General features: G+C 45.4%; 1 protein-coding gene and 1 long non-coding RNA gene across 2 annotated transcripts; both read right to left on the minus strand.

The window, feature by feature from the left end:
• Positions 1 to 5,304: 5,304 nt before the first annotated feature.
• Positions 5,305 to 127,793, minus strand: hk1 (hexokinase 1). Its single transcript, XM_068052394.1, has 18 exons — positions 127,401 to 127,793; positions 118,722 to 118,884; positions 94,409 to 94,557; positions 85,565 to 85,684; positions 83,776 to 83,871; positions 81,054 to 81,153; positions 76,569 to 76,752; positions 71,562 to 71,717; positions 70,656 to 70,889; positions 46,089 to 46,393; positions 35,524 to 35,672; positions 34,324 to 34,443; positions 34,071 to 34,166; positions 13,010 to 13,109; positions 9,349 to 9,532; positions 8,740 to 8,895; positions 8,413 to 8,646; positions 5,305 to 6,160 (listed from the first exon to the last, which is right to left on the minus strand). The coding sequence occupies exons 1-18, from the start codon at positions 127,461 to 127,463 to the stop codon at positions 6,019 to 6,021; spliced, it is 2,751 nt and encodes a 916-aa protein (XP_067908495.1). The 5' UTR covers positions 127,464 to 127,793; the 3' UTR covers positions 5,305 to 6,018.
• Positions 127,794 to 170,738: 42,945 nt separating this feature from the next.
• Positions 170,739 to 174,805, minus strand: LOC137380496 (uncharacterized). Its single transcript, XR_010977041.1, has 3 exons — positions 174,689 to 174,805; positions 172,912 to 172,997; positions 170,739 to 170,816 (listed from the first exon to the last, which is right to left on the minus strand). It is a non-coding gene; the product is annotated as an uncharacterized lncRNA (long non-coding RNA).
• Positions 174,806 to 263,942: the final 89,137 nt, after the last annotated feature.

A 263,942-nucleotide genomic window follows, 5' to 3' on the forward strand; every position in this document is an offset into this window, starting at 1 on the left:
CCCCGCTTCCCACTGCTCACTCCCCACTGCCCACTCATCCCCACTGCCCGCTCCCTGCTCTCCACTGCCCACTCGTCTCCACTGCCTACTCCTCGTCTACAGTGCCCACTTCCTGCTCGCCACTGCCGATTCCTTGTCTCCACTGCCTACACCTCGTCTACAGTGCCCACTCCCTGCTCGCCACTGCCAACTCCTTTTCTCCACTGCCCAGTCCTCTTCTCCACTGTCCACTCCTCATCTCCACTGCCCACTCCTCATCTCCACTGCCCACTCCTCATCTCCACTGCCCACTCCCCGCTCTCCACTGCCCACTCCCGGCTCTCCACTGCCCTCTCCCCGCTCTCTGCTGCCTACACCTCATCTCCACTGCCTACACCTCGACTCCACTGTCCACTCCTCCCCACTGACCACTCCTGATCTCAACTGACCACTCTTTGTCTTCACTGCCCGCTCATCACTGCCCAGTCCTCATCACCACTGCCTGCACCTTGTCTCCACTGCCCACTTCTTGTCTCCAATGCCCACTCCACGCTCCCCACTGCCCGTTCCTCATCTCCACTTTTTATCTCCACTGCCCACTCATACTCTCTACTGCCCACTCCTCATCTCCACTGTCCATTTCCCACTCTCCACTGCCCACCTGTCCTCTCCACTGCCTACTCCTCGTCTCAACTGCCCACTCCCCTCTCTCCACTGCCCACTCCCCATCTCCACTGCCCACTCCTCGTCTCCATTGCCCACTCCTCGAGTCCACTGCCCACTCCTCGAGTCCACTGCCCACTCCTCATTTCCACTCCCCAGTTGTCCTCTTCACTGCCCACTCCTCGTCTCAACTGCACAGTCCCCGCTCTCCACTGTCCAGTCCTCATCTCCACTGCCACTCCTTGTTTCTACTGCCCACTTCCCGCTCTCCACTACCCATTACTCATCTCCACTGCCCACTCGACTCCAGTGCCCACTTCCCACCTTCAACTGTCCACTTCTCGTCTCCACTGCAACTCCTCAACTCCACTGACTACACCTCTCCACTGCCCACTCCTGATCTCAATTGCCCACTTCTCCTCTCCACTGCCCTCTCCCCATTCTCCGCTGCCCACATCTCATCGCCACTGCCCACTCAACTCCAGTGCCCACTTGTCCTTTCCACTGCCCACTCCTCAATCCACTGCACACTCCTGATCTCAACTGCCCACTCATCTCCACTGCCCAATCCTTGTCTCCAGTGCCCACTCCTTTTCTCTACTGCCCACTTGTCATCTCCACTGCCCACTCCTTGCCTCCACTGTCCACTCCTCATCTCCACTGTCCACTCCCCACTGCCTACTCGTCTCAACTGTCCACTCCTAATCTCCACGGCCCACTCCCCGTCTCCACTGCCCATTTGCCGCTCTACACTGCCCACTCCTCCGGCTGAATTTTACACCACCCCAGCAGGTTGAATGGTGGCCTGGGGTGGCGGGGCAGCGTAAAATTGAGCGGGAGGCCTACCCGCCCCACTCCCGTGTCCTGTCAACTTTACGTTGGCTGGAGGCAGGGGGAAACGGCCCACCCAAGGCCCGTAAGTGGCCACTTAACAGCCACTTAAGGGCCCTCGGCCGCCTCCATGGGTATTTTACCCGTGGCATGCAGGCATGCTGGGGACATGAAAGGCCAGAAACTATCGCTGGGTGGCGAGGTGGGGGGCAGGGGAACATGGCAGTCGGTCACAGGGTGCCTGACTGAGTGTTGCCCCGCCTCCCAACCCACCCCGGGGATCCAAGATGACCCCTGCCCTCAACCACTCCAGCCTCGCCAGGGAAGGACCAATCTCCCTGGTGAGGCATGCCCAACTTACCTTCACTCATGGCTCCATCTGGGCTGCAGTCCGAGCAGTGGCCACCGCTCCCGGTGGCGCTTCTGGGACTGCCGGCCCACTGATTGGCTGGCAGCTCACTGAGGTGGGACCTCCTCCCTCAATCTGGTGTAAGTCCCGCCTCAGGATAATTAAAGCCCGGGGACCCGTGAAATGTGGGACGGATCCCTGGGCTAGGCGGAAGCGGGCTTGTCACCGACTTTTATGTGGTGGTGAATTCCCATCTGCCGAAGGTAAAATCCAGCCCCTCGCTTCCAATGCCCACTCGTGTTCTCCACTGCCCACTCCTTGTCTCCACTGCCCACTCCTTGTCCCCACTGCCTACTCATTTCCACTGCCCACTCCCCGCTCCCAGCTGCCCCCTCCTCATCTCCACTGCCCAGACACCCACCGCCACTGCCCACTCTCCGCTGCCCTCTTCTCGTCACCACTGCCCGCTACTTGTCTCGACTGCCAGATCCTCGACTACACGTCTCCACTGCCCACTCCTCATGTCCACTGCCCATTCTCGCTGTCCATTGCCCACTGTCCTATACCCACTCTTCCTCAGTGGAGAGAGATGCAGTCTCAGCATTCCACGAGCCCCCATTTCCCAGTCTCCAAATCCCACGAGCGCCAATTCCACAGTCGCCATCTCCACCGAGCACCCATTCCCTAGTCTCCATCTGTTCTGAGCCCCCATTCCCCATCTCCCTCAAGCCCCCCCATTCCCCAGTCTCGATCATTCCTCGACTCCCATTCCCCAGTCTCCATCTCTCCCCGAGCCCCATTCCCCAGTCTCCATCTCTGCCCGAGCCCCATTCCCAGTCTCCATCGCTCCCCGAGCCCCATTCCCCAGTCTCCAACGCTCCCCGAGCCCCATTCCCCAGTCTCCATCTCTCCCCGAGCCCCATTCCCCAGTCTCCATCTCTCCCCGAGCCCCATTCCCCAGTCTCCATCTCTCCCCGAGCCCCATTCCCCAGTCTCCATCTCTGCCCGAGCCCCCATTCCCCAGTCTCCATCTCTCCCCGAGCCGATTCTCCAGATCCCATCTCTCTCCCCGAGCCCCCATTCACCATTATTCCCTGAGCCCCCATTCCCCTTCTCTCCCCGAGCCCCCATTCCCCAGTCACCATGTCTCCCCAGATCCCATCACTTTCCCTGAGCCCCCATTCACCATTATTCTGAGCCCCATCCCCCAGTCTCCATCTCTCCATGAGCCCCCATTTCCCATTATTACCCGAGCCCCCATTCTCCAGTCTCCATCTCTCCCCGAGCCCCCATTCTCCAATCTCCATCATTCTCTGCGCCCCCAATTCCCAGTCTCCATCTCTCCGTGAGCTCCCCATTTCCTCCAAGGCCCAAGTCTCCATATCTCCTCGAGCTCTATTCCCCTGTCTCTATCTCTCCCTGAGCTTCCTATCTCTCCTTAAGTCTCCATCTTGCTCCCCGAGCCCCCATTTCCCAGTCTCCATCTCTCCCCCGAGCCCCCATTCCCCAGTCTCCATCTCTCCCCCGAGCCCCCATTCCCCAGTCTCCATCTCTCCCCGAGCCCCCATTCTCCAGTCTCCATCTCTCCCCGAGCCCCCATTCTCCAGTCTCCATCTCTCCCCGAGCCCCCATTCTCCAGTCTTCATCTCTCCGCGAGCCCCCATTCCCCATCTCTTCCCAAGCCCCCATTCCCCAGTCTCCATCTCTCTCCGAGCCCCCATTCCCCAGTCTCCATCATTCCCCAAGCCCCCATTCCCCAGCTATTACAGAGTCCCCATTCTCCAGTCTCCATTTCTTCCCGAGCCCCATTCTCCAGTCTCCATCATTCCCTGCGCCATTTCCCAGTCTCCATCTCTCCCTGAGCTCCCCATCTCCCCCAAGCCCCCAGTCTTCATATCTCCTCGAGCTCCATTCCCCTGTCTCCATCTCTCCCCAAGCGCCCAATTCCCCAGTCTCCATCGCACCTCGAGCCCCCATTCCCCAGACTCCATCTCTCTCCGAGCCCCAATTCCCCTGTCTCCATCTTCCCCCCCCGAGCCTCATTCCCCAGCTCCCATCTCTCTCCCTGAGCCCCCATTCCCCATTATTCTCCAAGCCCCCATTCCAAAGTCATCTCTCCCCAGCCCCCATCTCACCGCGAGCCCCCATTCCCCAGACTTCATCTCTCTCCCCGAGTCCCAACTCCCCAGACTCCATCTCTCCCCCAGCCTCGCACCCCAGATCGCATCACTCTCCCTGAGCCCCCATTCCCCATTACTCCCCGAGCCCCCATTCCAAAGTCATATTCTCTCCCCGAGCCCCCATTCCCCAGTCTCTATCTCTCCGCGAGCCCCCATTCCCCAGTCGCCATTTCTCCGCGAGCCCAATTCCTCAGTCTCCTTTGTTCTCTGAGCCCCCATTTCCCAGTCTCCATCTCCCCCGAGCCCCCATTCCCGTCTCCATCTCTCCCCGAGCCCCCATTCCCAGTCTCCATCTCCCCCGAGCCCCCATTCCCAGTCTCCATCTCCCCCGAGCCCCCATTCCCTATCTCTCCCCGAGCTCCCATTCCCCAGTCTTCATCTCTCCCCGAGCCCCCATTCCCCAGTTTCCATCACTCCCTGAACCCCCAATCCCCATTCCCCAGTCTCCATTCTGCTTCCAGAGCCCCACTTCCCTTCCTCCCGATTTCCCATAATCATCATCACCGTTATGCTCTCTCCCCTGAACTTCATCTCCCTCTCTTCCCAAAACTCCCATTTTCCAAACTGTCTCCACAAACTCCCCCATTCTTCAGTCTCTCTCTCTCCCCCATCACCCCCCCCCCACCCCCAAGACCTCATTCCCCAGAACTGCACTGACATGGGCCTTGATCCTACAACCATCTGACTCAGAGGCGAAAGCCAAACTGACAATTCTATTTCCATTATAATTAAAAGCTTAATGAGTGGAGTTACAAGAAGTGCGATTGCATTCCTTGCTCAGAGCTCCGTTAGAGGCGATCTCTCATTGGATGCTGAAGATCAATAAGCGGTATTGGCAGCTCCTTGGAAATTCTCGACTCCCTTGTGCACTGCTGTTTACTGAAACTCCATCCTGTCGTGCATGCTTTCACTATGATCTTACCTGCTTCAGTTAGCATCCCCGAAAGTTCAGCATCTAAGTGAACAGGCTTAAGCTTCGACATCACTTTCATCGCAGTCTGTCCAGTCCTTCATTAACACTTTGTTAAAATTGAGAAGATCCTTTGTATTGAGGCTATCAAATAAAATCGGCTCTTCCAGATTGTCAAGTACATCAATTGTTGAGAAATCCACAGTTGTGTAAACCCTATTACATCTCTGAGAGCTTCATTATAGTGCTGTGTAAGTCCCAATATAACTGTGTCCAATCCCCAATATGTTGCCATCTCTCCCCTGAGCCCCCATTCGCATCTCCACTGTCAGTTAGCTCCCTCAGTGTTAAGCAGCTTTGTAAATCTACTCAATAAGGTTCTCCTAAAGAAGTCACATTAGATCAACTTTAATGTATTCACAATGTCACTTTAAAACATGTGCGCTTCTACCAGAGTGTATAAAATTAAAGATTCTGCTACATGAGTAAGGCATGCATTTTACACAGATCTCAACATACTTGTCTACAAGAGGTGACAGCAATGTGTAATACAACGTTCAACTTATTTTTCCTGGAAATGCTTTTCAGATTGCAACAACTGCTTTCATCTCTCAGGGGAACTTTAAGTTACCAAATATATATTGTTAAGACACGGCACAATACTTCACAAAATTATATAACAGGGAAGTAAATCAGAATATCTTTGTTGCTTAGAATGTTGCACAGCTACAACAAAGCAGGCTAGGTGGAGCTCAATTCCAGTTCTATCCACTTCAATAGCCTTAGGAAAAATCAGTGAACAGACAATTTAAAAGCGAGTATATTTGGGTGACAATAAGCACAAAACCGGAACTGATACAGAGCACAGTAATTTGAAATTGGGACTTTTGCAAATCCAGCAGCCTCAAATTAACGTGTGTGTAGCTGCTGCTCTTTTTGGCATTTCATACGGAAGTTCTTTTGCATGTTTATCTATGCAGTGCTCAGCAGAACACACTCTGAAAACCTCAACTATGACGATGGAGCCACAGCTGTTTAAAAAGAAAAGTGCAGGGAATATGCAATACTACCCCTGTCTCAGGAGATGGTGCTGTCCATGAGGCATCTTACTGCCCAGATTCACGAAGTCTACATGCCACAGCAGTAATAAGAGCAGCTCCTTTTCCACTACCATCTTCTGATAACAGGAACGTCACATCACATTTTGGGGCCAGTTCCTTTACTGTTTTATGCATGATCTTTGAAAAACTGTTAAGGAAAAAGAAACAACATCTGTGTCATTGTTTGGTCATGTATTCTGGCTAGAGCCATACAACACAGAAACAGGCCCTTCGGCCCATCGTGTCTGTGCCGGCCATCAAGCACCTACCTATTCTAATCCCATTTTCCAATCCCAGTCCCATACCACACATCATCAATAACCAAGGCACATAGCTCTACAATTAATTAGTGACTGAAAATATTGTCAGTATGCTAAGGATTACAGCCCAGGAGTTAAACAAACCCACTCCAGATTGAAAGGAGAACATGGGCACAGCACAGAATTGGAACAAAGGTTCAGGGCATTGGCTGGGAATGGTTCATGAGTTATTGCTCTACTTCTTCCATCCCAGGGTGCTGCAGGCCTGACTGACATCACTCAGCATAGCATGAACCCAGTCAGATCTGAGATTATTTGGCCTGTATAGTGCTGCATTGGACTTCTAAGCAACAGAGAGTGGCCTCACTTCCACTGTGCAATGCAAATTTGGTGCACTCGTCTGCAGCTTTGTTGTTAACCTGAAATAGTCTTTGTATTTGTGCTTTGTTCACTCAGATTCTTCTTCCTCTGGCCCCATCCATTCATTTTAATCATGAGCAGCACCTGTCATTTTCTGATATGTGCTCCAGCCAGCACGATTCCCTAAAATCTGCATGGAATTACCTTCAACTTGCCCATGGGAACAGCTGCTTACAGAACACTATTGGTGTACACCTATTTATACAGCACTCCCAGTGTACACCATGTGGCAGGCAAAGTGTAGCTGTGGCCAAGAAACCAACAGCAACGTGATTGGTTAATGTTCTTGAATAAAAAATTAAACTTTTCTTAAATTCACTTCAAGCCCTCCTCTGCATGGAGGCCTTCCTAAATTCTATACAAGAAATGAGCCAGTGCAAGGAATGCCCCATTGCGATGAGCTCCAAGCTGCCTGCTAGAACAATGCACACAGCCAAGGTCAACTGCGGGGAAACATTTTGGTAATGGTTATTCACTTCTTGGTGACTTCAAAACTGTAACTGTTCCTTGGAATTACTACTTCTTTTAGACAATCAGGCAACTCTTAAAGCCATGCTTATGGTCTTGTTTCTTAGATAGGACCCTCGGCTGACATGAGCCGAGGAAAATGACACATAGGCAATTTGATGCCACTTTCACGTGATTGAATATTAACTTCCTACCATCCCCTGACTCAGGAACAATGCTCCCATCCTGCTCTGACATCACTAGAACCAGTGGCCCACTCACAGCTCCTTTCTCCTCTTACCAATGCCCCACAAACTGGCTCACTCAGGGTGTTAAGATCAGCGATGTCAGGGTCTCTCTCTTTCAGTTCTTTTCATTTGGAACTTAGTTATAATGAAAAGTAAAACTTTTAAATTCCTAAATGGCAAATAACAATTTATCCAATAATTTTTGATTGTAAATGTGATTTTTAGGCTAATATTGCACTCTTATTTTAAACAAGGTTAAACCCTATGTGGAATCAGTTTGGACAATCTTAGTCCGGTTCCGAGAGAATATATGTCCACTGTACAGAACACCATCTAGGACAAAGCAGCCCGCTTGATTGGCACCCATCCACCATCGTAAAAAACATTCACTCTTCACCATCGATGCACAGTAGCAACAGTGTGCACCATATACAAGATACATTGCCGCAATTCACCACACCTCCTTCGACAGGACCTTCCAAACCTGCACTCTTCCACCTAGAAGGACAAGGGCAGCAAACACCTGGGATAACCACCACCTGCAAGTTCCCCTCCAAGCCATAAACAATCCTGACTTGGAACTATATCGCCATTCCTTCACTGTCGCTGGGTCAAAATCCTGGAACTCCCTTCTTCACTGCAGATGGGTGTAGCCACACCAGATGGACTGCAGCAGTTCACCACCTTCTCAAGGGTAATTAGTGATGGGCAACACATGATGGCCTTGCCAGCTATGCCCACATCCCACTAAACAAATAAAGACGCCAAGTTTGTCACTAAGTGTCAATGTTACTCAGACAGACCTCAAGGTGGTTGTGATGTGAAATGGAACAAATGGCACATTGGTTCACTAATGGGCACTTTACTCAGGCAAATTGATGGGGAAACATAGAGGGAGCCTTACTCCATAACTGGTTGTACTCTTCGACCTTAGAATGCTTGATTGGGTGCCTGAAATGAAAAGTGTTCCATTTCCACAGCACAGGCACCAGCACAAAATTGTTTTACAAAGTTAAAACACTTACTGTGGGTGGAGCTTGTAGAGGGTTCCATCAACACCGACAGTGATCTCCAGGTGATCCAACCCCCGGTTCTCCCTTATTTTGTCGACAACAGCAGCCATTCCTGCACCACAGAGCTGGGCCGCTCTCTTGGAAACAACACCGCACACCTCCTTAACAATGATACTGTCATCACAAGTGCTGTCCAGGCCAAGCTGCTGAAGGATTGCACGGACCTGCAGCAGAGCCAGGCGGTCACTGTTCACAAACAGAGAACAAAATGGGAAGTCAGCCATGAATATTAGCATAGCCAAACTGGATGAGTCATCTTAAAAAAAAACCACCGCATACCTTTCTATCTGGGACAGAAACTTTGTTTCAAAGATGCTTCTCGTCTTTAGTCTCTCTGAGATCTGCCCTCTGAACAGGAATCCTCGTCTGGTGAAATCGATGACTACATTTCGAACAATCTCACCCAGATACATCCCACTGATCATTTTTTCATATCTGTGGTGACAGATACAAAAAGAATCTTTAACTGTTTGTGCAACACTTTCCATTTAAGGCCTCCCCATATTCCAATTATTGTACAAACGTTGTATTTCTGTTTACATCCCAATAAATATTAAAATCTACTCCACAAAAGCAAGTTGGCATTATAAAGCCTTGCACTTAGTGCTGACTGCACAAAACACAGAATTACATATTGAGCTTGTTAATTCAGCATCAGAACCTCACCAGTATTCATGGCTGACTGAAAACATTGGCCTACTTTTGGTTCCCAACGCTGACCTTATGCCTCCACGGCTGACCTTAGTGCAAGATTTCCCAAATGTTAAATGAGCGCAGCCAAAGGTGAAGCATCCAGGTTTCCAAGCTGTCACTGCCCAACTATACCATAACCCCAATCCAGTTAAAATGATTCAGATTGTGCATCAACTCTGCATTGTATCAACCCACTTTTGTTTCCCTTGGTTTAACGACAGATCATCCACATTGTTGTCGTACTCCGTCCTGATATCATCAAGGCATCCATTGTCACCAAAAGCTCCCCACTCCATGTTCACACACATGAGCCCCTCATCTCCCTCCACAGTCTCTGTGTTTCGCGCCTCTTCCATGTAACAGGTATTGCTGCCAGTCCCTGTGCAGAAACAGTGACATCAACATTAAAGACTGCATCTAAATATTATGAGCCTTGTGTTTTCAAATTAAAATAAAATATAAAATAAATCTAAAAAAATGCTGCAATTCACTCGCGGAGTTCCACCTTGAATTAACAGAACATAAAACCATTTAGCAGGCAAATATTTAGAAATAAGAACAACTTGTGTTCATGTAATGTCTTTAATGTAGTAAACATCATGAGGTACTTCAGGGAGCCAAATGGACTCCCAGCATAACTGAAAAGAAAGAATTTATACAGCACCTTTCGCAACTTCAGGGTGTCTCAAAACGTTTTACAGCTAATGAAATACCTCTGAAGTATAGTCACTGTTCACATGGCAGCCAATTGGCAGTTGGGAGTTACTGACACTAAGGTTGAAGAGCTGAGTTATAGGAGGATTTTGAATTGTAGGTAGTAAGGCAGAGGGTTCTAGAAAGTCTGTTGGAGAGATGATTAGGGGCAGCTTTTTCCTGAGGAAAAGGGTGAAGGTGGTGGAGTTTAGAAGCAAGCAAAGCAATGTGTAAACCCTTAGTGATTTAAACTTCTGAGGTGACAAGGCTGTACTTGATGATGAAGTTGAGGAAATGGTTGTAGGTGTTTGGTTGGGAAGATGTGAGGCATTATTATAGCACAGCAGACAAATGAGTGAGGATAAGGAGCTGCTTAGTGCAGCGATCTTGGGGGGCTTGGGAAGGGGGTGGCAGTTAGGGTCCCAAGCTCTTGTGACTGACAATTTGTTTGCAGGCCTGGCTGGCTGATGGTCAGAGTAGGCCTGGCTGCTAGCAGAGGGGCCAGGGCAGCAGTACTGGCTGAGTTTCAGGAGACTGAGTTCACTCCAGTCACATATTCTGGATGTTGAGCAGGTGGGGTGGATCACACCCTGAAAGAAAGAGATAAGACTGGTTACAGTGCTGGGTCAGCGCCCTGGACTGGGTAGAACTCCACTTAGTCCCATTCTCCTACCCTTTCCTCAGATCCTTTTTCTTTTTTCAAATACATATTAATTTTACTTTTAAAAGGTATTCTGGATTCTGCTTCACCACTGTTAGTCCTGCATTCCATGCCCTAATAACCCCCTGTGTAAAAGTATTTCTCCTAACCTCTCCTGTTGTTCTTTTGGCAATGATCTGAAATTCATTCTGTCAAGTCATCAAGTAGTGTTGGAGGTACCAGGGATGCTGTTGGTCCCCATGGGACTGACCCCACAGTGACTCAGTACCTTCAGGAGAGGAAGGGACAAGAACTGGAATTTTGTTTTAAAATAACTCCCAATTAGCAAAATGTGCCTGTGCCAGCAAGCTGATTGATCATGATCATCTTTAAATCAGATCAGTAAATGGTGAAACTACGCTGAATTCATTTGTTAAACAATAATCTGGATCCGCAGGGCAGATAAATTTACAAATTATGTCGAGAGAGAGAATCTGGGAGTGTTTTCCTTGGCTCTAAGAAGGTTAAGGGAGATTTAATAGAGGTGTCCAAAATTATGAGGAGGTTTGATACAGTTGATAGAAGGAAACTGCTTCCAATGGCAGTAGGCCAGTAGGCAGAAAGCACAGATTTAATTAATTGGCAAAAAAGCTGAGGGGTGAAATGAGGGTTTTTTTATGCAGTGAGGTGTGATCTGGAATGCACTCCCTGGAAAGTTGGTGGAAGCAGATTCAATAATAACTTACAAAAGGCAATTGGATAAATAGTTGAAAAGAGAAAAAAAAAGTAAGGCAATGGGGAAAGCGTGCGGGAGTGGAATTAATTAGATAGCTCTACCAGTGAGCCAGCACAGACATGATGGATGAATGGCCTCCTTCTGTACTGTATGATTCTGTCATCTGGTGTCAAATCCCATGTCAAGTTATTTGGCTGGAAGAAATCAACAAGTCCCAAGATACTTGCAGGCATATCTTCCCTTATGGGTAACAGGGTTTGGAGATTATGACCAGGTCCACTGGCAATACTTTGCTGGAAGTGTGGTGGACACACCGTTTATGCTCATGTGGTTTCCTTCACAGTTCTGGTGAAGTAACAGCAGCAGAGCGGGTGCAGCTCTGAAGAATATCCCAGCCTATATGGCTAGCTGCAGTAGAGAGGTACACCGCAGGGATCCTAGATCAGAAAATCAGGGCTAGTGTTATCACTCCATCTGCAACGTTGCATTTATATAGTGTCTAACATGACCTCAAGATGTACCAAAGTGCTTTACAGCCAATGAAGTACCTTTGAAACGTAGTCACTATTGTAATATAGGAAATGCAGCAGCAAGTTCCCACATGCAGTAGTGAGATCTTCTAAAAAGAAAAACTTGCATTTATATAGCACCTTTCACAACCACCGGACGCCCAAAGCGCTTTACAGCCAATGAAGTATTGATGAGCGCAGTCACTCTTTCACTCTTGTAATGTGGGAAATGTTGCAGCCAATTTGTGCACAGCAAGATCTCCCAACAGCAATGTGATAATGACCAGATAATCTGTTTTTGTGATGTTGATTGAGGGATAAATATTGGCCAGGACACCAAGAATAACTCCCCTGCTCTTCTTCAAAATAGTGTCATGTGATCTTTTACAGCCACCTGAGATGGCAGACAGGGCTCGGTTTAATGTCTCATCCGAATGACAGCACCTCTGACATTGCATCACTTCTTCACTACTGAACTGGACTGCCAGCTTGGATTTCAAGGAAGAATTTTTGAAATGGAATTTGAACCTGCAGCTTTCTGACCCTGAGGCGTGATTGCTACTCTTGAGTCAAGTCCGATCTGAGTGAACAAATGCACTTAAAGGTACAGGAGTGATACAAGTTTATAGGCAATCTGTGAATAATGCTAAATCTGAATTATTCAATGCTTGTGTGATATAGGACACTCAGATCTGGTGTTAATAGGCATGTCCTGTGTTACTTCTACATTTACTCCCTCTTGACAAAACTGGACCTCCATCTCATTTAGCATCACAAATTTGAATGTTTGTGGACTACATAGGGTCATTTTTGATTTTGCTCTGCTGATGATGGGGATAACAGAAGTTTGGGTGTGGGCTGGCAATGATTTTCCAACTATTAATTGGTTGAAAACTCGTGTACAGTGTGTGCTCCCGGCAGATGAGGCTCACCATTAGAAACACAATTAAAAAATGAGCCCCATAACTGCAACACTAATATGCTTTAGAGCTGAGTGTGCCTGATGTAGAATCATTCACAATGGGCCCAAATTGGCAGTCCTCCTAATTTTCTAGTATTAATATTAATGACCAAAAGTCAGCCAGACAAATAACTGGTTACAAATGTCCATGCTCAATAAACCTATTTGCTCTGTCATTGAGCATAGCTCCATACTGTGGGTGCTAAATCTTAACATTTAATCCATGGTTTTAGAACTACTTCTAAGTTTTCATCATGCATAGATTGTAAACCAGCTAAATGTTGCAGGGGTCAGAAGGTTCACAGCAGGTTACTCACCCACAATCATACCAACTTCACAATGTGGATCTTCATATGCACATGTCATCATGGTCCCAACTGTGTCATTCACAATCGATACAACATCAAGTTCAAACTCCTAGTAGGAATATTTAAAAAAACAAAAAGACATTTTGTTAGGGGCGGCACAGTGGCGCAGTGGTTAGCACCGCAGCCTCACAGCTCCAGGGACCCGGGTTCGATTCCGGGTACTGCCTCCTGTGTGGAGTTTGCAAGTTCTCCCTGTGTCTGCGTGGGTTTTCTCCGGGTGCTCCGGTTTCCTCCCACAAGCCAAAAGACTTGCTGGTTGATAGGTAAATTGGCCATTATAAATTGTCACTAGTATAGGTAGGTGGTAGGGAAATATAGGGACAGGTGGGGATGTTTGGTAGGAATATGGGATTAGTGTAGGATTAGTATAAATGGGTGGTTGATGGTCGGCACAGACTCGGTGGGCCGAAGGGCCTGTTTCAGTGCTGTATCTCTAATCTAATCTAATCTAATCAACAGGGTGTAACAGACTTGACCCACTCCAGTGCCTATGTAACAGACTTGACCCACTCCAGTGCCTATGTAACAGCCTCAAGCACTTGTTATTCTTTCTGCATCAATTAGATGGAAGTTATTGACTCTGAGCTGTCCTGGCTGGAATATCTGCAGATTATAACTTCAACAAATGTTCTGAAAGGGATGGTTTGTTCCAGATAAAATCAGCCTTTCACACATTGCAAATATGCCAGGCTCCAATCTGATTTGTGAAATACTGCTTTGACCTCATGTGTTGGTGGGAGCCTGGCTGAGGGCAGGGTGAGAGAACAGACCTGGCGTATCTCTGAGGGGTGATATGGTCTCCAGGCAAGTGTGAGTGGCCGCACTGGGAATCCAGGTCAGAGCCTGGACCCCTGAAGATGGCTCTACATTTCTTTTTAAATCTTAGTAGTGCCTGACCCTCACCCCATTAACAAGGATGAAAGCTGCAGACCATGGGGTCTCACAAGGGAGCCCCTGGAACACTGTGCACCTTAGGGCTAAGAGAATTGAAAACTGCATTACAGTAACTAAAGGTAAGAAAATATGACAAAGGGAAATGTGTTAGGATGATTAAAATGTCCCTTCGAACTTCCTCGACCTTTTGGGGGGATATTTGGAGCATGGACTACAAGGACGGAAGAAAGAACTTGTATTTATAAAGCACTTTCCATGACCACATGCTTCACAGCCAATAAAGTGTGGTCACTGCTGTAATGTAGAAAACTAAATGCTGAATCATAAAGACCCTGAAGGGCCAGGCTTGATTCTGGTTTGTGTCAATTTCAAGCAGTGCAGTTTGCAATATAACTGTCCTCAGTGTCCAAGGGAGTGATGGAGGATCCAACTTCTGATTGCTAACAAGCAACCCTTGTTGAAAAGTGCACGTTTGTGTGTGGCTCTGATTTCTCTGTGCTCAAATAACAGCCAGTGTCCTGCCTCTCACACTAAAAAGACCATGAGTGGGTTATCAGAGGGTAACCAGCACCAGTGGTACTGGCACCCACAGGTCCGTTCCTGTGCTAGCAGCACCCACGGGCCAATGTCTTTAGAGAGGGTTAGAGAAAAAATGTGGCTGGAGGGGTGATCGCATTCATGCTCCGCAGGCTTCCCACTCTAACTAGCTGCTTGATTTCACACCCTCACCTGAATCTTCAAGAATTGCATTGCGGAGAAAGGCTACTTAACAATTTAACTGGAAAATATATCAAGGCAAAAAAACCATCCAGAAATTTTCAGAATGAAACCTGATTCAACAGAGGATTTCCAATTAATTTTACAACAACCCACAGATAGAAGAAATGAATATTCCCATTTGTTCCTAACTTTACAATGAGAAGCATCTGTTTTGTCCATTTTCCCAAATTTTCCCACCTGCTTTCTTGATGACACTGCCTCAGACTGGAGCATGGTTCATTAGTGCTGACGGCCCTCTGGTATCTGGATAACTATCCAGTCATTCACCCCGTGTCAGCCTGATGAGTGTTCACAGGCTTTTTGAGCATAGAGGATGTGGTAGCCAGGCCCCATCCTGTCCTCACCTAATATCTACATGTCGGTGGTTTCTAGTTACAAAGGTTACTTTCACAGGTGTGTGATGGAGTACGAGCAGTCATGACAGCTGTACTCTGGAATATGACTGGTGAGAAAGGTTTTACATAAGCATGGCAGTAATGACCAATTACATAGCACCAAAGCAAAACTTTAAGCTAGAAATGACTTTTACTGATATTCCAGGATGACAAAACATTTTAAAGTCTGTGAGGATTAAATTGACTAACCTTGGAAACAGAAGTGGGGATCGCAGTTCATTGCGCTGTACTGCAGGCAACACGTTAAATTTGTGCTGCCTGCTGTTCCATATGATAGCTGTAAGCAGCCAATGCTATGCGCACTGTTCAATATCGCAAGTACCTAGCTCTATTTAAAGGCAATCTGCATCTCTTAAAGGGGAGGTGCATTGTGTCTGCAAGGTGTGGTTTTTTGAAAAGTGAATCTGGGCTGTGATACTTTGAACAATGGCTGAACATGCGAGATAGTGAGCACCAAGGTTTTCAGACATTGCACTGGAAGTCTTGGTGCTAGACGTTGTTACAACTGAGGCGGGAGGCGCGCACTAGCTTTTCTAGTTCCACTTCTCCACAGGTCACAACATATATTTAAATGTTTACTCAGTTACCAGTACAGCCAATCATATACTCTACTCTTTATCCCAGAATAAAATACACCAACCAGGTTTCTTCAATAAACAACAAAATTATCAGTTTATTATAAAACAAGGCTCAACCAGTAATGAAGCAAAGCATTAACACACTGATTAAAATATGAAAGTTCCCTTTTTAAAAATTCCCCAACTACACTCACACACATACTGGAAAAAAATCTAGAAATTCACTCTGCAGAGGTCTGTTACAAAAAAAAACTACTTCGGCCAAATACTTGCTAATTCTTGACGAAGAAAGAAAGATATGGAAGGAAGTCAGTTGTCCCTTTTTTTGGTCTGGCATCCGGGTATATGGAGATGGGTCACTGGGATTATTTCAGAAGCAGTCCGTTCTGGAGATGTTGAGAATTATTCTAGTAGGTTATCTAGGAGAAATGTGGCATCAAGGTGTTTCCGCCAGCACACTTGAATTACAGGATTTTTTTCAGCTCCTCGGGAGCTATATGGCACCAGGGATTTTTTTTCCCACACTGGATCCTGACAGGATTTCTCCAGAAAGGTAGAGAAGGACGTGACTTGGGTGGTTTCTTTTTCCTCGTCAGGAAAACACCAACTGTCTTCAAACAGTTCACATCACAACTAAAACTGAAAACAATGTTCAAACCCCAAACAGCGAGTCGACCTCCTGACATGTGACTTCTCTGTAACCATTTTCCCCCAGGTCACCAAGGGTTCTGCTGATTTCTGAGCCCAAATCACAGGTGGCCTCCAGCACAGGTGGCTTTCTAACAACATCTTGTCCTGTCATTGAGCTTGGCAAAAAAAAACACCCATGGAATCTTTTCAGTTTTAACACAAGCTCTCAAAAAAATTAAAATATTAAAAATAATGGAAGCACTTTCGTAATACCGTGGAGAAGAATGATATACTTTATTCAGTCGGTGGCAGGATGCCTTCCAAACAGATGCTCAGGAGGACTGGGAAGTAGCAGTAGAGGTCAATGCCAGGAGGATTGTTCCAAGACCATTGATGCAGTGCAGGAAGAACTTTAACGATCTCGCACGTGTTACCAATGTCAGTGAGTTCGTCTTCAAAGGCCACAGCTTACCAACTACAACACTAGCTTCATCCACTACAACTCCATCACCCACCTACAAACAATTTTTATCAGTATTCAACCCTTCAATTCATATGCTTTACTTCACCTTCACACACTTAGTACTGTTGCAAGCCTGGCATCCACACCTTGCGTACACTAACAGCTATTCAGCCATGGCCATCCAATGCTGCCCTTGTCCTGTTTTGAGGCTGTAATTATGGCTGCAGCAGTTGGCACATTTCAGTCATGACCTCTTTTGTAAAGCAAAGATGTATCAAGCATTGGTCCTTGCTGAAGCTGAGGTACAAAAATTGCTCCCTAAAAACTTGGTAGACATGGCCTCCTCCTGAGAGCCCTTCTCCCCCTCCCCCCCTCTGGTGCTTGTCCTGCCCTGTGTGACCTCTCTTCATTTTCCCAGTCATGCTCAATTCCCAGAGGAAGGCCGACCAGGCCACCCGCATCTGGAAACAACTTGTTTCAGCACAAGCTTTTAAATGAACAGGAAAGTACTTCAGCACGAGCCAGACCACTCCCTGTAGACAATTCAAATTTTAACCAAACATAGGAAAGCTCGAACAACTCACACAATTGTACCAGTAGCCTGAAGAAATAATCCAGCAATTAACCTGTGAGCAGTTCATGGTCCCTTTAAATAACACTGGTGGGAGTTCCTGAATGCTGTTTAATGTCATGTTCAGCTCTGCGAGGTTAAGATAGGCCATAGGCTGGAATGTGAAGTTCAAAAATGGCAGCACCAATGTCAAATCAGTATCATACACTGAGTGATGACATGACCTGCCTGTCTCCATGTTGCCAGTGATCAGTAGGTGTGTGCGTGCAAACCGCATTGTCAAGATGGAGTCCAGCGCACTATCCATTGGAACAGTGTGTGGTGAAAGAGTCAGGACATTGGGCACGGCATGAGGTGGGTGAAAGTAGGGAGATAATGAATCCTCCTTCTCCCTACATTGGAAGGTTTAAAAAAGCAAATGGTTTCTCCTGCAGTTTGCCAGAAAAGTCAGCATTATTTATATTGCTAACAGCCTTAAAAAGCAACTAAAAATTCAAAGTGATTCCTGACAAGGCCCGCTGACATCATCAGAGTGCGCCAAGTTGTGCACATGCTGAGCTACATCTTGCCAGGACTAAGTGGTGCGTGCGTGGGATGACGTCATCGCCACATGCTTCTACTTCACCCCTTGCGGCCTGCCTTGCTTCTTCGAGCGACGCGTGGAGACTGATGAACCGTGGGAGTGAGTAGCTGAGAGGAGGGAAGTAGTGCGGCTCAGAGCTAGCGGCTGTGGGGGGGGTGGGTGGGGGTCCGGGAAGCGGAGAGTAAGCGGCTGGAGAGCAGGGAAACAAGTGGGAAACTTGGTGGGAGTGGGAGGGGAGCAGCGAGGTCTGGAGAGAGCGGGGGCGAGCGAGTTGCTGAGGTGGGAGAGCGGCCAGTTGGGTGGGAGCTAGTAGCTGCGTTTGGGTGAAATCAGTCCTGGTCAGTCATATAAACGAATCACAATAACGAATTGGCAGCTCATTTTATACTCTGCCTGATTTTTTTTTACCATCAATTGGGGTGACAATTCACTATCTTGCAATGGGAATTCAATCATAAAATTCCTTTTGTATTTAATAGGATTACTGGAATATTAAATGGATCTGAGAATTACAGTTAGTATCCTATAACTACATAGTACCATATTATTGGGCTTCCATCCAACTTAATGTACGGTTAGTTTGCTAGAATGAACCATCCATAAGCATTTCCTGTGATAAATTGAGCAGCGCCATCTTTAATCCTGGCAGCTGCCTGAACGTCGCAGACACTGATGTTCCAGTTGAAGAGCCTAATGTGCAAGTACTGCGCCACCTAGTGGTTGTGTTGTCAGCAAATGCAGCCTTGAAAATTAGTAGTAGTGTGGGAGTGACACTTTTGGAAAATGCTAGTGGTGATTCAGAATTAGTTTTTCCTGTATTAAACATCTTTAATAACTTCTACCTTTTAAAGACCTGAATGTTCTTAACAATCTTAAACAGGAATAAAAGCAGAAAGTTCTGGAAATACACACCAGGTCGATCAACATCTGGAATGAGAAAATCCAGGTTGTGTATCACTTTATTTCTAGCATTTTCTGTTTTTATTTCAGATTTCCAACATTTTGATTTTAACATAAAAGGATGTAAATGTTTCATATGAAAGTGGTTGCAGTGTGTTCATCAATTGGATATACAATGAGCACAATCTGTGTGCAAGTGGGAATTCAGTGAAAAGTATCTCAAAAATCTGCAACAGCTGATGACGGAACCCATGGGGTAGGTGGCTACATTGGATTTACATCTACCTGATGAGGGGAGAGCAATGAGCCAGGTTTAATTAAGGAGCATTTACAGTCTAGCTATCTTAAAGCTGCTAATTTTGAGGTTGAATGAGGAGTGCAGCCATGAAGTGGATGTGAAGTTCAACTGCATTGTTTACACTGGGATTCTGTCCGAGTGGGAAATCACAGCACTGATGTTGGGAACACTTTACTGACAGACCATGCATCTCAAACTAAGTTACCAACTGATGGTTATAGCAGATTAAATGGAACCACAGCAATACTTACATTTATCCCATCCCTTCCAAAACAAGTACATTTTCATTGGTTCTGCTCAGTAACTTCTGAACTTGTCAAAAGGCTTTACATTTGTCCCCATCATGTATTGCAACTGCTCAAAGTGGGAAACTGGAAAATGGAGGGCCTGGTTTTTACTTTACTTTCTTTAATGTCCAACCTGGCACTATAAGATACAAAGACAGCCTTCACAATTAATTGAAAACTGCCCTACTTCAAATTACTTCTGGCAGTGGCAGACCAATAAACAACAATTTGCCTTCATATAGCGCCTTTAACATAGAAAAGCTCCCCAAAGTGCTCTAGAATTGTAAGTACCATTTTGGTCCATACATACAAGGAACTTGGTTAGCCTAAAATATGGCAGAGCAGGTTTTGTGTCTGGACTGCAGAATGTGGGAGTTTGTGGGCGGCAAGACTGTTCCAAGCAAGCACATATGCAGTAGATGTCTCCATCTCGAACTCTCTAGCTCAGAGTCATTGAGCTGGAGTGTGAGTTGGAGAGCTCCGACACATAAAGGAGGAGGAGGAATTTCTGGACAGTGAGGGTGTGACTATTAGGGAGCCGGGTAGCAGGGATTTAGGAGAGGTTGAGAAGGAGGTCCCGCAGACACTGGTCCTGTCCAACAGGTAGGATGTACTAGCTACCTGTGATGACAAGGAGAAAGACTGCATGGAGGCCAGCCACAATGCAGACCAAGGCACCATGGCTCAGGAGACTCTCTAAGTTGGGGAAGAGCAGAATAAAAACGTGGTAGTTATAGCAGACTCTATAATTATGGGGATAGTTAGTGTCCTCTGCAGCCATGAATGAGAATCCCAAAAGGTGTACTGTCTACAGGGGGCCAAGGTAAGGGATATCTCATGGCAGCTGGACAGGAACTTGGAAAGGGAGGTGATAAATCCAGTTGTCATGGTCCATGTTGGAACAAACAACATAGGTAGGAACAGGGAGAAGATCCTGCTGAAATAGTATCAGGAGTTAGGCTCTAAATTAAAAAGCAGGATCTCGAGGGTAATAATGCCTGGATTATTGGGTGAACCACGTGCAAATTGGCATCGCAGCAGACACACCAGGAGAATTAACACGTGGCTACAGGACAGTGTGGGAAAGAGGGATTCCTTTTCATAGGACACTGACACCAGTTCAAGGACATGAAGGAGCTGTATCGATGTGTCAGGCTCCAGCTGAATTGGAATGGGACTGTGCTGTGGTGAAAAGGGTAAATACAGAGATGGCATAGGCTTTAAACTGGTAAGATGGCGGGAGGAGCTACAAGAAATGTAAGCAGCCTAAATGTAAATAAAACAGGGAAGGAGAGCACAGGAAAAATTAAAGTAAGCGAGGACATTGATGGCAAGGGAATACGTCGAGTTATAGAACAGGAGTCTGAAAAGATGGTTAAACATAAAAAGTGAGAGGAAATCCTATTAAAAATGAGTTTAAAAAGTCTGTATAGCAATGCACACAGAGTCCGTAATAAAATGGGAGCTGGAGGCAATCATGCGTTGGAAGGAACCAGACATAGTAGGGATAACTGAGACATGGTTACAGAAAAATCAGAACTGGGAATTAAACATTGCAGGGTATAACATATTTAGAAAAGATAGAGAGGGAAAAAGGGGAAGTGGAGGAGCCATACTCATTAGGGATAACATAGCAGTAGAAAAAAGTGACAGCTATCAGTAAGACAACAATAGAATCCATATGGATAGAGATAAAAGATAATAAAGGTTTAACCACACTAATAGGTGTAGTCTACAGACCATCTAACAGTGAAAGGGAGGTGGAGGAAGAAATATGCAGACAGATTACAGAGTTGAGTAAAACACATAGAATAATAATCATGGAGGAATTCAACTACCCTGATATGATATGACAGAAGAAGTAGATAAAGGGGATCAGCTAACTCAATATGTATAAAGCCCAATAAGGGAAGATTCGCCATTGAATCTATAATGGGGAATGAACCAGAGCAGATAAGAGAAGTAAAAGTAGGGGAACATCTAGGCAGAGGTGACTATAATATAATACACTATAAGATGATGATAGAGAAGGACATAAAACATAAGGATGAAAACCAGGTTAATAGAATCATAGAAAGTTTAAGGCACAGAAAGAGGCCACTTGGCCCATCGTGTTTGTGCTGGCTGAAAAACTATCCACCTATTTTAATCCCACCTTCCAGCATTTGGTCCGTAGCCCTGAAGTTTATGGCACTTGAGGTGCATATCCAGACTCCTTTTGAATGAGTTGATGGTCTCTGCCTCAACTACCCTTTCCGGCAGTGAGTTCCAGACCATGGGTGAAAAAGTTTTTCCTCATCTCCCTTCTAATTTTTCTACCAATCACTTTAAATCTATGCCCCCTAGTCACTGGCCTCTCTGCTAAGGTGAATAGACCCTGCACCTCCACACTATCCAGGCCCCTCAAAATTTTGTACATTTCAATCAGATCTCCCCTCAGCCTTCTCTTTTCCAAGGAGAACAACCCCAGCCTATCCAATCTTTCCTCAAAGCTGCATTTTTCCAGTCCCGGCAACATCCTCGTAAATCTCCTCTGTACCCTCTCTAGTCCAATTACATCCTTTCTGTAATGAGGCGACCAGAACTGCACACAGTACTCAAGTTGTGGCCTCACCAATGAGTTATATAGTTCCAGCATAACCTCCCTGCTCTTGTATTGTATACCTCGTCTAATAAAGGAAAGGATTCCATATGCCTTCTTAACTACCTTATTGACCTGTCCTGCTACCTTCAGGGATCTATGGACATTCACTCCAAGGTCCCTTACTTCTTCTACGCTTCTCAGTATTTTCCCATTAATTGTGTATTTCTTTGCCTTGTTTGATCACCTCACACTTCTCCAGGTTGAATTCCATTTACCACTTTTTCGCCCATCTAACCAGACCATCAATATCTTCCTGCAGCCTACAGCTATCCTCCTCGCTATCTACCACACGGCTAATCTTTGTGTCGTCCGCAAACTTCTTGATCATACCCCTACATTTACATCCAAATCGTTAAAATACACCATAAAAAGCAGGGGACCCAGCACTGAGCCCTGCGGAACACCACTGGGAACAGCCCTCCAGTCGCTAAAACACCCGTCAACAATTACCCTTTGTTTCCTGCCACTGAGCCAATTTTGTATCCACCTTGCTGCATTTCCCTGGATCCCAGGGGATTTTATTTTTTTAACCAGTCTGCATGTGGGACCTTGTTAAAAGCCTTACTAAAATCCACGTAGATGACATCAACTGCACTACCCTCATCTATCTTCCTTGTTACTTGTTCAAAAAATTCAATCAAGTTGGTCAAACAAGATCTTCCCTTAACAAATCCATGCTGACTATCCTTGATTAACCTGTGCCTTTCTAAGTGACAGTTTATCCTGTCTCTCAGAATAGATTCCAATACTTTGCCCACTACTGTGGTTAGACTGACTGGCCTGCAATTATTCAGTCTATCCTTCGCTCCCTTTTTAAACAGAGGTTCAACGTTAGCAATTCTCCAATCCTCCGGCACACCTGTATCCACTGAGGACTGGAAAATGATGGTTAGACCCTCTGCTATTTCCTCTCTTGCTTCTTTTAACAGCCTAGGATACATTTCATCTCGCCCTGGTGATTTATCAACTTTCAAGGATGCTAATCCCATTCATACTTTCTCTATCCCTATGTTTATCACATCCAATACTTCACACTCTTCCTCCTTAACTACAACTGCATCGTCCCCCTCTTTTGTGAAGATAGACGCAAAGTATTCATCAAGAACCATACCAATATCTTCAGCTCCTACACATAGGTTACCTTTTTGGTCTTTTATGGGCCCTGCTCTCTCCTTAGTTATCCTCTTACTCTTAATGTATTGATAAAACATCTTTGGGTTCACCTTGATTTTGCTTGCCAATAGTTTTTCATGCCCTCTCTTTGCTTTCCTAATTTCCTTTTTGATTTCACCCCTCCACTTTCTATATTCCTCTTGGCTTGCTGTAGTATTGAGTTCTCAGTGTCAGACATAAGCTTTCCTATTCTGCCTTATCTTACTTTGTAGGCTCCTTGACATCAATGGGCTCCAGATTTGGCTGCCTCATCTTTTTTCTCTGTGGGAATGTTTACCCTCTGAATCTCCCTTTGAATGCCTCTCACTGTGCTGACACTGATTTACCTTCAAGTACTTGTTTCCAGTTCACTTTCGCTAAATCACTTTTCAGTTTAGTAAAATCGGCCTTGCCCCAATTGAGAACTCTAACTCCTGTTCCATCGCTGTCCTTTTCCATAATTATGTTAAAACTGACTGAATTATGATCACTACCACCAAAATGCTCTCCCACTGCCACTCCGTTCAGCTGCCCATCTTGATTTCCTAAAACTAAGTCTAAAACTGTGCCCTCTCTTGTTGGATTTGCTACATATTGGGCAAAAAAGTTCTTTTGAATACACCTCAAGAATTCTGCTCCCTCAGTTTCTTTCACACTAAAACTATCCCAGTTAATATTGGGGTAATTAAAATCCCCTACTATTACTGCCCTATTGTTCTTGCACTTCTCAGAGATTTGCCTACATATCTGCTCTTCTACCTCCCTCTGACTGTTTGGGAGTCTATAGTACACTCCCAGCAGTGATTGCCCCTTTTTTGTTCCTTAGCTCAATCCATATGGCCTCATTTGATGAACCTTCCAACATATCATCCCTCCTCACAAACGTAATAATTTCCTCGACCACAACTGTCGCTCCCCCTCCCTTCTTATCCCCCTCCCTATCGCGTCTGAAAACTCTATAACCAGGAACGTTGATCTGCCAAACCTGTCCCTCCTTAAGCCATGTTTCTGTAATAGCTATGATATCATACTGCCACGTGTCTATCTGTGCCCTCAGCTCATCTGCTTTATTTGCTATATTCCTTGCATTGAAATAGATACCCTTGAACATTGCCAAACTTTTTTTAATTTTCTAATCCTCGTTTCCTCTGTCTTCCAGACTCATCCATTAATTTTCCGCCTTCCATTTTAATTTCTGATTTTGTCCCAGCTGAGTCTACCCTCAGGTCCCCATCCCCCTGTCAAACTAGTTTAAACCCTCCCCAAGAGTACTAGCAAAATGTCCCATAAGGAACTCAGTCCCGGCTCTGTTCAGGTGCAACCCATCCAGCCTGTACAGGTCCCATTTCCCCCAGATTAGAAAAAAGCTGAATTTGAGGGGCTGAGAAGGGAGCTTGAGAAAATAAATGGGCAATAATATTGACAAACAACAATGGGAAACATTTAAAACAGTGTTCAACAGAGTTCAGGAAAAATACATATCCACTAAAAGGAAACAACAAACTAAACACTAGTGAGACTCTATGGAAGAATAAAGACATAAGGGAACAACTGAGGGTAAGGAAAGAGGCATACATTAAACAAGAGGAGTGCATGATAAGAGAGAATACGAAGAGATTAGGGGAAAAGTCAAAGAAACAATTAGGAAGGCAAAGTGGGACTATGAAATTTAATTATCAAAGAACGTAAAACAAAAGAGTAAAATATTTCACAGGCACATCAAAAAAGAAACTTGGTGAAATAAAGAAGAACTTGGTGAAATTACAATCACCAGGGAAACTGATGGAGTTGCGGACTGACAAAGAGGTGGCTAATGAGGTAGCAGATGCGTTGGTGTTAATTTTTCAAAATTCGCTGGAGTCTGGAAAGGTTCCATCAGACTGGAAAGTAGCTAATATAACCCCTCTATTCAAGAAGTTGGGGGAGGGGGCAGGGCGTGGGGAAACAGAAAAAAATAGGCCAGTTAGCTTGCCGTCTGTTGTGGGGAAGGTGGTAGAATCGATCATTGAGGAGGCTCTAGCTGGGCACTTAGAAAAACTCAAGGTAATGGGGAATAGTCAGCATGGCTTTGAATGAGTAACATGTGCTGTGGACAAAGGGGAACCTGTTGATGTCCTGTACTTGGATTTCCAGACGGCAGTTGACAAAGTGCCACATAAAAGGTTATTGTGCAAAGTAGGAGCTCATGGTGTACGGGGTAACAGGGTGGTGGTGATAGGAGATTTTAATTTTCCCAACATTGACTGGGATTCACTTAATGTTAGAGGTCTAGATGGAGCAGAATTTGTAAGGAGCATCCAGGAGGGTTTTCTAGAGCAGTATGTAAATAGTCCAACTCGGGAAGGGGCCATACTGGACCTGGTGTTGGGAAATGAGCCGGGCCAGGTGGTTGACGTTTCAGTAGGGGACTACTTTGGGATCACAATTCCGTAAGTTTTAGAATACTCATGGACAAAGACGAGAGTGGTCCTAAAGGAAGAGTGCTAAATTGGGGGAAGGCCAACTATACCAAAATTCGGCAGGAGCTGGGGAATGTAGATTGGGAGCAGCTGTTTGAAGGTAAATCCACTTTTGATATGTGGGAGGCTTTTAAAGTGAGGTTGATTAGCGTGCAGGAGAGACATGTTCCTGTGAAAATGAGGGGTAGAAATGGCAAGATTAGGGAACCATGGATGACAGGTGAAATTGTGAGACTAGCTAAGAGGAAAAAGGAAGCACACATAAGGTCTAGGCGGCTGAAGAAAGACGAAGCTTTGAAAGAATATCGGGATTGTAGGCGCAATCTGAAACGAGGAATTAAGAGGGCTAAAAGGGGTCATGAAATATGTTTAGCAAACAGGGTTAAGGAAAATCCCAAAGCCTTTTATTCATATATAAGGAGCAAGAGGGTAACTAGAGAAAGGATTGGCCCACTCAAGGACAAAGGAGGAAAGTTATGCGTGGAGTCAGGGAAAATGGGTGAGATTCTAAACGAGTACTTTGCATCGGTATTCACCAAGGATTACTCTAGGTCAAGTCGGCATAAGGAGGGAGGAAGTGTTGGGTATTCTAAAAGGCATTAAGGTGGACAGGTCCCCAGGTCCGGATAGGATCTATCCCAGGTTACTGTGGGAAGCGAGAGAGGAAATAGTTGGGGCCTTAACAGATATCTTTGTAACATCCTTAAACACAGGTGAGGTCCCGGAGGACTGGAGAATTGCTAATGTTGTCCCCTTGCTTAAGAAGGGTAGCAGGGATAATCCAGGTAATTATAGACCGGTGAGCCTGACGTCAGTGGTAGGGAAGCTGCTGGAGAAGATACTGAGGGATAGGATCTATTTCCATCTGGAAGAAAATGGGCTTATCAGTGATAGGCAACATGGTTTTGTGCAGGGAAGGTCATGTCTTACCAACTTAATAGAATTCTTTGAGGAAGTGACAAAGTTGATTGATGAGGGAAGGGCTGTAGATGTCATATACATGGACTTCAGTAAGGCGTTTGATAAGGTTCCCCATGGTAGGCTGATGGAGAAAGTGAAGGCGCATGGGGTCCAAGGTGTACTAGCTAGATGGATAAAGAACTGGCTGGGCAACAGGAGACAGAGAGTAGCAGTGGAAGGGAGTTTCTCAAAATGGAGACGTGTGACCAGTGGTGTTCCACAGGGATCCGTGCTGGGACCACTGTTGTTTGTGATATACATAAATGATTTGGAGGAAAGTATAGGTGGTCTGATTAGCAAGTTTGCAAACGACACTAAGATTGCTGGAGTAGCAGATACTGAAGGGGACTGTCAGAGAATACAGCAGAATATAGATAGACTGGAGAGTTGGGCAGAGAAATGGCAGATGGAGTTCAATTAGGGCAAATGCGAGGTGATGCATTTTGGAAGATCTAATTCAAGAGTGAACTATACAGTAAATGGAAAAGTCCTGGGGAAAATTGATGTACAGAGAGATTTGGGTGTTCAGGTCCATTGTTCCCTGAAGGTGGCAACGCAGGTCAATAGAGTGGTCAAGAAGGCATACGGCATGCTTTCCTTCATCGGACGGGGTATTGAGTACAAGTGTTGGCAGGTCATGTTACAGTTGTACAGGACTTTGGTTCGGCCACATTTGGAATACTGCGTGCAGTTCTGGTCGTCACATTACCAAAAGGATGTGGATGCTTTGGAGAGGGTGCAGAGGAGGTTCACCAGGATGTTGCCTGGTATGGAGGGCGCTAGCTATGAAGAGAGGTTGAGTAGATTAGGATTATTTTCATTAGAAAGACGGAGGTTGAGGGGGGACCTGATTGAGGTGTACAAAATCATGAGAGGTATAGACAGGGTGGATAGTAAGAAGCTTTTTCCCAGAGTGGGGGATTCAATTACAAGGGGACACGAGTTCAAATTGAAAGGGGAAAGGTTTAGGGGGGATATGCGTGGAAAGTTCTTTACGCAGAGGGTGGTGGGTGCATGGAACGCATTACCAGCGGAGGTGGTAGACGCGGGCACGATAGCGTCTTTTAAGATGTATCTAGACAGATACATGAATGGGCAGGAAGAAAAGAGATACAGACCCTTAGAAAATAGGCGACAGGTTTAGATAGAGGATTTGGATCGGCGTAGGCTTGGAGGGCCGAAGGGCCTGTTACTGTGCTGTAATTTTCTTTGTTCTTTGTAACATATTAGCATGGATAGAAGCTTGGCTGGCTGGCAGAAAACAGAGAGTATGCATAAATGAGTCCTTTACTGACTAGCAGGATGTGATGAGTGGAGTCCCGCAGGGGGCTGTGTTGGGGCCTCAACTTTTTACAATTTATATCAATGATTTAGATGAGGAGAGCGATGGCTTGGTAGCTAAATTTGCAGATGACACAAAGATAGGCAGGAAACTATGGCATGATGAGGACATAAGGAGGTTGCAGACCGATATAGATAAGCAGAGTGAATGGGCAAAAATCTGGCAGATGGAGCATAATGTGGGAAAATGTAAAGTTGTTCACTTTGGCAGGAAGAATAAAAAAGCAGAGTATTACTTAAACGGAGAACGACTACAGAATTCCGAGGTGCAGAGGGATCTAGGTTAGAGGCCTGCTACCTGACCCGAACCAGACGTGACCTGACGACATGTCGGGTTCGGGTCGGGTCGGGCTCGGCTTTCGGGCTCAGGTTGGGTTGGGCCGAGTCCAGATCGAGTTCAAGTGGGTCGGGTTGGGCCGGACACACACAGTAAGTGTTCTGCTGGTAAGTATTAAAAATTAAAAAAAACTTACCCGAGCTGGGAGTCCGGGACAAAACTGAGTCTGCGCAGTGAGCGAGTGACGTCACTATGATGTCTCGTGCATGCGCTGCAGCTTCTTGCAGGTTCGATGTCAGGAACTTAAGTAAAGGGATGGTCGGGTCGGGTCGGGCCGACTAGTGGCGGGTTCAGGCTCAGGGCAAAATCAGAGGGACTCGGGCCGGGTCAGGCTCGGGCCCACTGTGGTTCGGTCGGGTTCTTTTTCCTGACCTAAAGCAGGCCTCTAATCTAGGTGTTCTAGTGCATGAGTTACAACAAGTTAGTATGCAGGTACAGCAACTCAAAGAAAGCTAATGGAATGCTATCCTTTATTACGAGAGGAATTGAAAATAAAAGTAAGGATGTGATGCTTCAGTTATACAGGGCATTGGTGAGACCACATCTTGAATACTATGTGCAGTTTGGTCTCCTTATTTAAGGAAGGATATAAATGCGTTGGAGGCAGTTCAGAGGAGGTTTACTGGATTGATATCTGGAATGAGCGGGTTGTCTTATGAGGAAAGGTTGGACGGACTGGGCTTATTTTCACTGGAGTTTAGAAGGGTGAGGGGAGACTTGATTGAAGTATATAAGATCCTGAACAGTCTTGACAAGGTAGATGTGGAAATGATGTTTCTTCGTGTGGGTGAGTCCAGAACTAGGGGGCACTGTTTTAAAATTAGGGGTCGCCTTTTTAGGACAGAGATGAGGAGAAGTTTTTTTCTCTCTGAGGGTTGTGCGACTTTGGAACTCTCTGCCTCAGAAGGTGGTGGAGGGCAGGTCATTGAATATTTTTAAGATGGAGGTAGATAGGAAGGGGGTCAAAGGTTATCAAAGAACATGCCCAGGGAATTATAGACCAGTCAGCTTAACATCGGTGGTAGGAAAAGTAATGGAATCCCTACTAAAGGAAAGAGAAGAACATCCAGAAACAAAAAATACATTAAATAGCATGGATTTCAAAAGGGAAAATCTTGCTTGAGCAACCTTATTGAATTTTTTTGAGGAGGTAACAGTTACGAGTAGACACTAGCAATGCAGTAGATGTAATTTAGTTGGATTTCCAAAAGGCCTTCGATAAGGTGCCCCATAATAGACTAATGAATAAGGTCAGAGAATGTGGAGTTGGGGAACAGGTGGCAGAATGGATTGATAACTGGCCTGAAGACAGAAAGCAGAGTGTGGGAATAAAGGGTAGTTATTCAGAGTGGTAGAAGGTAGGAAGTGGTGTTCCACAAGGATCAGTGCTGGACTCACTGCTGTTCACTACTTATTTGGTCTTTGGAATCAAAAACACAATTTCTAAATTTGCGGATGACACCAAACTGGGGGTGGGGGGGGGGGGGTGGAATAGTTAATACTGAGGCCTGCAACAAATTACAGGAGGACATTAATAAACTTGCAGAATGGGAAAATAATTGGCAAATGAAGTTCAATACAGATAAATGTGAGGTAGTATATTTTGGTACGAAGAGTAGGGAGGTCACTTATTACTTGGAAGATGTGAGTCTAGGTGGGGTAGATAAACAAAGGGATCTCAGAGTACAAATATATCAATCACTAAAAGTTGCGTCACAGGTTGGCAAGGCATAAAACAAGCAAACCATACACTAGGCTTTATTTTAGAGGGATAGAATTGAAAAGTAGGGAAGTTATGCTAAACCTGTATCAAACCTTGGTTGGATCACACTTACAGTACTGCATGATGAGGATAGATGGGAGGAGGCTTGAATGGAGCATAAACGGCAGCATGGACTGGTTGGGCCGAATGGCCTGTTTCTGTGCTGTGTATCCTATGTAATCGTATGTTAAGATATTTCATTCCACATTACACTACACTCTGTTGCATCACTACAACAAACAAAGCCTAGCCAAGGATGAATTAATTCAATCAGACTTGAATCCTAAACTTGTGTATATGTATTCTCTCATATTTGTATTTTCATCCCTTATAACTCAGAAGAGTTACTACATTAAAGAAAGCAGCTAATGGATCCGCTTTAAATTTGTCATCAATGCAGAAATTCTAGCCCACTATGTTTCCAGGTAGATGTCTATATTTAAATTTTCCACAAGCTAAGATAGCTTTATTAGCACTGCAGTTAGAGCTTCCCATTTAAATGTCCCAGTGCGTAGGCAAAGCTACAATTCCATACAAAAAGATGAAATATGGAAAATATCAACAGAAACTGGGTATGTCTGTGGATCCATCACACTCTCTCCCTCAGCACTCATCAGTGTGGAGACTACATTTGGATCAATAATTGGATTAGCAAGGTTTTCTGTTCTGCTTATGTTTACCTAAGGTCTTTAGAAGGGACAACAGCACAGAACGAGGGCAGATGTGATGTCCCTTTGAGCATGTGTCATCTCTTTTGTGAATGGTGAGAAGAGGTAGAATGAGATGAATTTAATAAGTTGTCCACCGGTGATAGGTCAGACACAGACACTTCAGGGTGTCTCACACAATCGTTTCAGACAAAGGTTATTTTTTGACCATAGTTTGACCTAGTAAGAGCTACAAAAACAGAATATGAAAGGAAACTTGCAAGGGATATCAAATCAACAGAATTTCTTTTTACCATTGTTAGGAAAAACAGGGTGGTCAGGAGCAATATGGGCCCTTTGAAAACTGTTAACAGTGATATTGTCAATGAAAATAAGGAAATGGCAGACATGTTGAATAATTACTTTGATTCAACATTTATAGTAGAGGAAGAGGAAACTAATATTGAATCAGGGACTGGGTCTCAGCAAAATTAACATAAACAAAGTAACATAAATGAAGAAAATAATGGCGTTAAAGAGTGACAAATCCCTAGGACCAGTGGTTTTCATCACAGGGATGAAAGGAAGTAGATGAGAAAACTGCAAATGCCCAAACTAAAATCTTCCAAAGTTCTCTTGATTTGGGAACTGTTCTTTTAGATTGCAAAATTGTGCCGGTCACTCTGCTATATGAGAAAAGATGAGAGGGGGAAATCAGGGAATTATAGACCAGCTAGACTAACCTGTGTTTTCACACCCACAGTTTTTGGGATTTTCTTCTCCCTGCTGCTTTCACATGCGTTCAAGTCTTCTGAAGAAGGGATTTTCCTCCACACAAGATCAGGGGGCAGGTTGTTCAACCTTGCCCGTCTAAGAGCGAAGTCCAAAGTACGGAAAGTCCTCATCAGGGAACTCCTCTTTGCTGACGATGCTGCTTTAACATCTCACACTGAAGAGTGCCTGCAGAGTCTCATCAGCAGGTTTGCGGCTGCCTGCAATGAATTTGGCCTAACCATCAGCCTCAAGAAAACGAACATCATGGGGCAGGACGTCAGAAATGCTCCATCCATCAATATTGGCGACTACACTCTGGAAGTGGTTCAAGGGTTCACCTACCTAGGCTCAACTATCACCAGTAACCTGTCTCTAGATGCAGAAATCAACAAGCACATGGGAAAGGCTTCCACTGCTATGTCCAGACTGGCCAAGAGAGTGTGGGAAAATGGCGCACTGACACGGAACACAAAAGTCCGAGTGTATCAGGCCTGTGTCCTCAGTACCTTGCTCTATGGCAGCGAGGCCTGGACAACGTATGTCAGCCAAGAGCGACGTCTCAATTCATTCCATCTTCGCTGCCTCCGGAGAATACTTGGCATCAGGTGGCAGGACCGTATCTCCAACACAGAAGTCCTCCAGGCGGCCAACATCCCCAGCTTATACACACTACTGAGTCAGTGACGCTTGAGATGGCTTGGCCATGTGAGCCGCATGGAAGATGGCAGGATCCCCAAAGACACATTGTACAGCGAGCTCACCACTGGTATCAGACCCACCGGCCGTCCATGTCTCCGCTTTAAAGACGTCTGCAAACGCGACATGAAGTCTTGTGACATTGATCACAAGTCATGGGAGTCAGTTGCCAGCGATCGCCAGAGCTGGCGGGCAGCCATAAAGGCGGGGCTAAAGTGTGGCGAGTCGAAGAGACTTTGCAGTTGGCAGGAAAAAAGACAGAGGCGCAAGGGGAGAGCCAACTGTGTAACAGCCCCGACAAACAAATTTTTCTGCAGCACCTGTGGAAGAGCCTGTCACTCTAGAATTGGCCTTTATAGCCACTCCAGGCGCTGCTCCACACACCACTGACCACCTCCAGGCGCTTACCCATTGTCTCTCGAGATAAGGAGGCCAAAGAAGACTAACCTCTGTTGCTAGAGTTTATATAGAGTATATATATATATATATAGAGTTTATAAGGATAGAGTGACTGAACACCTTGAACATTTTCATTTGATCAGAAAGAGGCAGCCTGGATTTGTCAAGGGGGGATCATGCCTGATAAAGCTGATTGAATATTTTGAAGAGGTGACTATAAAGTAGTGGACAGGAGAATGTTTATGTCTGTTATTTATATGGACTCCCAGAAGGCATTTGATAAATCTTTTATAAGATTTATAATTTTATGGAATTGGAGGTAAGTTATTGACCTGGTTAACAGATTAGTTGAGCAAAAAGAGACAGAGCTTAATGATAATGGGCAGACAGTCTAATTGGCAGGATGTGACCAGTGGCAAGGACCTGTGTTGAGGCCTCAACTATCTTATTTCTTACCGACTTAGATGATGCAATAAAAGCCACATATGCAAATTTGCCAATGACACTATGATAGGTAGTATTGTAAACATTGTGGATGGAAGTATAAAATTACAAAGATTGATATATTGATGGGCAAAACTGCAGCAAATGAATTTCAATATAGGCAAATGTGAGGTCATCTGCTTTGGATCTAAAAACTATACTAACAGGGTACTTTCTAAATGGTGAAAAGCTAGATCAGTGGAGGTCCTGAGGATCAGGTTTATAGATCTTTAAAATGTCAAGAACAGGTGCAGAAAATAATCAAAAACGCTAATGGAATGTTGGCTATATCTGGAGGGCTAGAATACAAGACAGTAGATGGAAATCAGGCTTCAGCCATACAAAGCCCTGGTTAAACCAAACCTGGAGTACTATGAGCAGTTCTGGGAATCACACCTTAGAAAGGATATATCAGCCTTCGCAGGAGTGCAATACAGATTTACCAGAATGATATTTGGACTCCAAGGGTGGTTTCAAAGGGAGACAGATTCTTGGGAAGTTAATGAGGGTGCGGAGAAAAAGCATGGAACTGGAAATAAAAGACACAACTGTCATCGCGAACAAAACTAGTAACCAGGAAATCATATAGGGAATTCAGAAAAAACTTTATCAAACAGTGGTTAGAACGGGAAACTCAGCATCCACAGGGAGCAGTTGAGGTGAATAGTATAGATGCATTTAAGGGGAAGCTAGATAAACACATAAGGGAGAAATGAATAGCGGGTTATACTGATAGGGTCAGATGAGGAAGGATGGGAAGAAGCTCGAGTGGAGCATAAATGCTGGTTTGGACTGTTGGGCTGAATGGCCTGTTTGTGCTGTTTATCCAATGTAACGCTATATATAATGGAGAATATTCAATGTAACAAATGATTAACTCCTGTTTCAGTGCTCCTATAATGATCTATATAATGATCACTTATAAATATATAGAAAGATACAATCAAAAGTAGAATGACTGGAATTTGTTAACTTACATCTCTCCTTTTAATGGCATCCCTTAGCATAGTAACTACATCCTCTCCCTCACAATCTGTTGCCTTAAAGCCTTTAGTCCATTTGAGAAGAATACCCTGAGAAAGACAGAAAATCTTCAATAATTACACAGATTGTCTGGAAAAACACTTCAAAATGGCAACGTCCTATTACAAGCAACATGTATTAATACCACATTACAACAAGCAACACTGATTTTTTTTTTTAAGGTTTTATATATATGAATAGGCTTGCCTCATCTAAACTCTTCTGTTCGCAAGGGAAGGAAAATGTGAAACCAAGAGGAAGCCGAGCACCTTTCATACCCATGTAATCGAGGAAATCGGAGATGCATTGAACAATGTGGTCAAATAGCTGAAAACAGAAGAAATATCGTAATCATCTGATTATTATTAGTAGATTATCAGCACACAATAAGCACAATTCTTTTCAGGATCCCCCTTCCCTTTTTAGTCTTTGGTCAGACCCTGTCTTGTGCAGTTTGTTTCTCCAGCCAGTGGGATGTTAATCTAAAATTGAGATAAAGACTCACTAAATGAAAGCAGATCAAGTTGAATAGTACATGTATATTGATATGGTGTTGTCAATAACAGGAGCATGGTGATTGATTGCATGTTATCAATCTAAGAGAGGTGAAGAGCACTTCTCTTAAAGTATATAGGACCTGATGTTTTATGGATGCCAAAAGCAGCAGAAAATGCTGGCTCCCTTCCTATTTGTTTTTCAACAGACCAAATAGAGGCTTGGTGGCTAACCCCTTTTTCAGCCTTCCTTAAATATGCACGTGTGCCATATGACTTGAGCGAGGCCAATGTGACAACTTTGCTCAAGATGGCAGAGAAGGATAAACTGGATAACTACAATCTAAAATAAAAGCAAAATACTGCGGATGCTGGAAATCTGAAACAAAAACAAGAAATGCTGGATTCACTCAGCAGGTCTGGCAGCATCTGTGGAAAGAGAAGCAGAGTTAACGTTTCGGGTCAGTGACCCTTCTTCGGAACTCGAAGAAGGGTCACTGACCTGAAACGTTAACTCTGCTTCTCTTTCCACAGATGCTGCCAGACCTGCTGAGTGAATCCAGCATTTCTTGTTTTTGTTAACTATAATCTAATGTCAGTTGTGGACTAACTCTTAGAACCAATTTTAACTATGAACAGTTTTTAGTGGGTGAGTACTGGTAGAAATGCATTTGCCACTCCAGAAATAAGGCCTGGGTTATTTTAAACAAGAGGATACGGAATTATGGGGAGTGAGCAGAGCAGGAGGATTAGTTTGGGATTGTTCTACCAAGAGCTGGCACTGACAGAATGGACCGAATGACCACCTTCTCTGCTATAAATCTCTATACTACTATGGTTAAGGAGTGCCACAGCGATAGCAATACTGAGATCCGTTGGAGAAACACAGTGAATTACCAACAGAATTGCTTACCTCTTCACCTGTTCCTTGCATTATCTCCAAGGGAATAGCATAGATCTTGTTGTGCATTTCAACTGTTCGTCTCTTGCCACTACGAATCTTCACAAGTAGAACACGGAAGTTGGTTCCACCAAGGTCAAGGGCCACAAAATCCCCATTTTCTGTTAATATTGAAGAAATTAAGTATATACTTTTGATCCTTGCTTTTGTAAAAATTGAATTTACTCTATTAAAGTTAAAATATAACCATCATTTTCCTTTGGTTACCATTTTGGACTAGTACTCAAATTTTCACACTATATTTCAATGTAGCACCTAATCATTGATTCTTGGTACCCACATAAATAGGAAGAAATAAAGGCACAGGTACATTTATAGAATGCCTTGTCACGTCTCAAAAGTTTTCAAGGTTTATCCAATTAATTAGCTTTGGAAAGACTACATTAATTTATTAGTTGTGAAGCTGCTTTGAGAATCATAAGGATGTGATAAACCACTGCATAAAAGTAACCTCTTTGTATATTGCGCTTGACTGTTGGTTCTCAAGCTAAGAGAAGGAATTTCGCACAGGAGACCATTTGTCCCACTAGCTCTACAACTGGAGCTGTCCACTGCTAACCTTTTAGTCTCCTTTTCAATTACTTATCCAATTCCACCTTAAACAGTCATACAGTCTCTGCCTCAAAAGTCTCTTGTGGTAAAACCTTCCATGTTCTATTGCTGGCCATTTTTTAATCGCTCAACTAACACCTAAAACAGATCATCTGGTCACTAATTTCATTGCTGTTTGTGGGTCCTTGCTTTGCATGAATTGGGCTGCTGCACTTCCTACATTACAACAGTGACTACATTTCAAAAGTATGAGGCTGTAAAGCGCTTTAGGATGAGCTGAAGTTGTGAACAACACTATGCAACCACAAGCAATCACAATTATCCTTGCTGTTGTCAAAGGTTGGCTATCCATTTAATAGTGAAATGTAGCCTTGACTCTTAACTGCCCTCTGAAATGGCCTTGCAAGCCACGCCATTGTATCAAACCTAGGCATTGGATATGAGAAAAGCACACCCGGCCCATCGACCCTGCAAATTCCTCCTCACTAGCATCTGGGGACTTGTGCCAAAATTGGGAGAGCTTCCCACTGACTAGTCAAGCAACAGCCTGACACAGTCATATTGACAGACTCATACCTTCTGTCCACCAAGAGCACACAGTGCCAGCAGCGTGTACCATCTACAAGATGCACTGCAGCAACTTACCAAGGCTCTTTCAACATCATCTTCCAAACCCGTGACCTGTACCATCTAGAAGGACAAAGGCAGCAGTTACATGGGAACACCACCACCTGACAGCTGCACAGAAACTGAGCTATCTTTTATAATATAACTTGCTTCACACCACAATGTAGGGAGTGTGATTCTCTTCTAAAGTCTATATTGAGAGAAAAAAATAGGTGTTGGATTTATTATTTTATGTATTGAAGGTGAAGTATAAGATTCACTGTTCTACAATGTATTCTGTTCATTTACCTACTTTCCCAAGCAATCTGTTTGATGCTGAGTCTAATAGCTATAATATTTAGATAGCCGATTTCCAAGTTAAGTGCTGAAATAACATAGTGACAACAGGAAATAGTTTAATTGGACAAGAGGTGTGAGCGTACACAAGATTTTTCTTAAGATATATCAATGCATTAGGTGGACAGATTGATAAATTAACATTATTGGTAGGATAGATTTTACTTGCAATTATCATTATTGAAGTGCATTGCTGGCATTAATTATTAGTGCTGAATGGAATAATTAGGAATTAGGTGGGTCAATGCAGGTTGGGGTACTGAAGAGGATGAAGCCTGAGGAAAGGAGGCAGAGTATTTCAGTCTAAGGACAGGGAACAGCCAGATAGAGGCTGAGACTCTGGGGTAGTAAGAGTGGGTCCGAGACACTGGACAAGCAAGGTTAGAGCAGAGGTTCGGAGACAGTAAGGTTGGGGTTGAGGTTCGGAGATAGTAAGGTTGAGGCTGAGCCTCGGAGACAGTAAGGTTGAGGCTGAGTCTCGGAGACAGTAAGGTTAGAGTTGAGTCTCAGAGACAGTAAGGTTGGAGCTGAGACTCGGAGACAGTAAGGTTGGAGCTGAGTCTCGGAGACAGTAAGGTTGGAGCTGAGTCTCGGAGACAGTAAGGTTGGAGCTGAGACTCGGAGACAGTAAGGTTAAAGCTGAGTCTCGGAGACAGTAAGGTTGGAGTTGAGACTCGGAGACAGTAAGGTTAAAGCTGAGTCTCGGAGACAGTAAGGTTAGAGCTGAGTCTCGGAGACAGTAAGGTTGGAGCTGAGACTCGGAGACAGTAAGGTTAAAGCTGAGTCTCGGAGACAGTAAGGTTGGAGTTGAGACTCGGAGACAGTAAGGTTAAAGCTGAGTCTCGGAGACAGTAAGGTTAGAGCTGAGTCTCGGAGACAGTAAGGTTGGAGCTGAGACTCGGAGACAGTAAGGTTAAAGCTGAGTCTCGGAGACAGTAAGGTTGGAGTTGAGACTCGGAGACAGTAAGGTTAAAGCTGAGTCTCGGAGACAGTAAGGTTAGAGCTGAGTCTCGGAGACAGTAAGGTTGGAGTTGAGACTCGGAGACAATAAGGTTAGAGCTGAGTCTCGGAGACAGTAAGGTTAGAGTTGAGTCTCGGAGACAGTAAGGTTGGAGTTGAGACTCGGAGACAGTAAGGTTAGAGCTGAGTCTCGGAGACAGTAAGGTTAGAGCTGAGTCTCGGAGACAGTAAGGTTGGAGTTGAGTCTCGGAGACAGTAAGGTTGGAGCTGAGTCTCGGAGACAGTAAGGTTGGAGCTGAGTCTCGGAGACAGTAAGGTTGGAGCTGAGTCTCGGAGACAGTAAGGTTAGAGCTGAGACTTGGAGACAGTAAGGTTAGAGCTGAGTCTCGGAGACAGTAAGGTTGGAGTTGAGTCTTGGAGACAGTAAGGTTAGAGCTGAGTCTTGGAGACAGTAAGGTTAGAGCTGAGTCTCAGAGACAGTAAGGTTGGAGTTGAGACTCGGAGACAGTAAGGTTAGAGCTGAGTCTCGGAGACAGTAAGGTTAGAGCTGAATCTCGGAGACAGTAAGGTTGGAGTTGAGTCTCGGAGACAGTAAGGTTGGAGTTGAGTCTCGGAGACAGTAAGGTTGGAGCTGAGTCTCGGAGACAGTAAGGTTGGAGCTGAGTCTCGGAGACAGTAAGGTTAGAGCTGAGACTCGGAGACAGTAAGGTTAGAGCTGAGTCTCGGAGACAGTAAGGTTAGAGCTGAGTCTCGGAGACAGTAAGGTTGGAGTTGAGTCTCGGAGACAGTAAGGTTAGAGCTGAGTCTTGGAGACAGTAAGGTTAGAGCTGAGTCTCGGAGACAGTAAGGTTGGAGTTGAGACTCGGAGACAGTAAGGTTGGAGCTGAGACTCGGAGACAGTAAGGTTGAGGCTAAGGCTCGGAGACAGTAAGGTTAGAGCTGAGACTCGGAGACAGTAAGGTTGAGGCTGAGGCTCAGAGACAGTAAGGTTGAGGCTGAGTTTCGGAGACAGTAATGCTGGAGCTGAGGCTCGGAGCCAGTAAGGTTGAGGCTGAGCCTCAGAGACAGTAATGCTGGAGCTGAGGCTCGGAGCCAGTTAGGTTGAGGCTGAGCATCGGAGACAGTAAGGTTGGAGCTGAGAGATGGAGATTGTAAGGTTGGAACTGAGACTCCGGAGGAGCAGTATCACAGCTGAAATGACAAAAGTCAGGAGCTTGAGCATGTTACAGGTTTCCTTCTTGTCATTTTAGAAGTGACATTTATGTGTTCAACTAAATATGTTCATGACTCTATTAAAAAGCAGAGGAAGGCTGATCATGTACTAGGAAGACAGAGCATCATTTCAGGACACTCCAGTGTTTACTCAATGCACTTGCGTACACCCATTTCCAAAACTTCCACTGGCTTCGAGAGTTGCTCCCAAAGAAGGACCCATGCTGTAGACCAACTTTTCCCAAATTTAAGCATTTATTTCTTTCAGCAGTGGACATTTCAGATATACATTACATCAATCTGCACAAACTCCCAGCTATACCTATTTATTACAGCATACAGCAGGTTGTGTCAGAAATAACTACAGCAGCATTCTCACTGTTACAGCTAGCATACTGATGTGGATCCTGCTCAGAGCCCAGGAGTATGAGCAGGAAATCCCAGCTAAACTCTGTACGCATAGGAACTCCAACTCCTGAATTACATTGTTAAGAGAATTTCTAACATAGATTAGGTAGGTTCCTCGCTTAGTTGAGTCATGTTTCTTTTGAAAATTTCTGAGTTCATGTTATCTTTTTATATATCTCTCACACACACAAGCATAGTCCCGCAAATCATTTGCAGTGAATTAGTATCTTTATTGCAGCAACACTGCTTTAAATCCCCATCCTATGTCATTTCATCCTTCTCAGATCATCCCCATCCCATATTCCACTTCTTCCTATGCCATCCTCATCCCCCATTCCATACCTCCCACGCCCTCCCTGTCCCCTCCCCAATGCCGTTCCCTTGGATCCCTTCCTTCCATGTGTTCCCATCCCCCCACTCTTCCCATGCCATTTACCCCACCCCCTGCCATTCCAAATCCCTTCAGCCAGCGTAACCTTATTGATGGGCTCTCCTTACCTTCTGCTGTTCTTATTCTCCACCAACCGCACCCCCCCGCACCCTGCTGCTGCCACCAACTGTTTGCACCTGCACATGCGTTATGGGCTCCAGTCCTCCGTGCACCCCATGTGCCTCTGCGTGCGCCAGGCTCCACGCACTAAATCAACCCACTGACCAATCAGAAAAGTGCAGACAGACAAAAACTGCGTATTATAGATACACACCTTATATATTGCATATAAAAAATGTATTTAATTTTTAATGATATAGAGATGAATTTCCTTGTTATCCCGCCCAACCTTGGGCAGAATACACTCATATCAATTGGGACTGGGACAGACAAGACGAGCGCACTCCTTATCAGGAGTTTAATGCAATGTCCCAGACCTCAAATGAGTATTTTAATATGTACACTGTCTACAACTTGAACTTAAAAAGCACCTTTACCATAAAAGAGCCTTGCATTTATATAGCATCTTTCATTCACAGAATTGTACTCAACCACAATCAGTAACCTCATGGCCCTGCATATTGCGCACGCTACCATTACCATCAAGTCGGGGCATCGACCCCGTTTCAATGACGAGTGCAGGAGGGCATGCCAGGAGCAGCTCCAGGCATACCTCAAAATGAGGTGTCAGCCTGGTGAAGCTACAACCCAGGACTACTTGCATGCCAAACAGCGTAAGCAGCATGCAATAGACAGAGCTAAGCGATTGCACAACCAACAGATCATATCTAAGCTCTGCAGTCCTGTCACATCCATTTGTGAACGGTGTTGGACAATTAAATAATTAACTGGAGGAGTTGGCTCCACAAATATCCCCATCCTCAATGATGGGGGAGCCCAGCACATCAGTGCAAAAGATAAGGTTGAAGCATTTGCAACAATCTTCAGCCAGAAGTGTCGAGTGGATTATCCATCTCGGCCTTCTCCTGAAATCCCCAGCATCACAGATGCCAGTGCTCAGCTAATTCGATTCACTCCGCGTGATATCAAGAAACGACCGAAGGCACTGGATACTGCAAAGGCTATGGGCCCTCACAACATTCAGGCAATAATACTGAAGACCTATGCTCCAGAACTTGCTACGCCCCTAACAAACTGTTCCAGTGCAGCTACAAAACTGGCATCTACCCGGCAATGTGGAAAATTGCCCAGTTATGTCCTGTACACAAAAAGTGGGACAAGTCCAACCCAGCAAATTACCGCCCCAATAGTCTACTCTCGATCATCAGTAAAGTGATGGAAGTTGTCGTTGACAGTGTTATCAAGTGGCACTTGCATAGCAATAACCTGCTCAGTGACGCTCAGTTTTGGTTCCGCCAGGGCTACCCAGCTCCTGACCTCAATACAGCGTTGCTTCAAACATGGACAAAAGAGCTGAACTCAAGAGGTGAGGTGAGAGTAACTACCCTTGACATCAAGGCAGTGTTTGACTGAGTATGGCATTAAGGAGCCCTAACAAAACTGGAGTCAATGGGAACCAGGGGGAAAACTCTCCACTGGTTGGAGTCGTATCGAGCGCAAAGGAAGATTGTTGTGGTTGCTGGAGATCAATCATCTCACTTCCAGGACATCACACCAGGAGTTCCTCAGGGTAGTGTCCTAGGCCCAACCATCTTCAGCCGCTTCATCAATGACCTTCCTTCAATCATAAGATCAGAAGTGGGGATGTTCGCTGATGATTGCATAATATTCAGCACCATTCGCGACTCCTCAGATACTGAAATAGTCCGTGTAGAAATGCAGCAAGACCGGAACAATATCCAGGCTTGGGCTAATAAGTGGCAAGTAACATTTTCTCTACACAAGTGCCAGGCAATGACCATCTCCAAAAAGAGAGAATCTAACCATCTCCCCTTGACATTCAATGGCATTATAATCACTCAATCCCCCACTATCAACATCCTGGGGGTTACCGGTGAAGCCAGAAACTGAACTGGCGTAGCCATATAAAAACCGTGGCTACAGGAGCAGGTCTGAAGTTAGAAATCCTGCAGCGAGTAACTCACCTCCTGACTCCCCAAAGCCTGTCCACCATCTACAAGGCACAAGTCGGGAGTGTGATGGAATACTCGCCACTTGCCTGGATGGGTGCAGCTCCAACAACACTCAAGAAGATCGACACCATTCAGAACAAAGAAGTCTGCTTGTTTGTCACCCCATTCACAAACATTCACTCCCTCCACCATCGGCGCACAGTGGCAGTAGTGTGTACCATCTACAAGATGCACTGCAGCAACGCAACAAGGCTCCTTAGTCAGCACCTTCCAAACCCGCGACCTCTACCACCTAGAAGGACAAGGGCAGCAGATGCATGGGAACATCACCACCTGCAAGTTCCCTTCCAAGCCACACACCATCCTGACTTGTGATTATATCACCATTCCCTCATTGCCGCTGGGTCAAAATCCTGGAACTCCCTTCTTAACAGCAATGTGGGTGTACCTACCCCACATGGACTGCAGTGGTTCAAGAAGGCAGCTCACCACCACCTTCTCATAGGCAATTAGGGATGGACAATAAATGGCAGTCTGGCCAGCGTTGCTCACATCTCCATAAACGAAAGAAGAAAAGACTACCTCAGGAGATCCCAAAGCACTCTACAACATGGTCACTGTTGCATGCAGGAAATACAGCTGCCAGGTTGTACACAGCAAGCTCCCAAAAACATCAATGTGATAATGGCCAAATAATCTGTTTTTGTATTGTTGATTCCACTGTCCCTTTGATTCCATGGACTTTATCTTTGCTGACAAGCCGATTGTGTGGCACTTTATCAAATACTTTTTGGAAGTCCATGTACACCACATCAACTGCATTACCCTCATCAAAAAGTTTAAGCAAATTAGTTAAACACAATTTGCCCTTAACAAATCCATGCTGGCTTTCCTCAATTTATCCACATTTGTCCAAGTGACTGTTAATTTTTTTTTATTTAGAGATACAGCACTGAAACAGGCCCTTCGGCCCACCAAGTCTGTGCCGACCATCAACCACCCATTTATACTAATCCTACATTAATCCCATATTCCTACCACATCCCCACAATTCCCCTACCACCTACCTATACTAGGGGCAATTTATAATGGCCAATTTACCTACCAACCTGCAAGCCTTTGGCTGTGGGAGGAAACCGGAGCACCCGGCGAAAACCCACGCGGTCACAGGGAGAACTTGCAAACTCCACACAGGCAGTACCCAGAATCGAACCCGGGTCGCTGGAGCTGTGAGGCTGCGGTGCTAACCACTGCGCCACTGTGCCGCCCATGTCTTATGTCTTGAATTATCATTTCTAAAAGTTATCCCACCACCAAATGAAACTAACTGGCCTGTAGTTGGTTGGTGTCAGGACAACTGTTTTTCTTGATGTATATTAATAACCTGGACTTTAGTGTACAGGGCACAATTTCAAAATTGTGATAGACACATAACTTGGAAGTATTGTGAACTGTGAGGTGGATAGTGATAAATTTCAAGAGTACTTAAACAGGCTGGTGGAATGGACGGACAAATGGCAGATGAAATTTAATGCGGTGATGTGTGAAGCGATTCATTTTGGTAGGAGGAACGAGCGAGTCAATATAAAATAAAAGGTACAATTCTAAAGATGGTGCAGCAGCAGAGGGACCAGGGATATACGTGCACAATGACTGAAGGTGGCAGAGCAGGTTGAGAAGGTGGTCAATAAAGCATATGGGATCTTGGGCTTTATAAATAGGGGCAAAGAGTACAAAAGCAAGGATGTTTTGCTGAACCTGCATGAGACCCTGGTTCGGCTTCAGCTGGAGTACTGCGTCCAATTCTGGGCACCACACTTCAGGAAGGATATGAAGGCATTAAAGAGGGCGCAGAAAAGATTCAAGAGAATGGTTCCAGGGACGAGGAATCTCAGTTACAAGGACAGACTGGAGAAGCTTGATCAGTTCTTCTTGCAGAAGAGAAGATTAAGTGGAGATTTGATAGAAGTGTTCAAAATCATGAGGGGCCTGGACAGAGTAGCTAGGGAAAACCTTTCCTGTTGGCGGAAGGGTCGAGAACCAGCAGACACCAATTTAAGTTGATTGGCAAAAGAAGCATTGGCGACATGAGGAAAAACTTTTTTTATGCAGCGAGTGGTTAGGATCTGAAATGCACTGCCTGAGTGTGTGTTGGAGGCAGATTCAACTGTGGCTTTCAAAAGAGAACTGGATAATTATTTGAAGTGGAAAAACTTTGCAGGGCTATGGGGAAAAGGCAGGGGAGTGGGACTAGCGAGTTGCTCCTGGAGAGCCAGCACGGGTTCGATGGGCCAAATTACCTCCTTCTGTGTTGTAATCATGCTATGATTGAGCGATAAACATTGACTAGGACACTGGGGATAATTCCCGTGTTCTACTTTGAAGCATGCCATGGGATCTTTTACATCTACCTGAGAGGACAGATGTATCTCAATTTAACGTCTCACTTGAAAGAAATGTGGCTAGGTGCTTAGTACTTGCACACTACTGCCCCCTCTCCAACCTCCCTTTTCTCTCCAAAATCCTTGAACATGTTGTTGCCTCCCAAAGCAGTGCCTATCTTTCCTAGAACTCCATGTTTGAATTCCACCCTGCCATAGTACCATAATGGCTCTTGTCAAAGTCACAAATGACGTACTATATGACTGTGACCGTGGTAAACTTTCCTTCCTCGTCTTTCTCGACCTGTCTGCAGCCTTTGACATGGTTGACTACACCATCCTCCTCCAATGCCTCTCCACTGTCATCCAGCTGGGTGGGACTGCACTTGCCAGCTTCCATTCCTATCTATCTAATCATTGCCAGAGTATCACTTGCAATAACTTCTCTTCCCATACCGTTACCTCTGGTGTCCTCTAAGGATCTATCCTTGGCCCCCTTTCTCATTCACATGTTACCCCTCGGTGATATCGTCTAAAGACTCAGTGTCAGCTTCCATATGTATGCTGCCTACATCAGGTCTACCTCACCATCACTCTCGACTCTTCCACTCTCTCCAAATTATCAGACTACCTTTCTGACAACCAGGACTGAATGAGCAGAAATTTCCTCCAATTTAATATTGGGAAAACTGATGCTACTGTTTTTTGTCCGCACCACAAACTCCATTCCATAGCCACTGACTGCATTCCTCTCCCTGGTAACTGTCGGAGACTGAACTAGATTGTTTGCAACCTTGGTGTCATATCTGATGGCGACATGAGCTTCTGACCACATATCCACGCCATCACTAAAACCGCCTACTTCCACCTCCGTAACGCCACCTGACCCCGTCATTGCCGCAGCTCATCTGCTGCTGAAACCCTCATCTGTGCCTGTTTTACCTTTAGACTTGACTATTCCAATAGGCTCCCGGGTGGCTCCCACATTCTACCCTCGGTAACCTTGAGATCATCCAAAACTCTGTTGCCCGTGTCCGAACTCACAACAAGACCAGTTCTCCTATCACTCCTCTGCTTCTGACCTACACTGGCTCCCAGTTAAACAACACGGCCATTTTAAAATGCTGATCCTTGTTTTCAAATTCCTTTATGACTTCCCAGCTCTCTATCTCAGTAATCTCCTCCTGCCTCAGAACACTCCGACATATCCGTGCTCATCTAATTCTGGCCTCCAGTATCCCGATTTAAATTGCTCCACCATTGGTGGCTGTGCCTTCAGCTGCCAAGGCCTAAGCTCTAGAATTCCCTCCATAAACCTCTACACCTCTCTTTCCACCTTTAAGATGCTCCTTAAAATCTACCTCTTTGTCTAAGCTTTTCAGTGTCTGCCCTTATCTCCTTACATGACTTGGTATTAAACTATGCTTGATAACACTGCTGTGAAATGCCTTGGTATGTTTTATTATGTTAAAGGGCTATGTAAATACAAGTTAGCGTTGTTGCAGTCTAGTCTACAGTAAGCACATAAACTAAAAGGTTAAGATATAACTTGGGTACCTGACCCATCTGGGGTGCTACGAACAAAGGTTGGCAACATTTTCACTGTTGCAGCATCATGAGATTTCTTCTGTAAACCAAGCTCCATCTCCGTTCTCATCCTTTTCTTCACCTCAAACAGTTGCTCTTGTGTGAGTGTAAATGAAGCCAGTGTTTCATCTATTTCTTTGCGTTGTGAAACGAGCCTCGCAGCCACTGCAGTCACCATGGCAGCACCTTTTCCACTGCCACTTTCCGAAAGGAGGAATCGGACCTCACAGTCAGGAACCAGGCGTCTCACTGTTTTCTGGAGGCGCCTGGCAAACCTGGAAAAAGAGATCAAACAATAGGAATTCTTCTCCACACAACTGGAATATTATTCAAATAAAAATATAAAAAACACTAACATAAGAAACATACTTAGAACTGCCCTAATGCCTCAATGGGTAAAGCCAACGAGCCAAACAATACAAGTCCCTGCTTCAATTCCTGCTCTGTGCTGAGTTAGCCGAGTTTGGTCAGGCTGGCTATGATCAGCCAGGGTTCTTGCTATAATTTTTCAAAACTGTGATCATGTGAGATTATGATGAGGCTTGTGTGAGCAGTGAAATTTTGCCCTGCTTGCCAACATTTTATGTTCATTTGTATCAATGTTTCCAAAAGAAACACAAATACCAGAGATAGGGTTAATTATCGCAAAGAATTGTATCATCATTAACTGAGTCTACATCTTGCAGAATAGTCAGAATCTTAGCAAGCTTAACTTGATACAAATGTAATTTTTGATAGTTCTCTGCAGTGTGAGGGAGGGACCCAGTTACTTTTGAACAAACAGACTGTGAACATTGCTGAAAAGAGAGAAATATTGCTGTAGCTTTTCGCCTTGTACTCATCAGGACAAAAGCATGAACAAGACAAAACGTTTCAGCAACATGTATCTGTTTTCAGCAAACAGACTGTTTTTTTCAGATGTGTGTGTGACAGGCAGTTATTTCCTAATGTGGCCAACAATTATTCAGATCTGAGACGTCCTGGTAAACTATTTTCGGGGACATTTAAGAAGCTGTAGCTGCTTGAATCTGAGATCGCTGGGAATTTCAAGGAGATACAGCTCAGACAGACAACAACCCCCCCACCCCCCGCCCCCACTGTGAGAAGAAATATAAGAAAAATATATGAGGTATTCACAGCTTAGCTTTCAGATTATAGCCTTTTAGTGAGGCTTTGAGTGAGATAAAAAGAGCTACTATAAATATATTATTCTTTCACTCGTTCAACTTTTGTTAAATAAATTTATTTAATAGTTTAAACCTAAATGAGAACCTAAATTTTGATGTTCTACCACTAATCAAAGATATGAGAGCCAAAAACTCTTGAGTAAGAAGGATGGAAAACATCCAGACTTGGCACTTCAACAAAATCTCATTGGTATCAATAAGTCCTGTTGAAGAAGTTTTAATATACTAATTTTTAGTATAAAACCCACCCTCTAGCCCAATGGATCAGTCTGTTTATTATATTTCTTTTTCTCAGGCCTAAATTTGTTCATTCTCTCTATGAGATAGAATTTTCTTCAGGATATTTTGTTTTGTATCTGTAAACATGTGAGAAGCATAAAATTATTTTTAAGTCTGAGTATTTAATCTTTGTGACTTCTGAATTGCTGAGGAATAGCAACTTTCTGTAAGTGTCTTATGTTCAATTTTTAGTGTGATCAATTAGATGAAATTGCTTTGGTGGCAAATACAAGTTAATTTAAATACCCTTGTTCAAAAAAGGGTGTAAAGATAAGCCCAGCAACTGCAGGCCAGTCAGTTTAACTTTGGTGGTGGAGAAACTTCCAGAAAGAATAATGCGGGACAAAATTAATAGTCACATGGACAAATGCAGGTTAATTAAAGAAATCCAGTGTGGATTTCTTAAGGGAAAATCATGTTTTCATGTTGAAAAAAATCACTCAAATCATGTTGCTGGAGTTTTTTGAAGAGGTAACAGAGGGTTGATGAGGGCACTGCAGTTGATGTGGTGTACATGGACTTTCAAAAGGCATCTGATACAGTGCCACACAACAAAGATAGCTCATGGAATAAATGGGACAGTAGCAACATGGATACGGAATTGGCTGAGTGACAGGAAACAAACAGCAGCAGCTAAGGAATGTTTTTCTGGCTGGCGGAAGGTTTGTAGTGGAGTTCCCCAGAGGTCAGTGTTGGGACCCTTGCTTTTCCTGATATATATTAATGACCTAGACTTTGGTGTGCAGGGCACAATTTCAAAGTTTGCGGATGATATGAAACTTGGAAGCATTGTGAACTGTGAGGAGGACAGTGTAGAACTCCAAAAGGACATAGACAAGTAGGTGGAATGGGCAGACAGATGGCAGCTGAAGGTCAATTGTGGAGAAATGTGAAGTGATTCATTTTGGTAGGAAGACCATGCAGAGACAATATAAAATAAAGGGCACAATTCTAAAGGGGGTGCAGGAGCAGAGGGACCTAGGTGTATATGTGCACAAGTCATTGAAGGTGGCAGGACAGGTTGAGAGAGCGTTTAATAAAGCATACAGTATCCTGGGCTTTATTAATAGGGGCATAGAGTACAAGAGCAAGGAAGTTATGCTGAATTTGTATAAGGCACTAGTTCGGCCTCAGCTGGAGTACTGTCCAGTTCTGGGCACCGTACTTTAGGAAAGATGCGAAGGCATTGGAAAGAGTGCAGAAAAGATTCACGAGAATGGTTCCAGGAATGAGGAATTTCAGTTATAAAAATAGATTGGAGAAGTTAGGACTGTTTTCCTTGGAGAAAAGAAGGCTGAGAGGAGATTTGATAGAGGTATTCAAAATCATGAGGGGTCTGGACAGAGTAGATAGAGGGAAACCATTCCCACACGTGAAAGGATCGAGAACGAGAGGGCACAGATTAAAAATAATTGGTACAAGAAGCAAAAGCGACATGAGGAAAAACTTTTTCACACAGCGAGTGGTTAAGGTCTGGAATGCACTGTCTGACAGTGTGGTGGAGGCAGGTTCAAATGAAGCATTCAAAAGCAAATTAGACTGTTATATGAAAAGGAAGAACGTACAGGGTTATGGGGAGCAGGTGGTGGAATGGCACTAGGTGAATTGCTCTTTCGGAGAGCCTGTGCAGACACAATGGGTCGAATAGCCTCTTTCTGCGCCAAGGAGAAAACGTATGCCCGCACCTTGTACCTAATTAAAGTGGATGCGGAGAGGGAGAGAGTGAAGAAAGAGAATGAATGCCAAAACGGTGCAAAATATCCATTGGAATTGGCTAGATTCACACTAGAAAGTCCTCGGGCTAGGAGTTGGTCTGCACCATTCTTTGGGCGTAAGGGTTGCGATTAGTGACCTACCTGCGCCCATTGCCGTGGAGGTAGGCAGCACGTGCTGCCTCCTCATTTACCTGGGTGTAGTGTAGGTCTGAGTGGGGCATGTGTTGCTGGCTGCCTGACAGCTCAACAGGAGGCTGAGCAGCATTCTCAGAGTGCAGGTGGAGCCAGTCTGCTCCTCTTAAAGGCAGTCTATCCCTCTTAAAGGGAGGCTGCCCTGAATTATAGGAGGCTGATGCTGAATTTATTGCTGCAGTGCTAAAGAAGTAAAATGGAACATCAGGGTAGAGAGGAGACTCCCAGGACCACGGATGAGGTGCTGGAGGCTTTAGTGGCAGAGGTGGACACAGTGGCGCAGTGGCTAGCACCGCAGCCTCACAGCTCCAGCGACCCGGGTTCAATTCTGGGTACTGCCTGTGTGGAGTTTGCAAGTTCTCCCCGTGTCTGCGTGGGTTTCCTCCGGGTGCTCCGGTTTCCTCCCACATGCCAAAGACTTGCTGGTTGATAGGTTAATTGGCCATTATAAATTGTTCCTAGTATAGGTAGGTGGTAGGGAAATATAGAGACAGGTGGGGATGTGGTAGGAATATGGAATTAGTGTAGGATTAGTATAAATGGGTGGTTGATGTTCGGCACAGACTCGGTGGGCCGAAGGGCCTGTTTCAGTGCTGTATCTCTAAAAAAAAAAAGAGAAGGGCCATATTTTGTGGGGGGCAGAAGGCCCTCAAAAACACCCTCAAAAGGGAATGGGAGCAGGTGGAGAGAGACATCAATTTTAGAATCTGATTCCGAGGACTTGGCAACAGTGCCACAAGAAGTCTAATGACCACACACTGGTGTAAAGGTCAGTGACTGCACCTTCAGATGACATCTCCTAGCCACCAATCTCTCATGCTGCTCAATACACCACACCCCATCACTCACCCAGCTGCTGTCCCTGGCAATCAGGACTCGCACCCAACATTCAGATACTCCACCTCGCTCTCCTAGCATGATGCCAGCCTCACACTCAGCTCCCGCATACCTCCAGCTATTCAGCTGTGGCACTCAAATTACTCAAACACAATGCAACGCAATCATTGGCATTCTTCCCTCCCTCTTGCAGGTCAAGGTGACACACATAGAAGGGTGCGGAGCAGAGGCAGCAGGGGACACGAGCACCTGTATTTCTTGAGCCCTATGGAGGAAATGGGTACTCTGCATCATGGGCTGGCTGCAACAGAGCCTGTGGCATTTGGCATCGCTGAGAACACTGAGGATGGTGGTATGTCAGTGTGCCACATGTCACTGAAATGAATCAGCATAGATTAACCTTTCGAGCACTGAATGTCTTTTGGTACTTGCATGTTTGTTAACTGCTAAAAATAATGTTTCTTATGCCCCATCTCAACTCCCAACACACCCTCGTGCTGCTAAATGGCAAAGAAGTGCAAGCTGCAGATGGTGTGACCATGGACCTCTTGCTTTCCACTCCTCACCCAACCTTCCCCTTTCTGATTTCCTACTTTCAGATACCCCAAGAACTGCTGCCTTCCCAGCCATAGCACACCCAGGGAAGGAGAGAGAACAACAGCACAGTACCTACGACGAGGCCAAGTCACTTGATCTGACACTTCCAACCACTACCTCGGATTCTAGCACTGTACGTCCCTTTTAGGTATGTATCGAGGAGGGATCGGCATGTGGTGAGTCACCGAGCACAAGTGGGCTCAGCCAAGCCAGGAAGAACAGACAGTTCATGTGCCAGCTAAATGGAGGAAGAGGTAGCAGAAAAATTCTGCTACAGTGCAAACTGATGATTACCTCAATAGGGCAGCATACGAGAGAACGCTGATGGGCATGCACACCGAGATGCTGGGCGCATTGCCTGACAGCCTCCTGTCACTTTCGAGGAGAATGAAGGAGTCCAGCTCCAACTTGACAGAGGGCATGGCATGGAGCTTGCCCTCTCTGCAGCTCCTGCTCCATCTCCCTGTCATCCTGCAGACCCAGATACACTGCAACTGCATTCCCCAAACCTATTGTAGCCTTTGTATGGAAATGTCATCAAATTCTCTACCCTTCCAGTGAGAATGCAGCAACATTCCCACTCCCGTTAAAGGATGCAGCAATACTCCCTGTGAGGATGCAACAACGCTCCCTGCCAAGTCCAGGTACTCACCACAACACCTTCTAAAACACTCCACAGCAGTTCCAGAAACTTGGCAAGAGTGGAAGTTATTCCAAAGGCTGAGTTTGCCGACAACGCAACCACTAGGTGGCGCAGTACTTGCACACGTGCAAATGCATGCTCTTCAACTGGAATGTCAGTGTCTGCGACCTTCAGGCAGCTGCCAGGATTAAAGATGGCGCCGCTCAATTTATCACAGGAAATGCTTATGGCTAGATCATTCTAGCAAACTAGATGCCTGCACAGGTGCCCTTCCCAGCATTGGGCACTGCACAGGCTGCTCCAAAAATGGTTCGAGACAAAGTGCACCCAGGCGAAGGACCTCTGGCTTCCGTAGCACCACCTCCAGTGGCACTACAGATCTGAATTTTGCACCCCTCAAGCCTAATCTGTCCTGTGATGCCCTTCCATGATAGAACAACTTCCTGACACTCATTGTGCAAGCTCATATAACAATGGTTACTTGCTGGTGCTAATGGAGGTTGCCTGAGAAGAAGATCGGAGGCACTGTTACTGTGTTTAGAAGTTCTTCAGCATCATTGTGTTGGAGGTTAATCTCTTTTTTTTTTAAAAAGTCAAGCACAGAGAGCAGTGTGGAGCTGTCAAGAGTCGGGTTAATATTCTAACTGCTATTCCTGAATATGTTCAACTGCCATTCAAAGTAGTAATAACCCATAAGTATAAGCAGTTCAACAAATACTAGCTACAGGGGTCAGCAGCATTAGCGGATGTAAAACTTGAATTCAGTGAGGAAGGACAAGGCACATCAAGCGTCTAAATGGGATTAAAAAAGCATTACATAATTTTAACAGTGAACAAAAAATCATTTACAAAAAATCCTTTTGAAATGCAACTATTGTTTGGTTACATTTTGATACAAATGACATTCACAGCAAACTAGGACACTCCCTTAAACTAGGAACCAGGAAATTAAAAAAATTTCAATCGAAGTATAAGTATAACAATCGATAACGAGTCTAAGCACAGCAAGTCGAGAGGCATTAATTTAATTTAACAGTTTAAACAAAGAACTCACTAGATTTTAAAAGAGGGAATAAAGATTCTTAAGATGACGGATAGACAGCTGAGTGGGACCAAGTGGGAACTTCAGGACACTTCATGTGTCTTGGGGGACCACATGTACGGGAAGTATCTCCAGCCTCTCTGGTGCCAGGGTAAAGGACATCACGGAGAGGGTGCAGAATATGCTGCAGGGGGAAGGAACTGAGCCGGCAGTTGTGATACACATCAGTACCAATGACAGAGAGCAGATATTGAGGTCCGAAGGGCAGATTTTTAGGAGCTAGGAAAGAAGTTAAAACGTCGGACGTCAAAGGTAGTAATCACTGGATTATTCCCAGTGCTAAATGCCAGAGAGAGTAGAAATAGGAAGGTAGGGAGGATCAATGCATGGTTTGCAGCATAGTGCAGGAGCAAGGGCTTCAGGTTCTTGGGCATTGGGATGAGTTCTGGGGCCAGAGTCACCTATTCAAAAGGGACCAGCTGCACCTTAGCAGGACTGGGACCAATATCTTCATGGGGAGATTCACTCGTGCAGATTGTGGAGGGTTTAAGCTAAATTGACAGAGGGGTGGGCACCAGCATTTAGAAGCAGAGAAATGGAATCAGGTGCACAATGTGAGTGTGTTGGACAGTACTAGAGAAGGAAGTAGTTCCATATTAGATGGGAGCAGACTAAGAACATAAGAATTTGCACTACAAAGAATACAAAGACAGGTTTAGAATGCATGTATGTAAACACACAAAGTGAGGTGAATAACGTTGGTGAGCTACAAGCACAAATAGCTGTGTGGGAATATGATGTAGTGGCTTAAAAATGGTGAAGACTGGGCGCTTAATATTCACAGATACAAGTGTTCAGAAAAGATAGGGAAGGAAAAAGGGAAGTAGGGTGGCAGGACTGATGGGGGAAGACTTTGCAGTGTTGGAAAAAGAGGATGTCCTCCATTTGGTTAAAGCTGCGAAGCAAGAAAGGTTTGATTACGTTACTGTGGGTATCATATAGGCCTCCAAACAGTGAGAGAGAGAGAGAGAGGAGCATGTCTGCAGGGAAATCACTGAGATAGGTAAAAAATATTGAGTGGTGATATTGGGGAACTTTAATTACCCAAATATCAATTGGGATAATGTGAAAGTAAAGGAAAAGGAGGGGGAGAAATTTCTGGAATGTATTCAGGAGATCTTCCTTGATCTATATGTTCTCGATCCAACTAGGAAGGAGGCATTGGTGCCACACAAGTGCCAGGCAATGACGATCTCCAATAATAGAGAATTGAACCATCTCCCCTTGTCATTCAATGATTCAATAGCATTACTATTGAATTCCCCACTATTAATATCCTGGAGGTTACCACTGACCAGAAACTGAACTGGACCAGCCATATAAATACTGTGGCTACGAGATCAGGGAGTTCTGTAGCGAGTAACTCGCCTCCTGACTCCCCAAAACCTGTCCAGCATCTACAAGGCACAAGTCAAGCGAGAACCAGGCCAAATACAAAAGTTGAGAGAGGTGAAGAGGAAATAAAACTGGCAAAGATAGAATAATAGAATAGTATGGCAATTAACATAAAAGAAAATTCAAACATCTACTGGCATGTAAATGGTAAGCAAGTAGTAAGAAGCAGGGTTAAGTTCTATTTGGGACAAAGAGGGTGATATATGCTAAGAGGTGCAGGGTAAAGATGGAATACTTAATGAATATTTTGTATCAGTGTTTACTAAGGAAGAGGATGCTGATAAAATATTGGTAGACGTGGAGATGGTAGAGGTACTGAATCAGGTGAAAATTGATAGGTAGGATGTACTGGAAAGGCTGGCCAAGCTCAGAGTGGATAAGCTGCCAGGTCCGAATGCTTGCATCCAAAGTTGCTAAACAAAAAAGTTGGGGTGGAGACAGCGGAAGGGCTTGCTCTAATCTTCCAATCTTCCTGGATATACGGGAGGTGCCAGAGGATAGGAGAGTAGCAAATGTGACACCCTTATTCCAGAGAGGGTGTAAAGACATTCCTAGTAACTATAGACCGGTCAGTTTAGATTAGATTAGATTAGAGATACAGCACTGAAACAGGCCCTTCGGCCCACCGAGTCTGTGCCGACCATCAACCACCCATCTTTATACGAATCCTACACTAATCCAATATTCCTACCAAACATCCCCACCTGTCCCTATATTTGCCTACCACCTACCTATACTAGTGACAATTTATAATGGCCAATTTACCTACCAACCTGCAAGTCTTTTGGCTTGTGGGAGGAAACCGGAGCACCCGGAGAAAACCCACGCAGACACAGGGAGAACTTGCAAACTCCACACAGGCAGTACCCAGAATCGAACCCGGGTCCCTGGAGCTGTGAGGCTGCAGTGCTAACCACTGCGCCCGCCCCAACATCAGTGGTGGGTAAGGTTTTAGAAACAATAATCAGGGGGAAAAAAATCAACAGGCACTTGGTGAGGTTTGAGTTAAATTAGGAGAGCCAGCATGGATTTGTAAAAGACAGATCATGTTTGACTCATCTAATTGAATTTTTTGATGCAATAACAGAGAAGATTGGTAAAAGGAATGCAGTGGATGTTGTCTATATGGACTTTAAGAAAGTGTTTGACGACGTACCACATAAAAGGCTGGTTAACAAAATCGAGGCTCATGGAAAAGGAGGGTCAGTGTCCAATTGGATAAAGAATTGGCTTAAGGACAGAAAACAGCGAGTCATGGTAAATGGCTATTTTTCAAACTGGAAAATGGTAGATAGCAGTGTTCTCAAGGTTCAGTGCCAAGAGCACTGCTTTTTTGATTATATATATTTATATAATAACTTGGATATTGGAATACAGAGTAAAATTTCAAAATTTGCTGATGATGCGAAACTTGAAGGTGTGGCAAACAGTGAGGATGATATCAATCACCTGCAACAAGACATAGATAGGCTAGCAGAATGGGCAGACAAGTGGCAGATGGAATTTAATCCAGAGAAGTGTGAGGTGATGCATTTTGGCAGAAGGGATAAGAAGAAGCAATATAGACTAAATGGCATAGTTCTAAAGAGTGTGAGGGACAGAGGGACCTGAGGGTATAAGTGCACAGATCTTTGAAGCTGGCAGGACAGATTGAGAGAGTAATTAGCAAAAAATTCAGGATCTTGGGCTTCATAAATTGAAGTATTGAGTACAAAATCAGCTGAACCTTTATAAAGCTCTGGTTAGGCTACAACTAGAGTATTGTGTCCCGTTTTGGTCACCACATTTTAGAAAGGACGTGAAGGTCATTGAGAGGGTGCAGTGATTTACCAGAATGGTTCCAGGGATGAGTTTATTTAACTACAAGGTTAAGTTGGAGAAGCTAGGTTTGTTCTCCCTGGAGCAGTAAATTGAAGGGAGATGTGATAGAGCTGTAAAAGATTATGACAGGTTTAGTTAAGGTAGACAAAGACAAACTGCCCTCATTAGCTGATGGCATAATGGTTGGGGACACAGATTTACAGTTTTGGGCAAGAGATGCAGGGGGATGTGAGGAAGAACTTTTTTTACGCAGCGGGTGGTGATGACCTGGAACTTGCTGCCTATAAGGATGGTGGAGGCGGAGACAATCAATGATTTCAAAATGAAATTGGGATGGGCACTTGAGGGAAATAAACTTGCAGGGCTATGGGGATAGAGCAGGGGAATGAGACAGACTGGATTCATCTACAGAGAGCTGGCATGGGATCAATGGGCTGAATGGCCTCCTTCTGTGCCATAATGACTCTATGATAGTCTACATGCCATGTTGTGATAGTGCCTGAGATTCACTGAGTATCCAGAGTTGAGGACATTCCTAAGGAGTTGGCAATAGGACTAGTGACCTTTGCTCACCTGCTATGTCAATGTCTGGTGTGTTTTAATTTCAGGGCTGTGTCACCAGGTCTTTGACAGTTAGCCTCCTTGGGTGGGATGCAGCACCCCCGGGTATTTGGCATGGCAGTTATGTGGGGATTGCTGTTGACAAGCCAGCCAACTTGTGATAGTGGATCAAGAGTAATGAATAGATTTATCATAACAACCTTTTGTTCAGACTCAGGGAGTACATGGTGTTCTTAGATTTGGCTACCTTCCATAGATTCATATATTTCCATTGACCCGATTGGTGGGGTGGGGGTGGGGGGGGTGTGGTCGAGGTGAGCAGGGGGTTCCGCTTGCTGCCACCTCAGCAGGATACACTGACAAATTTCCTCCAAGCTGCAGCCTAACAGCTTACATGTGCTACTCTCGAGGGGCACAATGGGGAAGCATAGGACCTAGGATTGGGTTCAGTGGCCTGCCTTGTGATTTAACTGCTAACACCTAGTATCATCTGCCAGCTGGACTGGATCTCTGCAGGACCAGGAATTGTACCCCTTTCACCCATCCCTCACTCACTTTGCTGTTCCTGCTCCAGGTTTCTATCCATGTAGCCAGGCACGGGTGTAATGTGTTTGATTTGGCTTTCTTTGAATTCAATACTGGTTGAGTCTGCACGAGCTGCTGCACAAATGGAATTCCAATCATTGTCAGACAGGGTTTCATAGAATCACAGTAAGGTTACAGCACAAAAGGAGGACATCCAGCCAATTCTCTGGAAAAGCAACACATCTAGGCTCACTCCACCGCCCTTTCCCTGTAGCCCTGTAAATTTTTTCTCTTCAGATAATTATCCAATTCTCTTTGGAAAGCCACGATTGAATCTGCCTCTACATTCTCAGGCAGTGCATTCCAGATCCTAACCACTCGCTGCGTAAAAACGTTTTTCCTCATGTCGCCTCTGGTTCTTTTGCTATCCACCTTAAAACAGTGGCCTCTGATTCTTGGTCCTTCTGCCAATGGGAACAGTTTTTCCTTATCTACTCTGTCCAGATCCTTCATGGTTTTGAACTCCTCTATCAAACCTCCTAGCAACCTTCTCTTTTCTAAGTAGAACAGCCCCAGCTTCTCCAATCTATCCACTTAACTGAAGTCCCTCATCCATGAAACCATTTTTTGGAAATCTTTTCCTCTCTAATGCCTTCACATCCTTCCGAAAGTCTGTTGCCCAGAACTGGACACATTACTCCAGTTGAGTGTTTTACTCCAATGTTTTACAAAGGTTCATCATAACTTCCTTGCTTTTGTACTCTCTGCCTCTATTTAAAAAGCACAGGATCCTGTGTACCTTTTTAACCTCTTTCTCAAACTGCCCTGCCACAGTCAACAAGTTGTGCACAGGTCCTTCCTGCACCACCTTCAGAATTGTACCCTTTAGTTTATGTTGCCTCTCCTTATATTTCCAACCAAAATGTATCGCTTCACACTTTTCTGCACTAAATTCATCTGCCACGTGTCCACCCATTCCATAAGCCTATGTCCTCTTGAAGTCTTTCACTATCCCCCTCACACAGTTCACAATACTTCCAAGTTTTGTGTCATCTGCAAATTTTGACATGATGCCCTGCATACCCAGGTCTAGTTCATTAATATAGATCAAGAAAAGCAGTGGTCCTTTTACCGACCTCTGGAGAACCCCACTGGATACCCTCTTCCAGCTTCAAAAACAACCATTCACCATGACACTCTATTTCCTGTCATTCATCCTTTGTATTGATGCTGCTACAGTCCCTTTTATTCCATGGGATTTAACTATGCTGATAAGCCTTTTATGTGACACTCTATCACATGCCTTTTGGAAGCTCATGTTCAACACATCAACTGCATTAGCTTCATCAACCCTCTGTTATTTCATCAAAAAATTCAATCAAGTTAGTTGACCATGATTTACCTTTAATAAGTACATATGAACATACGAATTAGGAGCAGGAGTAGGCTACTTGGCCCATCAAGCTTGCTCTGCCTTTCAATAAGATCATGGCTGATCTGATTGTACCCTCAACTCCACATTCTCACCTACACCCGATAACCCTTCACCCTCTTGCTTATCAAGAATCTATCTACCCCTGCCTTTAAAATATTCAAAGACTCTGCTTCCATTGCCTTTTGAGGAAGAGAGTTGCAAAGACTCACGACTCTGAGAAAAAATTTCTCCTCATCTCCATCTTAAATGGGAGACCCTTTATTTTTAAAGTGATCCCTAGTTCTAGATTCTCCCATAAGAGGAAACATCCTTTCCACATCCACCCTGTCAAGATCCCTCAAAATCTTATATGTTTCAATCAAGTCAACTCTTACTCTTCAAAACTCCAGTGGATACAAGCCGAGGGTCTCCAACCTTTCCTCATAAGACAACCCGCCCATTCCAGGTATTAGTCCAGTAAATCTTCTCTGAACTGCTTCCAAAACATTTCCATCCTTCCTTAAATAAGGAGGCCAATACTGTACACAGTACTCCAGATGTGGTCTCACCAATGCCCTGCATAACTGAATCATAACCTCCCTACTTTTGTATTCAATTCCCCTCGCAATAAACGATAACCATCTATGAGCTTTCCTAATTACGTGCTGTACCTGCATACTGACCTTTTGCGATTCATGCACTAGGACACCTAGATCCCTCTGCATCTCAGAGCTCTGCAATCTCTCACCATTTAGATAATATGCTTCTTTTTTATTCTTCCTGCCAAATGGACAATTTCACATCTTCCCACATTATACTCTATTTGCCAGATCTTTGCCCACTCACTTAACCTATCTATATCCCTTTGTAGCCTCCTTATGTCCTCTTCACAAGTTACTTTCCTACCTATCTTTGTGTCAACAGCAAATTTAGCAACCATACCTTCTGTCCCTTCCTCCAATTCATTTATTTATACAAACTGTAAAATGTTGAGGCCTCAGCACTGATCCCTGTGGCACACCCCTTGCTAAATCTCGCCAACCAGAAAATGACCCATTTATGCCTGCTCTCTGTTTCCTGTTACCTGACCAATTTTCTATCCATGCCAAAATGTTACCCCCTACAACATGAGCTTTTATTTTCCGCAATAACCTCTGATGTGGCACCTTATCAAATGCCTTTTGGAAATCAAAGTACAGTACATCCACCGGTTCCCCTTCATCCACAGCACGTTACTTCTTCAAAGAACTCCAATAAATTGGTTAGACATGATTTCCCTTTCACAAAACCATGTTGACTCTGCCTGATTACCTTGAATTTCTCCAAGTGCCCTGCTATAATGTCTTTAATAATAGCTTCTAACATTTTCCCTATGACATATGCACTCCTTTGGACCCCATCAGAAAGGCCGAGAGGGGGGTTTTGACGATTGGGCAACTCTCAACTTCCATACATTCGCCCAGGCATGCGCCATGGAGAGGTCACTCCATAGTTGCCTCACAGCGACTGAAACAAAACGGAAGGCAGCAGTTACGGGTTATAAGTCCAGCTAAATTGGCGTAGAGATTGGGCGCCATGGGTTGCCTTTGTCGGTGGGAGAGGTCATCGCACCTCACTGGACAGCTACCGCCCGCCTCAAACTGGGCAGCCCCCGGTCAATAAGGTTCTGTCCCGCCACAGTCCACCTGCTTCAATGGGTGCTTGGAGCTCAGGGTCATTGCCCGAATGGTGGACTGCAACACCGCACCAAACAACATGAAAAAAGGAAAGAAGGTACCAACCCTTCGTTTTGCAAGCTGGAACGTCAGAACTATGTGTCCTGGCCTGTCGGAAGACCTTACACAAATCAACGATTCTCGGAAGACCGCCATCATTAACAACGAGCTCAATAGACTCAATGTAGACATTGCAGCACTTCAGGAGACACGCCTCCCCGCGCGTGGATCGCTAGCAGAGCAAGACTACACCTTCTTCTGGCAGGGCAGGGTTCCTGAAGAACGAAGACAGCATTGAGTGGGCTTCGCCATCAGAAACTCCTTGCTCAGCATGATAGAGCCTCCCTCAAATGGCTCGGAACGCATACTGTCCATCCGACTGCTCACCACCTCTGGTCCAGTACACCTACTCAGCATCTATGCTCCAACACTCTGCTCCCCACATGAAGCTAAGGACCAGTTCTACGAGGAATTCCATATCATTAGCAGCATCCCCGACACTGAACACCTGTTCCTGCTGGGGGACTTTAATGCCAGGGTTGGGGCCGACCATGACTCATGGCCCTCCTGCCTTGGGCGCTATGGCGTTGGAAGGATGAATGAGAATGGGCAGAGACTGCTTGAGTTGTGTACCTATCATAACCTCTGCATCACCAACTCGTTCTTTCACACTAAACCCTGTCACCAGGTTTCATGGAGGCACCCAAGATCGCGTCGTTGGCACCAGCTGGACCTCATCGTCAAAAGGCGAGCCTCCTTAAACAGTGTTCAAATCACACGCAGCTTCCACAGTGCGGACTGCGACACCGACCACTCCCTGGTGTGCAGCAAGGTTAGACTCAGACCAAAGAAGTTGCATCATTCCAAGCAGAAGGGCCACCCGCGCATCAACACGAGCAGAATTTCTCACCCACAGCTGTTACAAAAATTTCTAAGTTCACTTGTAACAGCCCTTCAAAACACTCCCACAGGGGATGCTGAGACCAAGTGGGCCCACATCAGAGACACCATCTATGAGTCAGCTTTGGCTGAAGAGAAGTGCAGACTGGTTTCAATTTCATAATGAAGAGCTGGAACCTGTCATAGTCACTAAGCGCACTGCACTGTTGAACTACAAGAAAGCCCCCAGCGAGTTAACATCCGTAGCACTTAAAGCAGCCAGAAGCACTGCACAAAGAACAGCCAGGCGCAGCGCAAATGACTACTGGCAACACCTATGCAGTCATATTCAGCTGGCCTCAGACACCGGATACATCAGAGGAATGTATGATGGCATTAAGAGAGCTTTTGGGCCAACCATCAAGAAGATCGTCCCCCTCAAATCTAAATCAGGGGACATAATCACTGACCAACGCAAACAAATGGACCGCTGGGTTGAGCACTACCTAGAACTGTACTCCAGGGAGAATGTTGTCACTGAGACTACCCTCAATGCAGCCCAGCCTCTACCAGTCATGGATGAGCTGGACATACAGCCAACAAAATCAGAACTCAGTGATGCCATTGATTCTCTAGCCAGCGGAAAAGCCCCTGGGAAGGACAGCATTACCCCTGAAATAATCAAGAGTGCCAAGCCTGCTATACTCTCTACACTACATGAACTGCTATGCCTGTGCTGGGACAAGGGAGCAGTACGTCAGGACATGCGTGATGCCAATATCATCACCCTCTATAAAAACAAAGGTGACTGCGGTGACTGCAACAACTACCGTGGAATCTCCCTGCTCAGCATAGTGGGGAAAGTCTTTGCTCGAGTCGCTCTAAACAGGCTCCAGAAGCTGGCCGAGCGCGTCTACCCTGAGGCACAGTGTGGCTTTCGTGCAGAGAGATCGACCGTTGACATGCTGTTCTCCCTTCATCAGATACAGGAGAAATGCCGCGAACAACAGATGCCCCTCTACATTGCTTTCATTAATCTCACCAAAGCCTTTGACCTCGTCAGCAGACGTGGTCTCTTCAGACTACTAGAAAACATTGATGCCCACCAAAGCTACTAAGTATCATCACCTCATTCCATGACAATATGAAAGGCACAATTCAACATGGCGGCACCTCATCAGACCCCTTTCCTATCTTGAGTGGCGTGAAACAGGGCTGTGTTCTTGCACCCACACTTTTTGGGATTTTCTTCTCCTTGCTGCTTTCACATGCGTTCAAGTCTTCTGAAGAAGGAATTTTCCTCCACACAAGATCAGGGGGCAGGTTGTTCAACCTTGCCCATCTAAGAGCGAAGTCCAAAGTACGGAAAGTCCTCATCAGGGAACTCCTCTTTGTTGACGATGCTGCTTTAACATCTCACACTGAAGAGTGCCTGCAGAGTCTCATCGACAGGTTTGCGGCTGCCTGCAATGAATTTGGCCTAACCATCAGCCTCAAGAAAACAAACATCATGGAGCAGGACGTCAGAAATGCTCCATCCATCAATATTGGCGACTACACTCTGGAAGTGGTTCAAGAGTTCACCTACCTAGGCTCAACTATCACCAGTAACCTGTCTCTAGATGCAGAAATCAACAAGTCCAGACTGGCCAAGAAAGTGTGGGAAAATGGCGCACTGACACGGAACACAAAAGTCCAAGTGTATCAAGCCTGTGTCCTCAGTACCTTGCTCTATGGCAGCGAGGCCTGGACAACGTATGTCAGCCAAGAGCGACGTCTCAATTCATTCCATCTTCGCTGCCTCCTGAGAATACTTGGCATCAGGTGGCAGGACCGTATCTCCAACACAGAAGTCCTCGAGGCGGCCAACATGCCCAGCTTATACACACTACTGAGCCAGCGGCGCTTGAGATGGCTTGGCCATGTGAGCCGCATGGAAGATGGCAGGATCCCCAAAGACACATTGTACAGCGAGCTCGCCACTGGTATCAGACCCACCGGCCGTCCATGTCTCCGCTTCAAAGACGTTTGCAAACATGACATGAAGTGTTGTGACATTGATCACAAGTCGTGGGAGTCAGTTGCCTGCGTTCGCCAGAGCTGGCGGGCAGTCATAAAGGCAGGGCTAAAGTGTGGCGAGTTGAAGAGACTTAGCAGTTGGCAGGAAAAAAGACAAAAGCGCATGGGGAGAGCCAACTGTGTAACAGCCCCGACAAACAGATTTTTCTGCAGCACCTGTGGAAGAGCCTGTCATTCTAGAATTGGCCTTTATAGCCACTCCAGGTGCTGCTCCACACACCACTGACCAGCTCCAGGCGCTTACCCATTGTCTCTCGAGATAAGGAGGCCAAAGAAGATGTTAAGCTAACTGGCCTGTGGTTTCCTGCTTTCTGTCCCCCTCCCTTTTTGAATAAAGAAGTTACATTGGCTATTTTCCAATCTCATGGAACCTTCCCCTAATCTAGGGAATTTTGGAAAATGAAAACCAATGCATCAATTATCTCACTAGCCACTTCTTTTAAGACCCTAGGATGAAGTCCATCAGGACCTGGGGACTTGTCAGCCCACAGCTCCAACAATTTGCTCAGCACCACTCCTCTGGTGATTGTAATTTTCTTGAGTTCCTCCCTCCCTTCCATTTACAGCTATTTCTGGGATGTTACTTGTATCCTCTGTGGTGAAGACCGATGCAAAATACCTGTTCAATTCATCTGCGATCTCCTTATTTAACCTTATTAATTCCCCAGAATCACTTTCTATAGGACCATCGCTCTCTTTGTGAACTCTTTTCTTTTTAAAATATCTATAGAAACGCTTACAATCTGTTTTAATATTTCTAGCCAGCTTTCCCTCGTACTCTGATTTTTCCCTCCTGATTAATCTTTTAGTCGCTCTTTGCTGCTTTTTATATTCTGTCCAATCTTCTGACCTGCCACCCATCCTTGCACAATCATATGATTTTTCTTTAAGTTTGATACCATCTTTAACTTTTTTAGTTAACCATGGATGGTGGGTCTTCCCCTTGGAATTTTTCTTTCTCATTGGAATGTATCTATTCTGTGTATTCTGAAATATCCCCTTAAATGTCTGTCACTGCATCTCTATTGACCTATCCCATAACCTACTTTGCCAGTTCACTTTTGCTAGTTCTGCTTTCATGCCCTCAGAATTGCCTTATTTAAGTTTAAAATATTAGTCTTCGACCCTTCTCTCCCTCAAACTGAATGCACAACTCAGTCATATTATGATCACTGCTGCCTAGAGGCACCTTCACCATGAGGTCATGAATTAGTCCTATATCGTTGCACAATACCAGGTCTAGTATAGCCTGCTCTCTGGTTGACTCCAGAACGTGCTGTTCGAAGAAACTATCCCGAAAATATTCTACGAACTCCTCATCTAGGCTACCTTTCCCATCTGATTTTTCCAGTCTATATGTAGATTAAAATCCCCCATGATTATCATCGTACCTTTCTGACAAGCTCCCATTATTTCTTCCTTTATACCCCGTCCTACTGTGTAGTTACTGTACACCACTCCCACAAGAAACTTCTTGCCTTTAGCATTTCTCATCTCTACCCAAACCGCTTCTACATCCTGGTCTCCTGAACTTAGGTTATCCCTCTTGATTGTGCTACTACCATCACTAATAAACAGAACCACCCCTCCACCTTTTCCCAGCTTCCTGTCCTTCCTAAATGTCATGCATCCTTCAATATTCAGGTCCCAATTAATGTCATCCTGCAGCCATGTCTCTGTAATGGCTATCAGATCATACTGAGCTTCCGGTTGCTTGCCATTTCAACACTTCCCCTTGCTCTCATGCTCACATCTCTGTCCTGGGATTGCTGCAGTGTTCCAGTGAACATCAACGCAAGCTCGAGGAACAGCATCTCATCTACCGATTAGGCACACTACAGCCTGCCGGACTGAACATTGAGTTCAATAATTTCAGAGCATGACAGCCCCCCATTTCACTTTCATTTTTAGTTATTTTTTCTTCCTTTTTTTTACATTCTTTTTTACATTTTTTACAATCTTTTTTTTTGCATCTATTTCATTTCATCTTAATTTGTTCAGTTTGCTTACCCACTGTGTTTTTTTCAGGTTTGCACTTGCTGCTGTTCAATATTCAGTGTATTAACACCTAATCTGTACTAATGCTTTGTCTTTCAACACACCATTAACATATTGTTTGCCTTTGCTCCGTGACCTTTTGGTCAGCTATGTGGCCTGGTCCAATCTGCACCTTCTCCTTTGTTATCTCTTGCCCCACCCCCACCTCACTTGCTTATAACCTGTGACTTTTCTAATATTTGTCAGTTCCGAAGAAGGGTCACTGACCCGAAACGTTAACTCTGCTTCTCTTTTCACAGATGCTGCCAGACCTGCTGAGTGGTTCCAGCATTTCTTGTTTTTATATCAGATCATACTTATTTATTTCTATTTGTGCTATCAGTTCATCTATTTTGTTTTGAATGCTACATGCATTCATATACAGAGCCTTTAGTTTTGTTCTTTTATTATTTTTGTAACCTCTAGCCTTGTCTGCTGATTTACTCTTAGATTTGTACTCGCTGTCACGGTCTGATTATCATTTCCCATATTAATACCTTTCTCTCTTGCCTCTCCTCTTTGATTTACCACATCTTCCCAAATTTGATACCTTGCCCTCACTATTTAGTTTAAAACCCTCTCTACTTACCTTGTTATGTGGCTCGCTAGAACACTGGTCCCAGCACAGCTCAGGTGTAGACTGTCCCAACGGTACAGCCCCACGTTCCCCAGTACTGGTGCCAATGCCTCACAAACCGGAACCCACTTCTACCACACCAGTCTGAGCCACGCATTAATTTCTGTGATCTTTTTTGCCCTACTCCAATTTGCACGTGGCTCAGGTAATAATCCAAAGATTACCATCTTTGGGGTTCTTCTTCTTAATTCGGTACCTAGTTCCTCATACTGACTATGCAGAACCTCCTTCCTTGTCCTGCCTATGTCGTTGGTACCTACATGGACCACAACGACTGGATCCTCCTCCTCCCAATGTGAGTTCCTCTCCAGCCCTAAGCATATGTCCCAAACCCTGGCACTGGGCAGCCTTCTGGACTCTCGATTTTTGCTGCAGAGAACAATGTCAATTCCCCTCACTATACTGTCCCCTACTACTACTACTTTCCTCTTTGCTCCCACCACTTGAACGGTTTCCTGTATCATGGTGCCATGGTCAGTCTGCTCATCCACACTACAGCCCTTGCTCTTGTCCATACAAGCTGCAAGAACCTCAAACTTGTCGCTCAATTGCAAGGGCTGAGGCTCCTCCACTCCCACCGTCTCGATCCCCTTACCTGCTTGACCTGCAGTCCCTGACCACTGACCAAAACATATGATTCTATCCCAAGGGGTGAAGAAAGTGTCCAGGTAACTTTCACCCTCCCTGATGCAACGCAGTGTCTGCAGCTCGGCCTTCCAGCTCATTGACTCTTGAATCAAAGTTTCTCAGGCCGCAGACACTTACTACAGATGTGGATGCCATGGCATCCAGGAGCTCCCACATTCTGCAACTGTGACACATCACCTGTCCTGCCATCTTTATTGTGTTAATTTAATTAAATTTATTTCTTAATTCATTTATACTTCACCTCCTTACCAAACTCTCACTTACCAAACGCCCTGCTTCACACTCTGTGCCCTCCAGCAGCACTCATTGCAGACAATCAGCAGAGAGTCCCCTGAATTTATACTGTCTGAAAACAATGATGTGTCATGTCTGCTAGAGCTCAGAAACCAGTTTAAGGGAGCTACCTAATTAACTAGCTACAGCTTCTCTCAGAGGGCTTGTATACCCCTAAATCTGTGCTGGCTTTCCTTAAATTAATCCACATTTGTCCAAGTAACTCTTAATTTTGTCTTGGATTATCCTTTCTAAAAGCTTTCTCAGCAGCAAGGTTAAACTGACTGGTTTGTAATTGCCAGGTTTATCCTTACACCCTTTCTTGAACAAGGGTGTACCATCTGTATCTAAGGAGGATTGGAAAATTATGGTTAGTTCCTGCACAATTTCCACCCTTACTTTCCTCAGACCTTGGCTGCATGTCATCCGGTCCTGGTGACTTATCAAATTTAAGTACAGCCAGCCTTTCTAACACCTCCTCTATCAATTTTTAGCCCAGTCAGTGTCTCAATTAGCTCCTCTTCCACTATGACTTTGGCAGCACCTTCTTCCTTGGTAAAGACAGATGCAAAGTACTCATTTAGTGCCTCAGCCATGCCCTTTGCCTCCATGTGTAATCCCCTTTGAGGTCCCTAATCGCCCTAATATACCTCGACTGTACCCGAATTGTATCTTCTTTAAAGGCAGCCCATTGTTCCGTTAGAGTTTTGGCTGCCAATCTCTCATTCCAATTTACTTGGGCCAGATCTGTTCTCACCCCATAGAAATTGGTCCTCCCCCAATCATTATTTTTACTCTGGATTGCTCCTTGTCCTTTTCCATAGTTCACCTAAACCTTATACTATGATTACTGCACCCTAAATGTTCACCTACTGATGCTTGATTCTCTCAGGTCCCAGAACTAGATCCACCAATGCCTCCTTCCTCATTGGGCCAGAAACATAGCGATCTGGAAAATTCTCCTGAACACATTTCAGACACTCTTCTCCATCTCTGCCCTTTACACTGTAACTATCTCAGTTATATTAGGATAAAGTCTGCGATTACAACTGCTCTACAGTTTTGGACCTCTCTGTAATTTCCTTGCAAATTTGTCCCTCGATATCTTTCCCACTAGTTGGTGGCCTATAATTAACACCTCCCAATACTACCACCCTTCCTCATTTCTTTCCTTTACTATTTTTCCTGAACACTTTCTATCTGGGAATATGTAGTACTCAGTCCTGCCCCTTTTTGAACAGGTCTCCATTATCATATTCCGAAGTGGTTATCTGCGCCTGCAACACACCAGCCTTTATTACCACATTCCGAGCATTCACACTCATGCACTGTAAACCTAATTTAGACTTTAGTGCATTCCCTCTTACTCTGACTCCACCAATACCTCAGTATTTCTTAATCTAGTGCTATCTGTCTCTCCCAATCCTTTATGCACCTTGTTTCTCCTTTCTCATGTTACATTTTGATTCCCATCCCCTTGCTAAGTTTGTTTAAACCCTCCCAATCACACTAACAAATTTCCCCGCAAGGACATTAGTTCCAGCCCTTTTGAGATGCAGCCTGTCTGGCCTGTGCAGTAGAGCATGGCTACCCGAACAGTCCAGACGACATGTGTCGGGTTTGGGTCGGGTCGGGTCTCTCTTCCGGGTCCAGCATTCGGGCTCGGGTCGGGTCGGACACAGTGCTGCCTTTTGGTCAGGGAGGGAAAAGCTTCCAGATTTGAACAGCCAGGACGTCAAGGCAGGAAACGTGCATCTGGACTCCGCACTAGTCTGCAGTGGTCTGCAGTTGTGCACTAGTCTACCGTCCAAGGTAGAGCACAACCTCTTTAAAATAATCGACTTCATTCCGGTGGTCTGGTCAGGTCGGGTCGGGCACAGGAAAAAAGCAAAGGACTCGGGCGGGGTTGAGCTCGGGTCGGATGTGGTTCTGTCGGGCTCGGGTTGGGTTTCAATTGCAGACCCGAGCAGGCCTTTGCTGTGCAGGTCCCACCTCTTCCAGAACCAGTTCCAATGTTCCAGGAATTGGAAGTCCTCCTTCCTGCACCATCTCTCCAGCTATGCATTCATCTGCTCTATCCTCCTATTTCTATATTCACTACTGCACAGGGAGTTATCCAGAGATTACTCCTATCATGCAGGCCCCCACCTGCCAAGAATGAGGCACATTAATTTCACCACACGGACATTAAATTTTAAATTGTTGCTGGGAAGAAGAGAAGGCCTGTGACAATGGGTTGCCAGGCCCCTGGCTGGAAAGACATTTTTGCATATTAACAGACAGTGCTTGAAAGGACAAAGGGGCTATTCCCTGCACCAATTTAACCCACAATAGACCTTTGATCACTAGGTATTGTGTGTAGAGGAGACATTCCAGGGTCTGCTAGACAAGACAATCCATAAAGCCAGAGGTGGTTATACCAGCTGGTCATGACTAACTGGCTGTTGCAGGGCTATTTTTGAACTTGTCACAGAGTTTTGAACTCAGAAAGCAGAATGCTCCTGGGCTGAAGACGACCTCCTGGTCTGTCTCCCTGCTCCTATCACTTTATTACCTGCTTCTGAATCCACTAAAGACACATGAACCCCAAGAGAGAATAGTCTCCTACAGTGAACAAGTTTTAAGAATAATACTGGGCCCCAACGAAAAGCAAGATCTATCTACAATCAAGGACTCCACAGTGAGCTCGAAGACCTGTAACAAAAACTCTTCAGATATTGCCTCAAACTTTTCCACTTTATTTCTTCTGCTCTTTTCTGTCCCTATCTGCACGTGTGTATCGCGTATGCATGCTAGCTTGGGTGCGTCATGTATCTATAGGCGTTAACCGAATTAAAGTTCAAGTTTAATAAAATTTCACTTTTCTTCTTTAAACCAAGAAAGCCTGCTGGTGCTGGTTTCTTTGCCTTATAATTGGAAAGCAGTGAATAAGGATTCACCAAGGGGGAGCTAAAAACACGATTTTATTGCTAAAGGAGTAGAGTATAAAAGTAGGGAAGTGTTACTGCAACTGTACAAGGCATTAGTGAGACCGCCGCTGGAGTATTGCGTACAGTTTTGGTCCCCTTACTTGAGGAGGGTTGTAGTTGCATTGGAGGCAGTTCAGAGGAGGTTCACTAGATTGATTCCAGAGATGAGCGGTTTGTCTTATGAAGACAGTTTGAGCAGTTTAGGCATTTACTCTCTAGAGTTTAGAAGAATGAGAGGAGTTCTAATTGAGGTATTTAAGATGATTAAGGTGAATGACAAAGTAGACGTAGAGAGGATGTTTCTTCTTGTGGGGCAATCTAGAACGAGAGGTCATAGTTTTAGGATAAAGGGCAGCAGATTTAAAACAGAGATGAGGAGAAATTACTTCTCTCAAAGGGTCGTGAGTCTGTGGAATTCACTACCCCAGAGTGCGGTGGATTGAGTAAATTTGAGGAGATAGACAGATTTTTAATTAGTAATGGGTTGAAGGGTTATGGAGAATGGGCAGGAAAGTGGAGTTGAGGTCGAGATGAGATCAGCCATGATCATATTGAATGGCGGAGCAGGCTCGAGGGGCTGAACTGCCTACTCCTGCTCCTAGTTCTTATGAGCATCCATATAATTTTGACCTGATCAGCATTAGAAGCTGCTGATCTGAAGAAAGTTGAGCCTGAAGGATTTGATGGCTGCATCATGAATGAGTTGTAAGAGCCCACTGATGCCCTTTTATTGTGCCACAATCTGAAGCCTGCTCTGAGGACTGCAGGCAGGATGTCAGGATGATGTAGAAGATAAACCCGAGTTTGAATTAGGTATTCTTACAATGGTTTGGTGGATGTGCAAAACTGATTTTCTCACACTTATGAAAGTAAAAACTGTCCCACTCACACATGCACAGAACTTGAAAAACAGACTTCTGCTAACTGGGTTTTCATTCGTTAAAGTTGGCAGCTGGTCACTCCAGACTGTCCAGATTCAAACCAGATGGCCTTTTTTAGAATTATGGAAGACATGTGATGCTAATGACTTACTGTGGATGCATCTTGTAGAGCGAACCATCCATTCCCACTGTGGTCCGGAGCCGTGGCACTCCTTTATTATCTCTAAGTCGGGTCAGGATGGCTCCAAGGGCAGCAGCGCACAGATTGGCTGAGCGGAAAGAAACAATTGTACAAACATGCTGTACAGCAATGCAATCCTCCTCAGACGGCTCCAGGCCCAGGCGCATTAGAATGTCCCTGGCTTTCACCAAACCTCCTTTGCTTCTGTAAAACAAAGACAGGTCATTAAATCACCTATGATGCAGTCAGGAGTTGTGACAACTGGAAAAAACTTTAGAAGTATGGCCATCACAATCTTGGAATTTTGGATTAAATGAGCTAAGCTGCATCTTCCCAGATTTTATGAAATAAATTACATTTAAATTATTTCTGAAAAGTCCATGAACATCCAGCTGTACAGTTATATTCAGGTAGTTATTTCCAGGGTTTATGCTGCGAGTGTGAGCCTCATCCATCTGGTACACACCAGGATATCACACACATTACTCCAGCTGTGATTTTCCAACCTACAAGAGCAGCTAGCAAGGCTCCCACTGGCTGCCTTATCTCAGAATACCAGCCTAACAGTGAACGTATCAGCCTTATGCTGAGGGAAATTTCCCTCTGAATATCCAGAGAGGATGGGCTCAGGCCCTATTCCCACAGTCCATCTGCCTGCCCATGTATTCTGCCTTAGCTTATTAATGAAAAATGCCACTTTGGTGAAGTGGAGGAGAGCATCCGATCCCTGTGGCACTGTAATCCAGCAAGGGTCAAAAAGAATTGGAAGGGAAAAATATCTCAAGGTATGTATTCCACACTGTTTAAACCTGAAACTAAGAATGTGCAAGGAAAGCTCCCTGTTATGGAATTAATATGGTTTAAATTGTTACTTACTTCTCAATGGCAGAAATATCCTTTGTTTCCAATTTGCCTTTGGTAAGAAGTTCCGGTGTGATGTTTCCTTCAAAAAGCAGCCCCTCCTTAGCCATCTTTACGAGAATGAGCCTCACGAGTTCTCCCATATACATTCCGCTGATCATTTTCTCAAACCTGTGTCATTAAGTTATACAGATATGAGCTCATATGTCTCGCTTCCTAATAATTCAATACCAAATTCTCCTCTGATTGGCACTAGTAAAATGCCTAAATTCTTTGGTCATAACAGTCATAAGCTGACAAATCATTTGATTTTGTGCTGGTAGTATTCAGACTGTTCCGCTGCCTGAAATTTGTAGTACTGGCAAATTGCAATCCAAAATCAACCCAGCACTGAAATGGTGACTGATTTTAAAAGAAACTGTCTTGTGGCCAGAGTCCTGAATCTTTCAGGCAAAACTCAGTTGTGTCCAACTGGAAATCTAAAAATATTTCCTCTCTGGTGATAAAAGAATGACTGTCATTTTATATAGCACTGTTCATGACTGCAGGAAGTCTCAAAATAAGGACTGATCTGCATTGCCTTGAAAGAGACAAAATCAAAAGTGGGGCCAACTTTCCCTCATTTTCACCCATTTGGTCGTCCAATGGAAAAATGGTACGAGCAAAAGGTCAAGCAAGTAACATCCTGTTTAACAAAGAGTGGCATCACAGGAAAACCGTAAGTTCATTGGTTGGTAAGTAACTGCTAATTTGAATTACCTGTTTTAACTTGATTTCAGATTAAAGGTGAATAGGAGAAATATTTTACAGATCAAAAACTAAAGACCAGTCAGAATTTTAAAAACAAATTAAAATCTAATTAAATTAAATAGAGATGCAGGGCCAGGCGATGTGTTGTACCTGCATGATGTGAAGCTGGTGGACCCCATTGTGGTTCCAAGTGACCACATCTGTAGCAAGTGTTGGCTGCTCGAGAAACTCCGGCTCAGAGTTGATGAGCAGGAGTCTGAGCTTCGGAAACTACAACACATCAGGGAGGGGGAGAGTTACCTGGACACTGTTTCAGGAGACAGTCACACCCCTTAGATTAACTACCTTGAAATCGGCCAGTGGTCAGCGACAGGAGGGTATGACTGTGAGTGAGGCAGGTAGAGGGATCCAGGAGGTACTGTTGCAGGAGCCTCAGCCCTTGTCCTTGTCCAGGTTCGAGATTCTTTCATTCTGTGTGGACGACTGCAGGGAGTGTAGGGAGGATAAGCAAACTGACCATAGCACCGTGGTACAGGAAACCATTCAAGTGGGGGGAGAAATGAGAAATGTAGATGCAATCGGGGATAGTATAGCTAGGGACATAGACATTGTTCCCTATGGCCAGGATCGAGAGTCCCGAAGGCTGTTTTGCCTACCTGGTGCCAGGGTTCAGGATATCTCATCTGGACGGCAGAGGAATTTTGAGTGGGAGCGGAAAGATCCAGTTGTCGTGGTCCACGTAGGTACCAACGATATAGATAGAACGCGGAAAGAGGTTCTGCTGATGGGAATATGAACAGCTAGAGGCTAAATCAAAAAGCAGCACCAAAAAGGTAATAATCTCCGGGTTACTACCTGAGCCACGGGCTAATTAGCACAGGGTCAATAAAGATTAAAGAGGTAAATTCGTGGCTCAAAGATTGGTGTGGCAGAAATGGGTTCGAATTCATGGGACATTGGCACCAGTACTGGGGAAGGAGGGAGCTGTTCCGATGGGACGGGTGCCATCTGAATCATGCTGGGACCAGCGTCCTGGCGAATCGCTTAACCAGGGCTGTAGATAACGCTTTACACTAAATAGTGGGGGGGGGGGAGGGTCCAGCTGCATGGAAAATTAGGAAGTCAAAGTTAAAGGAGAAGGTAGCTGAGTTAACAGCGCAAATAGAGACGAATGGGTAATCAAATTGGCATGGGTAGCCTCGAGGGAGAGTTCATTGAATGTATTAGAGATTGTTTTTTGGAGCAATATGTTGTGGAACCAATCAGGGAGCAGGCTATTCTAGATTTGGTATTGTGTAATGAGGTGGGATTAATTAATGATCTCATAGTTAAGGATCCTCTCGGGAAGAGTGATCATAGCATGCTAGAATTTCAAATACAGTTTGAGGGAGAGAAACTGGAGTCCCACACTAGCGTTCTGGAGTTAAACAAAGGTAATTACATAGGCACGAGGACAGATTTGGCCCTAGTGGACTGGGCAGGAAGATTAAAAGGTAGGACAGTTGATGAGCAGTGGCAGATTAAGAAAATATTCAATTCCTCCCAACTAAAATATATTCCAGAGAGGAAGGAAGATTCTGTGAGGAGGAAAAAACATCCATGGCTAAGCAAGGAAGTTAAAGATAACATAAAGACAAAAACTAAGGCATACCATATTGCATAGACAAGTGGCAGGCTGGAAGTCTGGGAAACTTTTAAAGATTAACAAAGGGTTACTAAAAATGTAATAAAAAGAGCAAAGGTAAATTATGAAAGAAAACTAGCGCAACATATAAAAATAGATAGCAAAAGCTTCTATAAGTATATAAAAGGGAAGAGAGTAGCTAAAGTGAATGTTGGTCCCTTGGAGGATGAGATGGGGAGTTAATAGAGGGGAACACAGAAATGGCGGAGACACTAAATCAATATTTTGCCTCAGTTTTCACAGTGGAGGACACTAGTACCATCCCAATAGTAACAGGTAATGCAGAGGTTATAGTAAGGGAGGAACTTAGAACAATCATCATCACTGGGGAAAAAGTACTGAGCAAACTATTGGGATTGAAGGCAGACAAGTCCCCAGGGCCTGATGGCCTACATCCTAGGGTCTTGAAGGAAGTGTCAGCAGAGATAGTGGATCCGTTGGTTATAATATTCCAAAATTCCCTGGATGCGGGAAAGGTTCCAGTGGATTGGAAAAAAGCTAATATTCAAAAAGGGAGAGAGGCAGAAAGGAGGAAACTATAGACAAGTTAGTTTAACATCTGTCGTTGGGAAATTGTTAGAATCCAATATTAATGAAGTAATAACAGGACATTTACAAAGTCAAAACACAATCCATCAGAGTCAGCATGGTTTTATGAAGGCTAAATCATGTTTGACTAATTCGCTAGAGTTCTTCGAAGCTGTAACAAGCAAAGTGGATAATGGGGATCCTATAGATGTAGTATATCTGGACTTCCAGAAGGCATTTGATAAGGTGCCGCACAAAAGGTTAATACAAAAGGTAAGATCACATGGGGATAGGGGAAATTTATTAGCTTGGATAGAGGATTGGCCAACCAACAGATCTTTTTCTAGTTGGCAAGATGTAACTAGTGGGGTGCCACAGGGTTCAGTCCTCGGGCCCCAACTATTTACAATATATATTAATGATTTGGATGCAGGGATAGAAGGTACTATAGCCAAATTTGCAGATGACACTAAAATAGGTGGGATAGTAAATTGCAATGAAGAAATAAAAACTTTACAAATGGAAAAGGATAGGTTAGGTGAATGGGCCAAAATTTGGCAGATAGAGATTAATGTGGATAAGTGTGAGGTTATCCATTTTGGTCGTAAGAATAGAAAGGCAAATTATCTAAATGGAGAGAGACTTCAGAGTGCTTCGCTGCAGAGGGATCTGGGTGTCCTCATGCATGTATCGCTGAAAACTAGTATGCAGGTACAGCAGGTAATAAGGAAGGCAAATGGAATTTTGGCATTTATTGCTAAATGAATAGAGTATAAAAGTAGGGAAATGTTGCTGCAACTGTACGAGGCATTAGTGAGACCGCACCTGGAATACTGCGTACAGTTTTAGTCCCCTTACTTGAGGAGAGATGTAGTTGCATTGGAGGCAGTTCAGAGGAGATTCACTAGATTGATTCCAGAGATGAGTGGGTTTCCGCCGGGTGCTCCAGTTTCCTCCCACAGCCAAAGACTTGCAGGTTGATAGGTAAATTGGCCATTGTAAATTGCCCTTAGTGTAGGTAGATGGTAGGAGAAGGCTGGGGATGTGGTCGGGAATATGGGATTAATGTAGGATTAGTATAAATGGTTGGTTGTTGGTCGGCACAGACTCGGTGGGCCGAATGGCCTGTTTCAGTGCTGTATCCCTAAAATAAAAAAAATTTTAAAAAAGAGGGTCATAGAGTTATACAGCTCAGAAACAGGTCCTTCAGCCCATCGTGTCTGTGCCAGCCATCAAGCACCTAACTATTCTAATCCCATTTTCCAGCACTTGGCCCATAGCCTTGTATGCTATGGCGTTTCAAGTGCTCATCTAAATACTTCTTAAATGTTGTCCTCCTAAAATGCATCACCTCACACTTCTCAGGATTAAATTCCATTTGCCACTGCTCCGCCCTTCTTACCCACCCATCTATATTGTCCTGTAATTTAAGGCTTTCCTCCTCACTATTTACGACACCACCAATTTTCGTGTCAACTACGAACTTACTGATCTTACCTCCTACATTCAGGTCTAAATCATTAATGGAGGTTTGTCTTATGAAGAGAGATTGAGCAGTTTAGGCCTTTACTCTCTAGAGTTTAGAAGAATGAGAGGAGATCTAATTGAGGTATATAAGCTGATTAAGGGGATTGACAAAGTAGACGCAGAGAGGATGTTTCCTCTGGTGGGGCAATCTCGAACGAGAGGTCATAGTTTTAGGATAAGGGGTAGCAGATTTAAAACAGAGATGAGAAGAAATTACTTCTCTCAAAGGGTCGTGAGTCTGTGGAATTCACTACCCCAGAGTGCTGTGGATGCCGAGGTATTGAGTAAATTTAAGGAGGAGATACAGATTTTTATTTAGTAATGGGTTGAAGGGTTATGAAGAACGGGCAGGAAAGTGGAGTTGAGGCCGAGATGAGATCAGCCATGATCGTATTGAATGGCGGAGCAGGCTCGAGGGGCTGAACTGCCTACTCCTGCTCCTAGTTTTTATGTTCTTAAGTTGGAGGTACCATACTGACAATTTGAGACAGCAGCTTTTCAGTCAATAAACAAATGTAAAAGTGAAAACTTACAGCTGTTTTCCCGGATTGAGAGAACCACGATCAATTTCCCGATCAAATTCAGTCCTGATGGATTCCAGTGAGCCGTCATCTCCAAAACCTCCCCATTCTATGTTGATGCACATCCGTCCTTCATCGCCTTCCACCAGGTCTATGTGTCTCAGTTCCTCCATGTAACAAGCATTAGTACCAGTACCTGATCAAGATGGAATGGTCATCAGCTCAGAAACAACTATTCTTAAAAATCTAATTTCTAAGTTTCCGTGCTCCTCACAGTGCTGACTCCACAGACACCAGCTGCCCTCCAATACCTCATTAATGTTATCATTTTTTGTGCATGAGCCCTGATCACTTGCGAGTACGGTGCACATGAGCCTGGTAGGGGACAGCACACCCTAGACTCCAGGGACTTGGAGGTCAGGCCTCATTTCAATTCCCGAAATTCTGCCTGCCAATAGACCAGCAGATGGGAATGGGAATTTGGTGGCAGGAGGCTGCACCAGGCGACCTTTGGGAAGAGTCCTCGGCAGTCAGTGAGAGGATGGTGTTCCAGGGCGACTACATGTTGCTGATGGATTCCCTTATGATTGGGGATGGAGGCAATTCCCTCGTGATCAGGGCCAAGAGCATAAGAACATCAGAAATGGGAGCAGGAGTAGACCTTACGGCCCTTTGAGCCTGCTCTGCCATTCAATATGATCATGGCTGATCTTCTGCCTCAACTCCACTTTCCTGCCTGCTCCCCATATCCCTTGATTCCCTGAGAGTCCAAAAATCTGTCTATCTCAGCCTTAAATATATTCAACGATGGAACATCTACAACCCTCTGGAGTAGAGAATTCCAAAAATTCAACAACCTTCTGAGTGAAGAAATTTCTCTTCATCTCAGTCTTAAATGATCCACTCCTTACCTGAGACTCTGTCCCGTGTTCTACATTCCCCAGCCAGGGAAAACAACATCTCAGTGTCAACCCTGTAAAGCTCCTTCAAAATTTTTCATGTTTCTATGAGATCACCTTACATTGTTCTGAACTCCAGACAGTATAGACTCGATTTTACTCAGCCTGTCATCACAGGACAACCATCTCTTCCCAGGAACCAATCTAGTGAACCTTTGCTGTACCGCCTCCAATGCAAGTATATCCTTCCTTAAATATGGAGACCAAAACTGCACAAAGTACTCCAGGTTTGGTCTCACCAAAACCTTGCACAATTGTAGTGAGATTTTCTTATTCTTCTGCTCCAATCCCCTTGCAATAAAGCCCAACATGCCATTTGCCTCCCTAATTGCTTGCCATACCTGCATGCTAACTTTTTGTGTTTCTTGTACCAGTACACCCAAGCCTCTCTGAACATCAACATTTAAAAGTTGCCTATCGTTTAAAAAATATTCTGTTTTTATATACTTACGACCAAAGTGAATAACCTCACAATTCCCTACATTATACTCCATCTGCCACCTTGTTGCCGACTCATTTACAGACTGGATTTTACTGGGTTCTCAACATCAGTCTTCATGGTGGGGGGGGGGGGGTGCGGGGGGAGGCGGCTGGAAGATCGTTCCAGCAGAGGCCCGCCACGGAGTGTGACACCGGGAGGGTCGGGCCCGATCTTCCCGGTGGCAGCGAGTCTCCGTGGCAACCTCCCCATTGCTGGGCGACGGGACCAGGCTTTGCATATTAAATGAGCACTATCAGTACAGTTAAATAAACTTACCTCCCATCTTACGGGCCCGCTGCGATCTTCAGTGCGGCGGCAGCACTCCCGCACCTTCACTTCCCCGTCTGGGGAAAAGCAGGTGTCACGCTGGTATGGGGGGGGGTAAACGTAACATTTTCAGTGGTGGGGGGGGGGGGGGGGGGGTGCGGAAATGGAATCAAATAATTGTCATGCGTGTAGGAGATGGTGAGAAAGAGTGAACTGTGAACTTTGTACAGTTTGGTGGGGGGTGGGGGAAGGTCATATTTGTAAGTTAAGTGTTTTGGGGGGGAAGGGCAGATACTTAATTGTGATGGGAGGGGTGGGAAAGGGGCATTATAATTTTGTTTGCAACAGTTGGGGGGGCAGGGGGTTGTCTCTTTGAAAATGTAAATCTACCGGCAGGGCTGGCTGCCTTTAAAAATGGGAACAGTGCCTGTGCACAGGCAGCTGATGCCATTGCCGGTGTCGGACAGCCTGCCCCCTCCACATGATTGAGGAGCGGGGGTGGGGGGCCAACCCGGGTATTTAAATGAGCCGCCACTCAACCTGTCTATATCTCTTTGCAGCCTCTTTGTGTCCTCTTCACAGCTTACATTCCCACCTAGCTTTGTATCGTCAAAAAATATAGATACATTACTCTTCGCCTCTTTATCTAAGTCATTAATTTAGATTGCAAATAGCTGGGGCCCCAACACCGATCCTTGTTGCACTCCCCTAGTTAGAGCCTACCAACTTGAAAATGCCCCAGTAATCCCTACGCTCTCCTTCCCGTTCGTTAACCAATCTTCTATCCATGCGAATATATTCTCCCCATCTCCATGAGCCCTTTTCTTGTGTATTAACCATTTGTGTGGCACCAGATTGAATGGTTTTTGGAAATCCAAGTATCGACTTGGAAATCCAAGCATCTACAAGGTTCCCCTTTATCTACCCTACTAGTTACATCCTCAAAAAACTAATACATTTGTCAAACATGAGTTCCTTGTTGTTCAACCATGTTGACTTTGTCTGATAATACTATGATTTTCTAAGTGTATTGTTAAGACTTCCTTAATAATAGCTTCCAGCAATTTCTTGATAGTTGATGTCAGGCTAACTGGCCTGCAGTCCCATTTTTTTCTCCTTCTTTTCTTGAATAGTTGTGTTACATTTGTTAACTTCAAATTCATTGGGACCATTCTAGAATCTAGGGAATTTTGGAAAATCACAACTAGTGCATCCATTATCTCTGCAGTTACCTCTTTTAGAACCTTAGGGCTCATGGAGATGGGGAGAATATATGCACATGGATAGGGGATTGGTTAACGGACAGGAAGAAGAGAGTAGAGATTACTGGGGCATTTTCAAGTTGGTAGACTCTAACAAGGGGAGTGCAACAAGGATCGGTGTTGGGGCCCCAGCTATTTACAATCTAAATTAATAACTTAGATGAAGAGGCCAAGAGTATTGTATCTATGTTGGCCTGGGGATATGTCAGCTTTTAGTCCCTTAAACTTCTCCAATATTTTTTCTTTTCTGATGACATTAATTACCTTAGGTTCTTCACTTATATTAGTCCTTGGTTACCCTTTATTTCTGAAATGTAATTTGTGGCTTCGACTGTGAAGAAAGACACAAAACATTTGTTCATCATCTCTGCCATTTCCTCCTTCCCCATGATAATTTCTCCTGTCGCTCTAAGGGACCCATGTTTATTTTAGCTACTTCCCTCCTTTATATATACTTGTAAAATCTCTTACAATCTGTTTTTATATTCCTGGCTAGTTTACTCTCATTCTATTTTTGCCTTTCTCATCAGCTTTTTGGACACCTATTGTTGAGTTTCTAGAACACTCCTCAGGCTTACTACTATTCAAGCATGATATTATTTGCCTCTCCTTTTAATCTAATACTCTCCTTAACTTCCCTAGTAAGCCATGGATGGATCTTTCGTTGAGTTTATGTTTTTTTAATGGAATGTTTTTTTAACATTTTTAATTTTCTTTAAATATTTCCCACTGTTTATTTACCACCATACCTTTTAATCTATTACCCAATCAACCTTAGCCAGCTGTCCCCTCATTCCTATGTCATTGGTTTTGTTAAAGTTCAAGATTCTTGTTTGGAACTGAAGTATGTCGCTTTCAAACTTAATATGGACTGTGTATAATGATTCCCAGAAGATCTTTTACCATCAGATTACTAATTAAACCTGCCTCATTACACAATACTAGATCTAAAAAGGCATTAGTCCTAATTGGTTCCACAACGTATTGTTCCAGGAAACTGTTACAAAAGCATTTTACAAACTCATCTTCCAGACTACCTTTGCCATTATGATTTGTCCTGTCTAAAGATTAAAGTGTCCCATGATTATTACATTACCTTTGTTACCAGCTCTAATTATTTCTTGTTTAATGCTCAGTCTAACCATGTAACTATTATTAGGGGGCCTATAAACTACTTCCACCAGCATTTTTTGACCCTTTTTATCCCCAATATTCACCCACACTGATTCTACCTCCTGATCTTCTGAACCAAGATTTTTTCTCATACTGTCCTTACATCATTGTTTACTCCTCCTCCTTTGTGTAAACTGCAATTTATTCCTTGAGCTTGGGGAAGGGGTGGGGGTGTTGGTAGGGGAAATTCCCTCGCGACACAACTTTTGCATCTTAAATAAGCTCCTGCCTGCTTCCTGGCTGAGGTCAGCCCAGGAATCGAACCTGGAATTTCCAGTGTGTGTGTCCCATTGCTACACCAGCAGTATCTTTGCCCACGAGCACAGCCAAAAGTTATTTAGTTAAAGGTCGCTACCTATAATAAGGCCAACTTCACAGCGCTGGTCATCAAATCCACAGGTCATCATGGTGCCGACAGTGTCATTCACCACAGCCATGATATCTACGTCATAGTCCTTGGGAAGAAAGAAAAACAACTCTCAGCCATAAGAGCAGTTCATGAAAAGAATGCATTTATAGATCAGTTAAAACACACAGGGATTAATATTGTGCTGGCTGAAGCACTTCAATGGACAGGCACAGAGGCCTGCCTATGCCTGATGTGCTCTGGGACCCCCAGACCAGAAGCCAAAACATTGACATCTTTCAGAGCCTGAACAAACATTCAGCACAAAGCTCGAGGGCTAGACTGGATCTAAATGAGCTCCAAGCAGTGGTCTAGTCATAGACCAACCATTCACAATGAAGGGAGCCATTGAATCAAAACATGTTTCTTCACTGTCCTTGACAATGCACAGGAGGTCACCCATTCCACCCCCTCTTTAACCATTTGATCAGTCTCCTTCATCTACCTCCTCCCAATGCATCTTCCTAACAGTAGGAAATCCCACCCCACCCTTTACATATTCCCAGCACATCATGTGTTATGAGCTAGGACGAGGTAAAATTGTGTAATCCAAATGGAGAGTCTTTCAATAGTGATGTAGTTGCCATTTTTCAAACCTTCTCAGTAAATATTTATACTGAGCCTTGAGGGGAATGAAATCTACAGTTGAAAGGGTTCCATGGTTACCTGCTAGTGTATTGGAGAAAAGCCTCCATCCACCCCTGACCTATGTGGATCCCAGCCATGAGATGTAGTCCCAGCACCATAGGTTAGGGAGAGTAAAACTTGCCTGGTGTCCTGCTCTTAATCATAATCCAGTGACACTCGTTGAAACGTACACCATGTGGACGTTGGTGAGAACAGGTTCTAGTTCCACTGGGGTGCTTTCTATGGTAAAATAATCCACTGATACTGACTCGGCTGACATGAAGAATGCAAAGTACTGCAGGTTGCTGCCAGCTGTGGAACTGTATCCCAGAGTGAAGAAGAACTTAAAATTACCTCTTTAAAGTCATGAATACACAACTGACTTACTGCTTTGCACTTTTATTTTGTATTCCATTAAAGCAATGTTGGTTTTAACCTGACAGATGATCCAATCCTACCGGGGAGTGTGGCAGTCCCTCCATGGCCTCACCCATCCCTATCTCTGTGGCCTCCTCCAGCGAAACAACCCTTTGAGATCTCTGTGCTCCTCCAATTTTGGCCTCTTGCACATCCCGAATTTGCTTCACTCCACTATTAGCAGCCATCCCTTCAGCTGCTTCAGCCCTGAGCTCTGGAATTTCCTCCTCAAACCTCTCCACCTCTCTCTCATAAGAACATAACAAACAGAAGCAGGATGTAGTCATACTGCTACTCAAGCTTTCTCTGCCATTCAGTAAGATCACAGTTGATCTTGGACCTCAATTCCACTTTTTCTCCCGATCCCCATATGCCTTGATTCCCCTTGAGTCCAAAAATCTATTATTCTCAGCTTTGAATACAGTCAACAACTGAGCATCCACAGCCCTTTGGAGTAGAGAATTGCAAAGATTCACAAAGATCCTCTTCAAAATGCTCCTTAAAACCCACCTCTTTGACCAAGACTTTGGTCACCAAACCCAGTATGTGGCTCAGTGAAAAGTTTTGTTTGATAAAGCTCCTGTAAAGCACTTTGGAATGCTTTATTTGTTAAAGGTGATATATAAATGCAAGTAGTTGTTGTTGAGAAAGCCCTCATTCTCTGAGCTGCGCTCTCCATCCATGTGGCTCTCTGCTGGGACTGAGAGATCACATCAAGAAGAAAGACATTCTGATCTCTCTTCCTAGAGAGGAGGTATTCACATTTCTCCCAAAATGTACTGTCAGACACTGCCAATTCAGCTTAGAGCCAGTCAATGATGATCGAATCATAGAATAATATAGCACAGAAGATGGCCATTTGGCCCCTTGTGCCTAATCTGGCTCTTTGAAAGAGTCACCCAATTTGTCCCACTCTCCTCCTCTTTCCTCATAGTCCTGTAAGTCTTTTTTCCTTCAAATATTTATCTAATTCTCTTTTCAAAGTTCTTATTGAATCTGCTTCCACCACCCTTTCAATCACTGCAGTCCAGGTCATAATTTGCTGTGAAAAAAATATCCTCATGTTACCTCTTCTTTTGCCAATCACCTTAAATCTGTGTTCGTTGGTGACCAATCCTGCTGCCATTGAAAACAGTTTCTCTTTATTTACTCGATCAAAACCATTCATGATTTTGACCACTTCTATCAAATCTCTTCTTAACCATCGCTGCTCGAACAACAACACCAGCTTCTCCACTAACTGAAGTCCTTCATTCCTGCTACCATTTCAGTAAATCTCCTCTGCATCCTCTCCAAGGCCCTGACATTTCTCTTAAGAATTGTGAATTAAACACGATACTGCAGCTAAGGTCTAGCCAGTGGTTTACTGAGATTTACTGAGATTTCCATGCCTTTGTACTCGAAACCTCTATTAATGAAGCCAGCAATTCATTTTTTTTTTTAAAACAGCCTTCTCAACTTGAGCTGCACCTTCAAAGATATACACCCCTAGGTTTCTCAGTTACTGCTTCCCCTTTAAAATTGTACCATTTACTTCATAGTGTCATATCAATGCATCAGTACTGGAAATAGCAAATCAGAGTAAGGACACAATGGTGTATCTTATCTTAGTCAGTGTAAAACGTACCCCTCTCTTGTCGATGGCCTTGCGTAGCAGCTTCACCACATCTGAACCCTCCACTCCACTCGCTTTAAAACCTTTCGTCCACGTGATCAGAACACTCTGTGACACAAAGATGACAAGCTGAACATTAACAATTTCTACAACTGAATGGCAATGTGCACTGAAATCAAACTTTATCAAGTGGAAGAGACAAATAAATCTGAAAATAAACAATTGATGGTTTCTGGAAGTCCTAATATATCGTGATAGCTTCAGTTTTGCAGCATCCTTTTGTTAAGCCCAACTGATAAACCCCTAGTTACTGTTACTTGCACTCCAATTGGATCTTTTGTTTAATTGCTGTATACTTAATAAAACTATGACATCTGACATTCAGTGTTGTGAATCTATTGATTTGAGGGGTAAATTATTAGTAAGGACATACCCACATCCATCCTCTCTAATAGTAAGGGCCATGTGATGAAAAGGGTTCTAATGAAAGGTCATTGACCTGAAACATTAACTCTGTTTCTTTCTCCACAGATGCTACCAGACCTGCTGAGTATTTCTAGCATTTCCTGTTTTTATTTGAGATTTCCAGTATCTTCAGTATTTTGGTCTTGACACCTGACAGAGCCTGGCCCTGTCCTCACGCTGAATATAGAAGCATAGACGTGCCCATGAGCATATAAAAATCAAACAGCAACAAAGTTGCTTCGAATGACAGGTCTCCCGCCAGCCCAGTGAGTAAAGGCATTGCCATACCAAAAGTACATTGAGCCATGCAAGGATCCCAGATTCAATTCCCTGGTTAGCTGATCCTAGCTAGGGCAGTGGTTGCAGAATGCAACTGAGCTAAGCACAATGCGTCCAGAGAGAACCTCTGATAGAGGTTCTACACCTGTTCACTATTCATACAGCACAGAAGGAGACCATTCAGCCCATCGTGTCTGTACCAGCTCTCCAAATGAGCAATTCACCTTGTGCCATTCACCTGCTTTCTCCCCATAATCCTGCACATTCGTCCTTTTCAGATAACGGTCTAATTCCCTTTTGAATGCCTCGATTGAATCTGCCTGCACCACACTCTCAGGCAGTGCATTCCAGACCTTAAAAATTCGCTGTGTGAAGAAGTTTTTCCTCATGCCAGTTTTGGTTTTTTTGTCAATTACTTTAAATTTGTGACCGCTCGACGGCTGTGCTTGTATCAACATTGGTGAAGGTAAGACCAGGCTCTGTAAAGAGTCCTTTTTAAACAACCTTCTCAACTTTTCTTGCCACCTTCAAAGACTACATCTACTTGAAGTCTATTAGTATCCTCCCTGCTGTTCACTATCTTTCCGAGTTTAGTGTTAACTGCAAACTTTGAAATTATGTTCTGTATAAACAAGTCCAGCTCATTAATATATATCAAAAACAGTAGTGGTCCAACACTGGCCCCGGGGTTACAACACTGCACACTTCCCTCCCGTCTGAAAAGACAACATTCACCACTACGCTCTGCTTTCTGTCCCATAGTCAATATCATATTCATTTTATGCGGTACTTTATCAAAATGCCTTTGAAAGTCAGCTCATCTGCTGTGGAAAATCTCACCCATGCCTTTGTTACCTCTAAACTTAACTATTCCCATGTTTTCCTGGATGACCACATATCTTCCAGTCTACATAAACTTTGTCACAACACACTGCTTTCCTTCACCTAAGTAGCTGGTGATTCCTATTATTCACCTTAAGGTTACATTCCACTTTGAACATTGTACTTTATTAAATAGCTCCTTCCTTCCTGAATGCCTTCGACTACTCGCTCTCACCTCATCCAGTTTGCTTTGTCTGCAGGGAAAGGAAAAAGTGAAGCCAAGTGGAAGCTTTTTATCTTTTATTTCCTGTTTCTCAATGAAATCTCCCAGGCATTCAGCGACATGGTCAAAAAGCTGCAAGGTAGAAGGGAAAACGAAACGCAAGGTTAGAAAATTATTCTTATTATTTATCGATTACAGCAACATGTTTTTTTCTTGTTATCTTACACACAATCACCAAGTCGCATATATAGTTGTAGTTAATATAGCAGTTCAATCCATATGTTTTGTTTAGAATAATTAAAAACAGTATGAGTAGAATATCTTAAGTGGTTCATGTGCCAGAATTGGATGTAAGCAGTTCTGGGAGTCAAGAAAAAGGGGTAATGATTTTTTTCCAAGATATGCAATTATTTTCACTGAATGGATCTCCTGTTTTCAGAATATAATTATAAATTCAAGTAACTTGGCAAGAAAAAATAATTTTTAAAAGCAATTGAAACATATATAAATAAAATAAAAATAAAAATAAATAAAATAAAATACCCACTGATAATCAAAGTGTATCTTGAAAATAATGCCCAGATTTTGCGTTGAGAATACCAGTGAAGCTAATGGCACTCACTGTTATTATACAGTAAATCAGACACCTGGATGTCCTGAATTTGTGGTCTGAGTTGCCCTACTTTTCCACAGGCTGTGCTATAACAGTATCGCGCTGATAGATTCACCATTGAAATCAATGTAAGGACGTGAAGTTGCAGTACTTACCCAATTGCTACCCACTAAACAGGCCACAAAGGTATGGTGCAGTCAGGTGTAAGTGATTCGTTAACAATGGTCATAGTCATCGGGTAAAATACTTGGAAAATGTAATTTTGGAAGTGTCATAGATTCACTGGCCAGAATTTTACGCCGCCCAAGCGGGTCGGATGGTGGCGTGGAGGCGGCGTAAAATTGAGCGGCAGGCTCCTGGAGGTCTAACCGCCCCGCTTCCGACCAAGTTTACGGAGGTCCGGCAGGGGGTGAGAAGTGGCCCATCCGAGGCCAATCAAGACCCTTAAGTAGCCACTTAACGGCCACTTAAGGGCCTTCGCCCGCCTCCACAGGTATCTTACCCATGGCAAGCGGGTATGCCGGGGATGTGAAAGGCCGCCCAGCTATAGCTGCCGGCCATTCGCACCCCGGGGTGGGGGGGGCCTGGCAATTGGGCACAGGGTGCCCAATTGAGGGCCGCCACCGCCTCCCAACCCAACCCTGGGATCCAAGACACCCCCCTCCCCCCAAACGACTACCCTAGCCTCACCAGGGCACGACCGATTTCCCTTCTGAGGCTGCCCGAACTTACCTTCTGGCCCGGTTCCGTTGCATCCTCCTCGGTTGGCTGGGCTGCAGTCTCAGCAGTGGCCACCGCTCCCGGTGGCGCTGCTGAGACTAAGAGCTGCCGGCCCGCTGATTGGCCGGCAGCTCACTGAGGCGGGACCTCCTTCCTCAAGCAGGTGGAAGTCCCGCCTCGGGCCAATTAAAGCCTGGGGATCCGTAAACTACGGGACGGATCCCAGGCTGGGCGGGAGCGGGATCGGCGCCGACATTTACGTCGGAGTCCGGCTCCCGTCCGCCCAGCGTAAAATTCCAGCCATTATCTGCACTGAGTGTGAAGAAGGGAGTTTGGTAATTGAGTAGATTTTAAGGGTTAATTTCTCAAGACTAGTTTTTGTTTTGTTCACATCCAGCAATTAACTGAAATTCCTGTTTCATTGAAGAGGTAAGTTAGGTTTCTTGCAGTTTTAAACATGGGTATATAAACACTCTGAGAGTAGCTGTAGCTAGTTAATTTGGTAACTAGCTTAGACTGGTCTCTGAGCTGTAGCAGAGCTCCAGTACAGATGACAACATTGTTTTCAGAATATAAATTCAGGGGACTCTCAGTGCTGTTTGTCTGTTTTGAGTGCTGCTGGAGGGCACAGCGTGTGAAGAGGGGAGTTTGGTAAGTGAGGGAATTTTGTAAGGAGGGGAACGATAAATTAAAAAATATATATATATTTGAGTGCAGAGAGTGTAAAGTGGGAGTTTGGTGTGTGAGGGAGGGGATCCTTTCTTTCTTCTACCTTTTTTCAGCCTCCAGGAGCTGCCTCTCTCTTCGGTACAGAGGAAGAAGTTGATTGGTGAGTAATTGGTAAGTTATTTTACTTCTCATTGTAATAAAAAGTTTTTAAAGTTATGTTATGGAAAGTCAGCTCAGCCAAGTGAAATGTACGTTCTACGGTATGTGGGAAGTCATGGACGCACCACGTGTCCTAGATGAACACATCTGCAGGAAGCGTCACCGGCTGCAGAAGCTTGAGCTCCAGGTTTCGGAATTCAAGTGGCAGCTGGCCTCACTGTTCTGCATCTGCGAGGCAGAGGACTATGTGGATAGCATGTCTAGGAAGGTGGTCATACTGCAGGTTAGGAACATGCGGGCAGAGAGGGAATGGGTGAATGCCAGGCAGTCTAAGAGAACCAGGCAGGCAGTGCAGGAGTCCCCTGAATCTATGTTGCTTGCTAGTTGGTTTTCCATTTTGGATACTGGTGAGAGTGATGGTTCCTCGGAGGAGTGCAGCCGGAGCAACGTCCGTGGCACCTCGGGTGGCTCAGCAGCACAGGAGCGGACCAAGAAGAGTGACAGAACAATAGTGATAGGGGACTCGACAGGGGATCAGACAGGCACTTCTGCAGCAGCAAAGCTGACTCCAGGATGGTGTGTTACCTCCCTGGTGCCAGGGTCAAGGATGTCATGGACTGGCTGCAGGACATCCTTCTGGGGGAGGGTGAACAGTCAGAGGTCTTGGTCCACATTGGTACTGATGACATAGGTAGGAAGAAGGATGAGGTCCTTAAAGCATTTTTTAGTGAGTTATGAAGGGAATTAAAAAGCAGAACTCTCTGGATTATGCCCAGCGCCACGTTCTAGTGAGCATAGGAGTAGGAGGACTGATCGATTGAACACGTGGCTGGAGAGTTGGTGTAGGAGGGAGAGCATTAGCTTTCTGAGGCATTGGGACCAGTTCTGGGACAGGTGGGACCTGTACAAGATGGATGGACTACACCTTAACAGGACCGGAACTAACATCTTCGCAGGGTTGCTAGTGCTGTTGGGCAGAGTTTAAACTAGCTTGTCAGGAGGATGGAAACCTGAGGAGTAGCTCAAATTGGAAGTAAAGCTGGTAACAGGAGGTAGAAAAGTAGCAATTGACATTAGAAGGCAGGCGAAACAATGGCGAGCATCAACTAGGCTTAGAATGCAGAATGTCAAGAAGAAAAGGGTAAGCTACCTGAATGCATGCAGCATTCGCAACAAGGTAGATGACTTAAAGGCCCAAATAGAGGTAAATGGGTATGATCTAATTGCCATGACAGAAACATGGCTACAGGGTGACCAAGACTGGGAACTAAATATTCAAGGATATTCGACATATAGGAAGGACAGGCAAAAGGGAAAAGGAGGTGGCATTGCACTGATAATAAGGGAGGATCTCAGACCAGAAGAACAAAATCTGAAATCTGTTTAGGTGGAGCTAAGAAACAGCAAGGGGCAACAGACATTGGTAGGAGTTGTTAATAGGCCACCAAATAGCATTGGTAGTGTGGGACATGGTATTAGTCAGGAGATTAGGGAAGCATGTAGCATGGGTAATACAGTAATCATGGGTGACTTCAATCTGCACATAGACTGGGTAAACCTAATGAACACTAATGCTGTGGAGGACGAGTTTCTGCAGTGTGTTAGGGACTGTTTTCTAGAGCAGTATGTTGAGGAACCGTCTAGAGAACAGGCTATTTTAGATCTAGTATTATGTAATGAGAAAGGGCTAATTAATAATCTTGTAAAAGAACCTTTCGGGATAAGTGACCATAATATATAGCATTTTACATTCTGTTTGAAAGTGAGGTAGTTCAATCTGAAGCCAGGATGTTATATTTGAATTTAGTAAATAATGAAGGTATGAGGGGCAAATTGGCGGAGGTGGATTGGGAAAATACATTAAAAGGTATGCCAGTACATAGGCAATGGATAGTCTTTAAAGAAATATTACATAGTTTACAGCAACTATACATTCCTTCAAGGCACAAAAACCCCAAAAGTAAAGGCAGTCAACCGTGGATAACAAAGGACGTTAAGGATTGTATAAGATTAAAAGAAAAGGCCTATAAAGTTGCCAGAAATAGTCGTAAACCTGACGGTTGGAAGAATTTTAGAATACAGCAAAGGAGGATGAAGAAACTGATAAAGAAAGGGAGTACTGAATTTGAATGTAAGCTAGCAAAAGATATAAAAGTGGACTATAAAAGCTTCTATAGGTACATAAAAAGGAAACGATCAGCTAAGACAAATGTGGGTCCATTACAGGCAGTGTCAGGAGAATTTATAATGGGGAATAGAGAAATGGCAGAGAAGCTAAATGATTACTTTGTGTCTGTCTTCACTGAGGAAGATACAAGAAATCTCCCAGAATTAGAGATCCAAGGGATTGGGGGAATGAGGAATTGAAGGAAATGAGTATTAGTATGAAGGTTGTATTGGAGAAATTAATGGGGCTGAAGGTTAGTAAGTCCCAAGAACCTGATATTCTACATCCCAAAGTTTTGAAGGAGGTACCTATGGAGATAGTGGATTCATTGATGATCACCTTCCAAAATTCTATCGATTCTGGAGTGATTTCTGCAGATTGGAAGGTAGCAAATGTCACCCCACTATTTAAGGAGGGAGAGAGAAAACAGGGAATTACAGACCTGTTAGCCTTACATCAGTTGTTGGGAAAATGCTAGAATATATTCTAAAGGATGTGATAAATGGACACTTGGATAATAATGATCTGATTGGGCACAGTTAACATGGATTTATGAATTGGAAATCATGTTTGACGAACCTGTTGGAGTTTTTTGAGGATGTTACTAACTGAGTTGATAAAGGGGAGTCGGTGGATGTGGTATACTTGGATTTTCAGAAGGCTTTTGATAAAGTCCCCACAGAAGGTTGGTTAGCAAAATTAAAGCACATGGGATAGGAGGTAATATACTGGCATGGATTAAGGATTGGTTAACAGGCAGAAAGCAGAGAGTAGGAATAAACGGGTCATTCTCGTGTTGGCAGGCTCTGACGAGTGGGGTACCACAGGGATCAGTGCTTGGGTCCCAGCTGTTCACAATATATATCAATGATTTGGATGTGGGGACAAAATGTAGAATTTCCAAGTTCGTGAATGACACAAAACTAGGTGGGAATGTGTGTTGTGAGGAAGATGCAAAGTAGCTTCAAGGGGATTTGGACAGACTCAGTGAATGGGCTAAAACATGGTCGATAGAATATAATGTGGAAAAATGTGAGGTTATCCACTTTGGTAGGAGAAATAGATGTGCAGAGTATTTCTTAAATGGTAAGAGATTAGAAAGTGTAAATGGACAAAGGGGCCTGGGTGTCCTAGTCAATAAGTCACTGAAAGCTAACATACAGGTGCAGCAAACAATTAAGAAGGCTAATGGTTTGTTAGCCTTTATTGCAAGAGAATTTGATACAGGAGCAGTGAAATCTTGCTTCAATTGTATAGAACCTTGGTTAGACCACACCTGGAGTACTGTGTGCAATTTTAGTCCCCTTACCTTAGGAAGGATATTATTGCCAGAGAGGGAGTGCAACGAAGATTGACCAAACTTGTTCCTGGGATGCGGGACTGTCCTATGAAGAGAGATTGGGGAAACTGGACCTGTATTCTCTAGAGTTTTGAAGAATGAGAGGTGATCTCATTGAAACCTACAAAATACTTAAGGGGGAAGCCACTTGGGGCAGAGATGAGGAGAAATCTCTTTCCTCAGAGGGTTGTGAATCTTTGGAATTCTTTACCCCAGAGGGCTGTGGAAGCTCAGTCAATGAGTATGTTTCAAGCAGAGATTGACAGATTTCTAAATGCCAATGACATAGGGGATATGAGGATAGTGTGGGAAAAAGGTTTTGAAGTGGATAATCAGCCAGAATCGTATTGAATGGCAGGGCAGGCTCGAGGGGCTGAATGACCTACTCCTGCTCCTATGTTCCTATGATGGCACGGGAGGAGGCCATTCGGCCCACTGAGTCTATGCCAGCTCTCCCTAGACCAATCCAATCAGTCCCTTTTCCCTGCTCTATCCCCATCGCCCTGCAAGTGTATTTCCTTCAAGTGTCAACCCAATTTCCTTTTGAAATTTGATGGTGTCTGCTTCCATCACCTTCATAGCAGCGAGTTCCAGTTCACTACCACTCATTGCGTGAAAAAGTTCTTCCACACATTCCAACTGTATCTCTTGCCCAAAACCTTAAATCTGTGTCTCCTGGGTCCTTGTATCATCAACTAATGGGAATAGTTTTTCTTTGTCATTTGAATGGTGAATCAGACAATGAGATGCCATTTTCAAGATGTTAATGGTGGAGCGCCACATCACAGACAGCAACTTCCAGATTTTCATGTCTAACCACGCATCTGACTATGCCTGTGGTTGTGGACATTCCTTCATAATTTAATTAATGTTAGAGATTTCAAAAAAAATTTTAAAGAAATTTTTTCTGTCTGCTTCTTTTATCTCTCTCATCTTTCTTTAGCAAACTTTATTTTATTTACTGTACAGGATTTAAATCTAGTTTATAATTCCTGGTTCAGACTCTGCAGCCCCTGTTAATTGCATATCAAATGGGTATTTAATTGTATTCAGGCGATGGGTACATTAATTGGGGACTTACCTGTGCTCATATATATAGGAACAGAATAAAAGAAGGGTTGCAGGTGCATGCATAATGTGTGTCGTTGTAAAAAGAAGCGTATAAGTGTATAAAGACAAGGTTCCAGTGTTCTATCCTTCACTGCCTGGCTATTCAAGTACTAACAGACCTAATCCCCACCTGGAAGCCAGTCTGGTTGACAGGTTTGAGTCCTAGTCAAGTGGAGAATGCTCTGGAGGAGGCCACAGGAGCAAGCAGGAAGCCTGCTGCTGCATTAGCGGGAGTATGGGCTAGATTTGGTATGGGGGCACGGGGAAGAGAGGGAGGGTGGTCTTTGCAATGGGTGGGGGTGTCCGATGACAGGGAAGGTTATCTTCCCTGTCTTTGGACACCCCCACCCAATGCATCCTCATTATAATATTTAAATTGCCAACACACCTGCCCTGCCTCCACAAAACCCAGAAGTGGGCAGGTTGAAGGCATTGGTAGGCCATGTTTGAGATTTTAAAAACTCTTAACATCTCACCCGAGCCCAACCGATCTTTTTCTCAGGGGTTAAAATTACCTCCTGCATGGCTCAGTAAGGATTTTTCAATCTGATTGGTCAAAGAGACATGCTGGTGCTTGCCATGCTCACACATGCTACAGAACCCCTGGAGAGAGGGCCTCACTGCATCAGATGCCCGATGACACCAAGTCTACGCTCAAAGCTCATGAAAACTCTGGCAGCTGTCAGCAAAATGAATGGTGAGTGCTATTCCTTCGTGGCTGACTGCAAAATCCAGGCAATAAGGTTGTTTTAAAATCTTTCATAAGAACTTTTTCTGTTCAATTTGTGAATCACTGGGACAGCTCTGTGGAGAAGCATTCTCCACAATAAACAGGGGTGCAGGGGGTGCTCCAGCTGTTGTACAGGCAGGGGAGCAGTACGCCAGCTCATGTGCAGGGGAAGGGATGCTCCAGCCAGTGTGAAGCGGGCGAGGAGGCTTCAGCTGGTCTATTGGTTGTCATCGCTAGTGTTTTCACTGCTACTAAATCCTGAAGGTCTCTGGTTCGGTTCTTGGTCTGTGCCAATTTAGCTAAACTCTATTGTGGAGTAATCAAAGCACCACAATTGGTCTCTATACACCTATGTTAGGAAGCAGAACATATCAGAGTTCTGTTGTATGCAGGTTTGTGTTGTGATGTCCTTCATGGTCAGCTGACCTGCATATACTTACTATCTGACTCACACGTGGAGAATGGCTATTTGGATACTATACCAGAGGGCTGCTGGCATCTTGGTACCTTTGGTGAGGGTTAGGAAAACAATAAAACAATATTGTTATGTAAACAGAGGATCACTTATTAGCACATACTTCCCTTTCTCTCTGCCTATAAAAATACTGAAACCTACAGATTTCACATTTTTAGAAACAGGAATCTAACCATTTGCATCACACCTATATTACAGATTTGCTTCCAATAGAAGGGCATTATTGTAATCAAACTGGGATCTTCAACGATTCTGGTCGACTGAGAGATCTGTCTGCCTGCCTGAGGCATGACCCATGGTCTAGAGCTAAGTGCTGCTGGTGACAGCTGTTTACCTACGTCACCATTCACTCAACTGACAGAGTCTGAGTTCTGATGAAAGGTCACAGACCTGAAACGTTAACTCTGCTTCTCTCTCCACAGATGCTGCCTGACCTGCTGAGTATTTCCAGCAATTTCTGTTTTTATGTCTGTAAAGAATTCCTCCTAACCTCTATCTCAGTGACAATTTAAATTGATGTCTCCCCCCAACCCCATCAAGTGACTTCCTATTTATTCTATCATTTAAAAAATCTCTATTCATTCACCTCTTAGCTTTCTTTGTCATAAACTCACTCTACATATAGGCACAGCACCAGCATGCATGAGAACTGTATTTTACCATTACCTGAAATGTATGGGAGTGAATGGCTATGCATTTAGCTAGAAAAGGTAAGGGGACCAAGTGGATAGCTCTTTCAAGGATGGGTGAATTACCTCCATTTGGCTGAGAAATTCTATGATTGAAGACAATTTATTTTGCGGTGTGGTTCTCTTGATTTGAAGTAACTTTTCAAAGAATTTAAATTGACAAAAGTGAATGAAATAACCCATACCCGTGAGCCACTGCCATGCACAATATCTTCTGGCGTAGGATAGATCTGGGTTTCCATCTCCACCTTCTGCTGTCGCTCACAAGACACTTTTACACGGAGAATGCGAAAACTGGAGCCTCCCAAATCCAGGGCAAGAAAGTCTCCCTTCTCTGTGGTAAATATCAGAAGCGAGAGCTGTTTAGTTAGAGCGGCTGTCTGCTGAACATTTTAAGATGAATCTGTTATAAGGAATATATTCGGATTTGCAATTTTGTTAAAAGGAAGGACACATACCAATCCCAGCAGGCCAAAACTGCATCCACAGTTATATTTTCTGAATATATCAAATGTAGTATTCTGGGTATATTAGAAAAAAAACGCAAAGGCTGGTAGATGTTTGGAACTCTCTTCTCCAAATGGTAATTGAAGCTAGATCAGTTGCTAATTTTAAATCTGAGATTGGTGAGATTTTTGTTATCCAAAGGTATTAAGGAATATAGGGCAAAGGCAGATATAGGGAATTAGGTCACAGATCAACCATGATCTCACTGAATGGCAGAATAAACGCAAGGAGTTGAATTGCCTACTCCTGTTCCTGTGAAACATAGATAAATATCATTCCCAACAACACCTTCATCATGTATCCTCTAAACATCATGCATCCGGAGTGTTCATAAAATAACTGCATTTCATGTTCAATTTCAGTGATTCTGAGAAATTTGCAATCATTTCCTTTAAAGATTGATCTGTTTTACATCAATCTGATATTTCTGAGTTAGTGAAAGTTGTTGCTCAAGGAAGTGATCTCAGTCTGCACTGGTGAAGGAGGGTGGTCCTTGTAGCATTTCCTGCTCAGTGCCCTTCTACAGGCAACTGTGTTTCATGTAAGGTAGTGTAGTGGTTAACTTATGGGACTAGTAACCCAGAGTGTGTGAGTTCAAATCCCACTATGGGAGTTTGAGATTTAAGTTCAGTGTTTTTTTTAATTTGGAAAATCTGGTACCAGTGGAAGTGACCGTGAAATTGTTGGATTGTCTTATAAACCCAACAAGTTCATCAATGTCCTTTGGATTTGGGCGTGAGCATGCAGTAAGCCCTTGGATAAAGAAGAGAGCTGACTCTGGGCATCTACTAGAGACCACCAGGTCAGGAGGAAGGAATGGATCATAAACATTGTTGTTAATAAAAGGTAAGGGTGTACAGGAACTTTGGTTTCCAAGAGATGGACTGGGAAATCTATAAAGGGTGGATCAGGAGTGAGGACGTGACATGTGACATAATGTGGGTTATCACAGAATCACAGAATTGTTACAGTGCTGAGGGAGGCCATTTGGCCCACTGTGTCGGCACCGGCTCTCTGAAAGAGCAATTCACCTAGTGCCATTCCCCCGCCACCCTGTATATTCTTCCTTTTCATGTAACTGTCTAATTCTCTTTTGAATGCTTCAATGGAACCTGCCTCCAACACACTCTCAGGCAGTCCATTCCAGACCTTAATCACTCGCTGCGTGAAAAGGTTTTTCATGTTGTTTTTACTTCTCTTAGCAATTACTTTAAATCTGTGCCTTTTGTTCCCAATCCTTTCACAAGTGGGAACAGTTTCTCTCTATCTACTCTGTCCAGACCCCTCATGATTTTGAATACCTCTATCAAGCACTTCTCAGTCTTCTCTTCTCCAAGGAAAACAGTCCTAACTTCTCCAATCTATCTTTCTAACAAAAGTTCCTCATACCTGGAACCATTCTCATGAATCTTTTCTGTACTCTCTCCAACGCCTTCACATCTTTCCCAAAGTATGGCACCCAGAACTGGACGCAATACTCCAGCTGAGCTCAAACTGGTGTCTTATACAAGTTCAACATAACTTCCTTGCTCTTGTATTCTATGCCCCTATTAATAAAGCCCAGGATACTGCTTTAACTGCACTCTCAACCTGTCCTGCCACCTTCAATGACTTATGCACATATACACCCAGGCTGCTCTGCTCCTGCATCCCCTTTAGAATTGTACCCTTTGTTTTATCAAAGTGACTCCTGAAAATGCAGCAGCCCGTTGACGTCATCAGAGCACTCCAAGCTGCGCACATGCGCAAATGATCTCCAGAGCGCTGAGATGCTGCACACGCGCAGCTTACGTCTTGCCTTGCCAGGACTAACTGGCACATGCGCAGGAAAACGCTCTCGCCCCTTGGCCACACACTCCAGGCCGCTCACATCGCTCCCCCCCCCCCCCACCCCCGCTCTCCGGCCGCTTGCTCCCTGCTTCCCCCGCTCGCTTTCCCCTTTCCCCACCCCACCAGACGCTAACTCTAGGCCACGGGCCGCTTCCCTCCTCTCAGCCACTCACTCCACCTGAAGAAGCAAAGCGGGCTGCGAGGGGAGACGGGGCAATGTAGGATGTGGGGTGGGGGGGTGGGGGTGTGGGGAAGTGGGGAGTGAGCGCCCAGAGAGCGGGATGGGGCGGGGGGAGTGAGCGGCCGGAGAGTGGGATGGCACTGAAACCTCACAGAATTACGGAGGGTGTGCAGCACTGTTAGAGGTGCTGTCCTTCTGATGAGACTTTATACACCGCAATGTTCTCAGAGTATCAAACATGTCCATTGTGTGCTGCCATGGGTTGAAGTTGTTTTTCTGTGATAAATTGAGCAGCGCCATCTTTAATCCTGGCAGCTGCCTGAACGTCACAGTTATGTTTCAGTGAAACAGGCTGCATTTACGCATGTACTAGTACAGCGTCACCTAGTGGTTGCATTGTCAGCAAACGCAGCCTTATTTTATATTGTCTATCCTCCTCACAGTTCACGATGATACCTTGAAGAATCAGCCAAGGAATCCCTGTGAGCACAGGCACTTTTAGATCTGCTTTAAGTAACAACCAGAAGATGGTAGTGTAGGTCAAAGACAACTAGGAGATGGTACAGTAGGTTAGTGACAATCAGGAGATGGTAGAGCTAGTCAGAAACAGCTGGAAGCAGCAACCACAATGTGGTGTAATTTACAGTTCGGCTTATGATGGAAACATAAAGAGCTCAATAGAAACATTCAATAGTAAAGGCAGATTTTTGAGGGATGAGTTCAGGAAACTGCACCTAACAGCATGATAGAGAGGGAAAGCTTTGGATGAAAAGTGCAACCTGTTGTAGAATTACCAAGCAGAGTACAGAGTAGGTACACAGCACAGCACAAGAGATAATGGAGGGACAAGGTGGTAAGGGTAACAAAGGAATTCATGTTCCTAAATTGTAAAGCTAGAATAGTGAATATAAAAACCAAGGTAAAGGAGGTTAAGAAATTGTTAAGAGTTAAAAAAGAAAATAAGGGTAGGTCAGAATTGGGATGCAGGTGAATTTCTGGTGGGAGGAGTAAAGGAAGTGCTAAAAGAAAAAGGCACAAGTAGGCTGAGGATATTAAAGGAAGACAAGGCAACAGGCCTGGGTGGACTTACTACAAGGGTACTTAAAAAAGTGGCCAGTGAAATCGACACTATCCTTAGGGAATCATTAGAAACAAGAGTGAATCCCAAGATCAGAAATCATGGAACCATAGAATCCTACAGCAAAGAAGAAGGACATTCACTCCATTGTGCTTGTGCTGCCTTTTTGAAAGAGCTATATAATTAATTCCACTGCCCTGCTCTTCCCTCATAGCCCTACAAATTTTTCCCTTTCAAGTATTTAACCAATTCCCTTTTGAAAGTTACTATTGAATATGCTTCTATCGTCCTATCAGATCCAGATGATAACAACTCACTGCCTAAAAAAATTCTCATTTCACCTCTGGCTCCTTGGAATCTTTATTGAATTCCTTGAAAAAGTAAAAGGAGGGGATAAATAAAGAAGTACAGTTAATACGATTTACCAATTACCTTAAATTATGTCCTCTGGTTACTGACCCTCCTGACACTGGAAACAGTTTCTCCTTATTTACTCTATCAAGGACCTTCATGATTTTGAACACTCTATTCAATCTCCTCTTAGCCTTCTCTGTTCTAAGGAAAATAATCCAGCTTTCCTAGTGCCTCCATATAACTGAAGTTCTGCCTCCATTGCCAGTCTAGTAAATTTCTTCTACACTCTCTCCAATCCCAAGAGCCAACAAACAACAATCTTAAAAAGGGACATTGGAAAGATCCAGAGAAGTACAGATTATCAATTCTAATATCCATTGTAGGTAAAATAGTAGAAGGTGTCCTGAAAGAGAGATAATCAAATACCTAATGAGGTATGTTATGGCAAGAGGGAGCCGCTGAATTTATTGCAGGGAGGGTTTGCCTAATGAATGTACTGGAGTTATTTGGAGAAGAGTCCCTCAGAATTGATTTTGATTGGGCCTTGCCCAAAAAGATGCTATACAGGGAACTAATCTGGAAATATTCCTATGTGTAACTTACAAATAAAAAGATAACCACATTTGCAATATATGTAACATCCAGTTCATAAAACAAGGGCATTATAGTTACAGTTTGCAAGGAATCAAACTGAAGGTCATTTTCCCCTAAACTGTTCCGTTCCTCAGTGATCGCAGTTTTAACAGATGTAGTGGCTTTTTTCCAAAAATGTGACCTTGCTCAAAAGTAGAAGGGCAAAGCACAGCAGCAGACCTTGATCAGCATACAACAACCAGCACTCAGAAAAATCTGCTAACGTTGCCCATAAAAGTAATTGTGCATATGATGAGGGTTCCAGTTATTAATTTGACAGCCACTTCAAGAAACTATGACAGTAGCAATGTTAATCGCATCAATTGTCTATGAATGAAGGAAAACAAACAGTGAGCTAGTTGTCCTCTGCTGAACTCAAGCACTTTCCTTCAAATCTCTTTCACGGGAGTAACAGTGTAGTGAGTCAGCACTTCTACAGCATTTTCCATCTACGTCTAGTTATGTCGAAGCTGTCAGAATTTGACTTAAACAGTAAAACGGGTTTAGTAAAATCACCCTTTCAAGCCCAGCTGCATAGTTAGATGTAAATGAGCAGAGTGAATCTGAAGGCAATAAACTAAATGAGATTAACATAAGTGGTTGGTGGGGTTCTTTAAGTGTACAGTGTACACCCACTCATTTAAAATGTAAGTAATTATTTACTGCATAAAAGCTATCTTCAAACTTAGAAGACACATTTATGAAAAAACTTTTTCCTAGTTTAATTACAAACACACAATGCACTGACATAAATTATATAAAAATTATCCTTGTGCCACCTTTGTTTAAGGTCCAATTGTGACAAAATTACGTGCAATTCATCTTTCCCCAAAAGTAAAGAAACTGGAAAAAGTTTATTGATTTCCCATAATGATAATGTCCCTTGAAGACTATTTCCCTGGTGTGATCTAAGGTTTGTATCAGTAATTCCCCCACCCCACAGTTTCCAATCTATTTATGTAAGGGAAATCATGTTTAACAAACCTTTTGGAGTTTTTTGATCATGTAACTAGCAGAATAGATAAGAGGGAACCAGTGAATGTGGTATATTTAGATTTTGAGAAAGGTCCCACACAAGAAGACAGTAAACAAAATTAGAGCACATGGGATTGGGGGGAATATACTGGCATGGATTGAGAACTGGTTAATGGATAGAAAACAGAGAGTAGGAATAAATGGATCATTTTCAGATTGGCAGGCTGTGACTAGTGGAATACCGCAAGGATCAGTGCTTGGGCCCCAGCTATTCACAATCTATATCAATGATTTGGACGTGGGGATTAAATTTAATATTTCCAAGCTTACAGATGACACAAAACTAGGTGGAAGTGTGAGTTGTGAGGAGGATGCAAAGACGCTTTAATGGGATTTGGAGAGGCTAAGCGAGTGGGCAAAAATTTGGTACTTGGAATACAATGTGGAGAAATGTGGCGTTATCCACTTTGGTAGGAAAAACAGTAATACAGAGTATTTCTTAAATGGTGAGAGGCTGGGAAGTGTTGAATTTCAAAGGGACTTGGATGTCCTTGTTCATGAGTCACTGAAAGCTAACATGCAGGTACAGCAAGCAATTACGAAGGCAAATGGTGTGTTGGTCTTCATTACAAAAGGATTTGAGTATAGGAATAAAGATGTCTTACTGCAATTATATAGAGCCTTGGTGAGACCACACCTGGAGTATTGTGTGCAGTTTTGGACTCTTTACCTAAGGAAAGCTATACTTGCCATAGAGGGAATGCAACAGAGGTTCACCAAACTAATTCCTGGGATGGAGGGATTGTCCTATGAGGAAAGATTAAATAGACTGGGCCTTTATTCTCTGGAGTTTAGAAGAATGAGAGGTGATCTCATTCAAACACATACAATTCTTACAGAGCTCGACAGGGTTGATGCAGGAAGCTTATTCCCCTGGCTGGGGAGTCCAGAAGCAGGGGACACAGTCTCAGAATAAGGGGTAGGTCATTTAGGATTGAGGTGAGGAATTTCTTCACTCAGAGGGTGGTGAATCTTTGGAATTCTCTGCCCCAGAGGGTTGTGGAGGCTCAGTTGTTGAGTATGTTCAAAATTAAGATCGATAGATTTCTACATATTAAAAACATCAAGGGTTACGGGGTTAGTGCAGGAAAATGGTGTTGAAGTAGATCAGCCATGATCTCACTAAATGGTGGAGCGGGCTCAAAGGGCTGAATGGCCTACTCCTGCTCCTATTTCTTATGTTGTCTTATGTCTTATATTTCTCAGGTTGTGTGGGGAGCGGCTGCAACCAAAATAGACTTGCATTTATATAACCCCTTTCACGACCTCAGAATGTGTCAAAACGCTTTACAGCCAATGAAGCACCTTTTGAAGTGTTGCCACTGTTGTAATGTAGGAAACGCAGCAGTCAATTTGCACACAGCAAGCTCCCACAAACAGCAATGATCAGATAATCTGTTTATGTGATATTAATGGAGGGATAAATGTTATCCAGGACACCAGGGAGAACTCCCCTGCTCTGCTTCAAAAGAGTCCCATGGGATCTTTTATATCCACCTGAGAGGGCAGACAGGACATAGGTTTAACATCTTACCTGAAAGACAGCATCGCACTCCCTCAGTGCTGTATTGAAATGTCAGCCTAGACTTTGGTGTTTGAGTTGGACTTGAACCCACAACCTTCAGACTCAGAGGAAAGAGCATTACCAACTGAGCTACAGCTGACATCTGAAAATGGCACAGGAGAAACCAATATTCAGCCTCCCCCTACACGGAGTAGAGGGAGCTCCCGCCACTTCCAGGAGTCCAAAACTGAAGTGTTGACTGGTGGGTGATGGTTCTTTCCTATCTCCACAGGGATGCTTTCAGTGGAGCATTGGAAGCATACTGCAACATCAGCTCACCGACTGTCAACCTCAAGGAAGGGGAGAAAAAATGGTGCCTGCCCACTTAAGTTAGACAGAAAAGCAGGGTATTCAATTCAGAGATGACCTACTGGTACCTGATTGCCCTTAATATGTTCATGTGGAACAACCCATTCGTCCAATCCTGTCCATCTGGTTATGTAGGGTCTTTGGTAATATTTCAATTTATTTCAGTTGCCAGGAAAATAAGCTAGCCGTTGAGCGAAATACTGCTAACTGGTTAGTTGTCTTTTTTTTATTCATTCATGGGATGTGGGTGTCACTGGCTATGCCAGCATTTATTGCCCATCCCTAATTATCCTTGAGAAGGTGGTGGTGAGCTGCCTTCTTGAACCGCTGCAGTCCATGTGAGGTAGGTACACCCACAGTGCTATTAGGAAGGGAGTTCCAGGATTTTGACCCAGCGACAGTGGAGGAACGGCGATATAGTTCCAAGTCAGGATGGTGTGTGACTTGGACGGGAACTTGCAGGTGGTGATGTTCCCATGCATCTGCTGCTCTTGTCCTTCGAGGTGGTAGAGGTCGCGGGTTTGGAAGGTGCTGTCTAAGGAGCCTTGGTGCGTTGCTGCAGTGCATCTTGTAGATGGTACACACTGCTGCCACTGTGCGTCGGTGGTGGAGGGAGTGAATGTTTGTGCATGGTGTGCCAATCAAGTGGGCTGCTTTGTTCTGGATGGTGTCGAGCTTCTTGAGTGTTGTTGGAGCTGCACCCATCCAGGCAAGTGGAGAGTATTCCATCACACTCTTGACTTGTGCCTTGTAGATGGTGGACAAGCTTTGGGGAGTCAGGAGATGAGTTACTCGCCACAGGATTCCTAGCCTCTGACCTGCTCTTGTAGCCACGGTATTTATATGGCTACTCCAGTTCAGTTTCTGGTCAATGGTAGCCCCTAAGATGTTGATAGTGGGGGATTCAGTGATGGTAATGCCATTGAATGTCAAGGGGAGATGGTTAGATTCTCTCTTGTTGGAGATGGTCATTGCCTGGCACTTGTGTGGCGCAAATGTTACTTGCCACTTATCAGCCCAATCCTGGATATTGTCCAGGTCTTGCTGCATTTCTACATGGTTGTACTGGCACTCAAACAGGAATGAATCTCTCAGCTCCCACAGCGAGATGCATAAAAAAGGGGAACTGTTCCCCCTCACCCAGTCTGTTGGTATTCCAGTTAGCTTTGAGTTTCAGCACAGTCCACAAATGGAAGATTTACGAGCCAAAAAAGGCCAAGGTCCATCTAGTGTGCCTTCCTGGTAGTCATATGATAAGGCGATAATGGAGTAATTGACTAATCACAGCAATCAATCTCTATTGATTAGTCTACAGAACACTCTGCGGCACAGTGGCGCAGTGGTTAGCACTGCAGCCTCACAGCTCCAGCGACCCGGGTTCAATTCTGGGTACTGCCTGTGTGGAGTTTGCAAGTTCTCCCTGTGTCTGCGTGGGTTTTCTCCGGGTGCTCCGGTTTCCTCCCACAAGCCAAAAGACTTGCAGGTTGGTAGGTAAATTGGCCATTATAAATTGCCCCTAGTATAGGTAGGTGGTAGGGAAATATAGGGACAGGTGGGGATGTGGTAGGAATATGGGATTAGTGTAGGATTAGTATAAATGGGTGGTTGATGGTCGGCACAGACTCGATGGGCCTGTTTCAGTGCTGTATCTCTAAACACTCAGGCATGAAGTGAGGAAAATCCCAGTGGTGGAAAGATTTGTGAACCATAGGTCCAAAGTCACCTGTTCCTCCCATGCCATGCTACACTCACCATGTCATGTCTCAAATTACTCATACTGTATCCCAAAATGTTCTTTTCGGAAAGAAACCTATCTAATTTGGTTTGAATGACTCAATACTATCTCCTTCTACCCTCTCCCCAGGGAGCCTGTCCCACAGATTAACCTCTTAATCACTGAAATAATGTTTCAACAACTTAATTTTGAAGTTACCTCCCTTTCAGTACAGCCTGTGTCCTCTGGTTCCACTAATCTAGAGGTGAAACAGCTTGTCATGGTCAACATTATCCAGTCCCTTTCGAAACCTCAAACCAGCAATTATATCACCTCTCAACCTTCTCTGTTCCAGTGAGAAGATGCCCAATTTACATAATCACCCCTCATAATACATTCCTTCCAACACCTCAATCAATCTAACTGCTCTGTTATGTGTCCTTTCAGTAGCTCCACTATCCTTTTTGTACTGCGGGGACCAGAACTATACAAAGTATTCTAAGTATGGTCACACCAGTGATTTATAAAGTAGCAGGATCACCTCATTATTTCGGCTCGAAAACACGGAGCTAAATAAAATGCCAAAATGTTTCAAAGGTTGAACTCTGAATATCAGTGGAACTGAGTCCCACTAAAACAACAAATGGGGGTGAACTGTGAGTTAGACAGATGTACAAATAGTATTAAGTGAGACAGTTGATTAATTAGAATGATTAAGTTTCCACAGTTGAGTTCTGCTTAAATAGCTTAAAAAAATAAGTGGAAGGCCTTTCTTTATCCTAATCTACCTAGTGAATACCATCCTCGGTCAATACCAGTTCTTGGAGTAAAAGTCGGCCAGAAAGAGACAGGCTTGTTCGGCCAATGGCTTTATGCTCTTATGATCTACGCTGAGTCATGAGTCATACATGAGCGTAAATGCTTAATGTGATAGTTCCCATTGTAAGACCAGGTTGTAGGTGCTCACAGGTCAGCCTGCAGCAGATGACAGCATCCTTTGTGCAAGGACGACAAGCCCTGACAGCAATGTACAATCACAGATTCATACAATGTGACAGCACAAAAACTGGCCACTTGGCCCAGTACTTTTCTCTGAGCCGCTTAGCCTAATCCCACTCTCCTGCTCACTCCCTGTGCCCTTTAATATTCCACCTCCTGAAGCAAGTATCTTGTTCCCTTGTAAGAAGAATTTATGGACTCTGTTCCAACAACAGTTCATGGCAGAGAATTCTACATTCTAACTACCTTCTATGTAAAGAATTATTTACTAACCCTTTAATTCTCTGTGATTATCTTAAATGTGCGCCGACCATTGAAAACAATTTATTGCTATTTCTTCTTTCCTAATCCTTCAGAATTTTGAAGGTCTCTGTTGGCTCTTAACCTTCACAGCTCTTGTGAAAACTGCCATAACATCTGAAGTCTCCCTTAAGTCCAAGAGATGCAGACTTGAAAGGATATGGTTGACAACTGATGTAGCCATCCACTGCCAGATCTGGCTCTTTTTTAAAAAATCATTCATGGGATGTGAGCATCTCTGGCAAGACCAGCATTTTTGCCCATCCCTAATTGCCCTTGAAAAGGTGGTGGCGAGCTGCCTTCTTAAACCGCTGCAGTTCATGTGGTGTAGGTACACCCACAGTGCTGTTAGATGTGACTTTTCTGTAGCAGGTTCGACTTTTCTGTAGCAGTTTGATATAAATGAATGGCTTGCTAAGCCATTTCAGAGGGCAGTTAAGAGTCAACCACATTGTTGTGGGTCTGGAATCACATGTAGAGACCTGTGGATGGTAGATTTCCTTCTCTAAAGGGCATTAGTGAACCAGATAGGTTTTTACAACAATCTGGTAGTTTCATGGTCACCATTACTGAGACTAGTGTTTTATTCCAGATTTATTAATTAATCAAATGTAAATTACACCAGCTGCCATAGTGGGATTTGAACTCATGCCTCCAGAGCATTAGTCCAGACCTCTGGATTACTTGTCCAATAACATTACCACTATGCTACCTTCCCCCTACACCCAGACCACATAAGGCACTATTGGGTACCGCTCTCGTCTGCTAAAACTGCTCACTATTCCAGGATCACACAGGAAAGCAAAAAGAACCCTTGGCTTCCTTTCTTTACTGCACACTGTCTTTTTAAACCCCTCTCCCCTGTCTCCTCCAACCTCCCTTCCAATAATAAGTGTGAAGAGCTCATGGATTTCCTTGTCACCTTCAACACCTTCCAATTAGCTGCCTCTGCCACATCCCTCCCTTCCACTAGCCCACTGGGTCAAACTTCCTCTGAAGCCTCCCCCGCCCTAGCCCTGAACTTGCATCTTTCTCTAGTTTCTCTATCTCCCCTTGTGCCATCTCCGAGTTCATCTCTCTATGAGACCCATCTCCAGCTCCCTTGATCCTTTTCCCACCAAACTGCTGACCATCGAACTTCCCTATCTGGTCCCCATGTTAGCTGATATTCTTCATGCTTCTCTCTCTTCAGGTGTTGTTCCTTTCTCCTTTAAATCAACTATCATCGCCCCTCTTCTCAAAAAAACCCCTTGAACTCACTGTCCTAGCAAACTATGCAACCTCCCTTTCCTCTCCAAAGTCCTCAAACATGTTGTCACTTCCCAAATCCACGCCTATCTTTCCCAGAGCTCCATCTCAGAATCCTTCCAATCAGGTTCCCACCCCTGTCACAATACCAAAACAGCTCTTATCAAAATCAGAAATTACATCCTATGTGACTGTGACAAAGGTAAACTATCACTCCTCATCCTTCTTGAACTGTCTGCAGCCTTTGACACAGTTGACCACACCATCCTCCTCCAACACCTCTCCACTGTCGTCCAGTTGGGTGGGACTGCTATCACCTGGTTCCATTCTTAGCTTTCTAATCAGAGCTACAGTATTCCTGCAACAGCTTCTCTTCCCGTTCCCGCACCATTACCCCTGGTGTTCCCAAGGATCTATCTTTGGACTTCGCCTATTTCTCATCTACATGATGCCCTTGGTGACACTGTCCAAAAGTATAGCATTAGTGTACACATGTACGCTGACAACACTCAGCTCTACTTCACCACCACCTCACTCGACTCCTCCACTGCTGCTAAGTTATCAGAGTGCTTATCTGACATCTAGTACTGCATTTCCTCCACTTAAAATATCGGAAAGACTGAAACCATTGTTTTTGGTTCCCACTCAAAAGTCCATTCCCTAGCTACAGACTCCATCTCTCTCCCTGGCAACTGTCTGTGACTAAGCCAATCGGTTGGAACTTTGGTGTCATATTTGACCCCGAAATGAGCTTTCGACAACATATGCACGCCATCACTAAGACCGCCTATATCCACCTCCGTAACATCGCCCGACATTACTCTTCATTTGTGTCTTTGTTTCCTTTCGAATTGACTATTCTAATGCTCTCCTGGCTGGTCTCCCACATTCTACACCGTAAACTTGAGGTCATCCCAAAACTCTGCCGCCTGCATTTGAACTCACACCAAGTCCCGTTCACCTATTACCCTTGTGCTCGCTGACCTACAGTGGCTCCCAGTCAAGCAACATCTTGATTTTCAAATTCTCATCCTTGTTTTCTAACCCCCCCATGGCCACAACTCTTCCTATTCCTGTAATCTCCTCTGGCCCCACAACCCTGCAGGATACCTGCACTCATCTAATTCTAGCCTCTTGAGCGTCTCCAAATTTAATCACTCCAACATTGGTGGTCACACCTTCAGTCACCTAAACTCTGGAATTCCCTCCCTAAACTTCTCCACCTCACTTTCCTCCTGTAAGACACTACTTAAAACCTAGCTCTTTGACCAAACCTTGGGTCATCAGACCGAATATCTCCTCATGTGGCTTGGCGTCATATTCTGTTTTAGAATGCTCCTGTGAAGCACCTTGGGATACATTATTATGATAAAGGTGTGATATAAATAACTGTAAACTGTCATCCTTGGTAACATCTCAGTGAATTTACAATGATCTTTCCCATTGATTTTATATCATTCCCATAATGGGACACCCAATATTATATGGCAACTGCAGCCTAATTAAGGTCTTGTTCAAGCTCAAAATGACGTTCTTGTTTTTGTATTGTACCATCTGATATAAAACCAATAATTCTATTATGCCCTATCTACCTGTACTGCCACCTTTGCCTGTGTACTTACACAGCAAGGTCCCTCTGTGCCTCTACTTCATTTAAAATATTATTTAAGATTAGAGAAGGGAAATACACCTTATTATCAAAATGTATTACTTCATCTTTTTCTATACTGCACTATATATGTCCATTCTGCTAGCTTACCATTTAACACACATACAATTTGTTATCATCAGAAAATTCCTTGATCGCTCAATGCCTAAATCCAGATCATTTATCAGTACAGTCTTCACTGCATATAGTGGGCAAGTTCACGCTAACAAGATTTGGTTGCTATATCTGGTGGACGGTAAATTCATCAGAGTCCCTACTAACATCTTTTAAGAAGGGAAAGCCCTACAAACTGCCCTGGTCAAATTCAAAGTTCCCACTGCCACCGCATTTGTGAATTTCTTTCAGAAATTAACATTTTAATAAGGGGGTGATTTCAATACATTAAAACAGTGCTCCAGAGTGAACAGCAGTGACTTTGGGGGGGGGGGGGGGGGTGGGGGGGGTAGGGGCGGCGGGGGGCAGGGGGGAGCATGGCGGCAAACAGAAAGTATCCCCGAGCAGCTGCTTGATCTGCACGAAATAGCCGGACCCGTTTACTATAGTTTAAGCGCTACCTTTGTAATTGATGCCCATGGTAATGGCAAATGGTCAGCGCCATTTTCACAATGTAGGAGGTTGTCCAGGCGCCGCGCTTTAGGGAGGATGTGAAGGCATTAGAGAGGGTACAAAATAGATTCATGAGAATGGTTCCAGGGATGAGGAACTTCAGTTATGAAGATAAATTGGAGAAGTTAGGAATATTTTCCTTGAAGAGAAGGCTGAGAGGTGATTTGATAGAGGTATTCAAAATCATGTGGGGTCTGGACAGAGTAGATAGAGAGAAGCTGATCCCACTCAAGAAAGATCGAGAACAAGAAGGCACAGATTTAAAGTAATTGGTAAAAGAACCAAAAGTGCCATGAGGAAAACCTTTTTCACACAGCGAGTGGTGAAGATCTGGAATGCACTGCCTAAGAGTGTGGTGGAGGCAGGTTCAATTGAAGCATTCAAAAGGGAATTAGACAGTTATATGAAAAGGAAACATGTGCAGAGTTAAGGGGAGAAGGCGGGTGAATGGCATTAGGTTAAATGCTCATTAGGAGAGCTGGTGCAGACATGATGGGCCAAATGGCCCCCTTCTGCACTGTGATTGTGATTGTAATGATTCGGTGGAGTAAGTGATGGGGACCCTATATAGTAAGAACAGCCAACATAAACCATGATGAAATCCCACTTGCCACAACCATTCAGTGCAAGAAACTTCCTTTAACTTCTCACCCATTGCATTCTCCCTCTGATACAACTCTCCATTTATGTGAACACATTTTCTCTATTTCCCTTTGCCATTATTCTCGCATACGGCTCTTTCGTGGTACATTATCAAATGATTTTCAAAACGCTTGCAAAACATATTGACTCTACTTCCTTTATTTATCCTCTTTTTTGAAGATTTCTATAAGGTTTCAAAAACAGCAAGAGATGAACTGAGAAAAATTTAGTTTTACGCAGCAAGTTATGATCTGGAGTGAGCTGCCTGAAAGGATGATGGTGGCAGATTCGATAATAACTTTCATACATACCTGAAGGGGAGAAAATTTCAGGATTATCGGAAAGAGCCAGGGATTGGGACTAATTGGATAGCTCTTTCAAAGTGGGACAATGAGCCAAATGGTCTCCTTCTATGCTGTATCATTCTCTAATTGTAAGGCTGTGGAAGTCCATTCTATCTTTTCGAAATGCATGTTGACTGGCCAATGATTAACTCAGCTATGCTCAGTTTTAACCTTTATAGATTGGGAATGGGTGAACAACATCACCAGCTATCACAGCTATCTTTGACTTGTTTGCCCAAGCAAAACATGGATGTAATTACAAGGCTAATGAGTTAAACATAGCTTTCTACCCTTAGAGGGGAGGTAGACAAGCAACATCAGTCAATCTTTATCAAATTGGTCAGCTAAGCACTTCAAACAACCCATTGCCAACCTGCTGTACATTTCTGACAGTACTGGCTGCAGTGATTCTGTACTTCTCTGTTCACTATATGACTGTGTGATCAGTTAAGGTGGCATTACTTTAAAATGGAAATATATCAGGTTACTGAAGCAAGTGTCAAATTGATTTTAAAAAATCTAAGGGATTCCTGCATAGGTGTTGCAATAAAATGATACATATCCATTGATCATGATGTAGATTCTGCACCCTCTGAAGAAGCCAGAGACCCAGTTCACCAGATTTGCCAGAAAGGCCACCTTGTCTTGTGGATACAATATTTGTCTTCCATTCACCTGGGACTACATTGGCTTGGCAGGGATTGCTGAAACTTAAAGGTGCATTTTACAAAACCACACTCCCAGCGTGGGCCCCATCTGTTGAAGCTGTCTAGAACATGTGGTCGCAGTCTCAGATTTCAGGGTCGGCCATTTAGCACTGAGATGAGGAAAAGTTTCTTCACTCAAAGGGTTATGAATCTTTGGAATTCTCTACCGCAGAGAGCAATGGATGCTCTGAAGTTCAGTACATTCAAAACAGAGGTCGATATATTTTTTGGGTACAAAGGGAATTAAGGGATTATAGGAATAGTGCGGGATGGGTGGAGTTGAGGTTGATCAGCCATGATCATATTGAATGGCAGAACAGGCTCGAAGGGCCAAATGACCTACTCCAGCTCCTAATCTATGTTATGCTGTCTCTTTCTTCCCCTTTTTACAATGGTTCATTGTGTGTGTTTGTTTCCCTTCATGCTCCCTCTCTCCATTCTGTAAGCTATGAGCTCACATGCTCCATCTTAGAATCAGAGTCATGGAGTCATTTACAGTGCAGAAGGAGGCCATTTGGCCCATTGAGTCCATGCTGGCTCTCTAAGGAGTTCTGCAGTCAGTCCCACTCCCTGGCTTGATCCCCGTAGCCTGCAAGTCTGTTTCTCTCAGGTGGCCATCCAACTTCCTCTTGAAGTCATTGATTGTCTCCACTTCCACCATCCTTGTGGGCAGCGAGTTCCAGGTCATTACTACCCACTGCATAAAAAAGTCTTCCTCATATTCCCATACGAACATACGAATTAGGAGTAGGAGTAGGCCACTCGACTCCTCGAGCCTGCTCCACCGTTCAATAAGTTCATGGCTGAACTGATTACTCCACATTTCCACCTACCCCCGATAACCTTCCACTCCCTTGCTTATCAAGAATCTATCTACCTCTGCCTTAAAAATATTCAAAGGCTCTGCTTCCACCGCCTTTTGAGGAAGAGAATTCCAAAGACTCACAACCCAGAGAAAAAATTTCTCCTCATCTCGGTCTTAAATGGGCGACCCCTTATTTTTAAACAGTGACCCCTAATTCGAGATTCTCCCACAAGGGGAAACATCCTGTCCACATTCACCCTGTCAAGACCCTTCAGGATCTTATATGTTTCTATCAAGTTGCCTCTTACTCTTCTAAATTCCAGCGGACACCAGCCTAGCCTATCCAATATTTCCTCGGCAGACAGCCCACCCCTTCCAGCTATTAATCTAGTAAATCTTCTCTGTACTGCCGCCAATGCATTTACATCCTTCCGTAAATAAGGAGACCAGTATTGTACACAGTACTCCAGATGTGCTCTCCCCATGCCCTGTACAGCTGAAGCATAACCTCCATACTTTTGTATTCAATTCCCCTTGCAATAAATGATAACATTCTATTAGCTTTCCTAATTGCGTGCTGTACCTGCATACTAAACTTTTGCAATTCATGCACTGGGACACCCAGATCCCTCTGCATCTCAGAGCTCTGCAATCTCTCACCATTTAGAGAATATGCTTCTTTTTTATTCTTCCTGTCAAAGTGGACAATTTCACACTTTCCCACATTATACTCCCACTCACTTAACCTATCTATATCCCTTTGTAGCCTCTTTATGTCCTCTTCACAAGTTACTTTCCTACCTAGCTTTGTATCATCAGCAAATTTAGCAACCATATCTTCGTTCCCTTCATCTAAGTCATTTATATAAATTGTAAAAATATGAGGCCTCAGCACAGATCCCTGTGCTACACCACTCGTTACATCTTGCCAACCAGAAAATGACCCATTTATGCCTACTCTCTGTTTTCTGTTACCGAACCAATCTTCTATCCATGCCTATCTGTCACCCCTGTAGACCATGAGCTTTTATTTTCTGCAACAACCTTTGATGGGACACCTTATCAAATGCCTTCTGGAAATCTAAGTACAATACATCCACCGGTTCCCCTTTATCCACAGCACATGTAACTCCCTCAAAGAACTCCAATAATTTGGTTAAATATGATTTCCCTTTCACAAAACCATGTTGATTCTGCCTGATTACCTTGAAGTTTTCTAAATGCCCTGCTATAACATCTTTAATAATAGCTTCTAACATTTTCCCTAAGACAGAAGTTAAGCCAACTGGCCTGTAGTTTCCTGCTTTCTGTTTCCCTCCCTTTTTGAACAAAGGAGTTACGTTTGCTATTTGCCAATCTAAAGGAACCTTCCCCGAATCTAGGGAATTTTGGAAAATTAAAACTAACGCATCAACTATCTCACTAGCCACTTCTTTTAACAGCCTAGGATGAAGTCCATCAGGACTCAGGGACTTGTCAGCCCGCAGCCCCAACAATTTGTTTAGTACCACTTCCCTGGTGATTGTAATTTTCTTGAGTTTCTCCCTCCCTTCCATTTTCTGACTTACAGCTAATACTGGGATGTTACTTGTATCCTCAATAGTGAAGACTGTTGCAAAATATCTGTTCAATTCATCTGCCATCTCCTTATTATCCATTATTAATTCCCCAGACTCACTTTCTACAGGACCAATGCTCACTTTGTTAACTCTTTTCTTTTTAAAGTATCTATAGAAACTCTTACTATCTGTCTTTATAGTTCTAGCTGGCGTTTCTCATACTCTAATTTTACCTTCCTTATCAATCTTTTAGTCCTACTTTGCTGCTTTTTATATTCTGTCCAATCTTCTGACCTGCCTCCCATCTTTGCACAATTATAGGCTTTTTCTTTAAGTTTGATACTATCTCTAACTGTTTTAGTTAACCACGGATGGCGGGTCCCATCCTTGGAATTTTTCTTTCTTGTTGAAATGTACTATTTTGTGTATTCTAAAATATCCCCTTAAATGTCTGCCACTGCACCTCTAATGACCTATCCGTTAACCTGATTTGCTAGTTCACTTTAGCTAGCTCTGCTTTCATGCCCTCATAATTGTTTAATCTACTAGTCTTGGACCCACTCTCCCTAAAACTGAATGTAAAATTCAATAATATTATGATCGCTGCTACCTCGGAGTGCCTTAACTATGAGGTCATTAATTATTCCAATCTCGTTGCAGAATACCAGGTCTAGTATAGCCTGCTCTCTGGTTAGCTCCAGAACGTATTGTTCCAAGAAATTATTCTGAAAACATTCTATGTACTTCTCATTTGGGCTACTTTTGCCCATCTGATTTTTTTCCAGTCTATATGTAGATTAAAATCCCCCATAATTATCGCTGTACCTGTCTGACAAACTGCCATTATTTCTTCCTTCATACTTCATACCACAGTGCGGTTAATGATAGGTAGCCTATACACCACTCCCCCAAGTGACTTCTTGCCTTTATGATTTATCATCTCTACCCAAACCGCTTCTACATCGTGGTCTCCTGAACTTAGGTCATCCCTCTCTATTGCGCTAATACCATCATTAATTAACAGAGCTACCCTTCCACCTTTTCCTAGCTTCCTGTCCTTCCTAAATGCTACGTATCCTTCAATATTCAGGTCCCAATCTATGTCGTCCTGCAGCCATGTCTCTGTAATGGCTATCAGATCGTACTTATTTATTTCTATTTGCGCTCTCAATTCATCGGTTTTGTTTCGAATGCTACATGCATTCAGAGACAGCACCTTTAGTTGTGTCCTTTTATTATTTTTATAACCTCTAGCCTTACCTGTTGATTTACTTTGATTTGTATGCTCTGTCCCTTCCTGTCACTTCCCATATTAATACATTGCTCTCTTACCTTGTCTCTACTCTTTGATTTACCACACCTTCCCAAATTTGATCCCTTGTCCCCACTATTCAGTTTAAAACCCTCTCTACTTCCCTAGTTATGCGGCTCAGTAGAACACGGGCTCCAGCATTGTTTAGGTGTAGACCGTCCCAACGGTACAGCCACCACTTTCCCCAGTACTGGTGCCAGTGCCCCATGAACCAGAACCCACTTCTAACACACCAGTCTTTGAGCCACGCATTCATTTCTCTAATCTTATTTGCCCTATGTCAATTTGCATGTGGCTCAGGTAATAATCCAGAGATAATTACCTTTGAGGTTCTGCTTCTTAATTTGGCACCTAGTTCCTCATACTGACTATAAAGAACCCCTGCAACTTTTTCCCAAAACTTTCAATCTGTGTCCCCTAGTCCTTATACCATTTGTTAATGGGAACAGTTTTTCCTTGTCTAACTTGTCTAAGGTTGTCATAATCTTGTACACTTCTATTAAATTTCCCCTCAATCTCCTTCGAAAATTTATGATCATTTCATAGCACCATTGCTGATTCCAGATTTTCTTTTATGAATTAAGTTTGAATTCCACCAGCTGCTGCATTTTCTCTCACTCACTCTCCCTCATCCATCTCTCTTGCATTCCTTTTTACATGCATGTTCTGTACCTCTCCCCTGTGTGCACACTGTGTTGTACTCTGTTCCATTCTCTTTTGCTCACGCATGCACATATCGATCTCAATTTTGAGCTTTTCAATTGTCCCAGCCTCAAACAACTTCTTGGGATAGAGTTTTCCAGATTTCCATTCCCCTTTGTGGGAAGAAGTGCTTCCTGACATCACTCTTGAACAGCCTAGCACTTATTTTAAGGTCGTGCCCACTTGTTCAGGACTTCCCCACCAGAGGAAATAGTTTCTCTCTATCTAGCCGATCAAATCCTTTAATCATCTTAAACACTTCAATTAGATTCCCTTTTAATCTTGTATACTCAAGGAAATACAAGCCTAGTTTATGCAACTGGTCCTCATAACTTAACACTTTTAGCACTGGTATCATTCTGGTGAATCTGGGCTGCAGTCCCTCCAAGGCTAATCTATTCTTCCTGAGGTACGGTACCCAGAAATGAGCACAGTTCTCCAGATGGGGTCTGACCAGAGCTCCGTACAGTTATAGCATAACTTCCACGTCTTTGTCCAACCCCCTAGAGATAAAGGTTAGCATTCCATAGAACCACAGAACAATTACGGCACAGAAGAAGGCCATTCACCCCAACGTGTCCGTGCTGGCTGAAAAAACTAGCCACCCAATCTATTCTCGCCTTCCAGCACCTGGTCCATAGCCTTGCAGGTTACAGCACTTCAGAAACATGTCCAGGTACCTTTTAAAAGAAGTGAGGATTTCTGCCTCCACCACCATTCCTGGCAGCGAATTCCAAACACCCTCTGGGTGAAAACATTTTTTCTCATGTCCCCTCTAATCCCTCTACCAATCACCTTAAATCTGTGCCCCCTGGTAACTGACCTCCCCATCAGGGGAAACAGGTCCTTCCTGTCCACTCTATCTATGCCCCTCATAATTTTTCACATCTCAAATAAGTCTCCCCTCAGCCTTCTCAGTTTCAGGGAAAACAACCCTAGCCTATCCAATCCTTCCTCATAACTGCAACTTTCAAGCTCTGGTAACATTCTTGTAAATCTCCTCTGTACTCTCCCCAGAGCAATTATGTCCTTTCTGTAATGCGGTGACCAGAGTGTACGCAACACTCCAGCTGTGGCCTAACCAGCGTTTTATACAGTTCCAGCATTTTATACATTTCCAGCATCCTATCCCTGCTTTTGTACTCTATACCTTGGCCAATAAAGGAAAGCATTCCATATGCCTTCTTCACCGCTCTATCTACCTGTCCTGTCACCTTCAGAGGCCTGTGGCCATGCACTCCAAGGTCTCTCACTTCTTCTACCCCTCTCAATATCCTCCCGTTTATTGTGTATTCCCTCGCTTTATTTACTCTCCCCAAATGCACTACCTCACACTTCTCTGGATTGAATTCCATTAGCCTTTTAAATTTTTTTTTTGTACCTGTCCACTAGCTTTTAGTGCAATTTGTACATGGACCCCTAAATCTCTCTGCTCTTCCACAGGTCCTAGAATCTCACTATTTAGAATATGAAGAACATTTTCTGCTCTATCTTTCTTGGGTCCAAAGTGGATGTCTTCCCTGCATTGAACTCCATCTGCCACAGTTATGCTCACTGGCTTAATCTACCAACAACCCTTTGAATTTTCTGCTTCCATATTTACTGTGTCTCCTAATTTAGTGTTATCAGCAAACCTGGATTTACATCTCGATAAAGTGATATTCTGAGACCCCAGTAGAGATCCCTGAGGGACATCACTAGTCACATCCTGCCAATTAGAGTACAGACCCATTATCCCTACTATCAAGCTGCTACTTCTCAACTTGCCCTTCAACATAGCGAACATTGTGATCAGCATTCCTCTAAAGAAACCAATCAGACTCAACTTGGATTTACCACAGTGGCCGAGTGGCGTAAAGGCACTTCCTTTTGTAGTACTGGGTTACATAGACAACAAGATTCCAGGATTGATTTCTGGCCTGTACTGAATTAACTGATTTTAAAAGAGGTGACAGAATGGATTCTACAAATGGCTTCAACTGCCCTTTGTTAGGGATCAGGGACCAAAATCAGCTTTCACTCTAGCTCCTGTATATGTACTACCACTTACCTCCCCTCCCGATGAGAAATGCATGCACATGGATGTTGAGTGAGGACAGAATTGGGATTGATTACGAAGCCATCCATGACTTAACAGCCAGTCAACATTTGCCATCCCTGCCCATACAAGAAGAATTGGTCTAAGTACTAGAGATCTGCTGAGACCCCAGCATAAGCCAATACCTTCCAAACTGGAGGGAAAAAAAGCAAGGAGGAAGACCACTTCAATACAAACCCAGTTGTGGTCATAAGAGCCAAATGGTGTCTTTGATGTTTTCAGATCAAAGGGTAATTTAAGTAACATTAACTTAGTTAAGTATGGCATTTATTTGGACAGTGAATCAGCTGGGTAAGAATCTAGCAACTGCAAAGTAGAATGCAGCACAACTACTTTGTCAAGTGACCTGGGATCTTTTACATCCACCTGAAAGGACACAATGGGCCCATCTCACTTAAAAGATAGCTGCGCTGACAGTGTGGCACTCCCTCAATAAAGCACTAAAGTGCTAGCCTAGATTATGTGCTAAAGTCTTTGAACTGGAACATGAACACACAACCTTTTGACTCAGAGGTAAAAGTGCTACCACTGAGCCAAGGCTAGCCTGTGCATTTGAAACAAGATGATTGAGTTTCGTCATAAATAAATGAAATTAGAATCATCAGCAAATGAGGGATAATAAGATGTTGCCAATACTCTCCTCTTCTGGCACTTCTGTCCAACAAACGTTGAGGTATTAGATTCTATGTTTTGCATCAGATTGCCAACCTATGTCTGGAATGTTGGTCAACTCTCCCACCATGTGTGTCATGTTCCAGCTGAAGGAGGCTATATCCATTCCTGGCTACACAGCAAGCACTGACAGTTCAGCCTAAATTCCACAAATGATTCAGTTATGTAATGTTAATCTCAGCAAAACACTACTGCATCAGTTTGACTATTCCCTTTGTAACACCAGCCAATCTTGTACTCTCTCTGATATGTTTGGAATGTAATGTGGGCTTGTATTAGTTCTCACTGGGCATTAGGTTGAGAAAGCTGCCCTCAACATCAAGGTAGCATTTGACTGTGTTTGGCACCAAGAAGTCTTGGCAAAACTAAGGCGAATGGGTGAAAGGGAAAACTCTCCAGTGGCTGCACTCATACTTGGCTGCTCATAGCTTCAAATATTCAATCACCCCAGGACATAAATGCAGGAGTTCCAGAGGGAAGTATTCAACCAGCTTCAGCTGCTTCATTGCTGGCCTGTCCTCCATCATAGGATCAGCTGATGATTCCACAGTGTTCAACTCTATTCATAGCTCCTCTGATAATGAAACAGCCTATGGCAGCCTAAAGCTGGAACTGGATAGTCTGCAGTGAGCTTCTCATCTCCCAACCTCTCAAAGTCACTCCATCATTTACAAGACTCAAGTCAGATGTGAGATGGAAAATCCAGGTGTAGTTGTATCAACATTCAAGGACCTCAATAACATCCAAGACTGATCAGCTGTACTGAAGAGTGCTCCTGCCACTGGAGTCAAATATACACCTCCTCCATCGCCAGCACATTGTGGCTGCAATATGCACAATTTACAGGATACAGTCCCCCCACCCATGTGACCTCTACCACCAACAAAAATAAGAGTAACATTGTGATGGGAACATCATCACTTCCAGTCACACACCATCCCCATTTGGACATATATTGCTGTTCCTTCATTGTTGATGGGTCAGAATCCTGGATCTCCCCACCTAACACCATTGTAGGAACAGCTTAGTCACATGGACTCTGCCCCCACTCAGTAGGCTGCTAACATGCCATCTGGTATAGAAACATCCCAATTTTAACTTCCACAATGAAAATAAAAATCAGGTTGTTTCTATAACAGACAGCTGAACTACAACTCCAGTCTTACACCCAGATAGAAAGATGAAAATATATCCAAGTCTTCTTATTTTAAAAGCTGAGGAGTTATAAATTAAACATTCTAATTTAATAAAATCTGCTGTGGTGATCTTTTGCCACTTTTTAATTTTTACTTATAAATAAATCTGATTCATCGATTAAATCCTGGGCTACAAGTTAATAGAGAGATTATCCTAACACGAAAGGGAGAGTTGTGCCATTTCTTGATCTGCGAATCAATACCAATTCAGATATCTTGAGTATAGGCAGTGAGGGTTCGCTTGTGGGAACAGTACTTGGCACTGAGTATGAGAGTAACATTGCCTGAAAATTGTAACTACAATAGGACTGTTTTGAATGGCCTCATTTCTTCATCGACTTTTCTAATATCCTTATTTTCATAAAATGAATGCAACGCCAGTACAATGACAGAACTTACTGGCAGAATATGTTCAGCATAGCGGAATATCTCACCTGTTCCATCAGGAGTTGATCTAACAAAGGTAGGTAACATTTTGAGTGTTGCTGTTGGATTCGTGTCTCTGCCTAGTCCTTTTTCCATCTCAGTCCTGAACCGTGCCATCACATCAAGTAGTGTTTCATCTGAGAGGCGTGCTGCATATAGATATTTGTCAATCTGTTGAAAAGAAAAGTGACATTTTCTAAGCTAAGAAAACTGATTGAACAAGAGGAATTTGAAACAAAATGGTGCGCTAATCCAGTGCATCGCCTGCTACTACAACATGGAACACAAGTGCTACAAATTTGGACTTGCTGTATATACCTTCTTGGGTTTGGTGGCATAAGTCTCTCCTTATGCAAGCTGAGCATTTTATAATTCTAGGAGTTGACTCACATTGCCCTACATCTGCTTGTGCAATTGTATAGTTCAGGGGTGCAAAAATAGTATCTCCCCCTTGTGACTCCAAAAGGATAATCATGTCTTTCACACATGTGCTTCTTCAATCTCTCTGAAGACAGACCAAGTGAACAGAAGGGCTGGATTTTAAGAGCCCACTGCCAATCTCGGCAGCGAGCTCAAAACATGGAAGCTTGTATGCGCGGCCCGTCCTCCCAGTTCCATTGAGGGGGCGGGCTATTCGGTCCTGGCAATGGCGTCAGCTGCCTGTGCGCAGGCGCTGGCGCCCTTTTTAAAGGGCAGCCAGCCCTGCCGCCTAATTTGAACACATACCCCCCAAAATTAAATAAATAAATTTCTTATGCGCCTTTCCCAAACCCCCCCAATAAGGATTATATTAACTATTGGCCCTTCCCCCCACCAAAAACACTTACCTTTTACATCTGGCCTTCCTCCACAAACTGCACAAAGTTTGAATTTCAACACTTCCCACCATCCCAAAGAGCCATTACATGTATTTGACGCTGTTCCCCCGCTCCAGATTGAAAATCCTACCTCCCCCACCACCCCCCCTTCCCCACCAGTGTCACGCCGCCTTTGCCCGGACGGGTAATTGAAGGCGCGGGAGTGCCAGCCACCGCGCCGAAGACCACAGCGGGCTCTCAGGATTGGAGGCGAGTCCACATTAATTTATTTGAATACTTTAATTGAGGTCCCGTCCATGGTGGGCCTCATCTGGACCTATCTTCAGCCACCTCCCCATTCCCCCCCACCCCCACCATGTATCATAACATCAAGGGCTTGGCAAAATCCAGCCCTTGATGTGTTGAGACATACAGAACAGCAAGAATTATCAGGCTCAGTTGATTCAAACAGTAATAACTTATCTTCATATAATAATACAAAATAAAAAACATGTCATGATTCCCACATCTTTGGGTCACTTCACTCAACAGCATGATTTCTGACAATGCTACCTTCTTGCAACATTTGTGGCCTGGGTGCCTCTGGAACAGCATTCTGTTCTAAAAATCTGCCTGTACGCTTGTGTCTGTTTGAAATTTATTTCTCAACGCGCACAGCCAGAGAAGGGATCAAAGAGTTTATAACACAACGAGTGCGAAGTGCTTTTCAATGGTCGGCACAGTCCAAAAAAAAACGATTATTCACAGTATAATGAAAAACAACGTAATACTAGCTCATTACCACCTAACAACCTATTGTCTCAAAGATCTTTTGTAAAAACTTGAGTAAATACATTATGCTTTTAAAAACCCAACGTTTTTAAAAGTAACTCCTTTTTCCAAATCCTCTGTGGAAAATAGTCAAAGGATCCTCCTTGTGACAAAGCAAAAGTGAAATTTCACTGAGCCACATAGCAAATTCCACTCACACTAAACGTCAGTGAACTTCTTGAGATTTAAAAAAAATTTGAAATTTGTCGTCCACCTTTTCTTTTGAAAAATAGCCAAATAGATTGTGTTAGCAACTAAGAAAAATATTTTATTGGCTAAATTCATAGCAGCAGGAGACCATTCAGCCCCTTGAGGCTGTCTACCATTCAATTAGATCATGGCTGATCTGTGTCTTAGTTTCATACCCCCAGTACCCTTATTGAACAAAAAATGCCCATCATTCTTGAAAGTTCCAACTGACCCCCAATATCCACAACTTTTTGTGCAAGCAAGTTCTAAATCTCCACTACTCTTTGTGTGAAGAAGTAATTCCTGATTTCACTCCTAAGTGAACTAGCTCTAATGTTAAGGTTATGGCCCCTAGACAACCCACTAGAGCTCATTTTATTAGCTCATCACTCAACTTTCCAAATTCATGGGAATACAAGCTTCCTCTATGCAACTCATCCTCATAATTTAACCTCTTGTATCATCCTGCTCAATGTGCGCTGCACCTCCAAGGCCAATATATCCTCACAAGTTGTTCGGTGCCCTAAACAAAGTACTCCAGATTGGACCTGAACAAGGCCCTGTTCAACTCGAGCATCACTTCTTCCCCTTTGTATTCCAGCCCCTTTCAGACAAAGGCTAGAAAGGTACACTGTTTCTCGGTGAATGGAGAGGGAAATTTGCAAGGGTTGGATAGGCCCAAATCTGCTGTAAATGGGGAGTGTTGGAGATCATGCTTCAGATCAGTAGGGGTGGGAATTTGTTCTATACTCAGTTGGGGCGAGGAAGTCTGAATTTACCCTCAGTGGGAGGATTGGTTGAATTGTTGCTGTGAAGGGATGAGGGTTATTATTTATATTTTTGTTGAATGGAGGGGTTGCTGTTGGACAGTTGCTGGTTTATGTACTGATTTCTGCAGAGTGGTAGGGGTCAGAAGGGACTGACAGAACATGGTGTGATTTCTGCTCAGTTGGGCTGGGGATGTTGTGCCATGCTTTATTGCTCAGTGATATGGATGACTGTACTCAGTAGGGTTGAGGGAAAAAGAAAAGGCTTGCATTTATATAACTCCTTTGACGATCTCAGGACATCCCAAAGCACTTTGCAGCCAAAGAAATGTTGTCATTGTTGTAATGTAGGAAATACAGCAATCAATTTACACATAGCAAGTTCCCACAAACAGCAATGTGATAATGACCTGATAATCCATTTTTGTGATGCTGATTTAGGGATAAATATTGTCCTGGGAGAACTTTACACTTCTTTGAAACAGTTCTCTGGGATTTTTCACATCTACCTGAGGTGGTGGGCAGAGCTTCAGTTTAATGTCTCATTGGAAAGATGCCCCCTCCGGCAGTGCAGCACTCCCTCAAATGATAGCATTGACCCTGACTTTTAAACGTTGATGAGACCCTGCATGGCTGTGCCAAGTGCCTCCCCAAAAACCAGAACCAGTGAGCTGAATACAGCAACGAGTACAAATGCATCGGAAGTGCAACAGAGAGTGTCCAACCATTTTAAACACCTGCCCCCATCTCCGTTGCTGCCAACCAGGCAGAATTAAAATCAGGCTGTAAGATCTTTTCAACAAAACTTCCACCAACAATATTTATACAAGTATTCATGGTGATCCTCAGCATAAAGGTTCATAAAGATATGAATCTTCCACACATATGCAAAGTCTAGATTTCTCCACCCAAATACAGCACTTTTTTCCAGTTACTGAGGGTAATCACATCATACTGCAGATTTCATTCTTACAGCAATTCATGTGCTACAAGGACCTGGAGAGGGAGGAACTAGTTACAGTTCCTACTTTGGTGACTCTGCTGGAAAGTCAATATGTGTGGATATCACTGATGTCAGGCTTGGCTGTGATGTATGTTGAATAACTGTGTGACCCTTGCCATGACAGCTTGCTTATTTTGAGTAACCACTTGAAGAAGGTAATAGAGTTCTATTAACATGGTGAGAGGCATACTGTGGACACCTGGTAGTGCGATGGCCTGGAGTTGAATAGGGTTCCAACTCTCACATCTAGGCTTTTCAATCAGGAAGGGTTACTTATGTGAGGCTGGAGAAGGTACATGGCTTTCATTGAATCCTAAACTATCAAGGTGGGCAGACAGAAAATTGCCAAAGGAAGAACATTTGTTTTGAGAAACTAGGGAAGAGGAGGCTCTGTTTCCAACTGGCAATTCAGTGAGTAGCTGGCTTGCCTCTGGGTCAGAAGGTTGTGAATTCTGGTTCTGGTTCCATTCAGGAATTTTGAGGTCATTACTCCATTCCAGTACGGTACTAAAGGGCAGATGTGGCAGCCTTCAAATGAGATGTTAAAACAAGGCTGGCCATTCTGCTGGTTAAGGTGATGTTCCAAATCTCTGCTATTCCCATTCTAACTCGCACCAAGTCCCATTAACCCATCACCCATATGCTCACTGATCTACACTGGTTCCCTGACCAACAATGCCTCTATTATAAACTTCTATTCCTTGTTTTCAAATCCCTCCATGACCTCATCCTTCCCTATCTCTAACCTCCTCCCGCCCTACAAACTTCTGAGATCTCTGCGCTCCTCCAGTTCTGCCCTCTTTTAATCACTCCACCATTGACAGCCGTACCTTCAGCTGCCGAGGCTCCAAGCTCTGGAATTACTTCCTTAAACCTCACTGCCTCGCTCTACTGCTTGAAGACACTCCTTATAACCTAGCTCTTTGGCCAACATTTTGGGCACCTGTCCTGATATTGACATGCGTGGCTCATGTCAAGTTTTGTTTCATAACACTGCTGTGTAGCACCTTGGGGCATTTTACAATGCTAAAGGCACTATATAAATGCAAATTGTTAAGTTAAAGATTCCATAGTTATTCACAGGAGTTCTCCTGGTGTCACTAAGACTGCCTCCTTCCACCTCCATAACATGGTCCAATTCTGCCACTGAACTCAGTTCATCTGCTGAAACCCTCATCCATGCCTTTGTTTCCTCTAAACTTAACTGTTCTAATGCACACCTGCTTGGTCTCCCATGTTCTATCCACTGTAAACTTGAGGTCATTCAAAACCTTGCTGCCCATGTCCTTACTTGCACGAAGCCCCATTCACCCATCTCCCCTGTGCTCGCTGACCTACACTTGCTCCCAGTTAAGCAATTCTTCGCTTTTAAAATTTGTACCCATGTATTCAAAACCCTCATGGCCTCACCCCTATCTCTGTAATCTCCTTCAGCCCCAGATAGCTACGCTCCACTAATTCAGGCCTCTTGAGCATCTCTGATTTTAATCCAGAACCATAGAAAAGTTACAGCACAGAAAGAGGCCATTCAACCCATTGTGTCTGCGGCGGCTGAAAAAATTAGCCCCCCAATCTAATCCCACCTTCCAGCACCTGGTTCATAGCCTTGCAGGTTACAGCACTTCAGGTGCAGGACCAGATTACCTTTTAAATGAGTTGGGGGCGTCTGCCTCCACCTCTGATCCGGAGAGTGAATTCCAGACACCCACCACCCTCATGTCCCCTCTAATCCTTCTACCTTAAATCTGTGCCCGTGGTAATTGACCTCTCCACTAGAGGAAACAGGTCCTTCCTGTCTACTCTAACTAGGCCCTTCATAATTTTGTAAACCTCAATTAAGTCACCCCTCAGCCTCCTCTGTTCTAATGAAAACAACCCTAGCCTATCTAATCTTTCCTCATAGCTGCAATTTTCAAGCCCAGGCAACATTCTTGTAAACCCCCTCTGTACTCTACCATATTTTTCCCAAAATATATTTGTTCATAAAACCTGTAAAATACATTACATAACAGTTAGAATTGGACATTATACCAAGTACAATACAGATCAGTTTATTTCAATACAGTACATGAGGTGCCTCACACTTGTCATTTCGGCTTATATTTACCATGTACATTTGCATTACATGTCAAAACATTCTCTGGCGCATACAGCCCAAGGGATTTTACACGTGTTCCAGCCCCTAGGTGTATTATGGCAGGAGGGCCTTCTACAGTGGCCTTTCCCTTTGGAGCCTTTGCAGCGGCTGCCCCAGGCTTTAGTGCGTCCCTCAGCATGTAGTCCTGGATCTTGGAATGTGCCAATCTGCAACACTCAGTTGTGGATAACTCTTTGCACTGGAAGACCAACAAGTTGCAGGCAGAGCAAAGTGCATCTTTCATGGAGTTGATGGTCCTCTAGCAGCAGTTGATGTTTATCTCAGTGTGCATCCCTGGGAACAGACTGTACAGCACTGAGTCCTGCGTTACAGAGCTGCTTGGGATGAAACTCCACAAAAACCACTGCCTCTCTTTCCAGACCTGCTTTGCAAAGGAATATTCCAGAAGGAGGCGGGCGACAGTCTCGTCCCCTCAAGGACAGCGTGCAGAGGTGGTGAGACTCCGGGCGTACTGAAAGGATCTGATGGGGAGGGCCCTTCTCACCACCAGCCAAGCTACATCTTGGTGCATGTTTTAAAGTTCTGGCAATGAGGCACTCTGCAAAATTAGTTTGGCAGTCTGCTCAGGGCACCAGCCGATAGGATCCACCATCTTCTTTTCCCACAGGGCTTCAAGGACGTTACTTGCAGAGCACTGACTGATGGATTTGTGGTCAAAGGTGTTTTCCTGTACAAACGTTTCCTCTACCATTGGTGGCCATGCCTTCAGCTGCCTGGGCCAAAGCTTTGGAATTCCCTCCATAAACCTCTGCACCTCTCTATCTTCCTCCTTTAATACACCTACCTCTTGTTTTTGGAGACCTTTTTGGCTCAGTACCATATGTTGTTTTATATTGCCCCATGAAGTGCCTTGGGGTGGTTTGTTACATTAAAGGTGCCATCTAAAAATGAGTTGTTGTTATTGTTGTCCTGGACAGCATTCCTCACTCAATCAACACCTTGGCACAGTGGTTAGCACCACAGCCTCACAGCTCCAGTGACCCAGGTTCAGTTCTGGGTACTGCCCGTGCGCAGTTTGCAAGATCTCCCTGTGACCACGTGGGTCTCCGCCGGGTGCTCCGGTTTCCTCCCACAGCCAAAGACTTGCAGGTTCATAGGTAAATTGGCCATGGTAAATTGCCCCTCATATAGGTAGGTGGTAGGAGAATTGTGGGGATGTGGTAGGGAATATGGGATTAATGTAGGATTAGCATAAATGGGTGGTTGATGGTCGGCACAGACTCAGTGGGCCGAAGGGCCTGTTTCAGTGCTGTATCTCTCTGACTCTGACTCTATGACTCCAAGAACAGACAATATGAAAATGTATTTCATTGCACTGGATCTTAAGCCATTTTTCCCTACATAAGCATTTATACATAGTTTAAATCAGATTCTGTACTATCATTCTCTCAATCATTGTTTTGAACAATTATTGGTAGAAATGGCAATATAAAACTGAAAAAAAAATTTACTTAAAGAATAGACCCAACTGTATATATAGCCACTGTTAAAACATCCTGTATTATGCTTATTCAGAACAGAGCACCATCTTTGGATGAGTTCAGGCATAAATTAGGAGGTTAAAGTTCAAGCAGCTGAATGGGTTTTCTGCACATTTGTGCAGAGGTCACATTGTATGTAGGAATCTCAAAGATGCAGCAGCCTATTATACAGGAGGATATGGATACAACTGCTTGAGGCCAAGCCACATCAATTGTGTTGGCTAATTGGGCTGAGCTAATAAATGCGATCACAATTCGCTGCTTAAAAAGATAGCAGTAGTGGGGAATCCTCTTTCTCCATTTTGTGTGCGGGTTTATTAACTAAGCAATAGCACCATTTTGCATATAGGTGAAGAAAATAGTCTGATTTGAACAAATGTAATTATAACCTGTGTGCTACAGGACAGTGAAAAAGCAGGTTAGTTGTACTCATCTGTTACTTTTCATAGAATTACGTATCTACAACAGCTTTTTTAAAAACAAACTGCTAGGCCTGAAAGAATAGGATGAAATGGCCTACTTGAAAGATAACTGGCAGTGAGATCCTGCAGAGAGGTCATCATCTGTTAAAAGGTGCAGGCAAACAGTACAAAATATTTCTGAAAATACAGTAACCTTTTCCATAAATGCCTTTTGTTCCCACAGTTAGTTTACAGAGAACCTTATGTTACTGCTTTGTAATATTCCTGATCATATTTTCGTTGCAGACACTAGGTTAAGGAAATTCTCGAATAAACAAAAGTATTTCACACCCAGTTTTCACATTTTATACCAAAGAGCATAACTACTTAAATTGATATACAAAGTACTGCAATAGCTTTGCTAGGGAAAATCAGCCAGTGTTGATGACTATATTGTATAATTAATACCAGATTAGTTAATAAACCATTAATAACAGTGCTTACTTGTGTGCCCAGTACTGAAATAATTTTTGTTTCTTATTTAAAGCTTTTTTACAGGAACCCCAGCAAGGCCTGGGTCCAGGGCACCTATAAAATTGAGAACGATGAGAGCCAACAGAAAAAAAAAGCTGAAGATTTTAAATTTCAAAAAATGACAATACACACATTATTACTGTTGATTTCCATCAGTCCCCAAATTAAATAAAACAAAACATCCACAATATAACAAATGTAAAACAGCACTCTCTGTATAGCATGAATGACACCACCATACTGGTTTCAAGGACACTGCAGTAAGAGATTCGGGAGGCCATTACAAATCCTTTCAGAATTATATTTATAGATCAGACTACACAAGTACCACACATAAATAGAACACGTGAAGTCCATTTTGCACAGCAGGTATACCTTCTTAGCTCTTTTGTATCTTGTCTCAATTGTTTCCTTTTAATGGTACATTTGAGTAGATCTCATTATCCAAACTGTTTAAATACAAAAATAGCACCAACAATATATGGAATACGGTAACGTTAAACCACATGTGAATAAGGAGGCTCACCTTTTTGACTTGATCAGCCTTTAATTCTGTGAAGAAATAGGCCAAAACCTGTGCAGCTATCATTCTGTCTGGAATTCAGGAAACAATTCACACACAGGAGCTTCAAAGAGAGTGCTGGCTGCAGCTGCAGCAAGTCCTGTGTAGCTTTGTGTAAGTATACAATCCTTCTGGCCTCTACTGAAATAAACGTGCTCAGTTATTTTTTCAAATGATTCTAAAATCCTACACCCATGAGGACTTTTCCTCGTGTACAATGCTGAAAGATGCAGTAGTCTTTTTAGTATGAAATGGCAACACACTGAAACCAACCACTTCCTGTGTTGTAATCAGCTCACTGGGAGAACCTTTGCTGCATAAGGAAAGAAGCAGAACACTTGAGCTCTGACTGGCTACACCCACCTTCCCCATACAGGAAGCTGTGTGGGTGTGGGGAGTCCTGTATGTAACTGAGGCATCATGGCACGCTCCTCACGTCTTCAAAATCAATTATTTGACCTGTAACTCCTGTGGTACGAAATGCAGAGGTCACTTATTCAATTTAATCGTGTTCTTTAAATAATAATAGTCAAATGAGCCTAACAAAGATCATTATACATTATGGTATTTCTGTGAGTCTGATGCATACTTTGAATATAAAAGAACCTTTCATCATAAATAATTTAGCATAAATTATTTCTTCACCCCCTCTATCCCATCCTACTGAAAGTCTACAGTTCTGGGGAGGATATTTTATTGAGCACTATGATTCAAGTATTGCACTTTATACTGAAGTATATCTTTGAGATTGCAGAGTAAAGCAAGTTATCTGCAATGTAAAGTGCATCGTGAACTAACTACTAGCACAATCCATAAACTACACGATGTAATTTGAGCACATCCCAATTCTCAATTCCTTGTCATGTGACCAGTCAGTCGTAACTCTCATCATTAGTCTCCTTTCCTATGGTCCTACAAATGCTGCATTGAAGAAACACAGTGGCCAACAGCTTTTTACTCAGTCACGCTGCCATTTTAACTCAGCTTCACAGTCAGAAACTAACGCATCAATGTATAATCAGTGGCAATGTTAAAGCTACCCAAATTTAAAGTAGGCATTTGCAATATTAATACAATGGTTGAATCATCAGGTAAAGAAATTAAACATTTATGTCTCCCTATAACACAACGCCAAACAATGATCACTGACAAATTACCATAGCAACCCCTAAAAATTGTCAGAGGATCTAAGGAGCCCTGTGTTACATATATCCAGAACCTCTCTATGTATATGCGTACCTCACACACTATTTCCAACTGTTCTATGAAAAATAATCATGAATTGTCAGACAGACTTTGTGATCATTTTGTAATTACATTTTGTAATCAAAGCTCAGATCTGTGATTGCTAGAAATCTAGGTAAAAATAGAAAATGCAGGTAGGGCAGCAAGAAGGTGGCCAACTCTCCAGGAATGGCCTGGAGATTCCAGGGATTAAAGATTAATCTCCAGGAAACTGCTGCAAGCAAGCCCAGGCAAAAGAAATCATAAACTGTATGTTAACGTCACTCTTTTTGATCATTTTATTTATTAGTTATAAAAATATTGGAGATGGGAAAAAGACTATTCGACTGGACAGGCAGTTGTAGGCAGGACGTCATGCGATGAAGCCTCCAGGCCAACTTGAACTGGCAACCCAAAGCAGCAACTGTGGAGAGAGGAAAAAAAGTTAACGCTTCAGGTTGATGATCTTTCATCAAAACTGGAAGAAGTTAGAGATTTAGTAGTTTATAAGCAAGTGGAGTGGAAGGTGAGGACAAGAGGACCCCTTGTTCTGGGAGGGAGGTGAATGTGCAGAAGCGTGGGAAATGGAACGGGCATGGCTGATCAATTGGCAGACATCCATTTACCAAAGTCAGGAAGCAGGAGACAGTCTGTGATCCACAACTGTTTTATTTTCTATCCACAGTTCAGTACAAATACCAGTTTCCACTCTTCCCTCCTAGACTCACACCCTGTCAAAAAGTAACTCCCTGATTGGAGAAAAATCCAGCCCTTAAATAAAAGCTGCAATGAGCATCACCTGCTCTCTATTAACACTGAAGTAAGTCCTGGTTAATTAAAGGGACCAGCAATTTCAACATTGTCAGTGGGGGAAACCTCAGTTGGGAAAAAGGAAGACATATCGGAAGCATTGGAATGAAAGGTGTCAACGTCAGAACGATGCAACAGAGATGAAGAAGCTAGCAGAACAGAACGGAGACCTTAAAGGAAACAGGGTGGGATGAAATGTAGTGCTGTGAGAGGCAGTAGGATTATAGTAGATATTGGGAGACAGCCTAACCCCAGAAAAGGAGATAGAGAAATCAGGGAAAAGTCTGAGATGGACCATAGGAACGTGAAGGATGGGTGGAAATTTGAAGCAAAGTTGATGAAATTTTCCAGTTTGGGACAACAGGAAACAGCACTGACATATTCATCGTCAATGTAGACAAAAAAGAGTGCAGGGAGGGGCATGAATAGGACTGAACCAAGGAATGTTCCACATATCCCAAGGAAATGCAGGCATAGCTAGTATCCAAATGGGTTCCCAAAGAAACAGCTTTTATTTGGAAAAAGTGAGTGGAGTCAAAGGAGAAGTTGTTCAATGTGTAAGCATGTTCTACCCGATGGAGAAGGGTGGTGGTGGGTGGAGACTGGATGTTTCTCCATTCAATGAAGAACCACAGAGCTCACAGGCTGCCGTCGTGGGGGATGGAGGCACAGATGGAGTGGCCATCCCAGGTGAAAAGGAGATGCTTAAGGCCAAGGAACTGAAAACTGTTAACTGGTGGTGGGTGTCGGAAGAATCGCAGATATAGGTTGGCAGAGACTGGGCAAGGGAGAAAAATAGAGTCAGGATAGGAAGAAATTAGTACCATGGGGCAAGAACACGTTGAAACAATCGGTCTAACAGAACAGTCCCGTTTGTGGATCTTGGGAAGGAGGTACAAACAGACTAAGTGGGATTGGGAGATTATGGGATTGAAAGCCGTTATGGGGGCTGGAAGATCTCCAGAGGAGATGAGGTCAATGACAAGTCTGTTGAATTAATAGGTTGATATTCGGTGGTGGGGTCACAATCCATGAAGGTTAGGAGGAGGAGGTGTCAGAGAATTGACGTTCAGACTCTACAAGGTAGAAGTTGGTTTACCAAACAACAACACTGCCTCCCTTCTCTGCAGGTTAAATAACAATGTCAGGATTAGACCTGAGAGAACAGAGTGCTGCAAGCTCAGAGAGAGACAGGTTAGAGTGAGTGAGGGGAGAGCAGAAATTGAGTCAATGTCACACAGCAGTTCCCAATGTAAAGACGGAGAGGGTAAGAGCTCAGAGGGAGGTGGAATGAAAATTCTGAACTTGGGCGAAAGGCTTTGCATGCAGGGGCTTCCTGCTAATACAGTATATTTATGGAACAGAGCCTCTATCGTTGCAATAAAGCAGTAAAGCACAAATCAGAGTGGAACAAGTTGAGAACAAAGACGTTCTCTGAGAGAGACCAAAAGAAGTTCTTCAATTATTTTTCGTCAATTCCCTCTTTCACTGCTTGTCATCTGCAATATTTGCCAGTTCTTATACCTGAATCATCAATCGCCTTTTGTTTTTCCACAGGTGCTACCTAATTTGCTGAGTGTCCACAGCATTTTCCTCGTTTATTTCAGATTTCCAGTATATTGCTTTTGTCCACAACAGACTATAACTCAGCCTGCTAGCTGGAACAGACTGAGAACCACCTGCTGCATTGTGACATGTTGATACTTGCTGCCATTTTAACTACTGGGATTTTGGCCACTTTGGGGCCACTCAGCACAGGTCCAATGACATCATTCGGACCGCGGCATGATTTTAATTGCCGATTGTGGCAGTGTCACCCAATGGCAAAGCTGCCAGTGAAAACTAAAAGCATGCAGGAATAGGGAGCCAGGAGAAGCCAAAAAAAGTAGGGGGTCCCCTGGCCTGAGTTTCTCTCCCCCACCTCATCTGTGATCACCTCCTGATTTTGCATCCCTGCGACACCCCTCCGAAACTTTCTTTATGCCAGGGACTTTGGCCCAGATTTATGTCACCCAAAATCCTGCTCTTGCCACTGGCCTGGTCATGATTTCTGCCAGTTTCAGTGAAGGGAGTCCGATCTGGATGATATAAAAGAGGCCCAGAAGTTAAAATGTCGTGGGCCTCACGCTGTCGGAGCGAGATGAATTGCCACCTGCCTTGACTCCAGCACTCCACGCTTAAGCCAAGTGTAAAATCAGCCTTTACAGTCCTGCTTCCCATTCTTGGTTTTTAAACATAGATTTAAAAAATCAAAGATGCATATTGTTGTACATTAATCATCTAATTCTGTTTTCCTCTGGTGTCCACACAAGTATACTTTCCAGCAGAATCAGTCAGAAGCCCCAATGGATTCTACCCTACTCATGGGACTCCAAGGACGTGTCCCTACTGCATTGAAGTCATGACACACTGTCTCTCAAACTGCAACACATTCTTCACAAGGTCCTCAAAACTGTGGAATTCCATGATCTCCCTCAGTCTTTGCCTCCTCTTACCATCCTGCAGCCTAAATATTGTGATACCTAATCATTATATCCTGATCTACTTCCAAATTTTTCAGGGTAAATTCCCTGATCCCAGTCTCACAGTAAGGAGCCATGCCTGAATGAAGTTCAGGTTGGAGAATCGGGACAACAGTGTTGTAGCTCTACCTTCAGCCTGCCTTGCTTTTGAGTGTGGCTCTGCATGAGGAGAACAGGATCAGTGAATCAGGAGTTGAGGTGAGTGTGATTGCCCTTGACATCAAGGCAGCATTTGACCAAATATGGCATCAAGGAGCCCTAGCAAAACTGAAGTCAATGGGAATCAAGGGGAAAACTCTCCACTGGTTGGAGTCATACCTAGCGCAAAGGAAATTGCTTGTGGTTGCAGGAGGTCAATCATCTCAGTGCCAGGACATCACTGCTGGAGTTCCTCAGGGTAGTGTCCTAGGCCCAATCATCTTCAGCTGCTTCATCAATGACCTTCCTTCAATTATAAGGTCAGAAGTGGGGATGTTCGCTGATGATTGCACAATGTTCAGCACCATTCGCAACTTCTCAGATAATGAAGCAGTCCATGTAGAAATGCAGAAAGACCTGGACAATATCCAGGCTTGGGATGATAAGTGGCAATTAGCATTCGCGCCACACAAGTGCCAGGCAATGATCATCTCCAGCAAGAGAGAATCTAACCATCTCCCCTTGACATTCAATGGCATTACCATCGCTGAATCCCCCACTATCAACAACCTGGGACGTTACCATTAGCCAGAAACTGAACTGGAGTAGCCATATAAATACTGTGGCTACAAGAGGTCAGAGGCTCGGAATCCTGCAGTGAGCAACTCACCTCCTGACTCCCCAAAGCCTGTCCACCATCTACAAGGAGTATGATGGAATGCTCTCCACTTGCCTGGATGGGTGGAGCTCCAACAACACTCCAGAAGCTCGACCCCATCCAGGACAAAGCAGCCTGCTTGACTGGCACCCCATCCACAAACATTCACTCCCTCCGCCACCGACGCACAGTGGCAGCAGTATGTACCAACTACAAGATGCACTGCAGCAACGCGCCAAGGCTCCTTAGACAACACCTTCCAAACCTGCGACCTCTACCACTTAGAAGGACAAGGACAGCAGATGCATGGGAACACCTCCACCTGCAAGCTCCCCTCCAAGTCACACCATCCTGACTTGGAACTATATCGCTGTTCCTTCAGTGTCGCTAGGTCAAAATCCTGGAACTCCCTTCCTAACAGTAGGTGTACCTACCCCACATGCACTACAGTGGTTCAAGAAGGCAGCTCACCACCACCTTCTCAAGGGCAATTAGGGATGGGCAATAAATGCTCACATAGCAAGTGATGTCCACATCCCAGGAATGAATGAAAAAAAATTTACCCTTTACACTCTTTAACCTCAGTAATGGTCCTCCAATTCTGGCCTCTTGCACATCCCTGATTTTGTTCACTCCATCACTGGCAGTCGTGGTGGAGGCTGGTTCAATTGAAGCATTCAAAAGTGAATTCGACAGTTATATGAAAAGGAAGAGTGTGCAGGGTTATGGAGAGAAGGCAGGGGAATGGGACTGAGGGAATTGCTCTTTCAGAGTGTCAATGCAGACACAATGGGCCAAATGGCCTACTTCTGCACTGTAACGATTCCGTGATTCTGTATGGGCAGTTGCCTAGGTCCTAAGTTCTGAAATTCCCTCCCTAAATCTGTCTACCTCTCTTCCTATCTCCTTAAAATCTACCTTTTTGACCAAGTTTTTGGTCATCTGTCCTAATATCTCCTTATGTTGCTTGGTGTCATACTTTGTTTGATAGTACTTGATTCTCTAGCCAGCGGAAAAGCCCCTGGGAAGGACGGCATTACCCCTGAAATAATCAAGAGTGCCAAGCCTGCTATACTCTCAGCAGTCCATGAACTGCTTTGCCTGTGCTGGGACGAGGGAGCAGTACCTCAGGACATGCGCGATGCCAATATCATCACCCTCTATAAAAACAAAGGTGACCGCGGTGACTGCAACAACTACCGTGGAATCTCCCTGCTCAGCATAGTGGGGAAAGTCTTTGCTCGAGTCGCTTTAAACAGGCTCCAGAAGCTGACCGAGCGCATCTACCCTGAGGCACAGTGTGGCTTTCGTGCAGAGAGATCGACCATTGACATGCTGTTCTCCCTTCGTCAGATACAGGAGAAATGCCGTGAACAACAGATGCCCCTCTACATTGCTTTCATTGATCTCACCAAAGCCTTTGACCTCGTCAGCAGACGTGGTCTCTTCAGACTACTAGAAAAGATCGGATGTCCACCAAAGCTACTAAGTATCATCACCTCATTCCATGACAATATGAAAGGCACAATTCAGCATAGCGGCACCTCATCAGACCCCTTTCCTATCCTGAGTGGCGTGAAACAGGGCTGTGTTCTTGCACCTACACTGTTTGGGATTTTCTTCTCCCTGCTGCTCTCACATGCGTTCAAGTCTTCAGAAGAAGGAATTTTCCTCCACACAAGATCAGGGGGCAGGTTGTTCAACCATGCCTGTCTAAGAGCGAAGACCAAAGTACGGAAAGTCCTCATCAGGGAACTCCTCTTTGCTGACGATGCTGCTTTAACATCTCACACTGAACAGTGTCTGCAGAGTCTCATCAACAGGTTTGCGGCTGCCTGCAACAAATTTGGCCTAACCAACAGCCTCAAGAAAACGAACATCATGGGACAGGACGTCAGAAATGCTCCATCCATCAATATCAGCGACCACGCGCTGGAAGTGGTTCAAGAGTTCACCTACCTAGGCTCAACTATCACAAGTAACCTGTCTCTAGATGCAGAAATCAACAAGCGCATGGGAAAGGCTTCCACTGCTATGTCCAGACTGGCCAAGAGAGTGTGGGAAAATGGCGCACTGACACGGAACAGAAAAGTCCGACTGTATCAAGCCTGTGTCCTCAGTACCTTGCTCTATGGCAGCGAGGCCTGGACAACATATATCAGCCAAGAGCGACGTTTCAATTCATTCCATCTTCGCTGCCTCCGGAGAATCCTTGGCATCAGGTGGCAGGACCGTATCTCCAACACAGAAGTCCCCGAGGCAGCCAACATCCCCAGCTTATACACACTACTGAGTCAGCGGCGCTTGAGATGGCTTGGCCATGTGAGCCGCATGGAAGATGGCAGGATCCCCAAAGACACATTGTACAGCGGGCTCGCCACTGGTATCAGACCCACCGGCCGTCCATGTCTCCGCTTTAAAGACGTCTGCAAACGCGACATGAAGTCCTGTGACATTGATCACAAGTCGTGGGAATCAGTTGTCAGCGATCGCCAGAGCTGGCGGGCAGCCATAAAGGTGGGGCTAACGTGTGGCGAGTCAAAGAGACTTAGCAGTTGGCAGGAAAAAAGACAGAAGCGCAAGGGGAGAGCCAACTGTGTATTAGCCCCGACAAACAATTTTTTCTGCAGCACCTGTGGAAGAGTCTGTCACTCTAATATTGGCCTTTATAGCCACTCCAGGCGCTGCTCCACAAACCACTGACCACCTCCAGGTGCTTACCCATTGTCTCTCGAGACAAGGAGGCCAAAGAAGAAGAAGAGAAGAAGACTCCAGTAATGTACACTGGGATGTTTTACGATGTTAAACACGCTGTATAAATGCAAGTTTAATTGTGGTTTTGGCCCTGGACGGAATTTGGTTTGGCCATTCAAAAATAGCGCTTTGCTTCTCCCTAAAATGGCAGATGGTGAAATCTGAATCCAATTAATAAATCTGGAATTTATGGTGACCATGAAATCATTGTTGATTGTTGTAAAAATCCATCTGGTTCACTAATGTCCTTTAGGGAAGAAAATCTGCTGTCCATACCTGGTCTGGCCTACATGTGACTCCAGACACACAGCAATGTGGTTGACTCTTAAATCCCTCTGAAATGGCCGAACAAGCCATTCAGTTCAAGGGCAATTAGGGGTGGACAATAAATGCTGGCGTGGCCGGCGACGCCCACATCCCACAAACAAATAATTTTTTAAAATGCTCTTATTTAAATTTTGTTTTAAATAATTAAAAACTAAAACAGAACTGTTACATTTACCAAAGCTTTAGTACACTACTGCACAGAAAGCAAAACACAGCAACTCTATTTTCAACTTCAGATATATATTAAGGTAGAGAGAGGAGCTGCGAATACTGGTATGTGATGTGGTTTTATTTTCAATCATTATGATTGTCTCCCACCTGCCACAGGTGATTATCTACAAAGTGCTTCAAGATCAGGCAAGAAGAAATGATCAATGACCCCCTCGCCCTTAGAGTACATATTGTAAATTGTTCAAATTCCTTTCTAATACAGCAGTTAACAGCTCTTCAATTAATCATGGCAATTGCACTCCTCTGCATGAGTGTGATAAGAGGCTCATTTGAAACCTTTTATATTGTCACTGTTTTAGATTGTTATGGATCCAGGTGTCTGGCAGGCTTCCAGTGATCACATTGCGAAATCTGGCTCCCTTATCCTTGTGGCAAACTATAGAACGAAGAAAATAAAGTCCAAGAGTCCGCTATGGAATAAGGCAGCTGGACAGCTTGGAGCTGGTTATACAGGTGCTTATATGCCAGCTCTCGCAAATTCAGCCTCACGATCTCGTGAGAGGGCTATGAAAACTCAGGAATTTTAACAGCCCTTCTGTGCACGTGCACCCAGTTTGAGACTGCACTTGCACACATGCCTGGACACCTGACAGCCGATTGCAGAGGAAACTGGGAGGGGAGCCTGCTGAAGCACATTGCCTTGTCAAGCCTGGACTCTGAAGCTGCCTTGCCCTGCCTGAAGCTGCTTTCTGCCTGTCTTGCCTGAAGCATTTGGATCCTGAAGTTGTTGCAGTTGAGCTGGTCTCTGAAATTGTTTGTTGCTTAGATCTTAGTACCTTTGGCTGGCCTTTGTCTCAATAGTATCATATTGTAGATTGCTGCTTAATCTCAATATTAATTCACAGTTGTGTTGCGAGAAATCTCTCTGTGCTTAAAGTATGGATTGAGTGTTGCTTTAATCACACTAGTATTTAGTGAGTTCACAGAGGTTGCATGTTAACAGTAATCCACGGTAGCTACTAGTACAGTTGGTGAGTTACTTGCTTGCAAGGATACACAAGTTGATTGTAGATTGATTCATGGCTTCCTAATAACTGCACTCCAGCGGCTTAGGCTCCAGTCTGCAACAAGCTGTTACAGACTCCAGGCAAAGCAGACAACAAGCTACTACAGACTCCAGTCAAGGCAGACAACAAGCTGCTTCAGACTCCAGTCAAGGCAGACAACAAGCTGCTTCAGACTCCAGTCAAGGCAGACAACAAGCTGCTTCAGACTCCAGTCAAGGCCGACAATAAACTGCTTCAGACTCCAGTCAAGGCAGACAACAAGCTGCTACAGACTCCAGGCAAGGCAGACAACAAGCTGCTTCAGACTCCAGTCAAGGCAGACAACAAGCTGCTTCAGACTCCTGACAAGGCAGACAACAAGCTGCTACAGACTCCAGGCAAAGCAGACAACAAACTGCTTCAGACTCCAGTCAAGGCAGACAACAAGCTGCTTCAGACTCCAGTCAAGGCAGACAACAAGCTGCTTCAGACTCCTGACAAGGAAGACAACAAGCTGCTACAGACTCCAGGCAAAGCAGACAACAAACTGCTTCAGACTCCAGTCAAGGCAGACAACAAGCTGCTTCAGACTCCAGTCAAGGCAAACAAGCTGCTTCAGACTCCAGTCAAGGCAGACAACAAGCTGTTACAGACTCCAGTCAAGGCAGGCAACAAGCTGCTTCAGACTCCAGTCAAGGCAGACAACAAGCTGCTTCAGACTCCAGTCAAGGCAGACAACATGCTGCTTCAGACTCCAGGCAAGGCAGATAACAAGCTGCTTCAGACTCCAGACAAGGCACGGAACAAGCTGCTTCAGACTCCAGACAAGGTACGGAACAAGCTGCTTCAGACTCCAGGCAAGGCATGGAACAAGCTGCTTCAGACTCCAGGCAAGGCAGACAACAAGCTGCTTCAGACTCCAGGCAAGGCAGACAACAAGCTGCTTCAGACTCCAGACAAGGCACGGAACAGGCTGCTTCAGACTCCAGACAAGGCACGGAACAAGCTGCTTCAGACTCCAGGCAAGGCAAACAAGCTGCTTCAGACTCCAGTCAAGGCAAACAACAAGCTGCTTCAGACTCCAGGCAAGGCAGACAACAAGCTGCTTCAGACTCCAGGCAAGGCAGACAACAAGCTGCTTCAGACTCCAGACAAGGCAGACAACAAGCTGCTTCAGACTCCAGACAAGGCACGGAACAAGCTGCTTCAGACTCCAGGCAAGGCATGGAACAAGCTTCTTCAGACTCCAGGCAAGGCACACAACAAGCTGCTTCAGACTCCAGGCAAGGCAAACAAGCTGCTTCAGACTCCAGGCAAGGCAGACAACAAGCTGCTTCAGACTCCAGGCAAGGCAAACAAGCTGCTTCAGACTCCAGGCAAGGCAAACAAGCTTCTTCAGACTCCAGGCAAGGCACACAACAAGCTGCTTCAGACTCCAGGCAAGGCAAACAAGCTGCTTCAGACTCCAGGCAAGGCATGGAACAAGCTTCTTCAGACTCCAGGCAAGGCACACAACAAGCTGCTTCAGACTCCAGGCAAGGCAAACAAGCTGCTTCAGACTCCAGGCAAGGCAGACAACAAGCTGCGTCAGACTCCAGGCTCAGCAAAAACAACACACTTAGGAAGATCCTACTTCCATTTTCCTCTGCAGTTGGCTGTCCAGAACCTAGGCACATGCGCAGACGCAAGCGGTTGAGTGTGCATGTGCAGTTCTGAAACGGATGTACGTGCACAGAAGGAATGAAAGACCTTGCAAGTAATCACTCTGCCCAATTTTAGGAAGTTTTTGCCAAAGATCCATCAATCAAAATAGAATATCCCCCAGAGGCCTACTTCATTCACTAACTCCACAAACCAGAGATTCCTCTGACAGCACCTTCCAAACCTGCGACCTCAACTAGCGAGAAGAACAAGGGTAGCAGGCACATGGGAACACCACCACCTGCAAGTTCCCCTGCAAGTCACACACCATCCTGACTTGGAAATATACTGCGGTTCCTTCACTATCGCTGGGTCAAAATCCTGGATCTCCCTGTGGGTGTACCTATACCAGGTAGACTGCAACAGTTCAAGAAAGTGGTTCAGCACCACTTTCTCGAGGGCAACTAGAGATGGGCAATGCAAGCAATGCTCAAATCCCTTAAGAGAATTTTAAAAAGGTTCTGGTATTTATGCTTAGCACTTCAATCAGCTACTCTTCAATCTAAACTCTGGCTCCAATATGTCGATGACATTTTCATTATATGGGAGCATGATAGGAGAGTCTTCATAGTTTTCTACAACATGTTAAGAACCAACATCTGAACATCAATTTCACCATGGAGACGGAACAACAGCTTTCCATACCATTCTTTGATTTATTACTGCATACCAGTATACCAAGTCTACTGCAAGCCCACTCATACACAGAGATACCTGAATTACCTTTCTTTTCATCATCCCTCCACTCCTCAATTGGACTCCAATATCCTCATCAGAACAGCCGACTGCATTAGCATAAGAAACATTCACAACAAGAATGGCACCCTATCAAGTTTACATTTCAACTCAATGGATTTCCATCCCACAAGATCAACACACATCCACCTGTTACTTGCACTGCAACAACTACTTCAACCAAGACAAGAGTCAGCCTCACATACATCAGCACCACCTTGTACAGGCTACAATGCATACTCAAGTCAGCAGACATAGAAGTCTGACATAAGTCATCCAAGAAGCTCCATTCCATCCTTCATACCCACAAAGACAAGAAATCATCTGACGACAAACCAAGAGCTTACAGCATATCATGTGATTGCGGACTCATCTACATCGGAGAAACAGGCCGCAGCCTACACACTAGACTCAAGGAACAGCAAGCCTGCTTCAAACACAGTGAATGGGACAAGTCATATATCACCAAGCATCTCAATTCAGTCATAACTGCATTGAATGATCCAATTCCAAGCTCATCTCATCTATTTCGCACTGGCATACAATATACATCAGGAAAGCTATGGAGATCTATCAACACCACACCGTCCCCCAAGACAGTAGCCTGTTCATCAGTGTTAGCTGGCCACCCCTACTTAAGAAACACATCACCACCTGCCTTGCAGCCAACATATCCTGACAAGAATAGTAGTATGTATCACTTACCACAAGACACAATAGCTGACCAATCAGCAGCACGAACAATAACAATGTACTGACCTATCATGGAACACAATTAGCTGACCAATAGCAGCAAGAACATGAATATGTAATGACCTATCAGCAGTAAGATCCCACCCACATTCCCATTGTCCACCAAATATAAACCCACTGTTTTCATCCATTCCAGTTATTTCTCCAGACGACGGGCAGAGTATGCTGTCGGAAATGTCGAGGCCTGCCAGTTCTTGTAATAACTCCTTTTTTCAAGGAAACAACTGCTCTTTTTAAAGTAAATTCACATGGTGCAAAACCATAAAATCGTCTTACTCAATCTTTTGATTAAGAATTTGTCTGTTGAGACAGTGGGGTTGCCAAGTCTGCAGCAACACCAACAACTTGTATTCATGGAGCACCTTTGAAGTATCAAAACATTCCAGGGGCTTCACAAGAATGTTATAAAGCAAAATATGACACCCAGCCACACAAGGCGATATTAGGGCAGATGGCCAAAAGCTTGATCAAAGAGATAGGTTTTAAAGGAGCATCTTAAACGAGATTAGAGAGGTAAAGAGTCAGAGAGGTTTGGTGGGTGGGGCGGGGGAATTAGGGCCCAGGCAGCTGAAGGCACGGCCACAAATGTTGGAGCATTTAAAATCAGGGATGCTCAAGAGGCCAGAATTAGATGAGCACTGATATCTCGGAGGGTTGTGGGGCTGGATGAGATCAGAGATAGGGAGGGGTAAGGCCATGGAAGAACGTCAAAGCAAGGATGGGAATTTTAAAATCGATGCAGTGCTTAACCAATGTAGGTCAGTGAGTACAGGGATGATGGGTGACTGTGACTTGGTGCAAGTAAGGAGCAGATATCCATTACCAGTAAACCAGACTAAAGCTGCTTTCATATTGGTATCACATGGTGTTAGCACTGCTGCCTCCCAAAGTGTGGGTCTCACACAGCAGTCAGCAACTGGGGAGAGAGTTTAACCTAATTTGTCAGGGAGTGGAAACCAGGATGTAGCATTAGAAAGGAGAAACAAGGTGCACAAAGGATTGGGAGAGACAGACAGCACTAGAGTAAGAAATGGCAAGTTATTGCATGAGATCAGAGTAAAAGGGAATACAGTAAGGTCTAATTCAGGTTTATGGTGCATGTATATAAACACATGAAACATAGTACTTAAGGTTGATGAGCTGCAGGTGCAAATAGGCTCATGGGAATATGATGTTGTGGTGTTAATAGAGACCTTCTCAAAAAGGGCAGGACAGGGTGCTAAATATTCCAAGGTGTTCAGTAAAGATAGGGAAGGGAAAAAGGGGTTGCAATATTGATTAAGGAGAATATCACAGTGCTGGAGAGAGAGGATGTCCTGGAGGGGTTATGGACAGAATCTATTTGCTTAGAGTTAAGAAACAATAGAGATGCCATTGCACTACTAGGTGTATTCTATAGGCAACCAACTAATGGGGACGATATAGAGGAGCAAATTTGCAGGAAATTATAGAGAGCTGCAAGAACTATAGTGTATAGAACTATACTAGGGGACTTTAATTATCCTAATACAGACTGTGATAATAATAATGTAGAGGGAAGAGAGGGGTTAGAGTTTCTGAAGTGTGGTCAGGAGTATTTTCTTGGACAGTACATTTCTGGCCTAACAAGGATCTGGTTCTGGGAAATGAGATGAGTCAAGTGATCAAGTGTCAGTAAAGAACAGTGATCACTGTATCATTGGGTTTAGATTAGCTATGCAAAAAGACTAGGAGCAATCTAGAGTAAAAATAATTCATTGGAGGAGGGCCAATTTCAGTGGGGTAAGAACAGATCTGGCCCAAGTAAACTGGAATGAAAGACTGGCAGGCAAAACTGTAATTGAACAATGGGCTGCCTTTAAAGAGGAGATGGTTCAGATACAGTTGAGGTATATTCCCATGAGGGGGAAAGGTAGGACAAACAAAACCAGAGCTCCCTGGATGACAGAAGAGATAGGGAGTGCGATGAGGCAGATAAAGGGGACATATGACAGATGTCAGGTTGATAATACAAGGTTGAATATAGAAAGTTCAGAGGGGAAGTGAAAAAGGAAAGAAGAGCAGCAAAGAGAGAGAATGAGAAGAGACAGGCAGTTAACATAAAAGGAAATCCAAAAATCTTCTGTAGGCATATAAACAGTAAAAAAATAGGAAGAATGGGACAATTTGGGACCAAAAAAGGGATTTACACACGGAGGTAGAAGGCATTGCTGAGGTACTAAATGAGTATTTTACATCTGTCTTTACCAAGGAAATAAATTCTGCTGGAGTTATGGTGAATGAGGAGGTACCTGAGGCACTGGATGGGTTAAAAATTGATAAACAGAAAGTATTAGAAAGGTTGGCTATACTTAAATTTAATAGGTCACCAGGATTGGATAGGATGGAGAGTGCTGAGGAAAGTCATAGAGTCAAATAAGAAGGAGGCCATTCCACCCATCGAGCCCATGCTGGCTCTCCATGGAGCTAAGTCAGTCCCACTCCCCAGCTTGATCCCCATAGCCCTGCAAGTCTATTTCTCTCAGGAGGCCATCCAATTTCCTCTTGAAGTCATTGATCGTCTTCGCTTCCACCACTCTTGTGGGCAGCAAGTTCCAGGTCATTACCACCCACTGCGGAACAAAGTGCTTCCTCATATTCCCCTGCATCTTTTGCCCAAAACTTTCAATCCGAGTCCCCTAGTTTTTGTACCATTTTTAAATGGGAACAGCTTTTCCTTGTCTAACTTATCCAAGCCTATCATAATCTTATACACTTCTATTAAATCTCCCCTCAATCTCCTTTGTTCTAAGGAAAAGAAACCCATGTAAGGATGGAAATTGTGGAGGCACAGGCCATAATATTCCAATCCTCCTTAGATACAGGGTTTGTGCCACAGGACTGGAGAATTGCAAATGTTACAACCTTGTTCCAAACAGGATGTAAGGATAAACCCAGCAATTACATGCCAGTCAGCTTAACATCGGTGGTAGGAAAGCTTTTAGAAACAATAATCTGGTACAAAATTAAGTCACTTGAACAAGTGTTGATTAACTAAGGAAAGCCAGCACAGCTTTGTTAACGGCAAATCATGTTTAACCAACTTGATTTGAGTTTTTTGATGAGGTAACAGAGGGTTGTTGAGGGTAATGCAGTTGATGTGGTGTACATGGACTTCCAAAAGGTGTTTGATAAAGTGCCACATAACAGGTTTGCAGGCAAAACTGAAGCCACCAGAATAAAAGGGACAGTGGCAGCATGAACACAAAGTTGGCTGAGTGACAGGAAACAGAGTAGTGATGAACAGTTGTTTTTCAGATGGAGGAAGGTATACAGCAGGATTCCCAAGGGGTTGGTATTAGGACTAAAGACAAGAAATGCTGGAAATACTCAGCAGCTCTGGCAGCATCTGTGGAGAAAGAAGCAGAGTTAACGTTTCAGGTCAGTGACCCTTCTTCAGAACTAGCAGATATTAGAAATGTGAAAGGTTTTAAGGAAGTAAAGTGGGGGTGGGGCAAGAGATAACAAAGGAGAAGGTGTAGATAGGACAAGGTCATAGAGAATAACCGACCAGAAGGTCATGGAGCAAAGGCAAACAATATGTTAATGGTGTGTTGAAAGACAAAGCATTAGTACACATAGGGTGTTAACGGTCTGAAAACTGAACAGCCACAAGTACAAACATGACCTGAAACTTTAACTCTGCTTCTCTCTCCACAGATGCTTCCAGACCTGCTGAGTATTTCCAGCATTTCTTGTTTTTATTTCAGATTTCCAGCATCTGCAGTATCTTGCTTTTATTATGTTGGTATTAGGGCCTTTGCTTTGCTTGATCTATATTAATGATCTAGATCTGGATGTACAGGGCACAACTTCAAAATCTGCAGATGACACAAAACTCGGAAGTATTATGAACTGTGAGGAGGATAGTGATAAACTTCAAGAGGACAGAGACAGGCTGATGGAATGGGCAGACCTCTAGCAGATGAAATTTAATCCAGGGAAGTGTGGTTGGTAAGAAGAATGAGGAAAGGCAACATAAAATAAAGGGTACAAATCTAAAAAGGATGCAGGAACAGAGAGACCTGGCAGTATATGTACACTGTCATGCAGGCCCCCACCTGCCAAGCATGAGGCAGATGAATTTAGCTACATGGACATTAAATTTCAAACTACTGTTGAAGTGAAGAAAGGACTTGCTTTAAAAATTGCCAGATCTTGGCTACAAAGACATTTGCATATTAACAGACAGTGTTTGGAAAGACAAAGCAGCCATTCCCTGACATATTCAACTCACAATGGACCCTTGGCTAGAAATACATTTGCATATTAACAGACAGTGCTTGGAAAGGACAAAGGACCATTCCCTGACACATGCAACCCACAATGAACATTTGATCACCAGACGTTGAAGATGGGGGGAGTTCACATTCCAGGTTGACTGCTAAGATGGCCGAATACACAAATGGACGTGGTTAAACCAGCTAGTCACATGACTAACCTGCTGGGCAACCTGAGTTTTTTGAATTTGTACAAAGAGTTTGGGCGGAAAGCTCTTTGCTTGGACTGAAAATATCTCTCTCCTGTCTGCTCCCATCTCTTTCTCACAAGCCTCTGAATCCACTGAAGACACATGAACCCCAAGACAGAAAAGTCTCCTACAGCGAACAATCCTAGGCCCCAACGAAAAGTAAGATCTACCTACAATCAAGGACTCGACAGTGAGCTCGAAGAACCGTAACAACAACTCTTCAGATACTGCCTCAAACTTCTCCACTTTATTTTTCTCTGCTCTTTTCAGTCTCTATCTTCATATGTGTATCGCATACGCATGCTAGCATGGGGTGGGACGTGTATCTGTAGGCATTAACCGAATTAGAGTTTAAGTTTAATAAATTTCAACTTTTCTTCTTTAAATGTAAGAAAGCCTGTTTGTGCTGGTTTCTTTGCCTTATAATTGGAAAGCGGTGAACAAGGATTCACCAAGGGGGAGTTAAAACATAGTGTGTTTAAAATTAAGCCCTGTTACAGTAAGACCAGGTGAAGGCTGAAAGGGAACCCTAGACCTCTTTCTCACCTGGTCGTAACAACACAAATTGTTGAAGGTGGCAGGGTAGGTTGAGAAAGTGGTTAATAAGGCATACAGGATCCTGTGCTTTATAAATAGAGGCACAGAGTACAAAAGCAAGGAGGTTATGGTGAATCTTTATAAAACATTGGTTTGATCTCAACTGGAGTACTGTGTCCTCACTTTAGACAGGATGAGAAGGTTTAAGAGAGGGCGCAGAAAAGATGTGCAAGAGTGGTTCCAGGGTGAGGGATTTCAGTTGTGTGGATAGAGTGGAGAAGCTGGGGCTGATCTCCTTCTAAGAGTAGGTTAAGTGAAGATTTGATGGAGGTGTTCAAAAGCATGAGGGGTACAGACAGAGTGGGTGTAGAGAAATTGTTCCCATTGGCAGATGGGTCAAGAAACAGAGGACCAAGATTTAAGGAGACTGGCATAAGAACCAAAGGCGACATGAGTTTTGTTAAGCAGCGAGTAATTAGGATCTAGAATGCACTGCCTGAGAGGGTGATTGAGGTAAATAGAAGTTGGATATTTGCAGGTGGCAGCCTTGAACATGCAGCTTGAAGCTGTGTGCTTGCAGCATGTGTGCTGAGATGACTAAAGGGATCAGAGTAATATGTAGACACTGTGCTCAGGTGTCACACTGGATATCATTAGAAATGCTGATCAGCACAATTTCAGCATTGTGGGCAGGGATTTTAATAGGAAGGGGTGGGAGAGTTGAGCATGGAGCTGTGTGCTGATGAAATGTTCAGGACTCTAAGAAAAAGGAAGGTTAAAGGCAGTTGTTGGGAGAGATGACAACAGTTTTGAAGGATGGGGAATCTGTACATAAGGAGTGGGAGCTGTTGACCATGTAGGCAGAAGCTGAGCCAAGTATAGGCTTCTAAGGCTGACGTATTCGCACTTTCCAATTGTGCCTCCTAATCTGGCCCGCCCTGCAGGTATGGAAAAGAGCAGACCACTCTCATGTCTGTGGGGTGGGGGATTTATCTGCAACATATTCCCATATGATCCAACCCTGACATCAAACCCAGGCACATTAAAGTGGTTATGATTTGGGCTTTCAGAAATCATTTCTTGTGCCCAAATGTAGACTTCAACATGCAAACCCACCCTCTCTGAACCAAATCATGACTTCATGCACAATAACAATGTAGCATACCCTTCCGCTGAAGGTAAGCTCACTGCAAATAGTATGAGATGCCCCGTACTCTCAATCTCTCCACCGGAATTCTGACAAACCATATGCTTCAGGCTTTATTAGGCTGTGAGATAATAGGCTTCACTAGGTTATAGGCCGGGATTTCATGAGTTTCACGGCATTCCCAACAGCGGGACTGGAATTTGCTGTAATTTCCGCTTCTGCCATTTTCCCTGTATCCCACGCAATATGTAAACGAACAGTGCGGCGATGGGCACGGGAGACATATGGGACCATGTGACGGGTTTGGCCTTCCATTGGTGGAACCCGCCGCCACTGCCCCAAACACCATGATCGTCACGGATATAAAACATTGTGTTTGCAGCCTCAAGGATCAACAGCCTTCCTATCATATAAGTCTCTTCAGAGTTACCTAAATGAAAGCTTTTACTTAATTCAAAATGTTTTTACCTCCCCTAATTTGTGAAATCCAGCATCAACTTCACATTATTTATTTCCTCTACAGCCAAAGCAAAGCAGATGTCAGGCAGCAGGCAGCAAGCAGCATCCCCCCTCACGGTTCAGTGATGTCTCTCTGCAGGTTCTCCTCCAGACCATCAGGAGAAGGCAGGAGGTCTTCTTCCCTGGAGATGGAGTGTGAAGACACTCCTGCCTCACCAAGGCGGCGTGGTTGGAGGTAGCAGAGGAGGTATTGAACAGTGGAATGATGCGCAGAACCCAGATTCAGTGTCATAAACAGATCAATGACTTGCTTAGATCGGGCGAGGGTAAGTGGTCTTGGAGAAGCTGTTCCATTGGTCTTCTCCCTGGCTCTGTGTTTTTAAGGCAAAGGGTAGACAAGGCATGCAGTGGAATGTGTAATCAGCCTTAGTGCCATACACTAAATGATTGTACATCAAGATGATGATTGGCATTGCTTATGTGCTTCTATGTGTAATGCAAAATCCACTGCGGAATGAATGAATGTACGCAATTGTTATGATGCATCTTTTGACATGTGATTAAATCTGCACTGTCTCCTGTCGGATAAATGCACCCACAACCAGCACCAGCATGCTAAAATGGGTAAAGGTGTCCCTGACATCTGGGTGCTGATACTGGAGGAGGTCCGAAATTGCGAGAAAGGAGGGAGGCAGGGCGATCACAGATGGTAAGGCAGGATCCACAAGGCAGAAGGATGAAGTGCCATCTTGACTCTTGCAGCCATATGTGCACACCAAAGGAAAGTGTGTGAGCTCACGTGCATCCGATGCCTAAAGTGCCTCTGTTTGTGCCTCCACTGCAGGTGCCTGCACTCGAGTCCTGGACACCACGAGGCCCAAGAATCCTCCTCTGGGGAGGAAGAAGAAGCCAATTCCCCAGAGGGTGCACTATCAGCTGCCTCTTCTTCCACCTCCGCCAGTGCAGATATATCCACACAGTCTGCGGGGGATTTAAGATTAGAATCTGGGTCACAAGCTGGTGGTCACTGTTATATATTTGGTTCTTTATGCTGCCACCGTATAGGGGCTAGCCAGAGATGTTCTTACATTGTAGCTTTTAAACATTAATCTTAATTGCATAGTAACTATATACACTCGAAACTAGCCTGTATGTCTCCTTCAAAATCCACAGTGTAACTGTTCTCGAGTCTCTCCCACATGATCCCTTATCTCATCCTAGTGAGCAGTAATCTTCACATTCTCTCAAGATTAACCCTTTGATACCCTTATACTACATCTCCCCCCAAGTCTTTACCCCAATATATATTTGCATACATTCACTTTTTTTATTTACATGCTATCCCATCTCTCCCCAAGTCTCTGACCTCATAGATTCAACCTATCAGGAGGCTTCACAACTCTCCCTGACCTTTAGTCGTCAGATGTGGAAGATTGGTAGTCTTTCTCTGATCTCTTGTTTCTTGACTTGGACAGCCTTCATTGTAGCATTCAGTGCTTTTTGAATTTTCGGTTCATCATCTGAGTCGTCTAAATGTATGATCGATTGACGTCTTTGATGTAAAGGAATAAGATTCTATTTTTCCATATAGTACCTTCTTGAGTTTATAGTAGATAAGATCGCTGTTAATTCTCGTCTTTCTGGAGAATTCCCCTTCTCTATTTTGGTCTTATAACCACACCTTTTGCCCTTCTGACAACTTTGGTAGGTTTCTTGTACTGTATCTTCTGTTATAATTATGAGTCTGTTTGTTTCGATATGACTTTTCTTTGTCTTGTACTTACTGATAATTCTTGCTTTGCAATCCTGGAAGTAAGTTCTTGGGTAGAACTGGAAGTTGCATTTGAAGTTTCCTTCCCATTAAGAGTTCTGATGGCGCTAATCTGCACAATAATGGAGTAGTTCTGCATATCAGCAATGCTAATTGGAAATCTTGATTTTTCATCAACATAGTTTTAATGGTTTTGAGTGCTCACTCAACTTCTCCATTTGATTGTGGATACTGAGGAGAGCTCGTTGTGTGAACGAATCCACATTCTTCCACAAAATGCAGAAGAGTGAGAACTCCTGATTTCTTAGGACATACAGTGTTTCTAATATCTGCTTTCCCTTATATTGAAGTGTTTCTTGTAACTTCCCCTTAACTTCAAGTGCAACACCTCCTGGGCCATGTAACTGAGAACGTGTGTGGATAGCCATGGCTCTTTATCTGACAGGACCATCATATTTGCTGCAGTGTTGAGTTCGAAATTCGTGAAATGTCCGTTAACATATCCATCTGCTGACCAAAATGCTTTTTCAGATCACTGATCTCGCCCAGAAAATATTTTGACTGGTCTGCTGCAGGTGGTTGCGTAACTTCATTTACCCCTATATTGTTAATTTTTCCTTTAGAAGTTGAGGTAGTTAAGATTTTATTTCAGCATATCTTACTGAAATGCCCTATTTTTCTGCAATAAAAGCATTCTGCTCTATTGGTGGGACATTGTTCACGCCTGTGGGAAGTTTTTGCACCGCAGCGCTGGCAGGGTTTGAAGGCGTCTTTCGCTCTCTCCCCCCGCCCCCACCCCAGTGTACCTTTTCTCCTCTTGTTCAACCCTCAGATGAAGAAACTGAACAGTTGCAGGAGGTTTCCTGTACCAAGGTCTTTTCTCACCTCTGTTATTGCTGCGCCAATTGAAGTAGGAATCACAAGCATTTAAGATTTCGCCAAATTTTGCTGATGTTTCATCAATACATTGTCTTGCTATTATATCATCAGCTACAGCACCAATTAAATATAATAATGTATTCACTTGCTGTGTTTCGGACCTGCTGTCCAATTTCGATGCAATTCTATACCTGAGGGATCTTTTCCTCCATAGTACCCAGTTTTGTGTCTGATTGGAACCCTTGTGACTTTTGAAACTCTCTGGCACTCCCAAATGTTGATCTTTTTTTATTTTATAGACTTTTTAGAGTGTTCCCCTTTAAGAAATTCTTTTTTTTCAGGCTAGCTTGCTTAGGTGGAATGTAGCAGGTGCTTGCGAGTGTTCCCTGTTTTTTTATAGGTTCTCTAGGGGTTTAAGCAGTTTACTTATATGTTTACACAGTTGCCTATTGGAATTGACAAAGCTGTTCAATAGATAGTTCCAGTTGCTTTCTGAGAGCTAGAGTTTATTTATTTTCTTCAAGCTTGACTGCTTTAATGATTTTTTTCAGCTTGGCTGCACTAATGGAGACTCGGCTGTGTTCGGGGGTTTCCTCACTTTTTTTGCACTATCAGTTTTCAGTTTGCATGTTTTTCAGGGTTTCCTGCTCTCCACCCTCGCGTTTAGCCCCTTTTTGTTCCTCTCTCGCTCACACGGAGCCTTTAGAAAATTAATTTTTTAAGCTCTTCAAAGGCTTTCTTTTTACTGGGATTTCTCGATCGATGGCACAATGACTCACCTCGTCACTTACTTTTCAGCCACGCTTCCTTTCTATGGAGCTTTTCTCTGCCTTCTAAGGTAAGTAATTTGTTTTTTATCTTCAGCTAATTGTTTTCACGTTTTTTCTCTTCTGGCTGAAGGATGATTGTTGCTTCAAATTTTTGATTCTGGGTATAGGACTTCGAGCCCAGCGCTGTTCACCATGTTATATATTTGGTTCTTCATGCTGTCACCGTAAAGAGTCTAGCCAGAGAGCCACGTGTTTAAACGTTAAGCTTTATTGCATGGTAACTATATACACTCCACACTAGCCTGTGTGTTTCCTTCAAAAGCCATGTTGTAACTGTTCTTGAGTCTCTCCCACATGATGTCTACCTCATCCTGGATCTAATTTCTAAGATTAATCCTTTGATACCCTTATACTACAGTCACAACACAAACACTTCCCAGCAGCTGAGGGAGCATGTGCCAGTTGGGTCCCCTGACAATTCGAGCACTGCTGGGAACCAGGCCCCTGTTCAGCCCCATGCTCATGATGATCCTCTAGTGGATGTGCAGCAAAGCCATATGGAAAATATGTCGGAGAGGCCTCAGGTCATGCGTGTGCCATACAGCAGTCCATGAAAGCTATGACGTCTGCCATATCCCAGGCATATGAACATATGGCTTCCTCAGTCGATAGTTTGGCAAGCTCTGTGGCAGGTTTGGTTGAGCACTTGAGCCATATGCAATCTGACCTGCACTCCATCGCTGTTGCCATGGGCTTCGTGCAGCAGAGTCTAAGTGAGAGGGGGACGAGGAACCTAGACCTCCCTACGGATGCTCTTTCTCCTCATTGTGCACACAAATGGAGGAGGAGTGCATCAGCTTCCCTGGGGCCTTCCTCTCAGGCACCGCCAGGGTAAGTGGTGTCTTGTCCTCCCCCCTGACATTGACCCCCTTACCTCCAGCAGGCAAACATATGGGGGATACTCAATCACCCCTGCTGCAGACCTCCAGTAGGATGGAGACACCAAGGCCCCGTTCCTCCAGAGGACGGCCGCCATGGTCATCCAGAGCAACAGGGCTGCGCATTGAACAGACTGCCTCCACCTCAGCTACTAATGCAACGGTTGCATCTAGACGTAGTGGTAGGAAACATAAGATGAAAAATATATGAGCACGAAGGTAGCACGAGTGTTGTAAATATTGTCCACAATCTGTTCAACTTTCAATACATCTTTATTTAGTCTAATATTTAATGCACTCTCTTAAGTCATTTGCTTGGTTTCATTTGAAAAGAAAAATGTTTATTGGAGGCGTATGGCAGGAAAGCATTGTTGTTTGCAAAGTCTTTCAGAAAGTGTCCAGTGTCTATTTTTCAGTTTGATGTTAGCCTTTAGTCCTCAATGATGGCTGTATCACGTCTGCATATTTTTCAATGTTGAAACTGCAAACATGCCTTCCATTCGTAGATCTGCAGTCACAACCTTATTTTCCTAGCATTTTTATATTCCCTGTTGCATCGTAGCCCAGAGAACATTAGATCTGCTGGTCACATCAAAATGCTGCAACATTGCAACTTCCTATGTGTGCAGGTTAATGCCTTGATGCATTAAAATATTTTCAATGGAGACACATGTCGCTTTCAATGAAATGGACAGCAGACAGGCCGTATGCTACATCTCCACTGCAGGTTCATGTGCTGTTGTCAGAAGAGTCCTCCTTTTTGATTGTAGTAATGATTAAGACCACAGGCATATATGAACATATTTGGAGAGTGTATCTTTTCTCCTCTCAATGTTCCTTTTAGAACTGGCTTTTTGTTGGCTGAAATGTGCAAATATGAGGTTTTCCCTGATGTCCCTTGCATGCCAATTGCAACCAATTGCAAAGATAGGTAGGAAAGTAACTTGTGAAGAGGACATAAGGAGGCTACAAAGGGATCTAGATAGGTTAAGTGAGTGGGCAAAGACCTGGCAAATGGAGTATATTGTGGGAAAGTGTGAAATTGTCCACTTTGGCAGAAAGAATAAAAAAGAAGCATATTATCTAAATGGTGAGAGTTTGCAGAGCTCTGAGATGCAGAGGGATCTGGGTGTCCTAATTCATGAATCGCAAAAGGTTAGTATGCAGGTGCAACAAGTAATTAGGAAAGCTAATAGAATGTTATCGTTTATCGCGAGGGGAATTGAATACAAAAGTAGGGAGGTTATGCTTCAGCTATACAGGGCATTGGTGAGACCACATCTGGAGTACAGTGCACAGTACTGGTCTCCTTATTTAAAGAAGCATGTAAATGCGTTGGAGCCAGCACAGAGAAGGTTTACTGGACGAATACCTGGAATGGGTAGGCTTCCTTAAGAGGAAAGAGTGGACAGGCTAGGCTTGTATCTGCTGGAATTTAGAAGAGTCAGAGGCGAATTGATTGAACCATATAAGATCCTGAGAGGTCTCTTCCTCAATAAGCGGTGGAAGCAGAGTCTTTGAATATTTTTAAGGCAGAGGTAGATAGCTTCTTGATAAGCAAGGGGGTGGACGGTTATCGGGGGTCGGTGGAAATGTGGAGTAATCAGTTCAGCTATGAACTTACTGAATGGCGGAGCAGGCTTGAAGAGCCAAGTGGCCTACTCCTGCTCCTAATTCGCTTGTTCGTATGTCTCTCCATGACTCATATCTATAACGGCACTGTTTGCATTGTTGTCCTCCTCCTCACCCTCTTCATAGTTATCCTCATCTGCGGAGGACTGGTGTTCCTCCTCTTCTGCCTGCACAAAACAGCCGAGCCAGGTTGTGTAATGCACAGCAGACAACGATGAGTTATGAGATCCTCTCTGGTGTGTCACCATGAGCACCTCCAGACTGGTCATGGCAGCATAAGCAAATTTTAAAAAATGCTAAAGGTGTTTTCGATGATAGCTCTGGTGGATGCTTGAGCAGCTTTGCATCTTTATTCAGTTGCACTTTGGGGATGCCACATTGGTGTCATCAAACAAGTACAAAGGGGTAACCCTTGTCACGCAGGATCCAGGTGTCTACTTCAGCTTGTTCTTCTAAAACTTCTGGCATCTGTGATTTCCTCAAAATATATGAGTCGTGACAGCTCCCTGATGAAGTGTTTGCAAACCTGCATTATTTCCGCAAACCAGTTGTACTTTCAAACATGCAAACCTTTGTGAATCACAAATGCTACAGGCTGGTTCCAGGGAGCTCTAATGACCACATGAATGCAGTCAATCAACCTTTGTGCTCTAGGGGGAGATGGTGGTGTCATGGTAATATCACTAAACTAGTAACCCAGAGGCCTAGGCCACCTGGGTTCAAATCCCACCATAGCAGCAAGTGGAATTTAAATTTAATTAATTAATAAATTAAATTAATTAATAAAAAATGGAACTGAAGTCTCATCTTAGCAATGGGGCCATGAAACTTTCATTGATTGTCGTAAAAGCCCATCTGGTTCACTAATGTCCTTTAGGGGAGGAAATCTGCCATCCTTACCTGGTCTAGCCTACACGTGACTCCAGCCACACAGCAATGTGGCTAACTCTTAACTGCCCTCTGCAATGACCTAACAAGCCACTCAGTTCAAGGGCAATTCAGGATGGGCAACAAATTCTGGCCTTGCCAGTGATGCCCACATCCTATGAAAGAATAAAAAAAAGTGAAAAAAATAAAAAGATCTTGCTGCTTGGCTGCCCTCGTCCACAGGTAAGAAGATGAAATCATTGACATGACGAAATAGGTCACCTCTTTGATATACATATGGGTCACAGATTGTGAGATGCTACATTTGTTGCAGGTTGATCCCTGGAGGACACTGGCAGGCAGTCACCTTGAGGGCAAGTGGCATGGGTTTCCTATCAAACCCAAGCAGTTGCAGGTCATACTGCAGGATCGTAGAATTTTCTGTGACCATTTCACGAAATATCTTTAGGCGTCTCTGGCATTGCCTTTCTGAAATTTGAAGATGATTTGTCCTTGTCCTGAGGATGTAATGACATGCCAGTCCCTGTCTGCAAAAATGCCATTCTTGTATGTTATCAGTTGCAGCATCCTCACCTTCCTGTTCTGCTGTTTCTGGCATTCACCCATCATGCACTGAGGGAAAAGATCCATCCTTAGTCGCTCCTTGCACTTCTCTTCCCATGGTATTAGAAAAATTCAGGGTTTGACGGCCATGTCGCTGTAGCTTTGCAAATAATGAAATGAGCAGAACGTTCCAATTCAGCCTTCTGCTGCCAGTCGGTGGAACCATTCACACAATGTGCAGTCTTCTTTTCTGTGCCTTAAAAATGCATCCAGGTTGAGGACCCACCCACAATCATTTGTCTCCTCCCACTCACCTCGCAATCCTTCACTGGCCATGCAGTTTTAATTATTGTTCGAGAAGATGGTGCATGTGCAATTTAAGATAAGTCTCCCCACCTTCCAACCTCCTCCTGCCACCTTCCAGCCTGAACCCATCACCCTTGTCCCACCCAATGTAAACTTAACCCTTCCCTTTGTTACCAATGAATCTTCCGCCCATTACTGTGCACAGTGTCATAATCAAAGAACAAAGAACAAAGAAAATTACAGCACAGGAACAGGCCCTTCGGCCCTCCAAGCCTGCGCTGATCCAGATCCTCTATCTAAACCTATCACCTATTTTCCAAGGGTCTGTATCTCTTTGCTTCCTGCCCATTCATGTATCTGTCTAGATACATCTTAAAAGACGCTATCGTGCCCGCGTCTACCACCTCCGCTGGCAAAGCGTTCCATGCACCCACCACCCTCTGCGTAAAGAACTTTCCATGCATATCCCCCCAAACATTTCCCCTCTCACTTTGAACTCGTGACCCCTAGTAATTGAATCCCCCACTCTGGGAAAAAGCTTCTTGCTATTCACCCTGTCTATACCTCTCAAGATTTTGTACAACTCAATCAGGTCTCCCCTTAACCTCTGTCTTTCTAATAAAAATAATCCTAATCTACTCAACCTCTCTTCATAGCTAGCGCCCTCCATACCAGGCAACATCCTGGTGAACCTCCTCTGCACCCTCTCCAAAGCATCTACATCCTTTTGGTAATGTGGCAACCAGAACTGCACGCAGTATTCCAAATGTGGCCGAACCAAAGTCTTATACAACTGTAACATGACCTGCCAACTCTTGTACTCAATACCCCGTCCGATGAAGGAAAGCATGCCGTATGCCTTCTTGACCACTCTATTGACCTGCGTTGCCACCTTCCGGGAACAATGGACCTGAACACCCAATTCTCTCTGTACATCAATTTTTTCACGCCATCCCTCCCCTCCTGTTCCTACTCCCATTACCATCAAACTGCCCACTCTGACCCTTTATCCTCCTGAAATCAAACTGAATATTACTGCTGAGTCTATTTCACCTCCCTATGATGTCGTAGAGCACCAAACCCTAAGTCTTGACCGTCCCCCCTACAGAATCCATTTGCACCCATTTACTGTGACTGTTCCCTCTGCCAGTCAGTACCCTGAATTCGCCCCACAGGTCCCTGATATTGGCAGCACTCATCCCTCCCTTTAGACCCTTCATGATCATCTGTTATCTGTAATACTCAAATCCACCCAACAACCCTGCAGCCGCCCAGATCCAGCTTCAGCAGCAATAACAGCCACTACATACCCTGTACGCTCCGCTGCTCTCTTCCTGCTCCTCCATGCATCCAATTACCCCAACCTTTCCCCCCGAGTACCCTCCCCTGCTCCTCCATGCACCTGATCACTCCAACCTTTCCTCCCTGTGTACCCTCCCCTGCTCCTCCATGCACCTGATCACTCCAACCTTTCCTCCCTGAGTACCCTCCCCTGCTCCTCCATGCACCTGATCACTCCAACCTTTCCTCCCTGAGTACCCTCCCCTGCTCCTCCATGCACCTGATCACTCCAACCTTTCCTCCCTGAGTACCCTCCCCCTGCTCCTCCATGCACCTGTCCACCTCAATCTTTCCTCCCTGAGTATCTTTCCCTGCTCCTCCATGCACCTGACCACCTCAATCTTTCCTCCTCGAGTACCCGCCCCTGCTCCTCCATATACCCAATCACCCCACCCTTTCCTCCCCTTTTCCCTCCCTTGTTCCTCCATGCACCCTATCACCCCACCCTTCGTTACCCCATCTTCCTCCCCTGCTTCTCCAAGAACCCCCCCCCCACAATGCATTCGCCGCCATCCCCTGGGAAAAATCAGTCTTGCTGATGCCGAGCTTAGAGGCAAATATCCATTCCAATGTTGACTCAACTGCACAAAGCCGACTGTTGCATGCCAAGTTTAAACGAACGTGAACCAGGCAGCCCGGGAATACCACTCACCGTTCACTTAATCTGGCAGGTAGGACTTAATTGGAACCAAGTGTGATGGTAATGAGTATTCATGGAATGTAAATGAATGCAAAGTTGCAATCCACCACCATGCGGGGGGAATCCTAGAATTCCGCAAACACACCGTCAACTTAATTTCGGTAAAAATCCCGCCGTCGGAAATGCGAAGAAACAACTCACACCATTTAAATCATCCAGCATGCCACCAAATCTGATTTTGCAAGGCCCATAAAATTCCACCCATAGTAAAAGAATGTGATTTCTTACTAGTGTTTTAAACCACTTTCAAAATAGCAAATGCTTCATAACTTTCTATAATTTTTGAAACTTTGAACTGTCATGCCCAGTAAAGACATAATCATATTCCTACTTTTAAGACACAATCTTTATTTAAGATGGACTCTCTGAACTTGACTTTTCCTTTAAAAAAGTGAACAATGTGCTGCAAAATGGCCACCGGAGGTCAGATGACCTGGCCTGTGTATGCAAACACACTTCATTGTCTTGAAAGGACAAAAGGATACATTCCTGACTACACCCATCCTGAAACCATCAAGAGACATTGCTGAATTGAATGGATTTCTTCTGAAAGAAAGGTGTGAAGTAGACACCATTACAGAATGATACTCATCCAGACATTAATAGATCACTGTGGATTCCACATCCTGGTCCATTGTGTGGTCACACCAGGGGAGAAGGCCATGTATCAATTAACAGAGATTCTAATTTGATAGATTTTTTTACCTTAAAAGGTTACGCTCTGGAGAGAGAGGGAAAGATCACAGCAACATCACAGAAAAGGCACTCCAGACAGGAGCTGTGGAGAGATCCAGCCTAAACAAGAAGAAGCCCTGTTGCTGATTCTACACTTTAACTTGGTGCAGCAAAGAACTGAAAGTGACCGCCATCTCCAGTCTGAAATCTTAACCACCAGAAATCTACAACACCTCAAATAGTTCAAGACTACAAACATCAGGCCTGCACCTTTAAAAGAGACTTTCCTACATTGAAGATTCAACAGGTTTACCATAAACCATGAACACCAAGCACACCTTGAACTCTTACCTTTTACCTTCTATCTGTCTTCTCTTGAGAGTGCATGTGAGAATGAAAGCATGCATAAGTGGTGTTGCAAACATTTCGGGGAATGAATATTGTTCAATAAGTAGTTAATCTTCTGTTTTAAACCTACAAGAAAACCTGTCACTGACTGTTTATTTGGCTAGTAAAACACTCAGGGGCTAACTCATCTATTTGGCAAGTAAAACACTCAGGGGCTAACTCATCATTTTAAACAAACCACAACTGCGGTCAGTTGGGAGGTGAAGAGTGGGAACTGCCCACACCACTTACCACCTGTACATAACAGAACATACTTTTGTAAAGAAAAGGTATTACTGTACGTGAGCTTTGATTTTCGGAATCATCCACTGGTTAAAGCTCATCAACTGTTCAGTGAGGATGAAATTTGCTAATTAACCTTGATATAGGACCCTAATTACATGTTCCTTTTGCTTTGAAAACGAAAATGGAATGGTGTACAATAAGTTCAGCTCTTTCATACAGCTACTATTCACAGCAGCATTCAAAGTTATCCTCCCTTGTCTCCCTCCATATAAATGCCCCAACCCATATTCATGGCCACCCTTTTGAACTTGCCATCTCACGTAACCTTGCTACTCCTGTAGTATCAATCACAAACAAAGTCATTGCTGATCAATTCCTTGTTTTGCTCTCTACCCATGTGCCCCTTCTCCCTCCCAATCCTATTTCCTTCTCTATCCACCCCTGGAAAAAAATTGTCTCCTAATCCTCTTACAAGGAAACATTCAAAATTCCAATCTGTCCAACCTTTGGCCCTCCATTCACCATGACATTTCTGCAGCTACTGATCTGCTCAACTGCACCCTCACCTTCACCTTTGATACCCAAGTCCCCATTAAAACAATTACTCTCTCTCTCTCTCACCTTGGCCTTTCCCCCAATATGGCCCTCATCTCCGCATCTTTAAGTTCAAGGGACACAGACTTGAACAGAGGTGGCAGACAACTGGTTTAGCCAGATCTGGCTACACCACATAAAGCATTATCGGGACCTGCGCTCATCTGCTAAAACTGTTCACTATTCCAGGATCATCCTAGAATGCAAAGATAACCCCACCACACCACACCACACCCCACACCACCCCACAAACCTCTTTTCTGCAAACCATCTTCTTAAACCTGTCTCCTCTGTCTCCTCCACCACCTCCAACAAGTGCAAGGAGCTCATAGACCTCTTTGTCACCAAGTTTGAGACCATCCAATCAGCTGCTTCTGCTGCTTCCATCCTTTCCCCAGTCCACCAAGTCAAACTTCCTCTAAGGTTTCCCTCTGCCCTAGCCCTGAATTTGCATACTTCTCTAGTTTCTCTATCTCCCCTCATCCCTCTCCGAGTTCATATTGTTCATGAAAAAATAGATGTTTCTGTCTCAAATCTTTTTAAAAGGACATAAGAACATAAAAAAATAGGAGCAGCAGTAGGCAATTTGGCCATCAAGCCAGCTCCACCATTCAATACCTTAAATCCACTTAAATCCTATGCCAAAATGAGACATATTAATTTCATCAAATGGAACATTAATTTTAAACTGTTACTGGACTGGAAAAATCTTCTTCTTCTTCTTTGGCCTCCTTGTCTCGGGAGACAATGGGTACGCCTGGAGGTGGTCAGTGGTTTGTGAAGCAGCGCCTGGAGTGTCTATAAAGGCCAATTCGAGAGTGACAGACTCTTCCACAGATGCTGCAGATAAGATTGGTTGTTGGGGCTTTTACACAGTTGGCTCTCCCCTTGCGCTTCTGTCTTTTTTCCTGCCAACTGCTAAGTCTCTTCGACTTGCCACACTTTAGCCCCGCCTTTATGACTGCCCGCCAGCTCTGGCGATCGCTGGCAACTGACTCCCACGACTCTTTAAAGCGGAGACATGGACGGCTGATGGGTCTGATACCAGTGACGAGCTCGCTGTACAATGTGTCCTTGGGGATCCTGCCATCTTCCATGCGGCTCACATGACCAAGCCATCTCAAGCGCCACTGGCTGAGTAGGGTGTATATGCTGGAAAAATAGCTTGGTTTAAAAGGACAGTGGCTAGAAACATGACTGCTCACTTTGCATTCGAAAAGACAGTTGGAAAAAAAAGAGACAATGGGAACTGCTCACTGGTTCAATTAACAGAGATTGATCTGGGCAACAGTGATCCGCATCTTGTCTGTGTAAGAGACAGCACTACACCCACCGCACCACCCTCCGCACCCCCTCCCTCCCCCACCCCCCCACTCCGAGAGCTTTGAAGTTCACAAACCAGAGGAGCGGTTGTTCCAAACAAGAGATTAGTCACATGACTAACCTGCTGGCCAACTTGGGAATTTTGAATTGTGCTCACAGTTCGGTTGAAGAACAGACTGTAACTGAACTTGAAGCAGAGTACCTGTCTCCCTCTCTCTCTCACGAATTTCCAAACACCCGCGGAAGCGACTTAAACCTCAAGAGAGAAGACTCCTGCAGCTAAACAAGTGAAAGTGTGCACTGGGCCCCAGGGAGAACTGCAAGATTTAACTGCAATCAAAAACTGTACATCTAATCCACAAACAGTAAATGAACTCCAGCTATTGCTTCAAACCTTTGCCCTTTATTCTCTCTCCTTTTCTGTCTTTGTTTGTGTGTGTGTTTATCACATCTGCATGCTAGCGTGGTCGCGTCGTGTATTTATAATAGTTTTAATGAATTAAGAGTTTTAAGGTTAATAAGCTTACATCCAAGAAAACCGGTCTGGTTGACTTCTTTTCCATTACAATTGAGAGCAGTGAACAAGTGCTTTAAAAATTAAACTCTGTTACGGCCAAACCAGGTAAAGGCTGAGAGGGAACCCTAGACCCCTTTCTCACCTCGCTGTAACATCTGTCTGCCTCTCATAACCCTCTACTCCCCAGTAGATCAAAAATCTGTCTAGCTCAGCCTTGAATATATTCAGTGACCCAGCCTCCACCGCTGTCTGGGGTAGGGAATTCTGAAAGAAGAAATTCCTCCTCACCTCCATCTTAAATGGGTCACCCCTTATTTTGAAACTCTGCCACCTAGTTCAAGATTCCCCTAAGAAGGGGAACATCCTCTCAGCATCTACCCTGTCAAGGCCCTTCAGAATCTCATGTTTCACTAAGATCACCTCTCATTCTTCTAAACTCTAAAAGTATATACCCAACCTGCTTAACTTTTCCTCATAAGACATCTCCTTCATCCCAGGAATCAACCGAGTGAACCTTTTCTGAACGGCCTCCAATGCAAATATATAAGGTGACCAAACTATACATAGTACTCTAGGTGTGGTCTCCCCAATGCCCTGTACAGTGGAAGCAGGACTTCCCTACTTTTACACTTCATCCCCCTTGCAATAAAGGCAAACATTTCATCTGCATGCCGAATTACTTGCTGTACCTACATGTTAACATTTTTTGTGATTCATGTACAAGGACACCCAGATTCCTCTGTACCACAACACTCTGCAGTCTCTCTCCATGTAAATAATGTTCTGCTTTTCTATTCTTCCCACCAAAGTGGTCAATCTCACAATTTTCCACATTAAATTCCATCTACCCAATTTTCGCCCACTCACTACTTATATCCCTTTGCAGATCTTTGGCCGGAATTTTACATCAGGGAGAAGGCCCCGACCACCAGACAAAAAGTCAGGGGCAACCAGCCTCCACCGTACCTGGAAGCTGCCAGTCAATCAGCAGGCTGGCAGCTACTCAACCCAGCAGCGACACTGGGAGTGGTGGCCACTGCTGGGACTGCACCCAGCCAAAAGAGGTCAGTCTCCTAAAGGTGAGTGGGGTTTCAGGCCTTGCCGGGGACAATCGGCTGGGCCCTGGCAAGGGTGGTGGGGTCGTTCAGGAGTGCAGGTGGAGGAGCTCCAGCTGGGGGCAGCTTTTTCTGCAGGGGAGGGGCGGATCCTCCATGGAGCACAGGATGCCTGCTCAGGAGGGCCCTCCTCCCCCACCCACCATTTCCCCCCCCCCCCACCACAGGGCCCACAAGGTAGCCGTAAGGTTTTACCAGGCATCCTCCACAGGTGCTAAAGTTCCCAGCCGCCACTGGTAAAATACCAGTGGCAGGAGGAGACCCTTAAATGACAATTAATTGGCCAATTAAGGGCCTCAATTGGCTTAGAAGAGTGGGCCATTTGTCACCTCCGCCGCCACTTATAAAATTGAAGATGGGAATGGCATTCCCCCATCTCCCACACAATTTTACGTGCGCCGCCCCCCACCCCCAGCCCATTCCTAGGAGGGCACAAAATTCTGGCCTTTGTGTCCTCACAACTTGCTTTCCGACCTATATTTGCATCGTCCACAAATTTGACTACAATATGCTTGGTCCATTCATCCAAGTCATTAATATAGATTGTAAATAGTTGAGGCCCCAGCACTGATCCCCATCGCACTCCACTGCCCCATGTATCCTGACTCTCTATTTCCTGTTTGTTAGCCAATCCTCTATCCATGCTAATGTACCATAAGCTCTTATCCTGAGTAGTAAGCTTTCATGTGGCACCTTATGAAATCCTTTTGGAAATCCAAATACGCTAAACTACTGGTTCCCCTTCATCCACCCTGCCTGTTACATCCTCAAAAAACACAAGTAAATTGGTCAAACATGCTTTCTCTTTCATAAAACCATGTTGACTCTGCCTGATGCATTATGATTTTCTAAATGCCCTTCCACTACTTCCTTAATTATGGATTACAGCATTTTCCCAATGACGGATGTTAGACTGGCCTATAGTTTCCTGCTTTCTGTCTCCCTCCTTTCTTGAATAGAGGAGTTAGATTTGCGGTTTTCCAATATGCTGGGATCTTTCCAGAATCTAGAGAATTTTGGAAGATGACAACCAATGCATCCACGATCTCTGCAACCACTCCCTCTAAGGTCCTATGATGCAGGCTATCAGGTCCAGGGGACTTGTCAGCCTTTTAGTTCCACTGGTTTTCCTAGTGCTTTTTCTCCAGTGATAGTGATTGTTTTAAGTTCCTCCCCCACTATTGCCTCTTGATTTTCTACTATCCTTGGATCCTCTTTGTGTCTTCTACTATGAAGACAGATACAAAATACTTGTTCAAAGTCTCTGGCATTTCCTTGTTTCCCATTATTAATTCAGCAGTCTCATCCTCTATGGGATCAATACTTACTTTAGCTACTCTTTTCCTTTATATTGGAAAGCAACGAAACCGGACGGACCACCCGGCACCGCCCTAGGCACCAGAAACGACAATGGCAAACCCAGCCCTATCGACCCTGCAAAGTCCTCCTTACTTGGGGGCTTGTGCCAAAGTTGGGGAGAGCTGTCCCACAGACTAGTCAAGCAACAGCCTAACACAGTCATTCTCACAAAATATACCTTACAATGTCCCAGGCACGATCATCACCATGCCTGCATATGTGCTATCCCACCAGCAGGACAGACCCAGCAGAGGTGGCAGCACGGTGGTATATAGTAGGGAGGGAGTTGCCCTGGGAGTCCTCAACCTCAACTCTGGACCCTATGAAGTCTTATGGCATCAGGTCAAACATGGGCAAGGAAACTTCCTGCTGATTACCAGCTACCACCGCCTTCCCCCCCCCGCCTCAGCTGATGAATCAATACTCCTCCATGTTGACCACCACTTGGAGGAAGCATTGATGATGACAAGGGCACAGAATGTACTTTGGGTGGGAGACTTCAATGTCCATCACCAAGAGTGGCTTGGTAGCCTCACTACTGACCGAGCTGGCCAAATCCTAAAGGACATAGCTGCTAGACTGGGTCTACGGCAGGTGGTGAGGGAACCAACAAGAGGGAAAAACATACTTGACCTCGTCCTCACCAATCTGCCTGCCGCAGATGCATCTGTCCATGACAGTATTGGTAGCAGTGACCACGACACAGTCCTTGTGGAGACAAAGTCCTGTCTTCACATTGAGGATACCATCCATCGTGTTGAGTGGCACCACCAGCGTGCTAAATGGGATAGATTTCAAACAGATCTAGCAACTCAAAACTGGGCATCCATGAGGCGCTGTGGACCCGTCAGCAGCAGCAGAATTTTATTCAACCACAATCTGTAACCTCATGGCCCAGCATATCCCCCACTCTACCATTACCATCAAGCCTGGGGGGGGGGGGATCAACCCTGGTTCAATGAAGAGTGCAGGAGGGCATGCCAGGAGCAGCACCAGGCAAACCTCAAAATAAGGTGTTAACCTGGTGAAGCTACAACACAGGACTACATGCATGTCAAACAGCATAAGCAGCATGCGACAGAGCTAAGCGATCGTACAATCAACGGATCCGATCTAAGCTCTGCAGTCCTGCCAACATCCAGTCGTGAATGGTGGCAGACAATTAAACAAATAACATGAGCAGGTGGCTCCAAAAATATCCCCATCCTCAGTGATGGGGGAGCCCAACACATCAGTGCAAAGGACAAAGCTGAAGCACTTGCAACAATCTTCAGCCAGAAGTGCCGCGTTGATGATCCAACTCGGCCTCCTCCTGAAGTCCCTAGCATCATAGATGCCAGTCTTCAGCCAATTTGATTCACTCCGCTTGATATCAAGAAACAACTGAAGGCACCGGATACTGCAGGCTATGGGCCCTGACAACATTCAGGCAATAGTCCAGAAGGCTTATGCTCCAGAACTTACCACGCCCCCAGCCAGGTTTTCCAGTACAGCTACAACAATGGCACCTACCAGGCAATGTAGAAAATTACCCACGTATTTCCTGTACACAAAAAGCAGGACAAATCCAATTCAGCCAATTACCGCACCATCAGTCTACTCTCAATCATCAGCAACATGATGGAAGGGGTCATCAACAGTGCTATTGAGTGGCACTTGCTTAGCAATAACCTGCTCAGCGACGCTCAGTTTGGGTTCTGCCAGGGCCACCCAGCTCCTGACCTCATTACAGCCTTGGTTCAAACATGGACAAAAGAGCTGAAATCAGGAGGTGAGGTGAGAGTGACTGCCCTTGACATCAAGGCAGCATTTGACCGAGTATGGCATCAAGGAGCCCTAGCAAAACTGAAGTCAATGGGAATCAGGGGGAAAACTGGTTGGAGTCATACCTAGTGCAAAGGAAGATGGTTGTGGTTGTTGGAGGTCAATCACCTGAGCTCCAGAACATCACTGCAAGAGTTCCTCAGGGTAGTGTCCCAGGCCCAACCATCTTCAGCTGCTTCATCAATGATCTTCCTTCAATCATAACATCAGAAATGGGGATGTCCGCTGATGATTGCACAATGTTCAGCATCATTCGTGACTCTGCAGATACTGCAGCAGTCCGTGTGGAAATGCAGCAAGACCTGGACAATATCCAAGCTTGGACTGATAAGTGGCAAGTAACATTCGCACCACATAAGTGCCAGGCAATAACCACCTCCAACAAGAGTGAGTCTAACCATCTCCCCTTGACATTCAACAGCATTATAATCAGTGAATCCTCCACTATCAACATCCTGGGTGTTAACTTTGACCAGAAACTGAACTGGAGTAGCCATATAAATACTGTGGCTACAACAGCAGGTCAGAGGCTAGGAATCCTCTGGCAAGTAACTCACCTCCTGACTCCCCAAAGCATGTCCATCATCTAAAAGGCACATGTCAGGAGTGTGATGGAATACTCTCCACTTGCCTGGATGGGTGCAGCTCCACAACACTCAAGAAGCTCGATACTATCCAGGACAAGCAGCCGGCTTGATTGGCACACCATCCACAAACATTCACTCCCTCCACCACTGACCCATACTGACAGCAGTATGTACCATCTGCAAGATCCACCGCAGCAATGCACCAAGGCTACTCAGGCAGCACCTTCCAAAACCACGACCTCTACCACCTATAAAGACAGGGGCAGCAGATGCATGGGAACATCACCACCTGCAAGTTCCCCTCCAAGCCACACATCATCCTGACTTGGAACTATATCGCCGTTCCTTCAATGTCACTGGTCAAAATCCTTGAACTCCCTTCTGAATAGCACTGTGGGTGCATCTACCCCACACGCACTGCAGCGTTCAAGAAGGCAGCTCACCACCACCTTCTCATGGGCAATTAGGGATGGGCAATAAATGCTGGCCTGTCCAGCGACGCCCACATCCCATGAAACGAATAAAAAACAATTTACTTGTACAAGCTTTTACTGTCTGTTTTTATATTTCTTGCTAGTTTACTCTCATACTCTAATTTCTCCCTTTTTATAGTCATCCTTTACTAGTTTCTAAAATTTACCAGTCTTCTGGCCTATTACTAATCTTCACAGCACTGTACGCCTTTTCAATTTGATATCATCCTGAACTGCCTTAGCTAGCCACGGATGGTGCATTCTACTCATAGAAGCCACTGCTTCTCTACCATCTTCCCTTTTAACCTATTTTCACAGTACACATTAGCCAACTCTGTCTTCATACCCTTGTAATTACCTTTATTTAAGTTATTTAAGTTTAAGACACTAGTTTCAGACCCTCAAACTGAATGTGAAATTCTATCATGTTAAGATCACTCTTGCCTAGAGGATCCTTGACTATCAGCTCATTAATTAATCATTACACATTACCTAAATAGCCTGCTCCTTGGTTGGTTCCAGAACATATAATTCTAAGAAACTGTCCAAATACATTCTATGAATTTATCCTCCAGGCTAACTTTGCCAATTTGATTCATCCAATTGATATGACCATTATAAACATCCATGATTACTGCAGCACCTTTCTTACAAGCCTCCATTATTTCTTGATTTATACTCTGTCCTACAGTGTAGCTACTGTTAGAGGGCCTATAAACTACTCCCACCAGTGAGTTCTTTCCTTTGCTATTTCGTATATCCACTCAACTGATTCTACAGTATGTTATTCAGAGCCAAGATTATTTCTCACTACAGTACTGATTTCATCCTTTATTAACAGAACTACCCCACCTCATTTTCCTTTCTTCCTATCCTCCCACAATGTCAAATACCCTTGAATACTCAGTTCCCGACCTTGATCACCTTGCAGCCATGTCACTGTCATGGCTATCATCAAATCCATTTATGCCATCAACTCATTTGTCTTGTTCCGAATGCTGTGTGCATTCAGATAAAGTGCCTTTAATTCCCTCTTTTTATCATTGACCAGAGATATTGAACTGAAGTTCGAGTTGGAGACACTCCAACACATAAGGGAGAAGTAGCTGAACAGTTTGCTCTAAACCTTGGTCACAGCTCGCAGGTACAGATTCAGAATGGGTTTGGTGTGAGCAATAATATGCAGAGTAAGGGAGCCAAAGTGAGATAGAGAATGTGGATCTGCAGAAACTGTTCCTATCCAACAGGTTACAGTGTACTTGCTATCTGTGAGTATAAGAATAAAGACTGTCGGAAGGATAAACATAATGCGGACAATGGCATCTTGGAGCAGGAGGCTGTCCAAAGGGTGGAGGAGGCGAAGCCTAATGTAGTCATTTTCAGGGATGCAATAACTAGGGGGATGGATAGAAACCTAGGATAGAGAGTCCTACATGGAATGTTGCTGATCTGTGGTCAGGGTGAAGGGCATCTCGACTTGCTTGAAAGGATATTGGAGAAAGAGGAGGAGGATCCAGTTGTTGCGATTCATGTTGGGACTAAAAATACAGGAAACAGTAGGCTAAAGGTCCTGTTTGGAGAGTGCCAGGAACTAGGAGCGAAATTAAAGATAAGGGCTTCAAGGGTTATAATCTCTAGATTATTAACAAATTCATGTGCAAATTAGGGTAGGGATAAGCAGATTAGGGAGGTGAACACATGGCTCAAGGAGTTGTGTAAGAAAGAGGGGTTCCATTTCATGGGACGCTGGGACCAGTACTGAGACAGGAAGAAGTTGTACCTTTAGAATGGGCTGGGATCAGGGTCCTAACAAAAAGGGTAAGAGAGTGGTCAAGAGTACTTTAAATGATAAATGGGGGGAGGGGAGAGGACACAGGCAGAAAAGGAAGAAATGCGCAACAGCTACTAAGATTCTAGATTTTGGCAAATCAGCACCGATCCTTGTTGCACTCCCCTTGTTAGAGTCTACCAACTTGAAAATGCCCCAGTAATCCCTACTCTCTACTTCCTGTCCATTAACCAATCCCCTATCCATGTGCATATATTCTCCCCAACTCCATGAGCCCTAAGGTTCTAAAAGAGGTAGCTGCAGAGATAATGGATGCACTAGTTGTGATTTTCCAAACTTCCCTAGATTCTAGAATGGTCCCAATGAATTTGAAGTTAACAAATGTAACACAACTATTCAAGAAAGAAAGGAGAAAAAAATGGGGCTGCAGGCCAGTTAGCCTGACATCAACTATCAAGAAAATGCTGGAAGCTATTATTAAGGAAGTCTTAACAATACACTTAGAAAATCATAGTATTATCAGACAAAGTTAACATGGTTGAACAACAAGGAACTCATGTTTGACAAATGTATTGGTTTTTTGAGGATGTAACTAGTAGGGTAGATAAAGGGGAACCAGTAGATGTAGTATACTTGGATTTCCAAAAGCCATTCAATCAGGTGCCACACAAAAGGTTAATACACAAGAAAAAAGCTCATGGAGATGGGGAGAATATATTCGCATGGATAGAAGGGTGGTTGGATAGAAGGGTGGTTAACAAGAAGGAAGTAGAGAGTAGAGATTACTGGGGCATTTTCAAGTTGGTAGGCTCGAACTAGGGGAGTGCAACAAGGATCAGTGTTGGGGCCCCAGCTATTTACAATCTAAATTAATAACTTAGATGAAGAGACAAAAAGTATTGTATCTATGTTGGCCTAGGGATATGTCAGCTTTTAGTCCCTTAAACTTCTCCAATATTTTTTCTTTTCTGATGACTTTAATTACCTTAGGTTCTTCACTTATATTAGTCCTTGGTTACCCTTTATGTCTGAAATGTAACTTGTGGCTTCTACTGTGAAGAAAGACACAAAACATTTGTCCATCATCTCTGCCATTTCCTCCTTCCCCATGATAATTTCTCCTGTCGCTCTAAGGGACCCATGTTTATTTTAGCTACTTCCCTCCTTTATATATACTTGTAAAATCTCTTACAATCTGTTTTTATATTCCTGGCTAGTTTACTCTCATTCTATTTTTGCCTTTCTCATCAGCTTTTTGGACACCTATTGTTGGTTTCCAGAACACTCCTCAGGCTTACTACTTTTCAAGCATGATATTATTAGCCTCTTCTTTTAATCTAATACTCTCCTTAACTTCCCTAGTAAGCCATGGATGGATCTTTCGTTGAGTTTTTGTTTTTTTTAAATGGAATTTTTTTTGAACATTTTTAATTTTCTTCAAATATTTCCCACTGTTTATTTACCACCATACCTTTTAATCTATTACCCAATCAACCTTAGCCAGCTGTCCCCTCATTCCTATGTCATTGGTTTTGTTAAAGTTCAAGATTCTTGTTTGGAACTGAAGTATGTCACTTTCAAACTTAATATGGACTGTGTATAATGATTCCCAGAAGATCTTTTACCATCAGATTACTAACTAAACCTGCCTCATTACACAATACTAGATCTAAAAAGGCATTAGTCCGAATTGGTTCCACAACGTATTGTTCCAGGAAACTGTTACAAACATTTTACAAACTCATCTTCCAGACTACCTTTGCCATTATGATTTGTCCTGTTAAAGATTAAAGTGTCCCATGATTATTACATTACCTTTGTTACCAGCTCTAATTATTTCTTGTTTAATGCTCAGTCTAACCATGTAACTATTATTAGGGGGCCTATAAACTACTTCCACCAGTACTTTTTGACCCTTTTTATTCCCAATATTCACCCACACTGATTCTACTTCCTGATCTTCTGAACCAAGATTTTTTCTCATACTGTCCTTACATCATTGTTTACTCCTCCTCCTTTGTGTAAACTGCAATTTATTCCTTGAGCTTGGGGAAGGGGTGGGGGTGTTGGTAGGGGAAATTCCCTCGCGACACAACTTTTGCATCTTAAATAAGCTCCTGCTTGCTTCCTGGCTGAGGTCAGCCCAGGAACCGGACCTGGAATTTTCCAGTGTGTGTGTCCCATTACTACACCAGCAGTATCTTTGCCCACGAGCACAGCCAAAAGTTATTTAGTTAAAGGTCGCTACCTATAATAAGGCCAACTTCACAGCGCTGGTCATCAAATCCACAGGTCATCATGGTGCCGACAATGTCATTCACCACAGCCATGATATCTACGTCATAGTCCTTCGGAAGAAAGAAAAACAACTCTCAGCCATAAGAGCAGTTCATGAAAAGAATGCATTTATAGATCAGTTAAAACGCACAGGGATTAATATTGTGTTGGCTGAAGCACTTCGATGGACAGGCACAGAGGCCAGAGGCCTGCCTTTGCCTGACGAGCTCTGGGACCCCCAGACTAGAAGCCAAAACATTGACATCTTTCAGAGCCTGCACAAACATTCAGCACAAAGCTCGAGGGCTAGACTGGATCTAAATGAGCTCCAAGCAGTGGTCCAGTCATAGACCAACCATTCACAATGAAGGGAGCCATTGAATCAAAACATGTTTCTTCACTGTCCTTGACATTGCACAGGAGGTCACCCATTCCACCCCCTCTTTAACCATTTGATCAGTCTCCTTCATCTACCTCCTCCCAATGCATCTTCCTAACAGTAGGAAATCCCACCCCACCCTTTACATATTCCCAGCACATCATGTGTTATGAGCTAGGACGAGGTAAAATTGTGTAATCCAAATGGAGAGTCTTTCAATAGTGATGTAGTTGCCATTTTCAAACCTTCTCAGTAAATATTTATACTGAGCCTTGAGGGGAATGAAATCTACAGTTGAAAGGGTTCCATGGTTACCTGCTAGTGTATTGGAGAAAAGCCTCCATCCACCCCTGACCTATGTGGATCCCAGCCATGAGATGTAGTCCCAGCACCACAGGTTAGGGAGAGTAAAACTTGCCTGGTGTCCTGCTCTTAATCATAATCCAGTGACACTCGTTGAAACGTACACCATGTGGACGTTGGTGAGAACAGGTTCTAGTTCCACTGGGGTGCTTTCTATGGTAAAATAATCCACTGATACTGACTCGGCTGACATGAAGAATGCAAAGTACTGCAGGTTGCTGCCAGCTGTGGAACTGTATCCCAGAATGAAGAAGAACTTAAAATTACCTCTTTAAAGTCATGAATACACAACTGACTTACTGCTTTGCACTTTTATTTTGTATTCCATTAAAGCAATGTTGGTTTTAACCTGACAGATGATCCAATCCTACCGGGGAGTGTGGCAGTCCCTCCATGGCCTCACCCATCCCTATCTCTGTGGCCTCCTCCAGCGAAACAACCCTTTGAGATCTCTGTGCTCCTCCAATTTTGGCCTCTTGCACATCCCTAATTTGCTTCACTCCACTATTGGCAGCCATCCCTTCAGCTGCTTCAGCCCTGAGCTCTGGAATTTCCTCCTCAAACCTCTCCACCTCTCTCTCATAAGAACATAAGAAACAGAAGCAGGATGTAGTCATACTGCTACTCATGCTTTCTCTGCCATTCAGTAAGATCACAGTTGATCTTGGACCTCAATTCCACTTTTTCTCCCGATCCCCATATGCCTTGATTCCCCTCGAGTCCAAAAATCTATTATTCTCAGCTTTGAATACAGTCAACAACTGAGCATCCACAGCCCTTTGGAGTAGAGAATTGCAAAGATTCACAAAGATCCTCTTCAAAATGCTCCTTAAAACCCACCTCTTTGACCAAGATTTTGGTCACCAAACCCAGTATGTGGCTCAGTGTAAAGTTTTTTTTGATAAAGCTCCCATGAAGCACTTTGGAATGCTTTATATGTTAAAGGTGATATATAAATGCAAGTAGTTGTTGTTGAGAAAGCCCTCATTCTCTGAGCTGCGCTCTCCATCCATGTGGCTCTCTGCTGGGACTGAGATCACCTCAAGAAGAAAGACATTCTGATCTCTCTTCCCAGAGAGGAGGTATTCACATTTCTCCCAAAATGTACTGTCAGACACTGCCAATTCAGCTTAGAGCCAGTCAATGATGATCAAATCATAGAATAATATAGCACAGAAGATGGCCATTTGGCCCCTTGTGCCTACTCTGGCTCTTTGAAAGAGTCACCCAATTTGTCTCACTCCCCTCCTCTTTCCTCATAGTCCTGTAAGTCTTTTTTCCTTCAAATATTTATCTAATTCTCTTTTCAAAGTTCTTATTGAATCTGCTTCCACCACCCTTTCAATCACTGCAGTGCAGGTCATAATTTGCTGTGAAAAAAATAACCTCATGTTACCTCTTCATTTGCCAATCACCTTAAATCTGTGTTCGTTGGTGACCAATCCTGCTGCCATTGAAAACAGTTTCTCTTTATTTACTCGATCAAAACCATTCATGATTTTGACCACTTCTATCAAATCTCTTCTTAACCATCGCTGCTCGAACAACAACACCAGCTTCTCCACTAACTGAAGTCCTTCATTCCTGCTACCATTTCAGTAAATCTCCTCTGCATCCTCTCCAAGGCCCTGACATTTCTCTTAAGAATTGTGATGACCGGAATTAAACACGATACTCCAGCTAAGGCCTAGCCAGTGGTTTACTGAGATTTAGTATAACTTCTTTGCCTTTGTACTCGAAACCTCTATTAATAAAGCCAGCAATTCATTTTTTTTTTAAAACAGCCTTCTCAACTTGAGCTGCCACTTTCAAAGATATACACCCCTAGGTTTCGCAGTTACTGCATCCCCTTTAAAATTGTATCATTTACTTCATATTGCCTCTCCTCATTCTTGCTGCCAATACTCATCACTTCACATTCTCTGTGTTAAATTTCACCTGCCATGTGTCTGCCCATTTCACCAGTCTGTCTATGTTCTCCTGAAGTCAGTAGAGTACAAGTGGCCTCAGAAATCCAGGGCTAGGGAGGGAATAATCAGCCAATAAACAGCTCCTAGAGACCCCACAATCAAAAAGCCTCTTGGGGCACACTTGAAAAGTGGGCAAGATACCAGAACATGACAGGTGTCTGTGGAATTGTACCCCAACAAAGTTACTACAGGGGTTAGGATAATGAGCAGTTATACCACTCAGTCAATATTTTGATCTTAAATCAGTGACAACAGCCCTATCATATCTATTTCTTGATATCAATGCAACAGTACTGGAAATAGCAAATCAGAGTAAGGACATAATGGTGTATCTTATCTTAGTCAGTGTAAAACGTACCCCTCTCTTGTCGATGGCCTTGCGTAGCAGCTTCACCACTCCACTCCACTCGCTTTAAAACCTTTCGTCCACGTGATCAGAACACTCTGTGACACAAAGATGACAAACTGAACATTAACAATTTCTACAACTGAATGGCAATGTGCACTGAAATCAAACTTTATCAAGTGGAAGAGACAAATAAATCTGAAAATAAACAATGGATGGTTTCTGGAAGTCCTAATATATCGTGACAGCTTCAGTTTTGCAGCATCCTTTTGTTAAGCCCAACTGATAAACCCCTAGTTACTGTTACTTGCACTCCAATTGGATCTTTTGTTTAATTGCTGTATACTTAATAAAACTATGACATCTGACATTCAGTGTTGTGAATCTATTGATTTGAGGGGTAAATTATTAGTAAGGACATACCCACATCCATCCTCTCTAATAGTAAGGGCCATGTGATGAAAAGGGTTCTAATGAAAGGTCATTGACCTGAAACATTAACTCTGTTTCTTTCTCCACAGATGCTACCAGACCTGCTGAGTATTTCTAGCATTTCCTGTTTTTATTTGAGATTTCCAGTATCTTCAGTATTTTGGTCTTGACACCTGACAGAGCCTGGCCCTGTCCTCACGCTGAATATAGAAGCATAGACGTGCCCATGAGCATATAAAAATCAAACAGCAACAAAGTTGCTTCGAATGACAGGTCTCCCGCCAGCCCAGTGAGTAAAGGCATTGCCATACCAAAAGTACATTGAGCCATGCAAGGATCCCAGATTCAATTCCCTGGTTAGCTGATCCTAGCTAGGGCAGTGGTTGCAGAATGCAACTGAGCTAAGCACAATGCGTCCAGAGAGAACCTCTGATAGAGGTTCTACACCTGTTCACTATTCATACAGCACAGAAGGAGACCATTCAGCCCATCGTGTCTGTACCAGCTCTCCAAATGAGCAATTCACCTTGTGCCATTCCCCTGCTTTCTCCCGTAACCCTGCACATTCGTCCTTTTCAGATAACGGTCTAATTCCTTTTGAATGCCTCGATTGAATCTGCCTGCACCACACACTCAGGCAGTGCATTCCAGACCTTAACAATTCGCTGTGTGAAGAAGTTTTTCCTCTTGTTGCTTTTGGTTTTTTTGTCAATTACTTTAAATCTGTGCCCTCTCGATGGCTGTGCTTGTATCAACATTGGTGAAGATAAGACCAGGCTCTGTAAAGAGTCCCTTTTAAACAACCTTCTCAACTTGTCTTGCCACCTTCAAAGACTACATATACCTGAAGTCTATTAGTATCCTCCCTGCCGTTCACTATCTTTCCGAGTTTAGTGTTAACTGCCAACTTTGAAATTATGTTCTGTATAAACAAGTCCAGCTCATTAATATATATCAAAAAGAGTAGTGGTCCAACACTGGCCCCTGGGTTACAACACTGCACACTTCCCTCCAGTCTGAAAAGACACCATTCACCACTATGCTCTGCTTTCTGTCCCATAGTCAATATCATATTCATTTTATGCGGTACTTTATCAAAATGCCTTTGAAAGTCAGCTCATCTGCTGTGGAAAATCTCACCCATGCCTTTGTTACCTCTAACCTTAACTATTCCCATGTTTTCCTGGATGACCACATATCTTCCAGTCTACATAAACTTTGTCACAACACACTGCTTTCCTTCACCTAAGTAGCTGGTGATTCCTATTATTCACCTTAAGGTTACATTCCACTTTGAACATTGTACTTTATTAAATAGCTCCTTCCTTCCTGAATGCCTTCGACTACTCGCTCTCACCTCATCCAGTTTGCTTTGTCTGCAGGGAAAGGAAAAAGTGAAGCCAAGTGGAAGCTTTTTATCTTTTATTTCCTGTTTCTCAATGAAATCTCCCAGGCATTCAGCGACATGGTCAAAAAGCTGCAAGGTAGAAGGGAAAACGAAACGCAAGGTTAGAAAATTATTCGTATTATTTATCGATTACAGCAACAGTTTTTTTCTTGTTATCTTACACACAATCACCAAGGCGCATATATAGTTGTAGTTAATATAGCAGTTCAATCCATATGTTTTTTTTTAGAAAAATTAAAAACAGCACGAGTTCATGTGCCAGAATTGGATGTAAGCAGTTCTGGGAGTCAAGAAAAAGGGGTAATGATTTTTTTCCAAGATATGCAATTTTTTTCACTGAATGGATCTCCTGTTTTCAGAATATAATTATAAATTCAAGTAACTTGGCAAAAAAAATAATTTTTAAAAGCAATTGAAACATACCCACTGATAATCGAAGCATATCTTGAAAATAATGTCCAGATTTTGCATTGAGAATACCAGTGAAGCTAATGGCACTCACTGTTATTATACAGTAAATCAGACACCTGGATGTCTTGAATTTGTGGTCTGAGTTACCCTACTTTTCCACAGGTTGTGCTATAACAGTATCTCGCTGATAGATTCACCATTGAAATCAATGTAAGGACGTGAAGTTGCAGTACTTACCCAATTGCTACCTACTAAACAGGCCACAAAAGGAATGGTGCAGTCAGGTGTAAGTGATTCGTTAACAATGGTCATTGTCATCGGGTAAAATACTTGGAAAGTTTAATTTTAGAAGTGTCATAGAGTCATTATCAGCACTGAGTGTGAAGAAGGGAGTTTGGTAATTGAGTGGATTTTAAGGGTTAATCTTTCAAGACTAGTTTTTGTTTTGTTCACATCCAGCAATTAACTGAAATTCCTGTTTCATTGAAGAGGTAAGTTAGGTTTCTTGCAGTTTTAAACATGGGTATATAAATACTCTGGGAGTAGCTGTGGCTAGTTAATTAGGTAGCGAGCTTAGACTGGTCTCTGAGCTGTAGCAGAGCTGACACAGCATTGTTTTCAGAATATAAATTCAGTGCTGCTTGTCTGCATTGAGTGCTGCTGGAGGGCAAAGAGTGTGAAGAAGGGAATTTGGTCAGGAGGGGAAAGATCAATTAAGAAAAAAATACATATTTGAATGCAAAGAGTGTAAAGTGGGAGTTTGGTGTGTGAGGGAGGGGATCCTTTCTTTCTCCTACCTTTTTTCAGTCTCTCTCTTCAGTACAGGGGAAGAAGTTGATTGGTGAGTAATTGGTAAGTTATTTTACTTCTCATTGTAATAAAAAGTTTTTAAAGTTACGTTATGGCAGGTCAGCTCAGCCAAGTGAGATGTATGTCCTACGGTATGTGGGATGTCATGGATGCACCACGTGTCCTAGCTGAATATATCTGCAGGAAGCATCACTGGCTGCAGAAGCTTGAGCTCCAGGTTTTGGAATTCAAGTGGCAGCTGGCCTCACTGTTCTGCATCTGCAAGGCAGAGGACTATGTGGATAGCATGTCTAGGAAGGTGGTCACACTGCAGGTTAGGAACATGCGGGCAGAGAGGAAATGGGTGAATGCCAGGCAGTCTAAGAGAACCAGGCAGGCAGTGCAGGAGTCCCCTGCATCTATCTTGCTTGCTAGTTGGTTTTCCATTTTGGATACTGGTGAGAGTGATGGTTCCTCGGAGGAGTGCAGCCGGAGCAACGTCCATGGCACCTTGGGTGGCTCAGCAGCACAGGAGGGGACCAAGAAGAATGGAAGAGCAATAGTGATAGGGGACTCGATAGGGGATCAGACAGACATTTCTGTCGCAGTAAAGCTGACTCTGGGATGGTATGCTGCCTCCCTGGTGCCAGGGTCAAAGATGTCACGGACTGGCTGCAGGACATCCTTCTGGGGGAGGGTGAACAGTCAGCGGTTGTGAAAAACATTGGCACCAATGACATAGGTAGGAAGTGGGATGAGGTCCTGAAAGCAGATTTTAGGGAGTTTGGAAGGAAATTAAAAAGCAGGACCTCCAAAGCAGTAATCTCAGGATTACTCCCAGCGCCACGTTCTAGTGAGCATAGGAATAGGGAGATTGATTGAATACATGGCTGGAGAATTGGTGTAGGAGGGAGAGCATCAGATTTCTGAGGCATTGGGACTGGTTCTAGGGCAGGTGGGACCTGTACAAGATGGATGGGCTACACCTTAAAAGGACTGGAACTAACCTCTTCGCAGGGTTGCTAGTGCTGTTGGGGAGAGTTTAAACTAGCTTGTCAGGGGGATGGAAACCTGAGGGGTAGCTCAAATTGGAAGTAAAGCTGGTAACAGGAGGTAGAAAAGTAGCAAGTGACATTAGAAGGCAGGCGAAACAAAGGCGAGCATCAACTAGGCTTAGCGTGCAGAATGTCAAGAAGACAAGGGTAAGCTACCTGAATGCATGCAGCATTCGCAACAAGGTAGATGATTTAAAGGCCCAAATAGAGGTAAATGGGTATGATCTAATTGCCATGACAGAAACATGGCTACAGGGTGACCAAGACTGGGAACTGAATATTCAAGGATATTCGACATTTAGGAAGGACAGGCAAAAAGGAAAAGGAGGTGTTGTTGTGCTGATAATAAGGGAGGATCTACAATCGGAAGAACAAAATCTGAAATCTGTTTAGGTGGAGCTAAGAAACAGCAAGGGGCAACAGACATTGGTAGGAGTTGTTTATAGGCAACCAAATAGCATTGGTAGTGTGGGACATGGTATTAGTCAGGAGATTAGGGAAGCATGTAGCATGGGTAATACAGTAATCATGGGTGACTTCAATCTGCACATAGACTGGGTAAACATAATGAGCACTAATGCTGTGGAGGACGAGTTTCTGCAGTGTGTTAGGGACTGTTTTCTAGAGCAGTATGTTGAGGAACCAACTAGAGAACAGGCTATTTTAGATCTAGTATTACGTAATGAGAAAGGGCTAATTAATAATATTGGTGTAAAAGAACCTTTAGGGATGAGCAACCATAATATGATAAAATCTTACATTGTTTGAAAGTGAGGTAGTTCAACCTGAAGCCAGGGTGTTAAATTTGAACAAAGGAAATTATGAAGGTATGAGGGGCAAACTGGCTTCGGTGGATTTGGAAAATACATTAAAAGGTATGGCAGTACATAGGCAATGGATAGTTGTTAAATAAATATTAAATAGTTCACAGCAACTATACATTCCTTCAAGGCACAAAAACCCCAAAAGTAAAGGCAGTCAACCGTGGATAACAGGAAGTTAAGGATTGTTCTGATGAACGGTCATAGACCTGAAACATTAACTTTGCTTCTCTCTCCACAGATGCTGTCAGATCTACTGAGTATATCCAGCACTTACTGATTTTTTTTCAGATTACCAGCATCTACAGTATTTTGCTTTTTATTTAGTTAAGGATTGTTTAAGATTAAAAGGCCTATAAAGTTGCCAGAAATAGTCATAAACCTCCGGATTGGGAGGATTTTAGAATACAGCAAAGGAGGACAAAGACACTGATGAAAGGAGTATAGAATATGAATGTATGCTAGCAAAAAATATAAAAATGGACTGTAAGATTTTCTGTAGGTACGTAAAAAGGAAACATTTGGCTGAGACAAATGTGGGTCCATTACAGGCAGAGTCAGGAGAATTTATAATGGGGAATAGAGAAATGGCAGAGAAGCTAAATGATTACTTTGTGTCTGTCTTCACTGAGGAAGATACAAGGAATCTCCCAGAATTACAGATCCAAGGGATTAGTGGGAATGAGGAATTGAAGGAAATTAAAATTAGTATCAGTAAGAAGGTTGTGTTAGAGAAATTAATGGGGCTGAAGGTTGATAAGTCCCCAAGACCTGATATTCTACATCCCAAAGTGTTGAAAGAGGTAGCTATAGAGATAATGGATGCATTGGTGATCATCTTCCAAATTTCTATAAATTCTGGAGCGGTTCCTGCAGATTGGAAGGTTGCAAATGTCACCCCAATATTTAGGAAGGGAGGGAGAGAGAAAACAGGGAATTACAGACCTGCTAGCCTTACATCAGTCGTTGGGAAAATGGTAGAATCTATTCTAAAGGATGTGATAAATGGACACTCGGATAATAATGATCTGATTGGGCATAGTCAACATGGATTTATGAATGGAAATAGGTTTGGCAAACCTGTTGGAGTTTTTTGAGGATGTTATCAACAGAATTGATAAAGGGGAGTCGGTGGACGTGGTATACTTGAATTTTCAGAAGGCCTTTGATAAAGTCCCCCACAGGAGGTTGGTTAGCAAAATTAAAGCATAGGATAGGAGGTAATATACTGGAATGGATTAAGGATTAGTTAATCGGCAGAAAACAGAGTGGGAATAAACCAGTCATTCTCGCATTGACAGGCTATGACTAGTGAGGTACCGCAGGGATCAGTGCTTGGACCCCAGCTGTTCACAATATATATCAATGATTTGGATGTGGGGGCCAAATGTAGAATTTCCAAGTTCGCGGATGACACAAAACCAGGTGGGAATGTGTGTTGTCAGGAAGATGCAATGCGACTTCAAGGGAATTTGGACAGACTTAGTGAGTGGGCAAACATGTGGCAGATAGAATATAATGTGGAAAAATGTGAGGTTATCCACTTTGGTAGGAGGAACAGATGTGCAGAGTATTTCTTAAATGGTAAGAGATTAGGAAGTGTCTATGTATGAAGGGACCTGGGTGTCCTTGTCAATAAAGAACAAAGAACAAAGAACAAAGATAATTACAGCACAGGAACAGGCCCTTCGGCCCTCCAAGCCTGCGCCGATCCAGATCCTCTCTCTAAACATGTCGCCTATTTTCTAAGGTTCTGTATCTCTTTTCTTCCTGCCCATTCATGTATCTGTCTAGATACATCTTAAAAGACTCCATCGTGCCCGCATCTACCACCTCCGCTGGCAATGCGTTCCAGGTGCCCACCACCCTCTGCGTAAAGAACTTTCCACGCATATCCCCCCTAAACCTTTCCCCTTTCACTTTGAACTCGTGTCCTCTAGTAATTGAAACCCCCACTCTGGGAAAAAGCTTCTTGCTATCCACCCTGTCTATACCTCTCATGATTTTGTACACCTCAATCAGGTCCCCCCTCAACCTCCGTCTTTCTAATGAAAATAATCCTAATCTACTCAACCTCTCCTCATAGCTAGCGCCCTCCATACCAGGCAACATCCTGGTGAACCTCCTCTGCACCCTCTCCAAAGCATCCACATCCTTTTGGTAATGTGGCGACCAGAACTGTACGCAGTATTCCAAATGTGGCCGAACCAAAGTCCTATACAACTGTAACATGACCTGCCAACTCTTGTACTCAATGCCCCGTCCGATGAAGGAAAGCATGCCGTATGCCTTCTTGACCACTCTATTTACCTGCGTTGCCACCTTCAGGGAACAGTGGACCTGAACACCCAAATCTCTCTGGACATCAATTTTCCCCAGGACTTTTCCATTTACTGTATAGTTCACTCTTGAATTGGATCTTCCAAAATGCATCACCTCGCATTTGCCCTGATTGAACTCCATCTGCCATTTCTCTGCCCAACTCTCCAATCTATCTATATTCTGCTGTATTCTCTGACAGTCCCCTTCACTATCTGCTACTCCACCAATCTTAGTGTCGTCTGCAAACTTGCTAATCAGTCCACCTATACTTTCCTCCAAATCATTAATGTATATCACAAACAACAGTGGTCCCAGCACGGATCCCTGTGGAACACCACTGGTCACACGTCTCCATTTTGAGAAACTCCCTTCTACTGCTACTCTCTGTCTCCTGTTGCCCAGCCAGTCCTTTATCCATCTCGCTAGTACACCTTGGACCCCAAGCGCCTTCACTTTCTCCATCAGCCTGCCATGGGGAACCTTATCAAACGCCTTACTGAAGTCCATGTATATGACATCGACAGCCCTTCCCTCATCAATCAACTTTGTCACTTCCTCAAAGAATTCTATTAAGTTGGTAAGACATGACCTTCCCTGCACACAACCATGTTGCCTATCACTGATGAGCCCATTTTCTTCCAAATGGGAATAGATCCTATCCCTCAGTATCTTCTCCAGCAGCTTCCCTACCACTGACGTCAGGCTCACTGGTCTATAATTACCTGGATTATCCCTGCTACCCTTCTTAAACAAGGGGACAACATTAGCAATTCTCCAGTCCTCCGGGACCTCACCCGTGTTTAAGGATGCTGCAAAGATATCTGTTAAGGCCCCAGCTATTTCCTCTCTTGCTTCCCTCAGTAACCTGGGATAGATCCCATCCGGACCTGGGGACTTGTCCACCTTAATGCCCTTTAGAATACCCAACACTTCCTCCCTCCTTATGCCGACTTGACCTAGAGTAATCAAACATCTGTTCCGAACCTCAACATCCGTCATGTCCCTCTCCTCGGTGAATACCGATGCAAAGTACTCGTTTAGAATCTCACCCATTTTCTCTGAGTCCAAGCATAACATTCCTCCTTTGTCCTTCAGTGGGCCAATCCTTTCTCTAGTTACCCTCTTTCTCCTTATATATGAATAAAAGGCTTTGGGATTTTCCTTAACCCTGTTTGCTAAAGATATTTCATGACCCCTTTTAGCCCTCTTAATTCCTCGTTTCAGATTGGTCCTACATTCCCGATATTCTTTCAAAGCTTCGTCTTTCATCAGCCGCCTAGACCTTATGTATGCTTCCTTTTTCCTCTTAGCTAGTCTCACAATTTCACCTGTCATCCATGGTTCCCTAATCTTGCCATTTCTATCCCTCATTTTCACAGGAACATGTCTCTCCTGCACGCTAATCAACCTCTCTTTAAAAGCCTCCCACATATCATATGTGGATTTACCTTCAAACAGCTGCTCCCAATCTACATTTCCCAGCTCCTGCCGAATTTTGGTATAGTTGGCCTTCCCCCAATTTAGCACTCTTCCTTTAGGACCACTCTCGTCTTTGTCCATGAGTATTTTAAAGCTTACGGAATTGTGATCACTATTCCCAAAGTAGTCCCCTACTGAAACTTCAACAACCTGGCCGGGCTCATTCCCCAACACCAGGTCCAGTATGGCCCCTTCCCGAGTTGGACTATTTACATACTGCTCCAGAAAACCCTCCTGGATGCTCCTTACAAATTCTGCTCCATCTGGACCTCTAACACTAAGCAAATCCCAGTCAATGTTGGGAAAATTAAAATCTCCTATCACCACCACCCTGTTGCTCCTACATCTTTCCATAATCTGTTTACATATTTGTACCTCTATCTCACGCTCGCTGTTGGGAGGCCTGTAGTGCAGCCCCAACATTGTTACCGCACCCTTCCTATTTCTGAGTTCTGTAACCAGGAATAAAAAGTTCTCAATTGGGGAAAAGCTAATTTTACTAAGCTGATTCGGCAAATGTGAACTGGAAACAGCTGCTTGAAGGTAAATCTGTGACAGATCAGTAGGAAGCAGTCAAGGAAGCTATAAGGGAAATTTTATGGTGGTGACGGGGGTCTTGGCTGCCGGTTGGAGAGCCAGCAAGAGACCCATGTTGCTTCCTCTGGGAAGGTCCACCAGTATTACATGCCAATCAGGCAATTCAGAGGTCACCAGTATGCCTTCCACAAAATCAGGACCTCGGAGGCGGGAAGTCGTTCCCACCGCTGCCAGCCCCTGATTGGTTGGGAGCTCTTTTGCTCATCAGCGTCATGGGGAGGCAGTAGCTGCTGCTAGAACGACACCCACTGCAGGCCCAGGATCATGGAGTGACTAGGCCAGAGGTGAGTAATAGCCGGAGGGGTTTTGCCGGGTGGAGGTCATGGGGAGGGGGTATAGGAGATCGGCAGCAAGTGCGGGTGGTGTGGCTCTCAGTGGACCCCCACTTCCCTCAATCAGGCACTGAGTGGCTTTGAACAAGGAGCGCCCCCCCCCCCCCCCCCCGGGACACGACAATCAATCCCACATAGGTTTGCATGTTGTGCTCCCCATGTGGCGACAGGCCCGCCTGCTGCTGGGTTAATAACAGCGGCAGCAGGAAGAGGCCTTTAATTGGGCATTAATTGCCCCTTAAGGGCCTCAATTGACAGCGGGGTGAGAAGGTCGTCCATGGGCCTTCCCGCCACGGACTTAATTGGGGTGGAGGCGGGAAGGTGGTAGGGTCCCCACCTGCCCAATTAAATGGCCTCCCCGCCTCCAAACTCGCCACAGGGGAAGAGCACAAAATAGCACCAATAGTGAGGGTTCAGAGCAAGTATGCTCCCTTAAAGGTGGCTGTCAAGGGGCTTAAAAGGAGAGGATAAAAGAAAAAAAGGGAAGCTTATGACAGAAAGAGGGCAGTAAACTGCAGTAAACGTAGAGGAATATAAAGAGTGTGGGGTGAAATTAAAAAAGGAAAATTAGGAAAGCAAAGAAAGCGCATAAAAAATAGTGGCAAGTAAAATCAAGGAAAACCCAAAGATTTTTATAAATACACAAAGAGCAAGAGGATAACAAAAGAAACAGCAGGGACAACAAGGGTAATGTGTGTGGAGGCTGAGGATGTTGGCACGGTTGTTAATGAATACTTTGCATCTATTTTCACAAAAGTGGACAATACAAAAATGCAATCAGGGAACAGGAATGTGAAATATTAGATGAAATTAACATAGTGAGAGAGGTGGTATGAAGGGGTTTAACATCTTTGAAAGTGGATAAATCCCCAGTCCAAATGTATCCTAGGCTGTTAAGGGAAGCAAGAGAAGAAATAGCAGAGGCTCTGACCATTATTCTCCAATCCTCTCTGGCTACAGGTGTAGTGCCAAATGACTGGAGGACAGCTAACATTGCACCATTGTTTAAAAAGGGAGAAAATGATAGATCAAGTAATTACAGGCCAGTCAGCCTAACCTCGGTGGTGGGAAAATTATTGGAAAAAATTCTGAGGGACAGGATAACTCTCCATTTAGAAAGTCATGGATTAACCAAAGACAGTCAGCATGGATTTGTTAGAGGTCAGATCTGACTAGTATGATGAAATTTTTTGAGGAGTAACAAGGAAAGTCAATGAGGGTAGTGCATTTGATGTAGTCTCGACAGATTTTAGCATGGCTTTTGATAAAGTCCCATATGACAATCTGGTCACAAAAATAAAAGCTCATGGGATCCGAGGCAAAGTTGCAAGTTGGATCCAAAATTGGCTCAGGGACAGGCAGCAAAGTGTTTTTTTCTTCGTTCATGGGATGTGGTCGTCACTGACCAGGTCAGCATTTATTGCCCATCCCTAATTGCCCTTGAGAAGGTGGTGGTGAGTTGCCTTCTTGAACTGCTGCAGTCCATATGGGGTAGGTACACCCACAATGCTGTTAGGAAGGGAGTTCCAGGATTTTGACCCAGTGACAGTGAAGGAATGGCGATATGGTTCCAATCAGGATGGTGTGTGGCTTGGAGGCAAACTTGCAGGTGGTGGTGCTCCCGTGCAACCGCTGCCCTTGTCCTTCTAGGCGGCAGAGGTCGCAGGTTTGGAAGGCGCCGTCCAAGGAGCCCTGGTGCGTTGCTGCAGTGCATTTTGTTGATGGTACACACTGCTGTCACTGTGTATCGGTGGTGAAGAGAGTGAATGTTTGTTTGTGATAGGATGCCAATCAAGCGGGTTGCTCTGTCCTGGATGGTGTTGAGCCTCCTAAGTGATGTTGGAGTTGCACCCATCCAGGCAAGTGGAGAGTACTCCATCACACTCCCGACCCGTGCCCTGCGGATGATGAACAGGTCCCGTGGAGTCAGGTGAGTTACTCACCGCAGGACTCCTAGCCTCTGACCTGCTCTTGTGGGGTAATGGTTGATGGAGGTTTTATGTGACTGGAAAGCTGTTTCCAGTGGGGTTCTGAAGGACTCAGTGCTAGGTCCCTTGCTGTTCGTGGTATATATCAATTATTTGGACTTGAATCTAGTGGGTATGATTAAGAAGTTTGCAGACAATACAAAAATTGGCCACATGGTTGATATGAACATATAAACTAGGAGTAAGAGTAGGCTATTCATCCCCTCAAGTCTGCTCCACCATTCTATAAGATCATGGCTGATCTGTTTGTGGACTCAACTCCACTTTCCTGCCTACCCCCGATACCCTTTGACTCCCTTGTTTCTCAAGAATGAAGAAAGCTGTAGACTGCAGGGAGATATCAAAGGACTAGTCAAGTGGTTGGAACAGTGGCAAATGGCATTACCGAAAGCTAACATGCAGGTGCAGCAAGCAATTAAAAAGGCTAATGTTATGTTAGTCTTTCTCGCAAGAGGATTTGAGTACAGGAGTAGTGAAATCTTGCTTCAATTATATAGGACCTTGGTTAGACCGCACCTGGAGTACTGTGTGCAGTTTTGGTTCCGCTACCTTTGGAAAAATATTATTGCCATAGAGGAAATGCAATGAAGGTTCGCCAGACTTGTTCCTGGGATGGCAGGACTGTCCTATGAAGAGAGATTAGGGAAACTGGGCCTGTATTCTCTAGAGTTTCAAAGACTGAGAGGTGATCTCATTGAAACCTACAAATGCTTAAAGGGATAGATAGGGTAGATGCAGGTAAGAAGTTTCCCTTGGTTGGGGAGTCTAGAACCAGGGGACATAATTTCAAAATAAGAGGGAAGCCACTTAGGACAGAGATGAGGAGAAATTTCTTTACTCAGAGGGTTGTGAATCTTTGGAATTCTCTACTCCATAGGGCTGTGGAAGCTCAGTCATCGAGTAAGTTTAAAGCAGAGATTGACAGATTTCTAAATACAAACAAGATAAGGGGATATGAGGATAGTGTAGGAAAAAGGCATTGAAGTGGATGATCAGCCATGATCGTATTGAATGGCAGAGCAGGCTTGATGGGATGAATGGCCTATTCCTGCTCCTATGTTCCTGTTCCTATTTCTTATATTCTAACAGTCTCTTATGAGGGACTTTATCAAATACCACTGGAAGTACATATAAATGACATCCATAGACATTCCCCTGTCCACTACTTTAGTCACCTCTTCAAAAAAACACAATCCGGTTCATCAGGCATGACTTACCCTTTACCAATCCATGCTCGATCTTTCTGATCAGCTGAAAATTTTGAAGGTGCTCAGTCACCCATCCTTAATTATAGACTCTAGCATTTTCCTGACAACTAATGTTGGGCTAACTGGTCTATAATTCCCTGGTAAGGAGACAAAAACTGTACACACTACTCCAGGTGTGGTCTTACCAAGACCCGATTCAATTATAGTAAGACTTCTTTACTCGTACACTCTAATCCATTTTTAAAAAGGCTAACAAACTATTTGTTTTCCTAACTGCTTGCTGCACCTGGAGTTAGTTTGCTGTGATTTGAGTACAAGGACACCCAGGTCCCTCGGAATACCAATATTTCCCAGTCTCTCACCAATTAAAAATTCTGCTTTTCTACTTTTCCTTTCAATGTGGATAACTCACACTTCCCCACATTATATTCCATCTGCTATGTTTTTGCCCACTCAACCTGTCTATTCCTTGCAGCCTCTTTACACCTTCCTCACAGCTTACTTTCCCAACTAACTTTGTATCATCAGCAAATTTGGATACATTACATTGTTCTAAGTCATTAAAATAGATTAAAAGCTGAGGCCCAAGCACTGATCCCCACTAGTTACATCCTATCAACCTGAAAATAACCTGTTTATTCTGTCTATTAACTCTGGCTGGGGAATCTAGAACAAGCGGACGCAGTTTCAGGATAAGGGTCTGATCATTTAGGACTGAGATGATGAGAAATTTCTTTACTCAGAGGGTTTTGAATCTTTGGAATTCTCTACCCCAGAGGATTGTGGATGTACCATTGTTGAATTTAAAGCTGAGACAGACTGATTTTTGGTCTCTCAGGGAATCAAAGAATATAGGGAGCCGGCGGTAAAGTGGAGTTGAAGCCCAAGATCAGCCATCATCATACTGAATAGCAGAGCAGGCTCGACAAGCAGTATACTCGACTGCTGCTCCTATTTCTTATGTTGTAACTAATCCTAAATTTATTTATTTTTATTTGTTCCCGGTATGTGGGCGTCGCTGGACAGGCCAGCATTTATTGCCCATCCCTAATTGCCCATGAGAAGGTGGTGTTGAGCTGCCTTCTTGAACCGCTGCAGTGCATATGGTGTAGGTACACCAACAGTGCTATTCAGAACGGGGTTTCAGGATTTTAACCCAACGACAGTGAAGGAACGGCGATATAGTTCCAAATCAGGATGATGTATGGCTTGGAGGGGAACTTGCAGGTGGTGGTGTTCCCATGCATCTGCTGCCCTTGTCCTTCTAAGTGGTAGAGGCCGCAGGTTTGGAAGATGCTATCTAAGGAGCCTTCGTGCGTTGCAGCAGTGCATGCTGCAGATCAGGGGTCCCCAAAGTATGGCCCATGGGCCAAATGCGGCCCAGTTAATTTTTCTGACCAGCCCCCTGACAAATGCTTGAAAAAAATCGACCACACAGTTCAATTTAATAAGCATTAAGGTATGGCCTATGGAAATGGGTATAAATCTGACCAAGCACAGCAGAAAAAACGCAAGCCCATGATGCGTTGATGTCTCTCTGCTCTCATTGGTTCAACAAAGTGCACAACTATTGAGGCCAGCCAATCAAAGGCAAGTAGCCAATAGGCCTATTAAAAAGAATGCATTGCAACAGTTCCCACTCTACATCAGACTTCAATATTCTTGTTGTCGTCCTTTTCAAGTACCACATCATGAAGCCATCATGTCAAAGAAGGATTGATGCAGAATGTCACAAATTTAATGAAAAGTGGTCAGATGAATATTTTTGTGTCCCTCACATAGATAAAATTATTTGCTTGATATGCCAAGAAACCATTGTGGTTACCCAGGACAGGTTCTCTGAATATACGGGTGACCAGAGGAAGGAAAAATTTGAGCAGTTGAAAAAATCCCTCATGTGCCATCAAAACCTCTTCAGAAGGAAATCTGAGGAAAATGTTGCCTCTGTTAAAGCCAACTACCGAGTGTCTCAGCTAATAGTAGCAGGCGGCAAGCCTTTTACAGAGGGAGTGTTTATCAAGCAGTGCATGCTACGAGTAGTCGAGGAAATATGCCCAGAAAACGAGACCTCTTTGAAGCGGTGAGTCTGTCAGCTAGCACAGTTACTAGAAGGGTAGAGGACTTAGGTGATGACCTGTTGACACAGTTACAAGGTTATGCTCAAAATTTTGATGTTTTTCTATTGCTTTGGACAAGAGTAATGACATTGTTGACACAGCTCCGTTGCTTGTATCCATTCGTAGTATTGACGAATCATTCAATATTACTGAGGAACTGGCAGAGCTGCATAATATGAAAGACACTACTAGTACAGGGGCAGACATCTGCAAAACACTCAAGCGTCTGGATTTAAAGTGGGAAAATCTGAAGTGTTACCACTGACAGGGCAAGGAACATGACAGGGAAAACTGCTGGGTTGATGGGTAGAATTAACAGCCACGTAGTGTCAATAGGCATAGAAAAAACCAATCGGATTACACTGCATTATCCATCAACAGTCGCTTTGTGGCAAGGCACTAGACTTTGTTGAGGTTATGAAAGTCGTAGTATCAATGGTAAATTTCATCTGTTCTAGTGCACTCAACCACAGACAATTCCAAAGTTAGTTGGAAAAAATTGATGCACTGTACAGCGACATGCTCTCCCACACTGACATTTGGCACAGTCGCAGCAGAGTGCTCATGACTGAAAAAGGCAGGCCTGTGAAATAACTTTTTGATAGCCAGTGGTTATGGAAGCTAGCTTTTCTAACCGATCTGATTCAGCACATAAATGATCTCAACATTAAATTGCAGGGCAAAGGGAAGCTAATCTGCGATTTATATAGCTATGTGAAAGGGTTTGCAATAAACCTGCAGCTGCTTAGTAAGCAGTTAGCTGAGGGCAAGCTCGTTCTTTTTCCAGCTTGTGCAATCCTCAAACAGAGCCAAACTCTGGGAACAGAATTTCCAAGGGACACGGCAGTGCAAAAGGTTGTATTGCTACAAGAGTGGTTTTCCAAGATCCCAAGATTTCCACCGACATGATGCTGACATATGGCTTTTTGAAAATCCGTTTGCTGTCAGTGTTGATTCACCACCAGAATCTCTACAATGGAACTCATTGATCTCCAGACAAACAAGACTTTGAAGGACAAGGACAGTGAAGGTGATTTGATTGCATTCTACAAGCACCTCCCAAGTGACAATTTTTCATGTCTGAAAAAAATTGCCCTGGGCTTCATTACTATGTTCGGCAGCACGTACATTTGTGAACAGACATTTTCACGGGTGAGGATTGCCAAATCAAGGTTTACATCAAGACTATCCAACGATCATCTGCACGCTGGAGTGTGCATTGCTGTCTCCAATATGACCCCAGACACTGGCCGCTTAGTTAGTGAGCAGCAAGTGCATAAATCACTGAGTGTTGCAGAGAACGATTTCTCCATATGGCCCAGGAGGGTGAGTACATGTTTATTAATGGCCCTTTGGTAAAGTTTGGGGACCCTGTTGTAGATGGTACACACTGCTGCCACTGTGCGTCAGTGGTGGAGTGAGTGAATGTTTGTAGATGGGGTGCCAATCAAGCGGGCTGCTTTGTCCTGGATGGTGTTGAGCTCCTTAAGTGTTGTTGGAGCTGCACCCATCCAGGCAAGTGGAGAGTATTCCATCACACTCCGACTTGTGCCTTGCAGATGGTGGACAGGCTTTGGGGAGTCAGGAGGTGAGTTACGCACCACAGGATTTCGAGCCTCTGACCTGCTCTTGTAGCCACAGTATTTATATGGCTACTCCAGTTCAGTTTCTGGTCAATGGCAGCCCCTAGGATGTTGATAGTGGGGGATTCAGCGATGGTAATGCCTTTGAATGTCAAGGGGAGATGGTTAGATTCTCTCTTGTTGGAAATGGTCATTGCCTGGCATTTGTGTGGCACAAATATTACTTGCCACTTATCATCCCAAGCCTGGATATTGTCCAGGTCTTGCTGCATTTCTACACGGACTGTTTCAGGATCTGAGGAGTCACGAATGGTGCTGAACATTGTGCAATCATCAGCGAACATCCCCATTTCTGACCTTATGATTGAAGAAAGATCATTGATGAAGCAGCTGAAGATGGTTGGGCCTAGGACACTACCCTGAGGAACTCCTGCAGTGATGTCCTGGAGCTGAGATGATTTACCTCCAACAACCATAATCATCTTCCTGTGGTGCTATATATGACTCCCACCAGTGGAGAGTTTTCCTCCTGATTCTCAATGACTCTAGTTTTGTTAGGGCTCCTTGATGCCATACTCGGTCAAATGCTGCCTTGATGTCAAGGGCAGTGACTCACACCTCACCTCTTCAGTTCAGCTCTTTTGTCCACGTTTGAAACAAGGCTGTAATGAGGTCAGGAGCTGAGTGACCCTGACAGAACCCAAACTGTACATCACTGAGCAGGTTATTGCTAAGCAAGTGCCGCTTGATAGCACCGTTGACGACACTTCCATCACTTTACCGATGATGAGAGTAGACTGATGGGACAGTTATTGGCTGGCGTGGACTTGTCCTGCTTCAGTGATGGTAATGCCATTAAATGTTTAGAGGAGATGGTTAGATTCTCTCTTGTTAGAGATGGCCATTGCCTGGCACTTGTGTGGCGCGAATGTTACTTGCCACTTATCGGTCCAAACTTGAATTTTGTCCAGATCTTGCTGTGTGTGGACACTGACTGCTTCAGTATCTGAGGAGTTGCAAATGGTGCTGAACGTTGTGCAATCATCAGTGAATGTCCCCACTTCTGACCTTATGTTGGAGGGAAGGCCATTGATGAAACAGCAGAAGATGGTTGGGACTGGGTGGGTGGGAAGATGCAGTGATGTCCTGGAGCTGAGATGATTGACCTTCAACAACCACAACCTTCTCCCTTTGTGTTAGGTATGACTCCAATCAGCGGAGAGTTTTCCCCCGATTCCCAATGACTTAAATTTTGCTCGGGCTCCTTGATGCCACACTCAGTCAAATGTTGCCTTGATGTTAAGCTCTGGAATACAGCTCATTTGTCCATGTTTGTACTAAGGCTGTAATGAGGTCAGGAACCGAGTCGCCCTAGCGGAACCCAAACTGAGCATCTGTGTGCGGGCTGTTGCTGTGTAAATGTCGCTTGATAGCACTGTGACGACACCTTCCATTACTGATGATTGAGAGTAGAATGATGGGGCTTTTTGTGGACAGAACATACCTAGGCAATTTTCCACTTGGTTAGATGCCAGTGTTGTATCTGTACTGCAACAGCTTGGCTAGGTGTGTAGCTAGTTCTGGAGCACACGTCATCAGCACTGCAGCCAGGATGTTGTCGGGACCTATAGCCTTTGCTGTGTTCGGTGTGCTCAGCTGTTTCTTTATCACATTCAGTGAATCTAACTGGCTGAAGACTAGCTTCTGTGATGGTAGAAACCTCAACAGGAAGCCGAGATGTATCATCCACTCAGCACTTCTGGCTGAAGATGGTTGCAAATGCTTCAGCCTTGTCTTTTGTACTGACGTGCTGGGCTTCGCCCTCATTGAGGATGGCGATGTTCCTGTCAGTTGTTTAATTACTCACCACCATTCATAACTGGGTGTGGCTGGAGAGCAGAGCATTGATCTGACGCGTTAGTAGTGGAATCGCTTAGCTCTGTCTAAAGCAGGGTTGTCGAATCTTTTCACGTGGGGAGGGGTGCCACATTATAATTTGTGTCTTACACAGGGGGCCGCTGAGACAATTTTGGAAAGATAAAGGCATTAAAAAATTCTTACTAATAATCAAAACAACATGTGCACTTTTGTGAAGAAGCTTAAAAGAAGATTAATGTATTGACTGACTTTCGCATCACTGATTTAGTGAGATATCTGGCATTTATTTTTTGCTTGCACAAGTAGTCAATGTTTGTCTGCACACTTGTTGTAGCGATGAGGAGTATTCTGGATAGATGTCCAACTGTCGGTGATCTTGATCACTCTCTCTCTTTCTCTCCCCCCTCTCTCTCTCCATCTCTCTACCCCCCTCTCTCTCTGTTCATCCTCTCTGTCTCTCTGTTCCCTGCCTTTCTCTCTGCGTCCCCCCTCTTTGTCTTTCCTTCCCCCCTCTCTCTGCCTCTCTCTCTCTACCCATCTCTCTTTCTGTTCCCCTTTCTCTCTCTCTCTCTCTCTCTCTCTCTCTAACAGTTGCAGAAAGAGGGAGCACTAGCACCATTGCTTTGTGGTTGGTCAGTTTTTTTTAATAAAGTCGTGCTGACATCGGGAACAGCGGTTTCTCAACTTCAAACAGATTCGGGGTTTTCCGGTGGCATCCGCCTTTTTTAAAACACTGAACCTGCCCAAAGTTGGGAAACCACTGTTCCCAATTTCAGCACCTGTCATTGTGAAACTCAGCTCAGTGTTTTAAAAAGCCGGTCTGAACGAAGAAGACAATGGAAAATTTCTCATCTCTGAAATATACCTGCAAACTGGATAGAAGCCTTGGGCGGGCCGGATCCTGGCCCACGGGCCATATGTTGGACAACCCTGGTCTAAAGGATGCTGTTTAGCATGCATGTAGTCTGTGTTGTAGCTTCACCATGTTGGTGTCTCCTTTTTAGGTATGCCTGGTGCTACTCCTGGCATGCTCTCCTACACTCCTCATTGAACCAGGATTGGTCCCAACGCTTGATGGTAATGTTAGAGCAAGGGCTATGCCAAGCCATGAGATTACAGATTGTGGTTGAATACAATTCTGCTGCTACTGATGGCCGACAATGCCTCATGGATGCCCAGTTCAGGGCTGCTAGATCTGTGTTGAATCTATCCCATTTAGCACAGTGGTAGTGTCACACAACATGATGGAACATGTCCTCAGTGAGAAGATGGGACTTCGTCTCCACAAGAACTGTGTGGTGGGTACTCCTATCAATACTGTATGGATAGGTGCATCTACTACAGGCAGATTGGTGAGGGCAACGTTAAGTTTTTCCCTCTTGTTGGATCTCTCACCACCTGCCGCAGACTCAGTCTGGTAGTTAAGTCCTTCAGGACTCCACCAGCTCAGTCAGTAATGGTGCTACCGAGCCACTCTTAGTGATGGACATTGAAGTCTCGCAACTAGAGTAGATTCTGTGCCCTTGCTACCCAAGTGCTTCTTCAAAGAGGTGTTCAACATGGAGGAACACTGATTCAGCAGCTGAGGGAGGACAGTAGGTGGTAATTAGCAGGAGGTGTCCTTGTCCGTGTTTGACCTGATGCCATGAGACTTCATGGGGTCTGGAGTAAATGTTGAGGACTCTCAGGGCTGCTCCCTCCCTCCCTTATGTCACTGTGGCGCTACCTTTGGTGAGTCTGTTCAGCCAGTGGGACAGGACATACCTGGGGACGATGACGGAGGAATCTGAGACACTGGCTAGAAGATATGATTCAGTGAGTATGATTATGTCAGGCTGTTGCTTGACTAGTCTGTGGGACAGCGCTCCCAATTTCGGCACAAGTCCTCAGATGCTAGGGAGGACGACTTTGCAGAGTTGACTGGACAGGTTGTGCCTTTGTCGTTTCTGGTGCATAGGTTGATGCTGGATGGTCCATCCAGTTTCATTCTTCTTCGACTTTTCTGCGGTGGTTTAATACAATTTAGTGGCTTGCTGAGCCATTTCAGAGCGCAGTTAAGAGTCTACCACATGGCTGTGGGTCTACAGTCACATGTAGACCAGATCAGGCAATGATGGCAGATTTCTTTCCCTAAAGGACATTAGTGAACCAGATGGGTCTTTAGGACAATCCTGCTGGCTTATAGTTCCCTGTTTTCTCTCTCCCTCCTTTCTTGAATCATGGGTTTACTTATGCTACCTTCCAATCCATGGGGACTTGTCCAGACTCTCGGGAATTATCAAAGCTCAATATCAATGTATCCACTATCCCTGTAGTTACCTCTATTAAAACCCTAGGATGCAGATTATCAGGTCCAGGGGATCTGTTAACTTTAAGTCCCATTTATTTCTCCAATACTATTTCTTTACTAACAATAATATCCCTAAGTTTTTCATTTCCACAAGAACCTTGGTTCTCCACTATTTACGGAATGTTTTTGTGTCTTCTACTGTGAAGACTGATACAAAGTATTTGTTTAATGTCTCTGCTATTTCCTTATTCGCCATTATAATTTCTCCTGTTTTTGCCTCTAATGAGTCCACTTCTACTTTTCCAAATCTCTTCCTTTTTACATACCCACAGAAAATTTAGAATCTGTTTTTATGTCCCTTGCTCACTTACTCTCATTTTCTATTTTCTCTATCAGTTTTTTGGTCATCCTTTGTTGAATTCTAAAATCCTCCCAATCCTCAGGCTTATAATGCTTTTTGGCATCCTTTAATCCTGTATTTTTTTTTAAATTTCTCTTGGCAGCCACAGTTGGACTACATTTCCCATGAAATTGTTTATTCTTTAAGGATTGTATATTTGTTGCAAATTATGAATTTATTCTTTAAATATTTGCCAGATTGTTTAATCTAGTTTCCCAATTTACTTTAAACACACAGTGGATACCTATGTAGTTTGCTTTGTACAGATTTAAGTCTAAATCACCCTCAAGTTAGCTAAAGTTGAAGCTTATGCAATTGAAGGCAAATTATTGACCTGGTTTGGAAATTGGCTGAGCAGCAGTAGATAGAGATTAGAGACAATGGACAGTACTCTAATTGGCAAAATGTGACTAGTGGTGTCTTGAAAGGATCTGGGTTGGGTTCTCAACTATTCACTATTTATTAATGATATAGATGATGGGATAGAAAGCCACATATCCAAGTGTACTGAAGACACAATGATAGTATTGTAAGCACTGTAGATGCAAGCATAAAATTAGAGATATTAACTGGGCAAAACTATGGCAAATGGATTTCAAAGTAGGCAAATGTGAGGTCATCCACTTTGGACCTATAAGGATAGAACAGAGTACTTCCTAAACAGTTAAAAGCTAGAAGCAGTGGAAGTCCAAAGAAACTAGGGAGTCCAAGTACACAGAATATTAAAATGTCATGAACAGGTACAGAAAATAATCAAAAAGGCTAATGGATTGCTGGCCTTTATATACTGAGGACTTGGTTACAAGGGGGTAGAGGTCATGCTATACGAAGACCTGGTTAGACGGCATTTGGAGTACTGTGAGCAGTTCTGTGCACCACACTTTAGGAAGGATATTACAGCCTCGGAAGGAGTTCAATATAGATTTACCAGAATGATACCTGGACTCAAAGGGTTAAATTTAGGAGAGATTACACAAACTAGGGTTGTATTCCCAGGAATGTAGAAAGTTAAGAGGTAATTTGAGTGTAGTTTTCAAGATATTAAGGAGAACAGACAGGGTAGATAGAAACGATTTCTGTTGGTTGGGGAGTCCATGACTAGGGGGCGTAGTCTAAAAATTAGAGCCAGACCTTTCAGGAGGGAAGTAAGAAAACACTCCTACACACAAAGGGCAGCAGAAGTTTGGAACTCTCTTCCACAAACAACAATTGATGCTAGATCAATTGTTAATTTTAATTCTGAGATTGATAATACCTTTATTTAACAAAAATCTAAGGAATATATTGTGCAAAGGCCTATATGGAGTTAGTTTGCAGATCAAACAATGTCATTGAATGATAGAACAGGATCGAGGAGCTAAATGGCCTCCTCCTGTTCCTATGACACACATGACAATGTGTCCTTGACCCACCTCCTGCTCCTGCGACCCTGTTCCCATTAAACTGTTTACCACCCAACTTCCCTTTGTGGCTCCCATGTTAGCTGATATTGTTACTTGTTCTGTCTTCTTGGGTACTGTCCTCTTCTCCTCCAGATCTGCTGTCATCACCCTTCTCCTCAAAAAAAAAACCTCTGACCCCTTCATCTCTAACCTCCCTTTCCTCCCAAAAGTCCTTAGACATGCTGTCACCTCAAATCTGTGCCCATCTTTCCAGGAACACCATTCTGAATCCCTCCAATCACATTTCCGCCCCTGCCACAGTACCAAAACAATCCCCATCAAAGCCACACATCCTATGTGATTGTGACAAAGGTAAACTATCCCTCCTCATCCTTCTCCACCTGTCTGCATCGTTTGACACAGCTGACCACACCACTCTCCTCCAACACCTCTCCTGTGTCATCCAGTTGGGTGGGACTGCACTTGCTGGTTCCATTCTTATCTATCAAATCATAGCCAGAGAACCACCTGCAATGGCTTCTCTTCCCACTCCCACATTATTACCTCTGGTGTCAAGGATCTATCCTTAGCTGCCCCCTCATTTAAGTTCTGCCCCTCAGCAACATCGTCTGAAACACAGTGTTAGTTTCCACATGTGCACTGATAACACCCAGTTCTATCTCATCACCACCTCACTCAACTCCTCCACTGTCTCTAAATTGTCTTATCGCTTATCAGACATCAAGTCCTGGATGAGCAGAAATTTCCTCCAACTAAATATTGGGAAGACTGAAGCCATTGTCTTTGGTCCCTCACCACCAACTCCATCCCTCTCCCCAGAAACTGTCTGAGGCGGAACCATATTGTTCACAGCCTCAGTGTCATATTTAACCCCGATATAAGGTTCTGACCAAATATCCGTACCATCACTAAGACTGCTTATTTCCACCTTTTGTACCATCAGCGAACTATGTCCCTACCTCAGTTCTTCTGCTGCTGAAACCCTCACCTATGCCTTTGTTACCTCTAGACTTGACTGTTCCAATGCCAGCCTCACACGTTCTATGCTCTGTAAAGTTGAGGTCATCTAAACCTCTGCTGCCCCATCCTAACTTGCACCAAATCCCCTTCACCCATCACTCCAGCATTTGCTGACCTACACTGACTCCTGGTTAAGCAATGCCAGGAATTCTCACCCTCGTTTTCAAATCCCTCCATGGCCTTGCCCCTCCCTGTCTCTGTAATCCCCTCCAAACATGAAGCCCTCTGAGATACCCTCCACTTCTGAGCGTCCCCAATTTTAATTGCTTCACTATGTCAAGAGCTCAAGGTGGAATTCCCTCCCTAATCCTCTCTGCCTCACAAAAATTAAGGCTGACATTCTAGTGCAGTACTGAGGGACAGCTGCACAGCAGGAGGTGCCGGTCTTTCGGAAAAGACGTTAAACTGAGACCCCTCTGTCCTCTCGGGTGGACATCAAAGATCCCATGACAATATATCAAATAAGAGTAGGGGAGTTATCTCAGGTATCCTGATCAATATTTATCCCTCAATCAGCATTACAGAAACAGATTTTCAAATCATTATCACATTGCTGTTTGTGGGAACTTGCTGTGATCAAATTGGCTTCCATTGTTCTCACATTGCAATACTTCAAAAGTACTTCATTGGCTTAAGGCACTTTGGGATGTTCAGTGGTTCGGAAAGGCACTATCTAAATGCAAGTCTTTTTCTCTATCTCTCCTCCTTTAAGAGGCTCCTTACAATCCATCTTTGATCAAGCTTTTGGTCATCTATCCTAAAAACCCCTTATATGGCTCAATACCAAACTTAGTTTGATAATGCTCCTGTGAACTGCCTTGATATTTTGCCACAGTAAAGGTGCTATATAAATATCAATCTGCCGGACAGGTCTTCTGATATAAGACCTGATTATGTAATCAAGTCACAATGCATTGTGTGCACAATACATAGCGTACATATATATACTGCATACATAGCGCAAAGCTGACCTTGGCAAATTAACAATGCATCAGTGCATTGCCTACCTTTAAAGGCACAACATGCATTCAAAAATTTAAATTCTTGCTGTCAACAGTTGATGATGAGAAGCAGAGAAAGGAGTAGGCCTGTTTTCTTGCAGGGGATACTGCAAAGGAGGATTGCCCCTCTCATTGTGACAGGAGCACTGTTAGACATCCATTGAATGGAGGTGGACCAGCATTTCAATACAGTTTCCCACATTTGTAGGTCATGGGGGTTAGATGAGAAACAAAGGTTTTGGGATTCAGCAAGGTTGCTAAGGTAACAGTACACACACGGTCTATTTTTACGCTAAGATTGTACAATGAAGAGCTCTCTCTCAACTCAGCTTCACTGAGGCAATATGCAAAATCATTCTGGTAACCTGAGCTACTTGAAACACACAGACAAATATCCATGCTGCTGCAGAGCCCATTTTATTGCTAACAAACATGCTTCCGATGTTACCAGCATAAGACGCATAAACACTACATGCTCATGGTTTCACGCAAGGCGACACAAAGGCTGGGTAATAGTTGGGTCAGTTTAAATGCCTCTGCCTGAAATGGCTTTAGGTCACTTGCCACCCCATTTACACTGGCATTTCAGCCAAGGCCACCTTAGCATAGTCCTGAGGTGAGTGGCTGGAGCACCTGCCTGTTTCTGATGCAAGGTGACTTGTAATTGTAAATCAGAACCTCTCGATTGTCTCCCCCTCCCAGCTCTGACTGTCAACCTACTCCATGCAAGAGCCAGCTGATTTATTGCCCTCCACAGCTGGCAATCTGAATCACAGCGCTAGTTTCACTCCTGCAGCTCACCAGCTGTTTTTTTTAAAAATTCTTTCGCTGGTAAGGCCAGCTTTTATTTCCCATCTTAGTTGCCCTGTGGTGGGTTGCTTTCTTGAACCACTGCAGTCCGTGTGAAAGTGTTATTCTGGTGTTACTCTTTATCGTGATTTGATACTACTGAGTGGCTGGCTAGAAGATTTCAGAGGGCAGTTAACCACAATGGTATGAGGCTGGAGTCAGTGTCAGACTGGGTAAGTCGGGCAGGTTTTCAAGTGAACCAGTTGGAATTTTATGACAATTCAAATGCCTCATGTTTATTTCTATGGATACCAGGTCCTTACTTCTAAATGTTATTAACAGAATTCAAATTCGCAAACTGCCATATTGGGATCCGAACTCAAATCCTCTGTATTAATAGTCCTATTGCAGAATTGCATTCTGCCACAATCTAACCTTAAGGCTTTGACATATCCCTCACTCTACCATTACCATCAAGCCAGGGGACCAAACATAACAATGTGCCAGGAGCTGCACCAGCCATACCTAAAAATGAAGTGCCAACCTGGTGAAGCTACAACACAGGACTGCATGCATGCTAAATAGCGGAAGCACCAGATTTTAGACAGAGTTAAGCGACCCCACAACCAATGGATCAGATCAAAGCTCAGCAGTCCTGCCACATTCGGTCACGGACGGTAGTGAACTATTAAAACAACTGACAGCGATATCCCCATCTTCAATGCTCGCAAAGCCTGGCACATCAGTACAAAATACAAGGCTGAAGCATTCGCAACCATCTTCAGCTAGAAGTGCTGAGTGGATGATTCATCTCGGCCTCTTCCTGAGGTCCGCAACATCACAGAAGCTAGTCTTCAGCCAATCTGATTCACTCAGCGCAATGAGCGCACTGGACACAGCAAAGGCTATGGGCCCTGACAACATGCTGGCTCTAATGCTGAAGACGTACTCCAGAACTAGCTAAGCCTCTAGCCAAGCTGCTCCAGTACAGCTACAACATTGGCATCTAACCAAGTGGAAAATTGCCCAGGTCTGTCCTGTTCACAAAAATCAGGTGAAATTTAATGTGGCCAATTACCGCCCCATCACGTGACTCTCAATCATCAGCAAAGTGATATAATAAAAGCAAAATACTGCAGATGCTGGAAATCTGAAATTTACTCAGCAATAACCTGCTCACCAATGCTGCATTTGGGTTCTGCCGGGTCCACTTGGCTCCAAACTTCATTACAGCCTTGGTCCAAACATGGACAAAAGAACTGAATTCCAGAGATGAGGTGAGCGTGACTACCCTTGACAACAAGACAGCATTTGACCGAGTGTTGCATCGAGGAGTTGCGGCAAAATTAAGTCAATGGGAATCAAGCGACATGAGGGAAAACTTTTTCACACAGCGAATGGTTCAGGTCTGGAATGCACTGCCTGAGAGTGTGGTGGAGGCACGTTCAACCGAGGCATTCAAAAGGGAATTATGCTGTTATCTGAAAAGGATGAATGTGCAGGGTTACAGGGAGAAGGCCAGGGAATGGTATTAGGCGAATTGCTCATTCGGAGAGCCAGTGCAGACAAGATGGGCCGAATGGCCTCCTGCGCTGCAACAATTCTGTGATTCTGTGAATCGGGGGAAAACTCTCCACTGCCTGCAGTCATACCTAGCACAATGGAAGATGGTTGCGGTTGTTGGAGGTCAATCATCTCAGCTCCAGGACATCACCGCAGGAGTTCCTCAGGGTAGTGTCCTAGTTCCAACCATCTTCAGCTGCTTCATCAATGACCTTCCTTCTTATGTTCCTATAAGGTCAGATATGGGATGTTCACTGATCGCATAGTGCTCAGTCCCATTCATTACTCCTCATATACTGCAGCAATCCTTGCCCACATGCAACAACCTGGCCAACATTCAGGCTTGGGCTGATAAGAGGCAACTAATAGTTGCACCAAACAAGTGCCAGGCAATGACTCCAAAAAGACAGAATCTAACCATCTACCCTTGACATTCAATTGCATTACCGTCACTGAATCCCCCATCAACATCCCGGGGGTCACCACTGACCAGAAATTTAACTGGACCAGCCATATAGATACTGTGGCTCCAAGAGCCGGTCAGAAGCTGGGAATTTTGCATCAAGTGGATCACCTTCTGACTCCGCACAGCCTGTCCACCATCTAGGAGGCACAGGTCAGGAGTATGATGGAGTACTCTCCAATTGCTTGGATGAGTACAGCTCCAACAACCCTCAAGAAGCTTGATACTATCTAAAACAAAGCAGCCCGATTGGTTGGCACCCCATCCACCACCTTAAACATTTACTCTCTACAGCGCTGGTGCAGTGGCAACAGTGTGATGCACTGCAGCAGTGGCGCAGTGGTTAGCACCGCAGCCTCACAGCTCCAGCGACCCGGGTTCAATTCTGGGTACTGCCTGTGTAGAGTTTGCAAGTTCTCCCTGTGTCTGCGTGGGTTTCCTCCGGGTGCTCCGGTTTCCTCCCACATGCCAAAGACTTGCTGGTTGATAGGTTAATTGGCCATTATAAATTGCCCCTAGTATAGGTAGATGGTAGGGAAATATAGGGACAGGTAGGGATGTGGTAGGAATATGGGTTTAATGTAGGATTAGTATAAATGGGTGGTTGATGGTCAGCACAGACTCGGTGGGCCGAAGGGCCTGTTTCAGTGCTATATCTCTAAACTAAACTAAACTAAACTTACCAAGGCTTCTTCCACAACCTGCAACCTCTACCATCTAGAAGAACAAGGGCAGCAGATTCATGGCAGCACCACCACCTGCAAGTTCCCCTCCAAGTCACACACCATCCTGACTTGGAACTACATCACAGTTCCTTCGTCACTGAGTCAAAATCCTGGAACTCCCTACCTAACAGCACTAGGAGTAACTTCACCACACGGACTGCAGCAGTTTAAGGAGGCAGCTGACTATCACCTTTGCAAGGGCAATTAGGGAGGGGGAATACATGCTGGCCTTGCCAACAACAATGACATGAACAATTAGAAAGAAAACAATAAAACATAATCATTACACTACTCTCTCTTGTGTAAATTAGGCCCTGGCGTCACAGTGGTAAGAACGGGCAGGCTGTGGATCCCACAGCAGCACAAAATTGCATTAAAGGGGTGTATTACAGCCAGTATTCTAACATTTGCCCAGAATTTTCTCCTCCCCATCGGCCCCTGTAACCATCAGAAACCCAGTTTACGTGTTTATTCTGCCAGAATTATGCCAGCCAATCAAAAGTTCCTCTGAAGAAATTCCCAGTGATGATCCATTTCTTTTTGTGTCAGTATCTAGTGAGCAATGCACATACTCTGTCCAGCGCCTCAAGGCAGCTTACACAACTTTTCATCTGATCCTCCCACTCTATTCCATTTTCCTGGGCTGGGGGTCATTGATTATGTATGGTGGGCTCTCAGTGGGATTCCTGCTGTCAATAGGGAGCCCAGCCATGCCTGGCCGCAAAATGATCAACAAGATAATTGTTGACGGGGGTTTTTGCGACTGGAGGGCTGTTTCCAGTGGTGTTTCGCAGGACTCAGTACTGGGTCCCTTTCTTTTTGTGGTATATAAACGATTTGGAGATAAATGTAGGGGTCATGATCAAGAAGTTGCAGACGATACAGAGATTGGCCACATGGTAGATATAGCGAGGAGGATAGCTGTAGGCTGCAGGAAGATATTGATGGTCTGGTCAGATGGGCAGAAAATGGAATTCAACCCAGTGAAGTGAAGTGTGAGGGGATGCATTTGGGGAGGTAAAACAAGGTAAAAGAATACAAGATTAATGGGAAAATACTGAAGTGTAGAAGAAGTGAGGAACCTTGGAGTGAATGTCCACAGATCCCTGAAGGTAGCAGGACAGGTCAATAAGGTGGTTAAGAAGGCATATGGAATCCTTTCCTTTATTAGCCGAGATACAGAATATAAAAGCAGGGAGGTTATGCTGGAACTGTATAACTCAATGGTTAGGCACAACTTGAGTACTGTGTGCAGTTCTGGTCACCTCATTACAGAAAGGATGTAATTGCTCTAGAGAGGGTACAGAGGAACTTTATGAGGATGTTGCCAGGACTGGAAAAATGCAGCTATGAGGAAAGATTGGATAGGCTGGGGCTGTTCTCTTTGGAACAGAGAAGGCTGAGGGGAGATCTGATTGAAATGTACAAAATTTTGAGGGGCCTGGATAGAGTGGAGGTGAAGGGCCTATTTACCTTCGCAGAGAGATCAGTGACTAGGGGGCATAGATTTAAAGTGATTGATGGGAAGATGAGGAAAACAAATTTTACCCAGAGAGTGGTGGGGGTCTGGAACTCACTGCCTGAAAAGGTAGTTGAGGCAGAAACCCTCAACACATTCAAAAGGTGTCTGGATATGCACCTCAAGTGCTGTAATCTGCAGGGCTTAGGACCAAGGTGGGATTAGTCTGGGTGGATCGTTTTTTGGCTGACACATACACGATGGGCCAAGTGGCCTCTCCTGTGTCGTAAACTTCCTATGATTCTATGATTGTTAGCAGAGTTGTGTTGTAACATCTTCCTCTTCTCTTGATCTATCTAAACATATGGGGTAAGAAACTGGGATTGTTTGTGTACTTTTTTGGGCACTACAAGTGCTAATAGAGCTCCAAAATGGCTTCTGCTGCATGCGCAAACACTTGTGAGGTGAATGTCGCTGGATGCCATACTGTTGAGGGCATTAGCACTTGGGGAGGAATATCCACTGGAAGAATGCAGAACAGGCAGATCATGATGTCAGTCAGACTGCAACATTGATTTGACTCCAGCAGTGCCCTCTCAATCTCAAAACTGAACATGAGGTCAGCAGCATGAAGGACCCCCTAACAGGGCTATTTAAAGGGACCTTTAACTACTTACAGGTTTATTGCTGATTTATTTCTTACAGTTGTTACTTTGATTCTCTTAGTGTTTGGTGCTCTATATAGTTGTTTTTAAAGTTGCAACGGTTTACCTGAAGGATTCTGCACAAACGGTTGCTCCCAGACATGAGCACACTGGTAGCCTTTACCCCTGGAATACAGCATGATGGGAAAATGAACTGAGACCATTCAGAGCAGGATAAGCTTCTGGAAGAGGAAGACGGGAGAAAGGCTGTCAGCAAGAGGCCATATCTGGCAAGGATGTTCAGGGAGCAATTCTCTGGCCTGTACCTCACCAAAGGATAATGTGTGAGATGTCTGTGCTTCAGCATTGCCAGTAGCTGTGAAGGTGTCTGTGGTGATGAACTTTTATCTATCTGGCTCCTTTCCGGCTGAAATTGGAAGTATTTACAACAGTTTGCCATTCACTGTTATGTCAGAGAAGTCACTGAGGCTCTCTATTTAGAGAGAGCTAACTACATTTCACTTTCTCCTGTCAGAGAAAAACAGGAGGAGCAAGCACGTGATGTTGCTAGGATTGCAGGCCTCCCCATAGTACAGGGTGCCATTGCACATATGTTGTTTTGCAGGCACCGCATGTTATTTCTGCCAAATACCAAAACCAAATAGATTCCCCTTCCTCAATATCTAGCTGGTGTGTGATCTTAGGCAGCGAATCATGCAAATCAAGGCCTGGTATTCTGGCAACAGTCCACTGTGCCAGCTGTATTTGAGCCATTGCAGCAAATCAAAAGGTGGCTACTGAGTGACAAGGCTATTCATTGTAAATATGACACTGCTATTCAAGAAAGGAGGGAGAGTGAAAACAGGGAACCACAGACATCGGGAAGATGCTGGAATCCATTATTAAGGAAGTGGTAATGGCACTTAGAAAATCATAAGGCAGAGTCAACATGATTTTATGAAAAAGGAAACTGCTTCACAAATCTGTCAAAAGTTTTTCTGAACATGTAACTAGCAGAGTAGATAAAGGGGAACCATTAGATGTAGTATATTTGGATTTTCTAAAAGCATTCGATAAGTTGCCACATGAAAGATTGTTGCACAAGGTAAGTACTCATGGGATTGGGGGTAATACGTTGGCATGGATAGAGGATTGGTTAAAGGACAGAATACAGAGTAAGAATGAATGGGTCATTTTCAGGTTGGCAGGCTGTTACTAATGGGGAGTTGCAAGGATCAGTGGTGGGGTCTCAGCTATTTGCAATTTATATTAATGACTTAGAGGAAGGGACCAAGTGTAAAGTATCCAAGTTTGCTGATGATGCAAAGCTAGGTGGAAAAGTAAGCTGAGGAGGACAGAGTCTGCAAAGGGATATAGATAGGTTAAGTGAGTGGCCAACAAGGTGGAAAATGGAGTACAATGCAGGGAAATGTGAGGTTATTCACTTTGATAGGGAGATTAGAAACACAATTTTTTGATGGTGAGAAAATATTTAAATGTTGGTGTTCAGAGGGATTTGCATGTCCTTGTACATGAAACAAAGTTAGCATGCAGGTACAGCAAGCAATTAGGAAGGCAAATGGTATGATGGCCTTTATTTCAAGAGGGCTGCAGTACAAGAGTAAGGAAATTTTGTTGCAACTTTACAGAGTTTTGGTGAGACCACACCAGGAACACTGTGTTCAGTTTTGGTCTCCTTACCTAAAGGAGGATATACTTGCTTTAGAGAGGATGCAATGAAGGTTCAATAGATTCATTCCTGGGATAAGAATGTTGTCCCATGAGGACACATTGAGTAGAATGGGCCTGTATTCCCTGGAGTTTAGTAGAATGAGCAGTGATCTCACTGAAACGTAAGATTTTGTGAGCTCAACAGGGTAGATGTTGAGAGGCTGTTTCCCTGCCTGGAGAGTCTACAATTAGCAGGCATACTCTCCGTATAAGGAGCCAGCTGTTTCGGACTGAGATGAGATATTTTTTGACTCGAGGGTTGTGAATCTTTGGAATTCTCGACCCCAGAGGGCTGTGGATGATTAGTCATTGAGTATATTAAAGGCATACATTGATAAGATATTTGGACTCTAAGAGAATCAACTGACATGGGGATCAGGCGAAAAGTGGAGTTGTCAAAGATCAACCACGACTGTATTGAATTGCCAAGCAGGTCTACTCCTGGTCCTATTTCTTATGTTATGTTTTGACGACATACTACCCATGCAACATGTGGGCGGCACAGGAACAAACCTGTTCTGCCATTCAGTGAAATCATGGATGATCTGCAACCCAAGACCATATACCTGCCTTTGCTCCATGTCCCTCAATACCTTTGGTTAACAAAAATCTATCAAACTCAATTTTAAAATTAACTATTAATCTTGCATCAAATGCTGTTTTACAGAAGCAAATTCCAAACTGTTACCATCCTTTGCATGAAGAACTATTTCCTAACATAATTCCTGAAAGCTCTGGCTCTAATGTTTTGATAATGTCCCGATATCTCCAGAGGAAATAGTTTAGTTTAGAGATACAGCACTGAAACAGGCCCTTCGGCCCACCGAGTCTGTGCCGACCATCAACCACCCATTTCTACTAATCCTACACTAATCCCATATTCCTACCACATCCCCACCTGTCCCTTTATATTTCCCTACCACCTACCTATACTAGGGGCAATTTATAATGGCCAATTAACCTATCAACCTGCAAGTCTTTGGCATGTGGGAGGAAACCGGAGCACCCGGAGGAAACCCACGCAGACAAAGGGAGAACTTGCAAACTCCGCACAGGCAGTACCCAGAATCGAACCCGGATCCCTGGAGCTGTGAGGCTGCGGTGCTAACCACTGCGCCACTGTGCCGCCTATTAGCTTATCCTAATCTGTCCTATCTGTTCCCCATAATATCTTGAAAGTTTTGATCAAATCACCCCTTAAATTTCGAGGAATACGATCCTAGTTTGTGTAGTCTCTCCTCATAAATTAACCCATGGAATCCATTTATCATTTTGGTAAATCTACGCTGCACTCCCTCCAAAGACAATAGATCCTTTCTAAGGTGTGGTATTCAGAATCTCTCACATTACTCCAGGTGTGGTCTGAACAAGGATTTGGATAGCTGAAGCATGACTTCTACCCTCTTCTATTCTAGTCCTTTAGGTATAAGGCCAATATTTCATTAGCCTTTTTGATTTATTTTCTGCACCAGTTCATAACATTTTAATGATCTGTGTATCTGGACCCCAAGCCTCTTTGGACCTGCACTGTTTCTAGCTTTTCACCATTTAAAAAGTACCCTGTTCTAGCCTTTTTAGGTCCAAAGTGGATGACCTCACATTTACCTTTTATTGAAATCCATTTGCCTCAGTTTTGCCCATTCACTTAATCTATCAATATCTCTTTGTAATATTATGCTTCCATCTACACTGCTGCCTATTTTTGCATCATCAGCAAATTTGGATATGTGGCTTTCTGTCCCATCAAAGTCGGTAAGGAATTCAGTGAATTCATTGAGCGCCCAACACAGATCCTTGCAGGACACTGCTAGCCACATCCTGCTAATTCGAGTATCTGCCCATTATCCATAAACTCTGTCTCCTGCCACTCAGCCAATTTCTGAACCAGGTCAATAATTTCCCTTCAATTCCATCAGCTTCAACTTTTAGCTAAGTCTCGTAAGGGACCTTATGCCTTCTGGACGTCCATACAAACAACATCAACAGACATTTTCCATCCATTACTTTAGTTACCTTTTCAAAACATTTAATCAATCTGATTCATCAGGAACGACATACACTTTACAAATCCATGCTGGTTCTCTATGATAAGCTGAAAAATTTCAAGGTGTTTGTCACCCTATCCTTAATAATAGACTCTAGCAATTTCCTGACAACAGATGGTAGGCCAACTGGTCTATAATTCCCTGGTCCTCTGTCACCTTTCTTAAATAGTGGAATGACATGCACAACTTTAGAAATAGGAGGAGTAAACCATGCGGCCCCTCGAACCTGCTCCATCATTCAATACAATTATGGCTGATCCTTTACCTCAATTCCACTTACCTGCCTGCTCCACATATCCCTTGATTCCCTGAGATCAGAGAACTATAGAAAAGTTACAACACTTCAGGTGCATTTCCAGGTACCTTTTAAATGAGTTGAGGGCTTCTGTCTCCACCAGTGATCCAGAGAGCGAATTCTAGAACCCATCACCCTCTGGGTGAAAAGTATTTCCTCATGTCCCCTCTAATCCTTCCACCAATCATCTTAAATCTGTGCCGCCTGGTAACTGACCTCTCCGTTAGGGAAAACAGGTCCTTCCTGTCTACTCTATCTAGGCCCCTCATAATTTTGTACATCTCAATTAAATCACCCCTCAGCCTCCTCTGTTCGAAGGAAAACAATCCCAGCCTATCCAATCTTTCCTCATAAATGCAACTTTCAAGCCCTGGCAACGTTCTTGTAAATCTCCTCTGTACTTACATCCTTCCTGTAATGTGGTGACCAGAACTGTAAGCAATACTCCAGCTGCAGCCTAACCAGCATTTTATACAGTTCCAGCATTACATCCCTGCTTTTGTATTCTCAACCTTGGCCAATAAAGGAAAGCATTCCATATGCCTTCTCACCACTCTATCTACCTGTCCTGCCATTGTCAGGGCCCTGTGGACATGCACTCCGAGGTCTCTCGCTTCTTCTACCCCTCTCAATATCCTCTTGTTTATTGTGTATTCCCTTGCTGTGTTTACCCTCCCTAAATGCATCACCTCACACTTCTCCAGATTGAATTCCATTTGCCACTTTTCCACCCACTCAACCAAACCAATGATATCATTCTGGAGTCTACAGCCATCCTCTTTACTATTAACTACACGGCCAATGTTTGTGTCATCAGCAGATTTCCCAATCATGCCTCCCACATTTAAGTCCAAATCATTAATATGTACCACAAACAGCAAGGGACCCAACACTGAGCCCTGTGGAACGGCAGTGGAAACTGCTTTCCATTCGCAAAAACATCCGTCGACTACTACCCTTTGTTTCCTGTCCCTGAGCCAATTATGCCACATTCCCCTGTATCCCATGGGCTTTCATTTTTCTTACCAGTCTGCCATGTGGGACGTTGTCAAATGCCTTACTAAAATCCATGTATACCACATCCACTGCACTACCCTCATCAATCCTCCTTGTTACTTCCTCAAAAAATTAAATCAAGTAGTAAGACAGGACCTTTCATTATCAAATCCATGCTGACTATCCCTGATTAATCCATACCTTTCTAAGTGGCAGTTTAGCCTGTCTCTCAGAATTGATTCTAATAATTAACCCACCACTGAGGTCAGACTGACCGGCCTATAATTATTTGGCCTATCCCTCGCATCCTTTTTAAACAATGGTACAACATTCGTAGACCTCCAGTCCTCTGGTGCCTCACCTGTATCTAGTGAGGATTTGAAGATGATCCTCAGAGCACCTGCTATTTCCTCCCTGGCTTCCTTTCATAACCTGGGATAGAATCCATCCAGCCCTGACAATTTATCCACTTTCAAGGATGTCAGACCCTCTAGTGCTTCCTCTCTCATTATGCTTATGGTATTTAATATTTCACACTCCTCCACTTTGACTACAATGTCTGCCTCATCCCTCTCCTTTGTGAAGACAGACAAAAATCTCATTAAGAACCCTGCCCACATCTTCTGCATCCACGCAGAAGTCCCCTTGTATATCTCTGATAGGCCATACCCTTTCCTTAGATAGCCTCTTGCTCTTAATGTACTGACAAAACATCTTTGGGTTTTCCTTGATTTTACCTGCCAATAATTTTTCATGTCCTCTCTTTGTTTTCCTAATTTCCTTTTTTACTTCACCCCTGCACTTTCTATACTCCTCTAGGCTTTCTAAAGTGTTAAGTTTTTTGTGACTGCCATAAGCTTTCTTTTTCTGCTTAATCTTACCCTGTATGCTTTTAGATAACCAGGGGGCTCTAGATTTAGCCTTACCACCCTTTATCTTTGTGGGGACATGTCTACACTGTGCCTGTAGAATCTCACTTTTGAATGCCTTCACTAGTTTGCCACTGATTTTCCTTCAGTTAGATGTATCCAGTCCACTTTTGCCAGATCACCTCCCAGCTTCGTAAGATTTGCCTTCCCCCAATTTAGAACTGTTACTCCTATTTAATCCTTGTCCTTTTCCATGATATCCTACAACTAACTATTATGGTCACTATCTCCAAAATGGTCACCTACAGCTACTTCATCCACTTGCCCAGCTTCATTACTGAAGACTAAATCTAGGATTGCACCCCCTCTCGTTGGGCTTGTTATGTGCTGGCTAAACATTTTCTTGAATGTAGTTCAAGAATTTTGTGCCCTCTGTGCCCTTCACACTGTTTGTATCCCAGTTGATATTAGGGTAGTTGAAATCCTAAACTACTATTGCCCTATTGTTTTTGCACTCAGAAATGTGCTTATATATTTGTTGTTCTACCTCCCTCTCACTATTTGGGGGTCTATAGTACACTTCTAGTAGTGTGGCTGCCCCCTTTTTATTTCTGAGCTCCACCCGTATGGCCTCATTGGACGATTCATTTAGCATATCAACTCTCCTCACGGCTGTTATTGATTCCTAACCAATGTTACACCCCATCCTTTTTTATCCCCCTCTCTATCCCACCTGAAACTCTATATCCAGGGATGTTGAGCTGCCATTTTGCCCCTCTTTAAGCCAAGTTTCCGTAATATCAAAAATCTATCGATTTCAGTCTTGAATATACTCAACGATGGACCATCCACAAGCCTCTGGGGTAGAGAATTCCAAAGATTTACAATCATCTGAGTGAAGTAATTTCTTCCCATCTCAGTCCTAAATGATCAACCCCTTATCCTGAGGCTGTGCCCCCATGCTCTACATTCTCCAGCCAGGGGAAACAAACAACCTCGCACTGTCTACCCGGTCATGATCTTTCAGAATCTTACACATTTCATAGGAACATAGGAGCAGGAGTAGACCATTCAGCCCATCGTGCCTGTTCTGCCATTCAATTAGATCATGGCTGATCATCTACCTCAACGGCACTTTTCTGTGCTATCCCCATATCCCTTGATGTCATTAGTATCCAGATATCTATCGATTTCTGTCTTGAACATGCTCAATGATTGAGCATCCACAGCCCTCTGGGGTAGAGAATTTCAAAGATTCACCATCCTCTGAGTGAAGAAATTCCTCCTTTTATCTCAGTCTTAAATTGTCTATCCCCTATTCTGAGACTATGTCCCCTGGTTCTAGACTCACCAACCAGGGGAAACATCCTATCTACATCCACCCTGTCATGCCCTATAAGAATTTTGTAAGTTTCAATGAGATCACCTCTCATTCTTAGAAACTCTAGGGAATACAGGCTCAGTTTCCTCAATCTCTCCTCATAAGACAAACCAGCCATCCCAGGGATTAGTCTGGTGAACCTCCTTTGCACTCCCTCTGTGGCAAGTATATCCTTCCTTAGATGAGGAGACCAAAACTGTACACAATACTCCAAGTGTAGTCTCACCAAGGCTCTATACAATTTACTCCTGTACTCAAAACCCCTTAACATGAAGGCCAACATACCATTTGCTGACTAATTGCTTGCTGCACCTGCAACTAACTTTTAAAGACTCATGAACAAGGACACCCAAGTTCCTTTGGACATCAATACTTCCCAACCTCTCACCATTTATGAAATACTCTGTCTTTCTGTTTTTTTCCTACCAAAGTGGATAACCTTATACTTATTCACATTATATTCCATCTGCCATGTTCTTGCCCATTCACTTAGCCAGTTCAGGTCCCCTTGAAGTCTCCTTGGATCCTCCTCACAACTTACATTCCCACCTAGTTTTCTGTCACCAGCAAATTTCAATGAGATCTCCTTTCATTTTTCTAAACTCCAGAAGTACAGGCCTAATTTACTCAGCCTATCATAGGACAACTTTCTCATCCCAGGAACCAATCTAGTGAATCTTCACCGGCTCCAAGGCAAGTATATCCTTCCCTAGATACGGAGACCAAAACTGCACACAGTATTCCAGGTGTGATCTCACCAAAGCCCTATAAAATTGTAGCAAGACCTCCTTATTCTTATACTCCAGGCCCCTCACAATATAGGCCAACATGCCATTTACCTTCCTAATTGTTTGCTATACCTGCACGCTAACTTGCTGTGTTCCTTGTACAAGTACACCCAAGTCTCTCTCAAACTCAACATTTCATGCCTTTTTAAAAAATATTCTGCTTTTTGATTCTTACTACCACAATGAATAAGCTCACAATTCCCCACATTATATCCCATCTGCCACCTTGTTGCCCACTCACATAACCTGCCTATATCTCTTTGCAGCCTCATTATGTCCTCCTCACAACTTACATTGCCAACTAACTTTGTATTGCCAGCAAACTTAAATACATTACTCTCGGTCTCTTCGTCTAAGTCATTAATATAGATTGCAAATAGCTAAGGCCCCAGCACTGATCCTTCCGGCACTCGAATAGTTACAGCCCTGTTTATCCCTGCTCTCCGCTTCCTGTCTATTAATCAATCCTCCATCCATGCTAATTTATTACCCTGAGCTCCAGGAGTTCTTATTGTGCATTTTCTCGACGAATGATAACTGGGCTGGTAGTTCCCCGTTTTCTCCCTTCCTCCTTTCTTGAATAGCAGTGTCACATTTGCTAACTTCCAATCTGCTGGGACCATTCTAGAATCTAGGAAATTTTGGAAAATCATAACTAGTGCATCTGTTATCTCTGCAGCTACCTATTTTAGAACCCTAGGATGCTTTCATGTCCCTTAAGTGTCTCCAATAGTTTTTCTCTGCTGATGTTAATTACCTTTATTACCTTACATTCCTCACTCTCATTAGCCCCCTGGTTACCCTCCATTTCTGGTATGTAATTTGTGGCTTCTACTATGAAGCCAGACACAAAATATTTGTTCAACATCTCTGCCATTTCCTCATTCTCCATGATAATTTCTCCTGTCTCTACCTCCAAGGGACCAGTGTTTATTTTAGCTATTCTCCTTTTTATCTATTTATAAAAGCTTTTCCAATCTGTTTTTATATTCCTGGTTAGTTTGCTCTCAAATGACATTTTTTCGCTCATTAACCTTTTGGTCTCCCTTTGCTGGTTTCTAAAATGCTCCCAATCCTCAGGCTTATGATTATTCTTTGCAATATTATAAGCCTTTTCTTTTAATTTAATACTATCCTTAAATTCCCATGTAAGCCACAGGTGGATCTTTCTTGCTAAGCTTTTTGTTTTAATGGAATGTATTTTTGTTGAACATTTTGAACAGTTTCTTTAAATGTTTCCCACTGTTTATTTACTGCCATACCATTTAGTCTATTTACTCAATTAAACTTGGCCAGCTCTTTTCTCATACCTACGTAACAGGCTTTGTTTAAGTTCAAGATTCTTATTCTTATTTGAGACTGGAGTATGTCACTTTTAAACTTAATATGGAATTCAATTATGTTATGATCACTTTTTCCTCAGAGGATCTTTTACTGAAATTACTGATTAAACCTGCCTCATTACACAATACTAGATCTAAGATAGCTTTATGCCTAGTTTATTCCACCATATATTGTTCCAGCCTATCTTAGCCAGTTTGATTTGTCTGCCCTATCTAAAGTTTAAAATCCCCCACAATTATTAATTTGCCTTTGTTGCAGGCTCCAATTATTTCTTGCTTAATGCTTTGTCCAGTGGTATAACTACTGTTAGGGGGCCTTCAACTACTCCCACCAGTGTTTTCTGACCTGTTATTCTTAATCTCCACCCATACTGATTCTACTTCCTGATCTTCTGAGCCAAGATCCTTTCCCAGTAATTTCTTAATGTCATCTTTTGTTATCAGGGATACTCCTCCTCCTCCTTTTCCATTCTACCTGTCTTTTTGAAATGTTGTGCACCCTGGAATATTTATTTCCCAACCTTCGTCACCCAGTAACCAGATTTTTAATTCTGATTGGGGTCTGGATCGGAGATGGGTGGGCAGGTGGGCAATTTGGTGCCACCAGCCTCCGTGCCAGTGCTTGGGGTTGGATTGCTGCCTGCCAATTGAGGCCAATTATTCGCAATTACGTGACCTATTAAGGCCCTGTTCCTGTCCCAATTGGAATATGCAATCGGCAATGCAGACAGGCCACTTCGGCCTGAACCACGTGGTAGGCTCAGGATCACGCAAGGGACCCCCCCCCCACTCAGCCCAGGACCCCTAAATAGCCACCAGGCCACAATTGCACCACTGGCCGTCCTCTGGAGGGGTTGCCCCTTCAGGATCATGGCCAGGCAGATGTGACTTTTTGAAAGATTTAAAAAAATCTTACCTGGCCTTCTCTCTCCCTCTTCAGATCGGCAGCTCTTGGCCATTGGGGCTACCGATCAGAGCTGGAGGGCCTCCCATTGGTCAGTGTCAGGAGCCCGCCCACCGTTCCTGATTGGACAGCAAGACCGCTCCCTAGCGTTTAATTGGCTAAGGGTTTGAAAACCCCAGTGAGTTTGCCTAAAGCTTGCCATGCTGAGTCTGGACCCAGAAAGAGCCCTTATTTCTGGTTCCCGACCATTGTTTGCAAATCCAGCCCCATGTCTCTGTAATGAACATTAGATGTAAATCATTTATCTCTATTTGTGTCATTAGTTCATCTGCCTTGTTATGAATGCTTCATGCATTCAGGTAAAGAGCTTTCAATTTTTTTTTTTTACAGTATTACTTTTAAACTCTGTCCCTTCCTATCCCACTCTGCTTGTCTTTACCCAAACTGCTACACAGCTCTATTGCCTCCACTTTTCTCTTTAGATTTCTAAATCGCCCTTCACCTAACACCTCCTCCCCTCTTTTAGTTTAAAGCCCTATCCACGGCCCTAATGATATGGTTCGCCAGGACACTGATCCCAGCCCGGTTTAAGTGGAGCCCATCCAAACAGAACAGCTCCCTCTTTCCTGTGTGCTGGTGCCAGTGCCCCAAGAATCAAAACCCCTTCCTTCCACACTACTGAGTTCAAATGTTTAATTCTCTAATCTGCTTGACCCTATGCCAATTGATGCGTAGCTCAGGTAACAATCCAGGGAATATTAACTTTGAGGTTCTGTGTTTTAACGCGACCCTAACTCCTCAAGCTCTCTCAGTTGAGCATCATTCCTAGCTTTACCTTTGTCATTTGTTCCTACATGCATCACAACAATTGGATCTACCTCTCCCACTCCAAGTTCATCTCCAGCTGCGATGAAATGTCTCTCACCCTAGCACCAGGCAGGCAACACACCTCTGGAACTCCGTCTCCTATCACAACCACATTCCTTTTCACTCCCTCTGCATCAATGACTTCTTGCACTATGGTATTATGGTCAGTTTGCTAATCCAACCTGCAGTCCTTGTTCTCATCCACAAAGGTCAAAGTCAAGAGCCAAGGCTGATCCATCACTACATCCTGCATCCCATACCTGTCTGAATCGCAGTCAAACCCTCTTGTCACTGATCATTGACCAACTCTAAAGTTCTACTTCACCTAAGGGATGTTGACTGTCTCCTGGAACAGTGTCCAGGCAACTCTCCCCCTCCCTGATGCCCCACATTGCCTGCAGCTTTAGCTCATCAACTCAGCCGAAGTTGCTCAAGCTGCGGATACTTAACGTAGATATGGATGTCTGGCACTGCAATGCTTTCCACAAACTTCCACCTGTTGCAGTCACAGCTCACCACCTCCCTGTCATGTCTGTTGAACCTTATTCATTTAAATAGTTAACTAGTTACTAATTTAGTAAAGTAAAAGCAAGTTACAGTCTCCTAACTTGGAGACATAAGAACATTCACCAGCTACTGGAGGTAAAACAAAAAGAATAAAAAGCAGCACTTCCTTCCCCCTCTGCACCGAGTTCCTACATCCACCAAGTTCCTAATTTTAGCACTCAGTTTACGAAGCACTCTTCTCCCCAATTATTCCATGCCCCACCATCTTACGTTTTTCAATCAGAATGGTTCCTGAATCAAGAGAATTTTGGAAGATTATAGTTCAGGCTTCTGCAATGTTCTCACCTACTTGTTTTTAAATCCTGAGATGAAAACCATCTGGTAAGGCGCGCACGGAGAGGAGACTTCACCTGAATGAGACGTAGTCAGACTGTGAAGGCGGAAATTTGGTGGATGTGGGAATTTGGTGCAGAGGGGGAAAGTGGTGCTCCTTTTTCAGCCTCCAGTAGTTGTAGAAGATGCAAGTTGCTTCCCAGATATAGAGGCTAACCTAAAGACAGCGGAGTGACTTTGAAGAACTGGGGTGCTAAGTCTGTGGGTTCAGAGCATTCCAAGGAAAATTAACGTGTGACGTTACAGCAAAGAAGGTACTGGAATGTTTGAACATTTTCTCTTATCTAAACTAAGGAATTTTAATTGGGGTTAGTATAAGATTAATTGAATAAGAAGCTTCTGAATGCACCTAGTTTATTATTACAGTTTTATTAGTAGTGGTAAGGTTTACTAGCAGTAGTAAAACTTGTTAGTAGCAGTGGGGCTTGGTAGCAGTAAGGTTTATTAATTATAAATTAACTAAGAAAAATGAATTAACACATAATTAAGATGGCAGAGCAGGCGATGTGTTGCAGCTGCTGTATGTGGGAGCTGGTGGATGCCAGTGTGATCCACAGCAAACACATCTGCAGTAAATGACTGTGGCTCGACGAGCTTTGGCTCAGAGTCAATGAGCTAGAGGCCAAGCTACAGTATCTGCGATGCATCAGGGAGGGGGAAAGTTACCTGAACACTTTGTTCCAGAAGGCAGTCACACCCCCTAGGATAGGCTCTTTTGATTTGGTCAGTGGTCAGGGACAGGAGGGTGTGACAGTGAGTGAGCATCGAGAAGACAAAAGTGGAGAAGCCTCAGCTGTTGCAATTGTCCAATAGGTTCAAGGTTCTTTCAGCTTGTATGGATGAAAGTGAAGGCTGCAGGATGGATGGGGCAAACTGACCATGACACCATGGAATTCAAGCGGGGGAAGTAAATAGGAATGTAGTGGTAGTAGAAGATAGTATAGTCAGGGGGATAGACACAGTTCTCTGCGGCCAACAGCGAGAGTCCAGAAGGCTGTGTTGCCTGCCTGGTGCCAGGGTTCGGGACATCTGCTCAGGACTGGAGAGGAACTTGCAGTGGGAGGGGAAGAATCCAGTTGTTGTGGTCCACATGGGTACCAACAACTTAGATAGGACTAGGAAACTGCTTCTGCATAGGGAGTATGAGCAGCTAGGGGCTAAATTAAAAAGCAGAACCTCAAAAGTAATAACCTCTGGATTATTACCTGAGCCACGAGCAAATTGGAGTAGGGTAAACAAGATTACAGAGTTAAATGCATGGCTAAAAGATTGGTGTGGGAGAAATGGGTTTCAATTCATGGGGCACTGGCACCAGTACTGGGGAAAGTGGGAAATGTACCGTTGGGGGGCAGTCTTCACTTGAACTGTACTGGAACCAATATTCTGGCGAGTCGTATAACGAGGGTAGTAGAGAGGGCGTTAAACTAAATAGTGGGGCGAGGAATCAAGTGAGGGAAGATGTGATAAATTAAAGACAGAGGACAAGGAAAGAGAGCAAGGTACCAATAAGGGAATTGATAATCTGAGTGTGGCAGGAAGGGATAGAGCATACAAACCTAAGAGTGTGCCAGAAGACAAGGCTAGAGGTTGTGAAAATAATAAAAAGACAGAATTAAAGGCACTCTATCTGAATGCACACAACATTCGCAACAAGGTAGATGAATTGACAGTACAAATAGAAGTAAACAGGTATGATCTCATTGCAATTATGGAGACGTGGCTGCAGGGTGACCAAGGTTGGGAACTGAATGTCCAAGGGTATTCAACATTTAGAAAGCATAGGCAAAAAGGTAAAGGAGGTGGGGTAGTGCTGTTAATAAAGGATGAGATCAGTACATTAGTGAGAGAGGATCTTAGGTTGAAGGACCAAGATATAGCATCAGTTTGGACAGAGCTAAGAAACAGCAAGGGACAACAAACATTGGTAGTTTTGTATAGGCCACCAAACAGCAGTGGTAACGTAGGGCACGGTATATATCAGGAAATTAAAGGTGCATGTAACAAAGGTAATACAGTAATCATGGGGGACTTCAATCGACACATAGACCGGGTAAACCTAATTAGCACCAGTGCTGTGGAGGATTAATTCCTGGAATGTATACGAGATGGTTATCTAGAATGGTATGTTGAGAAACCAACTAGAGAACGAGCTATTTTAGATCTGGTATTGCGCAATGAGAAAGGGCTAATTAATAATCTCATTGTAAATGAGCCTTTAGGGAAGAGTGGCCATAATATGATAAAATTTTACATTAAGTTTGAAAGTGATGTTGTTCAATCCAAAACTAGGGTCCAAATCTAAACAAAGGGAACTACAAAGGTATGAGGGGCAAGTTAGCCGTGGTAGATTGGGAAACTACATTAAAAGGTATGATGGTAGACAGACAGTGGCTAGCATTTAAAGAGTTAATACATGGTTTACAACAAATTTACATTCCTTTGAGGCACAAAAACCCAGCAGGAAAGGTGGTCCAACCATGGCTAACAAGAGAAGTTAAAAATTGTATTAGATCAAAGGAAGAGGCTTACAATAATATATAAAAGCAAAATACTGCAGATGCTGGAAATCTGAAATAAAAACAAGAAATGCTGGAAATACTCAGCACGTCTGGCAGCATCTGTGGAGAGAGAAACAGAGTTAACGTTTCAGGTCAATGACCTTTCATCAGAACTGGCAAGGGTTAGAAATATAATAGGTTTTAAGTAAATATAGTGGAGATGGGGCAAGAGATAACAAAAGGTGTTTATAGGACAAGGTCACAGAGAATAACTGACCCGAAGGTCATGGAGCAAAGGTAAATAGTGTTAATGGTGTGCTGAAAGACAAAGCGTTAGTGCAGAGAGGGTGTTAATTGACAGAAAAATGAACAGCCCTGGCCCAAAGCACAAACGTGAAAAAAAGTGGGCAGGCACATAGTAAAAAAAATGAATGATGAAACAAACTAAGATAAAATAAACAAATAAAGAAAAAAATAACTAAAAATAAAAAGGGGGACCCGTCATGCTCTGAAATTATTGAACTCAATGTTCAGTCCGGCAGGCTGTAGCGTGCCTAATCGGTAAATAAGATGCTGTTCCTCGCAGACTCGGAGGGCGGAGTTCCAGAGCGGTAAGTATAAAAAACTTACCTCGGGGATTCTCGGAGGGCGGAGTTCCAGAGCGGTAAGTATAAAAAAAACTTACCTCGGGGATTCTCGGTGCAGACTCGGAGGGCGGAGTTCCAGAGTGGTAAGTATAAAAAAAACTTGCCTCGGGGATTCTCGGAGCAGACTCGGAGGGCGGAGTTCCAGACTGGTAAGTTACCGCGGGTGGGGGGAAAAAAACTGAAAAGGTGACGCCACAGGGAAGCTGTGACCTGATTGGCTGGTAGGGAATTTGTACTGAATTTGAAAATAAAACGTTGGTAAAAATTGATTACAACACTAATTAACTAACTAATAAATAGAGTAACTAAACCAGAGGAAGGAGATTACTGTATTTAGTTAGCATTTAATATTTATAGTAGGAATCTAGCACTAGGGACCATATAGTTAGTTAGAACAATTTAGTAAGCATTTAATAAGTATTTATTTATTTTATATTAATGAATTAATTAGTTCTAGAAATGTCAGTCAGAGGGGTGAAGTGCTTCACCTGTGAGATGTGGGAAGTCTGTGACGCTTCCAGCGTTCCGGAGGACTACATCTGCAGGAAGTGTACCCAGTTGCAGCTCCTCACAGACCACATGGATCGGTTGGAGCGGCAACTGGATGCACTTAGGAGCATGCAGGTGGCGGAAAGCGTCATAGACAGGAGTTTTAGAGAAGTGGTTACACCCAAGGTGCAGGCAGATAGATGGGTGACCGCTAGAAGGGGCAGGCAGTCAGTGCAGGAATCCCCTGTGGCTATCCCCCTCTCTAACAATTATACCGTTTTGGATACTGTTGGAGGGGATAGCCTATCAGGGGAAAACAGCAGCAGCCAGAGCAGTGGCACCACGGCTGGCAGGGAGGGACAAAGCGCAGAAGAGCAATAGTTATAGGGGACTCTATAGTCAGGGGCACAGATAGGCACTTCTGTGGACGTGAAAGAGACTCCAGGATGGTATGTTGCCTCCCTGGTGCCAGCGTCAAGGATGTCTCTGAATGGACAGGGGGCATTCTGAAGGGGGAGGGTGAACAGCCAGACGATGTGGTACACATCGGTACCAACGACATAGGCAGGAAGAGTGATGAGGTCCTGCAGGGGGAGTTTAGGGAGTTAGGTAGAAAATTAAAAAACAGGACCTCTAGGGTTGTAATCTCGGGATTACTCCCTGTGCCACGTGCCAGTGAGGCTAGAAATAGGAAGATAGTGCAGCTAAACACGTGGCTGAACAGCTGGTTTAGAAGGAAGGGTTTCAGATATCTGGACCATTGGGATCTCTTCAGGGACAGATGGGACCTGTGCAAGAAGGACGGGTTGCATCTAAACTGGAGGGGCACAAATATCCTGGCTGCGAGGTTTGCTAGCGTCACTCGGGAGGGTTTAAACTAGTGTGGCCAGGGGTTGGGAACCACAGCAGTAGGACAGCAAGTGAAATAAATGAAGGGGAACTAGTAAATAAGGCCAGTAAGACTAAGAGGAAGAGCAGGCAGGGAGATGTTGCGGAGAACAGCAGGACTGGTGGTCTGAAGTGCATTTGTTTCAATGCAAGAAGTATAACAGATAAGGCAGATGAACTTAGAGCTTGGATTAGTACTTGGAACTATGATGTTGTTGCTATTACAGAGACTTGGTTGAGGGAAGGGCAGGATTGGCAGCTAACTGTTCCAGGATTTAGAAGCTTCAGGAGGGATAGAGGGGGATGTAAAAGGGGTGGGGAAGTTGCATTACTGGTGAAGGAGAATATCACAGCTGTACTGTGGGAGGACACCTCGGAGGGGTCATGCAGCGAGGCAATATGGGTGGAGCTCAGGAATAGGAAGGGTGCAGTCACGATGTTGGGGGTTTACTACAGGCCTCCCAACAGCCAGCGGGAGGTAGAGGAGCAGATATGTAGACAGATTTTGGAAAGATGTAAAGGTAACAGGGTTGTAGTGGTGGGTGATTTTAACTTCCCCTATATTGACTGGGACTCAGTTAGTGTTAGGGGCTTGGATGGGGCAGAATTTGTAAGGAGCATCCAGGAGAGCTTCTTGAAACAATACGTAGATAGTCCAACTAAGGATGGGGCTGTACTGGACCTGGTATTGGGGAATGAGCCCGGCCAGGTGGTCGAAGTTTCAGTAGGGGAGCATTTCGGGAACAGTGACCATAATTCCATAAGTTTTAAGGTACCTGTGGATAAGGATAAGAGTAGTCCTCGGGTGAAGGTGCTAAATTGGGGGAAGGCTAATTATAACAATATTAGGCAGGAACTGAAGAATTTAGATTGGGGGCGGTTGTTTGAGGGTAAATCAACATCTGACATGTGGGAGTCTTTCAAACGTCAGTTGATTAGAATCCAGGACCAGCATGTTCCTGTGCGGAAGAAGGATAAGTTTGGCAAGTTTCGGGAACCTTGGATAACGCGGGAAATTGTGAGCCTCGTCAAAAAGAAAAAGGAAGCATTCGTAAGGGCTGGAAGGCTGGGAACAGACGAATCCCTTGAGGAATATAAAGACAGTCGGAAGGAACTTAAGCAAGGAGTCAGGAGGGCTAAAAGGGGTTATGAGAAGTCATTGGCAAACAGGATTAAGGAAAATCCCAAGGCTTTTTGTACGTATATAAAGAGCAAGAGGGTAACCAGGGAAAGGGCTGGCCCACTCAAGGACAGAGAAGGGAATCTATGTGTGGAGCTAGAGGAAATGGGCGAGGTACTAAATGAGTACTTTGCATCAGTATTCACCAAGGAGAAGGACTTGGTGGATGATGAGCCTAGGGAAGGGAGTGTAGATAGTCTCCGTCATTCATTATCAAAAAGGAGGAGTTGTTGGGTGTCTTGCAAAGCATTAAGGTAGATAAGTCCCCAGGGCCTGATGGGATCTACCCCAGAATACTCAGGGAGGCAAGGGAAGAAATTGCTGGGGCCTTGACAGAAATCTTTGCATCCTCATTGGCTACAGGTGAGGTCCCAGAGGACTGGAGAATAGCCAATGTTTTTCCTTTGTTTAACAAGGGTAGCAAGGATAATCCAGGAAATTATAGGCCGGTGAGCCTTACGTCAGTGGTAGGGAAATTATTAGAGAGGATTCTTCGGGACAGGATTTACTCCCATTTGGAAACAAATGGACTTATTAGCAAGAGGCAGCATGGTTTTGTGAAGGGGAGGTCGTGTCTTACTAATTTGATTGTGTTTTTTGAGGAAGTGACGAAGATGATTGATGAAGGAAGGGCAGTGGATGTTGTCTACATGGACTTCAGTAAAGCCTTTGACAAGGTCCCTCATGGCAGACTGGTACAAAAGGTGAAGTCACACGGGATCAGAGGTGAGCTGGCAAGATGGATACAGAACTGGCTCGGTCACAGAAGACAGAGGGTAACAGTGGATGGGTGTTTTTCTGAATGGAGGGATGTGACTAGTGGTGTTCCGCAGGGATCAGTGCTGGGACCTTTGCTCTTTGTAGTATATATAAATGATTTGGAGGAAAATGTAGCTGGTCTGATTAGTAAGTTTGTGGATGACACAAAGGTTGGTGGAGTTGCGGACAGTGATGAGGATTGTCAGAGGATACAGCAGGATATAGATCGGTTGGAGACTTGGGCGGAGAAATGGCAGATGGAGTATAATTCGGACAAATGTGAGGTAATGCATTTTGGAAGGTCTAATGCAGGTGGGAAGTATACAGTAAATGGCAGAACTCTTAGGAGTATTGACAGGCAGAGAGATCTGGGCATACAGGTCCACAGGTCACTGAAAGTGGCAACGCAGGTGGATAAGGTAATCAAGAAGGCATACGGCATGCTTGCCTTCATCGGTCGGGGCACAGAGTATAAAAATAGGCAAGTCATGCTGCAGCTTTACAGAACTTTAGTTAGGCCACACTTAGAATATTGCGTGCAATTCTGGTCGCCACACTACCAGAAGGATGTGGAGGCTTTGGAGAGGGTACAGAAGAGGTTTACCAGGATGTTGCCTGGTCTGGAGGGCATTAGCTATGAGGAGAGGTTGGATAAACTCGGATTGTTTTGACTGGAAATACGGAGGTGGAGGAACGACATGATAGAGGTTTACAAAGTTATGAGCGGCATGGACAGAGTGGATAGTCAGAAGCTTTTTCCCAGGGTGGAACAGTCAGTTACTAGGGGACATAGGTTTAAGGTGAGAGGGGCAAAGTTTAGAGGGATGTGCGAGGCAAGTTCTTTACACAGAGGGTGGTGAGTGCCTGGAACTTGTTGCCGGGGGAGGTGGTGGAAGCAGGTACCATAGAGACGTTTAAGAGGCATCTTGACAAATACATGAATAGGATGGGAATAGAGGGATACGGACCCCGGAAGTGCAGAAGGTTTTAAGTTTCGGCAGGCATCAAGATCGGCGCAGGCTTGGAGGGCCGAATGGCCTGTTCCTGTGCTGTACTCTTCTTTGTTCTTTTGTTGTTCTTGTGCTGATGTTCACTGGAACACTGCAGCAAACCCAGGACAGATATGTGAGCATGGGAGCAGGGATGGGGGGTGTTGAAATGGCAAGCAACCGGAAGCTCGGAGTCATGCTTTCGGACTGAACAGAGGTGCTCCACAAGACAGTCACCCAATCTGCATTTGGTCTCCCCAATGTAGAGGAGACCACATTGTGAGCAGCCAATACAGTATACTAAATTGAAAGAAGTACAAGTAAATCGCTGCTTCACCTGAAACGAGTGTTTGGAGCCTTGGATAGTGAGGACAGAGGAGGTAAAAGAGCAGGTATTACACCTCCTGCGATTGCACGGGAAGGTACCGTCAGAAGGGGCCGAGGTGTTGGGGGTATTGGAGCAGTGGACCAGGGTGTCACGGAGGGAACAATCCCTTCAGAATGCTGACAGGGGAGGGGAAGATGCGTTTGGTCGTGGCATCATGCTGGACGTGGCGGAAATGGCGGAGGATGATCCTTTGGATGTTGAGGCTGGTGGGGTGGAAACTGAGGACAAGGGGAACTCTGTCACGGTTCTGGGAGGGAGGGGAAGAGGTGGGGGAAGAGGTGAGGGTAGAGGTGAGGGTAGAGGTGCGGGAAATGGGCCAGACACAATTGCGGGCCCTGTCAACCATAGTGGGGGGAGTCCTCGGTTGAGGAAAAAGGAAGACATATCAAAAGCGCTGTCGTGGAAGGTTACATCATCAGAGCAGATGTGTCAGAGATGGAGAAACTGGGAGAATGGAATGGAGTCCTTCCAGGAGGTAGTGTGTGAAGAAGTGCAGTCGAGGTAGCTGCGGGAGTTGGTGGGCTTATAATGAATATTAGTGGAAGAGGCTTACAAAGTTGTTACAGTAGTAAGCCTGAGCATTGGGAGAATTTTAGAATTCAGCATAGGAGGACCAGGAAACTGATAAAGAAAGAGAAAATAGAATATGAAAGTAAACTAGCGAGAAACATAAAATCAGACTGTAAAAGCTTCTATAGGTATATAAAAAGGAAAATATTATCAAAGACAAATGTGGGCCCATTACAAACAGACAGGGGAATTTATAATTGGGAATAAGGAAATGGCAGAGAAACTAAATAGATACTTTGGGCTGGATTTTGTGTGGCCCTTTGAGGTGGGGTTGAAGGCAAGGGTATCGCAACAGGTGGCTGGGGGGGGTGGGCAGTGGGGCAGAGGGCCTGTCCCCTCCCCATCGGCAAGCTATCTTCTCAGGGGCAGAATAGCCGACAACGGCCTTCCTGCCCAGAGGCCAAATGAAGCCCTAAATGGCCTCTTCCCGCCACCGCTGGAATCTTAACAGCGGCGGCAGGGGCCTCTGCCACATGAAGGTCACCTTGTAACATGGGGGGAGGGGTCCCTCCTCCACCGGCAATTTATGGTCCACAGAGGACCCCCACTGGGAACCAGTTTACCCCCCGGGACCCTCCTTCCCCCTGGACTGCAAGACTGCATCTCCTCACCAGGGTCTTCTGGACTGGCCCCAGCGACCCTGCCTCACCTACTTCTTGTCCGGGGTTCCAGCGCTGGGCCTGATTCCGAGGCCTCTGCAGTACCGACCGCTCCCAAATAAGAGGTAAGCCATTTCGGGCTGTGATGAGGAGGAATTTATTCACTCAGAAGGTGGTGAATCTTTGGAATTCTCTACCCCTGAGGGCTGTGGAGGCTCAGTCATTGAGTATGTTCAAGATTGAGATGGATAGATTTCTAGATATTAAGGGATATGTGCATAGTGCAGGAAAATGACGTTGAAGTAGAAGATCAGCCATGATTTAGTTGAATGGCGGAGCAGGCTTGAGGGGCCAAATGGCCTACTCCTGCTCCTATTTCTTATGTCCTTGTGGATTTGTCACTCTATTAATTTTATCCATTACTGTTATTTTACTTATGTTAATTTTGGTAAATCCCTAATCCAGTAACAGTTTCCTTGGGATGTCTGGCTTGCTGATCTCTTCCTCTACTGTAAATACTGAAGCAAAGTAATTATTCAACATGTCCCCCATTTCCTTATTTTCATTGATAACATCACAAATATCAGTTTTCAAGGGGCTCAATAAACTTCTGACCACCCTCTTTTTCCTAATGTAATAGTAAAGGTTTTTTGTGTTAGTTTTGATATCCCTTGCAAGTTTCTTTTCATATTCCCTTTTTGAAGCCCTTACCATCTGTTTTGTCACCCTTTGCTATTCTTTGTATCTTTCCCATTCGCTAGGACCTGTGCTATTCCATTTTTGTATGCTTCCTCGCTTTGTTTCATGTTTTCTCTTACCTCTTTAGTTGTCCATGGCTGTCTTTTTGGCAAGTAGAGCTCTTTCCCATTAGGGGTATAAACTGGTTCTGTATCACATTTAATTCATTTTTGAACACCTCCCTCTAATCTTCTGTCATTTTACCCATTAACAGATTTGCCCAGTTTACTATGGACAGTCTCTGTCTCACCCCATTGAAATCAGCCTTACCTTAATCTAGAATCTTGGTAGCTGTTTCTCCCTATCAAACACTATGACTGACATGATTATAATCGCTATTGATAAATGTTCACACAGTATTAAATCTAATATGGCATACCCCTTTGATTCTAGGGCATATTGCTGAAGAAAACTATATCAGACACATTCAAGAAATTCACTATCATTCTGACTTTTGTTAGTCAGCTTACCCCAATAAATATGAAAGGTAAAATCTCCCAATAAAACCTCTCTGCCTTTGTTACATGCTTGTCTAATCTCAGCATTTATACAAGCTACCACTTCAAAGCTACTATCAGGGGGCCTATACGCACTCCCAATACAGTCTTAAATCCTTTTCTATTTCTTCATTCTAGCCACAAAGTCTCCACTGCCTGCTTGCATCTCATGATATCCTCTTTTTTTAACGAAGTTATTTCATCATGTATCAATAAGGATACTCCTCCTTCTCTACCATTATCCCAGTCTTTACTGTAGACCTTATAACCTGATGTATTTAGTTCCCAGGCCTGGCTGTCTTGCAGCCATGTCTTAGTAATAGCTACAATGTCATATCTTCAAGTAGAATCTTCACCTGCAACCCATTCAATTTGTTCATTATAATCCATGCATTTGTTTAAAGAACGCATATTTGGACCACACACCCTAACCTGTCCTTCTGCTCTAATGTTTTATCCACGTTTCCTATTTTGCTCTCCGGGTTTCATTACTTTGCATCTTTTAGTTTTCCCTGTATTGCCTAAAGCACAATTTCTGACTGTTACTCTACTCTCTTCTGCTTGTTTTCGAACTATTATCTATATTACCTTTTCCACCTGATCCCTCCCCCTACTTACTAGTTTAAATTCTTTACATCTGCCTTATTTATCCTTTCCATTAGGACCCTAGTCCCAGCTCGGTTGAAGTGGATACTGTCATCTGACAGTAGCATTCTTCCTGTGCCAGTACTGGTACCAGTGTCCCATGAAATGGAACCCCTCATTTCCTCACCACTCCCTCAGCTATGCGTTCACCTCCCTAATCTGTTCATCTCTGTGCCAATTTGTACATGGCTCGGGTAATAACAGATGCTATAACCCTTGAGGTCCTGCTCCTCAATTTCGCTCCTAGTTCCTGGTACACTCCAAACAGGACTTCTTACCTACTGTTTCCTATGTTGGTCCCAACATGAACCACAGTGAGTGGATCCTCCTCCTCCTCCTTCTCCAATATCCTTTCCAGCAAATTTATTATGTCCCTGACCCTGGTTCCCCATACTCTGTACACTATTGGTCACACCAACCCCATTCTGAACCTGCTCTCTATGAGGTGTGACCAAAGACTGGAGCAAACTGTCCAGATATTGCTCCCTCTCCCTTATGTGTCAGAGTGTTTCCAACTCAACTCCAGCTCAATCACTCGAAGCCGATAGATTCGACACTGAGACATCGACCTTAAACACAAAAGCAAACTACTGCAGATGCTGGAAGGCTGAAATAAAAACAGAAAATGCTGGAAATACTAAGCGGATCAGGCAACATCTGAACAGAGCTCTAATGAAAGGTCATTAACCTGAAACGTTAGTAATTCTGTTTCTCTCTCCACAAATACAGACATCCACTGTGTTGGCTCAGAAGAGTCTCGCTGTCCACAAACTCCCAGATACTGCAGCCACACCTCACGTATTGCACACATGGCTCGATTTTGTGGAGGAGGCGGGGGTCCCGGCACTGGGCCAAAAAGGCAGGGGAACCTCTGCCTCGGCCTTTCATGCCCCTCCCCCTCGGATCGATACTCCGTCATTTTGCTGCCTAAGTGTCTGCACCTGGATCCCCGTCCCTTTAAAGATGGAGAACCAGCCTCCAAGAGCTGCCGGCTAATCACAGTGCTGGCAGCTCAGCCGTATCAGCAGTGCCACTCGGAGTGGTGGCCACTGCCAGTATTGCAGAGGCCTCAGACCCAGCCCCAGTGCTGGAACCCCAAACACAGGTTAAGTGAGGCGGGTCTACCGGGACTATCCTGCCCCTAACCAAATCGCTTGGCGACGGGGCGGTGTGGGCCTTCTGCCACCGCCACCTGTCGTTATTCAATGGGGCCCCAGCCTCCAACCCTACCTTGGGGGATGGGGGGGGGGCTCATAAAATCTAGCCCACAACCTGCTCTGCCATATCTTATTCCAAATTATTTATAATATTTATATCTGATTTTTAGTCTGTTATAAGTTTTTTTTCCTTTTTCTACACACTAACTTGCACTGATGAGCAGACAAAAATTGTTAAAATACTTACTGCCTGAAACTTCCACTACAAGTAAATGGAGGTAAAATAATAAAGAGCAGTACCTCCTTCCCCCTCTGCACCGAGTTCCCACTTGCACCAAATTCCCGACTTTAGCACTCTGTTAACACAGCACTCAGTTCTCTGTTCACCACTCTGTGCAGTATATAGAACTTATAATTCACACCCAAGTTACAACTGTTAACTCAGCTCTAGCTCATACCTATTCAGGCAACCACTTTCATCATTTTAGTTAACAACCACTGAAGGGTGGTTTCTGTTAACTAGGTGGCTTAACGAGCTTCCAGTTTTTCCAATCAAATTTTAAATGTTAAATTAAATTTCAGTTGAGAAATAGCAGAGAATTCCCACTTGCACCAAATTCCCAACATTATCAATCTGTTAACAATGCACCCAGTTCTGTGATCATTCTGTGTAGGCTGCCACATGAAATGTGACAGAGCAGGCCAGTGGTTTGCTGAAGCAACACTTCTGCTGCGTAGACTGCTCTGGAGAAAGCCTGCAGTACTTGGCAGAGCAGGTGTCAAGATCTGTCCTCGTCTGCTGTATGTTATACAACCTCGCCATTATGAGGGCACACACCTTGCCACCAGCTATAAGATGAGTAGCTGAGCAGCAGGAACATGATGAGGAAGAAGGAGAAAGGAGGAAGCAATCCAGACCTCCCATTTCTGTCTAGGCTGTCCATGAAGTACTCATCTGAGTACGCTACCAGTAACCACAACCACAGTCCCATCACTGACCAGCAGTCTCAACCTTCCCTCTGTCACTGACCATCACCTGCTTGGTCACAATGCAAAATTAAAAGACACCTCAAAATGAACATTTCAAACCAAATTTTATCCATGAAATCATGACTTATTGCATATAAACATTAACTAATCAATCTTCTGCGATCCCTGTGCCTTTGCCTGTCCTCGTGCTCCTATGCAATGCTACCCCAGGGGCTGCAGTCTGGCTGGTGGAAGGATGATGACTTTCAGACAGGGAGACTGCAAATGGCCTTGGAGGATGTCCTCTGCGACTAGAGGATCCAGCTTCAGACTGTACCATCTTGGCTGGCTGGCTGACAGGCAGAAGTAGCAGGGCAAGAAGACGAATGCTGTCATCCTGAAAGAGGACAGCAGGTTCATGCTTCATGGAATCACTACCACTCCTCCAGGGCAGTGCTTCAGCAATCCTAGTAATCTACATGGGACAGATTGCCGGACTGCTGTGACCCCCTGCATGCACCTTGGAACATTAATCCACAGCTATGATGGCAGCAAACTGGCACTGCACGCCAGAAGTCTGAGCTTCCATTGCAGCACTCAGTAAAGGCCTGCTCAGGTCAGGAAAAAAAAACCCGACCCGACCCCAATAGAACCACATCGGACCCAAACCTGACCCGGCCTGAGTCCTTCCATTTTTTCCCCGAGCCCGACCTGACCACCGGAATGTTCACTTTACCTACCTTCCAATTCCGAATCCGTTTTTCGCTTTTTCAGTTTGTGCAGATAAGCAACAAAAGAGTCGCCCACTGCGCAGACTCAGAGTCTCCCTCCTTGACGTCCCGGACTCCCAGCTCAGGCAGGCTTTTCAACTTTTGACACTTATTAAACTCAACTTCCGACACTTATTAAAACTCAATTCCCAGCAGAGCAGAAGGTAAAACTGTGGGACTGTGTCCGATCCGGACCCATAAGAGTGACCCGACCCCAACACGTGTCGTCTCGTTCAGGTCGGGTAGCAGGCCTTTAGCACTCAGTCATTAGGTGGCTGCTGCTTGTGTTGTAATAGAGTCATTTATGGTACAGAATGAGACCATTCGGTCCATCAAGTCCAGCTCTCCACTGAGCTATGCTATCAGTCCCACTCCCTGGCTCCATTCCTGTAGCCCTGCAAGTCTATTTCCCTCAGGTAGACATCCAACTTCCTCTTGAAGTCATTGATCGTCTCCGCTTCCACGACCCTTGTGGGCAGCGAGTTCCAGGTCATTACCATCCACTGTGTAAAAAAATGGTGCTTCCTCATATTTCCCCTGCATCTTTTGCCCAAAACTTTCAATCTGTGTCCCCTAGTCCTTGTACCATTTGTTATTGGGAATAGCTTTAACAAGATTTATTGAAGTAACATTGATGGAATGTATTTTTAAACAAAATGAGGGGCAGTAAGCAGGTGCCAGTGATAGAGAAAAAATTGCTTATACACTGACAGTAGCTTCTGTTTTATAAGCGAGAAAATGTATTAATCTGAGATGAAAACAGAGACTGAGGTTAGAGCAAGGAGGTTGAGAAAGGCACAAGAAAGTGTTTCTTACTTCTTTTAATGTCACTGCAATTTTCAAAAAGAGCTGAATTTTGAAACCAACGCATTATCACACCTACTTTCAACTAACTTTTAGCAAAGTCAATACCCGATGTTTGTCCTGTGATATTAGGATTTCTAGTACTTATGATGTTTTTATATATATGTGGAGAGAATAAAAAACACAAGTAAGAGTGGTAGACAGTTTCTTTCCTCATTCTAATTTGATTTCTTTAAAACAAAGTTAAGTTTTGGAAGCAGGGAAACAAGTCAGCAAAGAGGAAAGGGAGAGGGGTGGAAGCAGATTGAATGTAAAGGGACCTCCAGCATCTCACCAACCATCATTGTTGGGGAAAGTGATAGAACTGATCAAGAATAAAGATGAGGTGAGTAACAATCAACAAAGGGAGAAATAGGTATTAAGCAGATAATTCAAAGGGGAAGACATACAGGACGGGGTGGTAAGAAAGGGGCTGGATAGTGGAGGCTGAAGAGACAGGGATGTGATTAGAGCAAGGGCTTGGGGAGAAGCACAAGTGGTAATGGATGATTGTTACTGAGGGTCACATTTTGCCTGCAGCCCCCACCCCAAATGCAGTCTGTTCCTGCTGGTGGCTCCTTTCCTCACCATTTCACCCAAAAAAGAGACAGAAGAGGACAGGAAGAGAAAGAAAAAGAGTTAAGGAGCAAGAAGGTAAGATGGAGACAGAGATAGACAGAAAAAGCTACCACAAAGGCTGGTAACAACAGCATCTGTGAGACCATGAAAGATCAGGCTTGTAATTTCAATTTTTTAAATTTGGTGCCAAACCTTATGCAATTGATTACTCAGGTATTCCATGTATCACAATGCACCAGTCCAGATATAGGATATATTGTGTATCCTTTTGTCACTTCCTGATGGAACTCCTGGAAGCAGCAGCACGGGCAGGAAGCAAGCAGATCAGTTGATACTGTATTTTCTACCGTGGTGCCAGTAAACTTCAGTGGAAAATCATGGCCATGATCTTAAAGTCACAGGCCAGGATAGGCAATGAAAAATCTCACTCATGCTCAGGATTTGGGACTACCTGTGAAGAATTGAGATTAGCTAGAATTACATAGAATATACAGCACAAAATCAGGCCATTTGGCCCAACTAGTCTGTGCTGGCATGTATACACCATAGACCTCCGCCTCTTCCTATTCCATCGGCCTCATCTCAGCCTTAGCATATCTTTCTATTCCCTTTTCTCTCACATCTAGTTTCCTTTTGAAAGCATCTAAGCTATTTGCTTCAATCAACTCTTGTGACAGCCAGTTCCACATTCGAACCACTCTCTGAGGAAAGAAATTTCTCCTTATTTCCAATTGGGAAGCTATCTTTTTCTATCTTGTATTTATTGTTTCTAGATTTGGATTCCCCCACAAGTGAAAACATTCTCTCCACATCTACCCTCTGCAACACATTCATAATTTTAAAGAACCTATTGCATCACCTTTCATTCTTTTCTTTTTTAAGGATAAAAGCCCTAACCTCTTCAATCTTTCTTGATAGCTGTAATCTCTTAGTTCTGGTACCATTCTTATAAATCTATTTTTGCATTTTCTCCAGTGCTTCTACGTCCATTTTGTAGCATGGAGACCAGAACTGTGCTCAGTACTCGAAGTGCAACCTGATCAGGATCTTATACAAGTTTAACATAAATTCACCACCTTTGAATTCTATATCCCTGGAAATAAATCCCAGTGTTTTATTAGTATTTTAATTGCTTTGCTGGCCTGAGATGCTGCTTGTAATGGTTTGTTCACCTGTATCAAAAAGATCCTTTTTCTCTTCTACCCCATTTAGTCGTTTACTTTCTAAAGAGTAGACAATATTTATATTTTACCTATTAAAATCCATCACCTCACATTTACCTATGATAAATATCATTTGTCACTTATCTGCCTAGTTTGCAAGTTTTCTAATGTCTTCTTGTATTATGTTGTATTCTTCCTCAGTGTTGATTTTACCCTCCAGTTTGTTATTATTGGCAAATTCTGATTGGGTTACTTGTTCCTAAGGCCAAATCATTTATATAAATTATGAAGTCCCAGCATTGATCCTTGTGAAAACCCACATTTACATTCCTCCAATGTAAATAACTATTTAGAATTTCAGGATCTGTGCTGACATTTTTTTAACCTATATTTTCAGTCCCTAGATGCTCAATATTATACTACTTTAGTATAGATTCCAGTATCTTTCCTATCACTGACATTAAAATGACTATAGTTCCCCAGGAACGAAAGTTCCCAACTGTGTGGGAGTGGGGGCTCCACCTGTGGGACTCACCTGCTGGCGAATGGGGGGGGGGGGGGACGGACTCACCTGTAGGGTATCGCCACTAAAAAAAAGACTTGAAAGACTTGCATTTATATAGTGCTTTTCGCAACCACCAGAAGTCTCAAAGCACTTTACAGCCAATGGAGTACTTTTTCAAGTGTAGGAAGCATGGCAGCCAATTTGCACACAGTAAACGCCCACAAACAGCAATGTGATAATGAGCAGATAATCTGTTCTTGCGATGTTGATTGACGAATAAATATTGAGCAGGACGCCAGGGATAACTCCCTTGCTCTTCTTCAAAATAGTCCCATAGGATCTTTTACATCCACCCCATCAGACAGATGGGACCTCAGTTTAACATCTCATCCAAAAGACAGCACCTCCTGACAGTGCAGCATTCCCTCAGTACGGCACTTCAGTGTCAGTCTTAATTTTTGTGCTCAGACCCTAGAGTGGGACTTGAACACAGAAGCTAGTGATTCAGAGGTGAGAGTGCGACTAACTGCGCCACGGCTGACACTAAGGGCTGGATCTTGTGCTCAGCCTGACATCGGGTTCCACAGCAAGGGGACAGAGAATCGGAACGCAGTGACCGGCACGGAACCAACACCGGGAATGCTGGACCCAATCTTCCCAGGGACGGGGAATCACCATGGCGGCTTCTCCACCGCTCTGAGACGGGACCCTAGTTTGAATATTTAAAATACCTTTCTGCATAAATTTCAAAGTCATTCACCATCTTCCCATACGTTCCCAATATTGAGCTCGATATGCGGCATTCACGCGCCTTCACTTTCCCATTCACAAGAAGCTGGCACTACCAAGGCAGGGAAGGGGTCAACTCTGCATATTGTATACAGATGGAGGAAGGGAGGGGTCAACTCTGCATTTTGGATATCGATGGGGGAAGGGAGGGGTCAACTCTGCATTTTGTATATCGATGGGGGAAGGGAGGGGTGAACACTGCATTTTGTATATCGATGAGGGAGGGGAGGGGTCAACTCTGCATTTTGTATACAGATGCGGGAGGGGAGGGGACAACTCTGCATTTTGTATACAGATCGGGGAGGGGAGGGGTCAACTCTGCATTTTGTATACAGATCGGGGAGGGGAGGGGTCAACTCTGCATTTTGTGTATAGATGGGAGGAAGGGAGGGGTCAACTCAGCATTTTGTATATAGAAAGGGGAAGGGAGGGGTCAGCTCTGCATTTTGTATATAGATGGGGGAGGGGAGGGGTCAACTCTGCATTTAGTATATAGATGGAGGAAGGGAGGGATCAACCGTGCATTTTGTATATAGATGGAGGAGGTGAAGGGTGAACTCTGCATTTTGTATATAGATGGGAGGAAGGGAGGGGTCAACTCTGCATTTTGTATATAGATGGAGGAAGGGAGGGGTCAACCGTGCATTTTGTATATAGATGGAGGAGGTGAAGGGTGAACTCTGCATTTTGTATATAGATGGGAGGAAGGGAGGGGTCAACTCTGCATTTTGTATATAGATGGAGGAAGGGAGGGGTCAACCGTGCATTTTGTATATAGATGGAGGAGGTGAAGGGTGAACTCTGCATTTTGTATATAGATGGAGGAAGGGAGGGGTCAACCCTGAATTTTGTATACAGATGGAGGAAGGGAGGGGTCAACCGTGCATTTTGTATATAGATGGGAGGAAGGGAGGGGTCAACTCTGCATTTTGTATATAGATGGAGGAAGGGAGGGATCAACTCTGCATTTTGTATACAGATGGAGGAGGTGAAGGGTGAACTCTGCATTTTGTATATAGATGGGAGGAAGGGAGGGGTCAACTCTGCATTTTGTATATAGATGGAGGAAGGGAGGGATCAACTCTGCATTTTGTATACAGATGGAGGAGGTGAAGGGTGAACTCTGCATTTTGTATATAGATGGGAGGAAGGGAGGGGTCAACTCTGCATTTTGTATATAGATGGAGGAAGGGAGGGGTCAACCGTGCATTTTGTATATAGATGGAGGAGGTGAAGGGTGAACTCTGCATTTTGTATATAGATGGAGGAAGGGAGGGGTCAACCCTGAATTTTGTATACAGATGGAGGAAGGGAGGGGTCAACTCTGCATTTTGTATACAGATGGAGGAAGGGAGGGGTCAACTCTGCATTTTGTATATAGATGGGAGGAAGGGAGGGGTCAACTCTGCATTTTGTATATAGATGGAGGAGGGGAGGGGACAACTCTGCATTTTGTATATCGATGGGGGAGGGGAGGGGTCAATTATAATTAGAATTAGAACATTACAGCGCAGTACAGCCCTTCGGCCCTCGAGGTTGCGCCGACCTGTGAAACCATCTGACCTACACTATTCCATTTTCATCCATATGTCTATCCAATGACCACTTAAATGCCCTTAAAGTTGGCGAGTCTACTACTGTTGCAGGCAGGGCGTTCCACGCCCCTACTACTCTCTGAGTAAAGAAACTACCTCTAACATCTGTCCTATATCTATCACCCCTCAACTTAAAGCTATGTCCCCTCGTGTTTGCCATCACCATCCGAGGAAAAAGACTCTCACTATCCACCCTATCTAACCCTCTGATTATCTTATATGTCTCTATTATGTCACCTCTCCTCCTCCTTCTCTCCAACGAAAACAACCTCAAGTCCCTCAGCCTTTCCTCGTAAGACCTTCCCTCCATACCAGGCAACATCCTAGTAAATCTCCTCTGCACCCTTTCCAATGCTTCCACATCCTTCCTATAATGCGGTGACAAGAACTGCATGCAATACTCCAGGTGCGGCCTCACCAGAGTTTTGTACAGCTGCAGCATGACGTCGTGGCTCCGAAACTCGATCCCCCTACTAATAAAAGCTAACACACCATATGCCTTCTTAACAGCCCTATTAACCTGGGTAGCAACTTTCAGGGATTTATGTACCTGGACACCAAGATCTCTCTGTTCATCTACACTACCAAGAATCTTCCCATTAGCCCAGTACTCTGCATTCCTGTTACTCCTTCCAAAGTGAATCACCTCACACTTTTCCGCATTAAACTCCATTTGCCATCTCTCAGCCCAGCTCTGCAACCTATCTATGTCCCTCTGTACCCTACAACATCCTTCGGCACTATCCACAACTCCACCGACCTTCGTGTCATCCGCAAATTTACTAACCCACCCTTCTACACCCTCTTCCAGGTCATTTATAAAAATGCCAAACAGCAGTGGCCCCAAAACAGATCCTTGCGGTACACCACTAGTAACTAAACTCCAGGATGAACATTTGCCACTAACCACCAATTCAGCTAGCCAATTTCTGATCCAAAGCTCTAAATCACCTTCAACCCCATACTTCTGTATTTTCTGCAATAGCCTACCGTGGGGAACCTTATCAAACGCCTTACTGAAATCCATATACACCACATCCACTGCTTTACCCTCATCCACCTGTTCGGTCACCTTCTCGAAAAACTCAATACGGTTTGTGAGGCACAACCTACCCTTCACAAAACCGTGCTGACAATCGCTAATGAACTTATTCTTTTCAAGATGATTATAAATCCTGTCTCTTATAACCTTTTCCAACATTTTACCCACAACCGAAGTAAGGCTCACAGGTCTATAATTACCCGGGCTGTCTCTACTCCCCTTCTTGAACAAGGGGACAACATTTGCTCTCCTCCAGTCTTCCGGCACTATTCCTGTCGACAATGGCGTCATAAAGATCAAGGACAAAGGCTCTGCAATCTCCTCCCTGGCTTCCCAGAGAATCCTAGGATAAATCCCATCTGGCCCAGGGGACTTATCTATTTTCACACTTTCCAAAATTGCTAACGCCTCCTCCTTGTGAACCTCAATCCCATCTAGCCTAGTAGTCTGAATCTCAGTATTCTCCTCGACAACATTTTCTTTCTCTACTGTAAATACTGACGAAAAATATTCATTTAACGCTTCCCCTATCTCCTCTGATTCCACACACAACTTCCCACTACTATCCTTGATTGGCCCTAATCTAACTCTAGTCATTCTTTTATTCCTGATATACCTATAGAAAGCCTTAGGGTTTTCCTTGATCCTGTCTGCCAATGACTTCTCGTGTCCTCTCCTTGCTCTTCTTAGCTCTCCCTTTCGATCCTTCCTGGCTAGCTTGTAACTCTCAAGCGCCCTAACTGAGCCTTCACGTCTCATCCTAACATAAGCCTTCTTCTTCCTCTTGACAAGCGCTTCAACTTCTTTAGTAAACCACGGCTCCCTCGCTCGACAACTTCCTCCCTGCCTGACAGGTACATACTTATCAAGGACACGCAGTAGCTGCTCTTTGAATAAGCTCCACATTTCGATTGTTCCCATCCCCTGCAGTTTCCTTCCCCATCCTACGCATCCTAAATCTTGCCTAATCGCATCATAATTTCCTTTCCCCCAGCTATAATTCTTGCCTGCGGTATATACCTGTCCCTGCCCATTGCTAAGGTAAACCTAACCGAATTGTGATCACTATCACCAAAGTGCTCACCTACATCTAAATCTAACACCTGGCCGGGTTCATTACCCAGTACCAAATCCAATGTGGCATCGCCCCTGGTTGGCCTGTCTACATACTGTGTCAGAAATCCCTCCTGCACACACTGGACAAAAATTGACCCATCTAAAGTACTCGAACTATAGTATTTCCAGTCAATATTTGGAAAGTTAAAGTCCCCCATAACAACTACCCTGTTACTCTCGCTCCTGTCGAGAATCATCTTCGCTATCCTTTCCTCTACATCTCTGGAACTATTCGGAGGTCTATAGAAGACTCCCAACAGGGTGACCTCTCCTCTCCTGTTTCTAACCTCGGCCCATACTACCTCAGTAGACAAGTCCTCAAACGTCCTTTCTGCCGCTGTAATACTCTCCTTGATTAACAATGCCACATCCCCCCCTCTTTTACCATCTTCTCTGTTCTTTCTGAAACGTCTAAATCCCGGAACCTGCAACATCCATTCCTGCCCCTGCTCTACCCATGTCTCCGAAATTGCCACAACATCGAGATCCCAGGTACCAACCCATGCTGCAAGCTCACCCACCTTATTCCGGATGCTCCTGGCGTTGAAGTAGACACACTTTAAACCAAGTTCTTGCTTGCCAGTGCCCTCTTGCGTCCTTGTAACCTTATCCCTGACCTCACTACTCTCAACATCCTGTACACTGGAACTACAATTTAGGTTCCCATTCCCCTGCTGAATTAGTTTAAACCCCCCCGAAGAGCACTAGCAAATCTCCCCCCCAGGATACTGGTACCCCTCTGGTTCAGGTGAAGACCATCCTGTTTGTAGAGGTCCCACCTACCCCAGAAAGAGCCCCAATTATCCAGGAAACCAAAACCGTCCCTCCTACACCATCCCTGCAGCCACGTGTTCAACTCCTCTCTCTCCCTATTCCTCGCTTCGCTATCACGTGGCATGGGCAACAACCCAGAGATAACAACTCTGTTTGTTCTCGCTCTAAGCTTCCACCCTAGCTCCCTGAATTTCTGCCTTAAATCCCCATCTCTCTTCCTACCTATGTCGTTGGTGCCTATGTGGACCACGACTTGGGGCTGCTCCCCCTCCCCCTTAAGGATCCCAAAAACACGATCCGAGACATCACGAACCCTGGCACCTGGGAGGCAACACACCAACCGTGACTCTCTCTCGTTCCCACAGAACCTCCTATCTGTTCACCTAACTATGGAGTCCCCAATGACTAATGCTCTGCTCCTCTTCCCCCTTCCCTTCTGAGCAACAGGGACAGACTCTGTGCCAGAGACCTGTACCCCATTGCTTACCCCTGGTAAGTCGTCCCTCGCAACAGTATCCAAAACGGTATACCTGTTGTTGAGGGAACTGGCCACAGGGGATCCCTGCACTGCCTGCTGGTTCCTTCTCCTTCCCCTGACGGTAACCCATCTACCTACTTCTTTTACCTGAGGTGTGACTACCTCCCCATAACTCCTCTCAATAACCCCCTCCGCCTCCCGAATGATCCGAAGTTCATCCAGCTCCAGCTCCAGTTCCCTAACGCGGTTCTCGAGGAGCTGGAGTTGGGTGCACTTCCCGCAGATGCAGTCAGCAGGGACACTCTTGGCGACCCTTACCTCCCACATTCTGCAGGAGGAACATACAACTGCCTTAACTTCCATTCCCACTATTCTAAATTCCCAACAAATCTACAGAAAAACCAAATAAAAAAGTCAAAACTTGTTAGGTTAGCAATCCGACGGACAGAACTTTTTAAATAAAAAACTTACCTTATCAACACACCAGAGTCCTTTTTTTTGGTTACAGGAGGAGGGTGGGTGGGAGACACTGCACGTGTAGTGTCTCAGGTACAGCCACCGCCCAAATATATAGTTTTTACTTACCCAGCAGTCCCCTGGTCCTCCGAAAACAAAAGGGAATTAACTTTTAACTTACACTGAAACTGACCTCCCAGCTGCAAGTTCACACCGTACCTCCGCTTCTGTCAAAGCTGCTGCAACCAAAACTAAAAGAGGAGGGGTCAACTCTGTATTTTGTATATAGATGGGAGGAAGGGAGGGGTCAACTCGGAATTTTGTATATCGATGGGGGAGGGGAGAGGACAACTCTGCATTTTGTATACAGATGGGGGAGGGGAGCGGTCAACTCTGCATTTTGTATATAGATGGGGGAGGAGAGGGGTCAACTGTGCATTTTGTGTATAGCTGGGAGGAAGGGAGGGGTCAACTCAGCATTTTGTATATAGAAAGGGGAGGGGAGGGGTCAACTCTGCATTTTGTACATAGATGGAGGAAGGGAGGGGTCATCTCTGCATTTTGTATATAGAAAGGGGAGGGGAGGGGTCAACTCTGCATTTTGTACATAGATGGAGCAAGGGAGGAGTCAACTCTGCATTTTGTGTATAGATGGGAGGAAGGGAGGGGTCAACTCAGCATTTTGTATATAGAAAGGGGAGGGGAGGGGTCAACTCTGCATTTTGTATATAGATGGAGGAAGGGAGGGGTCAACCCTGCATTTTGTATACAGATGGAGGAAGGGAGGGGTCAACCCAGCATTTTGTATTCAGAAAGGGGAGGGGAGGGGTCAACTCTGCATTTTGTACATAGATGGAGGAAGGGAGGGGTCAACCCTGCATTTTGTATACAGATGGAGGAAGGGAGGGGTGAACTCTGCATTTTGTACATCGATGGGGGAGGGGAGGGGTAAACTCTGCATTTTGTATACAGATGGAGGAAGGGAGGGGTGAACTCTGCATTTTGTACATCGATGGGGGAGGGGAGGGGTAAACTCTGCATTTTGTACATCGATGGGGGAGGGGAGGGGTAAACTCTGCATTTTGTATACAGATGCAGGAGGGGAGGGGACAACTCTGCATTTTGAATACAGATGGGGGAGGGGTGGGGTCAACTCTGCATTTTGTATATAGAAAGAGGGAGGGGAGGGGTCAACTCAGCATTTTGTATATAGATGGGCGAGGGGAGGGGTCAACTCTGCATTCTGTGTATAGAAAGGGGAGGTGAGGGGACAACTCTGCATTTTGTATACAGATGGCGGAGGGGAGGGGTCAACCCTGCATTTTGTATACAGATGGGGGAGGGGAGGGGTCAACTCTGCATTTTGAATACAGATGGGGGAGGGGATGGGTCAACTCAGCATTTTGTATATAGATGGGAAGGGTAGGGGTCAACTCTGCATTTTGTATATAGAAAGAGTAGGGGAGGGGTCAACTCTGCATTTTGTACATCGATGGAGGAAGGGAGGGGGCAACCCTGCATTTTGTATATAGATGGAGGAGGGGAGGGGTCAACTCTGCATTTTCTATACAGATGGGGGAGGGGAGGGGAGAGGTCAACTCTGCATTTTGAATATAGTTGGGTAGGGGAGGGGTCAACTCTGAATTTTGTATACAGAAAGGGGAGGGGAGGGGTCAACTCTGCATTTTGTATATAGAAAGGGGAGGGGAGGGGTCAACTCTGCATTTTGTATATAGATGGGGGAGGGGTGGGGTCAACTCTGCATTTTGAATATAGATGGGGAGGGGTGGGGTCAACTCTGCATTTTGTATATAGAAAGAGGGAGGGGAGGGGTCAACTCTGCATTTTGTATATAGATGGGGGAGGGGTGGGGTCAACTCTGCATTTTGTATATAGATGGGGGAGGGGTGGGGTCAACTCTGCATTTTGTATATAGAAAGAGGGAGGGGAGGGGTCAACTCAGCATTTTGTATATAGATGGGCGAGGGGAGGGGTCAACTCTGCATTCTGTGTATAGAAAGGGGAGGTGAGGGGACAACTCTGCATTTTGTATACAGATGGCGGAGGGGAGGGGTCAACCCTGCATTTTGTATACAGATGGGGGAGGGGAGGGGTCAACTCTGCATTTTGAATACAGATGGGGGAGGGGATGGGTCAACTCAGCATTTTGTATATAGATGGGGAGGGTAGGGGTCAACTCTGCATTTTGTATATAGAAAGAGTAGGGGAGGGGTCAACTCTGCATTTTGTACATCGATGGAGGAAGGGAGGGGGCAACCCTGCATTTTGTATATAGATGGAGGAGGGGAGGGGTCAACTCTGCATTTTCTATACAGATGGGGGAGGGGAGGGGAGGGGAGAGGTCAACTCTGCATTTTGAATATAGTTGGGTAGGGGAGGGGTCAACTCTGAATTTTGTATACAGAAAGGGGAGGGGAGGGGTCAACTCTGCATTTTGTATATAGATGGGGGAGGGGTGGGGTCAACTCTGCATTTTGTATATAGATGGGGGAGGGGTGGGGTCAACTCTGCATTTTGTATATAGAAAGAGGGAGGGGAGGGGTCAACTCAGCATTTTGTATATAGATGGGCGAGGGGAGGGGTCAACTCTGCATTCTGTGTATAGAAAGGGGAGGTGAGGGGACAACTCTGCATTTTGTATACAGATGGCGGAGGGGAGGGGTCAACCCTGCATTTTGTATACAGATGGGGGAGGGGAGGGGTCAACTCTGCATTTTGAATACAGATGGGGGAGGGGATGGGTCAACTCAGCATTTTGTATATAGATGGGGAGGGTAGGGGTCAACTCTGCATTTTGTATATAGAAAGAGTAGGGGAGGGGTCAACTCTGCATTTTGTACATCGATGGAGGAAGGGAGGGGGCAACCCTGCATTTTGTATATAGATGGAGGAGGGGAGGGGTCAACTCTGCATTTTCTATACAGATGGGGGAGGGGAGGGGAGAGGTCAACTCTGCATTTTGAATATAGTTGGGTAGGGGAGGGGTCAACTCTGAATTTTGTATACAGAAAGGGGAGGGGAGGGGTCAACTCTGCATTTTGTATATAGAAAGGGGAGGGGAGGGGTCAACTCTGCATTTTGTATATAGATGGGGGAGGGGTGGGGTCAACTCTGCATTTTGTGTACAGATGGGGGAGGGGAGGGGAGGGGTCAAGTCTGCATTTTGAATATGGGGGAGGGGAGGGGAGGGGTCAAGTCTGCATTTTGAATACGGGGGAGGGGAGGGGAGGGGAGGGGTCAAGTCTGCATTTTGAATACAGATGGGGGAGGGGAGGGGGCAACTCTGCATTTTGAATACAGATGGGGGAGGGGAGGGGTCAACTCAGCTTTTTGTGTATAGATGGGGAGGGGAGGGGTCAACTCTGCATTTTCTATATAGCTGGGGGACGGGAGAGGTCAGCTCTGCGTTTTGTATATAGAAAGGGGAGGGGAGGGGTCAACTCTGCATTTTGTATAATAATGGGCGAGGGGAGGGGTCAACTCTGCATTTTGTATCTAGATGGAGGAAGGGAGGGGTCAACACTGCATTTTGTATCTAGATGGAGGAAGGGAGGGGTCAACACTGCATTTTGTATCGAGAAGGAGGAAGGGAGGGGTCAGCCCTGCATTTTGGATGTAGATGGAGGAGGGGAGGGGTCAACTCTGCATTTTGTATCTAGATGGAGGAAGGGAGGGGTCAACACTGCATTTTGTATCGAGAAGGAGGAAGGGAGGGGTCAGCCCTGCATTTTGGATGTAGATGGAGGAGGGGAGGGGTCAACTCTGCATTTTGTATACAGATGGGGGAGGGGAGGGGTCAACCCTGCATTTTGTATCCAGATGGGGGAGGGGAGGGGTCAACTCTGCATTTTGTATACAGAAAGGGGAGGGGAGGGATCAACTCTGCATTTTGAATACAGATGTGGGAGGGGAGGGATCAACTCTGCATTTTGTATGCAGATGGGGGAGGGGAGGGGTGAGGTCAACTCTGCATTTTGTATATAGTTGGGTAGGGGAGGGGTCAACTCTGAATTTTGTATACAGAAAGGGGAGGGGAGGGGTCAACTCTGCATTTTTTATTTGGATGGAGGAAGGGAGGGGTCAACCCTGCATTTTGTAAACGGGAAGGGGAGGGGAGGGATCAACTCTGCATTTTGAATACAGATGGGGGAGGGGAGGTGTCAACTCAGCATTTTGTATATAGATGGGTAGGGGAGGGGTCAACTCTGCATTTTGTAAACGGGAAGGGGAGGGGAGGGATCAACTCTGCATTTTGAATACAGATGGGGGAGGGGAGGTGTCAACTCAGCATTTTGTATATAGATGGGGAGGGGAGGGGTCAACTCTGCATTTTAGATTAGATTAGAGATACAGCACTGAAACAGGCCCTTCGGCCCACCGAGTCTGTGCCGACCATCAACCACCCATTTATACTAATCCTACACTAATCCCATATTCCTACCAAACATCCCCACCTGTTCCTATATTTCCCTACCACCTACCTATACTAGTGACAATTTATAATGGCCAATTTACCTATCAACGTGCAAGTCTTTTGGCTTGTGGGAGGAAACCGGAGCACCCGGAGAAAACCCACGCAGACACAGGGAGAACTTGCAAACTCCAAACAGGCAGTACCCAGATTCGAACCCGGGTCCCTGGAGCTGTGAGGCTGCAGTGCTAACCACTGCGCCACTGTATATAGATGGAGGAAGGGAGGGGTCAACTCTGCATTTTGTAAACAGAAAGGGGAGGGGAGGGATCAACTCTGCATTTTGAATACAGATGGGGGAGGGGAGGTGTCAACTCAGCATTTTGTATATAGATGGGGAGGGGAGGGGTCAACTCTGCATTTTGTATACAGATGGAGGAGGTGAAGGGTGAACTCTGCATTTTGTATTTCGATGGAGGAAGGGAGGGGTCAGCTCTGCATTTGTGTGCAGATGGAGGAAGGGAGGGGTCAACCCTGCATTCTGTATACTGATGGGGGAGGGGAGGGGTCAACTCTGCATTTTGTATATAGAAAGGGGAGGGGAGGGGTCAACTCTGCATTTTGTATATAGAAAGGGGAGGGGAGGGGTCAACTCTGCATTTTGAATACAGATGGGGGAGGGGAGGAGTCAACTCAGCTTTTTGTATATAGATGGGGAGGGGAGGGGGTCAACTCTGCATTTTCTATATAGATGGTGGAGGGGAGGGGTCAACTCTGCATTTTGTATATAGAAAGGGGGAGGGGAGGGGTCAACCCTGCATTTTGTATCCAGATGGGGGAGGGGAGGGGTCAACTCTGCATTTTGTCTATAGATGGGGGAGGGGAGGGGTCAACTCTGCATTTTGAATATAGATGGGGGAGGGGAGGGTCCACTCAGCATTTTGTCTATAGATGGGGAGGGGAGGGGTCAACTCTGCATTTTGTATACAGATGGTGGAGGGGAGGGGTCAACCCTGCATTTTGTATGTAGAAAGGGGAGGGGAGGGGTCAACTCTGCATTTTGTTTGTAGATGGAGGAAGGGAGGGGTCAACTCTGCGTTTTGTATATGGGTGGTGGAAGGGAGGGGTCAACCCTGCATTTTGTATATAGATGAAGGAGGAGAGGGGTCAACTCTGCATTTTGTATATAGATGGGGGAGGGGAGGGGTCAACTCTGCATTTTGTATATAGATGGAGGAGGAGAGGGGTCAACTCTGCATTTTGTATATAGATGGAGGAGGAGAGGGGTGAACCCTGCATTTTGTATATAGATGGAGGAGGAGAGGGGTCAACTCTGCATTTTGTATATAGATGGGGGAGGGGAGGGGTCAACTCTGCATTTTGTATGTAGATGGAGGGGGGGAGGGGTCAACTCTGCAGTTTGTCTATAGATGGAGGAAGGGAGGGGTCAACTCTGCATTTTGTATATGGATGGAGGAGGGGAGGGGTCAACTCTGCATTTTGTATGTAGATGGAGGAAGGGAGGGCTCAACTCTGCATTTTGTATATAGAAAGGGGAGGGGAGGGGTCAACTCTGCATTTTGTATGTAGATGGAGGAAGGGAGGGCTCAACTCTGCATTTTGTATATAGAAAGGGGAGGGGAGGGGTCAACTCTGCATTTTGTATGTAGATGGAGGGGGGGAGGGGGTCAACTCTGCAGTTTGTCTATAGATGGAGGAAGGGAGGGGTCAACTCTGCATTTTGTATATGGATGGAGGAGGGGAGGGGTCAACTCTGCATTTTGTATGTAGATGGAGGAAGGGAGGGCTCAACTCTGCATTTTGTATATAGAAAGGGGAGGTGAGGAGTCAACTCTGCATTTTGTATATAGAAAGGGGAGGTGAGGGGTCAACTCTGCATTTTGTATGTAGATGGAGGAAGGGAGGGGTCAACTCTGCATTTTGTATATAGAAAGGGGAGGGGAGGAGTCAACTCTGCATTTTGTATATAGAAAGGGGAGGGGAGGAGTCAACTCTGCATTTTGTATATAGAAAGGGGAGGGGAGGAGTCAACTCTGCATTTTGTATATAGAAAGGGGAGGGGAGGAGTCAACTCTGCATTTTGTATATAGAAAGGGGAGGGGAGGGGTCAACTCTGCATTTTGTATATAGAAAGGGGAGGTGAGGAGTCAACTCTGCATTTTGTATATAGAAAGGGGAGGTGAGGGGTCAACTCTGCATTTTGTATGTAGATGGAGGAAGGGAGGGGTCAACTCTGCATTTTGTATATAGAAAGGGGAGGGGAGGAGTCAACTCTGCATTTTGTATATAGAAAGGGGAGGGGAGGAGTCAACTCTGCATTTTGTATATAGAAAGGGGAGGGGAGGAGTCAACTCTGCATTTTGTATATAGAAAGGGGAGGGGAGGAGTCAACTCTGCATTTTGTATATAGAAAGGGGAGGGGAGGGGTCAACTCTGCATTTTGTATATAGAAAGGGGAGGGGAGGAGTCAACTCTGCATTTTGTATATAGAAAGGGGAGGGGAGGGGTCAACTCTGCATTTTGTATATAGAAAGGGGAGGGGAGGAGTCAACTCTGCATTTTGTATATAGAAAGGGGAGGGGAGGGGTCAACTCTGCATTTTGTATATAGAAAGGGGAGGGGAGGAGTCAACTCTGCATTTTGTATATCGAAAGGGGAGGGGAGGAGTCAACTCTGCATTTTGTATATAGAAAGGGGAGGGGAGGAGTCAACTCTGCATTTTGTATATAGAAAGGGGAGGGGAGGAGTCAACTCTGCATTTTGTATATAGAAAGGGGAGGGGAGGAGTCAACTCTGCATTTTGTATATAGAAAGGGGAGGTGAGGGGTCAACTCTGCATTTTGTATATAGAAAGGGGAGGGGAGGAGTCAACTCTGCATTTTGTATATAGAAAGGGGAGGGGAGGGGTCAACTCTGCATTTTGTATATAGAAAGGGGAGGGGAGGAGTCAACTCTGCATTTTGTTTGCAGGGCTGGCAGCCTTTTAAATATGCGCCAGCACCTGTTCCTGTATCAGGTGACACCATTCATGGCGTCGCCAATGCTGCCCCGCCAAATGATTGGTGGGGTCGGCAGCCGTCAGTATGTTAAGTGGCTGTCCGCCGAAGAATCACTGCGCGCGGGACCCTTGCAGGGCAGCCCCCATTTTCTGCACCTACTTTCATTCCCAGTGGCGGGACAACAAAATCCAGCTCTAAGATTCTATAGTATTTCCCGTTGCTTTCTAGATTGCCTAATAATTTTAGTTTGGACACATTGCGAAGGACAGAGTCTGGAACAAGCCTGCAGAAGAAGAGAATTCCCAAGGAAAGAGAGAAGACCACAACCCAGCTCAGCTTTCCAGCATCTCTCTAAAAGACCCTGAGAAATCCACTGTGTCAACTCATTTTGTCTCCTGCCTTTGAAGAGAAGTCTAATAAATTAATTTTCAATGCCACGTGAAAAGAACTGTTCTAAAAGCTCCCAGTGACCCAACTACGTATACCCTGAGGCCAGACTGCATGCCAGTTTTGGAACACAACCTACCTCATCTGCTGTTTTCTTCAAAAATGCGAAAGTATTCAACCCAAGTGTTTTTTTGTTTGCAACAGAGCACTGACAAAATTCTCTTTTATTTTTACGGTTAACTGGTGTATGTGTGTATGTGTATGTGTGTGTGTGGAGCTAAGGTCAAAAGGGAACTTTAAAATTTCTATCTGTTGTTTATGCTTTAGTTCATTACTAGTTAAGACTTCTTTATAATAAACTGATAATGTTGTTCATTAAAGAAACCTGGTTAGTGTGTTTTATGCTGGGAAAAATAGAGCATATGATTGATCGTGTCAATAAGTGGGAAAATTTAAATATATGTTGTGACCCGTGGAGAAGTGGAACTAGAATAAACAGTGCACTCCTCCCACCTCAGTCGTAACAGTTAATCAACTTATTGCAAAACAGATACAGTCAATAAAAACAGGATTTGTACTAAAATAACCATAAGTTGAAAGAATGTAGTATCTGTCAAAATAGTTGACAACATGACTTTTGTAGCATCAAATTTTCTATTTCTCAAACATTCTGGAGGAATTTTAGGTTAGTGCCACTTCCAACATCAGATAACAGTTAATATTGCACGCCAATAAAAAAACATTTCAAATCTTATGAAATTTATCATGCAATTATTCTGATTCCACATGGCAGCTGTCAAATACCCAACAATTTCTCGGCCAAAAGAAAGAGAGTAAGAACCTTCTCATTAAATACAGATAGAGGTTTGTATCTGAGCAGCCACACAACCTACATGGTCAGCCAGTCAGGAACTGAGACCCCAAGTACCATTTAATACACATCACAGAATATGCCTCAATGTGATTTAAGTCATTGTCAGGGGTTTGCAAACAAAGGATGATTGCCAAACACTTCTGTTTAAAACTGTCCCGTCAAATTAATTTGAAATTCTTTAAACTGATCCAAATTCAGGTGACACCAGGAATTATGCAGAACCTCTTCCAGTTCAATATACTTAACGAACAGAAAATTTGTAATCTCATCACCAATATCCCACACCCCATCTCCCCGGGGATAATGTTCCCCACTCTTTCTCCCTGGAGTTTCCTCTCTTCTACCCAGGGGTAATGACACCTCCTTCCTTTCCCTGGGGGCAATGTCCACCTCTCCTCTCCCCTGAGTAAATGTCTACGCCACCTCTCCCCAGGGCCAATGTCCCCCTCTCCTCTCCCCGGAGGTAATGTCTCGCACTGCTTTGCCCAGGGATAATGCCTCTGCCTCCCTCCCTGGGGGCAATGTCCCCCCTCCACTCCCTGGGATAATGTCTCCCCCTCCTCTCCCCGGAGGCAACGTCTCCACCTCCTCGCCTCAGGGATAACGTCCCCCTCTCCTCTCCCCGGGACGAATGTCCCCACCTCCTCTCCCTGGGAGCAATGTCCCCCTTTCCTCTTCCTGGGGTAACACCTCTGCCTCCCTCCCTGGGGGCAATGTCCCCGCCTCTCCTCAGGGGTAATGTCCCCCTCTCCTCTCCCTGGGGTAACACCTCTGCCTCCCTCCCTGGGGGCAATGTCCCCGCCTCTTCTCCTCAGGGGTAATGTCCCCCTCTCCTCTCCCTGGGGCGAATGTCCCCACCTCCTCTCCCTGGGAGCAGTATCCCCTTTCCTCTCCCTGGGGTAACACTTCTGCCTCCCTCCCTGGGGGCAAAGTCCCCCCCTCCTCTCCTCAGGGGTAATGTCCCCCTCTCCTCTCCCTGGGGCGGATTTCCCCACATCCTCTCCCTGGGAGCAATGGCCCCCTCTCCTCTCCCTGGGGTAACACCTCTGCCTCCCTCCCTGGGGGCAAAGTCCCCCCTCCTCTCCTCAGGGGTAATGTCCCCCTCTCCTCTCCCTGGGGCGGATTTCCCCACATCCTCTCCCTGGGAGCAATGTCCCCCTCTCCTCTCCCTGGGGTAACACCTCTGGCTCCCTCCCTGGGGGCAAAGTCCCCCCCTCCTCTCCTCAGGGGTAATGTCCCCCTCTCCTCTCCCTGGGGCGGATTTCCCCACATCCTGGGAGCAATGTCCCCCTCTCCTCTCCCTGGGGTAATGTCTCCACCTCTTCTCCCCGAAAGGTAATGTCCCACCCTCTCCTCTCCCCGGGGGAATGTCCCACCCCGGCCTCTCCCCAGGGCCAATGTCCCCCTCTCCTCTCCCCGGAGGTAATGTCTCGCACTGCTTTGCCCAGGGATAATGCCTCTGCCTCCCTCCCTGGGGGCAATGTCCCCCCTCCACTCCCTGGGATAATGTCTCCCCCTCCTCTCCCCGGAGGCAACGTCTCCACCTCCTCGCCTCAGGGATAACGTCCCCCTCTCCTCTCCCCGGGACGAATGTCCCCACCTCCTCTCCCTGGGAGCAATGTCCCCCTTTCCTCTTCCTGGGGTAACACCTCTGCCTCCCTCCCTGGGGGCAATGTCCCCGCCTCTCCTCAGGGGTAATGTCCCCCTCTTCTCTCCCTGGGGTAACACCTCTGCCTCCCTCCCTGGGGGCAATGTCCCCGCCTCTTCTCCTCAGGGGTAATGTCCCCCTCTCCTCTCCCTGGGGCGAATGTCCCCACCTCCTCTCCCTGGGAGCAGTATCCCCTTTCCTCTCTCTGGGGTAACACCTCTGCCTCCCTCCCTGGGGGCAAAGTCCCCCCCTCCTCTCCTCTCCCTGGTGCGGATTTCCCCACATCCTCTCCCTGGGAGCAATGGCCCCCTCTCCTCTCCCTGGCGTAACACCTCTGCCTCCCTCCCTGGGGGCAAAGTCCCCCCCTCCTCTCCCCAGGGGTAATGTCCCCCTCTCCTCTCCCTGGGGCGGATTTCCCCACATCCTGGGAGCAATGTACCCCTCTCCTCTCCCTGGGGTAATGTCTCCACCTCTTCTCCCCGAAAGGTAATGTCCCACCCTCTCCTCTCCCCGGGGGAATGTCCCACCCCGGCCTCTCCCCAGGGGTAATGTCCCCCACTCCTCTCTCTGGGGGTAATGTCCCACCCTCTCCTCTCCCCAAAGGTAATGTCCCACCCCGGCCTCTCCCCAGGTGTAATGTCCCCCCACTCCTCTCTCTGGGGGTAATGTCCCACCCCGGCCTCTCCCCAGGGGTAATATCCCCCACTCCTCTCTCTGGGGGTAATGTCCCACCCCGGCCTCTCCACAGGGGTAATGTCTCACCCCGGCCTTTCCCCAGGGGCAATGTCCCCCACTCCTCTCCCTGAGGGTAAAATCTCCCTCTCCTCTCCTGGGGGTAATGTCCCCTGCCTCCTCCCCCTGAGGGTAATATGGTTCCTACCCCCCACCCCCCGGGGAAATGTTCCCTACTCTTTCTCCCTGGGGTTCTCCTTTCTTATACCCAAGGCGGAAACCCTCCTTTCTCTCCCTGGGGGAATATGCCCTTCCTCCTCCCCCCAACGGCAATATTCCCCTGCCCCCTCCTCTCCCCGTGGATAATGTCCCCTCCCATCCTTCCCCAGGGGTAAAGCTTCCCCCCACACCCCCCACTCCACAGGAGTAATGTTCCCCACTCTCTCTCCCCAGGGTAATGCTCCCCCCCTCCTCTGCCCGGGGGTAATATCTCCCTATCCTCTCCACGCTGATAATGTCTCCCCCTCCTCTTCCTGGGGATAAAGTCTCCCCCTCCTCTCCCTGGAGGTAATGTCCCCCTCTCCTCTCCCCGGGGTCAATGTTCCCCTCTCCTCTTCCCGGGGTCAATGTCCCCCTCTCCTCTCCCCGGGGGCAATGTCCCCCTCTCCTCTCCCCGGGGTCAATGTTCCCCTCTCCTCTCCCTGGGGTAACACTTCTGCCTCCCTCCCTGGGGGCAAAGTCCCCCCCTCCTCTCCTCAGGGGTAATGTCCCCCTCTCCTCTCCCTGGGGCGGATTTCCCCACATCCTCTCCCTGGGAGCAATGGCCCCCTCTCCTCTCCCTGGGGTAACACCTCTGCCTCCCTCCCTGGAGCACAAGTCTTCAGTACTATTGTCGGAATGTTGTCAGGGCCCATAGCCTTTTGCAGTATCCAGGGCCTTCAGCCATTTCCTGACATCACGTGAAGTGAATCAGATTGGCTGAAGACTGACATCTGTGATCCTGTGGACATCAGGAGGAGTCCGAGATGGATCATCCACTCGGCACTTCTGACTGAAGATGGATGTAAGTGCTTCACAAGTTCCGAAGAAGGGTCACTGACCCGAAACGTTAACTCTGCTTCTCTTTCCACAGATGCTGCCAGACCTGAGTGATTCCAGCATTTCTTGTTTTTATTTCAGATTTCCAGCATCCGCAGTATTTTGCTTTTATTTATGTAAGTGCTTCAGCCTTGTCTTTTGCACTGAAGTGCTGGGCTCCCCCATCATTGAGGATGGGGATGTTTATGGAGCCTCCTCCTGCCTGTTGTTTAATTGTCCACCACCATTCACAACTGGATGTGGCAGAACTGCAGAGCTTAGATCTGATCCATTGGCTGTGGGATCACTTAGCCCTGTCTATTGCATGCTGCTTTCGCTGTCTGTCAGGCAAGTATTCCTGTGTTGTATCTTCACCAGGCTGACACCTGATTTTTACGTATACCTGGTGCTGCTCCTTCAATGCCCTCCTGCACTCTTCATTGAACCATGGTTGTTCCCCCGACTTGATGGTAGAGTGGGGGATATGCCGGGCCAAGAGGTTACAGATTGTGTTGAATACAATTCTGCTGCTGCTGATAATGGCCCTCAGCACCTCATGGATACCGAGTTTTAAGTTGCTAGGTCTGTTCGAAATCTATCTCATCTAGCACGGTGGTCGTACCACCCAACACGATGGTGGGTACCCTCAGTGTGAGGATGAGACATCGTCTCCACAAAGACAGTGCGGTGGTCACTCCTACCAATACTGTCGTGGATAGATGCATCTGTGACAAGTAGACTGGTGAGGACGAGGTCAAGTTGGTCTTCCCTTTGGTTAGTTCTGTCACCACCTGCCACAGACCCAGTCTTGCAGCTACGTCCATTTCGGACTCGGCCAGCTCGGTCGGTAGTGGTGCTCCTGAGCTACTCTTGGTGATGGACATTGAGTACCCCCACCCGGACTACATTTTGTGCCCTTGCTACTCTCAGTGCCTCTTCCAATTGGTGTCCAACATGGAGAAGCATTGATTCATCAGCCAAAGGGGGGAGGAGCGGTAGGTGGTAATCAGCAGGTTTCCTTGCCCATGTTTGACCTGATGCAATGAGACCTCATGGGGTCCACAGTCAATGTTGAGGACTCCCAGGGCAACTCCCTCCCGACTATATACCACTGTGCCGCCACCTCTGGTGGGTCTGTCCTGCCGCTGGGACAGGACATACCCTGGGATGGTGATGTCTGGGACATTGTCTGTAAGATATGATTCCGTGAGTATGACTATGTCAGCCTGTTCCTTGAATAGTCTGTGGGACAGTTCTCCCAACTTTGGCACAAGCCCCCAGAAGTTAGTCAAGAGGACTTTGCAATGTCAACAGGGCTGGGTTTGCCGTTGTCATTTCCAGTGCCTATGACATTTTCCCCACCCCCACCCCCGGATTTTGATCCTCCACCCCTGATCTCCAGGGTTATGTTCGTCCCCCTTCTCCCCGAGGTTACATTCCCCACTTTTCCACGGAGTTATGTCCCCCCCAACGCTTCCCCAGGGTTATGTTACCCTCCCTCCTCCCCAGGGTCATGTTCGCACTCCCCCCTGGGGTGATGTTACCCCCTCCTCCAGGGAGTTATTCCCTCTCCCCCCCCCCCCCCCCGCAAATCCAGGTACACTCCTCTCTTCCCCGAGGTTATATTCCACCTTCTCCCCAGGTTTACGTTTCCCCCTCCTCCTCCCCAGGGTTATGTTCCCTTGCCCTTCCTCGCTGGGGTGATGTTTGCCCCCCACTCACTCCTCCCCAGCATTATGTTACCCCCACTCCCACCTCCTGGGGTTATGTTCCCCCCATTATGTTCCCCCCTTCCTCCTCCCCACGTTCTTGTTTCCCCCACTACCTGCTCCCGCGGATTATGTATCCCCCACTCTCCCCCCAACGCGGATTCTGCTCCCCCGGATTATGTTGCCACCTCCTTCTCCCCGGAATTATATTGCCCCGTTCTCCCCCCGCCAGATTTTGTACTCCCCGCCTTTATATTAGCCCGCCCCGTCCTTTTTCTTCACAGATCCGAATGCTCTGACAGTTTATTATCTCCTACTGGAAAGCGTCGCTTGCTATGCCTCGCACCTGAGAGAGCTCTGACTGTCACTTCCTGCCACGTTCCGGCTCCAAGCCTCACACCAGCAACCTCGCCCGATCCCGCGGCTCCGACACGACCAGCATGTGACTCCGAACAGGCCCGCCCGCAGCACGTGACCCCACCATGCTGCATGCAAGCACGTGACAGGGCTGCCCCACCCACTCAGTGGGCGAGGAGAGGTTCAGTGGGGGAGGAGAGACTCTGTGGGCGATGATCTGCTCAGTGGGTGAGGAGAGACTCAGTGGGCGATGATCTGCTCAGTGGGCGAGCAGAGGCTCAGTGGGCGAGGAGAGACTCAGTGGGTGAGGAGAGACTCTGTGGACGACAATCTGTTCAGTGGGCGAGGAGCTGCTCAGTGGGTGAGGAGAGGCTCAGTGGGCGAGGAGAGGTTCAGTGGATGAGGAGAGGCTCAGTGGGCGAGGAGCTGCTCAGTGGGCGAGGAGAGGTTCAGTGGGTGAGGAGAGGCTCAGTGGGCGAGGAGAGGTTCAATGGGGGAGGAGAGACTCTGTGGGCGATGATCTGCTCAGTGGGCGAGGAGAGGCTCAGTGGGCGAGGAGCTGCTCAGTGGGTGAGGAGAGGCTCAGTGGGCGAGGAGCTGCTCAGTGGGTGAGGAGAGGTTCAGTGGGTGAGGAGAGGCTCTGTGGGCGAGGAGCTGCTCAGTGGGTGAGGAGAGACTCAGTGGGCGATGATCTGTTAAGTGGGCGAGGAGCTGCTCAGTGGGCGAGGATAGGCTCAGTGGGCGCGGAGAAATTCAGTGGGTGAGGAGAGACTCAGTGGGCAATGATCTGTTCAGTGGGCGAGGAGCTGCTCAGTGGGTCAGGAGAGGTTCAGTGGGTGAGGAGAGGCTCTGTGGGCGAGGAGCTGCTCAGTGGGTGAGGAGAGACTCAGTGGGTGAGGAGAGACTCTGTGGACGACAATCTGTTCAGTGGGCGAGGAGCTGCTCAGTGGGTGAGGAGAGGCTCAGTGGGCGAGGAGAGGTTCAGTGGATGAGGAGAGGCTCAGTGGGCGAGGAGCTGCTCAGTGGGCGAGGAGCTGCTCAGTGGGCGAGGAGAGACTCTGTGGACGACAATCTGTTCAGTGGGCGAGGAGCTGCTCAGTGGGTGAGGAGAGGCTCAGTGGGCGAGGAGAGGTTCAGTGGATGAGGAGAGGCTCAGTGGGCGAGGAGCTGCTCAGTGGGCGAGGAGAGGTTCAGTGGGTGAGGAGAGGCTCAGTGGGCGAGGAGAGGTTCAATGGGGGAGGAGAGACTCTGTGGGCGATGATCTGCTCAGTGGGCGAGGAGAGGCTCAGTGGGCGAGGAGCTGCTCAGTGGGTGAGGAGAGGCTCAGTGGGCGAGGAGCTGCTCAGTGGGTGAGGAGAGGTTCAGTGGGTGAGGAGAGGCTCTGTGGGCGAGGAGCTGCTCAGTGGGTGAGGAGAGACTCAGTGGGCGATGATCTGTTAAGTGGGCGAGGAGCTGCTCAGTGGGCGAGGATAGGCTCAGTGGGCGCGGAGAAATTCAGTGGGTGAGGAGAGACTCAGTGGGCAATGATCTGTTCAGTGGGCGAGGAGCTGCTCAGTGGGTCAGGAGAGGTTCAGTGGGTGAGGAGAGGCTCTGTGGGCGAGGAGCTGCTCAGTGGGTGAGGAGAGACTCAGTGGGTGAGGAGAGACTCTGTGGACGACAATCTGTTCAGTGGGCGAGGAGCTGCTCAGTGGGTGAGGAGAGGCTCAGTGGGCGAGGAGAGGTTCAGTGGATGAGGAGAGGCTCAGTGGGCGAGGAGCTGCTCAGTGGGCGAGGAGCTGCTCAGTGGGCGAGGAGAGGTTCAGTGGGTGAGGAGAGGCTCAGTGGGCGCGAAAGGTTCAATGGGGGAGGAGAGACTCTGTGGGCGATGATCTGCTCAGTGGGCGAGGAGAGTCTCAGTGGGCGAGGAGCTGCTCAGTGGGTGAGGAGAGGCTCAGTGGGCGAGGAGCTGCTCAGTGGGTGAAGAGAGGTTCAGTGGGAGGAGAGGCTCTGTGGGCGAGGAGCTGCTCAGTGGGTGAGGAGAGACTCAGTGGGCGATGATCTGTTAAGTGGGCGAGGAGCTGCTCAGTGGGCGAGGATAGGCTCAGTGGGCGCGGAGAAATTCAGTGGGTGAGGAGAGACTCAGTGGGCAATGATCTGTTCAGTGGGCGAGGAGCTGCTCAGTGGGTGAGAAGAGGTTCAGTGGGTGAGGAGAGGCTCTGTGGGCGAGGAGCTGCTCAGTGGGTGAGGAGAGACAGTGGGCGATGATCTGTTAAGTGGGCGAGGATAGGCTCAGTGGGCGCGGAGAAATTCAGTGGGTGAGGAGAGACTCAGTGGGCAATGATCTGTTCAGTGGGCGAGGAGCTGCTCAGTGGGCGAGGAGCTGCTCAGTGGGCGATGATCTGTTCAGTGGGTGAGGAGCTGCTCAGTGGGCGAGGAGAGGCTCAGTGGGCGATGCTCTGTTCAGTGGACGAGGAGCTGCTCAGTGGGCGAGGAGCGGCTCAGTGGGTGAGGAGAGGCTCAGTGGGCGAGGAGAGACTCAGTGGGCGATGATCTGTTCAGTAGGCGAGGAGCTGCTCAATGGGCGAGGAGAGACTCAGTGGGTGAGGAGAAACTCAGTGGGTGAGGAGAAACTCAGTGGGCGATGATCTGTTCAGTGGGCGATGATCTGTTCAGTGGGCGAGGAGCTGCTCAGTGGGCGAGGAGAGGCTCAGTGGGTGAGGAGAGGCTCAGTGGGCGAGGAGAGACTCAGTGGGCGATGATCTGTTCAGTAGGCGAGGAGCTACTCAGTGGGCGAGGAGCTGCTCAGTGGGCGAGGAGAAACTCAGTGGGCGATGATCTGTTCAGTGGGCGATGATCTGTTCAGTGGGCGAGGAGCTGCTCAGTGGGCGAGGAGCTGCTCAGTGGGCGATGATCTGTTCAGTGGGTGAGGAGCTGCTCAGTGGGCGAGGAGAGGCTCAGTGGGCGATGCTCTGTTCAGTGGACGAGGAGCTGCTCAGTGGGCGAGGAGCGGCTCAGTGGGTGAGGAGAGGCTCAGTGGGCGAGGAGAGACTCAGTGGGCGATGATCTGTTCAGTAGGCGAGGAGCTGCTCAATGGGCGAGGAGAGACTCAGTGGGTGAGGAGAAACTCAGTGGGTGAGGAGAAACTCAGTGGGCGATGATCTGTTCAGTGGGCGATGATCTGTTCAGTGGGCGAGGAGCTGCTCAGTGGGCGAGGAGAGGCTCAGTGGGTGAGGAGAGGCTCAGTGGGCGAGGAGAGACTCAGTGGGCGATGATCTGTTCAGTAGGCGAGGAGCTACTCAGTGGGCGAGGAGCTGCTCAGTGGGCGAGGAGAAACTCAGTGGGCGATGATCTGTTCAGTGGGCGATGATCTGTTCAGTGGGCGAGGAGCTGCTCAGTGGGCGAGGAGAGGCTCAGTGGGCGAGAAGAGGCTCAGTGGGCGAGGAGCTGCTCAGTGGGCGAGGAGCGGCTCAGTGGGCGAGGAGCTGATCAGGGGGCGAGGAGCTGCTCAGTGGGCGAGGAGAAGCTCAGTGGGCGAGGAGAAGCTCAGTGGGCGATGATCTGCTCAGTGGGCGATGATCTGCTCAGTGGCCGAGGAGCTGCTCAGTGGGCGAGGAGAGGCTCAGTGGGCGATGCTCTGTTCAGTGGACGAGGAGCGGCTCAGTGGGCGAGGAGCGGCTCAGTGGGTGAGGAGAGGCTCAGTGGGCGAGGAGAGACTCAGTGGGCGATGATCTGTTCAGTAGGCGAGGAGCTGCTCAGTGGGCGAGGAGAGGCTCAGTGGGCGAGGAGCTGCTCAGTGGGCGAGGAGAGACTCAGTGGGCGAGGAGTTGCTGAGTGGGCGAGGAGCTGCTCAGTGGGCGAGGAGCTGCTCAGTGGGCGAGGAGAGGCTCAGTGGGTGAGGAGCTGCACAGTGGGCGAGGAGCTACTCAGTGGGCGAGGAGCTGCTCAGTGGGCGAGGAGCTGCTCAGTGGGTGAGGAGAGACTCAGTGGGTGAGGAGAGACTCAGTGGGTGAGGAGAAACTCAGTGAGTGAGGAGAAGCTCAGAGGGCGAGGAGCTGCTCAGTGGGCGAGGAGAGGCTCAGTGGGCGAGGAGAAATTCAGTGGGCGAAGAGAAGCTCAGTGGGCGAGCAGCTGCTCAGTGGGCGAGGAGCTGCTCAGTGGGCGAGGAGAGGCTCAGTGGGTGAGGAGCTGCACAGTGGGCGAGGAGCTACTCAGTGGGCGTGGAGCTGCTCAGTGGGTGAGGAGAGACTCAGTGGGTGAGGAGAAACTCAGTGAGCGAGGAGAAGCTCAGAGGGCGAGGAGCTGCTCAGTGGGCGAGGAGCTGCTCAGTGGGCGAGGAGAATCTCATTGGGCGATGATCTGTTCAGTGGGCGATGATCTGTTCAGTGGGCGAGGAGCGGCTCAGTGGGCGAGAAGAGGCTCAGTGGGCGAGGAGCTGCTCAGTGGGTGAGGAGCTGCTCAGGGGGCGAGGAGCTGCTCAGGGGGCGAGGAGCTGCTCAGGGGGCGAGGAGAAACTCAGTGGGCGAGGAGAAGCTCAGTGGGCGAGGAGAAGCTCAGTGGGCGATGATCTGCTCAGTGGGCGAGGAGCTGCTCAGTGGGCGAGGAGAGGCTCAGTGGACGAGGAGCTGCTCAGTGGGCGACGAGAAACTCAGTGGGCGAGGAGAAGCTCTGTGGGCGAGGAGCTGCTCAGCGGGCGAGGAGAGGCTCAGTGGGCGAGGAGCTGCTCAGTGGGCGAGGAGCAAAACAGTGGGCGAGGAGGCTCAGTGGGCGAGGAGGGACTCAGTGGGCGAGGAGGGGCTCAGTGGGCGAGGAGGGGCTCAGTGGGCGAGGAGCGGCTCAGTGGGCGAGGAGCGGCTCAGTGGGCGAGGAGCTGCTCAGTGGGCGAGGAGCTGCTCAGTGGGTGAGTAAAGGCTCAGTGGGCGTGGAGAGGCTCAGTGGGCGAGGAGAGGCTCACTGGGCGAGGAGAGGCTCACTGGGCGAGGAACGACTCAGTGGGCGAGGAGAGGCTCGGTGGGCGAGGAGCGGCACGGTGGGCGAGGAGCGGCTCGGTGGGTGAGGAGAGGCTCAGTGGGCAGGGGAACGACTCAGTGGGCGAGGAGCGGCTCGGTGGGTGAGGAGAGGCTCGGTGGGCAAGGAGCTGCTCAGTGGGCGAGGAGCTGCTCAGTGGGCGAGGAGAGTCTCAGTGGCCGAGGAGCGGCTCAGTGGGTGAGGAGAGACTCAGTGGGCGATGATCTGTTCAGTGGGCGAGGAGAGGCTCAGTGGGCGAGGAGCTGCTCAGTGGGCGAGGAGCTGCTCAGTGGGTGAGGTGTGGCTCAGGGGGCGAGGAGCTGCTCAGTGGGCGAGGAGAAACTCAGTGGGCGATGATCTGTTCAGTGGGCGAGGAGCGGCTCAGTGGGCGAGGAGCTGCTCAGTGGGCGAGGAGCTGCTCAGTGGGCGAGGAGAGGCTCAGGGGGCGAGGAGCTGCTCAGGGGGCGAGGAGAGGCTCAGTGGGCGAGGAGAAGCTCAGTGGGCGAGGAGAAGCTCAGTGGGCGAAGAGCTGCTCAGTGGGCGAGGAGAGGCTCAGTGGGCGATGATCTGTTCAGTGGGCGATGATCTGTTCAGTGGGCGAGGAGCTGCTCAGTGGGCGAGGAGCTGCTCAGTGGGCGAGGAGAGGCTCAGTGGGCGAGGAGAGGCTCAGTGGGCGAGGAGAGACTCAGTGGGCGATGATCTGTTCAGTGGGCGATGATCTGTTCAGTGGGCGAGGAGCTGCTCAGTGGGCGAGGAGAAGCTCAGTGGGCGAGGAGAGGCTCAGTGGGCGAGGAGAGGCTCAGTGGGCGAGGAGTGGCTCAGTGGTTGAGGAGAGGCTCAGTGGGCGAGGAGCTGCTCAGTGGGCGAGGAGCTGCTCAGTGGGCGAGGAGAGGCTCAGTGGGCGAGGAGCTGCTCAGTGGTCGAGGAGAGGCTCAGTGGGCGAGGAGGGTCTCAGTGGGCGAGGAGCGGCACATTGGGCGTGGAGGGTCTCAGTGGCCGAGGAGCTGCTCAGTGGCCGAGGAGGGTCTCAGTGGGTGAGGAGCGGCACAGTGGGCGAGGAGCTGCCAGTGGGCGAGGAGAGGCTCTTTGGACGAGGAGCTATTCTGTGGGCGAGGAGGGTCTCAGTGGGCGAGGAGCGGCACAGTGGGCGAGGAGAGGCTCTTTGGACGAGGAGGGTCTCAGTGGGCGAAGAGCTGCTCAGTGGGCGAGGAGCGGCTCAGTGGGTGATGAGAGACTCAGTGGGCGATGATCTGTTCAGTGGGCGAGGAGCGGCTCAGTGGGCGAGGAGAGGCTCAGTGGGCGAGGAGCTGCTCAGTGGGCGAGGAGCTGCTCAGTGGGCGAGGAGAGGCTCTGTGTGCGAGGAGCTGCTCAGTGGGCGTGGAGCGGCTCAGTGGGCGATGAGCGGCTCAGTGGGCGATGAGCGGCTCAGTGGGCGAGGAGCTGCTTAGTGGACGAGGAGAGGCTCTGTGGACGAGGAGAGGCTCTGTGGACGAGGAGGGTCTCAGTGGGCGAGGAGCGGCACAGTGGGCGAGGAGCTGCTCAGTGGGCGAGGAGAGGCTCAGTGGACGAGGAGGGTCACAGTGGGCGAGGAGCGGCTCAGTGGGTGATGAGAGACTCAGTGGGCGATGACCTGTTCAGTGGGCGAGGAGAGGCTCAGTGGGCGAGGAGCTGCTCAGTGGGCGAGGAGAGGCTCTGTGTGCGAGGAGCTGCTCAGTGGGCGTGGAGCTGCTCAGTGGGCGAAGAGCGGCTCAGTGGGCGAGGAGCTGCTCAGTGGACGAGGAGAGGCTCTGTGGACGAGGAGAGGCTCTGTGGACGAGGAGGGTCACAGTGGGCGAGGAGCGGCTCAGTGGGCGAGGAGCGGCTCAGTGGGCGAGGAGAGACTCAGTGGGCGAGGATCTGTTCAGTGGGCGAGGAGCGGCTCAGTGGGCGAGGATCTGTTCAGTGGGCGAGGAGCTGCTCAGTGGGCGAGGATTGGCTCAGAGGGCGAGGAGCTACTCTGTGGGCGAGGAGGGTCTCAGTGGGCGAGGAGCGGCACAGTGGGCGAGGAGGGTCTCAGTGGGCGAGGAGCGGCTCGGTGGGCGAGGAGCGGCTCGGTGGGCGAGGAGAGGCTCGGTGGGCTAGGAACGACTCAGTGGGCGAGGAGCTGCACAGTGGGCGAGGAGAGGCTCAGTGAGCGAGGAGAGGCTCAGTGGGCGAGGAGAGGCTCGGTGGCCGAGGAGCGGCTCGGTGGGCGAGGAGCGGCTCGGTGGGCGAGGAGCGGCTCGGTGTGTGAGGAGAGGCTCAGTGGGCGAAGAACGACTCAGTGGGCGAGGAGAGGCTCAGTGGGCGAGGAGCAGCTCGGTGGGTGAGGAGAGGCTCGGTGGGCTAGGTACGACTCCGTGGGCAAGGAGAGGCTCAGTGGGCGAGGAGAGGCTCAGTGGGCAAGGACAGGCTCAGTGGGAGAGGAGCTGCACAGTGGGCGAGGAGAGGCTCAGTGAGCGAGGAGAGGCTCTCTGGGTGAGGTGCTGCTCTGTGGGCGAGGAGCTGCTCAGTGGGCAAGGAGGGTCTCAGTGGGCGAGGAGCTGCTCAGTGGGTGAGGAGAGGCTCCGTGGGCGAGGAGAGGCTCCGTAGGCAAGGAGCTTGTTCAGTGGGCGAGGAGAGGCTCAGTGGGCGAGGAGAGGCTCGGTGGGCGAGGAGCGGCTCGGTGTGTGAGGAGAGGCTCAGTGGGCGAAGAACGACTCAGTGGGCGATGAGAGGCTCAGTGGGCGAGGAGCAGCTCGGTGGGTGAGGAGAGGCTCGGTGGGCTAGGTACGACTCCGTGGGCAAGGAGAGGCTCAGTGGGCGAGGAGAGGCTCAGTGGGCGAGGAGAGGCTCAGTGGGCGAGAAGCTGCTCAGTGGGCGACGAGAGGCTCAGTGGGCGAGGAGCTGCTCAGTGGGCGAGGAGAGGCTCAGTGGGCGAGGAGAGGCTCAGTGGGCGAGGAGGGTCTCAGTGGGCGAGGAGCGGCACATTGGGCGTGGAGGGTCTCAGTGGGCGAGGAGCGGCACAGTGGGCGAGGAGCTGCTCAGTGGCCGAGGAGGGTCTCAGTGGGCGAGGAACGGCACAGTGGGTGAGGAGCTTCCAGTGGGCGAGGAGAGGCTCAGAGGGCGAGGAGCTACTCTGTGGGCGAGGAGGGTCTCAGTGGGCGAGGAGCTGCTCAGTGGGCGAGGAGAGGCTCTTTGGACGAGGAGGGTCTCAGTGGGCGAAGAGCTGCTCAGTGGGCGAGCAGCGGCTCAGTGGGTGATGAGAGACTCAGTGGGCGATGATCTGTTCAGTGGGCGAGGAGCGGCTCAGTGGGCGAGGAGAGGCTCAGTGGGCGAGGAGCTGCTCAGTGGACGAGGAGCTGCACAGTGGGCGAGGAGATGCTCAGTGGGCGAGGAGATGCTCAGTGGGCGAGGAGCTGCTCAGTGCGAGGAGCGGCTCAGTGCGAGGAGCGGCTCAGTGGGCGAGTAGCGGCTCAGTGGGCGAGGAGCGGCTCAGTGGGCGAGGAGCTGCTCAGTGGACGAGGAGAGGCTCTGTGGACGAGGAGCTGCTCAGTGGGCGAGGAGCGGCTCAGTGGGTGAGGAGAGACTCAGTGGGCGATCAGTTCAGTGGGCGAGTGGCGGCTCAGTGGGCGAGGAGCTGATCAGTGGGCGAGGAGAGGCTCAGAGGGCGAGGAGCTACTCTGTGGGCGAGGAGGGTCTCAGTGGGCGAGGAGCGGCACAGTGGGCGAGGAGCTGCTCAGTGGGCGAGGAGAGGCTCTGTGGACGAGGAGGGTCTCAGTGGGCGAAGAGCTGCTCAGTGGGCGAGGGGCGGCTCAGTGGGTGATGAGAGACTCAGTGGGCGATGATCTGTTCAGTGGGCGAGGAGAGGCTCAGTGGGCGAGGAGAGGCTCAGTGGGCGAGGGGCTGCTCAGTGGGCGAGGAGAGGCTCAGTGGGCGAGGAGCTGCTCAGTGGGTGAGGAGAGGCTCTGTGGGCGAGGAGCTGCTCAGTGGGCGAGGAGCTGCTCAGTGGGCGAGGAGCGGCTCAGTGGGCGAGGAGCGGCTCAGTGGGCGAGGAGCTGCTCTGTGGACGAGGAGGGTCTCAGTGGGCGAGGAGCTGCTCAGTGGGCGAGGAGAGGCTCAGTGGGCGAGGAGAGACTCAGTGGGCGATGATCTGTTCAGTGGGCGAGGGGCGGCTCAGTGGGCGAGGAGAGGCTCAGTGGGCGAGGAGAGGCTCAGTGGGCGAGGAGCTGCTCAGTGGGCGAGGAGCGGCTCAGTGGGCGAGGAGCGGCTCAGTGGGCGAGGGGCTGCTCAGTGGGCGAGGAGCTGCTCAGTGGGCGAGGAAAACTCAGTGGGCGATGATCTGTTCAGTGGGCGAGGAGCGGCTCAGTGGGCGAGGAGAGGCTCAGTGGGCGAGAAGAGGCTCAGTGGGCGAGAAGAGGCTCAATGGGCGAGGAGCTGCTCAGTGGGCGAGGAGCTGCTCAGGGGGCGAGGAGCTGCTCAGGGGGCGAGGAGCTGCTCAGTGGGCGAGGAGAAACTCAGTGGGCGAGGAGAAGCTCAGTGGGCGAGGAGAAGCTCAGTGGGCGATGATCTGCTCACTGGGCGAGGAGAGGCTCGGTGGGCGATGAGAGGCTCAGTGGACGAGGAGCTGCTCAGTGGGCGACGAGAAACTCAGTGGGCGAGGAGAAGCTCTGTGGGCGAGGAGCTGCTCAGCGGGCGAGGAGAGGCTCAGCGGGCGAGGAGCTGCTCAGTGGGTGAGGAGCTGCACAGTGGGCGAGGAGAGGCTCAGTGGGCGAAGAGGGACTCAGTGGGCGAGGAGGGACTCAGTGGGCGAGGAGGGGCTCAGTGGGCGAGGAGGGGCTCAGTGGGCGAGGAGGGGCTCAGTGGGCGAGGAGCGGCTCAGTGGGCGAGGAGCTGCTCAGTGGGCGAGGAGCTGCTCAGTGGGTGAGTAAAGGCTCTGTGGGCGTGGAGAGGCGCAGTGGGCGAGGAGAGGCGCAGTGGGCGAGGAGAGGCTCAGTGGGCGAGGAGCGGCTCGGTGGGCGAGGAGCGGCTCGGTGGGTGAGGAGAGGCTCAGTGGGCAGGGGAACGACTCAGTGGGCGAGGAGCGGCTCGGTGGGTGAGGAGAGGCTCGGTGGGCTAGGAACGACTCCGTGGGCGAGGAGAGGCTCAGTGGGCAAGAACAGGCTCAGTGGGAGAGGAGCTGCACAGTGGGAGAGGAGCTGCACAGTGGGCGAGGAGAGGCTCAGTGGGCGAGGAGAGGCTCAGTGAGCGAGGAGAGGCTCTCTGGGTGAGGTGCTGCTCTGTGGGCGAGGAGCTGCTCAGTGGCAAGGAGGGGCTCAGTGGGCGAGGAGCTGCTCAGTGGGCGAGGAGCTGCTCAGTGGGCGAGGAGAGGCTCCGTGGGCGAGGAGAGGCTCCGTAGGCAAGGAGCTTGTTCAGTGGGCGAGGAGAGGCTCTGTGGGCGAGGAGATGCTCTGTGGGCGAGAAGCTGCTCAGTGGGTGAGGAGGGGCTTAGTGGGCGAGGAGAGGCTCCGTAGGCAAGGAGCTTGTTCAGTGGGCGAGGCGAGGCTCAGTGGGCGATTCGCAGTGGTGACATGCTGGCCATCTTTGATTTGAGGTAGTTCTTGTTAGCTAAGTTCATCAGTTTGGGATGTTGCAATTGGTCTTAATGCTACTGGATGAGGTGAATGGATCAGATCAGGCAAGCATTTCTGATCTAGCGGCCTCTGCTGGAAGGTGTGTACACGTGGACATTGGCTGATCAGTCACTGGCGTGTGCATTTTAGAGTGGTCTGCCAACAGTAATTATCTAGGCTGATGAATGAAGAGTGACACAGGTATCATGCAAAACTTGTAGAACAGTCCTACAGAAAAACCTGTGACCGATAATAGGATGACAGAAAGCAGAGGGAGTGGTAATAACAGTAGTAAAAGACATTTGTTTCATGACATCTTTGTCATTTCATCTCTCCTGTCCTCTGCTCTGTCACAAACCTACCCCCTTGTTCTTCTGCCCCGCCCCTTCCCACCCCCCACCCCCCCCCCCCTTCACTTGCACTTTATTACATTCTGTCACATTTCTAACCTTTGCCAGTTCTGATGAAAGGTCACTGACCTGAAACATTAACTCTCTTTCTCTCTCCACAGATGCTGCCAGATTTGCTGAGTATTTCCAGCACTTTTTTTTATTTCAGATTTCCGGTATCTGCAATATTTTGCTTTTATTTGGCTGAACTGTGTTTGGTGTATGGCCCACCTTCTCTGCAGGTTGCCCTTTTCTCAGATGGTGATGTGAAACAGCTGAGCTTAGTACAACACAGATGAGCAAGGTGGGTTATTTTTTTCTCACCAGTATTTTCCCCTCCTCACCAGGTAACCTCTGATACATAAATTTAGGGCCATCCTGTAAGCATTGTAGAGAGTCAGCAGGATATTTGACCACAGGAGAGAGATCACAGCCAAGCTGAATATACACACCTGCGTACTTACAGG

This window comes from Heterodontus francisci, chromosome 20 (genome assembly GCF_036365525.1).
Source record: "Heterodontus francisci isolate sHetFra1 chromosome 20, sHetFra1.hap1, whole genome shotgun sequence".
In the NCBI taxonomy this organism is placed as follows: domain Eukaryota; kingdom Metazoa; phylum Chordata; class Chondrichthyes; order Heterodontiformes; family Heterodontidae; genus Heterodontus; species Heterodontus francisci.

What these genes read in the sequence shown, in the direction of transcription:
- hk1 (XM_068052394.1), bottom strand. Translation starts at nt 127,463, where the DNA reads ATGATAGCTGCACAGGTTTTGGCCTATTTCTTCACAGAATTAAAGGCT. An exon ending in TGAAGTTGGCCTTATTATAG is followed by an intron (nt 76,753 to 81,053) that starts GTAGCGACCTTT and finishes CATCTTGATCAG; the next exon opens with GTACTGGTACTAATGCTTGT. An exon ending in GATATTTCTGCCATTGAGAA is followed by an intron (nt 70,890 to 71,561) that starts GTAAGTAACAAT and finishes TTTGTTTTACAG; the next exon opens with AAGCAAAGGAGGTTTGGTGA.